We start from the raw sequence: 205254 nt of genomic DNA, 5'->3' as shown, positions 1-205254 counted from the left end.
ACTCCATAGACATACATAGGTAAAAGTTATGGGTTCAGAATATAGTGATGCAAATAAAAAAATATTTTTTCCTAAAGTTGTTTTTGTTTTAAGTATTAAAGGGAACCTCCTCTCGCCGCTAGTACATCCGCAATATCCATTCCCCATAGCTCTCTGTGCTTTTATTGTGTCAAAAAACGATTTTATATATATGTAAATGAGGCAAGTAAGAAGCCCAAGGAGCTGTTACTAACGTTTCCGGGGCCCAGCCTCGCCCACTGTGAAGGAGCCCAGCACCGCCCCACATACTCTTGCTCGCCGACGTCACAAAGCTAGAGCGCTGTAATCTCACAATCCTTCACAGTGTGCGTGGCTGGGCTCAGAGTCTGAGAACGCTGGACTCATCCCTAAAGCATGGAGGAGACAGGACTCATCTATGGTTCATTTACATATATATAAAATCGTTTTTATGACACAATAAAAGCACACAGAGCTATGGGGACTGGATATTGCGGATGTGCTAGCAGCCATCTAGCAGCCCATGTCCTCAGCTCTTACCCAAAATCCAGGTGACAGGTTCCCTTTAAGACACAAAAAAAAATGAAAAATGTGGTATTGCTGAGATTATATTGACCTTAACAATGCTGTTAACGTGTCAGTTTTACCACACAGAGAACACTGTAAAATGAAACATAAAACTGTGGCAGAATTGTGTATTTTCCTAATTCCACCCCATTTGTAATTTTTGTTTTCCAGCTTCCCACTACATTGTATGCAATATAAAATGGTGCCATTATAAAGTAGAAAAAAGCAAAAAAAAACTCTCATACATCTATGCTAAGGGAAACAACTAAAAAAGTTATGGCTACAGGAAGGCAGGGAGTAAAAAACACAAATGAAAAAAATAACTGAAAACTGCTTGGGCAGGGAAAGGTTAAAAGAGTGGTGCCAAGTCTTTAAGTTATTCACTGTCAGCAGAAGAGGGGATAACTAGCTGATTGGTGGGGATCCAACTTCTGGGACCCTTACTGATCACGAGAACAGGGCTCCCTTTCCTCCATTCTGATAGAGGGGTTGGTGTTTCCCTGAGCCATTGGTCTGTATAGGTCTCTTTTATTGTGCTACTTGTTAATACTGGTTTCTGTCCTTCTATTGCCTTTGTGTCTTTTTTGCTTGTAGTGTGTATTTCACCTATTTAGGTATCACTTGGTTGGAATCATTTGCAAATAAGTATCGGCACTGTGTTTATGGGCTTGTGCAAGTATGTTTGTAGCAGAATGGAGAACCAGGTGTAGTTGAACCAGTACTTGACCTCTTTTGTGTCTTGTGTTACATACATAGATTGCACACTCCTTTGAGACTTAAAGGTGCTGACCTACTGTGGCTGGGGGGAACCATTTTGTGTCATGGCACTGTCCTGTATTGCTGCTTGTATATTTACATTTATTTATGTTGTATGACATTTTACTAATAAAGGAAGAAGTTATATTATATGTGTGTTCTCAATTTTTTGGTGAGCTATTCTATATGTACACACATGTTTTGGTAACATTGGATGTTCCATTCTGAGAGTAGCAGGTACCCCCACTGGCATGCATTGTAAATGTAAAAGTATAAAAGTATTTATAAATCATAATAATGACATGTATACAGAGTAACGATGCAACTGTTGCACAATAAAATATGGGTGCCACGAGCTAAGCCTTGAAGTTGACCTGAAGTTTAGCCCTGATTTATCAAACTGATTCATTGTTATTTAGGAGTAAATTGTAATTTTTCAGTCATTTTACTTGGAAGACTCATTTATCAATAGTCTGCATCAGACCAATGTTATTTTTTGCACGTGCTAAATCAATTTTAGAGATCCAATTGTTTTGTGGGTGTTCCTATGAAGCACATTAGTTTTTGACCATTTTTATCATTGGGACATTTGGAAAGGTCACAAAAAATTGTCTCAACTGCACTTCACTCCCGCCCTTCCCTAGCTGTGGCAGGTAAAAATACACCAAGTAGGAACGTGATAGTTGATATGTCTGTGCTAAATTTAATATGTTCTGTGCATCACTTTCATAAATTTGGCACACAGACGGGTACTTTTACACACACAGACAAATGTGAAGACAACCCAATTTTTCCTTTGTTAATAAATTAGGGCTTTTGTTTGTGCTCGGATCGGCTCATGATGAGAGGGTCCCCTACCTAAGCCTATACTCCCCCCCCCCCTACCTAGAAGCAGCAGAGTTATGCCGGAACTGCTTATCGAAGGGTAGCTTAAAGGGGGCCACACCAATGATGAGTCCTGAGGAGAAGGGAGGGCTTCTGGGTGGGTCGAAAGAATTCGAACCGACAAGTGGGGGCAGGGGAGCCAGGTTTAAATAATTAAAGCCCCGCCTCCCCTCACACAAACACGGCACTCTTAATTGCCTACTACTTGTGCTCGGATCGGCTCATGATGAGAGAGTCCCCTACCCAAGCCTATACTCCCCCCCCCCCCTACCTAGAAGCAGCAGAGTTATGCCGGAACTGCTTATCGAAGGGTAGCCTAAAGGGGCCAAAAGAACCATGCATAGGAGTTTGAAAAAACTTGATAACAGAAACTACAAAACCAAAACTCGAAAGCCAGTGATATTTCGTATAAGGATCCGGGATATAACGCATGGAACACGCGGAACTGCGACGACCCAACCGTTTGATGACATGTACTGGCACCTTATGCATGGACGCCGCAGCTGCCGCGCCCATGCGGAAGGAATGTCCTGTGATCCAGAGAGGACCGACCCCTGAACCTGTCAACTAAACCCGAATGTACGTAAGAAAGGCCGCGGTGGTTAGCCGGGCATTGCCTAGTTCGAGTACGGGAGAACATGCCGCTTGGACTAAATACTACGCAGCCAAGCCTCCAAGGCCTGCACCGGACACCATCTGCTGTCCGTGGGAAAGTATCTGACCGCCACCGATTCCCCCGGCCGTGACGTCTTGGACGAGGCCAAGGTGAGGACATAGCGTATTGGTGCCCATGAGCTCGCCTGACCTGAGGAATCCATGGAAGGCCAGGTATAAGGCTGTTTCTACCAGAGCGCTAACCTGTGGCCCGAACGGTTTACCCTGCAGTTTGTCTGTCACGGCCTGAACAAGCTACCGGTAAATGGCTGACGCACAGGTCGTTTCACAACAGACATCTTGCGCAAACCCTTCAACGCCGCTTTGATCGGGTGGGCGGAGAAGAGTGACGGTAGGTTGGGATGTAGCATGTACCAATGGTGCTGAATACCTGCCATGTATAGTTAACAATGCTATAGGACAGGTTTAATTGAGAGTGGCAAAACCCAGACGAAGCCCAATAGGTGAGTGATAGGCCCCCGGCCAGCGGCCGGGTAGGTGTTCTCATATCTCTTAAACAGGCGCCAAACTGTCTTGTAAGCCCTCAGAGTATTACTGGCCAAGGAATTGGCCATCAGTCTCTTAGCTATGGTGAGATGAGAGACTAGTCCCAGCTGGGCCTGGTGAGGAATCTTTTTTTTTTTTTTCCTCCTCCATGCGTGAGAGACTCAGATGGCGGAGTCATATGTGTAACCTAAAACGGAGAAGCCATGCGTGAGAGACTCTAATGGCGGAGTCGTATGTATAAAACTAACACGGAGAAGCCATGCGTGAGAGACTCTAATGGCGGAGTCATATGTGGAACCTAAAACACGGAAGCCATGCGTGAGAGACTCTAATGGCGGAGTCATATGTGCAAACCTAAAACGGAGAAGCCATGCGTGAGAGACTCTAATGGTGGAGTCATATGTGTAACCTAAAACGGAGAAGCCATGCCTGAGAGATTCTAATGGCGGAGTCATATGTGCAAACCTAAAACGGAGAAGCCATGCGTGAGAGACTCTAATGGCGGAGTCGTATGTGTAAAACTAACACGGAGAAGCCATGCGTGAAAGATTCTAATGGCGACATCATATGTGTAACCTAAAACGGAGAAGCCATGCGTGAGAGACTCTAATGGCGGAGTCGTATGTGTAAAACTAACACGGAGAAGCCATGCGTGAGAGACTCTAATGGCGGAGTCATATGTGTAACCTAAAACACGGAAGCCATGCGTGAGAGATTCTAATGGCGGAGTCATATGTGTAACCTAAAACGGAGAAGCCATGCGTGAGAGACTCTAATGGCGGAGTCATATGTGTAACCTAAAATGGAGAAGCTATGCGTGAGAGACTCTAATGGTGGAGTCATATGTGTAACCTAAAACGGAGAAGCCATGCGTGAGAGATTCTAATGGCGGAGTCATATGTGTAAACCTAAAACGGAGAAGCCATGCGTGAGAGACTCTAATGGCGGAGTCGTATGTGTAAAACTCACACGGAGAAGCCATGCGTGAAAGATTCTAATGGCGACGTCATATGTGTAACCTAAAACGGAGAAGCCATGCGTGAGAGACTCTAATGGCGGAGTCATATGTGTAACCTAAAACGGAGAAGCTATGCGTGAGAGACTCTAATGGTGGAGTCATATGTGTAACCTAAAACGGAGAAGCCATGCGTGAGAGATTCTAATGGCGGAGTCATATGTGTAAACCTAAAACGGAGAAGCCATGCGTGAGAGACTCTAATGGCGGAGTCGTATGTGTAAAACTCACACGGAGAAGCCATGCGTGAGAGACTCAGATGGCGGAGTCATATGTGTAACCTAAAACGGAGAAGCCATGCGTGAGAGACTCAAAATTATTATTATTATATTTTTTTTTAAACTATAAACCACTTAAGCAGCTCCCGTATGGGCACAGCTCTGAGTACAAGCATGAAGAGCATGGTATAACGCAGATCACCTGCACGGACTAACTAACATCCTGTGCCTAAATAACCCCCTTGGAACCTTATGTACGGCTGGCAGCAGGAAGCCAGCCACCGCCTATGATCTGCTCCCCCTGACCGAGCCTAGTACTCCTTCCCCTGATCCCTGCCTACCTAACGGCACGGCGGCCCGTGCCAGACTTTATTGAAGATGAGGAGCCTTTACCCCCCAGCCGCGTAGGGAGCTGACGCTGCTCCCTGGCAGAATGCACCAGTGCGGGGGAGCCCCCCTCCTCAGCTAGGGCCGACCCACCGCCGGCTGGACACTCGTACTGCGTGGGGAGCAGCGCCACTCCCTGGCAATGTGCACCGGATCAGAGGGAGCCCTTCCTTTACCGTGGGCCCCGGCCCCCGCTGGTTTGAACCGTGTGCCGCGTGAGTTGCCGCACAGCTCCCTGGCATCGTGCGCCGGTGCGGGAGTGCCCCCCTCACCTAGGGGCTGGTTATTGTGACTGGAACCCGCTGGGAGACTGAAGCCTGACCGGACCTACCTGTGACCGTGAAGGCTGACCTCCCAGGCCATGGCTGACCCGCGTGCGTAGTCGTGACGCAACTACCCGTAGATGCCCACCCAGTGCCTGTAGTCAACGGGAGTGCGACCGAGTCTGTGGATGTGACCGACTAGCCCCTGTAGTCGTGAGGGGACCCTACATCGAGAGTAGCGGTAACGGACCATCGCCTGTAGACGTGGTAGTATTACCTCACGAGTCTGTTGACATGAGACTAATGCCTGCAGTCGTGGCAGGCCTATTTAATGAGTCTGTAGTCATAACAGATTTGTGCCTGCAGTCGTGGCAGGGCTTTAGAGCGGGTCTGTAGTCGTGACAGACTGATGCCTGCAGTCGTGGCAGGGCTTTATAACGGGTCTGTAGTCGTGACAGACTGATGCCTGCAGTCGTGGCAGGGCTTTAGAGCGGGTCTGTAGTCGTGACAGACTAAATGCCTGCAGTCATGGCAGGGCTTTATAACGAGTCTGTAGTCGTGACAGACCTGGCAAAACAAAATTTATATCTATATGTATATATATATATATATATTTTTTTTTTTTCAACTTCCCACCAAAGGCCAGGACTGTAGGCGCCACCCTGCAAGACATGCGCCAGTGGCCTGAGCATTGATAGGCCACCATACCCAGTCCCCCAAGCCCACACAGGAGTAAAAAGAGGGGTGGCCCACGCATGCGCACCACACCTGACTCACCTGGCGGCCATAACAGCCACAAACCCCACAGTATCGCAAAGTAGCCAACCACCTGTGGACCTGAATAAACAAGGACAGACATGTGAGTGAGCGAACCCCGGCTGAGTGACCCTTCACCCACGCAACCGCTCCCTAGCTAGCCACCGGCTTGTCGCGGCTGCGCCCGAAACCGACCCACTGACTCCTGACGTACCGTATGTGCTATTGGCGGCCAGGCTGCGTGCGCAAGGCGTAGTGGCCATCCCCCTTCCTTGAACCCTCTTTTATTTAATACTTAAAAAAAAAAATTTATTTTTTTTTCCAACTGACGCCTGCCTTAGTGCCTAGCCACTGGTGCTGAGCAAGGAGCCCAGTACCTGGACTGCAGTACCAGCATGGCCTGTAGGTGTTGCCCTCTCTCAGACCAGGACCTGCTAGAGCGCCGAAGGGCAGTGAGCCGCACTGTGGAGCCGATGGCTGGCGTGACCGATGCACTGCGTGCGACGGTATGAGAGCGGGAGTGTGACGGAGCCACAGGTGAGGAGGCTGTTGTACAGTTTAGCCTGGGGGACGCTGCATGTGGGAGCGGGGTGCCTGGAGCGGATCGGAAGTGCGGGCAGTCACAGGTGCGGCTGGGGACCGGCGGGCACGCCCGGCAGCATGAGATGACATAAATAATGAGACGGGTGTGCAGCCACCCGGCCTACCTATTCTCCGCCGCGATGAGCCCGACGCCGCCGACCACACGAACTAACAACGAGACACGCGACCTCTCTGGAAGGACAGCCAACCCACGAGCCGATTCGAAAGCATTCGAACCGACAAGTGGGGTCAGGGGAGCCAGGTTTAAATAATTAAAGCCCCGCCTCCCCTCACACAAACACGGCACTCTTAATTGCCTACCACTTATTTTTTTTAGTGCACCAGTTAGCCATGATTCAATCCATCTTTTCACATATAAAATGGTCTGAGAGTGTTAGGCCTCTTTCACGCGAACGTGTGTGCTCCGTTGCCGTATTGTGGACCGCATTTGTGGATCCGCAATACACGGGCACTAATGGGTCCGCTAATCCAGAGTTGCGGAATGGTGCGGAACGGAACCCTACGGAAGCACTACGGAGTGCTTCCGTGGGGTTTCGTCCCGTACTTCCGTTCCGCAAAAAGATAGAACATGTCCTATCTTTTTGCTGAACGGGCGGATCGCGGACCCATTAAAGTGAATGGGTCCGCGATCCGCTGCCCCACGGTTGGTGTTCGTGCATTACGGGCTGCAGCACGGCCACGGGGCACACATGTTCGTGTGCAAGAGGCCTTAGGGTACTTTCACACTTGCGGCAGAGGATTCCGGCAGGCCGTTCCGTCGCCGGAACTGCCTGCCGGATCCGGCAATCTGGACACAAACTGATGGTATTTGTCAGACGGATCTGGATGCGGATCCGTCTGACAAATGCATTAAAATACCGGATCCGTCTCTCCAGTGTCATCTGGATAAACGGATCTGGTATTATTATTATTTTTTCATTTTTAAAGGTCTGCACATGCGCAGACCGGAAAGCCAGATCTGTTTTTCCGGAGCACTTAATGCCGGATTCGGCACTAATACACTTCAATGTAAATTAATGCCGGATCCGGCATTCCGGCAAGTGTTCAGTATTTTTAGCCGGAGAGAAAATTGCAGCATGCTGCGGTATTTTCTCCGTCCAAAAAACATAATGGGGACTGAACTGATGCATCCTAAACAGAATGCTCTCCGTTCAGAATGCATTAGGATAAAACGGATCCGTTTTTTTCTGGTATTGAGCTCCTGTGACGAAACTCAATACCGAAAAACAAAAACGCTAGTCTAACCTTGAACACAGAGTGTTATTCTACAATTGGCATTTCACCAAAGACTAGAGAAAAATTCAGCAGACCATAATCCATCTAGAAGAGATCAGGTCTGGGAATACACATCATATAATGGTTCTTCTGATATCCATTTACAGTATAACAAAGGTGTGGATTCAACAACCAAATACCTGAATTAGGCTGAGTTCACACCAGTTATTCCCATCAGTTATTGTAAGGTATAACCAGTAGTGAAGAAGACTCATGATCACTTGTGGAAATAACTGAATTGTAAACTGAATTCCAAATAGGGTGGATTTGAAAAAAAAAAATATGCAATTCCTCCACAGTTTTACGTGTTTGTCCCTATGGCTTTCCTTTTGCGGCAGAACTGACCTGTGCCTTTCATTCTCTGGGTCACTACGATTACAATGATACCACATAGGTTTTATATATATCTAAATACTGTAAAGATAAATAAAAATAAAAAATAAAATTTCAGCACCATATTCTGACCCCCATAATTTTTTTTATAGTTATGTCTACTGAGCTGTGTGGGGGCTAATTTTTTGCAGGACAATCTGTAGGTTTTTACTGATACCATTTTGGAGTATGCTTGACTTTTTGATCACATTTTATTCAATTTTTTGGGGTAAGAAATTCCTATAATGACGAATCTGCTATTTTGACCCTTTTTCCCCATTACGCCATTCACTGTATTAGAAATATTTTTTATATTTAAAAAAAATAAAAATAATATATATATATATATATATATATATATATATATATATTTCTTTTTTTTTACCTTTTTGTGTTTTTGTAGCCAGTCTAGCAGGCTACCATTTTCACAACTTTTTTATTTTTTTATTCAATATTGCCATGCTGCAGATAGCAGCATATTAATATGTGATTTGCTGATTTCTTATATTGGCCAAAATAGGAAATGCAGCTGTAGGGTGCTGGGCCTCTTCAGACAGACCCAACCTATTAGAATTCATTACCAGCATCCCGAATTACTGCACTAGATGCTGGTATTAAACTGGAAGCACCTGGAAGCAGGGCCGTCTTTGATATTGATTGGACCCTGGGCAAGAATTTACTTGGGCCCCCTGGATCCCCCCCCCCCACTTTGCTGTACTTGCTATACAGCAGCACTTACCTGTAACGTCCAGGGCCTCCAGGTGAAAACTCCTCTCTGTCATCATCTTCTCTGTAGATCTTCTCTCTCATCATCTTCTCCACTCGATCTGGACAACTTCTCTCAGCCGCCTCGTCTCTGCAGAGTGTGACACACAGACATCTTAGCTTCCTCACATTCTATCATTATCCCCCAACTGGAGTCCTCACAGTGTTATCCTGCTGCTTGCTGTGCCCCCCCCCCCCCCCCCAGGGGTGTAGCTATAGGGGGTGCAGAGGTAGCAGTCACTACCGGGCCCAGGAGCATGAAGGGGCCCAAAGACACTTGTGCCGCATAAGAAGACACACAAAGCACTGAGGGAAGGGGGGCCCAAGCGGAACTCTTGCACCGGAGCCCATGAGCCTTTAGTTACGCCCCTGCCTCCCCCAATACCCCCAAATACTATCCTGAAGAAACATTACTGCCCCCCATAGTAATAGTGCTCCTCATACAGGGAGTGCAGTATTATTAGGCAAGTTGTATTTTTGAGGATTAATTTTATTATTGAACAACAACCATGTTCTCAATGAACCCAAAAAACTCATTAATATCAAAGCTGAATATTTTTGGAAGTAGTTTTTAGTTTGTTTTTAGTTTTAGCTATTTTAGGGGGATATCTGTGTGTGCAGGTGACTATTACTGTGCATAATTATTAGGCAACTTAACAAAAAACAAATATATACCCATTTCAATTATTTATTTTTACCAGTGAAACCAATATAACATCTCAACATTCACAAATATACATTTCTGACATTCAAAAACAAATCAGTGACCAATATAGCCACCTTTCTTTGCAAGGACACTTAAAAGCCTGCCATCCATGGATTCTGTCAGTGTTTTGATCTGTTCACCATCAACATTGCGTGCAGCAGCAACCACAGCCTCCCAGACACTGTTCAGAGAGGTGTACTGTTTTCCCTCCTTGTAAATCTCATATTTGATGATGGACCACAGGTTCTCAATGGAGTTCAGATCAGGTGAACAAGGAGGCCATGTCATTAGATTTTCTTCTTTTATACCCTTTCTTGCCAGCCACGGTGTGGAGTACTTGGACGCGTGTGATGGAGCATTGTCCTGCATGAAAATCATGTTTTTCTTGAAGGATTCAGACTTCTTCCTGTACAACTGCTTGAAGAAGGTGTCTTCCAGAAACTGGCAGTAGGACTGGGAGTTGAGCTTGACTCCATCCTCAACCCGAAAAGGCCCCACAAGCTCATCTTTGATGATACCAGCCCAAACCAGTACTCCACCTCCACCTTGCTGGCGTCTGAGTCGGACTGGAGCTCTCTGCCCTTTACAAATCCAGCCACGGGCCCATCCATCTGGCCCATCAAGACTCACTCTCATTTCATCAGTCCATAAAACCTTAGAAAAATCAGTCTTGAGATATTTCTTGGCCCAGTCTTGACGTTTCAGCTTGTGTGTCTTGTTCAGTGGTGGTCGTCTTTCAGCCTTTCTTACCTTGGCCATGTCTCTGAGTATTGCACACCTTGTGCTTTTGGGCACTCCAGTGATGTTGCAGCTCTGAAATATGGCCAAACTGGTGGCAAGTGGCATCTTGGCAGCTGCACGCTTGACTTTTCTCAGTTCATGGGCAGTTATTTTGCGCCTTGGTTTTTCCACACGCTTCTTGCGACCCTGTTGACTATTTTGAATGAAACGCTTGATTGTTCGATGATCACGCTTCAGAAGCTTTGCAATTTTAAGAGTGCTGCATCCCTCTGCAAGATATCTCACTATTTTTGACTTTTCTGAGCCTGTCAAGTCCTTCTTTTGACCCATTTTGCCAAAGGAAAGGAAGTTGCCTAATAATTATGCACACCTAATATAGGGTGTTGATGTCATTAGACCACACCCCTTCTCATTACAGAGATGCACATCACCTAATATGCTTAATTGGTAGTAGGCTTTCGAGCCTATACAGCTTGGAGTAAGACAACATGCATAAAGAGGATGATGTGGTCAAAATACTCATTTGCCTAATAATTCTGCAGGCAGTGTAGTCCCACCAATAGTAATTCCTTTCTAGAATTCCCTCATTAGTAACACTGCCCCAACCGTGATAATGCTCCTCAACAATGCCCCCATTATTAGAAGAGCCCTCCCATATTAATAATACCCTCACAGAGTCCGCTGTAGAAATAAGGCCCCCTATTGTTCCCCCAGTGGTAATAAAGCTCCCTACAGACCCCTCAGTAGTAATAAGGCCCCCATAGTGCGCTTAGTAGAAAAAAGGTGGATCTATAAGACCCTCCTATTGAGCCCCCAGTAGTAATAAGACCGCCTATAATGTCCCCTGGATCTGCAGTGCCCCCTGCAGTTATAATCCTCCCTCCACCATACAGTCCCATGTAAATAACATCACCTCCTCCCCAGCCGCCTCCAACGCACAATCCTATGTAAACATCACCCCCTAAGGCTACTTTTACACTTGCGTTCGTGCAGATCTGTCCTGTACTTGCACAGGACGGATCCGCACCGATAATACAAATGAATGCATCCGTTCAGGACCGATTCGTTTGGATTAGATTTGAATTTCTAAGTCCCAAATACGGATCCGTCCTGACTTTCATTGAAAGTCAATGGGGGATGGATCCGTTTACAATTGCACCATTTTGTGTCAATGCAAAGGGATCCGTCCCCATTTACTTACATTGTAAGTCAGGACGGATCCGTTTGGCTCCGCAAGGCCATGCGGACACAAAAACGCTGCTTGCAGCATTTTGGGGTCCGCCTCCAAAACGGAACGGGGGGCTGTACGGAGCCGAACGAATGCATTCTGAATGCATCCGCATCCATTCAGAATGCATTGGGGTTAAACTGATGCATTTGGGGCTGCTTGTGAGAGCCTTGAAACGGATCTCACAAGCGGATCCCCAAACCCAAGTGTGAACGTAGCCTAAACATTAAGTCCAATGTACATAAACATCATTCCCCCCCACCATCCACTTTCAACATACAGTCCCATGTAGATAACATCACTCCCTCCCCCAGCCACCTCAAGCACACAGTTCCATGTCAATAACATCCCTCCCTTCAGCCCTAACATACATCCTAGTTAAATAACTACAACTCCCAGCATTGCTCTGCCTCTCCCTTCACTTACCTCTCCAGTCCTCATATACAGACATCAGCATTAGGCTCCTTCTCCTCTTCACTCCGGTCCAATCCTGCACTGGTCACACGATGGTGACATCATCCAGGTCATCCTATCACAGCCTGTTTTGCTGGTCACATGACCTGTGATGTCACCACAGGTCCTTCACCTCTTCCCAGTGTATTAGATTCAATTGTATTGCCGTTCTGTGTACGGCAATACAGTTGTATCTAGCAGGCAGGCACGACATTCGGGGCCTGGGACAAAACATCAGGGGCCCAGGCCCTGAATGTTTTAACCTAGCGACACAGTCACTAGTGAATGGGAGTCGGGAAACTGAGCTCCCTTGGGCCCCCAGGAGCAACTGGGCCCGGGGCAGCTGCCCCTTTTGCCCTGCGGCAAATACGGCCCTGCCTGGAAGAGATCTGCGGGCCATGTCGCCCGCTGTAGGCACGAGCGGGTGCCATGTTAAAATCGGTACCGTATGCCAGGAAACAAAAGCATACTGTAGCACTATGGATGAGCAAATTAATTCTTAACTAGTCGGATTCATTAAAGATTTTACAAACATTTGTCAAAACTAATCTGAATATTTTTGTTGCAGACAAATTGTGTTAAAACAGTTCCCAGTGCCATTTTACTCTTACTTTTGGCAGGGAAAAGCCATAAGCAAGTGTGAGTGTGTGTGTGGGGGGGGGGCTTGCCCTGATTGGCCAGGGACTGAAAGACAGACTCATAAGCCAATCGGGGGTCTGAAGGCAGCGAGATGCTTAGCTGAAGGAGCAGAAGCGTCATAGTGTTGAACTTCTCACCAGGAAGGAATGTGTGTAGCAGAACCTGCCATGAAATGATTACAGAGCCACAAGCAACTATTCTAGTGTGATTAGGGTCAACATATAGGGAAAGAATAGAAATATAATTGTGTATATTAAGGGAATTTTATCAAGAAAATCTGAGGGAGTGGTTCAGAGAAGGCTGGGCACTAGTGTTGAGCGAGCATGCTCGGCCGAACACCAGTTTGGCTGGAGCATCGCTATGCTCGGCCGAACACCACGTGTGCTCGAGCTCGATGCTCGAGTCAGAGTAACTAAGCATCTATTTCTGAAAAGTTTCTGCCAGGATTTGAACTCCCAACCACTTGTACATTAGAGGCAAGGACCTTATCCACTCAGCTATAAAGCTGAATGCTAAACTGTTTCAGAAAAACCTCATAGTAGTTTCTGATTTAGTGAGTATTCGTATTTAGCAGAAGACTTATTTCATATTTCTGTGTAGGTTAACATGTTGCTGTGTAGTGTAGTGGTTAACATCCTTGCATCTAATGTCCAAGCTTGGCAGTTCCAATCCCGGCAGAAGCATTTCAGAATTTTTTATATATAGGTTTTTAGCCATAATATATTTACATATATTATTATATATTTAGAATATATAATATATTATAATATATGTAAATATATTATGGCTAAAAACATCAGTAGTAGTTTCCCACATATTATGCATTGTAGGAGAGTACCCTGGGGTGGTGGTAGACGGGAGGTACGTACCACCGGGGGTCCTGGCCGGAAAAGTGCATTTTGCAGCGGTTATGCTGTTAACACAGCGGATCCGGGCCGGCTCTTATTGGGAGCAGGCAGATATGCGGGCGGGTGCCCGTCTCCCCACGGCCCAGGTTTTGCATGGAAGGGTTAAAACCCGACCAGCAACAAGGGTGTGGTGCGCAATGTGGAGCTTCTGTGTTCTCTGGCTGTGAGAGTAAGAAGTGGAGGTGAGCTGGGCTGCGTGCTGAGGCCTGTAAAGGAGTGTGCAGGAACCCGCAGATGAAGCCAGGAGGGATCCGTGTCCTGTGGCTAGAAGCAGGACCCATGAACTTACTTCACCAAGGAGAAAAAGGTGACATTACTCCTGGCTTTAAATAGACTTTGCTTTATGTGACTGAAACAGGCCTCAAGTAGCCTGCAGCAGGGACTTGCTGTGTTTGAACTATTATTTTGCTGTTGTGTGTGACCACCCTCCCTATGAACTGCACCGTCTTTCACAAATATGCACCGTGTGAATAAACAAAGCATCGTGTTTTACACCAAGACCGGTCTGTGTTGCCTCTATACTGATACTGCACTCGCTACCACTGCCTACCAGAGCGGATCCCCACAGCATTCATATATATATATATATATATATATACACACACACACAGTACAGACCAAAAGTTTGGACACACCTTCTCATTCAAAGAGTTTTCTTTATTTTCATGACTATGAAGGCATCAAAACTATGAATTAACACATGTGGAATTATATACATAACAAACAAGTGTGAAACAACTGAAAATATGTAATATTCTAGGTTCTTCAAAGTAGCCACCTTTTGCTTTGATTACTGCTTTGCACACTCTTGGCATTCTCTTGATGAGCTTCAAGAGGTAGTCCCCTGAAATGGTCTTCCAACAGTCTTGAAGGAGTTCCCAGAGATGCTTAGCACCTGTTGGCCCTTTTGCCTTCATTCTGCGGTCCAGCTCACCCCAAACCATCTCGATTGGGTTCAGGTCCGGTGACTGTGGAAGCCAGGTCATCTGGCACAGCACCCCATCACTCTCCTTCATGGTCAAATAGCCCTTACTTTCAAAGTTTTCCCAATTTTTCGGCTGACTGACTGACCTTCATTTCTTAAAGTATTGATGGCCACTCGTTTTTCTTTACTTAGCTGCTTTTTTCTTGCCATAATACAAATTCTAACAGTCTATTCAGTAGGACTATCAGCTGTTTATCCACCTGACTTCTCAACGCAACTGATGGTCCCAACCCCATTTATAAGGCAAGAAATCCCACTTATTAAATCTGACAGGGCACACCTGTGAAGTGAAAACCATTTAAGGGGACTACCTCTTGAAGCTCATCAAGAGAATGCCAAGAGTGTGCAAAGCAGTAATCAAAGCAAAAGGTGGCTAATTTGAAGAACCTAGAATATGACATATTTTCAGTTGTTTCACACTTGTTTGTTATGTATATAATTCCACATGTGTTAATTCATAGTTTTGATGCCTTCAGTGTGAATCTGCAATTTTCATAGTCATGAAAATAAAGAAAACTCTTTGAATGAGAAGGTGTGTCCAAACTTTTGGTCTGTACTGTGTGTGTGTATATATATATATATATATATATATATATATATATATATATATATTAGTAATTACACATTTATTTTGTGCCATACATTTTTTACAATTACTAAAAAAATATATAAAATATTTACATTTATCTCGATTTCTGAAATGTTTCTGCCGGGATTCAAACTTTCAAGCTTGTACATTAGAGGCAAGGACATTAACCACTACACTATACAGCTACATGTTAAGCTGTACAGAAATATAAAATAAGTCTTCTGCTGAATAGGAATACTCACTAAATCAGAAACTACTATGAGGTTTTTCTGACACAGTTTAGCATTCAGCTTTATAGCTGAGTGGATAAGCTCCTTGCCTCTAATGTACAAGATTGGGAGTTTGAATCCTGGCAAAAACTTTTCAGAAAGAAGATTTAAATACATTGGGGTGTCCCCAAGCACTGACTCCATATATGGATATAGCTATATATGTTGTAAGAGCAGGGACTCCTAAGCCGAACTAGAGTCCCGACACCCTCCCCTTTTCAGAGCAGGGGGTGCATGGGGTTCTCCCATTAACTTCCATTGTGTTCGAGTGCTCTGTAGAACACCCGAGCATCGCGAAGTGTTCTACACGAGCACTTTGGTGTTCGCTCAACACTACTGGGCACATTTGGGGTCATTTATCAAACTGGTGTAAAGTAGAACTGGCTTATTTGCTCATAGCAACCAATCAGATTCCACCTATCATTTCCCAAAGGAGCTGTCAAAAATGAAAGGTAGAATCTGATTGGTAGCTATGGGCAACAGAGCCAGGTCTAATTTACACCAGTTTGATAAATGACCCCAATTGTGCTTAAAGCTGCTTAGTGTATTTTAGCCTACAGGTTAGGCTAAGTACATTATAAAACCAACCCCCTGCAATATATATATATTTTTTTTATATGAGACAGATTATTTTTTCCTAAACCTCAATTGTCTACATAGGCTTACTGCCAGCAATTCATCCCAATAGCATTCTGCTGCAAAGGGAGCCGCTGCTGTGTTATTGAATGCGTTGTATTATAGCAAAAATATTTTACAGCATTACATAGAAATTTCATCACCAACACTGCATAGGTGGATGCATTATTGCATTCTACCATGTGTTTTATATTACAGAAGTTCAATTTTTAAACCAGTGTTATTAAACACATACATAATTCATAGAAATTTCACTGCAAACACTGCATTATTCCCAACAGCATTGTGCAGTGTGTTTGTGGAAGGAGAAGGACAACTAATTGAACCTCTGGTTTTAAATTACAGAAAATTATAATCTGTGTGTACCAAACCCATGACTTTCATTTATAGGTAACCCGTGAGTTTTCATTTATAGGCCTCATGGTAAAATGTCTGGAAAACAGAAGAGTACAAAACGAAAGACCCATGTGGCGTTCTTCAAGAAACAGAATGTGGGTAGCAACACCAGCCATCCGGCCAGTAGTAATAGGCCACATTTCTCCCTGGCTTCCAAAAGGTGCAACATTATTAGGGCTCATGCAAATAGCTGTTATTGGCTGGTGCCGGTATTGCCGCCCGCAAACAGCGGGTCTGCAATATACGAGAACCGTCCGTTTGGGCACCGCATAACAGATGTAGATCCATTCAACTGACTAGGTCCACGATCTGGAAGGTGCAGTGCTCTGCACAGCAAAAAAGTGGAACTTGTTCTATTTTTTTGCGGTGCGGATGGATTCATTCAAGTTGCAATTTGCGGTCCCCAATGCACAGAATGGGTGGCACACGCTTGTGTGCATGAGCCTTTACTGAGGACAAAGTGGATGAGATTATGGACTGTTTGGTTCACTACTCCTCTCAGTCACAGCAGGATATTGTGAAGGTCACCTCTGAGTGTGACACTGTGCCTTGGCGACAGAGGTCACAGCATTCCTCCTGCTGCTCCTCCTTACAACCCCAGAGAAGCCTTTCACTTTCAGTTCTGTCTTCACTGACCCCTCATATTAGGGTGTCTTCTTTTTTCCTAAGAAGAGGCAATAAAAAAATGACGTTCTAAGACTCATAAATGACGTTCTAAGACTCAAGAGAGTCTTCTTATTGATGAGTTGTGTGAGAGTAGTCAGCAGACTGCCATGAGGAGGAGGTTCAGGGGGAGGTGGGGGAACCCATGCATAGCTGTGTTGGTGATGATAGTGGCACCAGGAGCAGTGGTAACAACAGTGACAGTTTGGGCAAATACAGAGCAAGGAATTGGGAGGGGGGACCAAGGAGCTCACAACAATATTATAACACAGCACTCTGCCCTCCATGCTGGATGAGACATTGGTGTACATTTTGGCCAAAGCGTATTAAGCCACTCACCGCGTCAAGGTCGTCTCATTTGAGTGGTCCCTAACTCTTGTTCCTACCTGTTTATGGGCCATGACAGCCACATAAAGTCCAGGGAATGCAGGTCAGCATGCAAGCCAAGTACACTCTGCTTTTAACCCCGTCCGGTGCCATTACAGCTTTCATCGGATCCAGGGATGCAAGTACCAACATGCATGCTGAGCCCACCATATACTTCTCCTGGAGCCAAATGGCTAATGGTAGGTTCTTTATAAGCAGACTCAGTTTTATACTGACTTTAAAACCAGCCTCCAGGACAGATTGACTGGTCAGGTGTGCTTGACTCAAAGGAGATCGCCACGCCTCCAATATATGCTACAAAGAAAAAATGTGGGGGGTTGAGCCCGCACAACCTGCCTGTAGGTGCAGATCACTATGGCGAAATACATATACAAACGGAAAATGCAAATGTGATCGCACACTACATCCAGCACTCTGCCCTCCATGCTGGATGAGACATTGGTGTACATTTTGGCCAAAGCGTATTAAGCCACTCACCGTGTCAAGGTCGTCTCATTTGAGTGGTCCCTAACTCTTGTTCCTACCTGTTTATGGTCCATGACAGCCACATAAGGTCCAGGGAATGCAGGTCAGCATGCAAGCCAAGTACACTCTGCTTTTAACCCCGTCCGGTGCCATTACAGCTTTCATCGGATCCAGGGATGCAAGTACCAACATGCATGCTGAGCCCACCATATACTTCTCCTGGAGCCAAATGGCTAATGGTAGGTTCTTTATAAGCAGACTCAGTTTTATACTGACTTTAAAACCAGCCTCCAGGACAGATTGACTGGTCAGGTGTGCTTGACTCAAAGGAGATCGCCACGCCTCCAATATATGCTACAAAGAAAAAATGTGGGGGGTTGAGCCCGCACAACCTGCCTGTAGGTGCAGATCACTATGGCGAAATACATATACAAACGGAAAATGCAAATGTGATCGCACACTACATCCAGCACTCTGCCCTCCATGCTGGATGAGACATTGGTGTACATTTTGGCCAAAGCGTATTAAGCCACTCACCGCGTCAAGGTCGTCTCATTTGAGTGGTCCCTAACTCTTGTTCCTACCTGTTTATGGGCCATGACAGCCACATAAAGTCCAGGGAATGCAGGTCAGCATGCAAGCCAAGTACACTCTGCTTTTAACCCCGTCCGGTGCCATTACAGCTTTCATCGGATCCAGGGATGCAAGTACCAACATGCATGCTGAGCCCACCATATACTTCTCCTGGAGCCAAATGGATCACATTTGCATTTTCCGTTTGTATATGTATTTCGCCATAGTGATCTGCACCTACAGGCAGGTTGTGCGGGCTCAACCCCCCACATTTTTTCTTTGTAATATTATAACACAGTCTGAAAAAAATCAGGGTGTGGACTATGAAGATTCTGTGTTGGACAGGACCTAGGAGCTGGATCAGGATGCTGAGGAGGAGCTAACATCAGTGGAGGAGGGTAGTGCCATTGGCAGCAATAAAGATCAGAGGGAATGTACTACCAGAACCTCCCAAAAACTGCCAGAGCCTAATCTGCCATCTCCTATCAGGCAGTTTTTCTCCCATCTCCTCCTCAGCAAGATCTGCAGGACTAAAGTAAGCTCTTAGATTTTAAATACAAACGTAGGCAACATGTCTCTATTTCAGCACATCCAGTAGCATCACCTGGTCCAGTAGGTAAATATTAGTGGCTGCCAGCTAGCGCAACAAGAGTGTCTTCCTTCTACCAGTCTCCTTTGTGGCAGCCATTTGTGGGAAATAACACAGTCTCTTTGCATGACACATGTGATAAGTGTAGTCATGTAATGCTTTTTGAAAAAGTACAGTTACTTGCAGATGGTGCTTGCATCTTGTCCAGAAGGCTGTCCTCACATTTCATCCATTCTTATGTGGCAAAGAACTCCCTCTTGAACTTTTGGCAGCAGAACAGCCTGCCGTGACACCTCTTAATTTGCAACGCTCCAACTCGCTGGAATTCCACTTTGCAGATCCTATAGCATCAGTACAATGTGAATGATTTTGTCATGCACTAGACCAGGTATGGCCAACCTGCGGCTCTCCAGCTGTTGTAAAAGCTCAGGTTGGCCATCCCTGCACTAGACCACCTCAGCATGCAGCATGTGTTGTTTTGAAGTCAGGCAGTGGCAGCTCATCAGAGACGCCTGTGGCATACTGAAGCTCTTCATAAAAGCCACAAAGTTTGTCGGTAGGGACAACTTCAGCATAAACAATGTCATCCCCCTGATATTTATCTTAGAACAGATGCTCACAGTAAAGCAACAGTGGATGGCAGAAGAAGAACAGCTTATGCATCTTGCTGTCCGCCCTGTAGCTTTTGGGGACTCACATGGAGTAAGTTTCAAAGAGTAGAAGGATGAGGAGCTGCCACTGGAGGAGTAGTTGTGGTGGAGGAGCAGAAGGAGAGTAATGATGACAATGACACCAATCATGATGACCAATCACAGTGGGGGATGGAACTGGAAAGAACTGGATCCGCCGGCATGCTGGCCAGGATGCCTGACAGATATGTCATTCACAGGAAGCATGATGATTTGGACCCTCACTATCAAAGTAAAATGGGGATATCTTTTTCTTTAGCTGAAAAGGGGGACAAATGACTTTATTACCAAGAAACACTGTGTACACAGCTTGCTGCAGATGCCTGCTGCCCTATGTGTCCTCTACCACAAGCAGCAGAAGAAGCAGCAGGTAGTGTTGATCGAGCTCAGGGGCTCGGGCCGAACACATCGGGATGCTCGGGTGCTCTACTGAGACACCCGAGTATAATGGAAGTCAATGGGAGAACCCGAGCATTAAACCAGGCACCCCCTGCTCTGAAGAGGGAAGGGTGCCTGGTTCATAGGAAAAGGTCAGAAATTTATGAAAACACCACCGAAATGGTTCAGGAACAGCATGGGGAGGATGTCTGGATGCATCTTGGACTCCCAGGTCCCTGCTGGGAACGATGTTGTCCGAGTAGTACGCCACTTTTACAGACTGACAATAATAAGCCCCAAACCAAAGATAAAATCAATTTTAGAGGAGAAATTGCTAAGAAACATTCTTTCCTGTATATTTACTTGTATATAAAGTGCAAGTGCTGCCAAATATCACAAAGGAAGAGGCATTCCGATACAACCTGTATATCACATAAAGGAGGGCCTCATTCACATTGTGGTACAATTGTTCATGTAGTGGGACTCCTACACTCATAAAGCCTATGCACTAAGTGAAAAGGCTGCCAAAAATTACAAGGAACCGGCACTATAATACACCCTTTGTGTAACATCCTGAAGTATGTCACTAAACTTCTGTCCCCCTGCTACATCATGTCAGGTGTACATGTGTATTGTCATCTTGTGTAATCTAACAATGCATTTCCATTATATGTATTTTCCAGGCCTGTATTATGTATTAGCTGTCATTTCCATGTACACCAGCAGGTGGCAGCGATATGTTTAGCAGTCCATAGCCAGTTAGTATCTCTAGCCTGGAATAGTCCATTCCAGTCTAGTCTCCCCTGTGTGAGCAGAAGTGGGCTGTTCCCATGTCCTGTCTCATGAGGAGGAGAAGGAAGTTGGTTAGTGTGTACCAGCCCCCTGCTAGGGGAAGGCTGTGTTGGTAGGAGTTCCCAGCTACAGGGATCCCAACCTAGGATCCAGCCTCGGCTGAGGCCAAGGATCACCCTTCCCAGCCTGAGTCTTCCACCTCAGCTGGTTGACAAAGCAAGCAGCCATCTCCAGAACTACAGATCTCCAGGAAGAATCATCATTCCCTGCGAGCAGTCCTGTGAGTACAGATCCAAAGACCAGGAGAAGCCAAATACCTCCTCAGCTAGTCAGGCCCATATCAAGCAGAATACAGATGGAGCAGAAGACAGATACCTGCCAGATTCACTAGGCATATGTTAAGAAGCAGAATAGATATATTGATTCCTGCCACATATTGCCAATACCTGCTGGGACCCAAGACTACTGCTGTAACTTGTATGGATCAAAGATGCCAATCACTAAGTAAAGACAGGTTGGATTATATTCCCTGTTTGGATCTCATTCCTTCCTGTATTACTCCTACTGACCGCACTCAATTTTATTGCAAGTGAGCCAGGATCCAGGAGTCCAGCCGTACCAAGGTAGGAGACACCATTGACACAATATCTACTACACAGAGACATTATCCCCCTCTGGCATTCCTCACCTGGTACGTGAGTTATTGCATCTTAAAGGGCCCTGCGACAGTACCTGCACAAGCTGCAATTGGCATCACAAACTACTACACATATATCCTGACCCACTGCATAGCTGTCCCACTGTACCAGTGTCCTGCTCATTGCATAAAGTAGCGTCACAAACAGGATCGGATTGAATTGTGTGTCCATCCCTAACAACAGAACCGGATCCAATTGTGTGCTAAAACGGACTTAATCGCATGTTCCACAGTATTATAAGGGCTGAAGATTGTGCAAAAACTGTTGAAAATGGATCTTATTACTTTTATTGCTGGACCAGAAAACGCTGCATTGTGCGCATCGGCACTGCAAGGGTTAATCGGCCATGTTTCCCTCATGGCGCAGCAGCTCATCCATGATTTCCAAGATGGCGAAGATTGCGAATCCACGCCCCCTCAAGAGCGCGAAACTAGCGAATACGCCCCCCAGAAGCGGGAAAACTTAGTGACTTCCCCTCAAAGGCGCGAAGATGTCGAATACGCCCCCCTGGGAGCGGGAAAAATAGAGACTGCCCCCAGTGAACTTTCTATTGTGAGCCGAGGGGATAAAGACTCCTCCCTCTGGGCTACACCCTTAGAACTAGCAGTCTGTTGGATTGAAGAGTTGGTAAAGATGATGTTCCCCCAACCCAGGTGGAGCCAGATGGCGTTCGGTGATGAGCCAGTATACGAGGTGCGCTTACCGGAGATCCAGGTCTCCCAGGTCTTGAAGAGAAGTGAGCCCTCGATGTTCAATACTATGCCGGTGCTGAGATCCCAGTTCCTACTTCAAAAGACCAGGACTTGATGGAGTTCCCGGAGGCCGTGGATCCCTCTGCCAAGTCAAGCACCCCCGCGGAAGAAGACGTGCCTATAAGAAGGGAGGTTGACGTCAAGCCAGTATCCACAGAGGATGCCGCTGACGCAGCTACTCACGCCGTGGATGAGCCAGAGAAACAGATGGCGCCAGAAGTCCGTGACGGCAATCAGAAGGCACTGGAATCGGCTGCCCGGCCGCAACTAAAGGTAGGAGCTGCCGCGCTCCCTGAGGCCCCGGCCCAGTTCGTGTCCGCTCCTGCACCGCGTCCAGAGACTGAGCACCTGCCACCATGCCTAGGCCTGCACCGCGTCCGTCGCCTACTGGTGCGGCGGAGGCGGCTGGTGATTCCACTCCGCCGCCCAGCTACGACAAGTTACGGAGCTTGAACCCCGATGTCCCCCATGAAATAACTGCTTTCGCCCAGACCGCCTGGGAGTACAAATCAGCGGTCGAGGAATGGGTGAAGCAGGTCATTGACGATCCCCAGCCAGGGGACCCCAATCTAACCAGGCGTACCGGGACAGTTCTGTGGTTCTCCGTGGAATGGGGAGTGGGTTTCTTACAAGACAGCCACTCCGGGACCGAGATTTTTGTGGGCCGACGGTCCGTTAAGAGACACTACTTGCCCCAGGCCAGGCACAATCTTTATGTGGGAGACCAGGTGGAGTATACTCCCATGAGATCCATCCAGGGACCGTTTGCTGCGGGTGTCACCCTGTTGGAGAAACCACTCACTCCTGCCGTCGTCCCAGAGACCTGACAGGAGGATCCAGGCTCTGCGGGCAAAGTAAGAAGCCTCCAGGAAACCCCGGACGGCCGCCTGCAGTTTAGAGAGAAGCCCCAACCTGAACCTGTACCTCTCATCCCGGATTTGTCACCACCACCAGCCCTGAGGGTAGGGCAGATAAATAATTCTGTCCTGACCTTTAACCCTAAGGTCCAGCCTTACCTCGCACCACCATACCTCCTGCCCTGGAAGCAGCCCCAGGCAGCTGCTCCCTCTCTTCCTGAGCCTCTACAGCCAGAAGTCCTGTCACCCTCCATACCGGCTGGAGACCCCGGGCTACGGCGAGTGACCGCCGCATTTTCCAAATTGTCTGCTCAACAAGTCCCTGCAGCCACCAGTAGAGGGCAGTGGCGCACTACTACCAACGCCACAATGAGTTACCATCAGAGGCAGGAACAACCTCTGATGAGATTCAGCAGCTCCAGCAGTGACGAGGAGCTGGACACCTTCCTGTAAGGTGTCCTCTATAGCAGAAAAACCCTTCAGTGACATTTTGGGAGCCACTTCTTGGACTGCTACTTGACGGGTGAGGATCTGTTTGGCCTTTGTGTGCAATGTTAATGTTTTATGTTCCAGGTTGCCAGTGTTGTCCTCATCCAGATGGTCATGCTAGTTAGGACTCCCCCCATCAGCACTTAACCCCTTACATCCAAGTTCAGAGTTTTATCCCCTTTCTCAGGTTACCTGATAGCCTGCTGCTCTTAAATGACATTTTAACCCTTTGGATTACAATTGACTTTTACCCTGTGGATTACAATGAACTTTTATCAGTTTCCAGAGGATTCTTCAACTTTAAGCACTTCCAGGAAAAAGGACTCAAGTTATTGTTGAGCCTATCCTTGCCTTAATAAATTGCACTTTATTATATAAAATGTTTTATTGCAACATAAAAGCTTGCACTCAATTTCCGTGCCATGTAATAATTTTGCACTATTGTACCAGTTTACTGTTATGTAACGTTTAAATAACCTGCCCATTGTGTGTATTATCCTTTTAGATGCCGCAATGTGAATTTATGCACTGTTCATCATGATTGCACTTAACCATTGCACTTAACAAAAATGTAGCAACTTACTTAAAGTGTGCCTTTTTTACAGCTCTTGCTTTCTCCCCCCTTATACGGACTGTCATCATAGGGACATTGAATACTAATGGCCTACACCCGGTGATATATACCCATAGGTACCCATGGTAGGACCAAGTGGTAGGTCCAGGCAGATCCAGTTACTTCACAGGTACCCCCGCTGCTTCGGGAATCATTAGAAGCCCTAGGCTGCTCCTTCCCGCTTGTTGAATGTTCCGGATTGTTCCCATCCGGAGGTGTCTCATTTCCAGGAGCGTACGGGATTAAAGGCCCTCCTCCTGTGACTTGCCAGAAGACACGGAGATGATAAATACCTCCCCTTCTGAGCCTTTGCCTAAGGTATGGTACCTCAAGCCTTAGAGCCACATATTTTAGCTTCCTCTTAGTCATCATAGTGATCGTGCTACAAGCCAAATTTCTTCAGGCTATGGTGCAGGGAAGGAAATACAGGATAAAGCCACCCTTCTATTTGCGGGCATACCATTACATAATGGTGGGATTACGGAGTAAAGACCCCCCCATGCTTTCTTTGATGTCAACAGCGCTAAAGACATGCAAAGTCAGTCAGTAAAGGTTTTGCTTTGTGCAGTATTTCGGTTACCTGGTTATACCAAGAGAAGGAAACTGTGTTGGACACCTTACTCTGGCGGGCAGGAACCTTGACAAAGCCGTTAAATGTTTTCTCTATGTATGTCTTTATATGTATTTCACGCAGCACTTTGTATTTATTGGGTACCCAGAGCTTATTCCTCACCCACCTAACGTACGCCGGGGACGGCTTATCTTAAAGTAAAGGGGTATGTAACATCCTGAAGTATGTCACTAAACTTCTGTCTCCCTGCTACATCATGTCAGGTGTACGTGTGTATTGTCATCTTGGGTAATTTAACAATGCATTTCCATTATATGTATTTTCCAGGCCTGTATTATGTATTAGCTGTCATTTCCATGTACACCAGCAGGTGGCAGCGATATGTTTAGCAGTCCATAGCCAGTTAGTATCTCTAGCCTGGAATAGTCCATTCCAGTCTAGTCTCCCCTGTGTGAGCAGAAGTGGGCTGTTCCCATGTCCTGTCTCATGAGGAGGAGAAGGAAGTTGGTTAGTGTGTACCAGCCCCCTGCTAGGGGAAGGCTGTGTTGGTAGGAGTTCCCAACTACAGGGATCCCAACCTAGGATCCAACCTCGGCTGAGGCCAAGGATCACCCTTCCCAGCCTGAGTCTTCTACCTCAGCTGGTTGACAAAGCAAGCAGCCATCTCCAGAACTATAGATCTCCAGGAAGAATCATCATTCCCTGCGAGCAGTCCTGTGAGTACAGATCCAAAGACCAGGAGAATCCAAATACCTCCTCAGCTAGTCAGGCCCATATCAAGCAGAATACAGATGGAGCAGAAGACAGATACCTGCCAGATTCACTAGGCATATGTTAAGAAGCAGAATAGATATATTGATTCCTGCCACATATTGCCAATACCTGCTGGGACCCAAGACTACTGCTGTAACTTGTATGGATAAAAGCTGCCAATCACTAAGTAAAGACAAGTTGGATTATATTCCCTGTTTGGATCTCATTTCTTCCTCTATTACTCCTACTGACCGCACTCAATTTTATTGCAAGTGAGCCAGGATCCAGGAGTCCCGCCTTACCAAGGTAGGAGACACCGTTGACACAATACCTACTACACAGAGACATTATCCCCCCCTGGCATTCCTCACCTGGTACATGAGTTATTACATCTTAAAGGGCCCTGCTACAGTACCTGCGCAAGCTGCAATTGGCATCACGAACTACTACACATATATCCTGACCCACTGCATAGCTGACCCACTGTACCAGTGTCCTGCTCATTGCATTTGTTACACATAAAGTAGGGCACCATACACAGCCTTAAAAAATTATGATTGATGGCCTGCTAGTAACCCTCAAAAATATTTGGAGCAAGGGCCTGCTGATCTGACCATCTAAAACATTATGTGCAAGGGCCTGCTGCTGCTTTGGTGACTTTAGATAAACTGGGGCCGATCGCACGTCCCTGTGACGGCGAAGATCCATTTGGATGTCTGCCCTATCAACTTTCGATGTTATTTTCAGCCCAAACCATGTAGACCATGGGTAACGAGGAATTCATGGTTCGATTCCGGAGAGGGAGCCTGAGAAACAGATATGGCTACCACATCCAAGCAAGGTAGCATGCACGCAAATTACCTATTGGGTGAGGGCCTGCTAGTGAGCTGACCCTCTAAAAAATTATATGCGAGGGCCTGCTGGTGAGCTGACCCTGTAAAACATTATATGCGAGGGCCTGCTGGTGAGCTGACCCTCTAAAAAATTATATGCGAGGGCCTGCTGGTGAGCTGACCCTGTAAAACATTATATGCGAGGGCCTGCTGGTGAGCTGACCCTCTAAAAAATTATATGCGAGGGCCTGCTGGTGAGCTGACCCTGTAAAACATTATATGCAAAGTGCATATATGCCAGGGCATTATATGCGACACATAAGCATGTGTTGATATGAGGAGAAGGAGGATGAGAAAAGGAAGATTCAACCATGTACCCTTGTTTGTGGTGGAAGGGGTGCATGGGAATACAGTGTATTCAGTACATTATAAATCAACACATTAGATAAGATAAGATAAGATGCCTTTATTGTCACTGTACAATACAATGTAATACAATGTACAATACAATAAAATGTTGTTTGGAGTAATCCTAGATGCCATGGACAGAGGAACAAGAACTGACATTTAAACTAAAGCATTACACTAGAAAAAAAAACTAAAAACATTGCACTAGAAAGCATTACTATTCACAGTTCAGAGCATATATATAGCAAGAGCAAAGTAGGAAGTGCTTATGAGTATATATACACACTGATTCAGACATCACTGCAGACAAGAGATCATCATGCGTTTATGAATGCAGCAGTCACTTTCAGTCTGTGGTAGTTTCTATCCTAGGAAGGGGCAATAATCTCCGAGCATTTAGGAGACTGATTGCTTTGGGGTAAAAGCTGTTCTTCAGCCTAGTGGTGCGGGCGTGTAGGGCTCTAAGACGCCTACCAGAGGGTAGGGGAATGAAAAGGCTGTGGCCGGGGTGAGTTGGATCCCCGCAGATAATTTTTGCCCTGTTGCTGCAGCGAGCAGTGAAGATGTCCTCCAGTGATGGTAGCTGAGTACCAGTGATTCTGCCAGCCATTCTGATGATGCGCTTAAGGGTCTTCTTGTCCTCAGAAGAGCAGCCGGAGTACCACACTGTAATGCAGTATGTGATAACAGATTCTATGGTGCACCTGTAAAAATTGACTAGCAGCTGTTTTGGGAGTTGTGCTTTCTTCAGACTCCTCAGAAAATAAAGCCTCTGAAGGCCTTTTTTGGTAATTTCTGTTGTGTTTTTTATCCATGACAGGTCCTGACTAATATGAACTCCCAAGAATCTGAAACTTTGAACTATCTCCACGTTTCCACCATTAATGCTAATGGGATGGTGTCCATTTCGTTTCTTCTTCCTAAAATCCAGAATTAGCTCCTTTGTTTTCTTGGAATTAAGTATGAGGTTGTTGTTCTTACTCCATCTCTCTAGGTTCTCAACCTCTTTCCTATAGGCCGTTTCATCATTGTTGGAGATTAGGCCTATCACGGTCGTGTCATCTGCAAATTTTATAATGGTATTGGTATTGTGAATAGGTTTACAGTCATTTGCGGTACCCCACATTTTATAATGGTAATGGTATTGTGAATAGGTTTACAGCCTTGCGGTACCCCAGTGTTTAGTGTTAAGGATGAAGAGAAGTGCTTGCCCATGCGTACGATTTGTGGTCTTTTTGTAAGAAAATCCAGTATCCAGTTGCACAGGTGTGAGCTGAGACTGAAGTTGTTCAGTTTCGTTGCCAACTTGTTGGGAGGGATGGTGTTAAAGGTCGAGCTGTAATCAATGAACAGCATCCGCACATAGCTGTCTCTCTGCTCCAGGTGTGACAGAGCAGTGTGAAGGGTAAGTGCCTTTATGTTCATCAGCTTTCCTCTCGTGGAGTCATGATCAATACAGGCCTTGTTCATTTTTATAAGAGTCAACCTGTCAGCATTTTCAGTTGACAAGCGGATACGCTTATCTGTTATAATGCCACTAGCAGCACTAAATACCTGCTCAGACAAAACGCTGGCGGCAGGGCAGGCCAGCACCTCCAAGGCTTAGAGCGCCAGTTCAAGCCATGTGTCCAGCTTGGACACCCAGTAGTTGTAAGGCACTGAGGGATCATTGAGGACACTTACACGGTCTGCTATGTACTCCTTGTGACACTAGGCCGCACATCAGGATGAGGGTGCTGGCGGGGTGTCATGAAACTGTCCCAGGCTTTGGACAGTGTTGCCCTGCCACTGTTGGAACTGGTTGGCCAAGGAACTACGGACTCAGCCGCCAGCATTGTGAGATGGAAATTTTTGGAGCAATTTTTCAACAAGGATCTTCTGGTATTGCACTGTTTTGCTCATCCTCTCCACCAGAGGAACTAGAGATGAGAAGTCCTCTTTATAGCGGGGGTCGAGAAGGGTGAACAACCAGTAATCCATGTTGTCTAAAATGTGTATAACGAGCGGATCGTGGGAAAGGCAGCCTAACATGAAGTCAGCCATGTGTGCCAGAGTACCAAAAGGCAAGACTTCGCTGTCGTCATCAGGAGGATCACTCTCAATCTCCTCATCCTCTTCCTCATTTTCAGCAAACTCACGCTGAACAGATGGAATTAAACTTCCATGGATACTACCCTCTGTAGCGAAGACCACCGTCTCCTGCTCCTCCTCCTCTTCATCGTCTAATTCGCGCTGAGAAGACGAACTGAGGGTGGTCTGGCTATCACCCTGTGTAATGTCTTCCCCCATTTCCACCTCTTCCACATGCAAAGCATCGTCCTTAATTGTGAGTAGCGAGCGTTTGAGTAGACAAAGAAGTGGGATGGTTACGCTGATAATAGCATTATTGCCGCTCACCATCTGTGTTGATTCCTTAAAGTTTCTTAAAACCTCACAGAGGTCAGACATCCATGCCCACTCCTCGCTTGTGAATAGCGGAAGCTGACTGGAAAGGCAACAACCATGTTGCAGCTAGTATTCCACTACTGCCCTCTGCTGCTCACAAAGCCTGGCCAACATGTGGAACGTGGAGTTCCAGTGTGTTCTCACGTCGCACAACAGCCGGTGAGCTGGCACTTTCAAGCGCTGCTGCAGCGTTGACAGACCAGCTGAAGCTGTCGATGACTTGTGGAAATGTGCACACACGCTGCTGAACCACAAGATTGAACACGTGGGCTAGGCATGGGATGTGTCTGAGCTTGCCGAGCTCCAAAACCGCCATCAAATTCCGGCCATTATCAGACACAACCATGCCTGGTTGTAGGGTGAGTGGAGAGAGCCACAGCTCAGTCTGGTCTCTTATCCCCTGCTATAGCTCTGCGGCAGTGTGCTGTTTGTCCCCTAAGCATATCAGCTTCAGTACGGCCTGTTGCTGCTTCCCCACTGCAGTGCTACACTGCTTCCAGCTACCGACTGATGACTGACTGGTAGAGATGGCCTTGCGGTTCGCCCGGCGGTCGTTTCGCGGCGAACTTTGCGTGTTTGCGATTCGCCGAACATGTGAACATATGGAGAAATTCACGCCCGCCATATCCTTTTACATTATGAAGAACTTTGACCCATGACAAATCCATCAGGTAGTACAGGACAGCCAATTGAGACATTTCAGCACATGAACATACCCCCTACCTTATAAATAAACCTGATCTGGCCGCCATTTTACATTCAGTGTTTTGCCAGTGTAGGGAGAGGTTGCTGTGTGGAGCAGGGACAGGCTGTTAGGGACACCAAACGCTAGCTAATAGGGCCACAAAAGAAATTTTAAGGACTAGTATAGGTTTGCTATCTATATGTGTGATACACAGAGCGGTGCGATATACTGGAAGTCAGGGGCCTAGGGGCTAGAGGCTTACTAGGGCCATTTTTATATAGGGTAAGGTTTCGGACGGGGTCGCTCTTATCAGGGTGGGTGGTCTGTGCTTAGGCTATCAGGGCCAGAATAGCACCCCCCTGTAGGGCAATATCAGGGACAGTTCTTTGCCCACCCTGTTCTTCAATACCACATCATCATCTAGCCCAGGGATAGATGGTTTTGCTTTCCCTCCGGGATTTATCGATGTGCACTGGAACCACCCGGATTGTGGTAGGACATATGGTTTCTGATTTGGTGCCGCCGAGCACCTGATTTAGTGCCGCCGAGCACTTGTTATTGCCTACCACATCTATGCTTTTTGCTTAAAGGGGTTCTGCACTTTGTTTTAACTGATGATCTATCCTCTGGATAGATCATCAACATCTGATAGGCGGGGGTCCGACACCCGGGACCCCGGCCTTCTCGCTGTTTACTGCTGGCCCAGTGACGTCATGACTAGTATCAACTAGCGTGGGCGGGTCTAAGCTCTGTTCACTTGAATAGAGCTTAGCCCCGCCCACGCTAGTTGATACTAGTCATGACGTCACTGAGCGAGCGGTAAACAGTGAGAAGGCCGCGCCGCTGCTGGAGTGCTGCTGCCTTCTCAAACAGCTGATCGGCGGGGGTCCTGGGTGTCGGACCCCGGACGATCAGATGCTGATGATCTATCCAGAGGATAGATCATCAGTTAAAACAAAGTGCAGAACCCCTTTAACTTTAATAACTTAATTTATTTTATTTTGAGGGATATCTTTTCCATTCACAGGTCTGCAAAATGGGTCTGCATCCGTTCAGCAATTTTGCGGAACGGGTGCAGACCCATTCATGTTCAATGGGGCCGGAATTGGCTGTCCGCATTTACTGATCCGCACTTCCACATCTGTGCTTTCGTTTCCGCAAAAAAATAGAACATGTCCTATTCTTGTCCGCAATTAGGCATTTTCTATTATAGTGCCGGCGATGTGCGGTCCACAAATTGCGGAATGCACATTGCCGGTGTCCGTGTTTTGCGGATCCGCAAAACACTTACGGACGTGTGAATGGACCCTCATAGTAAAATTATTAAAGGTTACGTTTTATCTTTATGTATATTCTAATGGATTGCCTTCCTTGTACAATGTTATAATATACTTTCTATGTTAGAAAGTATATTATAGTGCTTTTGTATTGTGCGGCAGTTGTGTGCGGTTCTGCTGCGATACTGCAGGTATATAGAGGGACAAGCGTTATTGAAACAAATAATTTCTACTGGTGTGATATACCAGTCGCCCCCCCAAAAAACTGATTGAAGCGGGGTGTTATATACCAATATACTTTCTTTATAGTGTATTTGGGTAATGTATAGTGCATTTGCGCATGCGCGTACGCGAAAAATATATTGCCGATATTTCGCATTGAAAAAAATAATAAATGGAGATCGTAAATTCTAATAATTCATCTGGTATGTCACTGTCCATGTTGTGGGACTATTTGTGCACTTCTAGTAATTATTTCTTGGCTGCAAATATGAGCTGATGGTTTTTCAGGTTCGCCTGCCATTAAAATGAATGGAACCCGCCGCGAACTTGCGGTTTGCGAACATTTGATAGTGTTCGCGAACCGTCCCAGCAGATGTTCGTCTATCACTACTGACTGGTTCTGCACGTGGATAAATTGGAGGTAGAAGCGGAGGAGGAGGCGGAGGAGGAGAAGTCGGGTTTGGAGCCACTAACATAGGTGCTGGCGGAAACCCTGATCGACGTAGGGCTCACAATCCTTGGCGTCGATAGCACCTATGCCATCCCAGGGTATGACTCGCTCCTGGCCTCCACAACATTCATCCAGTGTGCCATCAGGGAAATGTAGCATCCCTGGCCGAATGCACTTGTCGATGTGTCCGTGGTTAAATGGACCTTCCCAGTAACTGCGTTGGTCAGGGCACGTGTGATGTTACGGGATACATGTTGGTGTAAGGCGGGCACGGCACACCTTGAAAAATAGTGGCGGCTGGGGACTGCGCAACGCAGGATGGCTGCCGACATCAGTCTGCGGAAGGCCTCAGTGTCCACAAGCCTAAATGGCAACATTTCCAGGGCCTATGCGGATAATTTAACTGTCCACAGCGGTCATCGTCTATGGAAAAAGTACACTGGATGTCACTGATATTTTAGGGATGCACACACTTTAAACAGGAGATGTGGCGTGGATAATTTAACTGTCCGCAGTAGACACCATCTACGGAAAAAGTGCACTGGATGTCACTGATATTTTAGGGATGTGCACACTCTAAACAGGAGATGTGGCACGGACAATTTAACTGTCCACCGTTAATATAAAAGAGGTGCAGCGTACTCAAGTTGTGTGTAGAAATGTGTTCCTAGGTGTAGTAGTGCAATAGACACTAACCTGAGACGGCTGACTCTCTGCATAGGCAGGTGATGGTAGGAAAATGTTCGTGACGCCAGTGCCAATTAAACGGTGGCACGCCGTTTGCTGATAGCAGGAATAAATGAGGAACACCGTGATGTTAAAACAGAACTCCAACTTTAGTAGTTTTCATAGAGACATTAACGGAAGCGCAGTTCCTTTGCATACAGTCGATTTTTCAATACGGTTGATGCAGGCAATACAGATTGAGCAAGGTGACTACAGAGTGTTAAACACACAGGACTTGCAGTACAGGAGCTTGCACTCTATCTCTGACTGATCCTGGAACATAGCAAATCTTCTCCAAGGCCCAATACCTTAACTCTGGCGTATATTCTTGGTTTTAGCTTTATAAAGTACCTCCTCTGTTATCTTGAGTACCTCTTGCTTCTCTGCGCTTTGCCTCTGTCTCCCTCTCAGCTTCCTCAGGCTCTAGAAACTTCTGAGCTCCAAACTAGACTGACTTTTGCTTCCCTGTCTGGGCCTTATATAAACTAGGGCTCTCTAGCTCCCTCTAGTGACTAGAAGCTGGAATGAAACCCCTAGCAGGCCTGTACATGCAAGTGTCATAGTAACAGGGAAATACATAGCATTACATTACATGACAATTTATAAAAATGACATATACCAACTTCCCCATAAGTAAGGGGGGACGACAGCACACCAAGTGACACTTTTGTAGTGACGGGTATTACAGTCCCCGTACACTACATACCCCACTGCTTTAAGCTGAGTACGACCTCGTACTCCATCAGGGCTCGCCCAACTGGAATCTCTACCTGAAACAGAAAAAAGAGACATGCAGGCATACATACATGTAATTCATCTGCATTTACATTCATATCAGGTCCAATTGGCAAAGATGAAGGGTGGTGACAAGGGGCGTCGTTCTCTTCTTCTCAGGATAGTGAATGGAACTGGGGCGCTGACCTGGCACAGCGTAACATTATAACCAGGATAGTCCATGACAATGAATAAGTCCATAATAGAACAGCACAATAGATAAAACAGTATAAAGACGGAACTACCCAGGAGTTTCCTGTGGGTGTATCACAGGCAAGGGCTCGCGTGGAGGAGTCCATTCTTGCGCACAAATGTCAAGTAAGGTATTGCCAGTGGCAACTGTTTGGGAGGAGACACCACCAGAATAGTCAAAGTCTCCTAAACGGACTGGCGGGCGTCCCCTGGTCATCCGGGTAGACCTTCTCAAAACAGGGGTCTCCTCTTCCCTTAGCAACGAGGTAGAAGAGAGAGGAGCAACAGGAGGGTCTCCAACAGGGAGATCTTGGTCAGGAACAACTGGAACAACTGGAACAATTAGATCCACTAGAGGGGGAACTGGATCCGGTGCATCTTGAACCAGCTCTTCCGGAGGGGAAGCTACAGTAGGTGCCGGAGCAGGCACCAGCAAGTTCAACCAAGGTGTCAGAAGCCAATGCATGGGATCAGCGTCATACCTCAGATTACTAACAGCCTGCATAGGATCCTCGGGCTGTATTGCTGACTCTGACACAGGATATTCGGATCCAGAACTCTCGGCACTAGGTTCTGGTGTCAGGCAGAGCTTTAACCGGTTTCGGTGTACAATTTGGGATCCCTTGTCTTCCCGGGTGATCTCATAAGTGTGAGTTCCAACATTTGGGATTGCCGTGACAACATAGGGACTTCGCTCCCATTTACTGTCCAATTTACTGGTACGGCGGTTATTCTTTAACCATACCACGGCCCCTATTGTCAAGGGTTCTGCATGGGCTGCTTGATCATAGTCTCTCTGCTGTCGGTCCCTAGCATAGTCCATACGCTCCTGAACAATGGCTTTGGCTGTATTCAATCGCCTTTGATGTTCAGCAACCCAGTCGGTGTTAGGTAATGGGTTAATGCAATCAGGTACGTGTATGTCCAATGAATGATCAGCAGGCAATGTCCCTTGGCGCCCAAACATCAAGTAAAAAGGGCTATACCCGGTGGAACAATGTATGGTATGATTGTATGTGAACATGAGCTGTGGCAACAGACTGGGCCAATCTCCTCTGTTCTCAGGAGGCACGGCCCTCAGCATCTCTATCAAGGTCTGATTCATTTTTTCACATAATCCGTTACCTTGAGGATGGTAGGCCGTTGTCCGGATCTTCTTACAGTTGTGTAAGCAGCACAGTTCATGGAACAGATTGGACTCAAAAGCAGGTCCTTGATCGGTGAGGATCTTTTCCGGACATCCATAGGGCAGGAGGAAGTGCTTCCAGAACATTTCGGCTGTAGTCTTGGCTGTCTGGTCTCTCACAGGCACTGCTACAACAAACTTTGTGAAATGGTCAATAATAGTCATGGCATAAGCATACCCTGAGCGACTAGGCTCCAGTTTCACATGGTCGATGGCGACAAGTTCAAGAGGACGGGTACTTACAATGGGTCTCAGTGGTGCCCTCTGATCATGGTGCTCACTTCGTTTTAAGGCACAGGCTACACACTCCCGACACCACTTCTCCATGTCTTCTCTCATGCCCACCCAGTAAAACCGCTGGCGGATAGTAGCCTCAGTCTTTTGGACCCCAAAGTGACCGGATTGATTGTGGTACATCTCCAACACCATACCTGCATCTCGTTGGGGTATGAGAATCTGGTGCACTCTCTCGTTGGACACTGGGTCTAGGCTTCTCCGTAGCAATAGGCCCTTTTGTATGAAGAGTTGATGGCGCTGTCTCCACAGTTTGATGAGCTCAGGATCTGCACTCTTACGCCGAATCCTCTCAGGGGCTCTGCCACTAGTAATGAAGTCCAACAACTCACCTAGCACTCTACTTTCAGACTGTAGTTTCACCCACCTTTCTTCTTTAGGATCAGGCCTACTGGAGGGTGAAGGAACTGCAGCTCTGTTATTGGTAGCTCGAGCCTGATCCTGTTGAGCAAATTTGTTATAGAAAGCCGGCATCTCTACATCTTCCCAAGCATCTCGCACATCATCAGGAGCTGTCTCTGTGGGAAGCCTGGATAAAGCATCAGCATTATCATTAGTACGTCCAGCACGATACTTTACAGAGAAATTATAGTTGGCAAGGCGAGAGGCCCATCTCTGCTCCAAGGCCCCCAATTTAGCTGTATTTAGATGTGCCAGAGGGTTATTGTCAGTGAATGCAATGAACGGGGTGGCGGCTAGATAATCCTTGAATTTTTCTGTCACCGCCCACACTAATGCCAGGAACTCTAGTTTGAAGGAACTATAATTCTGGTCATTTTTCTCAGCTCCTTTCAGGGAGCGGCTTGCATATGCTATCACTCTCTCTTTTCCCTCTTGGATCTGGGCTAACACAGCTCCCAGGCCTCGCTTGCTAGCATCAGTATAGAGATGGAAGGGCTTGCTATAATCTGGATAACCTAACACTGGAGGCTCGGTCAGTTTCTTTTTTAGCAATTGGAACGCTATCTCTCTTTCCTCATTCCACTCAATGGGCACAGGAGTTCTAGGACTTTTCTTGGGTTGCCCCCTCAAGAGTTCCTGGATAGGATCAGCTATTTAAGCAAAATGGGGGATAAAACGTCTATAGTAGCCGGCAAAACCAAGGAAACTCCTCACCTCTTTGACGGTAGTAGGAACCGGCCAATTACGGACAGCTGCTAATTTATCAGGGTCAGGTTGCACTCCCTCTCCGCTTACTACATGCCCCAGGTATCTTACTGCAGGTTTGAGCAGGTGACACTTGGATGGCTTTACCTTCAAGCCATATTTGATAAGAATTTCAAATACTTCTGCCAAATGTTTCAGATGGTCTTCATATGTTTTTGAGTACACAATGACGTCATCTAGATACAGCAGCACTGTTTCGAAGTTTTTGTGACCCAAACACCGTTCCATTAGTCTCTGGAAAGTTCCTGGGGCATTACATAGCCCGAACGGCATACAATTGAATTCAAACAGGCCCATGGGAGTAGTGAAAGCAGTCTTTTCCCTATCCTCGGGGGCCATGGGTACTTGCCAGTAGCCGCTGGTCAAGTCCAATGTGGAGAAATAGGCAGAAGAGCCCAGAGCAGTTAGTGACTCCTCAATGCGGAGCAGTGGGTATGCATCTTTGTGGGTTATTTGATTAATTTTCCTATAATCCACACAGAAACGGATACTACCGTCCTTCTTCTTTACAAGAACCAGGGGTGCAGCCCACGGACTACGGCTGTCCCGGATCACATTAGAGTCTTTCATCTCTTGGATCATTTCCTTTACAGTCTGATATGAAGTAGGTGGTAAGGGTCTGTATCTCTCCTTGATAGGAGGATGAGAGCCAGTAGGTATGGTGTGTTGTATGGCACTAACCTCTCCATAGTCAGTAGCATGCTTACTGAAGGCTTGGTGGTGCTCCTTGACAAGCTGTAGAATCCCTTCTTGTTGATGTTGGGGGGTAGTCTCGTCCCCTACATGGAGCTCTTCCCACCAGGGCACTTGTGGCTGGGTTACCGGCGAACATCCGCTGACTGCAGCTGGCGGCTTCTCTGTCGCTGGAAGACGAATGATGTCTTGGAAGGACACCTGGGACAGCTGGGCAACACGGCAATGCTTAGTAAGCGCAACAGGATGATCACTCAGGTTAATCAGACGGACAGGTACTTTACTTTGGGAGACGTTCACCAGGCACTTGGCAGCTCTCACATAAGGGTAATCCTCCATCTGGATTGGTTCCACCAGGGCTGGATAATCTCGGCCTTGGACTCCCAGGACAGCACGACACCATAAAAGAGTTTGAGAATTAGGAGGCAAGGTCACAGGCTTAATATCACTAATCCTGGCAGTACAAATTTCTCCTTTCCCATTAGCAAACCTCTGCTGGGCACTTAACACAGTAATAGTCTTTTGAATCACCCTCCTGGATGCAGAGGAAGCAGTGGGCAAAGTCTGATGTAATACAGCAAGTATTTCTGAATAACAGTTTTTGAAGACATTGGTGCCTAGAATGACAGGATGTCCTCCTCTGTCACCGGCCTGTACTACGATCACTCCCTGTTGAGGCAGGGTTACTTCTCCCACCTGCAGGGTGGGTTCCCAGTATCCATGAATCTTTACTGGTTTGCCATTGCTGGCGATAATTTCCACCCAGGATTCAGGCGGTTGGGTCAACTGGTTGATGTCCCAGAACTTTTCAAATGCAGGCAGCTGAATAGTAGTGACCTGAGACCCAGTATCTAATAGGGCTTCAAAGGGGACCCCGTTGATCTCTATATTGATTTTAGGATGGGATACTACATAACGTGGCATCCAATTTGGATCCTCTGGACCTAGTGTTCTACCTCCCGAGGGGTGGTCCTCAGCCTCAGGGGTTGCCCGTTTAACTGCCAGCACGTGGATTCTGTGTGTCCCAGCTTTTTGCAGTATGTACACACGGGCCGCTTGCGATCTCTATTACGCCTCCCAGGATCCCTGGGGTGAGTTTCTTGGTAAGGAGGTGGGAACGGCCTAGGAGGTGACAGGAATTCTTCATCTAGCATTATGGGTTTTTCCCATTCCTCTATTTTTCTGCACACTTTCTCTAGACTTTTAGTGAGGTGATTTACTTGCTCTGTCAGCATGGCAATAGTATCGGTAGCTGACACTTGAACAGCTTGGCCGGCCTCAGCTCGGTTAGTGATAAGCGGTTTTGGCCTGCAGACTGGTGACTCAGGTGGGGTGCTCAACTCAGGAGATACTGCGGACCCCAGAATTTTTATAGCCAGTTCTTTAAAGTCCAGAAAGGTACTGTTAGGGTGCTGGGCGGACAGCATCTTTAATTGGGTCCTTATTTGTTCACTAGACACCCCGTTGATAAATTGTTCCCTCAGGGTCTGGTCCTGGTTATCAGCCTCTTTGGGATCTATCTGAATTACAGCCCCTAAAGCCTCCTGAAGTGATAGGGCAAAGTCACGGAGGGACTCACCGGACTTCTGTTTCTTGCCAAAGAAGTGCATCTTTATCTCTGAGGCAGTCCTAGTTTCAAAAGTGGCCCTGAGGCGGGTAAATATCTGTTCTAGAGTACTCCGCTCAGTAGCAGGCCAGGATAATACCTCCGTGCGGGCAGCTCCCTCCAGCTGCGCTAGCAGGATTTCCATTTGCTGGTCGGCATTTATGGGGTACAGTTTGAATAATGCCAGCAACTTTTCTTTAAAGTCCCTTAGGGTATGGGTCTCTCCTCTGTAGCGGGGGAACCATGGGGCCCCGAAATAGTAAGGCATGGTAAAGGGCATCATGCTGGGGGCTGTAGGATGATTAGGAGCCGCGAACTCTCCCGGGGCCGGCTGCTCAGGCACTCCTGGCTCTGACATGGTAGTCTATTGAGAGGTGGCCACTGGCGACTAAAGGGGCCGGAACACTCCCCTTCCCTCCGGTTACAAGTGCTTACCGGTATCGCCGGGCTTGCGCAGGCCAAGTCTCGCGAGATTCCGGACGTCCTGAGCACCCGATGACGTAGAAGAAGCAGGGCCGCGGCGGTGCGATGATGAAGAGGGGCGGGATTCTCTGTGTCCTTGCAGGGATCCACCCACGAAGGTCCTCGGCAGCGCGGGAAACTTTACTCCAGGCGGCCGGTGGCCATCTTTAGCAAAACGCTGTCCATTCACTGACAGCAAGCAGGATTGTAAAAAGTCCACAAAACCACACTCCGATGTGGCGATTTTCTTCCTCTTGGTAGCGCAACACTGCACAGCGCTTTTTAGAGGTTTTAGGAACACTTTTGGTATGATTTTCAGTCCACTTTAAATAAACAGGTAATTTGTCACTTTGGTCACAGGGCAACTGTATAAGGCACAAAGTTCACGCTTCTTGCACTGGAAAGCGTGCGTATCCTGTTCGTGACGCCAAAAGAGAGGTGCAGCGTACTCAAGTTGTGTGTAGAAATGTGTTCCTGGGTGTAGTAGTGCAATAGACACTAACCTGAGATGGCTGACTCTCTGCATTGGCAGGTGATGGTAGGAAAATGTTCGTGACGCCAGTGCCAATTAAACGGTGGCACGCCGTTTGCTGATAGCAGGAATAAATGAGGAACACCGTGATGTTAAAACAGAACTCCAACTTTAGTAGTTTTCATAGAGACATTAACGGAAGCGCAGTTCCTTTGCATACAGTCGATTTTTCAATACGGTTGATGCAGGCAATACAGATTGAGCAAGGTGACTACAGAGTGTTAAACACACAGGACTTGCAGTACAGGAGCTTGCACTCTATCTCTGACTGATCCTGGAACATAGCAAATCTTCTCCAAGGCCCAATACCTTAACTCTGGCGTATATCCTTGGTTTTAGCTTTATAAAGTACCTCCTCTGTTATCTTGAGTACCTCTTGCTTCTCTGCGCTTTGCCTCTGTCTCCCTCTCAGCTTCCTCAGGCTCTAGAAACTTCTGAGCTCCAAACTAGACTGACTTTTGCTTCCCTGTCTGGGCCTTATATAAACTAGGGCTCTCTAGCTCCCTCTAGTGACTAGAAGCTGGAATGAAACCCCTAGCAGGCCTGTACATGCAAGTGTCATAGTAACAGGGAAATACATAGCATTACATTACATGACAATTTATAAAAATGACATATACCAACTTCCCCATAAGTAAGGGGGGACGACAGCACACCAAGTGACACTTTTGTAGTGACGGGTATTACAGTCCCCGTACACTACATACCCTCTAACCTTTACAGGTGAACTTAATATAACCTTCTCTAAACTTTTGATTGCATATGTCCAACTGTTCAATGTTTCAGTACTTTTTGCAAAACTTGCTGTTCTTTAACAAGAAACTTTAAGGCAAAATTAACAACAAATGTTTGATCCATGAATTGCCCATACATTTCCTGGTTCAATTAGAATTGGTATTTAAACAGTCCTCCTCATCATGCTGTTCACATTTGGACATCATGAGACCAAGACGACACCTAACAATTGATCAACAGTACCTCGCCATTGCGAGGCTTCAAGCAGGATGTTCTCAGTCAGAAGTGGCAACTGAGCTTACAGTGTCACAGAGTGTCATCAGCAGGTTGCAACAAAGATACAGAGAGACTGGAAGAGTCACAGAAAGGCATAGAACTGGATGTCTTAGGGCCACATCTCATACTGATGACCGCTTCATTGTGAACAATGCACTACAGGCACATTTAATGGCAGTGGGAGGCACCCAAGTGTCACATTAGACCATTTGAAACTGTTTACATTAGCGTGGTCTGCATGCTAGACAACCTGCAAGGGTACCTAACCATAGGCGTGATTGCCTTGCATGTTCCAGGGAGTATATATGCTGGACGATGGACCAGTAGGCCTCAGTGCTGTTCACTGATGAAAGTTGATTCACGCTGAGCAGAAATGATGACTGCCAATGATGTTGGAGCCACCAAGGAGAGTTCTATGCATCAGCCACTGTTGTCAACAACGAGCCTTTGGTGGTGGTGGTGTACAGTGTGGGCAGGTCAGTCTAGTCAATACAGAACTGCCCTACACTTTGTGAATGGTACTGTGACAAGCCCATACTACTTGAATAACATCATTAATACAGTCATTGTGCCTCTGCATGAACAACACAGGCCTAATTTCATCTTCATGGATGACAATGTGCCAGCTCATCAAGGTCGTATCATTAGGGAATGGCTGCTGGAGACTGTGGTATCTTGAATAGAATAGCCTGCACTTTCTCCAGACCTGAATCCCATTAAAAACCTATGAGATCAACTGATTTGCCGTGTAGAGGGCCTAGAGGCTTGTAATTCTGTACCCCAGAACCTCAATGACCTGAGGGCAGCTCTTCAAGAAGACAATGCCTCAGCAGACAATAAGTCGACTGGTGAACAGCATGAGACGTCGTTGTCAATATGTAATTGATGCTGAAGGCCACATGACAAGTTTTTAAGACATTTCTTCCATCGTTTGATATCTTTGAATGTGCATGGGTAGTTTGAACAACTGTAACAGCCAATATGGACTAAAGTGTGTATGGCTATGTCTCTGAAACGAATGTTCACAAGATGTTTGTTGGTTTGACTGGTGTTAAACCATCAACCAACTTCTATCTAATGTGTATGGCCACCTTATGATTTTTTCCACATTTTTTTAAATGTCAGGAGCAGCCTGTCATACCTGTTGAAGAATTGTCTGTTGAAGTATTACATGGCTCTGTTCCGGCATCCTGAGTCCCTGTCTCCCTTCTGCGGTCTTCCAGTCCCCATTCTGTAAACTTTTGGATGGACAGGGTCACATGCACCACTGCAGCCAATTATGGCCTCTGCGGTTGTGTGATGTGCGGCTTGGGAACAGGTCATTGTTAAAGTGGTGCACATGACTCCTGACATCTGAAAGATTACAGGGCAGGGATTAGAAGACCACAGAAGGTAGCCAGGGAGAAGCTGAGTACGATTTTTTTCAATGGGTATGATAGGCTGCTACTGACATTTCATCAACCGTTTTCATACAGCCGATTCTCGGCATATTTTCTGTATTGCGGTCGTATCTCCGCCGATCCCCATTATAGTGACTGGGGCCAGACGGCAATGCGGTAGCTTCTGGCAATCGTAGAATGCAAAGAGATCCTGCCAGAACAGCCTGCCTGATCTAAAAACGACAGTGTGAAACAGGCCTTAGATGCAGGTATAAAGGTTTATGCTAATATAGCTAAAATAATACTGTATTTAAAAAGACGCAATGAATCACAACTTAAAGGAAATGGCCTATTGTTTAAATCATATTTTTATTTTAACTTTAATTTTCTTTAGAATTTTTGGTGATTTTTGTTTTAAATTTTATGTCACTTTTTAAAAATAGCTAAAATTGTGCAGATACTAGACCTAATAATATCCTGAGACTTCTTTTTTCAGATGTAACTTTTCAGTGGCCATGACTTTATAATAGTATAGCTATGACATTATCATAGTATAGATAACATAGGATCCACCATTCACAATAGGTGATATTAAAGCTTATCTGCTCCCTCCTGACCTCTGCACAAGTCCCAGAGCATGCCTAGAAAAATCTTTCACAGAAGTCAACGAGGTCACCTCCAGTCTATTGTACTTATGGCATATGTGGATGACCTCAAAGAACAGGTCTTAAAGAGGACCTTTCATGGGTCCAGACTTTACTGTATAAACTAAGTATCAGGGTATGTAGGGCATACAGTGGGGATCTAATAGCCATTACACTTTTTTCTGGGCGCAGCTCCGTTCACCCGCTGTAGCCCCAGTTAAATTATCCCGCCCTGTATGCTAAAAAACTTTTGGAGGGACAGTCCCTCTTTTTGACCCAAGTCCCTCTGTCCCTATGTCCCTTTTTGCTCCTTAAATATCCCTCTTTTTAATCTGAGGTATAGATTTGTATTATTACATTCACAATATTGACATAGAAAGTGTTTGTCTGGTTCCTCTCTGTATATTAGAGCACATCTTGTATATTATTTAATTATTTGATGCAGTTGGGATTTTAGAAATTTCTATATTCAGATTATTTTTGTGCTATTTCGTAAGAGAAATCTATTGAAGTCACACAATGAACCATAAGTGTCCCTCTTTGACCATCTAAAAAGTTGGGAGGCATGAATTAACTTATTTTTAAATAATTTTTGGTGATGTTATTTAACATTTTTCATGTAACCATATGAAAATTTTTAATCCTTGTTTGTACAGATCACTTTTCCTCATCACCTCGGGATACACCATTTACAATAGGTGATTGTCAAGGCTAATCTACTACTTGCTTGTAAAGTGACCTCTGCACAGGTCACAGAGTATGTCTAAAAAACGCTCCCATAGAAGTCAATGAGTCATCTTCAGTCTATTGTATCTATGGCCTTGGTGGTAAAGCATATCTCATATCTAAATGCTGATAACAAGTATGGATTTAATTCCATTGATAAATAGAAGTAGCAATTTGACAATTGCATATTGTTAGGCCCTTGGGGACCTAAAACAGTAGAAAAAAGTAGGAAAAAAAAAGTGATCAAAAAGATGTACAGTCGTGGCCAAAAGTTTTGAGAATGACACAAATATTAGTTTTCACAAAGTTTGCTGCTAAACTGCTTTTAGATCTTTGTTTCAGTTGTTTCTGTGATGTAGTGAAATATAATTACACGCACTTCATACGTTTCAAAGGCTTTTATCGACAATTACATGACATTTATGCAAAGAGTCATTTTTTGCAGTGTTGGCCCTTCTTTTTCAGGACCTCTGCAATTCAACTGGGAATGCTCTCAATCAACTTCTGGGCCAATTCCTGACTGATAGCAACCCATTCTTTCATAATCACTTCTTGGAGTTTGTCAGAATTAGTGGGTTTTTGTTTGTCCACCCGCCTCTTGAGGATTGACCACAAGTTCTCAATGGGATTAAGATCTGGGGAGTTTCCAGGCCATGGACCCAAAATGTCAACGTTTTGGTCCCCGAGCCACTTAGTTATCACTTTTGCTTTATGGCACGGTGCTCCATCGTGCTGGAAAATGCATTGTTCTTCACCAAACTGTTGTTGGATTGTTGGAAGAAGTTGCTGTTGGAGGGTGTTTTGGTACCATTCTTTATTCATGGCTGTGTTTTTGGGCAAAATTGTGAGTGAGCCCACTCCCTTGGATGAGAAGCAACCCCACACATGAATGGTCTCAGGATGCTTTACTGTTGGCATGACACAGGACTGATGGTAGCGCTCACCTTTTCTTCTCCGGACAAGCCTTTTTCCAGATGCCCCAAACAATCGGAAAGTGGCTTCATCGGAGAATATGACTTTGCCCCAGTCCTCAGCAGTCCATTCACCAATCTTTCTGCAGAAGATCAATCTGTCCCTGATGTTTTTTTTGGAGAGAAGTGGCTTCTTTGCTGCCCTTCTTGACACCAGGCCATCTTCCAAAAGTCTTCGCCTCACTGTGTGTGCAGATGCTCACACCTGCCTGCTGCCATTCCTGAGCAAGCTCTGCACTGGTGGCACTCCGATCCTGCAGCTGAATCCTCTTTAGGAGACGAAACTGGCACTTGCTGGACTTTCTTGGACGCCCTGAAGCCTTCTTAACAAGAATTTAACCTCTTTCCTTGAAGTTCTTGATGATCCTATAAATTGTTGATTGAGGTGCAATCTTAGTAGCCACAATATCCTTGCCTGTGAAGCCATTTTTATGCAACGTAATGATGGCTGCACGCGTTTCTTTGCAGGTCACCATGGTTAACAATGGAAGTACAATGATTTCAAGCATCACCCTCCTTTTACCATGTCAAGTCTGCCATTTTAACCCAATCAGCCTGACATAATGATCTCCAGCCTTGTGCTCGTCAACATTCTCACCTGAGTTAACAAGACGATTACTGAAATGATCTCAGCAGGTCTTTTAATGACAGCAATGAAATGCAGTGGAAAGTTTTTTTTGGGATTAAGTTAATTTTCATGGCAAAGAAGGACTATGCAATTCATCTGATCACTCTTCATAACATTCTGGAGTATATGCAAATTGCTAGTATAAAAACTTAAGCAGCAACTTTTCCAATTTCCAATATTTATGTAATTCTGAAAACTTTTGGCCACGACTGTACACACTACTACTCACAAAAAATGAGCCCTCACCCAGCTCCATAGACATTACAAAAAAATGGGTCAGAATTCAGCAGTGGAAAGAAAAAAATATGTTTTCCAAAATCTTTATTTTTTCAGTATTAAAACACAATAAAAACTATGCAAATGTGGTATCATTCTAATTGTACTGTTTTAGAGAATGAAGGCCAAATGTCAGTTTTACCTCATAGGTAACATTGGAAAAAAAAACATAAAAATGTGGCACAATTACGATTTTTTTTTCCAGTTCCACTCCATTTATAATTTTCTTCCAGCCTACTACTACATTATATGTAACAGTAAGGCCCCTTTCACACAAGCAAGTATTCTGCATGGGTGCAATGCGTTATGCAAAAGCATTGTGTCCGCACAGAACCCGGACCCGTTCATTTCAATGGGGCTGTGTATATGTGCGTTGGTTTTCACGCATCACTTGTGCGTTGTGTGAAAATCGCAGCATGTTCTATATTCTGCGATTTTCACTCAACGCTGGCCCCATAGAAGTGAATGGAGCTGTGTGAAAATGCATCCGCGAGCAAGTGTGGATGAGATGCGTTTTTCACGGATGGTTGCTAAGAGATGTTGTTTGTATACATTCAGTTTTTTATCACGAACGGGCAAAACGCATCAAAACTCATTGCACCCGCGAGATAAAAACTGAACTGAACGCGATCGCAGGCAAAACTGAATGACTTTGCCTGCGAAATCGCGCATTTTTCACTGAAAGCATTCACAACGCATCCGGATCTAATCCAGACACGCTCGTCTGCAAGGGACCTAAATGGTACCATTAGAAATAACAACTTGTCACGTAAAACACAAGCCCTCATTTGATTAATTGGAAAAATAAAAAAATAATAATGGCTCTGAGACGACGGGGAGGAAATAACAAAAACGAAAAATCGGGAGGAAAGAATGGTTAAACAGTAGGAGGAGGTTTTAAACTAAATTCTGGCATGGGGGAGAGTGGTCAGACAAACATGGATGTAGATTAGTGTTGAGCATGCCTGCTCAGCCAAACACCATAGCCACGCTATGATCGGCACATCGTGGAGTTCTCGAGCGTGATGCTCGAGTCAGTGTATTTAAAAGTAATTTAGCATCTATTTCTGAAAAGTTTCTGCCAGGATTTGAACTCCCAACCTCTTATACAGTAGAGGCAAGGACCTTATCCACTCAGCTAAAAAGCTGAATGCTAAACTGTGTCAGAAAAACCTCATAGTAGTTTCTGATGTAGTGCGTATTCCTATTCAGCAGAAGACTTATTTTATATTTCCGTGCAGGTTAACATGTAGCTGTGGTTCACTTCTTTGCCTCTAATGTACAAGGTTGGGAGTTCTAATCCTGTCAGAAACATTTTTATATATATAAGTTTTTAGCCATAATATATTTACATATATTATTATATATTTAGAATATATAATATGTTATAATATATGTAAATATATTATGGCTAAAAACATTAGTAGCAGTTTCCCACATATTATGCATTCATTTATATCAGAAGTATGATTTTATCTATCTATATATAGTTGCAAGAAAAAGTATGTGAACCCTTTCTGCACAAATTGGTCATAAAATGTGATCTGATCTTCATCTAAGTCAGAACAATAGACAATCACAGTCTGCTTAAACTAATAATAAAAATAATAAACAAATAATTAAATGTTACCATGTTTTTATTGAACACACCATGTAAACATTCACAGTGCAGGTGGAAAAAGTATGTGAACCCTTGGATTTAAAAACTGGTTGAACCTCCTTTGGCAGCAATAACTTCAACCAAACGTTTCCTGTAGTTGCAGATCAGACGTGCACAACGGTCAGGAGTAATTCTTGACCATTTCTCTTTACAGAACTGTTTCAGTTCAGCAATATTCTTGGGATGTCTGGTGTGAATCGCTTTCTTGAGGTCATGCCACAGCATCTCAATCGGGTTGAGGTCAGGACTCCAGAAGGCGTATTTTCTTCTGTTTAAGGCTACTTTCACACTTGCGGCAGGACGGATCCGACAGGCTGTTCACCCTGTCGGATCCGTCCTTCCGCTATTTCACCGTGCCGCCAGACCACCGCTCCATCCCCATTGACTATAATGGGGACGGGGCGGAGCTCCGGTGCAGCACGGCAGTGCACGGCGAGAGCCGCCGGACTAAAAAGTCGGACATGCAGGACTTTTAGTCCGGCAGCCTTTCGCTGTGCACTGCCGTGCTGCGCCGGAGCTCCGCCCCTGTCCCCATTATAGTCAATGGGGACGGAGCGGCAATCCGGCGGCACGGCGAAATAGCGGAAGGACGGATCCGATATGGTGAACAGCCTGTCGGATCTGTCCTGCCGCAAGTCTGAAAGTACCCTAAGCCATTCTGTTGTTGATTTACTTCTATGCTTAGGGTTGTTGTCCTGTTGCAACACCCATCTTCTGTTGACCTTCAGCTGGTGGACAGATGGCCTTAAGTTCTCCTGCAAAATGTCTTGATAAACTTGGGAATTCATTTTTCCTTCGATGATAGCAATCCGTCAAGGCCCTGATGCAGCAAAGCAGCCCCAAACCATAATGCCCCACCACCATATTTCACAGTTGGGATGAGGTTTTGATGTTGGTGTGCTGTGCCTCTTTTTCTCCACACATAGTGTTGAGTGTTTCTTCCAAACAACTCAACTTTGGTTTCATCTGTCCATAGAATATTTTGCCAGTACTGCCGTGGAACATCCAGGTGCTCTTGTGCAAACTGTAAACATGCAGCAATGTTTTTTTTGGACAGCAGTGGCTTCCTCTGTGGTATCCTCCCTTGAAATCTATTCTTGTTTAGTGTTTTACGTATTGTAGATTCGCTAACAGGGATGTTAGAATATGCAAGAGACTTTTGTAAGTCTTTAGCTGACACTCTAGGATTCTTCTTCACCTCATTGAGCAGCAGTGCTGAACTTTCTCTATTTATTTTACAATTTGTATTACCATGGACTGATGAATAGCAAGGCTTTTGGAGATACTTTTATAACCCTTTCCAGCTTTATGCAAGTCAACAATTCATAATAGTAGGTCTTCTGAGAGCTCTTTTGTGCGAGGCATCATTCACATCAGGCATTGCTTCTTGTGAAAAGCAAACCCAGAACTGGTGTGTGTTTTTTATAGGGCAGGGCAGCTGTAACAAACACCTCCAATCTCATTGACTGGACTCCAGTTGTCTGACACCTCACTCCACTTAGCTCTTGGAGATGTCATTAGTCTAGAGGTCCACATACTGTTTTCACCTGCACTGTGAATGTTTACATGGTGTGTTCAATAAAAACATGGTAACATTTAATTCTTTGTGTGTTATATATGTATATATTTTAGTTATTACACATTTATTTTGCACCATACATTTTTTACAATTGATAAAAAAAATATAAAATATATAAATTTTATCTATTTCTGAATGGTTTCTGCCAGGATTTGAACTCCCAAGCTTGTACATTAGAGGCAAAGATGTTAACCACTACACTATACAGCTACATTTTAACCTGCACAGAAATATTAAATAAGTCTCCTGCTGAATAGGAATACTCAGTAAATCAGAAACTACTATGAGGTTTTTCTGACACAGTTAAGGTCCTGGCCTCTAATGAACAGGGGGAATGTTGGGAGTTCAAATCCCAGCAGAAACTATTCAGAAATTAGATTTAAATACACTGGGGTGTCCCCAAGCACTGATTATATATATGGATGTAGCTATATATAGAGTCAGAGCAGGGATTCCTAAGGCGAACTAGAGTCCTGACACCTTCCCCTCTTCAGAGCGGGGGCTGCCTGAGGTTCCTCCATTGACTTCCATTGTGTTTGGGTGCTCAGTAGAACACCCGATCATCGCGAAGTGTTCTACCTGAGCACTTTGGTGCTCGCTCAAAACTATAGTAGATAGTGAGCATGTGGACTTTACTAAGGGTTAGAGACCAGACCACTACCTCCTGGGATGGTCCCAGTGTACTTGGCAGCTAAGGCTACTTTCACACTAGCGTTCGAAGCGGATCCGCAGGGCCGATCCTACACGGGGTGCAGTGGGTGCCCCGCACCCCAGCGCTGCGGCCCTGGTGACAAGTGGGGGCGGCCGCGGCCGGCGGCAGGGCAGAGCAGGAGATGAGCGCCTCCATTGCGGAAGCGCTCATCTCCATAGTCATCTGTCCTCAGGACGGCAATACAGATGCCTGTCTGTGCTGCGGCAGAGGAGGGAGAGGTGTGTCCCCTCCTGTTCCTCTGATAGGCTGCCGGCTTAGTGCTGGCAGCCTATCAGAGGCCGGTGAACGGTGATGGCGCGATGACGTCATCGCGTCGCCTGAGCCGTATAGCGAGGGACACAGACGGAAGAGGTGGCCTGCATCGCATCGCATTGCTGGAGGTAAGTATAAGTGTATTATTTTTTTTTATTTTTTTATATAGGTACAATACTGGGCTGGCACATGATAAGGGGGGCTACTGGGCTGGCACATAAGGGGGGCTACTGGGCTGGCACATAAGGGGGGACTACTGGGCTGGGCTGGCACATGATAAGGGGGGCTACTGGGCTGGCACATGATAAGGGGGGACTACTGGGCTGGCACATGATAAGGGGGGACTACTGGGCTGGCACATGATAAGGGGGGACTACTGGGCTGGCACATGATAAGGGGGGACTACTGGGCTGGCACATGATAAGGGGGGCTACTGGCACATGATATGGGGGGCTACTGGCACATGATATGGGGGCACTCTGGCTACTGGCACATGATATGGGGGCACTCTGGCTACTGGCACATGATAATGGGGGGGATCTGGCTACTGGCACATGATATGGGGGGGGGCTCTGGCTACTGGCACATGATAAGGGGGGGGCTCTGGCTACTGGCACATGATATGGGGGGCTACTGGCACATGATAAGGGGGGCTACTGGCACATGATAAGGGGGCTACTGGCACATGATAAGGGGGTCTACTGGCACATGATAAGGGGGGCTACTGGCACATAGGGGGGCTACTGGCACATAAGGGGGGCTACTGGCACATGATATGGGGGGCTCTGGCTACTGGCACATGATATGGGGGGGCTCTGGCTACTGGCACATGATGGTGGGGGGGCTCTTATTTCTGGCACATGATTGGGGGCACTCTGGCTACTGGCACATGATATGGGGGGCTCTGGCTACTGACACATGATATGGGGGGGCTCTGGCTACTGACACATGATATGGGGGGGCTCTGGCTACTGGCACATGGTGGGGGGGGGGGGCTCTGGCTACTGGCACATGATATGGGGGGGGGGGCTCTGGCTACTGGCACATGATATGGGGGGCTACTGGCACATGATAAGGGGGGCTACTGGCACATGATAAGGGGGCTACTGGCACATGATAAGGGGGGCTACTGGCACATGATAAGGAGGGCTACTGGCACATAGGGGGGCTACTGGCACATAAGGGGGGCTACTGGCACATGATATGGGGGGGCTCTGGCTACTGGCATATGATATGGGGGGCTCTGGCTACTGGCACATGATGGTGGGGGGGGCTCTTATTTCTGGCACATGATTGGGGGCACTCTGGCTACTGGCACATGATATGGGGGGCTCTGGCTACTGACACATGATATGGGGGGGCTCTGGCTACTGACATGATATGGGGGGGCTCTGGCTACTGGCACATGATGGTGGGGGGGCTCTTATTACTGGCACATGATTGGGGGCATCTATGGGGGCACATCTTACTGCAGATTATTGGGGGGCACTATAGGGGCATCTACTGAGGCTAAAAAAGAAGATATTTTATATGGGGGCTCTGTATAGGGGCATTTTATACTGGGACACATCATGGTGGGTACTATGGGGAAGGGGGGGGCACTATGGGGGTCATCTACGGGGGCACTGAGAAGGGGTATTTTATATTGGCACATTATGGGAACATTAGCTCAACTGGGGGCATTACAAATGTTTTGCATATTATAAGGAGAATTATTACTACTGGGGGGGCATTATGGTGGGCTTTATTACTCCCCCATGGTATGACCCCCTAGTAGCAGCACCAGCCTCTCCCTGCTCTGCTATCCCTCTGCCCTTTCTCCAAATCCTTATTATGAAATCTTTCTCATTAGGTTAAAGCACAACATCAGCTCCGCCGAGCCCCCGGCCAAAGTGTTGAAGTGGCGTCCGAGATCCCCAAGGGCCAAGTCAAGTAACTGTAAGTTTTTATGGGGGTTCTACAAAAGAGCTATCGTGGGGCAAAGTTCATATTCGTGTTTACACACGTGTTTTAAAATGAATGCTTTCTCCTATTATAAACAAGTAAATAATGACGCAATGCTGTGGGGCTGGTGTGCAACTTTTTCCAGGGCTGGTTTTTATCCCCAGTCCGGCCCTGGCCGAGCGAGCCGCCGGGACTTTTTTTTTTTTTACTTTTTTTTTTTTTTAAGCCGAGCAGCCGAGCCGCCGATTCGTGGGGCTGAAGTTGTTGCCATAGAAACATTGTAAAGGGGAGGAGTTAGTAAGATAACCACGCCCATGTGGGGGCGCCAGAAATATTTCTGCACCCAGGCGCCTGTGACCCTAGGATCGGCCCTGCGGATCCGTCTGATGTTTCATCAGACGGATCCGCTCCGATAATGCAGACGTTTGCATCCGTTCAGAACGGATCCGTCTGCATTAAAACTTAGAAAATTTTCTAAGTATGAAAGTAGCCTGAGCGGATCCGTTCAGACTTTACATTGTAAGTCAATGGGGAACGGATCCGCTTGAAGATTGAGCTATATGGTGTCATCTTCAAGCGGATCCGGATCCGCTCGCCTCCGCACGGCCAGGCGGACATCCGAACGCTGCAAGCAGCGTTCAGGTGTCCGCTCACTGAGCGGAGCGGAGGCTGAGCGCTGGCAGGCGGATGCATTCTCAGTGGATCCGCCTCCACTGAGAATGCATTAGGGCCAGACGGATGCGTTCGGGGCCGCTCGTGAGCCCCTTCAAAGGGAGCTCACGAGAGGACACCCGAACGCTCGTGTGAAAGTAGCCTAAGTCTGACCTACTGTGGTCAGAGACACTCATGAAAACCCCAGAGACACAGGCATGGCACAATTCAATATTTTGGGACACTGAGCACTGGCAAACAAACCACTGTTAGACATTTTGGAATGTATATGCTGCAGAAACGCACATAAGTCCCGAGGGACATTAGTGCAGATTTTATGTGCGTTCCCCTGCACCCATGTGCAGGTGGCTTTAAGGACAAAACCTTTATGTGGACATTACAAAGAAGGTGACATAGCTTATGAAATATAGCAAATGGCACAGAACATCAAAAAATGCTATACTAGTAAGTGTCATATAGTTATCTTAAAAGTGGCCAACCCCTTAGAGCAGTGCTAAAAAACAGTATTGTGGAAGGCTCTGACAGTGTGGGTTAATCTCTATAGAGTGGCAGACAATAGTAAACTATTAATTGGAGTTTGCTATCAACCAACTGACATAGCTGAGCAGTCAGAGAATGAAACGCTGCAACAAATAGGAAAGGCAGCAGGAAATAATGGAGCCCTTATTATGGGAGATTTTACCTATCCCAACATTAACTGGGGCATTGAGGTGCTGGTTGTGGTAGAAACTGTGGAGGAGACTTATCAGACTGGTGTAAAGGAAAACTGGTTTAGTTGCCCATAGCAACCAATCAGATTTCACCTTTAATTTTCCAAAGGAGCTCTGAAAAATTAAAGGTGGAATCTGATTGGTTGCTATGGGCAACTAAGCCAGTTTTCCTTTACACCAGTTTTAAAAAATGTCCTCTTGTAAGTTTGTATCCTCAATTCAGGACAATTATTTCTCTTGTTGATGATCCAACCATAGGAGATAATACACTGCTCAAAAAAATAAAGGGAACACAAAAATAACACATCCTAGATCTGAATTAATTAAATATTCTTCTGAAATACTTTGTTCTTTACATAGTTGAATGTGCTGACAACAAAATCACACAAAAATAAGAAAATGGAAATCAAAATTTTCAACCCATGGAGGTCTGGATTTGGAGTCACACTCAAAATTAAAGTGGAAAAACACACTACAGGCTGATCCAACTTTGATGTAATGTCCTTAAAACAAGTCAAAATGAGGCTCAGTAGTGTGTGTGGCCTCCACGTGCCTGTATGACCTCCCTACAACGCCTGTGCATGCTCCTGATGAGGTGGCGGTCTCCTGAGGGATCTCCTGCCAGACCTGGACTAAAGCATCTGCCAACTCCTGGACAGTCTGTGGTGCAACGTGACGTTGGTGGATAGAGCGAGACATGATGTCCCAGATGTGCTCAATTGGATTCAGGTCTGGGGAACGGGCGGGCCAGTCCATAGCATCAATGCCTTCGTCTTGCAGGAACTGCTGATACACTCCAGCCACATGAGGTCTAGCATTGTCTTGCATTAGGAGGAACCCAGGGCCAACCGCACCAGCATATGGTCTCACAAGGGGTCTGAGGATCTCATCTCGGTACCTAATGGCAGTCAGGCTACCTCTGGCGAGCACATGGAGGGCTGTGCGGCCCTCCAAAGAAATGCCACCCCACACCATTACTGACCCAATGCCAAACCGGTCATGCTGGAGGATGTTGCAGGCAGCAGAACGTTCTCCACGGCGTCTCCAGACTCTGTCACGTCTGTCACATGTGCTCAGTGTGAACCTGCTTTCATCTGTGAAGAGCACAGGGCGCCAGTGGCGAATTTGCCAATATTGGTGTTCTCTGGCAAATGCCAAACGTCCTGCACGGTGTAGGGCTGTAAGCACAACCCCCACCTGTGGACGTCGGGCCCTCATATCACCCTCATGGAGTCTGTTTCTGACCGTTTGAGCAGACACATGCATATTTGTGGACTGCTGGAGGTCATTTTGCAGGCCTCTGGCAGTGCTCCTCCTGTTCCTCCTTGCACAAAGGCGGAGGTAGCGGTCCTGCTGCTGGGTTGTTGCCCTCCTACGGCCTCCTCCACGTCTCCTGATGTACTGGCCTGTCTCCTGGTAGCGCCTCCATGCTCTGGACACTATGCTGACCGACACAGCAAACCTTCTTGCCACAGCTCGCATTGATGTGCCATCCTGCATAAGCTGCACTACCTGAGCCACTTGTGTGGGTTGTAGACTCCGTCTCATGCTACCACTAGAGTGAAAGCACCGCCAGCATTCAAAAGTGACCAAAACATCAGCCAGGAAGCATAGGAACTGAGAAATGGTCTGTGGTCACCACCTGCAGAACCACTCCTTTATTGGGGGTGTCTTGCTAATTGCCTATAATTTCCACCTGTTGTCTATCCCATTTGCACAACAGCATGTGAAATTGATTGTCACTGAGTGTTGCTTCCTAAATGAACAGTTTGATTTCACAGAAGTGTGATTGACTTGGAGTTACATTGTGTTGTTTAAGTGTTCTCTTTATTTTTTTGAGCAGTGTATAATGACCTGTTTGTCACGTTGTTGCTCCCTATGTGCTCCTCCTCGGTGCACGAGAGGGCATGTCTTCAGCAGCAGCTCATGTGGATAGAAGACTACAGTTCCTATCTTGCATTGCTGAAATTCTCCTTGCTTGTATTTCCCTGGCTGTTAAAGAGCAAGTCTCTGTCTCAACCCTCTTTTGTATTTTATATTGATCATCATTGATATAGGAAACTACTGAAAAGATTTAATAACTATATATTGTTGAAGAATTATAAGTTGTAATGTGTATTTTCAATAGGTGTCAAGTTTTTCATACTAGAGTGTTCTGCTCAGCTGGGTTAGAGACTCATTACAGATCCCATCTGCCTCACTCAGTCTTGGTATTTCTGAAGTGTTTAGTGTGGTTATATCACGATATAGCGGTTTTAAGTTACAATACTACTGCATTGTGGGTGGTGCGTGCACAGCATTGTGGGAGTGCAAGGAATCCTGGGAAAGAGAAGTCTCCAGGACCCATCATCAGAGCTGTTCTATGCATGTCTCCTTCTCAAACTCCACCATCATTGTAAAATCATATCTGGTGAGAGATCTACCTTTGTTTCAGGGATATTGAGTGTTGCAGAGCTGTTCAGCTAGCTGTAATTGTTACTCAGGGAGTTGTTTTTACTGTTAGCCTGCCATGCAATCTTATGTACAGGCAGACATTTTACCATGTGCTTCAGTGTTAATGTAATGTTATAATACATGCTATGCTATGCTTAAAGGGGTTTTCCCATCTTGCTAATTCATCCTCACCTGCAGCCAGCTCTGCTGTTCCCTTCCTGGTTTCCTGCTGCTAAGGCTGGGCGGGCTTAGGCAGTTTGAGTGAAGGCTGACCATGCCTCTTTATGACATCACACTGAGAACTCAGTCCTTGCGTGCTAGTTCATGTGGATAGTATGACTCATCAGTCTGGCAGCCTGCAGTGTCTGTGAAGCCCATCCCCCATGCTGGGCAATCATGCTCAGAGAGCCATAGGAAGTGAGCTAAGACAGTAACATGTGCTTGTCCTGCATTCTAATATAGTTTTACACACAAAACCCATTCTGAGCAGCAAAACAATAATTCACTACTATACATCAGCCCAAAAGCATGTTAGCTAGTAGCCAAATGATCTGTGCTTTTGCCTCCCCTAAAATATTACCATCCCCCACCGACCAGCACTGATGCAGATTTGTTTCTATTACAGCTCTACTACAGTTGTGTATACACCTTAGACCATGTATCTGTATAGATGCATATACAGATCTGCTACATCTATCTTCGCCAGTACTCTCTAGTACTGTGGCAGTACCGCTTCCTATACAGCTCTGCTACATCTCACTTTGCCAGTACCCTCTAGCACTATTGCAGAATAGCTTCAGATACAGCTCTGCCACATATGTCTTCCCCTCCCCCACTAGCACTGCGGCAGAACAGCTTCAGATACAGCTCTGCTATATATATATATATATATATATGGTTCCATATATGGGCGGAAAAAAACAAATTATGGAACAGACACGGACAAAAAATACATTCTTGTGCATGAGCCCTAAAGGTAGGTTCACACTGAGGTTTTTTGAGGCAGATTTCCCTTCAGATTTTTCAGCCAAAGCCAGGAGTGAATCCAGAAGGAAGGCGATGTTGAGTCCTTTTTTTACATTTCCGATTCCTTTCGAACCCACTTCTGGTTTTGAATCAGAAACCTGCAGGAAAATTTGCCTCAAAACCTCCAAAAATCTCTGTGCGAACCTACCCTTATTCATATACTTTTACTCAAATAACTGAAAAATAACAGGGCATATCTGTCAATTTTCTGGACAAAATGCTGTATTTATGAAGCGCTGCTCTGTACCATGCACTAGTGTTGACAAACCTGCATTCACACTGCAGTCAGTGGACGCAGTTGGCGTATGTAGCCATAGACTTGTATTCACCTAATGGAGGCCAAAAAAGGTTCCTCTTGGCTTTTATGGCAATTTAATACCTCATAAAAGAGCGTGTCGGGCTGCCTATTCCTATACAGTAAGTCATAGATTTTTTTAGTATTTAGTAGCCATATATTTTTTTTTTTTATCCGATTGTCTTGTGTAGAGGCTCATTTTTTGCAGTATGAGATGACTGTTTGATTGGTACTATTTTGGGGGGCATACGCTCTTTTGATCGCTTGGTGTTGTACTTTTTGTCATGGTAGGTGAGCAAAAATAGCTTTTTTGGCTGTTTTCTTTTTTTTTACGGTGTTCACCTGAGGGGTTAGGTCATGTGACATTTCTATAGAGCCGGTCGTTATGGACGTGGCGATACCTAATATGTATACTTTTTCTTATTTATTTAAGTTTTACACAATAATACCATTTTTGAAACCAAAAAAATAATGTTTTAGTGTCCCCAAAGTCTGAGAGCCATAGCTTTTTTATTTTTTGGCCGATTGTCTTAGGTAGGGGCTCATTTTTTGTGGGATGAGGTGACAGTTTGATTGGTACTATTTTAGGAGGCATATGCCATTTTGATCGCTTGGTGTTGCACTTTTTGTGATAGTAGGTGACAAAAAAATTTCTGAGTGAGAGGTTAGGTCATATGACATTTCTATAGAGCCGGTTGTTACGGATGTGGCAATTCCAAACATGTTTGGGGCATTTTATTTTCTTAATTTTTAATGAATTATAAACGTGCGTATATGGGAATATGTTAGATTTTTTTTTACTTATTTTCATTTTTTTGCACTTTTTTTTGACTCAGACCCACTTGGCCCTTGAAGATCCATTTGGTCTGATGCCTCTATAATACACTGAAGTACACTGTATAGTGTACTGCAGTGTATTTTCTATTACACTTAGCCTGGTCAGGGACCTGCCTTGAGAAGGAGCCTGATCAGGCTTAGATATACCATGGCAAGCCAGATGCCCGTGAACACTGACACAGCAGCGCAGCGCCTGATGGGGGAGGGAGCTCCCTCCCTGTTAACCCCTTCCATACAGCGGTCCCTATGAACCGCGGGATGGAAGGGGTTAACGTCCGACATCAGTGCCATCCTGAAATTGAAAGGGGGGTCGGCACAGTTATACACAGCAGCACAACCCCAATCTCCTCACCACTCACTGAGGAGATTCGGGCTGCGCTGCTGAACGTTGCGATTGGTCCAATCACATCAATCACAAAGCCCGGACAGCTCCCCTCCTCCTCCGCTGATTTTCCACCATTCTCTCCCCCTATGGCCACGCTGCATACAGAGCATGCGCGGCTCTGTATCAGATGGCCGCGAAGACAGAAGAAACGCGCATGCTCGCAGCGTGCGCACTTTCGTGCGAATGACCGGCTGCCTAAGTGAAAAGTAAGTGCAGTCTGCGCAAGTGCGGCCCATAGATGTGGCCGTGGAGCAGTGGCCGTATCTATGGGTTGCCAAGTGTAAACAATGGGTTAGGAGGGAAGGCAATTTATCTAAATGGGTGTATTATAAGTAATGGAAGTTATTTAGAAAAATGAAGTATGGCACCAGTGTAAACTTTTGAAACATGATCATCAAGATGGGAATACCCCTTTAAGGGCTCATGCACACAGACGTATTTTTTTTCCGTGTCTGTTCCTTTTTTTGCGGACCGTATACGGAACCATTCACTTCAATGGGTCCGTAAAAAAAACTGAAGTTACTCTGTGTGCATTCCATTTCCGTATGTCCGTATTTCCATTCTGCAAAAGAATAGAACATTTCCTATTATTGTCCGCGTTATTGTCCGTGTTGTGCGCATGCGCCAGCCTGATGCGCATGCGCAGGCGCCGGATCTAGCAGGGGGACGGGAGGATTGCGGAGGCGGGGCTGAGGTCAGGAAGGCAGCGCTGGGCACCAGACGGCGAGGGGTGCGGGCGGGCACCCTGGGTTAACGTAAAACCCCTTGGGCACCTTAGGTAGGTGAGTGACAGCTTATAAAAACCATTTTTTTGGGCTAATAGAGCCAGAAGCAGGTTTAATAAGGGCAGTTTAGGATTCATGTTATTAGTACGGACATGGCCATATGTTTAGCTTATAGGGCTCAAATCTCATGACAGAATCCCTTTAAATAGGTCACTCGACCGGTCATTGCTGTTCAACTGCTTGCTGGCTCGTATTCACTTAAGGACACATAGCTTAATAGCAGCGACAAGTCCTGACACAGTTATCTTCGTACCGTATAAATCTTTGTATAACAGAAGTATATGCCTGTCCCTGACTGAAAGAGCAAGGGAAGAATTTATCATAGACTAACGTTTCCCGCTGGTCTATGATATCTTGTCAGCTGCCAGAGGCTGCGCCTAATGTATGTTGAGATGCACTTCATACTAGAAGTCTGACATAAATGAAGATAAATATGCCAGGTCTGCCAGGGATGCACAGCGTGATGTAATGGGAACAAGCCACTCGTGCTCACCTGCAGAGGCTTACAAAAATTCCACCAGTGTCTAAGAAAGTAGGTATGTGGGGCAACACGCAAAGGGACCTCCACGTTGGTTTATCCTGGGTATTTTGTGTATTCAAAATAGCTGATACATTTGCATTACAACTATGATTCCTTATTCCAATAAGAAATTTTCATGAACATGCATAGTTCTATATATAGATTGCAGTCATTGTCCTGGAACAAGTACTCTGCCCTTAAAGGGGTTGTCCGAGTTATATGTACTTATGGTAATGTGACTTATAACTTAATTAAAAATACTTTTGTAATTTACTGTCTTCATTTATTATGCAGTGTTCCTGCAGAGCCAATGCGGGTCATGTGACCCCCAACGTCATTCACCAGGCTCCTGTGCTGACATTTCAAGTACAGGCTTATCCCTGACCTAGGGAGTGGCCTGGGTCTGTACATGAAACGTCAAAGCCTGTGGCCCACCCCCCTCTCTCTGCTCTGGCTGCCGGCAGGCTCCTGTGAAAACAGCAGCGCATTAAGAGACAGGCGATCGGACCCCAAAGCCACCCCCCAAGACCATACACACACAAGTAAATCCGTGCCCATGATTGAATATATGTATATATAGCTGACAAATTTCTCTCGCTCTCATATATATATATATATATGTATAGTTCATCATTATATGTATATAGATCAGTAAATATATATCTCCATATACATATATATATACATAGATATCTCTATATATATATATATATATATATAGATATGAATATATATATATATATATATATATAGATATGAATATATATATATATATATATATATATAGTTCATCGATATAGGTATATAGAGATATAGATCAGTAACTATATATCTCTATCTATAAATATGTATACCTTTATTTAGATGACATTTGTTTTATCACAAAGATAATGTTTGAAAGGGCTACTTCATCTCTGAAGTATAGGTAAATATTTTTTTTCTCAATACTTTATTTTTGATGAAGTTATCTAAGTAAAAAAAAAAAATGTGGCTGTGGTTGTTTTAAGAGCTCATTCACATGACCATATGGTCACCGTTCCGGTGTTGCGGACTGCAAATAACGGTCTGCAATAGACACAGGCACCATCTGTTTGAATCCCTTTTCACGGATACAGACCTGTTGACTTGGTTTGCGATCCACAAAATACGCTAAAAGATAGGACATACCCTATGTTTTGCCATATCTTGTACATCACGGAGAAAATCAAGTTATTGCGTCTCCATCCATGACATGCAGTTCACATGTATGGTGACTGTGTTTTGCGGACCACTACTTGGGTTACGCAATACGGGCGCCACAGCCATACCTTTGTGTGAATGAGCCCTAAGGATGGGTTCACATCACAAGTTTGTCATCTGTTTAACCCCTTCCAGGCCAGAGTCGTACGCAATAGGAGAAGTGGTACTGTGCAGTGTCCATATATACAGAATAAGAGCAGATAATGAGAATTACACCCAGTATACAGGACAGGATAAATGGTACTGTGCAGTGTCAATATATACAGAATAAGAGCACATACTGAGAATTACACCCAGTATACAGGACAATAGAAGTGGTACTATGCAGTGTCCATATATACAGAATAAGCCCTCATGCACACGACCATTGTTTTATTCCGTGTCCGTTGTGCCGTTTTTCGTGATTTTCGGTGGGTCCGTTGAAAACTCGGCTAATGCACCGTTTGCCATCCGCGTCCGTGATCCGTGGTTCCAGTCCGTCAAAAAAATGTAACCTGTCCTATTATTTTCGCAGAAAACAGTTCGCGGACCCATTCAAGTCAATGGGACCGCTAAAAAACGCGGAGGCACACAAGATTGTCATCCGCGTCCATTTTTTTTCTATCATTTGCATGGCAAACCTGTCTTAGACTTTTTTTTACTTTCCTTTATGTCTGGTGGTCCTCCAAAAATAAAGGAAGACACACGGAAACAAAAACGGAAACGGATCACGGAACAACGGAAACCCATTTTGCGGACCGATAAAAACAACTGTCGTGTGCATGAAGCCTAAGAGCAGATACTGAGAATTACACCCTGTATACAGGACAGGAGAAGAGGTACTGTGCAGTGTCCATATATACAGAATAAGAGGAGATACTGAGAATTACACCCAGTATACAGGACAGGAGAAGTGGTACTGTGCAGTGTCCATATATACAGAATAAGAGCAGATACTGAGAATTACACCCAGTATACAGGACAAGAGAAGTGGTACTGTGCAGTGTCCATACAGGGAGTGCAGAATTATTAGGCAAGTTGTATTTTTGAGGATTAATTTTATTATTGAACAACAACCATGTTCTCAATGACCCCAAAAAAACTCAATATCAAAGCTGAATATTTTTGGAAGTAGTTTTTAGTTTGTTTTTAGTTTTAGATATTTTAGGGGGATATCTGTGTGTGCAGGTGACTATTACTGTGCATAATTATTAGGCAACTTAACAAAAAACAAATATATACCCATTTCAATTGTTTATTTTTACCAGTGAAACCAATATAACATCTCAACATTCACAAATATACATTTCTGACATTCAAAAACAAAACAAAAACAAATCAGTGACCAATATAGCCACCTTTCTTTGCAAGGACACTCAAAAGCCTGCCATCCATGGATTCTGTCAGTCTTTTGATCTGTTCACCATCAACATTGCGTGCAGCAGCAACCACAGCCTCCCAGACACTGTTCAGAGAGGTGTACTGTTTTCCCTCCTTGTAAATCTCACATTTGATGATGGACCACAGGTTCTCAATGGGGTTCAGATCAGGTGAACAAGGAGGCCATGTCATTAGATTTTCTTCTTTTATACCCTTTCTTGCCAGCCACGCTGTGGAGTACTTGGACGCGTGTGATGGAGCATTGTCCTGCATGAAAATCATGTTTTTCTTGAAGGATGCAGACTTCTTCCTGTACCACTGCTTGAAGAAGGTGTCTTCCAGAAACTGGCAGTAGGACTGGGAGTTGAGCTTGGCTCCATCCTCAACCCGAAAAGGCCCCACAAGTTCATCTTTGATGATACCAGCCCAAACCAGTACTCCACCTCCACATTGCTGGCATCTGAGTCGGACTGGAGCTCTCTGCCCTTTACCAATCCAGCCACGGGCCCATCCATCTGGCCCATCAAGACTCTCCTTTCATCAGTCCATAAAACCTTAGAAAAATCAGTCTTGAGATATTTCTTGGCCCAGTCTTGACGTTTCAGCTTGTGTGTCTTGTTCAGTGGTGGTCGTCTTTCAGCCTTTCTTACCTTGGCCATGTCTCTGAGTATTGCACACCTTGTGCTTTTGGGCACTCCAGTGTGTTGCAGCTCTGAAATATGGCCAAACTTGTGGCAAGTGGCATCTTGGCAGCTGCACGCTTGACTTTCTCAGTTCATGGGCAGTTATTTTGCCCCTTGGTTTTTCCACACGCTTCCTGCGACCCTGTTGACTATTTTGAATGAAACGCTTGATTGTTCGATGATCACACTTCAGAAGCTTTGCAATTTTAAGAGTGCTGCATCCCTCTGCAAGATATCTCACTATTTTTGACTTTTCTGAGCCTGTCAAGTCCTTCTTTTGACCCATTTTTCCAAAGGAAAGGAAGTTGCCTAATAATTATGCACACCTAATATAGGGTGTTGATGTCATTAGACCACACCCCTTCTCATTACAGAGATGCACATCACCTAATATGCTTAATTGGTAGTAGGCTTTCGAGCCTATACAGCTTGGAGTAAGACAACATGCATAAAGAGGATGATGTGGTCAAAATACTCATTTGCCTAATAATTCTGTACACAGTGTATACACAGAATAAGAGCAGATATAATAAGAGCTAATACTGAGAATCACACCCAGTATACAGGACAGGAGAAGTGGTGGGAGGAGCTACTGTTCCTTTTCTGTTCCTGTTTCCTGTTGTGTGTGAGGTCCAGGAGGCTTACCAGCGCTTTATTTGCCGGGGGGAACAGGGGGTAGCGGTTTCTCCCGGTATGGATCGCGGGCCTCCGGCTGCCGGCGTTCATCACCATGTGCCGGCAACCGCGGCGGAGATGCGCGAGTGGAGAGGAGAGCCTCCAGGACTGGAGACCTGGGCTTAGATACCTCGGCGCTACTGGAGGTGGACGATGATGCGCCTATGAAGACACCGCAGCAAGTGGCCGCAAGGTCGCAAGCAATGGAGCTACTAGGAGCAGCCTCGATCCCTGCAGTGAGCCCAATGGAGTACCGAGTGGGGTCCGGAGGGGTCCCAGGAGAGCAACCAGCCTGGGATCCTCTCTGAACAATTTTCATCGGCACTCGAGAAAGCAGGATGCTATAGAAAGGCCCGCTGCTGCATAAGCAGCGGGTGAGAAAATGAAAAGTGCAGTGGCTGGACAAGCTTCCGGACGGACCATGGGACGGGATACAGGGAAGGCCATGGAGAAGGTGACGAGGCCAGAGGCTGAGGTAGGTGAATCAGCATGTGGTATGTCTGTGTCGGTACCTCAGCGATAAAGTTACTATAAAGAAGCCTGGTGTCGGGGGTACTTCCTGCCAAGCGGCTAAGAGACTGCTTAATTGGGGTATTTTGAGCCCTAAAGGGTCTTCAGAAAACTTTTCCTCCCGAATACCATTATTGTCAACATGCATGAGAAGGTCAACAAGGAATTAAAAAGACTTAATATGGAGTATAAAAATTTAAAAATGCAAGAGAAAATGGCACCTAAAACAAAGAAGGCAATCCTCTCCTCCAGACTGGTGAAGTTGGAGGAGGTAATCATGGTTTTGGAGGAGAAGAGGGCAGCCATTGAGGAAAATGGCGGCCCATTCTTGGAAAAATTCAGGAATGACTGCAGATTTGAGTGTATGTCTGGACTATCCGGTACGCCTGGCCCCAGACTGTCAGGGCAGCAGGCTGGGAGCCAGGGGAAGGTGGTACTTGGAACACAAGATTCAGAGGTAGACTCTCTGCCTTGTGGGCAGGGGGACCCCTCAGACCTGATTGCGGCTGTATCCGTGGATGAAAGTGGGTCTGGGGGAAGGCTAATGGTGGAAGTCAGGCAGTTGGAGTCCCTGGTGGGCAGACTGTATTTTAAGGATGAGGAGGTCCCTGAGGATGAGTTGGTGAAAATCAGAAAGGAGAAAAATAAAACTGTGGAAGAAGTGTTTAGATTTGTGCCTTTTGAATCTGCTGCAGTGCCCAGCCCGGTTCCTGTAGTGGAATCGGGTTAAACAGTGCGGGAGATTGATTCTAAGATGTGACGGGAGGTGCCCCCCTTTCCTGTAGTGGTAGGGTGATCACAAGAAGCGCAGGGGGTAAAACCCCAAACAGTGTGGCGGACAAGGAGGTGAGGAGGACCGACAAGGATGCGATGATTGCGGACAAGGTTCAAGGTGGTGGTGCTGAGAAAGAGGAAAAGAAAACATTAGAAACTGATAGAAGTGTCAAAATTGTGAAAAGACCATTAAAATCTGTGGAAGGTGTAAAGACTTTGGAACCTGGGGAGAAGACTGTGGTCGAGGATCCCAGGACTGTTCGGGTCATGGAGGCAGTGGGGGGTGCGGGAGATGGGTCCCCGGTGAGTTTTGCGAGGGGCTCCTCATGGCTCGCCCCCAGTAATACTGCGATCTCTTTAGGGAACCCGACCAGTCCAGGGGGAGTGAAAGGTAATACAGTTAAAAAAATAAAGGTTGATGAAAATACTAATATGGATGCAAATGTGGTTGTGAATGGGATTGTGGGTAATGATGTGCAGGTGGCTGTGGGGGTCAATGAGAACGTAAACGAGGTTATAAATGAGGATACAAATAAACAGGTGAATGGGATTGTGGATGAGGAAGAAATTAAGATGGTGGGTGAGGAAGCTTTGATTGAGGAGTATATTGCGGATACGGAAGTGGATGAAGAGGAGGAATTATGCGGAAGGAAGCAATGAGGATGGAGACAGAAGGATGTGACAGAGAGGATGGCAAAAACAAAGACGTATGTGGGTGTTGTTTCTGGGTGACTCTTTGCCCAAGGTTTCGGGCGGGGGTGACTTGCAACGGCACCTCCTGTAGGCCCTAAAAAAAGGACCGGGGACTTCCATACAGGTAGAGGGAGGGTCGGTTGACCTGGCTTTTTGGACAGAAAGGAATGGTTATAGGGCCTTCCGAGAACAAAGGAGGGGTGAGATCGTATGGACTCACCCCACACCAGGGATTGACCGTAGGAATGTGGCCCGTCTCTATTGGAGGTGTAAGGAAGCAGCAGCTCCTTCTAGGAAGACTGTTGTGGAACTTCTCCTGGGGGCCAGGTTTGTTGTGAATGATATCTTTACGCTCCCTACGGCACCGCTATGTTCGACGTCAGCTTTGTTATGCCGGAGGGTTTGGAGCTCTTCTGGTCTAAGTATGAGCTGATGAAGAACACCCCGGAGTGGCGGGGTTTTGCTGTTGAGGCCATCACCCGCCAATCGACTGTGAAGACAGTGACCGTTTTGACCTGTAATGAATTACTGTCTAGTGTAGACATCATGACTTGGTTTAGTCGATATGGTAGGGTTAGGCAGTTCCCCGCCAATGTGCTCGATGAGCATGGCATCTGGTCGGGTGCCTGGACTTTCAGCGTTGAGCTGTTTGATCGGGGCAATTCTGTTGCTCATATTCCCTCCTCTGCCTTTATAGGAAGGGATAGGATTATGGTGTTCTATAGAGGCCAACCAAAGGTCTGTCACAAGTGCGGCAGTCCCACCCACTTCAGCGCACAATGTGATGTTCGCATGTGTGTGAAGTGTGGGGACACTGGTCATCTTGCCGCATCTTGTAGGCGGATCCGGTGCAACCTCTGTGGGGACCTAGGTCACCTGTTTAGTCGCTGTCCGCTTGCCTTTGCCAACAGGGTTCAGGGCCGGGCTCAAGAACAGGCAGGCACTAGCCATGAGGCTCGGTCTGTGGTTGGGGAGGAGCCTGCTGCCGGGACTGAATCAGTTGGTGAGGGACGAGCGCTGGAACTACTAGCGCTAGAGGAAGCAGACATGATCCGAAGAAGCAAAGGCCATCCAGGATCAGGCGGCAAGAACAACGCCGCAAGGATAGGGAACAGGTGGCAGCTGACCCTTCAGCTGGTCTTTCGGCTGGTCTGGCTGAGGATCCCGGTTGTAGTGACCCGGGGTACAGCGATGATGGGGAACCAGAAGCCCAACCTATGGAGGCTAACCCTGTACGGCGAAAGCCTTGACGAGGGCGGTAGAGCGTGGTTGGAGGGTAGGAGAAACAAGCGGAGTAAGAAGAAGAAGAAAGGAAGAGTCATAAGCCCTCTCTCGAGTGGGACCCATCTGTCCCACTCATCCTTGACCAGAAGCCTAGGGAAGGATCAACTTGGTCCCCTCTGGTGGAAGTCTCTAATGGGTACCAGGCCCTTGACGAGGATCCACCAACTGCTTCAGCTTGGGGGGAGGAGGGTGTGGTGTCAGAGGGCGCGGGGGCTTCCTCGCAGGCTGCTGGGCCCTGTCCTTCTGGGGGTAAATTACCTTGTGGGGGGGGCCAAGCCTGGAACCTTGGGCAAAAAGGATGGCATGGATGTCTCTGTATGTTTGAAAAGACAGAAGGAGTGTGATGGTTCAGATGAAAATGCTGCTGGTAGTCGGGTGGGGAAAAAGAAGGCTATCTAACTCATCAATGATGGCGATCATCAATGATGGCAGAACTCACCTCGTTGACACTGGCAATCATTAACGTTGCCAGTATTAAGTCAGACGCAGCTCGTTTCCTGGCCTTTGATTTTTTTAGCCGTATTGAAGCCGATATTTTGTTTTTGCAAGAGACCTGGTTAACAAGTACGACTCTGCTGGCAAAAGCCAAGCGAGAATGGCAGCTAGGTCCGTCTTTCTGGTCTCTTGTGACAGAGCCACGTAGTGGGGTGGCAGTACTTTTTAAGACCGCCGAAAGAGTGGAATGCAGGAGGATAATAGAGTTAGAAATGGGAAGGTGCCTGATTTTAGATGTCCTCATGGAGAGACAAGAATTGAGATTAATAAACATCTACAGCCCACAAGTGTCTCCTCATGAGGATTAAGCCTTTTCTTTTTACCAGCCAGCAAGTGATCTTTGGAGGGGACTTCAACAATGTGATGAGGGCCTGTGATAGGGGAGGCTCCAAAGGTGGGATGGATGCTGATAGCGTTGTGTTGTCTAGGATAGTTGAGGATACTCGTCTGGTGGACACCCATTTACGGTATAAGCCAGACCACGTGGATTTCACCTTTCATCAGAGAAATCGTAGGTCTAGAAAATATTTTATTTAAAGGTGAGCTGGGACAGATACATATAGATATTTAACTTTTATATTGCACTGCCTGCATTGTAGTATCAGGTCAAGCCATATTGTCATGGACGTACCGAGATATACGGATGTTCCTGCGACAGGTGGTAGAAGATCTGTGAGACTGGCAGCACGTGCTTTGATCTGACATGCTTTCCTTTTGGATTAAATGAGGTCTGTGTTGTTTCTGGTGCTTGCCACACCTTCCTTCCCCAGGTGTGGCTATTTTGGTAATTTAACCTTCTCTATTTATTGTTGTTTATTTCACTATGCTATGCAGTTTATAGCTTCTGTTGGACTTGTGGTTAGCTTGTGTTTGGTTTTTGGCTGAATTCCTGGTGCTACCAAAGCTTCATTGAATATAAGTGTTTCCTTTCCCTTTTGTATTTTGTTTATATTTTTGTGTGAGTTCCCTTTCCCAGTTGTTTGTCATTAGGACTGAGGGAGACTCCTGTTCATCCTTCCCTTTGGAGGAACAGGTAGACTCAGTCCTGACATTAGTTCCAGGGTCCTATAGGGTGAGATAGGATTCTAGGTATCCGGTGTATCCCCTTTCCCTCCTATGCTCGGTGTGGTGTTTTCCTCCCACACACGAGCGTGACATTATAAACCGCCAAAACCGTCATTTTTGCTTGTTTCAGTACAGCCATGATATTGCTGCACTGGCCACGACAGCTGCATGCGCTGTCTTTGGACGTAGCTGAACTCCGCATGACCGTCTCGCAGATCCAGAGACCACAGGCTGCTGGTCCAAGTGGTGGTGGTTACCAGGCCTGTCTCGAGCCTAAAGTTGCCCTCCCAGACAGATTCTCTGGGGGAAGTGATAAATGTAATTTTGTTTAGGAAGGTGTGCAAATTGTATTTTAGGCTATGTCCACATTGATCTGGGGATGAAAATCAGAGCGTTGGTGTGGTTATTTTATTGCTTAAGGGGGATGCTAAGTCATGGGCTTTTTCTATGCCGACCGGATCGCAGTCTCTCCGGTTGGTGGATTAATTTTTCAAAGCTCTAGGTCTCATCTATGATGACCCGGATCGGACCTCCCTGGCCGAGATCAAGCTACGTGGCCTTCGTCAGGGAGAGCGTTCTGCTGAGATCTATTGCTCTGAGTTTAGGAGGTGGGGTACGAATACTGAGTGGAACGATCCGGCATTCCGTGGTCAGTTTTGTCAGGGATTATCAGAGAGGCTAAAGGACGCTTTGGCCCTTCATGAGAATCCTGAGTCTCTGGAAGCCGCTATGTTTCTTGCAGTACGCATTGATAGATGCCTGAGAGAGAGATCTAGGGGCCCCCACTCTCAGGACGTACTATCACATAACGTATCGTTTTCCTCTGACACTTTGGGTGAAGATACTCCTGGGTTTATGTCTGCGGACGATCCCATGCAGTTAGAGGGAGCTACTCCCGGAACCAGTTTTAAGCATTCTGGTCATAAGAAGGGAGTGTGTTTTTTCTGCGGACAGAAAGGGCATTTTATCTATGTACGTCCATGCATTTAGCCTCAAAAAAAAAAAAAAAAAGGGGGGGACATTTAATTCCCATCTGACTCTTGCAGGTGTGGGAGGAGAGTCAGAAAACGTGCACTTGTCTTGGCCTGGTAGTACCCGATTTCTCCTGACTGCTAAGATGGCGCTAGAGTCCAAGATTGTGTGGATTGAGGTGTTTATCGACAGTGGGGCAGGGGTGAATCTGATTGATGCTCAGTTCGTCCGTATGCACGGGTTGTCTCCAAGTGCTTTAAATAAAAACATTTCCATTTTTGCTATTGATTCTGCACCTCTAACTCAGAAGTTTTTATCTCAGATGGTGCATGACATCTGATTAAGAGTGGGTGACTTTATTCAGGAATTCATCTTGTGTTTTGTGTTGGAGGGCCTCCCTGCTCCGTTGGTTCTGGGTTTACCGCGGTTAAGCAGGCACAATCCAACCATCGATTGGCAAGCTAGACAGATTCTGGATTGGGGTGATTATTGCGTTGACAATTGTCTGAATATATCTTTTTCTGCTTTAACCACTAAAACATTACCATCTTTTATATCTGATTTTGCTGATGTATTTTCTAAAAGTGGATGCTAGGATTTACTTCCGCATTCAGGAATATGATTGTCCTATCAACATTATTCCAGAGCTAAATTGCCCAAATCTGGGTTGTAAAACCTTTCTGGACCGGAAAGAACGGCCATGAGAGAGTATATTACTGAGAGTTTGGCTGAAGTACACATAAGACCTTCCAAATCTCCAGTGGCAGCAGGGTTTTTCTTTGTTAAAAAAAAAGGACAGAACTCTTAGGCTATGTCTGGATTTCCATGAGCTCAATCGTATTACTGTCCGTGATCCTTACCCCCTTCCTTTGATTCATGATTTGTTTAACCAGATTGTTGATGCCAAGATGCTCTCAAAGTTGGACTTAAGGGGGGCATATAATCTGGTCAGGATCAAGAAAGGGAGTGAATGAAAGATGGCTTTTAATACCCCAAAGGGTCACTTTGTGAACCTGGTCATGCCTTTTGGGTTGACCAATGCTCCTGCGGTTTTCCAGCATTTTGTGAATGACATTTTCATCACCTGGTGGGGAGGTTTGTTGTCTTGTATTTGGATGACATACTAATTTATTCTCCAGACATGGAAACTCATCAGGATCACGTTAGACAGGTGTTACAGATCCTAAGAGATAATAAATTGTACGCATAATTAGAGAAGTGTTTTTGCTGTACATGAGGTGAAATTCTTTGGCTACCTGCTGTCATCTTCAGGTTTTTTAATGGATCCAGAGAAAGTTCATGCTGTATTGGACTGGGATCGATCCAAAAATCTAAAGGCTCTTATGCGGATTTTGGGGTTCACCAACTATTACCGAAAATGTATTCAGAACTATTCGACAGTGGTGAAACCCTTAACTGACATGACTAAGAAAGGGACGGATGTATCAGTGTGGTCTGATTCGGCGTTGCAAACCTTTTCTGCAGTTAAGGAGTGCTTCTCTTCTGCCCCTATACTGGTGCAGCCGGATGTATTACAACCTTTCATTGTGGAAGTTGACGTGTCCGAGGTGAGGGTAGGAGCAGTTTTATCGCAGGGCCCGTCACCTGGTAAATGGTGCCCATTTTCTTTTTCTTCTAAAGAAACTCTCTGCCGTAGAGAGAAATTATGATGTGGGTTACAGAGAGTTGCTGGCCATTAAGTCTGAGGAGTGGCATCATTGGTTGGAAGGGGGGATTCATCCAATCACGGTGTTCACAGATTACAAAAATCTGGCTTACCTGGAGTTGGCTAAACAACTGAACCTGAGGCAGGCCAGATGGTCTTTGTTTTTCACCAGATTGAATTTCATTGTCACTTATCGTCCTGGGGTTAAGAATGTCAAGGCAGATGCTTTGTCACTTAGTTTTCCTGGAGGTAGTGATTTTTGAAAATCCAAGTCCGATACTGTCGGAAGGGGTGGTGATATCTGCTCTATACCCTGACATAGAGGTGAAGGTGTTAGAGGCTCAGGGAGATGCACCGGAGTCTTTCCCCTTTGGGAAATTGTTTGTTCCATCAGAATTGCGTCATATGGTGTTTGAGGAACATCCCTGAACGGTTGTTGTGGGACACCCTGGGAGTAGATCCACTGACGACGTCATTTCTTGTAGATTCTGGTGGCCGGGGTTGCGTAAGTGTATTGAGGACTATGTGTCGGCCTGTAGTATCTGTTAACATGCTAAGGTGACACATACTCAATCTTCTGGATCTCTACTTCCATTGCCCATCCCGTCCAGACCACGGACTCACTTGTCTATGGATTTTATTACTGATCTGCCTAATTCATCTGGAAATACAGTTATTCTGGTGGTAGTTGATCGTTTTAGTAAAATAGTGCTCTTTATAGCATTGCGTGGCCTACCAAATGCTAAAACACTTGCGCAAGTGTTTGTTGACAACATTGTGAAACTTCATGACATTCCCTCTGACTTGGTCTCAGATCGTAGGACTCAGTTTGTGTCCAGATTCTTGAAGGCGTTCTGTACTCGGCTTGGGGTACAACTGTCTTTTTCTTATACTTTTCATCCTCAGATGGATGGACAGACGGAGCGCACTAATCAGAGTCTGGAGACTTACTTAAGATGTTTTTCTCTGAGAACCAGGAGGAATGGTCCTTGTTTTTGTCTTTGGCAGAGTTTGCTATAAACAATCGCAGACAGGGGTCTACTGTTAAGTCGCCATTTTGTGGAGCATATGGGTTTCACCTGCAATTTGGCATATTCTTTGGTTCGGATACTTCCGGTATCCCCGAAGAGGAACGTTTTTCGTCATCATTGTCTTCTATATGGCGGAAAATTCCAAATAACTTGATGAATATGGGCTACAAGTATAAATGTGTGGCTGACAGGAAATGTATGAATGGGCCGGACCTAAGTGTGGGTGATTTTGTGTGGCTGTCCACAAGAAATATTAAGTTAAAGGTCCCTTCTTGGAAGTTGGGTCCAAGGTTTTTGGGTCCATATAAGATCACAGCATTATTAATCCTGTAGCTTTTCGTCTTGAACTTCCTCAGGCTTTGAAAATTCATAATGTGTTTCACAGATCTTTGAGATATGTTGAACCTTTGGAGTCGTCCCCCTTGCCACCCGCTCCTGTCATGGTGGATGGCAGTTTGGAATTCCAGATAGCCAAGATTATTGACTCTCGAATTCTCTGTAGATCTCTTCAGTATCTTGATCACTGCTGGAAGGGTTATGGACAAGAGGAAAGTATGTGGGTACCGGCATCTGTCATGAATGCCAGTCGTTTGGTAAAAGCCTTTCACAGGTCTCATCCAGATAAGGTTGGTCCTGGGAGCCCGGAGGTCACTTGTAGAAGGGCGGGTACTGTCACGGATGTACCGAGACATATGGACGTTCCCGCGAAAGGTGGTAGGAGATCTGTGAGACTGGCAACATGTGGTTTGATCTGACATGTTTTCCTTTTGGATCAAATGACGTCTGTATTGTTTCTGGTGCTTACCACATCTTCTTTCCCCAGGTGTGGCTATTTTGGTCATTTAACCGTCTCTATTTATTGTTGTTTTTCCAACTATGCTATGCGGTTTATAGCTTCTGTTGGACTTGTGGATAGCTTGTGTTTGGTTCTCGGCTGAGTTTCTGTGTCACCGCCACTTCTGTGAGAAGGTCTGACAGACGTCCTTTTCTACCTCTTGCATGATGTTCTTTGTTTTGGTTTCACTTTCTCATCTCATTTCCTTCTCCCAGATGTCACCTATTTAGACTAATCCTCTTTCCTTTATATTTCCTCCCATACTGCCTCACTTTGCGGTTTATACTACTTCCTGGATTGAAGTGTTCACTGCTGGAGACTTATGTTGCTGCTTGTTCAGATAAGTCCTTTCATGTATTGTGTTTCCTTGCTGGCTTGATTCTAGGTGACCCTGACTCCCTCCGTATTAAGTGCAGGGAGCCGGTGGTTTTCAGGTGTCACACAGTCTAGGTACGAGGGAATGCAATCGTCTACCTCTGAGACCCTTGTATGTACTTAGCAGTCAGGGTGAGCACTTAGGGTTTTATAGGGGTCACCTTTATGCTCCTTAGTTTGGGATCAAGCCAGTTGGATGTTTATCCATAACTTCCAGCTATCTGCAACATCATCCGTATAAACCGCCATTACTGTCTTAAGCATGGATCTGGTTTCAGCCTTGATTGACCGCATGCAAGGTCTTTCACTGGAGGTAGCAGATCTCTGTAAAACTGTGTCTCAGTTTCAGGTGACCGTTTCTGCTTGCGTTCATAGAGTTTGTTCCGAGCCTAAGATCTCGCTTCCGGATACGTTCTCCGGGGGCAGTGAGAATTTTCTTTGCTTTAGAGAGGCTTGCAAACTCCATTTTCGCCTACTTCCCCATTCCTCTGGTGATGAGGAGCAGAGGGTGGGGATCATCATCATCTCACTGCTCAGGGATAACGCTCAGTCTTGGGCCTTTTCGCTGCCGGTGGGGGCACGGCCCCTCCGATCGGTGGATGAATTTTTTGTAGCCCTGGGGCAGATATATGATGACCCGGATCGTATTGCTCTGGCTGAATCTAAACTGCGTCTTTTATGCCAGGGTAAACAGTCCGCAGAGATATATTGTTCTGAATTTCGGAGATGGGCAGCTGATACTGGTTGGAACGATGCTGCACTCCGAAGTCAATTTTGCCATGGTCTTTCGGAGGGATTGAAAGATGCATTTGCTTTTCATGAGAGACCTGCCTCGTTGGAGTCTGCCATGTCTCTAGCTGTTCGTATTGACAGGCGTCTTAGAGAGAGAGGAGAGACCACTCCTTCCTGTCATATTCAGTCCAAGGACAGTGGGGCGGTCTCATTCAGTGCGCAGGGGCCTCAGTCTCTCTCAATCCCCTCTGAGCAGCAGGCCATGCAGCTGGGTTTTCTTGCCTCTGATAGTAGAGAATTCAGCTCTCAGATGAGGGTTTCTGTTGTGGGGGTATAAATCATTTGGCTAATGTTTGCCCCTCTAGGAGATTCAGGGAGTTTTCTGAGGGTAATAAAGAAACAAAAAGAAAAAAACCCTCTAAAAACTTTCCATTTGCTACTATTGGCAAGGTTTATGCGGAAATTGAAGGTTTGCCGTTTGTTTGTAGTTCCTGTTTTCTCCTACCTGCCAGGGTGGCGCTAGATAGTAAGAACATTGTTTGTGAGATTTTTGTAGATAGTGAAGCAGCTGTCAATCTCATTGATAATCAATTTGCTATAACACATGGTTTCCAGGTATGCACTTTGGAAAAGGATATACCTGTTTTTGCTATCGATTCCGCTCCACTTTCTCAAAAATCGTTAAAGGGCATAGTTCACAATATCCGTTTGACTGTGGGTGATGCTCATGTTGAGGATATGTCATGTTTCGTCCTAAGCGGATTACCTACTCCTCTAGTGTTGGGGCTACCCTTGCTCACTAAACATAACCCCACCATTGATTGGCAAGCAAGGCAAATAAATGGCTGGAGTGACTTTTGCAGAGAGAATTGCCTCACGGCGTCTCTTTCAGAGGTTTCTACCAAGACTGTACCATCTTTTCTCTCTGAATTTTCGGATGTGTTTTCTGAGAGTGGTGTCCAGGAGCTGCCCCCTCACCGGGAGTACGATTGCCCTATTAATCTCATCCCAGGCGCCAAGCTGCCAAAATCACGTTTATACAATCTCTCCCAACCTGAAAGAGTCACTATGCGTACATATATCTCTGAGAGCCTGAGAAAGGGACACATCCGACCCTCGAAGTCACCTGTTGCAGCTGTTTTTTTTTTTTGTTAAGAAAAAAGATGGTTCTATAAGACCTTGTTTGGATTACAGGGAGCTGAACTGTATCACAATTCGTGACCCATATCCGCTTCCTCTGATCCCGGACCTGTTTAACCAGATTGTTGGGGCTAAAGTTTTTTCTAAGTTGGATTTAAGAGGTGCATACAACCCGGTCACAGAAGGGGACGAATGTAAGACTGCCTTCAATACCCCTGAGTGTCATTTCGAGAATTTGGTTATGCCCTTTGGTTTGATGAATGCTCCGGCCGTCTTCCAACATTTTGTGAACAGCATTTTTTATCATTTAATGGGGAAATTTGTACTGGTGTATCTAGGTGATATTTTAATTTTTTCTCCTGATTTCAAAACTCATAGGGACCACCTACGTCAGGTCTTGCTTATTCTGCGGGAGAATAAATTGTACGCTAAACTGGAGAAATGTGTGTTTGCGGTTCCGGAGATTCAATTTCTCGGTTTTCTTCTCTCTGCTTCTGGTTTTCGCATGGACCCTGAGAAGGTCTGCGCTGTGCTTGATTGGGAGCTTCCTGAGAATCAGAAGGCGCTGATGTGGTTTTTGGGTTTTGCCAATTATTACAGAAAGTTCATTTTGAATTATTCCTCTGTTGTTAAGCCACTCACTGATATGACTAAAAAGGGGGTAGATTTTTCCTCCTGGTCGGTAGATGCGCTTAAGGCCTTTTCTAGTATCAAAGAGAGTTTTGCTTCCGCTCCCATTTTGGTACAACCTGATGTCTCTCTACCTTTTATTGTTGAGGTGGACGCTTCTGAGGTGGGTGTGGGTGCGGTCTTATGTCAGGGTCTCTCTCCTGCCAAATGGCGACTGTGTGCCTTTTTCTCAAGGAAACTCTCCTCCGCAGAGAGAAATTACGATGTGGGAGATAGGGAGTTGTTGGCCATCAAATTAGCGTTTGAGGAATGGCGCCATTGGCTAGAGGGAGCCAGACACCCTATTACCGTGTTTACCGACCATAAGAATCTGGCCTACTTGGAATCAGCCAAGCGTCTGAACCCGAGATAGGCCAGATGGTCTTTATTCTTTTCTAGGTTTAATTTTGTTGTCACGTTCTGCCCTGGGGTTAAAAATGTGAAGGCGGATGCCCTGTCACGTTGTTTTCCGGGAGGGGGAACTTTGAAGACCCGGGTCCCATTTTGGCTGAAGGGGTGGTCATCTCTGCTCTTTATCCTGATTTGGAGGCAGAGGTTCAGGCAGCCCAGGCAGAGGCTCCTGGTCTTTGTCCTCCTGGGAGGTTGTTTGTGCCTCTCGCTTTACGACACAATGGGCCAGATTTATCATTACTCTGACAGCTCACTCCACTTTCACATATGGCTAAAGTCAGTTTTAGCCAAGTCAGATTTATGATCAGCCCTTTAAGACTGTAATAAATGTGGTTTGACGGTAGCAGTTTATCCGTCAGTAAGCAGCTTTAAAAAAGTCGCACATCTTTACAAAAAAGTCGCACGTTTTTACGAAAAAGTTGCATGTTCTATTAAAAAGTCTCCTCAATGGAGTGAAATTGCGACTTTTTTTCAACTTTTTAAATAGTCCCAATAGTAAATCTGTCTAGAGATTCATTTACATAAGAAAACACGCCCACTTTCAGAAAACTGGCGAGCATAGTGCAGAGCAGAAAAAAGTCGCAAATTTGTGCGCAGTTTTAGCGTTTGGGACTTTTTTGGGGACTTTTTCACTCCATTATTCTGACCTGAGCTAATGATAAATCTGGCCCAATGTTTTTAACCACTTGCCATCTGGGCCATTTGCCCCCTTCCTGACCAGGCCTAATTTTGCAAATCTGACATATCTCACTTTATGTGGTAATAACTTTGGAACGCCTTTATTTATCCAAGTCATTCAGAGATTGTTTTCTCGTGACACATTGTACTTCATGATAGTCATAAATTTGAGTCAAAATATTTCACCTTTATTTATGAAAAAATCCCAAATTTACCCAAAAATTTGAAAAATTCGCAATTTTCTAAATTTCAATTTCTCTGCTTTTAAAACAGAAAGTGATACCTCATAAAATATTTATTACGTAACATTCCCCATATGTCTACTTTATGTTGGCATCATTTTGGAAATGTCATTTTATTTTTTTAGGACGTTAGAAGGCTTAGAAGTAGAGTTGAGCGAACACCTGGATGTTCGGGTTCGAGAAGTTCGGCAGAACTTCCCGGAAATGTTCGGGTTCGGGATCCGAACCCGATCCGAACTTCGTCCCGAACCCGAACCCCATTGATGTCAATGGGGACCCGAACTTTTCGGCACTAAAAAGGCTGTAAAACAGCCCAGGAAAGAGCTAGAGGGCTGCAAAAGGCAGCAACATGTAGGTAAATCCCCTGCAAACAAATGTGGATAGGGAAATGAATTAAAAAAATAAAAAAAATAAAAAAATTACCCAATATCAATTGGACAGAGGTCCCATAGCAGAGAATCTGGTTTCACGTCAGCAGAGAATCAGTCTCTTCATGCCATAGCAAAGAATCTGGCTTCATGTCAGCACAGAATCAGTCTCTTCATGCCATAGCAGAGAATCTGGCTTCATGTCAGCACAGAATCTGTCTTCATGTCATAGCAGAGAATCAGGCTTCACGTCACCCACCACTGGAACAGGCCACTGTCACACATTTAGGCCCCGGCACCCAGACAGAGGAGAGCGGTCCCGTAACAGAGAATCTGGCCTTATGTCAGCGCAGAATCTGTCTTCATGTCATAGCAGAGAATCAAGCTTCACGTCACCCACCACTGGAACAGGCCACTGTCACACATTTAGGCCCAGGCACCCAGGCAGAGGAGAGAGGTCCCGTAACAGAGAATCTGGCCTGATGTCAGCACAGAATCTGTCTTCATGTCATAGCAGAGAATCAGGCTTCACGTCACCCACCACTGGAACAGGCCACTGTCACACATTTAGGCCCAGGCACCCAGTCAGAGGAGAGAGGTCCCGTAACAGAGAATCTGGCCTTATGTCAGCACAGAATCTGTCTTATGTCATAGCAGAGAATCAGGCTTCACGTCACCCACCACTGGAACAAGCCACTGTCACATATTTAGGCCCCGGCACCCAGACAGAGGAGAGAGGTCCCGTAACAGAGAATCTGGCCTTATGTCAGCGCAGAATCTGTATTCATGTCATAGCAGAGAATCAGGCTTCACGTCACCCACCACTGGAACAGGCCACTGTCACACATTTAGGCCCAGGCACCCAGGCAGAGGAGAGAGGTCCCGTAACAGAGAATCTGGCCTGATGTCAGCACAGAATCTGTCTTCATGTCATAGCAGAGAATCAGGCTTCACGTCACCCACCACTGGAACAGGCCACTGTCACACATTTAGGCCCAGGCACCCAGTCAGAGGAGAGAGGTCCCGTAACAGAGAATCTGGCCTTATGTCAGCACAGAATCTGTCTTATGTCATAGCAGAGAATCAGGCTTCATGTCACCCACCACTGGAACAGGCCACTGTCACATATTTAGGCCCAGGCACCCAGACAGAGGAGAGAGGTCCCGTAACAGAGATTCTGGCCTTATGTCAGCGCAGAATCTGTATTCATGTCATAGCAGAGAATCAGGCTTCACGTCACCCACCACTGGAACAGGCCACTGTCACACATTTAGGCCCAGGCACCCAGGCAGAGGAGAGAGGTCCCGTAACAGAGAATCTGGCCTGATGTCAGCACAGAATCTGTCTTCATGTCATAGCAGAGAATCAGGCTTCACGTCACCCACCACTGGAACAGGCCACTGTCACACATTTAGGCCCAGGCACCCAGTCAGAGGAGAGAGGTCCCGTAACAGAGAATCTGGCCTTATGTCAGCACAGAATCTGTCTTATGTCATAGCAGAGAATCAGGCTTCACGTCACCCACCACTGGAACAAGCCACTGTCACATATTTAGGCCCCGGCACCCAGACAGAGGAGAGAGGTCCCGTAACAGAGAATCTGGCCTTATGTCAGCGCAGAATCTGTATTCATGTCATAGCAGAGAATCAGGCTTCACGTCACCCACCACTGGAACAGGCCACTGTCACATATTTAGGCCCAGGCACCCAGGCAGAGGAGAGAGGTCCCGTAACAGAGAATCTGGCCTTATGTCAGCGCAGAATCTGTATTCATGTCATAGCAGAGAATCAGGCTTCATGTCACCCACCACTGGAACAGGCCACTGTCACACATTTAGGCCCAGGCACCCAGTCAGAGGAGAGAGGTCCCGTAACAGAGAATCTGGCTTGATGTCAGCACAGAATCTGTCTTCATGTCATAGCAGAGAATCAGGCTTCATGTCACCCACCACTGGAACAGGCCACTGTCACACATTTAGGCCCAGGCACCCAGGCAGAGGAGAGAGGTCCCGTAACAGAGAATCTGGCCTTATGTCAGCGCAGAATCTGTATTCATGTCATAGCAGAGAATCAGGCTTCACGTCACCCACCACTGGAACAGGCCACTGTCACACATTTAGGCCCAGGCACCCAGGCAGAGGAGAGAGGTCCCGTAACAGAGAATCTGGCCTGATGTCAGCACAGAATCTGTCTTCATGTCATAGCAGAGAATCAGGCTTCACGTCACCCACCACTGGAACAAGCCACTGTCACATATTTAGGCCCCGCCACCCAGACAGAGAAGAGATGTCCCGTAACAGAGAATCTGGCCTTATGTCAGCGCAGAATCTGTATTCATGTCATAGCAGAGAATCAGGCTTCACGTCACCCACCACTGGAACAGGCCACTGTCACATATTTAGGCCCAGGCACCCAGGCAGAGGAGAGAGGTCCCGTAACAGAGAATCTGGCCTTATGTCAGCGCAGAATCTGTATTCATGTCATAGCAGAGAATCAGGCTTCACGTCACCCACCACTGGAACAGGCCACTGTCACACATTTAGGCCCAGGCACCCAGTCAGAGGAGAGAGGTCCCGTAACAGAGAATCTGGCTTGATGTCAGCACAGAATCTGTCTTCATGTCATAGCAGAGAATCAGGCTTCATGTCACCCACCACTGGAACAGGCCACTGTCACACATTTAGGCCCAGGCACCCAGGCAGAGGAGAGAGGTCCCGTAACAGAGAATCTGGCATTATGTCAGCGCAGAATCAGTCTTCATGTCATAGCAGAGAATCAGGCTTCACGTCACCCACCACTGGAACAGGCCACTGTCACACATTTAGGCCCCGGCACCCAGACAGAGGAGAGGTTCATTCAACTTTGGGTTGCCCCGCAATATAATGGTAAAATGAAATTAAAAATAGTATTGAATGAGGAAGTGCCCTGGAGTAGAATAATATATTGTTAAGGGGAGGTAGTTAATATCTAATCTGCACAAGGAATGGACAGGTCCTGTGGGATCCATGCCTGGTTCATTTTTATGAACGTCAGCTTGTCCACATTGGCTGTAGACAGGCGGCTGCGTTTGTCTGTAATGACGCCCCCTGCCGTGCTGAATACACGTTCAGACAAAACGCTGGCCGCCGGGCAGGCCAGCACCTCCAAGGCATAAAAGGCTAGCTCTGGCCACGTGGACAATTTGGAGACCCAGAAGTTGAATGGGGCCGAACCATCAGTCAGTACGTGGAGGGGTGTGCACAGGTACTGTTCCACCATGTTAGTGAAATGTTGCCTCCTGCTAACACGTTCCGTATCAGGTGGTGGTGCACTTAGCTGTGGCGTGGTGACAAAACTTTTCAACATCTCTGCCATGCTAAGCCTGCCCTCAGAGGAGCTGGCCGTGACACAGCTGCGTTGGCGACCTCTTGCTCCTCCTCTGCCTTCGCCTTGGGCTTCCACTTGTTCCCCTGTGACATTTGGGAATGCTCTCAGTAGCGCGTCTACCAACGTGCGTTTGTACTCGCGCATCTTCCTATCACGCTCCAGTGTAGGAAGTAAGGTGGGCACATTGTCTTTGTACCGGGGATCCAGCAAGGTGGCAACCCAGTAGTCCGCACACGTTAAAATGTGGGCAACTCTGCTGTCGTTGCGCAGGCACTGCAGCATGTAGTCGCTCATGTGTGCCAGGCTGCCCAGAGGTAAGGACAAGCTGTCCTCTGTGGGAGGCGTATCGTCATCGTCCTGTGTTTCCCCCCAGCCACGCACCAGTGATGGGCCCGAGCTGCTTTGGGTGCCACCCCGCTGTGAACATGCTTCATCCTCATCCTCCTCCACCTCCTCCTCATCCTCGTCCTCCTCGTCCTCCAGTAGTGGGCCCTGTCTGGCCACATTTGTACCTGGCCTCTGGTGTTGCAAAAAACCTCCCTCTGAGTCACTTTGAAGAGACTGGCCTGAAAGTGCTAAAAATGACCCCTCTTCCTCCTCTTCCTCCTGGGCCACCTCCTCTTCCATCATCGCCCTAAGTGTTTTCTCAAGGAGACATAGAAGTGGTATTGTAACGCTGATAACGGCGTCATCGCCACTGGCCATGTTGGTGGAGTACTCGAAACAGCGCAACAGGGCACACAGGTCCCGCATGGAGGCCCAGTCATTGGTGGTGAAGTGTGTCTGATCCGCAGTGCGACTGACCCGTGCGTGCTGCAGCTGAAACTCCACTATGGCCTGCTGCTGCTCGCACAGTCTGTCCAGCATATGCAAGGTGGAGTTCCACCTGGTGGGTACGTCGCATATGAGGCGGTGAGCGGGAAGGCCGAAGTTACGCTGTAGCGCAGACAGGCGAGCAGCGGCAGGGTGTGAACGCCAGAAGCGCGAACAGACGGCCCGCACTTTATGCAGCAGCTCTGACATGTCGGGGTAGTTGCGAATGAACTTCTGCACCACCAAATTCAGCACATGCGCCAGGCAAGGGATGTGCGTCAAACCGGCTAGTCCCAGAGCTGCAACGAGATTTCGCCCATTATCGCACACCACCAGGCCGGGCTTGAGGCTCACCGGCAGCAACCACTCATCAGTCTGTTGTTCTATACCCCGCCACAACTCCTGTGCGGTGTGGGGCCTGTCCCCCAAACATATGAGTTTCAGAATGGCCTGCTGACGTTTACCCCGGGCTGTGCTGAAGTTGGTGGTGAAGGTGTGTGGCTGACTGGATGAGCAGGTGGAAGAAGAGGAGGAGGAAGCTGAGTAGGAGGAGGAGGAGACAGGAGGCAAAGAATGTTGCCCTGCGATCCTTGGCGGCGGAAGGACGTGCGCCAAACAGCTCTCCGCCTGGGGCCCAGCCGCCACTACATTTACCCAGTGTGCAGTTAGGGAGATATAGCGTCCCTGGCCGTGCTTACTGGTCCACGTATCTGTGGTTAGGTGGACCTTGCCACAGATGGCGTTGCGCAGTGCACACTTGATTTTATCGGACACTTGGTTGTGCAGGGAAGGCACGGCTCTCTTGGAGAAGTAGTGGCGGCTGGGAACAACATACTGTGGGACAGCAAGTGACATGAGCTGTTTGAAGCTGTGTGTGTCCACCAGCCTAAATGACAGCATTTCATAGGCCAGTAGTTTAGAAATGCTGGCATTCAGGGCCAGGGATCGAGGGTGGCTAGGTGGGAATTTACGCTTTCTCTCAAATGTTTGTGAGATGGAGAGCTGAACGCTGCCGTGTGACATGGTTGAGATGCTTGGTGACGCAGGTGGTGGTGTTGGTGGTACATCCCATGTTTGCTGGGCGGCAGGTGCCAACGTTCCTCCAGAGGCAGAGGAAGAGGCCGAGGCGGCGGCAGCAGCAGCAGAAGAGGCCGAGGCAGCAGCAGAAGAGGCCGAGGCGGCAGCAGCAGAAGAGGCAGCAGGGGGAGCCTGAGTGACTTCCTTGTTTTTAAGGTGTTTACTCCACTGCAGTTCATGCTTTGCATGCAGGTGCCTGGTCATGCAGGTTGTGCTAAGGTTCAGAACGTTAATGCCTCGCTTCAGGCTCTGATGGCACAGTGTGCAAACCACTCGGGTCTTGTCGTCAGCACATTGTTTGAAGAAGTGCCATGCCAGGGAACTCCTTGAAGCTGCCTTTGGGGTGCTCGGTCCCAGATGGCGGCGGTCAGTAGCAGGCGAAGTCTCTTGGCGGCGGGTGTTCTGATTTTGCCCACTGCTCCCTCTTTTGCTACGCTGTTGGCTCGGTCTCACCACTGCCTCTTCCTCCGAACTGTGAAAGTCAGTGGCACGACCTTCATTCTATGTGGGGTCTAGGACCTCATCGTCCCCTGCATCGTCTTCCACCCAGTCTTGACCCCTGACCTCCTGTTCAGTCTGCACACTGCAGAAAGACGCAGCAGTTGGCACCTGTGTTTCGTCATCATCAGAGACGTGCTGAGGTGGTATTCCCATGTCCTCATCATCAGGAAAAATAAGTGGTTGTGCGTTAGTGCATTCTATCTCTTCCACCCCTGGGGAAGGGCTAGGTGGATGCCCTTGGGAAACCCTGGCAGCAGAGTCTTCAAACAGCATAAGAGACTGCTGCATAACTTGAGGCTCAGACAGTTTCCCTGATATGCATGGGGGTGATGTGACAGACCGATGTGCTTGGTTTTCATGCGCCATCTGTGCGCTTTCTGCAGAAGACTGGGTGGGAGATAATGTGAACGTGCTGGATCCACTGTCGGCCACCCAATTGACTAATGCCTGCACCTGCTCAGGCCTTACCATCCTTAGAACGGCATTGGGCCCCACCAAATATCGCTGTAAATTCTGCTGGCTACTGGGACCTGAGGTAGTTGGTTCACTAGGACGTGTGGCTGTGGCAGAACGGCCACGTCCTCTCCCAGCACCAGAGGGTACACTAACACCACCACGACCATGTCCGCGTCCCTTATTAGATGTTTTCCTCATTGTTCCCGTTCATAACAATTTTGAGAATGGCAAATTTGGGAATGCTTTTTCAACCCAGAACAAAAAGTCTGCTTTTACGGTCACTACAAATAACTTGACCAGCTAAAACTGTGCAGATTTGGTTGAATAGAGATGTGAGACCTGTTTTTTTTTGCGCTGTGTGACAGTTATAGGTTTAATTACAGAATAACACTTCTATCAGCACGCTAGCATGTGTCTTAGGTTTTTCTGAATGACACTATCAATACCTTCAATGTAAGATTTTCTTTTTGGGATAGATTTCAAGTAGGCCTCAAATACCACAAACTAGTTATTTTCAGAATGGCAAATTTGGGAATGCTTTTTCAACCCAGAACAAAAAGTCTGCTTTTACGGTCACTACAAATAACTTGACCAGCTAAAACTGTGCAGATTTGGTTGAATAGAGATGTGAGACCTGTTTTTTTTTTGCGCTGTGTGACAGTTATAGGTTTAATCAAAGAATGACACTTCTATCAGCACGCTAGCGTGTGTCTTAGGTTTTTCTGAATCACACTATCAATACCTTCAATGTAAGATTTTCTTTTTGGGATAGATTTCAAGTAGGCCTCAAATACCACAAACTAGTAATTTTGAGAATGGCAAATTTGGGAATGCTTTTTCAACCCAGAACAAAAAGTCTGCTTTTACGGTCACTACAAATAACTTGACCAGCTAAAACTGTGCAAATTTGGTTGAATAGAAATGTCAGGTCTATTTTTTAGGCGCTGGGTGACAGGCTTAACTTGCCCCTGATGTAATATATGGCCAAAAAATAACCACACTGTTGATGGTTAAATGCACTTGGGTGACACAGGCTCAGCCTGCAGCTGATGTAGTATATGGCCAAAAAATATTCAGGCTGTTGATGGTTAAATGCACTTGGGTGACACAGGCTCAGCCTGCAGCTGATGTAGGATATAGCACAAAATAACCACACTATCGATGGTTAAATACACTTGGTGATAGCTCGTGCTGGCGCACCACAAGTCACAAAATGGCCGCCGATCACCCCAGAAAAAAAGTGATCTAAAAACGCTCTGGGCAGCCTCAAAAAAGTGAGCAAGTCAATAATAGCACTTCAATGATCCACAGCTGCAGATCGATCACAGAATCAAGTCTTTTGGAGGAGTTAATCTGCCTAATCTCGCCCTAACGTCGCAGCTGCAACCTCTCCCTATACTGATCATAGCAGAGTGACGTGCGGCGCTACGTGACTCCAGCTTAAATAGAGGCTGGGTCACATGGTGCACTGGCCAATCACAGCCATGCCAATAGTAGGCATGGCTGTGATGGCCTCTTGGGCCAAGTAGTATGACGCTTGTTGATTGGCTGCTTTGCAGCCTTTCAAAAAGCGCCAAGAAAGCGCCGAACACCGAACCCGAACACAGACTTTTACGAAAATGTTCGGGTTCGGGTTCGGGTCCGTGTCACGGACACCCCAAAATTCGGTACGAACCCGAACTATACAGTTCGGGTTCGCTCATCCCTAACTAAGTTTAGAAGCAATTCTTCAAATTTTTAAGAAAATTGCCAAAACCCACTTTTTAAGGGACAGTTCAGGTCTGAAGTCACTTTGTGGGGCCTACATAGTGGATACCCCCATAAATGACCCCATTGTAGAAACTACACCCCTCAAGGTATTCAAAACCGATTTTACAAACTTTGTTAACCCTTTATGCGTTCCACAAGAATTAAAGGAAAATGGAGATCAAATTTTAAAATTTCACTTTTTTGGCAGATTTTCCATTTTAATCCAGTTTTTTCTTTAACACATCGATGGTTAACAGCCAAACAAAACTCAATATTTATTACCCAGATTCTGCGGTTTACAGAAACACCCCACATGTGGTCATAAACTGCTGTTTGGGCACATGGCAGGGCGCAGAAGAAAAGGAACTCCACATGGTTTTTAGATGCCATGTCCCATTTGAAGCCCCGTTGCACCCTTACAGTAGAAACTCCCAAGAAGTGACCCCATTTTGGAAACTAGGGGATAAGGTGCCAGTTTTATACATAGGATTTTTTGATCATTCATAATAACACTTTATGGGGCAAGGTGACCAAAAAATTGGCTGTTTTAGCACAGTTTCTATTTATTTATTTTTACAGAGTTCATCTGAGGGGTTCAGTCAAGTGACATTTTTATAGAGCAGATTGTTACGGACCTGGCGATACCTAATATGTATACTTTTTCGAATTTTTTTAAGTTTTACACAATAATAGCATTTTTGAAACAAAAACATTGTTTTAATGTGTCCATGTTCTGAGAGCTATAGTTTTTTTTATTTTTTGAGAGATTTTCTTATGTAGGGGTTCATTTTTTGCGGGATGAGGTGACGGTTTTATTAGTACCATTTTGTGGGACATACGCATTTTTGATCACTTGGTGTTGCACCTTTTGTGATGCAAGGTGACAAAAATTGCTTGTTTTGACACAGTTTTTTATTTTTATTTTTTACGGTGTTCATCTGAGGGGTTAGCTCATGTGATATTTTTATAGAGCTGTTTTTTACGGACGCGGCAATACCTAATATGTATACTTTTTTTATTTGTTTCACTTTAACACAATAATAGCATTTTTGAAACCAAAAAAATGATGTTTTAGTGTCTCCATGTTCTAAGAGCTATAGTTTTTTTTATTTTTTGAGAGATTTTCTTATGTAGGGGCTCATTTTTTGCGGGATGAGGTGACGGTTTTATTGGTACTATTTTTAGGGACATACGCGTTTTTGATCACTTGGTGTTGCACCTTTTGTGATGTAAGGTGACAAAAATTGCTTGTTTTGACAGTTTTTTTTTTTTTTTTTTTACGGTGTTCACCCGAGGGGTTAGGTCATGTGATATTTTTATAGAGCTGGTTTTTACGGACGCGGCAATACCAAATATGTTTATTTTATTTTATTTTTTCTATTTAAAAAATAAATAAAATTATTCCTTACTTGGGGACTTTATTTTTTTATTTTATTTTACATTTTTCGTCCCCCATAAGGTCATACAAGACCTCTGGGGGACATTTACTTCACTTTTTCTTTTTTTTTCACTGTTGATTTCTCCTGTAACTGGGGCTGACATAGTAGCCCCAGTTACAGAAGAAATGCACCCCTAGAGAGGCTGTACAGCAGCAATCCAGCGCTGTACAGCCTCAGAGCAGGGCTGATCGAGGTCTCTGAGAGACCTCACACAGCTCCTGCACTCTCCGGTCCCGGCGGTCACATGACCGCCGTGCCGGAACAGGAAGCGCACACCGCTTCCTTCTCTGCATACACAGCGCTCTGTGAGCGCTGTGTCTGCAGCGATCCGGAAGGCAGGGACACCTGGGAACTGTCCCTGCCTCCTCTCTGGGTTGCCCTGCTGTCACTGACAGCGGGCAACCCGATCAGCAGCTGCACGATTAGCGTGCAGCTGCTATTTCTGAAAGGACGTTTTAGAACGTGCTTTCAGAAATAGAGGTCCACCCATAGGACGTTTATATCCTATGGGCGGACGTAAAGCGGTTAAGGAGCACCACAATACTGTCCTTGCTGGGCACCCGGGGAGTAGAGCCACAGTAGATCTCATTGCTCGGAGATTCTGGTGGCCGGCTCTTCGTAAGACGGTTGAGGGTTTTGTGGCAGCCTGCGAGACCTGCGCTCGTGCCAAGGTCCCTCATTCATGGCCATCGGGTTCTCTCCTCCCGTTACCCATTCCTTCCCGTCCTTGGACGCATCTGTCCATGGACTTCATTACGGACCTACCTTGTTCCTCGGGGAAGACTGTGATTCTGGTGGTAGTGGTTTTAGCAAAATGGTGCATTTCCTTCCCTTTCCTGGGTTACCCAATGCTAAGACGTTGGCGCAAGGGTTTGTTGATCACATTGTCAAATTGCATGGCGTTCCTTCAGACATTGATTCTGATAGGGCACGCAATTTGTTTCCAGATTCTGGAAGGCCTTCTTTTCTCGCTTGGGGATTCAGTTGTCATTTTCTTCTGCTTTTCACCCGCAGTCGAATGGTCAGACCGAACGCGTCAATCAGAATCTGGACACATATCTGCGCTGTTTTGTGGCGGAAAATCAGGAGGATTGGTATTCTTTTTTGTCCCTTGCTGAGTTTGCGTTAAATATCCGTCGCCAGGAGTCCTCTGATAAGTCACCATTTTTTGGTGCATATGGGTTTCATCCACAGTTTGGGACATTCTCTGGAGAGGGGTCTTCTGGTTTACCTGATGAGGAGAGATTTTCCTCGTCTTTGTTATCTATTTGGCAAAAGATTCAGGGTAATCTGAAGAGGATGAGTGAGATATATAAGCGTGTAGCGGATAAGAGACGTGTGCCTGGTCCGGACCTGAATGTGGGTGATCTGGTGTGGTTGTCTACAAAGAGTATCAAACTGAAGGTTCCCTCCTGGAAGTTGGGTCCTAAGTTTATTGGGCCTTACAAGATCTTGTCCGTCATCAATCCCGTTGCCTTCTGTCTTGATCTTCCTCAGACTTGGAAGATCCATAATGTTTTTCATAGGTCCCTATTAAAACCTTATGTCCAACCCACTGTACCCTCCTCTTTGCCTCCTCCTCCGATCTTGTATGATGGTAATCTTGAATTCCAGGTCTCTAGGATTGTGGATTCTCGCATTATCCGCGGTTCTCTCCAATACCTTGTTCATTGAGAGGGTTATGGTCCTGAGGAGAGGATGTGGGTCCCAGTGGCGGACATTAAGGCCACTCGTCTCATCAAGGCTTTCCATAGGTCTCATCCTGAGAAGGTGGGTTCTGAGTGTCCGGAGTCCACCCGTAGAGGGAGGCGTACTGTCACCGCCACTTCTGGGAGAAGGTCTGACAGACGTCCTTTTCTACCTCTTGCATGATGTTCTTTGTTTTGGTTTCACTTTGTCATCTCCTTTCCTTCTCCCAGGTGTCACCTATTTAGCCTAATCCTCTTTCCTTTATATTCCCTCCCATACTGCCTCACTTTGCGGTTTATACTACTTCCTGGATTGAAGTGTTCACTTCTGGAGACTTCTGTTGCTGCTTGTTCAGATAAGTCCTTTCATGTATTGTGTTTCCTTGCTGGCTTGATTCTAGGTGACCCTGACTCCCTCCGTATTAAGTGCAGGGAGCCGGTGGTCGTGTCCCCTCGCTATTATAGGATTTTCAGGTGTCACACAGTCTAGGTATGAGGGCATGCAATCGTCTACCTCTGAGACCCTTGTATGTGCTTAGCAGTCAGGGTGAGCTCTTAGGGTTTTATAGTGGTCACCTTTATGCTCCTTAGTTTGGGATCAAGCCAGTCGGATGTTTATCCATAACTTCCAGCTATCTGCAACATCATCCGTGACATTCTGGTGCTACCAAAACTTCATTGAAGATAAGTGTTTCCTTTCCCTTTTGTATTTTGTTTATATTTATGTGTGAGTTGCCTTTTTCGGTTGTTTGTCATTAGGCCTGAGGGAGACTCCTGTTCATCCTTCCCTTCGGAGGAACAGGGAGACTCAGTCCTGACATTAGTTCCAGGGTCCTATAGGGTAAGATATGATTCTAGGTATGAACTTGACTACCTTTTGGGGCCTTTCATACTGGTAGTCTGTCAGGACTGGAGTTTGGGTTTTCTCTAGGAGGTGTCCATCTTCCTTCCCTAGTTTCCAGGCCTTATTTCGGTATCCCTTTCCCTTCTATGCTTGGTGTGATGTTTTCCTCCCACACACGAGCGTGACACATACAGTGTATATCTTCCTCAAGAAACCTAGTGTTGTCCATCTAAACCCACTGGCAAAGATTTTCCCCACCAGGCAATGCATCTTAAACCCACTTACAAATGACAGGAAAACCATTAGGAGTGTAGATAAAGGAAGACAAAAGATGCCTCACTGATGTAGCATCATATATTTTAAACCTCACCACTGGTGTCCTGTGGGTCACCAACCATTTCTGTGTTTCTTGACAAGTCCAAGCAAGCCCCTTTTATTAATAAATACCATTGATAAAGAACATTTTTAAGCAAAGCATTAGCAACATCTCTACCAATCACTACCCAATCACTTTCAATGCACTTGATGACCTTAGCCGCACACCCGTGACTCAAGGGCACCCAGACTGGACATACTGCTCTTGGTACATTTCTAAGACCAATTACCCAGGCCCGATGACACCCTCAGGGGAGACCAACCTGAAGTAACTGGTTATCCCTGTGATGTACCCGGGTCCACCTACTGATTTAAAACAAAGGGCCAACTTTTGGCAGGGTCCCTAGAGGCACCCCAACCCCTTCCAATTACTCTCCACCATGTTAGCATACAATTAACAACTTATTTTGATGATGGCAGCTTCCTCCTGACTGAAGGACAGTCAAAATGAAGCCTATGACCAGCACCAGAACGCTCAACTGCAGCTAAAACCTGAACAGCTAGAATTCTTCCTCACTCCAATAATGTCTTGTGTATCACTTTGAAATATGATGCTTCCAAGAAAACTCCCACCCCCCACCACTGATGAATACGAATAACAGCATTAATCAGGCTGCTAATATAAACCTGAAAATCTTCTACATTGTTGATATAGGCCATCTTGATGCTACCCGTTGCTCAACAGGGCTAAAGGTTGATATTTGTTACATGCAGAAGATGGAGTTACTGTGATGAACCTTCCTGAGCTCCATGGGATAGCTGATTAATAGTATTGAGCAAGCATGCTCTGCCAAACTGTTGTTCGGCTCGAGCATCGCTATGCTCGGCACATGGCGGTACTCGGCCGAGTACCACATGTGCTAGAGCGCCATGGTCGAGTCTCCTTCCCGCATGTTTGCAATGCAGCCAAAAAATGTGCAGGTAAGTACTGCCCTCACTGTATTGCCAGTAGCCATGTTGGTTAATGGCATTACAGCGATTGGCTGGCCGGAACACGTCATCGGGTGCTATATAGCACCCGATGACGCATGTTCGGCTCATTTGTAGTCAGGGAGAGCTGCGCTTAGGAAGGGATAGGTGGTGTAGGGAGTGTGATCGCAATCTATTTAGTTGAAAAGCGTTTTAAAGACCCAAAAGTCATTTTAAGGACTATTGCGTGTGGTGGCAGCAATATAATATAGCCATCATTTTTTTCCCCCATCATACTTTTTCTACAGAGGGTGTCTGCAGTGACTTGTGACATCTGTCCAATACCTTCTGTGTGTCAGGGCCAGAGATAGGAAAAATATAAGTGAAAACTAGTATATTGTTTCCTTAATTTACAATACTTTTTTATAGAGGGTGTCTGCAGTGACTTGAGACTGTGGCAGGCGCAGCACTATGAAGTGCCTTTTGCGCTGTGGCATTAGAAGAATTCTGATATCTCTGACTTTTTAATCTAACCAGACTGTCTATTACTCTGTAATTCCTCTAGCGCTATTCTATAAAAACAGTAGGTTTAAAGAGCACACCAAATGCTTTAAATAACTTTTTTATTAACTTCAACTTTTCTTCATATATCACACTGCCGTCTCCGCAGCAGAGAGTCCATGTACATAACACGTGTTGAAAAGATATCACAAAATGGCGGTATGCATAAGATGGTGGTTCAACTGTTCATTGTCATTCAACATAAAATGGTGGATATATTTTTCTCTTCAGTATCTTTACTCTCACTTTAAGTTATTTAAGCACTTTATGATCTCTCTGAGGTATATCTGAGGTCTAACTAATAGTTCTACTTGCCGAATTTGATCGCAATTTGCAGTATGCAGTTAGCAGTAACTATTTGTAGATTGGTTGAGTATGATCTGGTATGTTTGTATGCAATTTGGATTGCAATATGGAATTTGAATGATGCAATTGTTTGTAAGTTATTTGTCGTTTGCAATTGGTGAAAATATTTTGGCCTCTCTGCTTCCATGAAACACAGCTCTTAGTGGAGTGAATGTCTGTTCAGCTTCTCTCTCTCTCTGGTAAATAATGATTCCAGCAGCTCCTGCTAGTGAATCTCCCACACAAGCTGTGTGTGAGGCTGGCTAGGATTGGTCAAGACTCCTGCCAGCAACAACAGTTTAACCCTATGCTTTCTGTTGTTTCTGCTGTGTCATTAAGCTTACCTCACATCCATATAATAAATCTTAAAGGCATATTATCTTTTCTGCTTCTGTGATCACAATATATGTAACAGTTATATGACATCCAAAACATGAAGTCACTGTAAATAACTCTGCTTTTGTCTTTAACACACAAACATAGGAACTGTATTAAGGTTATTGGCAGGTCTAGCTGTATAAATACACAAGCTATATTAGCAACCTAGGACAGGTCTTAGCTGGCCAGCTACACTCCCACCAAAATTATCTATAATTATATGTTCTTAGTGGTAGGACTTAAACATGAATTCAGGGAATTTTCCATCAGGTTCTAAACTTCCAAGTGTCTTTTATCACTCTCAAGTAGAACAACTAACTTCTATATAGGACGTTCCAACTTGAGTGGAGTAGTGAGACGTTTTCTCTTTTTGTCAAGTTTTGAGTCTCCTATTTGTCTCTCCCACCTTGGCCTCAAATTTTCAGGTATGGGTTCATCCTATCCTAACTTCTGTCTGCATAATTCTTGCAGCAATTCTCTTGCTTTGAGGATCACTGGGGCCAAGAATTCTAATGGATCATACATAGAATCCAATGTGGAAAGAATGGTACATCTAGTTGCAACTTTCTCTTCAATAGATACTTCAAAGAAGAACTTGTCATTCTCTACATTCTATCCCAATCCAAGTACGTTCTGAACTGGACGATGATCATAATTGAGATCTACATTCTTCATTGTTGATGCACGTTCAACGTCACTGATGGATTCCAGTACCTCTTCGTTGTTTGAGATAAATTTGTGAAGGCACAGGTTTCCTCTTGCGCATAACTCTTTTACTAGTTTTATTGCAGATTCTGTGGACTCTAGACTTATAAGACCATCATCTACATAAAAGTTTTTCTTCAGAAAATGTGCTGCTGATGGATAATCCTTTTCATTCTGATTGGCCAGGTACTTCATACCATAATTGGTGCAAGCTAGAGATGATGCAAACAAGTGTACTTTCATTCTGTATTCTGATGGCTCTGTATCTGTATCTCTGTCCTCCCACCATAGGAACCTCAGGAAGTCTATATCTTCATTCTTCACATGAAACTGGTGGAACAACTTTTCAACGTCAAACATGACTGCTAGGGGATACTTTCTGAATCTACAGAGTACTTCAGACAGAGTGTTTGTAAGATCTAGTCGTTTTAGTAGATGATCATTCAATGCAACACCATTGTACTTTGCTGAGCAATCAAATACTACTCTAATCTTATCTGGTTTCTTTGAGTGGTAAACACCTTGATGTGGGATTTACCAAACTTCTCCTTCTTTAACCCCCAGAAACCCAAATATAGAAAAAAAACTAAAAAATTTTTTTCAACCTTTCACATGTTGTTCTAGGAGGCTTGTGATGCCGAAATCAGTGTTTTTATTTTTTATTTGGACATTTTAGTAACTTTTGGGGAGGATGTTGGAAAATTGCAACGCTGGGCCTGTAGGGTAGCAGAATTTCAATAATATCACTCACACTCTGAACACATGTAAGGAACAATTAAAAGTTTATTTGTACTTTACAGCTTATAAAGACCCACATAAGTTTATGTATCTACACAATAAGAATAGTATAATGGAAGAAAAAGTAATTTTTATTATAAATTTAATACAAAAAAAAGGAGCATCATATTAAAAAAAACACTGGATCCAGACTATATGTGCAAATCATGCTTGTTTTATTTGTTGATTTATTCAATTATGGTAGTCCCAAAAACAGTTATTTTGCTCTGAAAAGCAGAGGCGAACATTGCACTTCCTGCAAAGTGTGTTGGTGTAGCCTTTAGCACAGTGTCGGCATCGTCAGCTTTGATGGGAAAATTAGTCAGAAGTGTTTTCTCTTCACCAAGAGATGAAATTTGGTTAAAGAAACCGATGGGCAATTTTAGATGTGGCCATTGTTCCTTCTGCACACTTAATGTCTGTTCCAGGAATCTACAAATAGGCAGTGTATCACATACAGTACGGGACTTTATTAACTGCCGTACGTCATACGTGGTATATGTAGTTTTCTGTCCCTGCAGACGCTTCTACATTGGAAAGACAATTCGCCCCCTTTTTGAGCGCATTCGCGAACATGTTGGTTCCATTCGATCAGGCAAAGGCAGCCCTCGCCTCATTGAACATATCCGCACGGCCCACGACGCGTATCCGCGTTGTCTCTCCTTTGCGGGCGTAGAGCATGTCCGCCCTATCCCTCGGGGTGGTGACCGGCATCGCCTACTCCTGCAGAGGGAGGCAAGGTGGATTATGCGTACGGAAGCCATGCGTGCGGTAGGAATGAATGACAGAAATGACATGTCTGTATTCTTGTGACATTCCAGGCGCCCATATATGGAGGGACTTTGTGGCGATTTGTCTTTCCCATGTAGAAGCAGATCCTCCCTTTTCATCCCTTGCAGCAAAAAGCTTTGTAGCTGTTCTATCAGGCCTTATACACGTACCGCGGACTTTGGTCCATGTTAAAGCATTCTGATCCATTACCGTAGCTTAGACCAGTTATCTCCTTTCCGAATCTCTTACATGCTCTAATATGTATTTTGCAACATTCGTCCTCTCTATGTATATGCTCCCTTTATTTGTCCTAATTCTGGCCCAATTAACCATATGATTGTAACCTAACCTGTCGTTTTGCATGTAATTTTAACACGTCATATCCGTGGGAGTGAGATACTTGCTGACGGCGTCGGCCGTCCCCTCATCCACTTTGCATAAAGCGCACATATGCGCAATGACGTAATCAGTGGCCTGAGGAAGCGCGTCTGAGCGCGCGAAACGGCCGTCGCTGCTCGCAACTATGTGTCCGCCCTGGATCCCCACTGCTACCTGTTGAGGAAGCTACAATAAAGGATACTTTTTGATACACTTCGGTGAGTGCCGCAACTTTGTTTTTCACTTCTCTCTCCAAGTTGCCATTTGATGGGAAAATGTCCAATCATGTCCTTGCAAACTTCCTTTGGAGGGTGTGCATTTGGGTCTTTGCAGCTGAAGAACCTCCATAATCTGTATACTGCCTCTTTTGGGAAGTCAAGGGGCCCCCCCTGGATGAAACTGGGCTTTCAGGTGGTCGCCCTAGCTTTGGCACTGATACAGCCGTGTTGATCAGGATAAGAGAAAATGCCAACTGGGCCTGAAACAGTCTCCTGTTTAGCATCTGTTTCTTTGGGATAGCCAAAGCTTTGCAGTCCCTTTTGTACAGGAGCCAAGCAATGATCACAGCTAGGACAATGATGTGCCAGAAGATGTAAAGGTACCAGCGGCAGGACTTCAGTGGAAACTTGTGTTTTGCTGTAAATGAGTCTAACAAATCCACTCCGACCATGAATTTGTTATAGGCAGCCACAGTGTAAGGCCTCGAATCTTTTGGCAGTTTTGTCCCAGCGTTGAATCTTCTCCACTGGTTGTGGGTCAGCAAAAGATGACACAGGTATAACCTGTCTGTTGTCGAACCATTTCACAGCACAAATGTTGTGGTTTGACTCCACTCTGACATCAAAGCTTCCTCTCCCTTTTTTCTTCAAGCTTTTCTCATCCTCAAGGTTACAGTTGGGAAGGCGCACTTGTCTGGCTGTTCCTGTGTAATGAATTCCACAATCCAGCAGGCTAACAATCAATGGGAAGCTGGTGAAAAAGTTGTCTGCATAGATCTTGTAGTTGTGACCATGTGGAAGCAAGTTTCATCACAACATCCCCTAATAGTCCAAGTTCAGATCTTGCCCGTATTCCATTCGCACTGCCTTGTTACACTTTAAAATCACAAAGTTTACCAGAGATTCCAGTCTTTGCCCACAGCTTGAACCCCCATGGGTTTGGCTTGCCATGCATGTACTGTTTGATGCTGCTGAATTTCTCCCTGAAAGGGATCATCATTTCATCAACAGAGTTATGTTCTTCAGGGACCACCTTTAGGCATTTCTCTCTGATTTCTCTCTGAAAGCATCAAGCCATGGTCTGAGTTTCCAGAGTTTGTCAGTGTTTTGTTCCATCTCAGACACGGTTAGATTGTTCTCAAAATGTAATGATGTCAACAGAGACTGGAATCTGTTTCGTGACATTACATTGGAGACAGGACTGTATCTTGTGTCTGCTTCCCAGTACATGCGAATTCCAGGCATTTGGACAAGACCCATCTTCAGATACATGCCAACCATCTGCTCTATTTCCTTTGTGTTTGTGTTTATGGATGATCCTTTCTTCTGAAACTGTACTGATTGGTGTTATCTGCCAGAGCGTTGATCATGTCTTCTGTCACAAACTTCTAAAAGTACTCAGTGGTGTGCAGAGGGATTGGACACCATTACTGACATCCTGACCAGAAAAATCAGCACTGGGACTGATGAAATTCTTTTTCAGCCATCGATACCTGTCACAGGGCATGGTCTGGGCATCAGGATGCACTGCCTCTGTTGGGGTGATGTGAACATCAAAAGTTTGGTGGCCGTTGGGTAATTTATTTTCCTTGTCCACTTCACAGATAACTCCATACTCCTCCTACTGTGCAGACAAAACCTTGCTACCACTTTGACCCACTGTTGTAAAATTATAACAGACATAAACAGCTCTAAATCTCTGAAATCAGTATATTCAATGATGTCATAAAATCTGCATGATCTACACATATCAATTATCACAGAAAATAAATATTTACATTTTTTTAATTACTTGAGTCTTGATTTATCCCATCCAAAACAACAAGATGATGTACTCCAAAGCAGGCACCCGGGTTGTATGACTTCAAGGCCAGATAAACAGGCCTATTTACACATTCAACCATCCAATAGTGTTGCAGAACTGAACAATAGGACCTATTAGTAATGTACATGAGTTTTTAAAAATAAGAAAATGGGGGAGGGTTTACTTTTGTAACCTTAATCGTGATGTTGTAATATTACAACTCTGGGTCTCTGGGTGTTAAGTTGGTTATTAGCTTTCTCTGCATGTCCTTCTTCGAGGATGCCTTCTTCGAGGTAAGGGCATTTCAAGATGAGCTTTTTAATTCTGCTGAATACTTTCTTCTAGCGTGTGTACGAACTTTATGTCTTCTTGGCATACACCCTTTTCTTTAGAACTTATATCTGCAAAGTCGGATTCAAGGATCTTGATTACTTTTGCTGGACTTACAGTTGGTAACTCTAGAAAAGATATTCAATGACACAATCCTGTCACCTATCTTGAGTTTGCGATCTGCTGTTTTCCTCCAACAACGTCCCATCCTAGATCAGTTTGAACAGTGTAGGGTTCACCCTTTCCTCCTGTGATTACCTTTTGTGGTACCAAAGCTTCGGGACAATCATAGCCTATCAACAGTCCAACACCAAACTCCTTTAGAGGAAACATTTCATGAGATATGACAGATAGGTGCTCCCATTTATTGGCTGTTTCACAGGTAGGTATGCGATCTAGATCTAGAGGTATATCATCTTTTGTATAAGCCGCAGGTAGATCTAATGTAAAGTTTGAATGAAGTCCTCTAACTCACAATCCTTTGACCCTTTGACTGTTCCCTGATGTATTTCTCCTCATCATTGTGGTGAGTTTGAGCTTCACTGGTTCTATTGCCACATGTAATTTCTTGCAGATTTCTTGATCATTGAAGGTGACGTCACTCTGGGCATCCAGTAGCGCATAGGCGTATACCTTCTTGTTCCTCCTTTTAGGATTTGAAATGCAAACTGGTGCAACCATTGATGTGCCGTTGCTTTCTCCTTCCCAGGAAATGCTAGCAGAATGCTTGGGTGTATAGGGAGAGGCATTGCCAGTAGAAAGAGGGAGGTGCTCATGTCGCTCTACAGAGCACTAGCAAGACCTCATTTGGAGTATTGTGCGCAGTACTGGAGACCATATCTCCAAAAGGACCACTCCCCCCCATCGTCCAACAATACATTTCCTGGCCTGTAATAGAAGTTTGGAAGCTATCTCTCGATGTTGGGGGACTTCCATTCCATCCATCACCCCCAAAATACATTTTTCAAATTGCCTTGGCACTTTAAACTGGTGGTATTCCTCTATTTTTTCATAGACCTTTTCCCAATACTCTTGGATTTTTACACATGTCCATAATACATGTATATCATCCACGCCTACCTCACTACATTTTGGACACCTAAACTCTTTAGACTTGTAACACTTCATTAACATCTTGGGAGAATAGTAAAGGCGGTACAGTATATAAAATTAAATAATTCTATGAGAAAAATTCCTTGAGACCTTATTTTTTGACTGTATGGGCAGATCTCCAAATTCTTCCCGTTGAGTATTTAGGTTCGACCGCCATTTGTTCTTTAGACTATCCACTACTCTTCTCTTGGTCTTTTGGTGTAATAAGCATTGATATATTCTTGAAACCAATTTCTTCCCTGGTGTTAATTTAGTGATATTAACTAGAGGCTGCGGTAGGGCATTTATTTGTGTACCTTTTTCCTAGCGTCTTTTTCAGTACCTGTTTTAGTTGAAAATGAAGTTTTTCATAAGGAATTGTATCCCCTTCTTCCCATACCTGGCCTAATTTATATATTCCATGTTTTCACCGAATTTTTTGTTCAATCGACTTTAATTCTGTGAGATAGATATTATCCCACAGTATGGTATCGGGATGGAAACCACTCTGGGACCACAAGTCTCTTGCCACCTTCCAAGTTCTAGCCATCAGCTCAATCAGAGGTATCTTGTTACGTTCCTGTTGCACCAACATGCCTGCCTCCAATATTTGAAAAATATTAAATTTCTCCAGTCTTTTGTAAATCCCTGCTATTAAATTCTTATATCTTTGCGTGTTACCCCATATTATCATATTTTTTATGTAGTCAGAGATGTAATAAAGTTCCAAGTCTGGTACTGATAGTCCACCCTCCTTCTCCTGAATGCACATTATTTGTGCCTTTATCCTCATTTTTTTTCCCACGCCATATTAAATCCGTTAATAGACTGGTTATTAATTTAAAAAATCTTTTGGGGATCATCACCGGTGCATTCCACAAAATATAGTTCAGAGCGGGTAGTAGACACATTTTTACCAGAGAAATACGACCAGCCATCGAGACATACAGTCTTTTCCAGACCTCTGTTTTCTTCCTAATTTCTTGTATTTTTGGGACCACGTTCAACTGAACATAGTCCCTGGGATTAGGGGTGATCTGGATACCTAAATATTTAACAGGTTCGTTAATCAACTTAATTTCCAGCAGCCTCGGTCTAAAATTGTTCAGAGGATCAATCTGGACACAAGTGGATTTAGACCATTTTATTTTGAGGCCAGCATATTTACCAAACTGATCAAATACTTGAAAAATCCTAGAAAGGGATCCATGTGAACCCACAAACAGCATAATATCATCTGCATATACAGCAATTTTTTCCTCATGGGTTCCATACCTAAACCCCACAATATCATTATCTTGTCTAATCATATCGGCAAGCGGCTCTATAGCTATAGCAAATAGCAAGGGAGAAAGGGGACATCCCTGTCTAACCCCTTTGCCAATATGTATTATTATCTGAATATTCTCTGTTTACTATCACCCTTGCAGAAATTTCAGTATATAGTAACTTTATCCAGGAGACCAAATTTTCGCCAAAACCCATTTTCCGCAATGTACCAATCAAAAGGCCATTCTATCGTGTCAAAGGCCTTTGAGGCGTCTATAGTTACAATCAACTGTTCTCCGCAGTTTGTGGGTTCAGATTGGGTATTCACAAATTATCTCATAATATTATCAGTTGTGGTTTTCCCTGACATAAACCCCGCTTGATCCTCGTGAACAAGAACAGAGACCACTCTCCTAAGTCTAGTTGCCAAAATCCTAGCCAATATTTTATTATCGGTATTGATTAATGAAATTGGACGATATGAATCCGGAAAGGCTGGATCCTTTCCGGGTTTTAAAATAAGTGTAATTAACGCTTCTCGCAGGGTATCTGGCAATTTCCCTATCTGCTTCGAGGTCTCCCACATCATAAGCATTTTCGGTATTAAAATGTCTTTATATTGGGCATATACCTCGAACGGAATACCATCTGTTCCTGGGGCCTTGTTCTTTGTTATCCTAGATAATCGTTAATTTCTAACGATAATTTGTTTTCCCTTAGTCCTAACAGCAGCACAGATGGGGTTAACCACCCCCCATGGACTGGTAGGACCGGCGGAATTTTAATGAGCCCAAGTAGTAATTAAACACTTAAACCTCCCCTATAAAAAGGAGGGAATCACCTCCAGCCCATTGTGTTATAGCAAGAAAAAACTAGTCTTACTAGGGTGGGAAATTTGTGTGCTGCTGTTAGGACTAAGGGAAAACAAATTATTGTTAGAAATTAACGATTCCCTTACGTCCTACCAGCACCACAGATGGGGAGATAGCAAGAAGAACCCCTAGGGAGGGCCATCATGCCTGGCAGAACTAAGAATAGTCTGCCCAAAGGCCGAGTACTCAGCTAATCTGGCATCTAGTCTATAATGGGATAAATGTTGATTCAGAGCTCCAGGAGGCAGATTTACAATTCATGTCGAGCGGAAGAATACTCCTCTCGGCAAAAGAAGTAGCTACAGCCCTCGTAGAATGGGCTTTTACAAACCCCGGAGGGTCTAGAGATTGGGAAACAAAGGATTCCCCCTTAGCCTCCTTAATCCATCGACTGATGGATGGTTTAGACGCCTTATGGCCTTTAAACTTACCGGCAAACAGGATTAGAAGATTTTCATCTTTCCTGGACTCCTTGATCTATCCACATAGATCCGGAGGCATCTCGAGACATCCAATGGATGTATAGCAGGTTCCTCGGAGCAGGTAGAAGGTCTAGAAAGAACCGGGAGGGATATCACCTGGTTGATATTCTGGAAAGAAGGAACCTTAGGCCTAAAGTACGGGAGAAATCTTAAAAGGACCCGGTCTTGCAAAAAAATGGTATAGGGCTCGTGCGCTGATAGAGCTTGAAGCTCAGAGACCCTCTTGGCCAAAGTCACAGCAAGAAGAAAAAACAAATTTTCATGTGACAAACTTGAAATCTACCTCCTCCAAAGGCTCAAAGGGGGGAGATAACCCCCTGAGAACTACTGATAAATCCCATTGAGGGATGGGTTTCAGTACTGTAGGCTTTAATCTTTCAGCTCCTTTAAGGAACCGTTTAATGAGCGGGTCCTGCGAAAAAGACTTGTTGAAACAAGCTGAAATGGCTGAAACTTGACCCCCTCAAGGTAGATGGAGCAAGGCCTTTGTCACGGCCATCTTGCAGAAACTGAAGGATGATGGGGAGGGGCGGATCTGCAGACGCCACCTCCTTTGAGGAACAACAAGAAGAGAATATCCTCATAATCTGTGAGTAGGCTCTATTAGTAGAGTCTGCTCTTGAATGAGACTGCGTTCTAAGGACCGACTCTGAAAGCCCTTCTATTCTGGGAAGGGACTGATCAACCTCCAGGCTGTCAGGTTGAACCTGTGCAGAGGTGAGTGTCCCATGACACCAGGGTCTGCCGTGGGGGGAGCCTCCAATAATGTTCCCGACTCATCTGAATGAGCTGGGTAAACCAGGATCTCTTGGGCCAAAACGGTATGATGGCTATTACCGAGGCCTGATCCTGACGAATTTTCATCAATACCCTCGGTATCATGGAAAAGGGAGGGACGATGTAAGCCAGCCTGAACCTCCAGGATATTGACAGAACATCTATCGCCAGGGGGTTGTCCTCCCTGTAAAGGGAGCAAAACCTCTCCACCTTGGCGTTGAACCTTGTTGCCATAAGATCCACCTCTGGCATTCCACACATGAGGACTATCTGCTCCGGATGTAAAGACCACTCCACTTTTGGAAGACCGCCGCTCAACCTATCATATTGAGGGAGCTTCGAATGTGGATCGCAGATAAGTGTGAAAGGTTAAATTCTGCCCAATCCAGAATCACCCCGATCTCTGATAAGAGGGTAAGTGATCTTGTGCCTCCCTGCTTGTTGATGTAAAGTACCGCAGTCATATTGTCTGACTTGACTTTCACCGCTTTGCCCCGGATCTGAGGGGCGAAGTGAAGGAGGGCTAGCCGGATAGCTTGAATCTCGCGGAGATTGGATGAGAGGAGCCGCTCCTGAGGAGACCAGGATCTGTGCACTGGAGAATAGTCTAGATGAGCACCCCAGCCTACTTGGGACGCATCTGTTGTCAATATGACCCAGGTTGGCTGGGTCATAGACTTCCCGTCTAAAAGATGGCTCCACCATCTGAGGGAATGCAGAGTTTGCCAAGACAGGTAGCACAGGGAGTTCAGCCCAGCGGGGCTGCCATTCCATTTGGAGAGAATCTCTGACTGCAGCGGCCGGAGGTGTCATAAAGCTCAAGGGACTGCTTACGCAGACGCTGACATGAGCCCCAACATCTTCATGAGAGACCAAATTGGAACTCGCCAAGGCACGGATAGGAATTCTGCCATGTTCTGTATTCGGGATCTTCTTTCTGGAGTCAATCGGAGAGATCTCCCAACGGAGTCAATTATGAAGCCTAAATATCTTACTGAAGTCGACGGGCTCACGTTCGACTTCTGCCAGTTGATGATCCACCTTAGGCGGAACAGAAAGGAAATCACTACATGAAGATGGTGGGTCAGGACCACAAAGGAAGAGGCTTTTAAAAGCCAATTGTCCAGATAAGGAACGATGGTCAGTCCTTGGAGTGCTAGCCGCCACCACAGAAACTACCACCTTGGTGAAAGTGTGAGGGGCAGAAGAAATGCCGAAGGGAAGGGCAACGAACTGAAGGTGTCTGGTGACACCTGACACCTGGACCGCGATCCTGAGATATTTCCTGGAAGCAGTATGAATCGGGATGTGCAAATATGCATCCTTGAGGTCCAGGGTTGCCGTCACATCTTCAGGATTGAGAACGTGAACCACTGACCTGATGGTTTGCATACGGAACCTTACTTTCCTTACGTATCGATTGAAGAATCTCAAATCGATAATCATCCGGAGATCCCCTGACGCCTTGGGAACCAGAAACACTGGTGAGTAAATCCCTAAGCCCCGTTCCCCTGCCAAAACCTCCTCCAGAGCCCCCTTGTGGATGTAATCCTGAATGTAAGCCTCCAGAACCGACTGCCTTGCGGCCTGTGGAAGTTTGGTTCTGATGAACCTATCCGGAGACAGAGAAAGAAGATTGATTGAATACCCCTCTGATATGACATTCAGGGATCAGGGATGTCCTTGAAGTGGGAGAGTTGACCTCCGATGGGAAGATGAGGCAGGGGAGTGGGGAAGTCTTCTGGCAGGATGGCAGGAGTCATGGGAGTCATCCAAGAGCCTTGAGGAGGCCCGTAGTCAGGAGGTGGATTTTTTATCCTTGGCTCCTTCACGAGAGCGCCTCGAACCTCTTCGCTGCGCTCCCCAGTCCCTCCGGGCTCTTGACTGCTGGTCAGACCTACCACCACGCTTTTGTCTGCCCCGCCCCCAAAAGGACTGTTGGGGAAGACTCTTCCCCTTTTAATCTGACAGATCTTCCATAATCTTATCCAACTCTGAGTCGAACAAACGGTTGGGCTCAAACGGAGGGCTACATGGAATTGTCAGCGACCCAAGGCTTACGCCACAAAGGCGTGCGGGCCGCTGACACCAGGGTTATGGTTTTGGCCACCAACTTCAGCTGTTGTTGCGCTGTATCAGACAGTAAATTCATCGCCAGGTTGACAGTCTTGAAAGCCGCCAGAATGTCGTCCCGAGACACCTTCTGATCCACATCCATCTGGATCTGGTTTAATTGAGACCAGAGGAAGGTAGAAACTTCTGTAGCAGCGGTGGCCGTAGACGCGGAAGCTGCAGCTGCCGTATAACCTCTCCTGAGTGTGCACTCTGCTCTCCTGTCAAGGGGATCCTGCAGACTCGACCCATCGTCCGCAGGAACCAGAGTGCGCCATGTCCACCTTGGGAATGGAACCCCACGATTCCACCAAGGGTTTAGCCATCGGAAACATGGTTCTGAATCTTTAGTTAGAATCGGACCGCTTTCGGGTTTGTTCCACTCAGTGCTCATGACAGAGAGGAGGGTCTCATCCGCTTTAAAGACACAAAGTGCCCGACTAGCGGGATCAGAGGGCTCCCCCAGGTCAACATCATGGTCCCCCGACCTGATAGACTTAAGTAACTTTTGCGTCTTATCAGGAGGAAAGAAGCATGAAGTAAGCTCCTCCTCATCCAAGGAGAAGGAACTCAAGGAGACTACGGACTGTCTCTCTACTGGAGCCGAAGACTCCATAGGAGTCTGAGTAGGAAGCCTCTCATACAGCAGGCTTATAACCCCTTTGATGGATCCATCAACATAGGTCTTTACCCACTGATACATATCCTGCATCGTAGGTTCGGTGGAAGGTTGAACCCTCGGATGGCAGCCATCACACCTGGAGTAGGGACAGCTATCCTCCAAAAGCGTGCTACAATCATAGCACGAAAAATGTTTCCAAGCTTGGAAACCGCCTTTCTGCCATTTGAATCCCGTGGAGGCCTTTTTTTTTTTTTTTTCTTAAAGTCAACGGAACAAGGGATTCCCAACCAGTCTCCCAAGCTGGTTCCTACCAAGCCCCAAGCTGCTTATCTTCTGCGATCTGACGAGTGCAGGTAAATTCAGCTTAGAATAACCGTTGACCGACCTCACTGTGGGAAAAAAGAAAAAAAGGATAAGTAAAACATTTGTAAACAACCAATAAATGTTTCAGGAGAAAGGTAAAAGAAAAGGCAGACTGGCGGATAGCTGAAAATGAGGACCAGAAATAAGGCACCAACAAGTGGAGGAACACCAGCTTATGGGACTCTGGGAGCTAGCTTAAAAAGCATGTGCAGCCAGAGAACGACCTGGTTCACAACCGTAAATAAAAAGGTTTCTCCCCAGGAAGGAATACAATAAAACCTCCAACCGGAGGGAAAATCGCGGATTATATATAAAACAATGGCAATAATGAAGCGAAATCGCGTCGCAAGGAAAAAATTCCAGAAGTGACGTCAGATTCGTAAGATGGCGGCGCCCAGCGGCCGCAAGGAAAAGGACAGAGGACGCCGAAAACGCACCGCAGCGAAGCACCGCTGCACAGCGCCGGCAGCAGGTAAGCTGCCGGACAAGCCATAGTAGTAAGGGAGATACTACTCCCGCAGATAAAGCCCGCAGATAACATGAAAAAAAGATTCCCCCCTAAGAGAGGGGGAATCACCGCCTAGTCCACCTGTCCGGAGGACAGAAAAAAACACAATGGGCTGGAGGTGATTCCCTCCTTTATAGGAGAGGTTTAAGTGTTTAATTATTACTTGGGCTCATTAAAATTCCGCCGGTCCTACCAGTCCATGGGGGTGGTTAACCCCATCTGTGCTGCTGGTAGGACGTAAGGGAATATGTCATTAACTTCTAAGGAGGTTAAGGGAGCTTCCAAGGAGTTGCTTTGATCTATTGTTAGCCTAGAGATAGTGATTTCATCCAAAAAATGTTGTATCTGTTCCGAGCTTTTATTTATTTTACTGCTATAAATGTCTGCAAAATATTCTTTAAGAAGTTCTACTTTAGCCACTTGTTCAGTGATTTTATATCCCGATGCATCCACTAAGCAATGGATGTATTTTTTTTTTTTTTTTACTTGAGCTGCTACCAAGGCCGCTAACTGTTTTCCTGGTTTATGTGCATAAATGTAGTTGTCCCTTACATAATTTTATTTTTGATGTTCTGCCAACAAGAATAGTTCATCTTTTAATTTGGAAGCCTTCTCTATCCACACAGTACAATTTTGCTCTGTGGGATTCTCAATATACTTTTTTTTCATTTTTTTCCGTCTCTTTTTCCAGATTATTTATTTTCTCTCTTATTCCTTTCTTGTATAATATTGTATATTTTGTGATAATCCCTCTGATAAATGCCTTTGCGGTCTCCCCTACCATGTTAACTGCCGCTGAGCCATCATTAATATCAAAAAACTCTATTATCTTCTTTAGAATCTTATGTGTACCCATCATATTTATCCATCCTATATTTATATTCATCCCTCTTTTTTTTTTTATATTTATATTAATTGGATTGTGATCCGAGATTCCACATTGTCCATATTTAACCCCAGCAATATCTAATGAACCTTTATTATTTGTGAAAACTAAATAAATTTGTGATAAACTCCTGTGAGTCTTTGAAAAACACGAATATTTTCAGAATTTTGGATGCATAACCCTCCAAATATCAATCCATCCCATCTGTAATATTTTTAAATTTTGATCCCATACACAAACTTTGAGTTTTACCTATTCTACACCTATCTAATCTTGCTTTCATTACATTATTAAAGTCCCCCACCACTAAAAGTGATTTATACCCCGCCTTAAGTGCAATATCGTGTATTTTTAATAGGACGTCAATTTTAAAGGGTGGTGGTATATACACACTGGCTATTATCCATGCTCTACCTTCCAATATACAATCAAGCAAGACATAACACCCCTCCCTATCTACCTCTACTTTCACTATTTTTATGTCTATGTCCCGATGTATTAATATGCTCACCCCTCTCGCATATGAAGAATATACTAAATGGAAGGAGTGCTGCATCCACGGCCTGGAAACCGCAGCCATCGTCTCGCCCGTCAGGTGTGTCTCTTGCAAGCAGACTATAGCAGGGAGAAACCTGTGTATTGCATTCAAAAACCGCAGCTCTTTATGCCCCTGCTCAAGCCCCTAATGTTCCACGAGATAATTCTCATGTAATTTATTCTTGGGTTTATCCATTATCTAGGTATTATTCTGGTTCGGGCCCCGAGGGACGGGAGGGAGAGAGGAACATAGAATGGGAGAGAGAAGTGAGGAAAAAAACAAAAAAAAAAAACAGCACAACTGCACACATAACCCCACCTTCCATCCCTTCTAAATGAGCCAGGATAGCCTGAGCCCTGGTTCTCTAACTTAGCATTTTCCCCCCCTCAGCCCAAGTATCACTCAGCTCTTTATCTTTTCTCTAGCCCATTCTCCAGTTGCCTCTGCTGTATCAAAAAAACATGTTTTATTTTCCCATTCAATCCTTAGCTTAGCCGAAAACATCATCGAATATTTCATGTTATTTAAGTGCAGCATTTTTTTCACCTCAGTAAACCGACTTCTTTCATTTGCCGTTTCCTTTGCATAGTCAGAGAATAACATTACTGCTGTACCTGAATATTCTAGCCTCCCTCTCTTCCCTGACCTACGTAATATCTCCTCCTTATCCCTAACTGATAATAAGCTAAGGATAATTACTCTCGGTCTCGTACCTGGAGGAGGTATCTTTGCTGACAGTCTATATGCCCGTTCCACAAAGTTTTTATAATCAGAAATGTCCTGGCCCAATTGCTCCCTCAACCATGTTTGCATAAAGGCGCTGGGGTCTTGCCCCTCCATGCCCTCTGGAATTCCCAGGCACCTCAGGTTGACCCTCCTAGACCTATTTTCTAGGTGTACTAGTTTATTTTTCAGTTCCCTATTTTCTTCCTTTAAACATTTCTTTCTTTAAACATTTCTTTTTCTTTAACCATTAAGTGCAATAGGTCCTCCACTTCCGAAGTTCTTTTCTCAACCTCTATCAACCTATCTTTGTACTTTTGTAGATCAACTCTAAGAAGCCCCACCGACTCCCTAATGTTTCCAGTCTGGAGAGAGAGGTCCTGTATCGCCATATAAAAAAAAAATATTTCTTGAAATATATCCTGCAGGCTAGGAGCCTGCTCCTCTTTTTTTTTTTTTTTTTACATTTTCCTCTATCTCCTTTAATTGTTTATTACCTCTCTCCCCAGACTGAAAACTCGCCCCATGCGGCTCCCGGCCAGGGTTCTCCTCTAAAAAAAATTCGCCCTCCTGACCCAGAGTCTCATCCACTCTTTTATTTTCTTTGTGGCTAATCTGGCCTCGCATATTGGTCAGGAGCAATTGCCTAGATCGCTTTTTTTTGCTTTGGGGAAACTGAAGTATTAAGCTCCAGTTGCCCCTTAGCCCTCTTCCCCGCTCCCTGTCTCGCCATTCTCTCCCCCCGCCACCACCTCCTCCCCTTCCACCCCCCCTCCCCTCTCCTCTCCCCCCTCCCCCCAGCAATCCGAATTTTACTCTTATAGAGCGTACAGAGGGGAAAAATTAGCATACAGCCCCCAAAAACAACCGAGCATTAATCAAAATTTATATATACATAAAACTCCCAGTTCCATTTCCATATGACAACTGTCAATCAGCAGTTCAACTTTTGGCCTTTAGCACAGTGAATTAGCATTAGTTGATTAAAGGCTCTGCCCCTTATAAGTTCATCAAATCCATATGATTAGTGACATAGAAATTGCCAGCAGTCTAATAACCAGTCATAACACCAAGGCAGTTATGTTAGTTGGATTAGTCAGGTTAGTTAGTTATTAAGTCAGGCCATTGTTATCAGGTCTTCCCCATATAGCATTATGATTCAATTTACCCCTCTAGTGAGCTGCGGCAGCTTTAGTTAGATTTTAGTCATCCAAGTCCATAGAGATTAACCTCTTAATAAGGGTTAACAGCCTTTTCTTTTTGTGCCACCAGCCAAATTAGTTTTGCCATATTCAACTGGAAATAGCACTTAGACCCCTTTTGAGCTTCCTTGGCCCAACGCCCTCCGCCAGCAGCACTCCTCCACCTCTGCCGTACTCTAGATTCTGGGTGCCGGTCACAGGGGTGGGGACTACTCGATCCCACATATATAATTTATCGTGGCCTTCTCAACTCCTCCCCAACCCACACCCTCACACAGTGTTGTATCAACTATTAGTTGCACAGCTCCATCAAGCAGTATGTATCTCACCACAGTTCCAGGGAGAGGAGGAGAGGAGGCGAGGAGGAGGAGGGGGAGCACTCACACGGCAGAACCAGTCCACCTTCACTCCTATAACTTATATGCGACTCCACACGTCCCCCGTCTCTGGCACCTTCTGTGTACTCACTCCGGGTGCAGAGGAAAGCAGCGGCAAGCAGGTGGCAGGGCAGCAGCAAACAAGTCGGCACTCGATCAGGGAGCAGGAAAGAGGCTAAGCAGCACTAAACAACGGCCAAGGTAGTTTGGGGGGGGGGGGAAATGGAAAGTTCATTTCCAGGACGGCATTCAGTGCGGCCCCCCAAACCGTAGCTGAATCATCCTCCGGATGACCTCCAGGGCAGCCACCGAGCAGTACTTAGGGTGGCTTCAGAGCTTGGGCACCGCCGACTCCATCCCGGGCTGGGAGCTCGTACTGCCAGAGGGGGTGTGCGACCGTTACCTACGAGCGTCCGCACGCATGCTTCTCCCTCTGATCTAAAGAGGACATAGTTAGTGGAATATGAGACTTTGTAAGAAAAAAAAAAATCATCATTTTCCGCTAACTTGTGACAAAAAATAAAAAATTCTAGGAACTCGCCATGCCCCTCACGGAATACCTTGGGGTGTCTTCTTTCTAAAATGGGGTCACTTGTGGGGTAGTTATACTGCCCTGGCATTTTAGGGGCCCTAATGCGTGAGAAGTAGTTTGAAAATCAAAATGTGTAAAAAATGCCCTGCGAAATCCTAACGGTGCTCTTTGGAATGTGGGCCCCTTTGCCCACCTAGGCTGCAAAAAAGTGTCACACATGTGGTATCGCCGTACTCAGGAGAAGTTGGGCAATGTGTTTTGGGGTGTCTTTTTACATATACCCATGCTGGGTGAGATAAATATCTCGGCAAAAGACAATTTTTCCCATTTTATTATACAAATTTGGCATTTGACCAAGATATTTATCTCACCCAGCATGGGTATATGTAAAATGACACCCCAAAACACATTGCCCAACTTCTCCTGAGTACGGCGATACCACATGTGTGACACTTTTTTGCAGCCTAGATGCGCAAAGGAGCCCAAATTCCTTTTATGAGGGCATTTTTAGACATTTGGATCCCAGACTTCTTCTCACGCTTTAGGGCCCCTAAAATGCCAGGGCAGTATAAATACCCCACATGTGACCCCATTTTGGAAAGAAGACACCCCAAGGTATTCAATGAGGGGCATGGTGGGTTCATAGAAATTTTTATTTTTTGGCATAAGTTAGCGGAAATTGATTTATTTATTTTTTTCTCACAAAGTCTCCCTTTCCGCTAACTTGGGACAAAAATTTCAATCTTTCATGGACTCAATATGCCCCTCAGCAAATACCTTGGGGTGTCTTCTTTCCGAAATGGGGTCACATGTGGGGTATTTATACTGCCCAAGCATTTTAGGGGCCCTAAAGCGTGAGAAGAAGTCTGGAATATAAATGTCTAAAAATTTTTACGCATTTGGATTCCGTGAGGGGTATGGTGAGTTCATGTGAGATTTTATTTTTTGTCCCAAGTTAGTGGAATATGAGACTTTGTAAAAAAACAAAAACAAAATAAAAAATCAATTTCCACTAACTTGTGCCAAAAAAATGTCTGAATGGAGCCTTACAGGGGGGTGATCAATGACAGGGGGGGTGATCAGGGAGTCTATATGGGGTGGTCACCCCCCTGTCATTGATCACCCCCCTGTAAGGCTCCATTCAGACGTCCGTATGTGTTTTGCGGATCCGATCCGTGGATCCGTAAAACACATACGAACGTCTGAATGGAGCCTTACAGGGGGGTGATCAATGACAGGGGGGTGATCAGGGAGTTTATATGGGGTGATCACCCCCCTGTCATTGATCACCCCCCTGTAAGGCTCCATTCAGATGTCCGTATGTGTTTTGCGGATCCGATCCATGTATCTGTGGATCCGTAAAAAACATACGGACGTCTGAATGGAGCCTTACAGGGGGGTGATCAATGACAGGGGGGTGATCAGGGAGTCTATATGGGGTGATCACCCCCCTGTCATTGATCACCCCCCTGTAAGGCTTCATTCAGATGGCTGTATGTGTTTTGCGGATCCGAACCATGTATCCGTGGATCCGTAGAAAACATACGGACGTCTGAATGGAGCCTTACAGGGGGGTGATCAATGACAGGGGGGTGATCAGGGAGTCTATATGGGGTGATCACCCCCCTGTCATTGATCACCCCCCTGTAAGGCTCCATTCAGACGTCCGTATGTGTTTTGCGGATCCGATCCATGGATCCGTGGATCCGCAAAACACATACGGACCTCTGAATGGAGTCAGCCTTACAAGGGGGTGATCAATGACAGGGGGGTGATCAGGGAGTCTATATGGGGTGATCACCCCCCTGTAAGGCTCCATTTAGACGTCTGTATGTGTTTTGCGGATCCGATCCATGTATCCGTGGATCCGTAAAAAACATACGGACGTCTGAATGGAGCCTTACAGGGGGGTGATCAATGACAGGGGGGTGATCAATGACAGGGGGGTGATCAGGGAGTCTATATGGGGTGATCACCCCCCTGTCATTGATCACTCCCCTGTAAGGCTCCATTCAGACGTCCGTAGGTGTTTTGCGGATCCGATCCATGGATCCGTGGATCCGCAAAACACATACGGACGTCTGAATGGAGCCTTACAGGGGGGTGATCAATGACAGGGGGGTTATCAGGGAGTCTATATGGGGTTATCACCCCCCTGTCATTGATCACCCCCCTGTAAGGCTCCATTCAGACGTCCGTATGTGTTTTGCGGATCCGATCCATGTATCCGTGGATCCGTAAAAAACATACGGACGTCTGAATGGAGCCTTACAGGGGGGTGATCAATGACAGGGGGGTGATCAATGACAGGGGGGTGATCAGGGAGTCTATATGGGGTGATCAGGGGTTAATAAGTGGTTAATAAGTGACGGGGGGGTGTAGTGTAGTGTGGTGCCTGGTGCTACTTATTAAAGAGCTGCCTGTGTCCTCTGGTGGTCGATCCAAGCAAAAGGGACCACCAGAGGACCAGGTAGCAGGTATATTAGACGCTGTTATCAAAACAGCGTCTAATATACCTGTTAGGGGTCAAAAAAATCGCATCTACAGCCTGCCAGCGAACGATCGCCACTGGCAGGCTGTAGATCCACTCGCTTACCTTCCGATCCTGTGAACGCGCGCGCCTGTGTGCGCGCGTTCACAGGAAATCTCACGAGAGGACGCGTATATGCGTCCACCCAGAATAGCAGGGTCGCCGCCAGGACGCAATCCTACGTACGGCGGTCCGGAGGCAGTTAAATGCAGTAAAAACAAAATGCAGAAATAAATGACTCTTTAAATGTTACAGAGTCCGTGTATTACAAACTGTCCGTTGTCTTTTATTCCTGAATACGAAAATGTCACTTTATACCAAAACCTATGTGCAATGATAAGTAATAAGGAAAGCCCTGTCCTTATTCTGAAGAGCAGGAACAAATGTCTGTCTTAAAGGAGACGTGTCTTTTCATGATGATACGATGCTCTGCGCTGACTTGCGATGCTCTGTGATAACTTGCAATGCTCTGTGATAACTTGTGATGCTTTGTGCAGACTTGCGATGCGCTGGCTTGGATATGCTGTTGTAGGCGTTGAGCCTAGTGGCGTGAAACTAGCTGGCTGCAGTACATGGCCTCTTCGTGGATAGCGGTGCAGGCACTCTAGCTCTGGACTTTGGCCTCTCACTATGTATCTCTTTCTCTCTAGGGATCGCAGGAGGGTTGGCGCTCTTTCGCGGACTATTTTGCCTTTGCCGTTCTGCCACTTTAAGAGTCGGCTCCGCTGAGGTGTCTTTGCTTGCTCACTCAGGGATCAGTTGCTGAGAAGCGGTATATGCTGGCGCTTTGCTGCTCTAATGTGCTCTTTTCTGTGCAAGTTGAGGAGCGCTATTGCTTCGCCCTCTGAGGCTAATAGTTCCACTGTGGCAGGCGCAGCACTATCAAGTGCCTTTTCCGCTGTGGCATTAGAAGAATTCTGATATCTCTGACTTTTTAGTCTAACCAGACTGTCTATTACTCTGTAATTCCTCTAGCGCCGTTCTATGGAAACAGTAGGTTTAAAGAGCACACCAAATGCTTGAAACAACTTGTTTATTAACTTCAACTTTTCTTCATACATAACACTGCCGCCTCCGCAGCAGACGGTCCATGTACATAACACGTGTTGAAAAGATATCTCAAAATGGCGGTATGCATAAGATGGTCGTTCAACTGTTCAATCTTGTGATTCAACAGAAAATGGTGGATATATTTCTCTCTTCAGTATCTTTACTCTCACTTTAAGTTATTTAAGCACTTTATTATCTCTCTGAGAAGTATATCTGAGGTCTAACTAATAGTTCTACTTACTGAATTTGGTGGCAATTTGCAGTATGCAGTTAGCAGCAACTATTTGCAGATTAGTTGAGTATAATCTGGTATGTTTGTATGCAATTTGGATTGCAACATGGAATTTGAATGATACAATTGTTTGCAAGTTATTTGTGGTTTGCAATTGGTGGAACTATTTTGGCCTCTCTGCTTCCATGAAACACCGCTCTTAGTGGAGTGAATGTCTGTTCAGCTTCTCTCTCTGGTGAATAATGATTCCAGCAGCCCCTGCTAGTGAATTTCCCACACAAGCTGTGTGTGAGGCTGGCTGTAATTTGTTAAAACTCCTGGGCTGTGTGAGGCTTCCTAGGATTAGTCAAGACTCCTTCCCAGCAACAACAGTTTAACCCTATGCTTTCTGTTGTTTCTGCGGTGTCATTGAGCTTACCTCACATCCATATAATGAATCTTAAAGGCATATTATCTTTTCTGCTTCTGTGAACACTAATATATACAGTACAGACCAAAAGTTTGGACACACCTTCTCATTCAAAGAGTTTTCTTTATTTTCATGACTATGAAAATTGTAGATTCACACTGAAGGCATCAAAACTATGAATTAACACATGTGGAATTATATACATAACAAACAAGTGTGAAACAACTGAAAATATGTCATATTCTAGGTTCTTCAAAGTAGCCACCTTTTGCTTTGATTTCTGCTTTGCACACACTTGTCATTCTCTTGATGAGCTTCAAGAGGTAGTCCCCTGAAATGGTCTTCCAACAGTCTTGAAGGAGTTCCCAGAGATGCTTAGCACTTGTTGGCCCTTTTGCCTTCACCACATCCCAAAGATGCTCTATTGGGTTGAGATCTGGTGACTGTGGGGGCCATTTTAGTACAGTGAACTCATTGTCATGTTCAAGAAACCAATTTGAAATGATTTGAGCTTTGTGACATGGTGCATTATCCTGCTGGAAGTAGCCATCAGAGGATGGGTACATGGTGGTCATGAAGGAATGGACATGGTCAGATACAATGCTCAGGTAGCCCGTGGCATTTAAACGATGCCCAATTGGCACTAAGGGGCCTAAAGTGTGCCCAGAAAACATCCCCCACACCATTACACCACCACCACCAGCCTGCACAGTGGTAACAAGGCATGATGGATACATGTTCTCATTCTGTTTACGCCAAATTCGGACTCTACCATTTGAATGTCTCAACAGAAATCGAGACTCATCAGACCAGGCAACATTGTTACAGTCTTCAACAGTCCAATTTTGGTGAGCTCGTGCAAATTGTAGTGGAGATGAGTGGTATCCGGTGGGGTCTTCTGCTGTTGTAGCCCATCCGCCTCAAGGTTGTGCGTGTTGTGGCTTCACAAATGCTTTGCTGCATACCTCCGTTCTAACGAGTGGTTATTACAGTCAACATTGCTCTTCTATCAGCTTGAATCAGTCGGCCCATTCTCCTCTGACCTCTAGCATCCACAAGGCATTTTTGCCCACAGGACTGCCGCATACTGGATGTTTTTCCCTTTTCACACCATTCTTTGTAAACCCTAGAAATGGTTGTGCATGAAAATGCCAGTAACTGAGCAGATTGTGAAATACTCAGACCGGCCCGTCTGGCACCAACAAACATGCCACGCTCAAAATTGCTTAAATCACCTTGCTTTCCCATTCTGACATTCAGTTTGGAGTTCAGGAGATTGTCTTGACCAGGACCACACCCCTAAATGCATTGAAGCAACTGCCATGTGATTGGTTGACTAGATAATTGCATTAATGAGAAATAGAACAGGTGTTCCTAATAATTCTTTAGGTGAGTGTATATATAACAGTTATATGACATCCAAAACACAACACACAGACATAGGAACTGTATTAAGGTTATTGGCAGGTCTAGCTGTATAAACACACAAGCTATATTAGCAACCTAGGACAGGTCTTAGCTGGCCAGCTACAATGACATCTGTCCAATACCCTCTGTGTGTCAGGGCCAGATATAGGAAAAATATAAGTGAAAACTAGTATATTTTTTTTTTATCATTTTCAATACTTTTTCTATAGAGTGTGTCTGCAGTGACTTGTGACAACTATCCAATACCTTCTGTGTTTTGTACAAAAAAAGAGCAAGGATTTAACAAGGTAAAAAAATCTCATTTTATTAATTATAAATCACATGGACATTACAGGTGAGACTCAAAAGGGACAGAACATGGAGACTGGGCCACAAAAGGGCTCTGTAATGTGGAGAATCACAATGGGGGATAATGTGACCATATACAGCAGGTAACAGACAATTAACAGAAGCTGTGAATATTGGAGTAGTTGCGGGTGCAATTGCTGTCCCCTAGTGTTGAACAACTACCTAGCTCTTATTCACAGCGTCCCAGCAATGGATGTTGTAGGGTATAATTGGACGGTGCAATACTAGTCATAAAGATGGCATATAACAATAACTGTAAATCACTAGTCCCACCCTAATACAGATACCATGTTACCTACCCATGTTGCTGCTGAAAAATGGTGACACAGTTCCCCCACTGCTTCGACCTCAACACGTGTTTCGCCACGTAGGCTTCGTCAGGAGGTACAAACACACTAAGACAGATTTGGGCATATAAAGGCTAAAGAGGAGGGATTAATTATCACTAACCATGATCATCTGTACCAAGGGTATTCATGTTGTGAGACAGCCTCCTTCAGTGCTTCCTGGTCATTAAAATGCAACCTGATTCCAGCACTTCCGGGTGGCAATCACACAGCACATATGTCAGCCAATAACATAATCGCTACCTGGTCACATGGTCCTGATGTCATGGGCATGTGACCATCTCCCAGGTCCTTCAACCATAGTTAAAAATACTCCCAGGTCCTGTATACAGCTAAAGCTAATTATCTATAGCTCAAAACACCTCTCAATTATCTTCATATCAGCTCATAGATCAATTTATAAAATACAAATATAATCACAGGATCATCTCATAGAAGAATATATATTTTTGCACTACCATGGTTAAGTTATAGAGAGAAGGAGTCATATGATTGCTATCTGGTCACATGATCCTGACGTCATGGACATGTGACCATCTCCCAGGTCCTTCAGCCATAGCTGATATGCTCCCAGGTCCTAAATACAACTACTATAAGCAACCACCAATCGGACTATAGCTAATTATCTATACCTCAACACATCCCTCAACTATCTTCATATCAGCTCATAGATCAATTTATAAAATACAGAATACAAATATAATCTCAAGATCTCATGGAAAAATATATATTTACATTACCATAATTAAGTTATGGGAAGGGGGAGGGGGAGGGAGGGAGGGCATCCTCTCATCCATTCATACAGGGAAGGCACAAATCCATATCACAGAATAAATGCATCATCTTTACATTTCACCAAAACCTCCTGCAGAGGAATAAAGTGCGTGTGTGCTAAGATACCTTTTATAATCAGTGATGTTTCAGGTCTATAATAATTGTCAAATATATAAAGAGTGCATTACATGGTGAGCGAGTCCAACCCCCAATAGCTGGCTGCAGGGCGACTGATCCCAGGTTAAACCTAGGTATCAGCCGCGCCGCAACCGCCAGTGGTGGGTCAGATCCGCCCCCACTATAAATAAATGAGGCATATGTCCAAATCTATTCAATACCTTCTGTGTGTCAGGGCCAGAGATAGGAAAAATACAAGTGAAAACTATTTTCCTTTTTCCAAACTTTTATGTACTTTTTCCATATACTGTGCTTGCTGTGAACTGTGGCATCCATGCCACATCTCGTGTGTCAAGAGTGCATATAACATTTAATATGAAGAAGGCAAGCAGTAAGGGACGGGGAAGTGGCCTTGATGCTGATGGTTCACACAGAGGCCATGGCCCTGGGCTCGTTGAAACTGTGCCTGCTGCTAGAGCACAAGAAAAACAAACATCCACGATACCTAGCTTCATGTCCCAGATTGCAGGGCGTCGCGGGACAAAACTGTTGAAGTCAGACCAGTGCAACCAGGTGGTCAGTTGGATTGCAGCAGATAATGCTTCCAGTCGGTTAAGCACCACCCTGTCTTCCACCAAGTCCAGTCTCAGTAGCCAGGAGTCTGGTCAACAGAATCCTCACCCTGATCCTCCTTCCTCCCACCATGGATAGTCTGGCCAAACAAGTGATCCCAGACTCGGATATTCCGAGGAGCTCTTTTCATCGCCATTTCTTGATTTGGCACTCTCGCCAAGCACGCTTGAAGAGGGACATGAGATCTTGTGCCCTAATTCCCAACTTCTTGAGCATCCACAGTCACAAGAACATGATGGTGGGGAACGAAAATTAGTGTTTAATGAGGTAGATGATGATGAGACACAGTTGCCAATGAGTCAACAGCAATTACTGTCTCAAGAGGTTGATGAAGACGATGAGACACAGTTGTCAATTACTGAGGTTGTGTTTAGGTCAACAAATCAAGAGGATGATCAGAGTGAGGAAGTGGAAGAGGAGGTGGTGGAAGATGAGGTCACTGACCCAACCTGGGAAGGTGGAAAGCCGAGCGAGGAAAGCAGTACAGAGGGGAAAGGATCTGCAGCACCACAATAGGCTGCAAGAGGCAGTGGTGTGCCAAAAGGGAGAGGGCGGGCCACACCAAACAGGCCCGCAACTGTTCTAAGGAGCACCCCCTTGCGTAAATCTCCCTTGCCAAGGGGTAGGTGTTCCGCAGTATGGCGCTTTTTTGAGGAAAGTGCGGAAGACAAAAGAATAGTAGTTTGCAATCTGTGTCACACCAAAATGAGCCGGGGCGTAAACACTAGCAACCTCACCAAGACCAGCATGATCCGCCACATGGCATCTAAGCACCGTAATAAGTGGGACGAACGCCTGGGTCCACAATCTGTGTCTGCGGGTCACACCACTGCCTCCTCTTCCCCTATGGTACATGCTGGCCAATCGCCTGTCGAAGGCGCAGGCGAGGATGCCTCCCGCCCTGCACCTGGACCATCGCAAGCACCATCAGCGACCACATCCCCTTCCCTGTCCCAGCGTAGCATCCAAATGTTATTACCCCAGGCATTTGAACACAAGTGCAAATACCCAGCCACAGGCCATAACACTAAATGCGCACCTTTCAAAATTACTGGCCCTGGAAATGTTGCCATTTAGGCTTTTGGACACTGAGGCCTTCCGCAGCCTGATGTCGGCGGCCGTCCCGCGGTACTCTGTCCCCACTATTTTTCAAGGTGTGCCATGCCCGCCTTACACCAACATGTGTCCCGAAATGTCACACGTGCCCTGACCAACGCAGTTACTGGGAAGGTCCACTTAACCATAAACACATGGAAAAGTGCATTTGGCCAGGGACGCTACATTACCCTGACGGCAAACTGGGTGAACATTGTGGAGGCCGGGAGCGAGTTGTACCCTGGGATGGTACAGGAGCTACCGACGCCGAGGATTGCGGGTACTAATTCCATTAGGGCTCCAACCCCCACTTCTTCTCATCCGCCTCCTCCTCCACTTCTACCTCCAAATTATCCGCGTGCAGCACCAGTCAGCCATCAGCCGGTAGCTGGAAGCAGTGTAGCACTGCAGTGGGGAAGTGTCAACAGGCCGTGCTGAAGCTGATATGCTTAGGGGACAAACAGCACACTGCCGCAGAGCTATAGCAGGGGATAGGAGACCAGACTGAGCTGTGGCTCTCTCCACTCAACCTACAACCAGGCATAGCTATGTGCGATAATGGCCGTAACTTGGTGGCAGCTTTGGAGCTCGGCAAGCTCACACACATCCCATGCCTAGCCCATATCTTAAACTTAGTGGTTCAGCGGTTTCTCAAAACTTACCCCGATTTGCCTGAGCTACCGGTCTGTCAATGCTACAGCAGCGCTTTAACTTGCCAGCTCACCGGCTGTTGTGCAAAGTGAGCACGTGCTGGAACTCCATGTTCCACATGTTGGCCAGGGTTTGTGAGCAGTAAAGGGCAGTAGTGGAATACCAGCTGCAACATGGTCGTTGCCTTTCCAGTCAGCTTCCGCTAATCAGAAGCGAGTAGTGGGCATGGATGTCTGACCTCTGACGTTTTAAGAAACTTTGAGGAATCAACACAGATGGTGAGCGGCGATAATGCTATTATCAGCGTAACCATCCCACTTCTTTGTCTACTCAAAAGCTCGCTGCTCACAATTAAGGAAGACGCTTTGCATGTGGAAGAGGTGGAAATGGGGGAAGAAGACACTACCCGGGTCAGCTCACCTGCAGGCCCTTGCATATATTGTTTTACAGGGTCAGCTCACCTGCAGGCCCTCGCATATAATTTTTTACAGGGTCAGCTTACCTGCAGACACTCGCATATAATGTTTTACAGGGTCATCTCACCTGCAGGCCCTTGCATATATTGTTTTACAGGGTCAGCTCACCTGCAGGCCCTCGCATATAATGTTTTACAGGGTCAGCTCACAGGCAGGCCCTCGCATATATTGTTTCACAGGGTCAGCTCACCTGCAGGCCCTCACCTATAATCTTTTACAGGGTCAGCTGATCTTCTGATGACAACAGCGAAGTCTTGCCTGTTGGTACTCTGGCACACATGGCTGACTTCATGTTAGACTGCCTTTCCTATGACCCGCGCGTTATACGCATATTAGACAACACGAATTACTGGTTGTTCACCCTTCTCGACCCCCGCTACAAAGAGAACTTCTCATCTCTCAATCCTCTGGAGGAGAGGACAAGCAAAATGGTGCTATACCAGAAGGCCCTTGTTGAAAAATTGCTCCAAAGTTGATAGGGCAGACATCCAAATGGATCGTCGCTGTAACGGGGACGTGCGATCGCCTAGAATTTATGTAGAGTCAACAAAGAGGCAGCAGGCCCTTACCTACAAGTCCAGTCTCAGTAGCGCCCTTACCTACAAGTTCAGTCTCAGTAGCCAAGAGTCTGGTCAACACAATCCTCACCATGATGGCACACTGGGTGAACATTGTGGAGGCCGGGAGCAAGTCGGCTGCTGGCACCAGACTTGCCCTCCAATAGATCCTCGTTAACGGAAAGTGTACTCATTTCAATAACAGGGCCTCTTGTTATTAATCGTCACTACCTCCCCGAGTCGGGAGTGGGTAATTGGCATGCGCCTGCTGCCTTCCTTGGACGCTTGTGCTTTAGCAACTTGACCTACCCTCTCTGGGTGGTTATTAAATAATATGTGATATAATATTAATTGATATTTAATATAAAGTATGTATTACATTACACACCATTTATAGTAATACACTTGGCAATGGGAGATCTGTATGGGAACGTCAAGAACTATATTTGACAGAGGTGGGACGAATCCAAATATTTTTCAAATCCGAATAGGTTCTTGAATATATCAAATCTTTCGAATCTCGAATCCTAGGAATCCTGTACATAAGAATTGTGTGAACGGTGTAAGAAACAAAGTGATCTGTGGATGACACACTATTATGGGGGATCTGTGGATGACACGGTTATGGGGGATCTGTGGATGGCGCTGTTATGGGAGGGATCTGTGGATGACACTGTTTTGGGGGATCTGTGGATGACACTGTTTTGGGGGATCTGTGGATGACACTGTTTTGGGGGATCTGTGGATGACACTGTTTTGGGGGATCTGTGGATGACACTGTTTTGGGGGATCTGTGGATGACACTGTTTTGGGGGATCTGTGGATGACACTGTTTTGGGGGATCTGTGGATGACACTGTTTTGGGGGATCTGTGGATGACACTGTTTTGGGGGATCTGTGGATGACACTGTTTTGGGGGATCTGTGGATGACACTGTTTTGGGGGATCTGTGGATGACCCTGTTTTGGGGGATCTGTGGATGACACTGTTTTGGGGGATCTGTGGATGACACTGTTTTGGGGGATCTGTGGATGACCCTGTTTTGGGGGATCTGTGGATGACCCTGTTTTGGGGGATCTGTGGATGACACTGTTTTGGGGGATCTGTGGATGACCCTGTTTTGGGGGATCTGTGGATGACACTGTTTTGGGGGATCTGTGGATGACACTGTTTTGGGGGATCTGTGGATGACACTGTTTTGGGGGATCTGTGGATGACACTGTTATGGGGGATTTGAGGGATTTGTGGATTCGACGGATTTGTCGTCCCACCTCTAATATTTGAAGTCTACCATATATGACAATGTATAAGCCCATATTATTAGTAAAGACACGCCTGTATCTATGCTATAAAAGACGGACAGAGACAGACAAGGGGTGGTCTTCTTACACTCACTCTCAAGTCTGTTGGGGGTTGTTATTGCTGGCTAGAGATGAAGACACATGAAGTCTTGAGAAGAGGATTCCTGACCTTCAACAATGATACTTCAAGGACTTTCAACACTGACTCATGGACAATAGATTAAGACTTTTCCTAAACAAATTCTGTAAGTAATTAACTCATATGAAGACTGAAAATAAATCGCATTATTCATTTTTTATATAACTCTTGTTGAATCATGGTGATGAGTCCTCCAGGTGTTCTTTACTCCAAATAAACATACACAAGATTTGGAGAGGATTACCAAATCAGGTTGATATATTTTTCATACATAAATATTTTACATTTGGATTCATATTACAGTGGTTCACAAAAAAAGACAACAGCCAATCAGATTTCAGCCATTGACCTCGCTTGAATGTGGTAGCCGTTTCTCAGGCTCATTCTCCCGCATCAAACCCTGATTCCCCGTTACCCGTGATCATCATGGTAGGCGCAGAAAAGAATATTGAAAGTTGATAGAGCAGACATCCAAATGGATCGTCGCCGTCACAGGGACATGCAATCGCCCAGAGGTTAATTAGAGCCACCAATGCTGCAGCAGGCCTTCGCCCCCTAATGTTGTAGATGCTCAGATCAGCAGGCCCTTGCTCCAAATGTTTGAGGGTCACCAGCAGGCCATCAATCATAATTTTTCAAGGGTGTGTATAATGCCCTCCTTTATGTGTAACAAAGGGTGTTTTGGAGTGCCGGTTCCTTGTAATTTTTGGCAGCCCTTTCACTTGCATAGGCTTTATGAGTGTAGGAGTCCCACTACCTTAACTATTCTACCACAATGTGAATGAGGCCCACCATTATGTGATATACAGGTTGTATTGGAGTGCCTCTTCCTTTTTTTGGGCAGCACTTGCACTTTATATACAAGTAAATATACAGGAAAGAATGTTTCTTAACAATTTTTCCTCTAATTTAAAAGTGGCGTACGACTCGGACAACATGATTCCCAGCAGCGACCTGGGAGTCCAAGATGCATCGAGACATCCTCCCCATGCTGTTACTGAACCATTTCTGTGGTATTTCCATCAATTTCTGACCTTTTCCTATGAACCAGGCACCCTCCCCTCTTCAGAGCAGGGGTTGCCTAGTTTAATTCTCGGGTTGTCCCATTGACTTCCATCATACTCGGGTGCTCGGTAGAGCACCCGAGCATTCCGATGTATTCGGCTAGAGCACCCGAGCGGTTTGATCAACACTACTGATTATGTTAGGTACTTTATTGCTGCTCTCGTTTTGTTGCCTTAAAGGAAATCTTGAGAGTAACAAAAGTTGATCAATATAAACAATGAAACATGCATACAGTACCTCAAAATTAGTAGTCAACAAACAGGGTTCTTGACCCTACAGATCTCATCAGAAAAAACTAGCCTGCCAGCCATATTCGCTGGCTTAGAGGACTCAATATATTTCATAAGCGTATGAAATATGATCTCAATGACTCCAGGGAGTTCACACCAACAGGATCTCATATTATATAAAATAAATGATTTGCAAACCAAACTGGGAGGCGTAACTAAGATGGTTACCCCTGCACCCCAGGAGGCCATTCCTGAGATTTTTACCCCTCTTCATCAGGGGGGCCATGACTGAGAGGTTTACCTCACCACAACAGGTGGTCATAACTGATGATGGGTACCCTTCTACCTCACATTTTATTCTAATGGATTACATGCATAGCAGACAACACAAATTGTGAAGAAACAAAATGAATACATACGTATATGAACTCTGGAATAGTTAGGATCTAGTCTGCAGGTGATGAGGCAATGTGTACCCTATCTGGGCCTGAGATATCACCTTAGAGGTGAATTGAACAATGTGAGCAATGTATGTTAAGTGTATGGGCTCAACCAGATGCAGCCCCCATGGAAGTAATGTACTGTATAAGGGCTTGAGCTCTCACTATACATAAACTAGTGTCCCTAGGACTGATTCACACCTGTTAATCCTGCACCTACCTCTATTCCTAAAACTTAACCTTTATTGTTATACTTTTTAGAATGCTAATTTCTAGCCACACATTTAAAATTCCAGTACATCCCAGCCATTCGTATATGTCTGTTTCCTATTAGGGATCTCCTAACTAAATATACTGGTCCAGGACAGTTCACACTGGTGCCTTTCTGGCTGCGCGCTGCCAGTAGTAATCTAGGCACTGTGTTACTTCCTGTTATACTGGCTGCATCGATGTGCTGTATTAAAACTAAAGCTCCTCACTGCCCCCCGACATGTTTCGCTGATGACCGGCGTCTTCAGGGGTTAGGGCAGAGTGTGAGTGTATTTCCTTCCGGCCGGCTTTATGACCTTAGTTGATGACGTCATCTCTGTGAGCGGCACTGTGGAGTAATCGGTGACGTTTCCAGGGGTGCCTCCCCCTAGTGCTTCCGCACTCTTCTGATTGGCTTGGAGCCAATGACGTCAGAGGGTGGTACCACGCATGTCTGTGGACTTTGCCATTTCTAGCTCCGTCCATCTTACTGCGCATGTCAGCCAACTTAGTCCCCATCCACTTCTATTTCCTAGTTCTGCGCTTCACTCAGCTGAGCTCTCACTATACACTTTATACTCCCATGGACTATTACAGGTTATTACTGGAATATCCCATCACATAATGTGTTATAGTCTGTAATGCATGATGCTCCTTCATACGTAATAACGAATCAGGGAAGTAAGAAGCCGACCATCTAGATATGGACAAGTAATGTTCTCCAGTCACCAGCTACACAGTTTAATAAGAAATGTCAAATCCAGGTCCAACATTTGTTTGATACACTGCTAGCTGCATGTTACCGCAGGGTCTGTATACAATATGCTGATCAGTAACCACAAAGATACAATAGATAACACAGACATAGTAGTGGTTTAGTACATTAAAGGGGTTGTCCTCAAAAAGATAATGATGACTTATCCTCAGGATAGATCATCATTATCACATTAGAGGATTTCCAAGTCCCGGCACCCCCGCTGATCAGCTGTTTCATGATGCCGCTGCACTTTCCGTAGCTCTGGTTAGCGATGCAGGCTTCCGGTACCTTTCCAAGGATAGTGCATTACATCTTATAGTGGCAGTGCCTGGTATTATAGTTCAGCCAGTTGGTGTCACAGCCAGTTCTGTGAGAAGTTCTGGAAGACGTTCTTCTCTACCTCTTGTATGACGTTCTTTGCTTTGGTTTCACTTTGTCATCTCCTTTCCTTCTGCCAAGTGTCACTTATTTAGACTAATCGTCTTCCTTTATATTCCCTCCCATACCTATCAGAGTAATGGGGAAGGGATACGCCTCCCCCTCCCCTGCCCCGCAGCACATCCATCTGTATCGCTGTCCTGAGGACGGCGATACAGATGACTATGGGGATGAGCGCTTCCACAATGAAAGCGCTCCTCTCCCTATGACCTGCCGCCGCCCCCCACTTGTGAGCAGGGCCGTGCTGCCTGGAGTGATTGCCTCACTTTGCCTAATTGGCGGTACGGCCCTGCTGGCGCCCCCTAAAATTTTCCGCCTCCCCCCCTCACGCTACGCCACTGCCTGCGCGATTCAGAGCAGGGCAAGGGAGAGCATTGGAGCATGAGATGCTCATCTCAGAGGGGCTGCCTGGGTAAAGAAGGGGAAATATCTGGGTTCATCTCTTATCCCAGACAACTCCTTTAAGACAAAAAATTTGCTTTGTCCTTAACAAGTTAATAGAATTGGTGCTCAGTTCTGGGCATAATAAAAACACATGCTGATAATTTTTTTTCATTATACAAACTACACAAAGTGGCACACAAATGTAATGGGGAAAATCTACCAGTTCTCTCTTTAAAGGGTTTCTACCACCAGAATTACTGTTATGTAGCTGACTGATATAGCGATGCGCTAATGTCAGCACTACATAACAGTGTGTTTTTTACCTTTGTCCCTGCAGCCGTTACGCTAAAATACACACTTTTAAAATATGCTAATGAGCCTCTAGGTGCTATGTGGGCGTAGATTCAGCACCTAGAGGCTCCGTCTACTCACCCTTTATCCCGCCCAGGTCCTCCGTTCTGCCCGCCCCGCTCCTCTTTGATTGATGTCCAAGTTCCATGCATCGGTGAGGAAATCCCGCGCCTGCGCCGTTCACTTCTGTATTCGCCGCAGGCGCAGTGGGTGAAGGCCGCGCTCCTGGTGCGGCGCAGGCGTGGGATTTCCTCACCGATGCATGGAACTTGGACATCAATCAAAGAGGAGCGGGGCGGGCAGAACGGAGGACCTGGGCGGGATAAAGGGTGAGTAGACAGAGCCTCTAGGTGCTGAATCTACGTCCACATAGCACCTAGAGGCTCATTAGCATATTTTATAAGTGTGTATTTTAGCGTAACGGCTGCAGGGACAAAGGTAAAAAACACACTGTTATGTAGTGCTGACATTAGCGCATCGCTGATGTCAGTCAGCTACATAACAGTAATTCTGATGGTAGAAACCCTTTAACGGAGAAAATTCACTAAAGATTAGGGTACACATACATGTTGGGTTGTGTAATCTTAGATTACCTTTCACCTGGTTTGTCACTTGATGATTGTTGAGTAATGCAGTTTATGTTGTGTAATGTTTCCCGATTATGTGTGCACGCTATTTACCATACAGATAAAAGGTCTAAGATAAGCATGGTGAGCATTTATAGATTTGTAGTCTGTCTTTCAGCTGTACCAATACCTCCACCATGGTTACTGCACGCTTTCTGCTTTCCATTTTACTCTGGGCTTCAAGCTGCCAAGCTTTGGAAAAGTTCATTGGTGCAATCTATGAACATGCCGTCATACTGCCAGATGAGATGCCAAAACCTGTCTCAACACAGGAAGCCCTGCAATTAATGAATAAAAATATGGACATTCTTGAAGAAGCAGTGAAGACAGCAGCAGGCCAGGTACTGTGACTTGTAGCACTCTTTAAGTATAGAGTAAAGACTATTGCTTTAGCAGTCAATAAGAATGTGTTATAAGAGTTGAGACCCAATGTTGACTGATATATGACATTGCTACTAGACTTGAGCGAATTGAGTAGAAGGCGATTCATTGAAAAACTTTATAGCATTAAAATGTATTGGCTCTGTGGAGAAACTTCATCTCGCCTGAAGTCTCGCGAGACTTTGGTGAATTACTACGGTATTCCTATCTGCGTATTTAAAAACATTTTAAATTAGGAATCCAAAGTGGGCTTTGATACTGACTGGTACCTTAGTACCAAAGCCTACTTCAGATTACTATTTTAAAATGTTTTTAAATACGCAGATAGGAATACCATAGTAAGTCTCACGAGACTTCAGGCGAGATGAAGTTTGACTCTAGGGAGCCAATACATTTTAATGCTGTACTGAAACAGCATTAACACCAAAGTTTTTGAACGAATTAACTTCGCATGTGTAAAATCCGAAGTTCCATTTACTCCAGCTTAATTGAAACATGTCTGCTTTGAAATTAAGGACTCCACTTAGGAAACTCCCACCAAAAAATACTAATAAGAAAATGCGCATTGTCTTCTGATTTTTAGCAGTACAGCTGCGCCATATTTGCTGTTGGGGCTTGGCAGCATAAGGGCTGATTCACACAACTGTGCTCAGTCCAGGAAACACAGGCCGTATGTGAAGGGGGCTTTCACATACAGCAGATTTTGGGAGGAATGTATTAAGATGGGAAGATTTTAAGTCAGTTTTGATTTAAATTTGCGCTGGTGGAAAGTTCATTAAATTTATCAAAAGTCAAATTTTTTGTGTGTCCATATGTGGAACCATTCACTTCAATGGGGCAGCAAAAAACCTGAAAAAGACTGGAGTGTCTGTATATCCACATGGCCATTGCACACCATAAATTTTACACGTCCTATAATTGTCCACATTATGGACAAATATAGGAATATTCAATGAGGGGCCGACCCTTCCATATTGCAAAATGCGGAATGCACACAGCGAGTATCAGTGTTTTGCGGACCTGCAATTTGTGGACCACAAAACACCCAACATGTGCATGAGCCCTTAGACAGGTTGTTGTACTTACAATATGCTTCCACTAAGTCCACTGTGGGATGTGGAAATCTACACAGGTGATCAAAATGCTATGTGTGTATCCAGACATCAAAGGTTTCTCCTGGTCACTGGTGCTGTAGAGCCTATGGGGGAGATTTATTAAAACGGCTGTAAAAAAAAAACTGGCTTAGTTGCCCATAGCAACCAATCAGATTCCATCTTTCATTTTCCAAAGGAGCTGTCAAAAATGAAGGATGTAATCTGATTGGTTGCTATGGCCAACTAAACCAGTTTTTCTTGATACCAGTTTTGATAAATCTCCCAGTATAAGTCCTGTACTAGACTTTTTCTGCACCTCTAGATCCTATCTGGCCTGCTTCTGTATGTTTCTCTGATCCTGTTCTGGCTGGATTCTTTTCCAGGACAGGTCTGTCACTTCACATCTTTGTGCTTCCTTCTCTAAGCCCTAGGCTGGACTAGACTGACTTAGACTAAACTGACTCTACAAAGTTCTGCCTCATCTAATAGTGACTAAAAATATGTGCGTTTTTTTACCATGTACATACAGAAATATACCGTAAATGCATATGTGACATGCAGTGGCATATCTCCAATGGAAGCAGACCACGCAGCTGCTATGGGGACCATCGGGAAAAGGGTCGGTCGTGGATCTAAGGCTCGCCTCCTAATTACAATTCAATAGCTACCAGTGCAGAGGAGAAGACAGGGTTAGGAGATGGATGTTTCATGTCATCACCATGTGACCAGTACAGGAAGCCAGAGCATAGCAGTGCAGAGAAATCTGAAGGCCCCATGATGATGTCAATGTGGGATGTCAATGTGAGGGGGAGGACCTCCTATGCTATGCATGGAGTGAATTGGCCGGGTTTGGGGTGGCACTAACGCTATACTGGGCCCCCCAGACACTGTCGAGATGTCACCATATGTTGCTGCTCTCTGGAAGGGTTGGTAAGGCGTGGTGCACACCAATAGGAAATAAGTCCAGAGAGTCAGGGTCTGCAATAAACCAGTGTGCTTATCTACTGGAGAAATTAAGGTGCAAAACAATACAGGGGATGCATAGGGCTGGTTTCTCCATTAGAAATGATTTGATGCTGAGGAAAGGTCTGAGAAAGCTGTCCCTCTCTCTCTCTCTGAAGCCTGTTACCCTGGAAAAAGGTTGGCGATCCAGGGTCTGTGGCAGAGTATCCCCATCTCAATGTCTTCTTCTCGTCACTCAGGTAGTCTGGCAGAGTATCCTCCTCCAAGCATTGTTCCCTAACTGCAGGACACTAGAGCTCTGGCTGCTCTCCTTATATATAGTTTCTGGCTGAAATAGAAACTTCTAGTGGGAGGGGTGGAGTGGAGAAACTCAGCACAAACAGTTACAATGTTACAACTCCCGTCTGTTATAGACTTGCATTAGAGCTTCAATGATACTCAATGGCAATGACACAGCAGTTTCCCCATACAAGTTTTTAGACATAAGGAGTTGATGACTTTGCATCGGGGAAACAGGGGCAAATGTCCACACTTCAAAGTACCCCTGCTCCAGAGCTCTACACGAAGAGAGGTTAGTGGTGTCCTGGGATAACCCATAATAACATTCTAGAAAAGCTGGGAGTTGTAGTACTGTCCTATTATATCCCTATCCATGTTATTTCAACTGATGCCCTACAAGTTACAACAACAGTGTAACAACTCTCTGTATAATGTCTGCTGAGGCCTGTAATAACAACAGTCTGGACATGCTGGTAGTCAGAGGTAGCACTAAAAAAAAAATTCCCAGAAGAGTAAAATTACTCCTCTTACCATTTTTGAGACGTATTTTTAGCGGAGCAGGAGTACAAAAGTTGCAGTAATTCAAATACATAATATGTAGGACTAAAGTAGTTCATATCTGCATTGGAGGCTCCATTTGAGGGCTCTGTTGCAGATTCTGTCAAAAAGACCGGATAAAAAAAGCCTTATATGCAGGATTTTAGGCGCAGGATCCCTAATGGAAATGGATGGATGTCTCCATCATAGTCAGTGGAGTCTGTTCAACTTCTTCCCTGTCACTTAGGCTGGGTTCACATCACATTTTTGTCATGCATTTAATGTACACAAAAAACAGATATATGTTAATGAACGTCTCAGACAGATGCCATACAGTGGCATCCATCACCTTAGGCCCCTTTTACATGGGCGAGTATTCCGTGCGGATGCGATGCGTGAGTTGAATGCATTGAACCCGCACTGAATACCGACCCATTCATTTCTATGGGGCTGTTCACATGAGCAGTGATTTTCACGCATCACTTGTGCGTTGCGTGAAAATCGCAGCATGCTCTATATTCTGCGTTTTTCACGCAACGCAGGCCCCATAGAAGTGAATGGGGTTGCGTGAAAATCGCAAGCATCCGCAAGCAAGTGCGGATGCGGTGCGATTTTCACGCATGGTTGCTAGGTGACAGTCTATTCACTGTATTATTTTCCCTTATAACATGGTTATAAGGGAAAATAATAGCATTCTGAATACAGAATGCTTAGTAGATGATCAATTGAGGGTTAAAAAAAAATAAAAAAATTAACTCACCTTCTCCTCTTGTTCGCGTAGTTCCCGGTCTATTCTTTACTTCTTAAAAGATGAACTACCGGCTAGAACCTGTGGTGACGTCAGATCACATGCTCCAATCACATGGTCCATCACCATGGTGATGGACCATGTGATTGGAGCATGTGATCTGTCGTCACCAAAGGTCCTTTAGCCCACAGCTCATCATTAAAGTAGTAAAGAAGAGACCGGGAACTACGCGAACAAGAGGAGAAGGTGAGTTAATTTTTATTTATTTTTTTAACCCTCAATTGATCACCTACTAAGCATTCTGTATTCAGAATGCTATTATTTTCCCTTATAACCATGTTATAAGGGAAAATAATAACATCTACACAACACCTAACCCAAACCCGAACTTCTGTGAAGAAGTTCAGGTTTGGGTACCAAACATGCGTGATTTTTCTCACGCGAGTGCAAAACGCATTACAATGTTTTGCACTCGCGCGGAAAAATCGCGGGTGTTCCCGGAACGCACCCGCACATTTGCCGCAACGCCCGTGTGAAAGAGGCCTTAGAGTTCTATTGTACATGAAATGTATATATTGGTTTGCTGGACTTTGCAGGATGTAAAAAAACGTGGTATACTACGCTTTCCCATCCTGCAAAGTATACTTTTTTATTTATTGTACAATGGAACTCTATGGTGACAGATGGCATAGTACGGCATCTGTCTGAGGCATCTGTTAACGTATAAGTTTTTTTGTGTGCGTTAAATGTATGACAAAAACCCAGCCTTACAGCACTTCTGTTATTTTTGTTGTTCTGATCATCTAATCGAGCAGAACAATAGAAATATATAGTGGTGATTTGAATGTGGCCTAAGAGGTGGGTATTTATGTAATCTAATTAGCATCTGGTAATTATAGCCAAGTGAAAAAGTACAGTCCAATAAACTGGATCTTCCCTGTACCTTATCACTTGGATATAATGTCCTGCCTGCATTCACTACACGCTGCACCACACACATCACACGCTGCACCACACACATCACACGCTGCACCACACACATCACACGCTGCACCACACACGCTACATCACATACATCACATACATCACACACTGCTTCACATACATTACATGCAGCCAGCCAGTCGCAGGGGCAACACGTGAGGTGCACGGTGGACCGATGAGGGGCCAAATAATATAACACACAGTTCATCAGTTTACTCACGGCTAGCAGAAAGCCTCCCTGGGCTGGCAGCACAGTGTTGAGGTGGACAGCACGAAATCCTCCGGGGCACGCTCTGTGGTAGGAAGCATTAGCCAAGATGGTGGTGGAGGTGCCCTTGATGTTAGGGGTGCTTAGGGTGCTTGTTGCGGCTGAGTTCCTTGATGGTTTTTGTCGTGACGCCAGTACCATTAATGGTGGTACAACCAATAGTGGTAATAATGAGGTAGACAGTGGTAAGGTGCAACTCACAACTTTTACTTTGGATGTCTTAGGTTGCAGCAGTATAAATATGCAGTCTCTTGATGGTACAGAGTTAACTCTGCAAATCCACTGTTTTAGGCTTGTCAGGTTTCGTGGGTTTTGGAGCAGTGGGTTAGGTGTACCTGGTTTCTTTAGATGTGTGGGATCCTATTCCTTGATTTTCCCTACAAGCTGAATATTTTTAGACAGGAAAACTCAACTGTCCCTCAGAAGGTTGGTGTGGCTGCCTGAAGCTATAAATCCTCCACCATGCAAAGGTGTCTGTGGCCCTCAATAATAGCTCTTATCACCGATGAATTCTTAGGAATGCTTGGTTCTTTTCCTGGGAGGCAAACTCTTCTCCTACTGGTCAGGGATGCAAGTCTATAGTCCAGCTACAGAAGAAAAACGCTCTTCTGCGCCTAACATCTGAGTATCACCTACTAGCGAAGTTGGCTCCACTCACTAATATGTGTTATGAAGTCTTCACTCTATCTTTCCTCCCACTAATTCTGATCTGACTCCCTCAGATCTGCTCTCTTCTGAACTACATTTTCCTAGCTATCCTGATCCTCAACTGACTAACTAGGCCTGACCTAGGTATATATATAAGACCTGAACTTTATCCCCATCTAGTGGTGGGATGTATAAATTACACCTAATAGGCCTGTTAACAGGGATTTTGCAGATACATAAATGCAAAGTTATACATTACAACCTAGTGCTACTAATAATATAAAAAGTGCTTTTAAGCAGTGCCCACACACATGTAGTGGGACGCTGCATACACACTGCACTACATACATCACACGCTACCCCACATACATCACACACTGAACCACATACATCACACACTGCACCACATACATCACACATTGCTACACATACATCACACACTTCACCCACATACACCACACGCTGCACCACACACATCACACGCTACATCAAATACATCACACGCTACCCCACATACATCACACACTGAACCACATACATCACACCCTGCACCACATACATCGCACATTGCTACACATACATCACACACTTCACCCACATACACCACACGCTGCACAACACACATCACACGCTACATCAAATACATCACACACTGCACCACACACATCACACACTGCTTCACATACATTACACACTGCGCTACATACATCACACAGTTAGGAATGACCCGGACAGTCCGGGTTTGTAATCCTGTGCCCGGGTACAACCTTTCGCAGACCTGGGCACAGTGATCAGCTGGGAGTGATGCGATGCTAGCCCAGGGCGGCGCTGACTTCAGACACGCCCACCCTCCCTTCTGTTTGGGTTTGGGTTTGGGTTTGGCTTTGGCTTTAAGAAAAGGTGGCAACCCTACACATAGTGCACCACATTCATCACACACTGCTCTACATGCATCACATACTGCACTGCACACATCACACACTGCACCACATATATCACACACTGCACCACATACATCACATACTGCATTGCACACATCACACACTGCACTACATACATCGTACACTGCACTACATACATCACACACTGCACCACATACATCACATACTGCACACATCACACACTGCACCACATACATCACATACTGCACACATCACACACTGCACCACATACATCGTACACTGCACTACATACATCACACACTGCACCACATACATCGTACACTGCACCACTTACATCTCACACTGCACCACATACATCGTACACTCCACCACATACAACGTACACTGCACCACATACATCGTACACTGCACCACATACAACGTACACTGCACCACATACATCGTACACTGCACCACATACATCACACACTGCACCACATACATCGTACACTGCACCACATACATCACACACTGCACCACATACATCGTACACTGCACCACTTACATCACACACTGCACCACATACATCGTACACTGCACCACATACATCACACACTGCACCACATACATCGTACACTGCACTACATACATCACACACTGCACCACATACATCGTACACTGCACTACATACATCACACACTGCACCACATACATCGTACACTGCACCACTTACATCACACACTGCACCACATACATCGTACACTGCACCACTTACATCACACACTGCACCACATATATCGTACACTGCACCACATACATCACACACTGCACCACATACATCGTACACTGCACTACATACATCACACACTGCACCACATACATCGTACACTGCACTACATACATCACACACTGCACCACATACATCGTACACTGCACCACTTACATCTCACACTGCACCACATACATCGTACACTGCACCACATACATCACACACTGCACCACTTACATCACACACTGCACCACATACATCGTACACTGCACTACATACATCACACACTGCACCACATACATCACACACTGCACTACATACATCACATACTGCACTGGACACATCACACACTGCACCACATACATCGTACACTGCACTACATACATCACACACTGCACCACATACATCGTACACTGCACCACTTACATCACACACTGCACCACATACATCGTACACTGCACCACATACATCGTACACTGCACCACTTACATCGTACACTGCACCCCATACATTACACACATTGATAACAATAACATTTGTAAAGCGCTTTTCTCTCATAGGACTCAATGCGCATTGATACATTACATGTTGCTGCTAGCACCCTGTTCTGCACTTGCATCTTGATGTCCGGACTGTAGTCTTCAGCTGCACTGCCACCATGTTTTCTGGTGTCCATGGGCAGAGCACACGGCTCCCCTTACTATAGCAACCCCTGGGAGCAGCCTCCCCAAATGAGCTTTGCTGTTAGTTGTTTCAGACAGCAGCAGTATTGCAGTGCTACTTGTGCCGTTCACAGCGTGCCCTGTGCTGATGAAAGGCAGGATAAAGTCTAAAACGTATTGGTACATCATAGATGTTTTCCAGGGAGTAAAAAGGCCTGAAGAGGTGTGTAGGACACTTGTATATTGTATGTTGATGCCCAATTATAACAATCTGGGCATGATGGGGGTTGTAGTTCTCTCCTCTTAAAACCCTCACCGAGTAATGTCAGCTGATGCTCTATAATAATAATCTGGACATCATGGGAGCTGTAGTTCCCTCCTCTTATCCCCGTTCCTTGTAATGTCCAATAATTACAGCCTCAACATGCTGGAAGTTGTAGTTCTCTCCTCTTTTACCCCTCCGTGTATTGCCCTCTAATTTCCAATAACATCCCAGTCATGTTGAGACTTGTAGATCTCTTGTTAGGGTCCATTCACATGTCCATAGAATGGGTCCGGATCCGTTCCGCAACGTTGTGGAATGAATCCGGACCCATTCATTCTCTATGGGGCCAGAAGAGATGCGGAGAGCACACAGTGTGATGTCCGCATCCGCATTTCCAGAACGTGGCCCCGATCTTCTGGTCCGTGGCTTCTGAAAAAAATAGAACATGTTCTATTCTTGTCCGCAATTGCGGACAAGAATAGGCAGTTCTATGGGGGTGCCGGCTGGGTGTATTGCGGATCCGCAATACACTACAGACGTGTGAATGGACCCTTACTATGTTGATGATCTGCAGCATGTGAGGTGTGTGTTAGGCTTTGTTCACATCTGCACTAGTGACTTTAGATGTTCTGCTCTGTTGTAGGAGAACAACAATGAAAATATCAGTAGTGCTAGATCTGGCTCATCATGGACGACAACGCCTGATGGGTCCCTCTGACTATGATGAGGCCTGATGGGTTTCCATCATGGAGCCTGGCAGGCTGCAAAATTGTGTAGAGCATTTATGACCTGATCTGCAGCAGATGCTCCTAACCACAGTTGTGATCAAAGCCTTATGTGTTCTGTAGCATCAGATGATCATGTTCTGCAGCAGCTGATATGTGTATCATGAGGTTCTGCAACAGCTGAGATGTGTATTATGATGTTCTACAGCAGCTGAGGTGTGCATTATGATGTTCTGCAGCAGCTGAGGTGTGCATTATGATGTTCTGCAGCAGCTGAGGTGTGTATTATGATGTTCTGCAGCAGCTGAGGTGTGCATTATGATGTTCTGCAGCAGCTGAGGTGTGCATTATGATGTTCTGCAGCAGCTGAGGTGTGTATTATGATGTTCTGCAGCAGCTGAGGTGTGTATTATGATGTTCTGCAGCAGCTGAGGTGTGTATTATGATGTTCTGCAGCAGTAGAGGTGTGTATTATGATTTTCTGCAGCAGTAGAGGTGTGTATTATGATGTTCTGCAGCAGCTGAGGTGTGTATTATGATGTTCTGCAGCAGTAGAGGTGTGTATTATGATTTTCTGCAGCAGCTGAGGTGTGTATTATGATTTTCTGTAGCAGTAGAGGTGTGTATTACGATGTTCTTCGGCAGCTGAGGTGTGTATTATGATGTTCTGCAGCAGCTGAGGTGTGTATTATGATGTTCTGCAGCAGCTGAGGTGTGCATTATGATGTTCTGCAGCAGCTGAGGTGTGCATTATGATGTTCTGCAGCAGCTGAGGTGTGTATTATGATGTTCTGCAGCAGCTGAGGTGTGTATTATGATGTTCTGCAGCAGCTGAGGTGTGTATTATGATGTTCTGCAGCAGTAGAGGTGTGTATTATGATTTTCTGCAGCAGTAGAGGTGTGTATTATGATGTTCTGCAGCAGCTGAGGTGTGTATTATGATGTTCTGCAGCAGCTGAGGTGTGTATTATGATTTTCTGCAGCAGTAGAGGTGTGTATTATGATGTTCTGCAGCAGCTGAGGTGTGTATTATGATGTTCTGCAGCAGCTGAGGTGTGTATTACGATGTTCTTCGGCAGCTGAGGTGTGTATTAGGAGGTTCTGCAGCAGCTGAGGTGTGTATTATGATGTTCTGCAGCAGCTGGGGTGTGCATTATGATGTTCTGCAGCAGCAGGGGTGTGCATTATGATGTTCTGCAGCAGCTGAGGTGTGTATTATGATGTTCTGCAGCAGCTGAGGTGTGCATTATGATGTTCTGCAGCAGCTGAGGTGTGTATTATGAGGTTTTCCAGCAGTAGAGGTGTGTATTATGATGTTCTGCAGCAGCTGAGGTGTGTATTATGATGTTCTGCAGCAGTAGAGGTGTGTATTATGATTTTCTGCAGCAGTAGAGGTGTGTATTACGATGTTCTTCGGCAGCTGAGGTGTGTATTATGATGTTCTGCAGCAGCTGAGGTGTGTATTATGATGTTCTGCAGCAGCTGAGGTGTGCATTATGATGTTCTGCAGCAGCTGAGGTGTGCATTATGATGTTCTGCAGGAGCTGAGGTGTGTATTATGATGTTCTGCAGCAGCTGAGGTGTGTATTATGATGTTCTGCAGCAGCTGAGGTGTGTATTATGATGTTCTGCAGCAGTAGAGGTGTGTATTATGATTTTCTGCAGCAGTAGAGGTGTGTATTATGATGTTCTGCAGCAGCTGAGGTGTGTATTATGATGTTCTGCAGCAGCTGAGGTGTGTATTATGATTTTCTGCAGCAGTAGAGGTGTGTATTATGATGTTCTGCAGCAGCTGAGGTGTGTATTATGATGTTCTGCAGCAGCTGAGGTGTGTATTACGATGTTCTTCGGCAGCTGAGGTGTGTATTAGGAGGTTCTGCAGCAGCTGAGGTGTGTATTACGATGTTCTTCGGCAGCTGAGGTGTGTATTATGATGTTCTGCAGCAGCTGGGGTGTGCATTATGATGTTCTGCAGCAGCTGAGGTGTGTATTATGATGTTCTGCAGCAGCAGAGGTGTGCATTATGATGTTCTGCAGCAGCTGAGGTGTGTATTATGAGGTTTTCCAGCAGCTGAGGTGTGAATTATGATGTTCTGCAGCAGCTGAGATGTGTATTAGGAGGTTCTGCAGCAGTTGAGGTGTGTATTAGGATTTTCTGTAGCAGTAGAGGTGTGTATTACAATGTTCTTCAGCAGCTGAGGTGTGTATTAGGAGGTTCTGCAGCAGCTGAGGTGTGTATTAGGAGGTTCTGCAGCAGCTAAGGTGTGTATTAGGAGGTTCTGCAGCAGCTGAGGTGTGTAATTTAAGAAGTTTTGCAGCAGCTGAGCTCTGTATCATGAGATTCTGCAGCAGTCAGAGAAACACCAGTTGTGAATGACTGGATTAAATCATTTAGTATTCTTTGTCTGCACCTTGTAAAGTGTTTTAAAATTCAGTTTTTTTGTAATTAAGGTAGTGTTAATTATTTCTACCACCTTGTCCCATCCCTTTTCCTCTGTCAGCACACACTGCACTGGGACCTGACTGCTCAAACCAGACCTGACCCCATCCAGCAGCATCAAAAGTCCAGAGGACCCAGTCCAGCGCTCTGAAGATCTACCCCAGCCCTGACTGTGGCAGCCACAGTGACAGCCGGCTAAAGAGGCACATGCAGTGAGTCAGCACTGGAGGGAGGGGAGGAGGGTGAAACAGCAGCAGGCAGCCGTTCATGGGGGCACAGTGGGGTATGGCACACTATATAAAAAGCAGCAGCTGGCACAGTCCATGGGGGAAGGATTGCACACTATATAAAAAGCAGCGGTCATGGTTTATCGAGTAAGGTTAGGTGCACGCGATGATATTCCGGTATTCTGTTCCAGTGTAGCCAAGGCAGGTAGTGGGAGGGGCTAGGGGTAGGTAGTCGGACGGGACAAGGAATGGGGCCTCATTTAGATTCTGGCTGTGATTTCTATGTACGCCCCTGATGACATGACAAATATATTTTTGCACTTTGTGTATATGGCGAATCTTCAAGCAGGATGCTACACGTAAACTTATAGCTTACATCTGGAGGTGGCGTTTTTGCCTAAAATATGCACTCAAAATGAATGTCAAGAAAATGCATCAAAAGTGCAAAACATGCCATAAAATAAATCTATGTGCAACCCCAGCTTTAGATTTGGGTTAGGCCCCCTGCACACGACCCTAGGTGTCCCGTTGCCGTATTAGTTGCCGGATCCGCAATACACAGGCACCGTTCGGTGTGCATTTCGCATCACGGATGCGGACCCATTCACTTCAATTGGTCCGCAAATCCGAAGATGCGGAATGGTGCAGAACGGAAGCACAGAACAGAACCCCGTGGGGTTTCGTCCCGTACTTCCGTTCTGCAAAAAGATAGAACATGTCCTATCTTTTTGCGGAACGGGCGGATCGCAAAACGGGCGGATCGTGGACTCTTTAAAGTGAATGCTGCCCCACAGTCGGTGTTCGTGCATTGCGGCCAGCAGCACGGCCACGGGGCGCACACTTTTTTGCTTTCCGTCCTGGGGATGCGGAGCAAAACAGATCCGTCATGACCCCAATGCAAGTCAATGGGGATGTATCCGTTTTCTCTGGCACAATCTGCCACAATAAAAAATGGATCTGTCCCCCATTGTCTTTCAATGGAGTTAATGACGGATCCGTTTTGGCTATGTTAAAAATATGTTAAGGATAATACAACCGGATCTGTTCATAACAGATGCAGATGGTTGTATATTCAGTAACGGAAGCGTTTTTGCTGGACCCTGCCGGATCCAGCAAAAACGCTAGTGTGAAGGTAACCTTAGTTGCCCATGGCAACCATCTTTCATATTTCATTTTTTCAGAGAATCATTGGAAAATGAAAGGTGGAATCTGATAGTTTGCTATGGCCATTAAGCCAGTTTTCCTTTACACTAGTTTTGATAAATCATCCCCTCAGTCCGTCCTTTAGGCTACATGCACACAAACGTATTTTGTTTCCGTGTCCGTTCCGTTTTATTTTTTTTGCGGATAGGATGCGGACCCATTCATTTCAATGGGTCCGCAAAAAAAAAAAAGTGTACTATCCGCATCCGTATGTCCATTCTGTAGCCCCGCAAAAAAATAGAGCATGTCCTATTCTTGTCCGTTTTGCGGACAAGGATAGGCATTATTACAATGGTTCTGCAAAAAAAAAAGATGCCATACGGACATCACCAGTTTTTTTGGGGGGATCCGCAATTTGCGGACTGCAAACCACATACGTTCTTGTGCATTTAGCCTAAGGCTCCATTCACACGTCCGCAAAATGGGTCCGCATCCTTTGCGCAATTTTGCGGAAAGTGTGCGGACCCATTCATTCTCTATGGGGACGGAATGGATGCGGACAGCACACAGTGTGCTGTCTGCAGCCGCAATTGCGGAGCGCGCCCCCGATTTTGGGTACGCAGCTCCGCAAAAAGATAGAGCATGTCCTATTCTTGTCCGCAGCTTGCGGACAAGAATAGGCATTTCAATGGGGGTGACGGGCTGGTGTGTTGCGGACCCGCAATTTGCGGGTCCGCAACACATCACGGACGTGTGAATAGAGCCTTACAAGGGTGTTTTCACACATGAATTTGGCACTGGTGCAGCAGTGGTAGTGGCCCTGTTGTAGTGTCACAGTGTTCTAACTCAGGCCGTCGCTCCATGGGGTCCTTTGCAGTGAAAGTTGTAGCACTGAAGAATGAGGCCAGTGTTGAATGTAGCAAAATCCTTTTTACTAAGTGCAATGTAGAACTTAAAATACTTACTGTAGCAGAAGACTTTAGTGCAATTCTTCTCTGGCACCAGCTGAAGAGGTATGGTGACAGATTGAATGGATGTAGTTCTTCACTTCTATGTTGCTGATTAGAATGCTGCTCGTTTGCGTATTGCCGAACTGGCGAACATATGGCGATGTCCGCCGGCGCCATATTCTTTTACATTGTGAAGAACTTTGACCCATGACAGATCCATCAGGTGCTACAGTACAGCCAATTGAGATGTTTCAGCACATGGACACCCCCTACCTTATAAATAAACCTGGTCTGGCCGCCATTTTATATTCAGTCTTTTGCCAGTGTAGGGAGAGGTTGCTGTGTGGAGCAGGGACAGGCTGTTAGGGACACCAAACGCTAGCTAATAGGGCCACAAAAGTCCTTTTAAGGACCGGTATAGGTGTGCTATCGATAGGTGTGACTTACTGAGGGGTGTAATATACTTATAATATACTTTCTAACATAGAAAGTATTAGGGTTGTCCCGATACCACTTTTTTAGGACCGAGTACAAGTACCGATACTTTTTTTCAAGTAGTCACCGATACCGAATACCGATACTTTTTTTAAATGTCATGTGACCGTTTTGGGGGATCTGTGGATCTGTGGATGACGCACTGTCATGTGGGGGATCTGTGGATGGCACTGTTATGGGGGACCTGTGGATGGCACTGTTATGGGGGATCTGTGGATGGCACTGTTATGGGGATCTGTGGATGGCACTGTTATGGGGGATCTGTGGATGGCACTGTTATGGGGGATCTGTGGATGGCACTGTTATGGGGGATCTGTGGATGGCACTGTTATGGGGGATCTGTGGATGGCGCTGTTATGGGGATCTGTGGATGGTGCTGTTATGGGGGATCTGTGGATGGCACTGTTATGGGGATCTGTGGATGGCACTGTTATGGGGATCTGTGGATGGCACTGTTATGGGGGATCTGTGGATGGCACTGTTATGGGGGATCTGTGGATGGCACTGTTATGGGGATCTGTGGATGGTGCTGTTATGGGGGATCTGTGGATGGCACTGTTATGGGGATCTGTGGATGGCACTGTTATGGGGGATCTGTGGATGGCACTGTTATGGGGGATCTGTGGATGGCACTGTTATGGGGATCTGTGGATGGTACTGCTATGGGGTGGGATATCTGTGGATGGCATTGTTATGGGGTGGGGGGATCTGAGGATGGCATTGTTATTTGGTGGGGGATCTGTGGATGGTGCTGTTATAGGGGATCTGTGGATGGAACTGTTATGGGGAGGATCTGTGGATGACACTGCTATATGTCATCCACAGATCCCCCTCATAACAGTGTCCCCCAATACACCGGGCCCCGCCGCTCACCGAAGTATTTATAAACGTGAATCCTTATCCTGTTGTTAAGTTGAACTAACGCTGCCCTCTCCCATGTTCCCCTGTATCCCCCTGTATCTCCACAGCACTTACTTAAGCTTCCATAGCAGGCAGAGCGGACGGCACCAGTAACGTCACTCACTGACGTCGCGCGTCTGCTCCGCCTGCTTCACTCATAAAGTGGGCGGAGCAGGCGCTCTACGTCAGTGAGTGACGTTACTGCTGCCGTCTGCTCTGCCTGCTATGGAAGCTTAAGTAAGTGCTGTGGGGATACAGGGGAACATGGGAGAGGGCAGCGTTAGTTCAACTTAACAACAGGATAAGGATTCACGTTTATAAATACTTCGGTGAGCGGCGGGGCCCGGTGTAAGAGTACAGTGACTGCACCGGGCCCCGCCCATAGTTACGCCCATAGTATTCTATTTATGTATCGGGGCGGGGTATCGGCGGCTGAGTACCGCCGAGAAAACTCGGAATCGGTCCCGATACCGATACTAGTATCGGTATCGGGACAACCCTAGAAAGTATATTATAGTGCATTTAGGTATTGCAGCATTTGTTTGCGGTTCTGCTGCGTTACTGCAGCTACACAGAGTGACAAACGCTGTTGGAACAAATAATTTCAACTGGTGCGATATACCAGTTGCCCCCCAAAAAAGTGTTTGAGGCAGGGGTATTATATACCAATGATATACTTTCTATATAGTGCATTTGGGTAGTGCAGCATTTGTTTGCGGTTTTGCTGCGTTACCGCAGCTACACAGAGTGACAAACGCGATTGGAACAAATAATTTCTACTGGTGTGATATATCAGTTGCCCCCCCAAAGTGATTGAGGCAGGGGTGTTCTATACCAATAACATACTTTCTGCATTTGGGTAGTGCAGCATTTGTTTGCAGTTTTGCTGCTGTAAAATTGATATCCAATGACCGTGTAATCTACCTCCAGCCACATACTTGTTCTTTTCTGTACGGTGAATGAATAATTGTTGGGGCCTCGGAGGAATTCAACACCAGTGACGACCACAAGTTATCAAATTTCAACTATTATCATTAGTTTTTATTTCAAGAGGGGGGATTTCGTTAGCCATGTTTTTAATCCAATTTTATATTTTTAGTTCTTTTAAACATATGTATTTGACCTGTATTTGTACTGGCCTGCAGTAAAATTGATATCCATTGACCGTGTAACATACCTCTAGCCACATAATCAGAACATAATGTACCTCGAGCAACATAATCAGAATTTCTTTTATGTCAGGTGAATGCCTAATTTATAAGGCCCGTACTCCCTTGTCCTAAAGTAAAATTTTTCTAGGCTCCAATAGGGCACATTTCAGAGAATTTCCCTTTAAGACGCATAAAAATATCCCCTGATTAAGATACATATTTTTGGAATTTTTGTCATTGATCCCCGTCTAGTATGTCACTGTCCATGTTGTGGGACTATTTGTGCTCTTCTACTAAGTATTTTGTGGCTGCAAATATGAGTTGTAGGTTTTTCAGGTTCGTCTGCCATTAAAATGAATGGGGCCCACCACGAACTTGCGGTTCGTGAACATTTGATCACGTTCACGCGATCGCGTTTGCGAACCGTCCCGGCCAATGTTCGTCCATCACTATTGCTGGCTAGTGATGAGCGGCAGGGGCTATATTCGAATTCCTGATATTTCACGAATATTTGGGCAAATATTCGTCATATAATTGCGAATTCGAGATTATTTTCTTGATTGCGAAAATCTGCAATGTAATATTCGTGTAATGCATGTGAAATACAGGCGTGGGTCACTTTTGCTAAATTTTCCAAGCTGCTAGAAGTTTCCTGAGACTGGAGAAAATGGTTGGCACGGCAGAACATTAAAAATGGCTTTATATGCAGTTAGAGTGCTCCAATATATTTGTGATTGCGCAAATCGGCACTAACGATGCAAATATTTTGGTACAGTACGTGAAACTTCAAATTTTTGCAGTTCTGCATGCATTTGTGGACAGCAGAACCTATCACACTACCTAACACACTGCACTGCAACAGCTACACTATATCAGGATATAACCTACACTGACTATCCCTCACTAACTATCTGTATTATATATATATGAGCTATCTAACTATCTATCTAATGTAATGAGTGGAAAGCACAGAGCACAGCAATGACACTGCTGTCTCTCTCAGAACTTAAAAAAACTGTAGAAAATGGCTGCTGGGGAGGTTCTTATATAGTAAGGGGTAGGCAACTTTCCTATTGGTTGCTAGGGATGTTGCTAAGCTCAGATAAATACATTGCAGCCTTCTCATTGGCCCACAAGCAAGAAGCGAGGTTACTGATGAAAAAAAATCTAGAATGTTCGAAATTACGAATATATATCACTATATTCTACATATTCACAAATTCTCGAAGTGCCGATATTCGCGATTCGAATATTCGTGATCAACACTATTGCTGACCTAGTGGTTGTTTGGTGATGAGGGTGTCTTTAGTCCCTCACCTCAAAGCAGTTTCTGTAGAAGCGATGTCACAGTTCACTTTGCTGTATGGGATCTCAAAGCTTCACATGAGTCCTTCCTTCAGTTCTTGAAAATGGGTGCTGTAAGAGCTACTTCCCAACTCTATGGCAGGGGAGGGATAATTTGGGTCTTGAACTTTACTTAGAGGGAAAGCAATAACGGTTATTGGGAGTGGACACTCTATGAGCTGCTTTCTCACTCCCCCACTATCTGGACAGGACCTCTCTGGTCCTCTCTGACAATAGATTCCTGAACTACTCTAGACTTCCCCCTCCTGGCAGGAAGTCAGACCAGCCTACTTAATCAGGAGGAGTGGAACAGGGTAGTTAAGCCCTGTTACAGCCAACCACTGACAACTAGTGTTGAGCGAACTTCTGTTTTAAGTTCGGCGTCTAAAATTCGGCTTCCGGTTAGCGGAGAATCCCGATATGGATTCCGAATTCCGTTGTGGTCCGTGGTAGCGGAATCAATAATTGGCCATTATTGATTCCGCTACCACGGACCACAACGGAATTCGGAATCCATATCGGGATTCTTCGCTAACCGGAAGCCGAACTTTAGACGCCGAACTTAAAACAGAAGTTTGCTCAACACTACTGACAACCAATACCTCCGCCTGCTAGATAAGATGACCGTGCCTGTGACATTACATTGAATTGTATATAAAATATTTAAGAATTCAGCAAATAAAGAACACAAAAGTAGTACCCCCAGGTCTGGGGTATTACACTGGCATTTTATTAACAGTAAAAAATGCAATCATTTCTGCCTCCTTTGATTTTGGCATGTTTTTGTGACGGTTTTTACAAATGGTGTATCTTACCTATAACTTTTTCTTCATGACTTTTTCCACCTATCGAGAAAGTGTCATCAAAATGCCTGAAAACATGCCAAGAGTTACAGTGTGCTGCATTTTTGAAAAGAAGGCAGAAAGACAAAAACACCACCTACTGCTAACAAAGCGAGCGAGTTTTCCGTGCGGGTGCAATGTGTGACGTTAACACATAGCACCCACACTGAATCCTGACCCATTCATTTCAATGGGTCTGTGTACATGAGCGTTTTTTTTTCCCGCATCAGTTCTGCGTTGCGTGAAAAACGCAGCATGTTCTATAGTCTGCTTTTTTCACACAGCCCTGGCCCCATAGAAGTGAATGGGGCTTCAGTGAAAAACACATTGCATCCGCAAGCAAGTGCGGATGCAATGCGTTTTTCACTGATGGTTGCTAAGAGATGTTTGTAAACCTTCAGTTTTTGTCATGCGCGTGAAAAACGTATCAGAAGGCATTGCACCTGCGTGGAAAAAACTGAACGCAATCGCAGACAAAACTGACTGAACTTGCTTGCAAAATGGTGCGAGTTTCACTGAATGCACCCTGAACGCATCCGGAGCCAATCCGTCACGCTCGTGTGAAAGAAGCCTTAGGCTATGTATAGGTGATATTTTTTCCACGGATTTTAGAGCAGATTCCTCTCCAAAATTCCTGGTGGATGTCAATACATGGACACCATTGGAAACCACAATGAGAATCTAAATGAGTGGCTAAAACTACTTGTGGCTCTTCTGCATTCAAATTCAAATCCAGCGGCTTTCTACCATAGAGTCCATGGTAGATTTTGACATTGGTAAAATCTGCAGTGTGAACATAGCCAAAGGGCTCGTTCACACGACCGTATGTCTTTTTGAGTGTTTTGCGAGATGTTTTTCCCGGATCTGTTTTTCCTTTTTTTTTTTTTTTAGTAGTGTATCCGGTTCTGTTCCGTTTTTCCGTATGGCATATACAGTATACAGTAATTACATAGAAAAAATTGGGCTGGCCATAACATTTTCAATAGATGGTTCCGCAAAAATTGAACGGATATGGAAGACATACGGAGTACATTCCGTATGTGTTCCATTTTTTTTGCGGACCCATTGACTTGAATGGAGCCACGGAACGTGATTTGCGGGCAATAATAGGACATGTTCTATCTTTCAACGGAACAGAAATACGGAAACGAAATGCATACGGAATACATTCCATTTTTTTTTTGCTGACCCATTGAAATGAATGGTTCCGTATATGGAAAGCAAAAAACGGCCCGTACACGGAACGCAAAAAACGTTCGTGTGAACGAGCCCTAATTGTCGTCCTTCTATATCCATTCCTGGCTTTAGCCTTATGCCTCATTCACACGTCAGTATTTTGGTCAGTCATTTCCATCAGTGATTGTGAACCAAAACCAGGACTGGAGCCTACACAGAAGGTGTAAGGAAAAGATCTGCTCCTGTTCCGTGTTTAGAGCCGCACCTAGTTTTGGCTCAAAATCATTGATGGAAATCAGTGACTGTGAGGCTTCATGCACATGGCCGTTGCCCAGTCATGCCCGCAAACAGCGGGTCCGCAATGTATGGGCCCCGGCCGTATGCATACTGCATCGCGGATGCAGTATGCAATCCGGAAGGTGTGGTACAGAACCAGGGCCGTTTCTAGGGGCGGGCGGGACGGGCGTCCGCCCGGGGCGCTGTCAGAAGGGGGCGCCAGCAGGGGCGCCCTCTTGTCGTTTCTCTGCCGTGCGCCCTGGCTCCCTCCCTCTGACATCTCGCCTGACCTGCGCCCGAGTGCCGACTAGTCCTCTCACTCTTCAGACAGTGCGGGCGGCACTTACTGACGTCACGCGCCTGCTCCTCCCACTAGGCGGCGCAGGCGCGTGACGTACAGTGAGTGAGTGAGCGCCGCACTGCCTGCCTGTTACCGCCCGCCCTGACCCCCTGAGCAGTGCTGATGCCTGCTGTGAGGTGAGTGATGGTCGGGGGGGCATTAATTACAATGGGGGGGGGGGCATTAATTACAATGGGGGGGGGCATTAATTACAATGGGGGGGCATTAATTACAATGGGGGGGCATTAATTACAATGGGGGGGGCATTAATTACAATGGGGGGGGGCACTGTGGGAGACATGAAAATGGGGGCCACTGTCACTGTGGAACACATTAAGTTTAATAAGGATCACTATGGACATTATTTAGAATGGAGGCTGCTGTGGGTGTCATTACTCATTATAACTATGTCTGATAGGCCTAGTCCTGAGCTGAGTTATATTACCTGTATAATAATGTACCCATCCCTGATACCCCTTAGTTATATTACCCCGCTGGAGTAATATAACTAAGGGGTATCAGGGTACATTATTATACAGGGCAGGGTAATATAACTCAGGACTAGGCCTATCAGACATTATACAGTTATAATGACACCCACAGCAGCCTCAATTCTAAATAATGTCCATAGTGATCCTTATTAAAAATAATGTCCCCCCACAGGCAGGCAGTGCGGGCGGCGGCGCTCACTCACTGTACGTCACGCGCCGCGTGACGTACAGTAGTGAGGTGAGCACCGCCGCCCGCACTGCCTGCCTGTTACTGCCCGCCTGGAGCAGTGCTGAGAAAGAAGCCTGCTGTGAGTGAGAGCCTGAGTCTGTGGGTCACTGTGACCGTCCGTGCAATGTGGTTCCACATTTTTTACAATGGGGAGACACTTATTTCATCGAGCAGTTTTGAGGGGGGGGGGGGGGAGTTTTTTTGACACTCGCCCTGAGAGAAATTTTACCTAGAAACTGCACTGTACAGAACGGAGGCACAGAGTGGTTCAGTGGGGTTTCTCTCCATGCCTCCCCACTGCAAAAAAATTTAACTAGTTCTTTTTTTTTGTGATGCGGACAGATCCATCTGCGGCAGCCACAAGGATGTTGTCTGTGCATTGGGGACTGCAAATTGAGACCCCAATGCACTGAACGGACGCGCAGCGGCCGTGTGCATGAGGCCTGACTGTGAATAAGGCATTTGGCTTCTGAAAATCCATCAAAAATCCTAAATGTTGAAACCAACCTAAATGAAACTGGGTTTTATTTTTGCTGACTTTTGTGTTTTTTGCTAATTAATTTGGAGATGCGTTTTATGGCTTTATCTTTCAATGGGGGTTAATCCTTTTTTCCATGCAGAATTTGTGGTAATAACGGGTAGATTGACAAAGTCTGTGGGTGAAGCAAAATGAAACTGTCAAGACACGCAGCAGATTTATCACAATGGATCAGGAAGGATGCTAAATGTGGTGCATGGTGCGCACAAAAATCTGCCTACATTTTTGCATATAAATGGGATTACAAAAACTCCAAATCTGTCAAGATCCACATTAGAAATCTGAGGCTTACATTTGGATTTCTGTGTCAGATGTGACATGGGTGTATAGCAGATGAGAATGAGGATTAGGCTACATTCACATATGCGTTTTTGCTGTCCGGCTTTCAGATCCGCCATGGGATCTCAAAACCACAGCAAAACGCATCTGTTTGAATAATACAACTGGCTGCATCTGTTCAGAATGGATCTCATTGTATTATATCGAAAATGAACATTGTAACATTGTAAAACCATTGTAAGTCAATGGGCGCCATGTCCAAAAAGAAAAAAAAAACTGATCTGGCACCATTGACTTACATGGTTTTTGGTTGTGGATCCGGCATGTTCAGTTTCACATGACGCACACAAAAACGCTGCTTGCTTCACAGTGCATTTAGATCAAATTAAGCTGTTTATGCTGGAGATCTCTTCCTTCTTCTTCTTTCACTGATAGGACATGATCATTGTCCACCATCTTACAGCTTGCTGTGCAGTCACAGGTCACTGATTCTACCCTTCTCCAAGTTGCGAGGGACACAATGAAAAGCTGTAGCTGTTAGTCTCAGCCTCGGACTAAAAAGATATGTTTTGTATTGCCCCTTTTATTTATTTTTAAAAATTTGTTTTGTTTGCTTTGCATGCTCTGCATTCACATAAGCATTTTACACTGAAAGTTTTTTTTTTTTTTTTCCTAGGGAGCTCATTTGATTGTTACACCAGAAGACGGTATTTATGGTTGGAGATTTACAAGAGAAACAATAAATCCATTCCTGGAAGATATTCCTAACCCCAATGTTAACTGGATACCATGCTCTGACCCTGAAAGGTACACAAATACAATGGTCTGCCTAAAATACATTTTCATAAATGTATTTTTTAAAAATCAAAAATCAAAAAGTACAATATTTTAGGAATAGTCTTCAAGAAATTGTAAAATATTTAGAGATTTTATGTCTTTGTTAAAGGGGTTGTCCGGGTTCAGAGCTGAACCCGGGCATCCCTCCATTTTCCCCCCGGCAGCCCCCCTGACTTGAACATTGGAGAAGTTCATGCTCTGATACTCTCCTTTGCCCTGCGCTAAATCGCGCAGGGCAAAGGCATTATTTGGAGATCCGGGGGCTGCCAGGAACCCCGGTGATGTCACCGTCCCCGATGGGCGGGATTTAGCGCTGCTCTAGCCAGTAAAACGGCTAGGGCAGCGCTAAAGCCCGCCCATCAGAGCCAGTGACGTCACCGAACACACTGCCGGGCGGAAGTTTCCGCCCGGCAGTGTGTTATTGAAAACAAGAGAACCCGTGCCCTGCGCGATCTAGCGCAGGGCAAGGAAGTGCATCGGAGCATGAGATGCTTCGATGCTAGGCTCAGGGGGGCTGCCTGGGTGAAAATAAGGGTATGTCTGGGTTCAGCTCTGAACCCGGACAACCCCTTTAACCTGGTTTGTATCGCCATAAAATACTAAAACAATAAATTTTTAATATACACTACAAAGATTCCTTTTCCTATTTGTGAGTCTTTTCTGTGACTGTGATTCCCCTTCTCCTCTGTTTAGTATTAATGGATTATGGAAATGTTTGGATTTATTCAATAGAATTCCTATCAGGAAAGGTTCCAGCTATTTGGGCCATCCGCAAATGCGGATGCCGACAGCACATTCCGCCCCCATTGAAAATGAATAGGTCTGCGCCCGTTCCGCAAAATTATGGAACGGATGCGGACCCATTTTGAGGACGTGCGAATGGACCCTAAGTGGTTGTTGAGAACCAACAGTGGCTACTCTAGGAACAATATATAGGGGGGGCACAAAGATACCACAGTCAAAATTGGGGGGGCAAAAACAAAATAAGTATATATAAATAAGATTACAAAATACGAGAGAATTGCGTTCTGCAGGGATACATTTATAATAAAACTATTTACTTACAAAAGAAGCTAGTCAGTCGTCTGCTGTGCCGTCCTCTGCTTGCTTCCGCGGATTCTTTCCCCTTCTTTCTGTCTCTCGTCAGTGCGCAGGCGCACTGTTATGGTGGATCTGTGGAAGACACACTGTTATGGGGGCATCTGTGGATGACACTGTTATTATGCCTCTTATTAGCCCTCATTATGCCTCTCATCACTCCAGAGGCGTATCTAGTGAAAATGGCGCCTATGGCAAGCACTGAAACTGCGCCCCTGTCAAAATATTTTAAACCCATCTTTCAGATAACCTTAACAAAAAAAAAAACACGATAGCTCTTTTGTAGAACCCCCATAAAAACTTAGTTACTTGACTTGGCCCTTGGGGATCTCGGACGCCACTTCAACACTTTGGCCGGGGGCTCGGCGGAGCTGATGTTGTGCTTTAACCTAATGACAAAGATTTCATAATAAGGATTTGGAGAAAGGGCAGAGGGATAGCAGAGCAGGGAGAGGCTGGTGCTGCTACTAGGGGGTCATACCATGGGGGAGTAATAAAGCCCACCATAATGCCCCCCCAGTAGTAATAATTCTCCTTATAATATGCAAAACATTTGTAATGCCCCCAGTTGAGCTAATGTTCCCATAATGTGCCAATATAAAATACCCCTTCTCAGTGCCCCCGTAGATGACCCCCATAGTGCCCCCCCCTTCCCCATAGTACCCACCATAATGTGTCCCAGTATAAAATGCCCCTATACAGAGCCCCCATATAAAATATCTTCTTTTTTAGCCTCAGTAGATGCCCCTATAGTGCCCCCCAATAATCTGCAGTAAGATGTGCCCCCATAGATGCCCCCAATCATGTGCCAGTAATAAGAGCCCCCCCACCATCATGTGCCAGTAGCCAGAGCCCCCCCATATCATGTCAGTAGCCAGAGCCCCCCCATATCATGTGTCAGTAGCCAGAGCCCCCCATATCATGTGCCAGTAGCCAGAGTGCCCCCAATCATGTGCCAGAAATAAGAGCCCCCCCACCATCATGTGCCAGTAGCCAGAGCCCCCCATATCATATGCCAGTAGCCAGAGCCCCCCCATATCATGTGCCAGTAGCCCCCCTTATGTGCCAGTAGCCCCCCTATGTGCCAGTAGCCCTCCTTATCATGTGCCAGTAGCCCCCCTTATCATGTGCCAGTAGCCCCCTTATCATGTGCCAGTAGCCCCCCTTATCATGTGCCAGTAGCCCCCCTTATCATGTGCCAGTAGCCCCCCATATCATGTGCCAGTAGCCAGAGCCCCCCCCCCCATATCATGTGCCAGTAGCCAGAGCCCCCCCCCCCACCATCATGTGCCAGTAGCCAGAGCCCCCCCATATCATGTGTCAGTAGCCAGAGCCCCCCCATATCATGTGTCAGTAGCCAGAGTGCCCCCATATCATGTGCCAGTAGCCAGAGCCCCCCCATATCATGTGCCAGTAGCCCCCCTTATGTGCCAGTAGCCCCCCTATGTGCCAGTAGCCCTCCTTATCATGTGCCAGTAGCCCCCCTTATCATGTGCCAGTAGCCCCCTTATCATGTGCCAGTAGCCCCCCTTATCATGTGCCAGTAGCCCCCCTTATCATGTGCCAGTAGCCCCCCATATCATGTGCCAGTAGCCAGAGCCCCCCCATATCATGTGCCAGTAGCCAGAGCCCCCCCCCCCACCATCATGTGCCAGTAGCCAGAGCCCCCCCATATCATGTGCCAGTAGCCAGAGCCCCCCCATATCATGTGTCAGTAGCCAGAGTGCCCCCATATCATGTGCCAGTAGCCAGAGTGCCCCCATATCATGTGCCAGTAGCCCCCCATATCATGTGCCAGTAGCCCCCCTTATCATGTGCCAGCCCAGTAGTCCCCCCTTATCATGTGCCAGCCCAGTAGTCCCCCCTTATCATGTGCCAGCCCAGTAGTCCCCCCTTATCATGTGCCAGCCCAGTAGTCCCCCCTTATCATGTGCCAGCCCAGTAGTCCCCCCTTATCATGTGCCAGCCCAGTAGTCCCCCCTTATCATGTGCCAGCCCAGTAGCCCCCCTTATCATGTGCCAGCCCAGCCCAGTAGTCCCCCCTTATGTGCCAGCCCAGTAGCCCCCCTTATGTGCCAGCCCAGTAGCCCCCCTTATCATGTGCCAGCCCAGTATTGTACCTATATAAAAAAATAAAAAAAAATAATACACTTATACTTACCTCCAGCAATGCGATGCGATGCAGGCCACCTCTTCCGTCTGTGTGTCCCTCGCTATACGGCTCAGGCGACGCGATGACGTCATCGCGCCATCACCGGCCTCTGATAGGCTGCCAGCACTAAGCCGGCAGCCTATCAGAGGAACAGGAGGGGACACACCTCTCCCTCCTCTGCCGCAGCACAGACAGGCATCTGTATTGCCGTCCTGAGGACGGCAATACAGATGACTATGGAGATGAGCGCTTCCGCAATGGAGGCGCTCATCTCCTGCTCTGCCCTGCCGCCGGCCGCGGCCGCCCCCACTTGTCACCAGGGCCGCAGCGCTGGGGTGCGGGGCCCGGGCACCCACTGCACCCCGTGTAGGATCGGCCCTGGTCGCCCCCCCCCGCTTGGCGCCTATGGCACTAGCCATGGCTGCCATAGCTTGGATACGCCACTGCATCACTCCCATATCAGCCCGGAAGCGTCTCATTAGCTCCCATATCAGCCCTTATGCCTTATTGCCCCCATGATATGCCCTTATGCCTCATTAGCCCCCATTATTCCTCTCATTAGCCCTCATTATGCCTCTCATCACTCCCATATCAGCCCCCACGCCTCTGATTAGCCCCATATCAGCCCTTATGCCTCATTAGACCCCATTATGCCTCTTATTATTATTAGGATCCCATTCAGTTCAGTAAAGGATTCCCTTTATTATATTAGAATGCCTTTGAACTCACAAAAACCCTTAAACTCACACTGGCTAGGTGCCTTAAACAGTCTCTAGACTGATAACCTAATTGTAAGGGTCACAGCATTAACAATGCACTGCCCTTTGGCATTTCTTCTTTTTGCAGGTTTGGTCGAGCTCCAGTTCAGACAAGACTGAGTTGTATGGCAAAAAATAATTCCATTTATGTAGTTGCCAATATTGGTGATAGAAAATTATGTAACATATCTGATGTTGGATGCCCAGATGATGGCCAATATAACTATAACACTGCTGTAGTGTATGACTGTAATGGAAAGTTAGTAGCACGTTATCACAAGGTATGTCTACACGATTTGTTTCAAATTTAGATTAATGTGTCATATTAGCATTTTATCAACATTTAGAGTTTTTCAAAGTTTGATCTGATCTAGAGATTAGCGTACCCATTCTAAACAAATCCAATTAGTTACAAATCTCACAAAGGTTCTGCTGTAAAACAAGTTTTGGTGATTCACTATGGACAAATGGGAAACTGGGCAGGAAAGATGAAGATAGAGGACCACATGACCCTTAGGCCAAGTTCACACGAACGTGTGTGACCCGTGCCTGTGCTGCGGCCTGCAAATAGCGGGCCGCAATGCACGATCGCCGGCCGTAGGTCAGCCGCATCGGATCGCGGACCCTTTCACTTTAATGGGTCCGCGATCCGGCCGTTCCGCTAAAAGATAGGACTTGTTCTATCTTTTAGCGGAACGGAAGTACGGGACGTAACCCCACGGAGGCACTCCGTAGTGCTTCCGAGGGGTCCCGTCCTGTGCGGCCGTTCCGCGATTCTGGTTTTGCAGACCCATTGAAGTGAATGGGTCCGCATCCGTGATGCGGAATTCACACGGAACTGTGGCCGTGTATTGCGGCCCGTGTGAACTTAGCCTTAGAGAGAAGGAGTTGTGTTGATTGGCTCAGAGGATGGCCACCTGTTACCCAATCATTTGGCAGGATTTTGGAAAGTACTTCAGTGACAGAAGCCAGAGATGCCATTTTGAGGCTAGCTTGCAATCTGAGAGCATTTGTCTGCCAGTATAGACATATACTGAGCAAAAATATAAACGCAACACTTTCGGTTTTGCTCGCATTTTGCATGAGCTGAACTCAAAGATCTGAAACATTTTCTACTTACACAAAAGACCCATTACTTTCAAATATTGTTCACAAATCTGTCTAAATCTGAGTTAGTGAGCACTTCTCCTTTGCCAAAATAATCCATCCCACCTCACAGGTGTGGCATATCAAGGTGCTTATTAGACAGCATGAATATTGCACAGGTGTGCCTTAGACTGCCCACAATAAAAGACCACTCTGAAATGTGCAGTTTGATCACACAGCACAATGCCACAGATGTCACAACGTTTGAGGGAGCGTGCAATTGGCATGCTGACTGCAGGAATGTCTACCAGAGCTGTTGCCCGTGAAATGAATGTTCATTTCTCTACCATAAGCCGGCTCCAAAGGCGTTTTAGAGTTTTTAGAAAATTTTGGCAGTGCATCCAACCGGCCTCACAACCGCAGACCTCGAGTAACCACACCAGCCCAGGACCTTCACATCCAGCATGTTCATCTCCATGATCGTCTGAGACCAGCCACCCGGACAGCTGCAGCAACAATCGGTTTGCATAACCAAAGAATTTCTGCACAAACTGTCAGAAAACGTCTCAGGGAAGCTCATCTGCATGCTCATCGTCCTCATCGGGGTCTGGACCTGACTTCAGTTCATTGTCGTAACCGACCTGAGTGGGCAAAGGCTCACATTCAATGGCGTCTGGCACGTTAAAGAGGAGTTCTGTTCACAGATGAGTCCCAGTTTTCACTGTTCAGGTCAGATGGCAGACAGCGTGTGTGGGGTCGTGTGGATAAGCGGTTTGCTGGCGTCAACGTTGTGGATCGAGTGGCCCATGGTGGCGGTGGGATTATGGTATGGGCAGGCGTATGTTATAGACAATGAACACAGGTTTATTTTATTGATGGCATTTTGAATGCACAGAGATACTGTGACGAAATCCTGAGGTCCATTGTTGTGCCATTCATCCATGACCTTAACCTCATGTTGCAGCATGATAATGCAAGGCCCCATATTGCAAGGATCTGTACACAAATACTGGAAGCTGAAAATATCCCAGTTCTTGCATGGCCAGCATACTCACCGGACATGTCACCCATTGAGCATGTTTGGGATGCTCTGGATTGGCGTATACAACAGCGTGTTCCAGTTCCTGCCAATATTCTGCAACTTCACACAGCTATTGAAGAGGAGTGGACCAACATTCCACAGGCCACAATCAACAACCTGATCAACTCTATGCGATGGAGATGTGTCGCACTGCGTGAGGCAAATGGTGGCTAAACCAGATACAGTAAGGCAAAACTGTGCACATTTCAGAGTGGTCTTTTATTGTGGGCAGTCTAAGGTCTCTTTCACACAGGCGTTGCGGGAAAATGTGCGGGTGCACTGCGGGCACACCCGCGATTTTTCCGCACGAGTGCAAAACATTGTAATGCGTTTTGCACTCGCGTGAGAGAAATTGCGCATGTTTGGTACCCAAACCCGAACTTCTTCACAAAAGTTCGGGCTTGGGATCGGTGTTCTGTAGATTGTATTATTTTCCCTTATAACATGGTTATAAGGGAAAATAATAGCATTCTGAATACAGAATGCATAGTAAAACAGCGCTGGAGGGGTTAAAAATAAATAATAATAATTTAACTCACCTTAGTCCACTTGATCGCGTAGCCCGGCATCTCCTTCTGTCTCCTTTGTTGAACAGGACCTGTGATGAGCATTAATTACAGGAACAGGACCTTTGATGACGTCACTCCGGTCATCACATGATCCATCACCATGGTAAAAGATCATGTTATGTACCATGTGATGACCAGAGTTACGTCATCAAAGGTCCTGTTCCTGTAATTAATGCTCACCACAGGTCCTGTTCAACAAAGGAGACAGAAGGAGATGACGGGCTACGCGATCAGGTGGACTAAGGTGAGTTAAATTTTTGTAATTTTTTTTTAACCCCTCCAGCGCTGTTTTACTATGCATTCTGTATTCAGAATGCTATTATTTCCCCTTATAACCATGTTATAAGGTAAAATAATATTGATTGGGTCTCCATCCCGATCGTCTCCCAGCAACCGTGCGTGAAAATCGCACCGCATCCGCACTTGTTTGCGGATGCTTGTGATTTTCACGCAACCCCATTCACTTCTATGGGGCCTGCGTTGCGTGAAAAACGCAGAATATAGAGCATGCTGTGATTTTCACGCAACGCACAAGTGATGCGTGAAAATCACCGCTCATGTGAACAGCCCCATAGAAATGAATGGGTCGGTATTCAGTGCGGGTGCAATGTGTTCACCTCACGCATCGCATCCGCGCGGAATACTCGCCCGTGTGAAAGGGGCCTAAGGCACACCTGTGCAATATTCATGCTGTCTAATCAGCACCTTGATATGCCACACCTGTGAGGTGGGATGGATTATCTTGGCAAAGGATAAATGCTCACTAACACAGATTTAGACAGATTTGTGAACAATATTTGAGAGTAATGGGTCTTTTGTGAATGTAGAAAATGTTTCAGATCTTTGAGTTTAGCTCATGCAAATTGGGAGCAAAACCGAAAGTGCTGCTTTTATATTTTTTCTCAGTGTATTTAATTAGAAACATTTAATCAGTAGGTAAAAAAGTCACGTTTTTATCATGGAAAACTTAGGAAGGGAGGCACTGGTCACTGTGTGTGTTATATACTGTTTTCATACAACTGCTGGCAAGTGAAAAGTTTATGTCGCACTGCAAACTCTGCTACCAACAAAATCCTGCAACATCCTAATTTTTTTTTCTGTAAGTGAACAGCCAACCAGCCTTTTCCTTTGTAAAAACCTTAAGTTTCTACAGTTCATATTGCCAACACCTCCACCATCTGCATCAATAGCGTACATTCTGCTGCAAACACTGCACAATTGCTCACTTTTTTCCCCTAAAAAAGTTTCAATTTTGCTACCGTGTCTAATTAAGCACAGTGCATTTCACTGTGTCAATACCAGTGTGTTTGTAGAAGAGGGGTGTGGCAGTGGAGCTGCCAGAGAGACATACGTATTCATGTCATATAAATGGTGTGTCTTAACCAGGGAAAGCTGGGAGAGAAGGAAAGGTCTTGGAAAATTCTGGTTATCAAGCAACTGGGCTGTTAATAAGACTTAATTAGCAGCCAGCTGAAGAGCTCAGGTAAATATGTGCTAAGCTCTTCCAACAGGCCTCCCAGTCTAGGGAAGAAGCAGGCTATGCCAAGGCCTGTGGGAGCCAGGAACTCTGACCAGATGTATGGTATCAATTATGATCTATGTTTTGGGGAACTAGGTGGTAGACCCAGGTCCTGCTGGTGAGGGACAAAGTTATGTGCTGGAAATAACATGCAGTTTTATTTAACACATTATATTCCATCAATATACCAGTTTCAATCAACGCATTGTAGTACCTCAATATACCATATAGTTTTAATTAACACATTATACTGCATTAATATACCAGTTTCATTCAATATTTTGTATTTCCTTGATATACCATTAATTTTCAATAACAGTGTGCAGTGTGTTTGTAGAATGGCTATAAATTACAGACAAAAACACTTTTTAATTTGCTACCATTTAATAACCTGTGTACCAAACTTGTGACTTTCATTTATAGGCCTAATAAAATGCCCAGTAAACGAAAGAGTGGAAAACAAAAGACCCATGCCTCATCATCCAAGATTCAGAATGTGGGTTGCTCTAGTAGTCTCGCTTTTGATGGTGGTGGCAGTAGGGGCAGTAGAATTAACAGGGCACTCATGGCAAATACAGATCAGGGAATTGGAAGAGGGGCCAAGGAACCCAAGTAGACTTATCGCAGTCTAATAATATTGGTGGGGAGAGTACAGACTATAATTATGATTCTGTGTTGGACAAGACCTTGGAGTGGATTGGGGTGCTGTGGAGAAGGACCGAAGGTGACATCAGAGGAGGAGGGTGGTGGCTGCAGCAGCAGTAAAGAGCAGAGGCAATATACGACAAAAACCTCTAAAAAAACTGCCTGGGAAATATGTTATTCTATTAAGGTCAGCTCAGGATCTGGTGATGCTGTGGGTGCAAACTCAAAACATGCCATGCTTAAGCCCAGCTTGGCTCTGCATTAGTATCTCACGTCTGGCAGGTTTTTTTTTCACAGTACCAATAAACAAAAGCACTGCTTTGTGCAAGATCTGCAGGTTGAAAATAATGGTCATTCAAGCACAAACATAGTCACCATGGCTCTACTGCAGTGAGAAAGTAGAACTGGCCACCAGCAATCAGAACAAGATTATCCTCCTTCTCTCTGTCTCTTTTGTGACAGCCAGGCCGCATCCACATGCAGTATAGTGTCCTTGACATCATCATCATTAGTTACTGTTTCTCTCTTTCTTCTCCTCCTCCGCTCCATCGCCAGCCATTATTAACAGAATGTGTGGCCATGAAACAACTCTACATGCCCCGTAATCTGATTGTGTGCAAGCTTAACTCCCAAGTTGCTGGCAGTGCAATTGCTGCTGTACCACTGAGTAGATTCTGCTGCCTTTAGGGAACTGATGGCATGCACTCATCCTTGCTAGAAGATACCTAGCCTCCATGATTTAAAAAAAAAAAAAAATCCCTGCCTTGTACTGTTACGTGGCAGAGAATGTAGGCCGCTCCTTGCAATTGTTACTGTGTGGCAAGATGTATGCCACTGTAGGCACTTGGAGCAGCTTTTTTTTTGGGTAGGGACAGTACCTATCTTTGAAGGTCCACTGGGTCAATGTCTTTGCAGCAGTGGCACCTGTGCATCACATCAACAAGGCCAGGTCCTATCAACACCTCCATGTTTGTGTTGGGCTGGTTCCCATAGCAGGTACTTATCCACCACCTCCATGTTGTCCTCAGTGGAAATTCTCCCATCCCCAACAGAAGCAGGGCAGAGTGTTACTTCCACTCAACCTCCTTTCTATTATCTGTCTAAAGTAAAATGTTGCCATGCTGTTTTAGAGCTGATGAGCCTATGCAAGATTAGCCAAGATAAGGCAAGATTAGTAACACAGCGTATCAGTTGCTAAAGTGCTTCAGACAACATCCTGCTGGCTGTCTCCCCACCAACTCCACCTGGACAAGATGGTCAGCAACACCATTGCTGTGCTGCATTTGGCGGAAATAACACATGATCCCTTCATGGTGCATATGATAAATTTAGTGGTGCAACACTTTTTGAAAAAGTACCGTGGCTGAAACAGTATGTGGCAAAGGACTCCCTCCTGGACTTGACAGAATGATATGCCATTACACAGCTTGATCTGCAATTTTTCACCTTGCATATGCTGGAACATCTGTATGAGCAGCGTAAAGCTGTGAATGATTTCATCATGCACCAGCCCACCTCAGCAGGGAGCATGTATTGTTTTGAGGTCTCATCTCATCAGAGATGTGTGTCGCATACTCGGGCCTAGAGATGGCCTTGCGGTTCGCCCGGCGGTCGTATTGCGGCGAACTTTGCGTGTTCGCGATTCACCGAACATGCGAACATATGGAGATATTCGCGCCCGCCATATTCTTTTACATTGTGAAGAACTTTGACCCATGACACATCCATAAAGTGGTACAGGACAGCCAATTGAGACATTTCAGCACATGGACATACCTTATAAATAAACCTGATCTGGCCGCCATTTTACATTCAGTGTTTTGCCAGTGTAGGGAGAGGTTGCTGTGTGGAGCAGGGACAGGCTGTTAGGGACACCAAACGCTAGCTAATAGGGCCACAAAAGTCATTTTAAGAACTGGTATATGTGTGCTATCGGTAGGTGTGAAACACAGAGGGGTGCGATATACTTATACTTTAATAATGAGTCAAAAACACATAGATCTATATAGTGATCACCTGGAAGTCAGGGGCCTAGGGGCTAGGGGTTTACTAGGGCCATTTTTATATAGGGTATGGTTCCGTACGGGGGTCGTTCTTATCAGGGCGGGTGGTCTGTGGTTAGGCTATAAGGGCCAGAATAGCACCCCCATGTAGGGCAATATCAGGGACAGTTCTTTGCCCACCCTGTCCTTCAATACCACATCATCATCTAGCCCAGGGATAGATGGTTTTTGCTTTTCCTCCGGGATTCATGGATGTGCACTGGAACCCCACGGATTGTGGTAGGACATATGGTTTCTGATTTGGTGCCGCCGACCAACTGATTTAGTGCCGCCGAGCACTTGTTATTGCCTACCACATCTATGCTTTTTGCTTAACTTATAATTTAAAAATAATTTAATTTATTTTCACTTTGAGGGATATCTTTTCCATTCACGGGTCCGCATCCGTTCCGCAATTTTGCGGAACGGGTGCGGACCCATTCATTTTCAATGGGGCCGGAATGTTCTGTCCTCATCCGCATTTGCAGATCCGCATCCGCATTTGCGGATCCGCACTTCCGCATCCGTGCTTCCATTTCGTCAAAAAAATAGAACATGTTCTATTCTTGTCCGCAATTGCAGACAAGATTAGGCATTTTCTATTATAGTGCCGGAGATGTGCGGTCCGCAAATTGCGGAATGCACATTGCCGGTGTCCATGTTTTGCGGATCCGCAAAACACTTACGGACGTGTGAATGGACCCTCATAGTTACATTATTAAAGGTTACGTTTTATCTTTATGTATATTCTAATGGATTGCCTTCCTTGTACAATGTTATAATATACTTTCTATGTTAGAAAGTATATTATAGTGCATTTGTATTGTGCGGCAGTTGTGTGCGGTTCTGCGGCGATACTGCAGGTATATAGAGCAGGTATATAGAGGACTGAGGGAAGCATCTTGGTTGTTTTGACAAATTGCCCACCATTAAGAACGTTCTGACTTAGCTATTAGAATATGTTGGGTGCACTGGTTGCATGAGGGCATGCACACATGGAGAACAGGCTCCGGATGGCCCATACAAATCACTAGTAGAGAGGATTGTTTTATCTGCCAACAAGCATAAGCAGCTCCCACAGTTCCATTGTCCACCATCCAGACACAGGTGGAACCTTCATTACACACCCCTGTCTCTGCCCAGTCAATATCCAGGCACTTTCAGAAGGAAATTTGGTATCATGGTGCCTACTACATGTCTTGCCTTTGACAGCCAGCCACTGTCTCCTTCTTTTGCCATGGTGAACTAGAAACCTTGAGTGCTATGGACTGAAACCATATTGTCTTTTGCTATGAATCCAGGTTCTGTTTGGGATACAATGACAGTCAGGTTCATGTATGGAGGCCTCATGGTTAGCACTTAAATCCTGCCTTTGCTGTGGAGTGACACTCTGGCACAACCTAGTAATTATACGAGGGACACTAACAGCTCACTGATATGTTGCGGACATCCTGTGTCCACATGTGTTGCCTTTCATGGCAGGGCTTTTAACTAGCATTTTTCAGTAGGATAATGCTTGCCCACACAAAGCAAGGCTTTCCCAGGTAGGTCTCCTCTAGATTATAGCACCTCCTTGGCCTTCCTGGTCATCAGATTTATTGCATCCATAGGACCAGCTGGGGCACCAGCTTCAGCAACCTATGAGTGTGCAGGATCTACATGTCCAACTGCAACATCTGTAGGCAAATGTGCATCAGAATACCATACAGAACCTGTATGTCTCCATGCCCAACCATATCTCATCTTGTATCCAGGCTAGAAGCGGCCTAAGAGGGTGCTAGAGCCTCCTTTCAATTGTGCAGTTTTCCCCAATAAACTTATCTTTTCACTCTAATATTATAATCACTTACATATATCTAGATTACATTCACACATACAAACTTTCATTTGATTCCAACAACTCTTCCTTGGTGTGTTATTTTTTGTCAATGAGTGTGTCACATCATTCTAGCATATCCAATCTAGTATATTCATGGCCCAGTTATTATTTATGCCAGGTCTAAATGTGATCAAGATGAATCTAAAGTTGGAGGATTTAATATGTTTCTAGTATGAAGCAACAGGTTCACCTGTGGAATTAAGGCCTCATGCACACGACCGTTGTGTGCACCCGTGGCCGTTGTGCCGTTTTCCGTTTTTTTTCGCGGACCCATTGACTTTCAATGGGTCCGTGGAAAAATCGGAAAATGCACCGTTTTGCAGCCGCATCCGTGATCCGTGTTTCCTGGCCGTGAAAAAAATATGACCTGTCCTATTTTTTTCACGGCCAACGGTTCACGGACCCATTCAAGTCAATGGGTCCGTGAAAGAACACGGATGCACACAAGATTGGCATCCGTGTCCGTGATCCGTGGCCGTAGTTTAGTTTTTATACAGACGGATCCGAAGATCCGTCTGCATAAAGCTTTTTCAAAGCTGAGTTTTCACTTCCTGAAAACTCAGAACCGACAGTATATTCTAACACAGAAGCGTTCCCATGGTGATGGGGACGCTTCTAGTTAGAATACACTACAAACTGTGTACAAGACTGCCCCCTGCTGCCTGGCAGCACCCGATCTCTTACAGGGGGCCGTGATCAGCACAATTAACCCCTTCAGGTGCGGCACCTGAAAGGGTTAATTGTACTATCATATCCCCCTGTAAGAGATCAGGGCTGCCAGGCAGCAGGGGGCAGACCCTCCCCCCCTCCCCAGTTTGAATATCATTGGTGGCCAGTGCGGCCCCCCCCCCCCCCCCCTCCCTCTATTGTAATAATTCGTTGGTGGCACAGTGTGCGCCCCCTCCCTCCCTCTATTGTAATAATTCGTTGGTGGCACAGTGTGCGCCCCCCCCCCCTTCCTCCCTCTATTGTAATAAATCGTTGGTGGCACAGTGTGCGCCCCCCATTGCCCCCCCCCCTCTATAGCATTAACAACGTTGGTGGCCAGTGTGCAGCCTCCCATCTCCCCCCCCCCCCCTGCCCCCCATCCTCATTGGTGGCAGCGGAGTTCCGATCGGAGTCCCAGTTTAATCGCTGGGGCTCCGATCGGTAACCATGGCAACCAGGACGCTACTACAGTCCTCGTTGCCATGGTTACTTAGCAATAGTACAATAGTAGAAGATTAATACTTACCTGCTGCTGCGATGTTCGTGTCCGGCCGGGAGCTCCACCTACTGGTAAGTGACAGTGACAGGTCTGTGCGGCGCATTGCTAAATGAACCGTCACTTACCAGTAGGAGGAGCTCCGGCCGGACACGAACATCACAGCTCCCAGGTAAGTATGAATCTTGTACTATTGCTAGTAACCCGCTGCCACCAATGATCGGGGGGGGGGGGGGGGGCGCAAGATGGGAGGCCGCACACTGGCCACCAATGTTGTTAATGCTATAGAGGGAGGGGGGCCAATGATTGCCACCAACGATTTATTACAATAGAGGGAGGAAGGGGGGGGGGGGGCGCACACTGTGCCACCAACGAATTATTACAATGGAGGAAGGGGGGGGGGGGCCGCACTGGCCCCCAATGATATTCAAACTGGGGAGGGGGGGGGGGGGGTCTGCCCCCTGCTGCCTGGCAGCCCTGATCTCTTACAGGGGGATATGATAGTACAATTAACCCCTTCAGGTGCGGTACCTGAGGGGTTAATTGTGCTGATCACGGCCCCCTGTAAGAGATCGGATGCTGCTAGGCAGCAGGGGGCAGTCATGTACACAGTTTGTAGTATATTCTAACTAGAAGCGTCCCCATCACCATGGGAACGCCTCTGTGTTAGAATATACTGTCGGAAATGAGGTTTCACGATCTAACTCATATCCGACAGTATATTCTAACATAGAGGCGTTCCCATGGTGATGGGGACGCTTCAAGTTAAAATATACCATCGGATTGGAGAAAACTCCGATCTGATGGTATAAAAGGGACTCCGGACTTTACATTGAAAGTCAATGGGGACGGATCCGTTTGAAATGGCACCATATTGTGTCAACGTCAAACGGATCCGTCCCCATTGACTTGCATTGTAATTCAGGACGGATCCGTTTGGCTCCGCACGGCCAGGCGGACACCAAAATGACATTTTTTTCATGTCCGTGGATCCGCCAAAAATCAAGGAAGACCCACGGACGAAAAAACGGTCACGGATCACGGACCTACGGACCCTGTTTTTGCGGACCGTGAAAAAAAACGTTCGTGTGCATGAGGCCTAAGGCAGATCATGAGGTTAAAATAGGATGTATGTGTGCATGTCCAATATCGTATTGTCCATCTAATCCTACATTTATCTTGCAGTATAACCTGTTTCTTGGAGAGGTCCAGTTTAATCAACCTAAAGAGCAGGAGATTGTGACCTTTGACACCCCATTTGGAAAATTTGGAATTTTTATCTGCTTTGATATACTTTTTTACAATCCAGCTGCTGCGTTGGTAGTAGAGCACAATGTGGACACTGTTCTTTTCCCTACTGCATGGATGAACCTTCTACCTCATCTAACTGCTATAGAATTCCATTCGGCATGGGCCATGGGAATGGGTGTAAATTTGCTCTCTGCAAACACTCATAATACAGTGCAAAGGATGACAGGTAAGTCCAAATGCAAGCTATTTCATATATAATCCAGTGATTATATTTAATTTAAATATATACCGTATGAAGAAGACTTCCACGGCACCTTTGTATGGTGAAAGAAATGTGTCCTTTATTCACCCATACATCTATTTGGTAAAGCAAATAAGGATTAAATATATACAGTCAGGTCCATAAATATTGGGACATTGACACAGTTCTAACATTTTTGTCTCTATACACCACCACAATGGATTTGAAATGAAACGAAAAAGATGTGCTTTAACTGCAGACTGTGAGCTTTAATTTGAGGGTATTTACATCCAAATCAGGTGAACGGTGTAGGAATTACAACAGTTTGCAAATGTGCCTCCCACTTGTTAAGGGACCAAAAGTAATGGGACAATTGGCTTCTCAGCTGTTCCATGGCCAGGTGTGTGTTATTCCCTCATTATCCCAATTACAATGAGCAGATAAAAGGTCCAGAGTTAATTTCAAGTGTGCTATTTGCATTTGGAATCTGTTGCTGTCAACTCTCAAGATGAGATCCAAAGAGCTGTCACTATCAGTGAAGCAAGCAAAGATGAAGAAGGTCACGGCACTCCAGAAGCAAATTCAATGTGTTTTAATCCACCAAATGTACAGCAGCTGCTGTACATTTGGTGGATTAAAACACATTGAATTTGCTTCTGGATTGCCGTGACCTTCTTCATCTTTGCTGGTATATTGGGGGTCTCTGAGGCCGAGACCTGACGCCACGAGCACCGCCGCAAAGTCTCTTGAATGTTTTCAAGTAAGTGGTGCTGTCCTACCATACATTTTTTGTTGCCTATCAGGGAAGCAAGCCATCATTAGGCTAAAAAAACAAAACAAACCCATCAGAGAGATAGCAAAAACATTAGGCGTGGCCAAAACAACTGTTTGGAGCATTCTTAAAAAGAAGGAACGCACCGGCGAGCTCAGCAACACCAAAAGACCCGGAAGACCACGAAAAACAACTGTGGTGGATGACCGAAGAATTCTTTCCCTGGTGAAGAAAACACCCTTCACAACAGTTGGCCAGATCAAGAACACTCTCCAGGTGGTAGATGTATGTGTGTCAAAGTCAACAATCAAGAGAAGTCTTCACCAGAGTGAATACAGAGGGTTCACCACAAGATGTAAACCATTGGTGAGCCTCAAAAACAGGAAAGCCAGATTAGAGTTTGCCAAACGACATCTATAAAAGCCTTCACAGTTCTGGAACAACATCCTATGGACAGATGAGACCAAGATCAACTTGTACCAGAGTGATGGGAAGAGAAGAGTATGAAGAAGGAAAGGAACTGCTCATGATCCTAAGCATACCACCTCATCAGTGAAGCATGGTGGTGGTAGTGTCATGGCGTGGGCATGTATGGCTGCCAATGGAACTGGTTCTCTTGTATTTATTGATGATGTGAATGCTTACAAAAGCAGCAGGATGAATTCTGAAGTGTTTTGGCAATATTATCTGCTCATCATCAGCCAAATGCTTCAGAACTCATTGGATGGCGCTTAACAGTGCAGATGGACAATGACTTAAAGCATACTGCAAAAGTTACCAAAGAGTTTTTTAAGGGAAAGAAGTGGACTGTTATGCAATGGCCAAGTCAATCACCTGACCTGAATCCGATTGAGCATGCATTTCACTTGCTGAAGACAAAACTGAATGGAAAATGCCCCAAGAACAAGCAGGAACTGAAGACAGTTGCAGTAGAAGCCTGGCAGAGCATCACCAGGGATGAAACCCAGCGTCTGGTCATGTCTATGCGTTCCAGACTTCAGGCTGTAATTGACTGCAAAGGATTTGCAACCAAGTATTAAAAAGTGAAAGTTTGATTTATGATTATTATTATGTCCCATTACTTTTGGTTCCTTAACAAGTGGGAGGCACATATGCAAACTGTTGTAATACCTACACCGTTCACCTGATTTGGATGTAAATACCCTCAAATTAAAGCTGACAGTCTGCAGTTAAAGCACATCTTGTTCGTTTCATTTCAAATCCATTGTGGTGGTGTATAGAGCCAAAACTGTTAGAATTCTGTCGATGTCCCAATATTTATGGACCTTACTGTATTTACACTGCAAAGCTGCTATTATATGTTGCTATGGAAATGATATTCTTCTGTACTATCAGTTAAAAGGAAGGTACAGGTATTGACACCAGCTCAAGAAGATTCTGATGCTGATATGGATATATGTATTGTGACTCTGATCCATTCTGTTGGGAGGAATAGCAAGGAAGAGATAAAAGTGGAACATTTGAACCAATAGGAAAAGTACAGAAGGTTTGCATGTGGTGGAACTGAGGAACTGCTGTTGCAGTTAGGTATGTAGTCTATTTACCTTGGACTTAGCAGTGATCTGGAAGCCAGTGAAGACTTAGTCATTGGGAACAGAGGCTAGAATGAATTTCCACTGAAGAGTTGGAAGTGGAGTAGATGCTGGGTAACATGACACAGGGCCTGTCCATTAGGACGTATGGAGGGACATTTATCAAGACTGGTGTTCCCATATGCCAGTCTCGGTCTCTGTACTCTGGAGTGGGATGTGCCTAATTTATTAGGAGGCAGGTGCCTCCTAATAAATTAGTCGCATCTCTGTTAATCCGTGAACCAGAAACTGAAGACTTTGCCAACTAGGGGCGGCGAAGTCTTCGGCTAAAACTTGCACCAGCTTTGGAGTAAGTTCTAGTATATCTGAAGTACCGTGAAAATCCCTGCCCCCTCCCACCAAGCTCCAGCAGTTTTCTCTCCATTTTTCTATAGCGAGAAGCTCAAAATGTTGTAAATTATGGTGCAAATGTTTCGCCATAATAGAGGTGTAAAAACTTTAGTAAATGCTCCTCTTGGTGTTTCTGGGTGCATCTCCCTATGAAGTGATTCACTGCTTCATTGAACTAGGCCTGGCTTTCACAGAAGCAGATGGGAAACTATATGAGAAAACCCCAGGTTACCCTCAACAAAGTTGGCAGGATAAAGACATCATAGATTTTGCCAGTTAAGATGTCAGAGGGATGCTGTGGAGCTGCTCCTGGACCGTCAGATGTGCCACTAAAGGTAGAGAAGCAGCTCGCAGAGTAATGGAGATGGAGGAGAACAACCAGAAAGGGCTAAGAGGCAGGATTCTTCAGTTATATGTTGGATGTGAGGAGGAAAACAAGGATCAGCAAGCTGGAGACTGAAATTCAGAAAATTCTATTTGACACTGGTGGATGACGAGGTAGACATGAGCCAAAAGCCAGTGGTCAAGTGGCTTGTTCCTGCTTTGTACATTTATTTATATTTCTGCTATTCAATGTTTGGTGCCAATAGGGAGAGTGCGGATGGTCTGTGTTCAGTACCAAGAAGAACTACTGTTGACCTTTGGGACAGGCATGTGACCTATCTACTTCGATGTTGAAGGCTTAGTCAATGAGAAAAATGATGGTATTCTGGAGGCTCAAGCAGCTTGCCAACTTAAAGGGACTCTGTCACCACTTTCTAACCCCCCCTTTTAAAAGTATTGTTATCTCCATGGCACCCCTGTGATTACAAAGGTGTTGTTAGAAGATAAATTCGCCGTCTCCTTTTGATAAAAAGAGCTTTTATCTAACCTGTCAATCTTCTTGATAAGGTGCCCAGGGCGTTTCTGTTGGTCTCAAGCTGCCGCCCGCCGCCGCCGCTGTTGGTGCCCAGCTCCTCCCCTGATGCTTTCAGCGCCGCCTGAATATAATGAAATACGCCTCCGGCTCTCGCTCAGTGCCCCCTCCTTTTAAAAGATCCCGCGCGTGCGCACAGGCCTGTGCCTGATGCGCCCGTGCGGACATTTACAATCAGCCTCATTGAGCGAAGTGCGCATGCGCGCACTTCGCTCAACCTCCTCATCAGACGAGCACTGCAGCCGGCCGGCTGCAGTGCTCGTCTGATGAGGAGGTTGAGCGAAGTGCGCGCATGCGCACTTCGCTCAATGAGGCTGATTGTAAATGTCCGCACGGGCGCATCAGGCACAGGCCTGTGCGCACGCGCGGGATCTTTTAAAAGGAGGGGGCACTGAGCGAGAGCCGGAGGCGTATTTCATTATATTCAGGCGGCGCTGAAAGCATCAGGGGAGGAGCTGGGCACCAACAGCGGCGGCGGCGGGCGGCAGCTTGAGACCAACAGAAACGCCCTGGGCACCTTATCAAGAAGATTGACAGGTTAGATAAAAGCTCTTTTTATCAAAAGGAGATGGCGAATTTATCTTCTAACAACACCTTTGTAATCACAGGGGCGCCATGGAGATAACAATACTTTTAAAAGGGGGGGTTAGAAAGTGGTGACAGAGTCCCTTTAAAAGTGGATGAGAAGCTGAAGGAAGGCGTAATGTGGGCTTAAAGAGAAGCTTTCCCTGGGGTCATTTGGTGTGTGTGTGTGTGTGTTTGTGTGTGTGTGCGTGTCTCCGGAGCTAAGCAGTTTGGCTGCTTCACCGAGCAAGGCCTAGTTTTTACAGGAGCATGTGTGGAACCACTTGAAAAAAACAGATATTAAATGCAGAAATCAAATCTCTTCCTGCTTTCCTCTGGAAACCAAATTGTGCATAGTGTGGTAAGGTGAACGGAAAAGTGTACAGTAGTGGCCAAAAGTTTTGAGAATGACACAAATATTAGTTTTCACAAAGTTTGCTGCTAAACTGCTTTTAGATCTTTGTTTCAGTTGTTTCTGTGATGTAGTGAAATATAATTACACACACTTCATACGTTTCAAAGGCTTTTATCGACAATTACATGACATTTATGCAAAGAGTCAGTATTTGCAGTGTTGGCCCTTCTTTTTCAGGACCTCTGCAATTCGACTGGGCATGCTCTCAATCAACTTCTGGGCCAATTCCTTAATGGATAGCAACCTATTCTTTCATAATCACTTCTTGGAGTTTGTCAGAATTAGTGGGTTTTTGTTTGTCCACCCGCCTCTTGAGGATTGACCACAAGTTCTCAATGGGATTAAGATCTGGGGAGTTTCCAGGCCATGGACCCAAAATGTCAACGTTTTGGTCCCCGAGCCACTTAGTTATCACTTTTGCCTAATGGCACGGTGCTCCATCGTGCTGGAAAATGCATTGTTCTTCACCAAACTGTTGCTGGATTGTTGGAAGAAGTTGCTGTTGGAGGGTGTTTTGGTACCATTCTTTATTCATGGCTGTGTTTTGGGGCAAAATTGTGAGTGAGCCCACTCCCTTGGATGAGAAGCAACCCCACACATGATTGGTCTCAGGATGCTTTACTGTTGGCATGACACTGGACTGATGGTAGCACTCACCTTTTCTTCTCCAGACAAGCTTTTTTCCAGATGCCCCAAACAATTGGAAAGAGGCTTCATCGGAGAATATGACTTTGCCCCAGTCCTCAGCAGTCCATTGACCAAACTTTCTGCAGAAGATCAATCTGTCCCTGATGTTTTTTTTGGAGAGAAGTGGCTTCTTTGCTGCCCTTCTTGACACCAGGCCATCTTCCAAAAGTCTTCGCCTCACTGTGTGTGCAGATGCGCTCACACCTGCCTGCTGCCATTCCTGATCAAGCTCTGCACTGGTGGTACTCCGATCCCGCAGCTGAATCCTCTTTAGGAGACGATCCTGGCGCTTGCTAGACTTTCTTGGAGGCCCTGAAGCCTTCTTAACAAGAATTGAACCTCTTTCCTTGAAGTTCTTGATGATCCTATAAATTGTTGATTGAGGTGCAATCTTAGTAGCCACAATATCCTTGCCTGTGAAGCCATTTTTATGCAACGCAATGATGGCTGCACACGTTTCTTTGCAGGTCACCATGGTTAACAATGGAAGAACAATGATTTCAAGCATCACCCTCCTTTTAACATGTCAAGTCTGCCATTTTAACCCAATCAGCCTGACATAATGATCTCCAGCCTTGTGCTCGTCAACATTCTCACCTGAGTTAACAAGACGATTACTGAAATGATCTCAGCAGGTCCTTTAATGACAGCAATGAAATGCAGTGGAAAGTTTTTTTTGGGATTAAGTTAATTTTCATGGCAAAGAAGGACTATGCAATTCATCTGATCACTCTTCATAACATTCTGGAGTATATGCAAATTGCTATTATAAAAACTTAAGCAGCAACTTTTCCAATTTCCAATATTTATATAATTCTCAAAACTTTTGGCCACGACTGTATGGTAGAGTCCTGGAAGGGGTGTATATCCCACTCAGCTTCCTCAACTGGGTGAGTAAATAAAATCCAGAAGGTTAAAAATGGTCTCAGGAATGTGTAGGTTGATGAGACAGTTTTGTTAAGTTTATGGGCTGGATTTTATTGGACTGGGAGAAGGTAGGATTGGTAGAGGGACCTCCCCAGTCCACCCCATTCCGAGACAGGTTTTCCCCTAGCCTGAGGGATATCCAGCTGAAGCCAGCTGGGATCGTCAAGGGGAAATAAAGCACAGTCCAGGCTGTCAGTCTGAGGAGAGTAATGCCTAGAGAAAGTCTGGGAAACTGGCTGCCCTACTGGCTAGAGAAGCCAAATTCTCTGTGTGACCTGTGTTCAATAGGTGACTTAGGTACTTAACTGTATTACCCAGAGCCCAGACGGGCAGGTGTTTATTTTGGTTTATGTTTTGTGGTGCTGGACCTTCACCTTACCCAGTGAATTATAACTGGGATTGCCTGTATTGCTGGAGTGTTATAAATAAAGCAACATTTGGACTTTAACCCTGTAGTCTGCAAGAAAATCTGTCATCGCCCCCCTACCTGAGAGTGTAACCCCTTACAATTGGTGGAGGATGCGGGCAATCACAGGTTGCTAAGGGCAACGGCGTGACAGTTAATGATTAAATGTCCTGGGTGAAAGCTGCTGCAGCGTTACAAAGTCCCTCGAAAACAATGGAGGAAGTGATAAAGCAGCTGGTGCAGGCTAACATAAGGCATGAACAGGCAATGGCACAGCAACAGAAGAGGCCTTATATGCCCAACAGTAGGCTCAGCAACAGGAAACAAATCATTTGCTGATAGAGCATATTGCTGCTATAACTCCAGCCCCACAAGTGGGGTAAGCCCCCCAGAGACTTCGAATGTGAGAAGGGCTGTGCAGCGGGCCTTGCAAAAAACTGACACTTGATGATGATATCGAGGCCTACCTGACCGTATTTGAGAGGGTGGCTGAAAGAGAAAGGCTGCCAATTACAGAGTGGGCAGAGGTTCTTGCACCCTTTTTGTCCGGCGAACCACAAAAGGCCTACTATGACCTCAGGGAGCAGGATGTCCGGAACTATGTCAAATTAAAAATGGAGATCCTGGCTCATTTGGGCATTACACCAGCGGTTCGTGCCTGGCGGGTCCACATGTGGAGCTACACCATTGACAAGCCTGCCCGATCTCCGATGTTTGACCTCCTCCATCTTGCACGGAAGTGGCTGGAACCTGAGTTTTCTACACCGGACCAGATCGTGGAGAAAGTAGTGGCGGATCACTACTTCAGAGCCCTCCCGGCGGAGCTGCAACGGTGGTTCGGACATGGAGACCCTAAAACTGCGGATCAGCTCGTGAACCTGATGGAAAGGTTCCTGGCGACTGAGGACTTCCTCTGTGATATCCCTACCACACCAACACCTCCTCGGAGTACCTGACCTGTGTCATCTGTGGGTAAGAGTTCCAGCTGTTGGGGGTGTGTGGAAGGGTGCAAGAGGGAATAAGGCTCTAGAGGTTGGGCGTGGGCCTAAGGCTGAGTCTCCTGGACAGTCCGGACCCGGAGAGGTCTTCTCACCTAGGAGACCCGGGGTGTCCCAGTGCTGGAGGTGCCGTGAGTGTGGACACATTGCTGCCTATTGCCCTCTGACCTCAGAGCCCATGGAGTGTGCAGGTAGCCAGAGACAGTCGCTGTATGCGGAGCCAGTGTGTGCGGCCTCACCAGGACTAGAGACTGAGCCGCACATGTGTTCCCTGGTGATAAATGACTGCTCCGTCAGGGCTCTGTTGGACTCTGGTAGTCTGATCACCTTAGTGCATGCCAGCTTCGTGGCTGGGAATTATGTGCCGGAAAAAAGAGTAAATGTGCTGTGCATCCATGGGGATGCAAAATCATATCCGGTGGCTTGCGTTAAGCTGGAGACCCCGGCTGGGACGGTATCCTATGAAGTCGGGGTCGTAAAAAGAATTATTCCCCTTGTTTTGGAAGTTGTGGGAGAAGAGAAACATTCCTGCAGAATCTGTGCCTTCTCCTTTAAATAATCATTGCTATGAGGGGCTCATTGAATCCAATGGTTTAAAGGAAGAGACCATTGAAAACAATGGTGCCGATAAGGTGCAAAATGAAGAGGTCGTGTTAACTGAAATGTCTGATGAAAATGCAGGGTTATGTGACGTACCTGATAATGACACTATTCCATTGCAGGTGTTAGCTGGCGAAGATGAATCTTCCCCCATCTGGGGAAAATGTGTTGGACTAAGGTGTCTCGGGATAACTTTGGTACAGAGCAATTGAGAGACCCCACTCTTATGAGTGCTCACAGAAATGTTACTGTGATAGATGGTGTACCACAGATACCAGAAGCTGACCAAAAACCTGCTGCATCGAGTTAATAAATGCAACAATGAAATTGTGGAGCCAAAACCCTATAGACGTATGGTACTAGATCTCGCATATAACCACGTAATTCTGATCAATCCGTGGAAAGATCAGGAGTCATTGGTGGCCGCACAGACCATGATTAAGGAGGTGTCACCACCAATTCTTACGGTAAAAATTTGTGAGGCACTGTCCGTACCCCAGAAACAAGAAGTAAGGGAGTTTCTACAGAAAAATAGAGGAAGGTTTTCTGACCTACCAGGCCGTACCCACCTGATAAAACATTCCGTGAGAACTGAGCCCCACAGTAAGGTGAATCTAAAGCCCTACAGGATACCAGAAGCACGCAGAAAAGCGGTATCCTCTGAGGTCAGGCGCATGCTTGAGTTAGGGGTCATTGAGAATCTACCAGTGAGTGGTCAAGCCCTATTGTCTTAATACTGAAGCCTAATGGGATGATTTCCGGAAGCTAAATGAGGTGTCAAAATTCGATGCATACCCCATGCCCAGAGTAGATGAACTAATTGAGAGGCTTGGGAAAGCTTGGTATATAACGACCCTGGACCTTACAAAAGGGTATTGGCAGATACCATTATCAGATGATGCAAAAGAAAAGACGGCATTCTCCAATCCAGAGGGGCTGTTCCAGTACACAGTGATGCCGTTCGGGTTACATGGAGCCCCTGCTACATTTCAGAGATTGATGGACCTAATCTTGAGGCTACATCGTGACTATGCTACCGCTTTCCTTAATGATGTGGTCATTTTTTCATCTGATTGGAGTCACCTCTGGAAGGTACAGGCCGTTATAGACTCCATTAGTGATGCTGGCCTAACCATAAACCCTGAGAAATGTGCAGTGGGTCTAGAGGAAGCAAAATATCTGGGCTATATTATTGGTAAAGGGCTTGTTAAACCCCAGATCAATAAAGTAGAGGTGATACAAGACTGGCCTAAGCCCTTAACAAAAAAAACAAGTCAGGGCCTTTCTTGGCATGACAGGGTACTACCGCCGTTTGGTACAGAATTTTGCCTCGATGGCAGCACCATTGACTGACTTAACGAAAGGCCCCTAAGCAGTGGCGTACCAAGGGGGGGGCGGGACTGAGGATAAAAAAAATAAATAAAAATGTGGCGAGTGGGCCAGGCGTGGCGCTGTGATAGGGGCAGGGCTCCAGATGGTCTATCCCTCCCCCTGTGCTGCTGCCGCCGCCGCGGCCAATAAGAAGAGGGACAGGGCCGGGGGAGGGGCTGTGGCCACTGCGCCACCAATGAAGATAACTGACCTGTTAATACAAATGCAGGAGGCGGGTGCCGGAATCAAATAGCCGGCACCCGACCTCTATGACAGAGAGCTGCGATCAGCCTCATCAGCGGCAGTTAACCCCTCAGGTGCCGCTCCCTGTCATAGAGGTCGGGTGCCGGCTATTTGATTCCGGCACCCGCCTCCTGCATTTGTATTAACAGGTCAGTTATCTTCATTAACATTGAGTGCGGGCCCCCCCCCCCCCCCCCAGTATAATAAACATTGAGATGCGGCCCCCCCCAGTATAATAAACATTGAGTGCGGCCCCCCCCCCCAGTATAATAAACATTGAGTGCGCCCCCCCCCCCGTATAATAAACATTGAGTGCGCCCCCCCCAGTATAATAAACATTGAGTGCGGCCCCCCCGCAGTATAATAAACATTGAGTGCGCCCCCCCCCCCCAGTATAATAAACATTGGTGGGCAGTGGGCAGTGCCAATGAGGGTTAAAAAAAAAAAAATTAACTCACCTCCTCCAATTGATCGCGTAGCTGCTGCCGGTCTAATTGTAATTTCTTCAGGACCTGTGGTGACGTCACTGAGCTCCAGCCTCTATCACATGGTCCATTACCATGGTGATGGATCATGTGATGTATCATGTGATGAGCTCAGTGACATCACCACAGGTCCTGAAGAAAGTACATGAGACCGGCTGCTACGCGATCAATTGGAGGTGGTGAGTTAATTTTTATTTATTTTTTTAACCCTCATTGGCACTGCCCACCAATGTTTATTATACTGGGGTGTTGGGGGGGGGGGCGCACTGCACCACCAATGTTTATATGTTTATTATGCTAGGGAGGGGGGGCGCACTGCCCACCAATGTTTATTATGTTGGGGGGGCACACTGTGCCACCAATGTTTATTATACTGGGGTGTTGGGGGGGGCGCACTGCACCACCAATGTTTATATGTTTATTATGCTAGGGAGGGGGGGCGCACTGCCCACCAATGTTTATTATGTTGGGGGGGCACACTGCGCCACCAATGTTTATTATACTAGGGTGTTGGGGGGGGGGGCGCACTGCACCACCAATGTTTATATGTTTATTATGCTAGGGAGGGGGGGCGCACTGCCCACCCATGTTTATTATGTTGGGGGGGCACACTGCGCCACCAATGTTTATTATACTAGGGTGTTGGGGGGGGGCGCACTGCACCACCAATGTTTATATGTTTATTATACTAGGGAGAGGGGGCGCACTGCGCCACCAATGTTTATTATGTTGGGGGGGGCACACTGCGCCACCAATGTTTATTATACTGGGCTTTAAGGGGGTGCAGGTTTTTATTTTATTAAGGAAGGGTTAAGGGGTCTATTAAGGGGTGGTTAATGGGTTTTATTAAGGGGGGTTAATGGGTTTATTTCGTTAAGGGGGTGTGCAGAGGTTTATTTTATTAAGGGGTTTTATTTTTATTTATAAATATTATTGAAAACATTGAAAAAAGTTTGTGCATGTTTTCTTAACTTTCTTGGGGGGAGGGAACCAAACAAAGGGTTCGCCCAGGGTGCCAAATGCTCTAGGTACGCCCCTGCCCCTAAGTCAGTAATGGTGAAGTGAACCCCAGAGGCAGAAAAGGCCTTTCAAAGCCTGGATTTCAGAAAAGAGTTTCTGGTCCAGACTGATGCATCTGAGACAGTAGGAAGTTTACCCGGCAGAGAAAAATTATGCCATAGTGCAGGCATCCTCAAACTGCGGCCCTCCAGCTGTTGCAAAATTACAACTCCCAGCATCCCCGAACAGCCTACAGGTATCAGCCTACAGCAGGGCATTGTGGGAGTTGTAGTTTTACAACAGCTGGAGGGCCGCAGTTTGAGGATGCCTACCATAGTGGAACAAGAGTGTCTAGCCATTAAATGGGCTCTGGAGTCACTTAAATATTACCTACTGGGTAGGAAGTTTATGTTGGTAACAGATCACGCTCCTTTAACTTGGATGAAACAAAACAGGGAGAAAAACTCAAGAGTGACCAGGTGGTTCCTCTCCCTGCAAAATTTTAATTTCAAGGTTGAACATTGGCTGGGGAAATTACAAGGGAACGCAGATGCTTTGTCCAGGATACACTGTTTGCTGGCTAAAAATATCCAGACCTCCATTCTGGAGAAGGGGGAGGGGGGATATGTGGTAAGGTGAACAGAAAAGTGTATGATAGAGTCCTGGAAGGGGTGTATATCCCACCCAGCTTCCTCAACTGGGTGAGGTAAATAAAATCCAGAAGATTAAAATGGTCTCAGCAATGTGTAGGTTGCTGAGACAGTTTTGTTAAGTTTATGGGCTGGATTTTATTGGACTGGCAGAAGGTAAGATTGGTAGAGGGACCTCCCCAGTCCACCCCATTCCGGGACAGGTTTTCCCCTAGCTTGAGGGATCCCCAGCTGAAGCCAGCTGGGATCGTCAAGGGGAAATAAATCACAGTCCAGGCTGTCAGTCTGAGTAGAGTAATGCCTGGAGAAAGTCTGGGAAAATGGCTGCCCCGTTGGCTAGAGAAGCCGAATTCTCTGTGTGACCTGTGTTCAATAGGTGAGTTGGGAACTTCACTGTATTAGCCAGAGCCCAGACGGGCAGGTGTTTATTTTGGTTTGGTTTATGTTTTGTGGTGCTGGACCTTCACCTTACCCAGTGAAATATAACTGGGGTTGCATGTATTGCCGGAGTGTTCTAAATAAAGCAACATTTGGACTTTAACCCTGTAGTCTGCAAGAGAATCTTTCATTGCCGCCCTACCTGAGAGTGTAACCCCTTACAATAGGTTATGTTTAATATTGAAGATTAGCTCCAATGAAGTGGAGGGTGTTGCCTATTGAGCTAAAATACCAAACACAACCTGGAGACAGGTATGGAGCTGTGGAGCAGTCATGTTTTTGTAACCCTGGATAACCATTTTAAGAAGCTGCTGAAGAAGTGAAAGTTATAGATAGCTATAAGAATAATATTAAAAATATATACATAACCTGTAACTTCTCACCTGTTAATAATAATATATCATTTTAAAAATGTATTATTGTAAAAATGAATATTCCAATTTTCTACTCTTTTTTTCTATTCATAGGCAGTGGAATTTTTTCCCCAGATAAAGTTGTGCCATATTATTACAACATGAAAAATGAGTCAGGACACCTCCTGATCTCAGAACTTAATTCTCATCCTCGGAATTCTTCAACATACTATCCTATCACATGGAACCTCCATGCCTCCCAGATTAAAAACTCTCCTTCTGGTAGCAATGTTTTTAATGGGCTCCTTTTTGCTGATAATTATACTTTTACTGAACTTAAGGAACTACATGGAGAGTATTCCATTTGTCAAAATGACCTTTGTTGCCACATAAATTATACAATTGCTGAGAAGCACAGTGAGGAGATGTACGTATTTGGTGTTTTCGATGGTCTTCACATAGTTGAAGGAGAATACTATCTACAGGTATTTTTTCCTTGAAATTATACTTAAAGCTAGGTAATACATAGTAGATAAAATGTGCAGGCAATTCAAGCTACATCCAGCAGAGTTTTAGCATAGTTTTCAATATGACTGAAGAATAACACGCAGAGATATTATATAAACAATACTACCATTGTTAGGCCCAAAATCCAATGCTGATTAAATTCTATATCTTTATTGCAGTGGGATATCCTCTTTCTGATGCAGAGCTCCAAGTACTTTACATAGGAATAGGAGGAGGTTTATTTAGACTGACCTCTTAAACAGAAATAAATATAATGCACCATATTTATTGAAAGGAGCACAACCCTTGGCTGTCTCTAAACCAGAAAATGAAATATACGCCTATGAGTAGGCATAGATTTGTGTTGCTTTCTGTACCATTGCCTGGCTTTAATAAATTTGACAGAAACTTACCGATCCAACCCCCCCCCTGCCCCCCCCCCCCCACCAGTCTCCATACACTTTCCTTGAAACTTTTCAAAGAGGTAAAGGGAGTTAAAAGGCACAACTTATTGTGAAAATGTGAAATGTATTATAATTGTGGCACAAATAACTTTAAAATAAAGTTATAGAATTCCACATTTATTAAGTGTATTAGACACTTTTTGTGCTTTATTAGACAAGGACATAGCTGTGCTATGATGTGTGGTTTAGCAGAAGGGTTGAAAGTTTAAGATGCAGTATGTGGCAAAATTTTTACTCAAAATAAGTCAACCAATTGATGGTGAGAAGTTAGACAAAAGTGTCTAACAATGCCCCAGATTTATCACACAGCAAGAGTCACTGTCATCCAATTTCAATTACTTATGTCTGGTCTGTGCAGGAAATTTTGAGCTCTACAACAGAACAAACAAAGCTTTGACTGTAATAAAGACACATTAGGAAATTAATATTTATTGACACAGAGTTTGAATCTGTTTAGGGTTAACAGGCAAAACAATGTTCACCATTGAAGTGATTTGCTACAATGAAGTCAGGCTTTTTTGTAACTCAGTTTTTGCTAATGTTGTGCACTCACTAATGATTGTTAATACTAGAGGTGGTATTGTTTCGGTGTTGCGATTTTCATTTTTTCACAACTGATTCATTGCTAAGAAATTGACAACCAAAAGTTTCTTTCAATGCATTTTTTACCCCTGTTTCCAGGTATGCACAATGCTAAAATGTCAAAGTATGGATTTTAACTCATGTGGAGAATCTGTAGAGACAGCTTCAACCAGATTCGACTCATTTTCCATAAGTGGGAATTTTTCAACTTCATTTGTATTCCCAGAAGTTTTGCTGACTAATATTCATTTGGCTCCTAATATGTTCCAGGTAAGGAATTTACTGTAAATTGTACATTCATAGAGATAGACACATAGTAGATGACAGAAACTAGAAGTGTTAGCCAGAGATGTAGCTAAAGGCCTTTGAGCCCTGGTGCAAAAGTTCAGCTTGGGTCCCCTTCCCTCAGTGCTTTGTGCCAGGCTTCACCTCGCTTTGTGGCAGGCTGCACCTAGCCTGCCACAAAGCCTGCCCCTTTTGTGCTGCTTGAGGCAACAGTTTAAATGGCACCACTTCCATACCAAATTCTCAACTTAACTTCTTCCCTCCAGCCCTACTGTTAAAGACATACCTTGAAAGCATTACATACAGCTCTGCAAAACATAAAGGGAAATACAGCACCACATACCTTACCATACCCTTACAAACCGTGACGTCTCCTTTGATATATATATTCTCTTTCCTCATCTTAGCCTTTCATACCAGACCATCATGATGATTTCTTTCAGCCATCTGTCGTCTCTGCAGAGTTTGACAAAAACAGACATCTTAGTTTCCTACTTTTCCATCATCCTATCCACCTTCTCAACACCCCATCCTGCCACCCCAATACTGTGCCCACTGTGCTCCCCAAAACTATACTTCAAAAACCGATAATCCCCCTGAAAATACTAGTACCACACAAATAGTGCTCCTTTCAATAATTAGTGGCACACAGTGTCAGAAAAATAACTGCACAGCAAATAGTGTCCTTGACACTAATAGTGAAAACATATTGTTCCCCCAAAATAATTGTGCTAAGCTGATACTATGCCAGCGTGCCCCCCACAGTAATAGTGCTCCTACAAGTCCCACCAAAAGAAAAAAAAAAATTCTGCCAGAGTGCATATTGTTAACAAGGCACTCACTAGTAATAATGGTCCCATTGTGCCCATACTAGTAGTACTCTCTGTAGTCCCCCAGTAGTAATAATTCTCCTTATAATGTGTGCTAGTAGAAAAAAGCTCCCTAATGTGTATCAGTCCAAAAAGTACCCCTTATAATATGCACTATAAAAAAAAAACCCTCTTACAATGTGCGCCACAAAAAAAATCCCCCTTATAATGTGTGCCAGTACAAACAATACAACCTTATAATGTGTGCCAGTACAAAAACTATCCCCTTACTTTTCACATCAGACCCCCATATCAGATCCTCAATCAGATGAAACCCCCATATTACACCTCAGATCAGACCCCCATATCAGATCCTAAAATCAGACTCCCTATATCACACCTCAAATCAGACCCTCATCTCATATCAGACCCCCATATCAAATCTCCATATCAGATCCTCAGATCAGTCTCCCCTATCACACCTCAGATCAAACCCCCATATCAGATCCTCAAATCAGACACCCCCATATCAGATCCTCAGACCTCCATATCAGACCTCAGATCAGACTCCCATATCAGATCCTCAGACCCCCATATCAGACTTCAGGTCAGACTCTCATATCAGATCCTCAGACCCCCATATCAGATTATCAGACCCCCATATCAGATCCTCAGACCCCCATATCAGATCCTCAGATCAGAGCCCCATATCAGATCCTCAGACCCCCATATCATACCTCAGATCAGAGTCAGACCCCCCAGTTTCAGACCCAAAATAAATAAATAAATGTACCTCTCCTGCTCCGCTGCTGCTCTCCGGGTCCAGCATCCTCTCCTGAAGTCTCTGCTCGGTGGTGTGGGCCCGTGCTGCACTGTCACCTGACTGTGTACAAAGTCAGGTCATAGTTTACACTGTACATCCTGACACTATATGCAGCCAGGACACAGCAGTGCGAGAGCAAAGACGACAAGGGAGGAAGGGTGAGTTTAGCGCTCACAGCACTTCACTCCCCGTTCCTCCTGCATACTAGTGAGCGCTTCCATAATGGAGGCGCTTTCTAGTAGTCATTTTATAAGACGCACTGCATCTTATAAAGCAGAAGATACCATAATTGGAGGTGTGTATCTGGCAAGGGTAGCCCTATTGGCGCTCCCAGGTTAGGGACCCGGTTGCAATTGCCACTGCTGCAACCCCTATTGCTATGCCACTTGTGTTAGCTACGGAAGACCTAATTACTATCTAATTACTAACTGGGGTAAACAAGCTCTATAATGAGGAATTTATTTTGCCAGAGACAATTCCCAAGTCGCAATCCCAGAATAATCTGTACTAGTAAACAGCTGACAGACAGATAACTAAATTCAAGGTACAGAATGAGAAGTCTTACTGCAGGTCAAAATGGGCAGAGTTCATTCAGAGCTCGGTCGGGCTGGAGGAAGGGAAGGTCAATATGTTGGTCATCGTTTACACATTAACAGATGCCACACAACCCACTTTAGGAACTGGTGTAATGCTTACAAAACATCTAGAGAATCCTGAGACATACTATCAGAAAATGATGAGAAAATCAAGGTGAGACTTTAAGTGGTTGTCCAGATGTCAGATATTTTTTTTTCTCAGTAATAGTGCCACATTTGTCCATTTGTTTTTATAAAAACAGCAGTCCCTTTTTATAAATTCTGGACAACCCCTTTAAATCAAGTAGGTATTGATTTGTAAGTATAGATCTCAGGCAACTTGTGAGTATAGGCATTTGTGTGTAAAGTATAGACCACCAATAATAAAAACCTCAGACATGCTGGATGTTAGGGCTTGTTCACATCACCGTTATGTATTCCATTATGGCTTTACGTTATAACATGGTTATAACGGAAAATAACGTAATCCATAAGACGGAAATCAAAACGGAAACCTTTAGAGGCATTCCGTTTTGATCCGACATAAAGGAAGTATATGGGCAAGTACAAAAACTGGACTTAGGGGGCACACCAAATACATCCAAACATAGTGCAAGCCACAGTATTATATCACAACCATATGAAATGAACAAAAAGAAATACTGCATGCAAGGCTGCACCTCTTATTATAAAAAATACATTATTTATTTAAAAGCACAAAACTCCAAAGATAAAAACATTTTATACAATTAGAGCACTGGGTGTGGACTACACATATGTCCAACACACATCCCTACAACCACCAGTTTCTAAATGGAATCATATGAACACTGCCAGAATAGAGCATAATACATGAATATAGCATCATAAATAAGGCATCAAAAATTCTGGATACTTATCATGATAGACAAATCAGCGGGCATGGTGTAGGAGAAAATTCGCATGACGCGTATCGCCAGGTCAGATTGGCTTCCTCAGGGGTCCATTAAAACTTTGTATTCCATCCAGCATAACGGAAACCATACGGATCTGTTATGCTTGCCCATATACTTGTATTATGACGGATCAAAATGGAATGCCTCTAAATGATTCAGTTTTGATTTCCATCTTATGGATTCCGTTATAACCAAGTGAAATACATAATTAAATACATAACGGTGATGTGAACAAGCCCTTACCCGGGTGGTGACTGAAAAGCATAGAGATTTCAGTGGGATTATACACATTGAGGACTTCATCGAGGCAGTAGCATATGTCAGTGCAGTGGTGCTCAGCATGAAGATGTCCACAATACAATCTTCAGTAAGATGAAAATGTGGCATTCATGATCTTTAAAATATTCTCTTTATTAGTGCCTCAGTCTTCCATAAAATAAACTGGCAAAAGGTTGCAGTATGCAACAACTAGGCGACAGTTGTTTTGTGCTTATTGCGCTTCCATAGACCTTATTTATGCATCCTTGTACCAGTGTATTAGTCTTGCATTAGTCTTCCATTAAATGGAATATGTTAAAGATAGCGATTGCCAAATTTTCATCTTACTTAAGATTAGATATGAGATGGATACATAGATATGAGACAGACAGATATACACTCACCTAAAGAATTATTAGGAACACCTGTTCTATTTCTCATTAATGCAATTATCTAGTCAACCAATCACATGGCAGTTGCTTCAATGCATTTAGGGGTGTGATCCTGGTCAAGACAATCTCCTGAACTCCAAACTGAATGTCAGAATGGGAAAGAAAGGTGATTTAAGCAATTTTGAGCGTGGCATGGTTGCTGGTGCCAAACGGGCCGGTCTGAGTATTTCGCAATCTGCTCAGTTACTGGGATTTTCACGCACAACCATTTCTAGGGTTTACAAAGAATGGTGTGAAAAGGGAAAACATCCAGTATGCGGCAGTCCTGTGGGCAAAAATGCCTTGTGGATGCTAGAGGTCAGAGGAGAATGGGCCGACTGATTCAAGCTGATAGAGCAACGTTGACTGAAATAACCACTCGTTACAACCGAGGTATGCAGCAAAGCATTTGTGAAGCCACAACACGCACAACCTTGAGGCGGATGGGCTACAACAGCAGAAGACCCCACCGGGTACCACTCATCTCCACTACAAATAGGAAAAAGAGGCTACAATTTGCACGAGCTCACCAAAATTGGACTGTTGAAGACTGGAAAAATGTTGCCTGGTCTGATGAGTCTCGATTTCTGTTGAGACATTCAAATGGTAGAGTCCGAATTTGGCGTAAACAGAATGAGAACATGTATCCATCATGCCTTGTTACCACTGTGCAGGCTGGTGGTGGTGGTGTAATGGTGTGGGGGATGTTTTCTGGGCACACTTTAGGCCCCTTAGTGCCAATTGGGCATCGTTTAAATGCCACGGGCTACCTGAGCATTGTTTCTGACCATGTCCATCCCTTCATGACCACCATGTACCCATCCTCTGATGGCTACTTCTAGCAGGATAATGCACTATGTCACAAAGCTCGAATCATTTCAAATTGGTTTCTTGAACATGACAATGAGTTCACTGTACTAAAATGGCCCCCACAGTCACCAGATCTAAACCCAATAGAGCATCTTTGGGATGTGGTGGAACGGGAGCTTTGTGCCCTGGATGTGCATCCCTCAAATCTCCATCAACTGCAAGATGCTATTCTATCAATATGGGCCAACATTTCTAAAGAATGCTATCAGCACCTTGTTGAATCAATGCCACGTAGAATTAAGGCAGTTCTGAAGGCAAAAGGGGGTCCAACACCGTATTAGTATGGTGTTCCTAATAATTCTTTAGGTGAGTGTATAGAATCATTGACAAAAAAACTCATCCAGATAAAAGAAACTCAGATTGCTGCAAAAGTTGGCATGTGGTTACGTTTCAAGCAGATACAGTATGTAAACAATTAGAGGTGCTGTCTCATTAGGCACAGGCTCTTGCCAACTAAAAGCTTCTGCTGCCATATAAAAAGGCTGTTAGAAGCTACTTTTGGGTAGTTTTGGACATCTTGGTGAGAGATTGTTGACTGCTAGACATGCCTCTATAACGCACTTTTTGCCCAGCTAACAGACTTTGAGAGGAGGCAAATTATTGTACTTAGAGAAACAGGATGGTAATTTTGGCGAATTAGTCAATTTAAAAGAAAGCAAAAGATTTGCACCAGAAAGGCAATCAGGTCACAGTGGTCCACATTTACTAATCTGAAGGCACTTACATCCTAGTGTAAGTTGCACCAAAATGGGGAGCAATTTGGCACATCTCACAAATTCTCTGCATGCCTTATGGTACAATGTTTGCTTAGCCCATGTTGGAGATATTTTTTCTTTATGTTGGACCGATGTTGGTTGAGCCATACGTGCAATTCCTGTGTCTTACGGCCCACATACTGTGAACCACAGCCACATTGGACTAACGCACTTGGATTTGAATGTATAATCGTCATACATTTTTTATTGGGGAATGCACATTTACATGAAATTCAGTTTTGGGCTCTATATACCACAAAAGGATACAGGAGAGCCAGAAATAATTCACAGCATATGCAGCATCTAAGATTAAAGAAGTGAGCAGAACATAGGAACAAGGAAGCAACTGTCATATTCAAGTTTTTGTCCTGATTCTGTTTTTCCAGGTGTTAAAGGATGGACGCCTTGTAAATAAACCTGGAATTTCTTCACATCCACTTTTGAGTGCAACTCTGTTTGGAAGATTGTATCAAAAAGACCCAAATTCAAAGTGATGTAGATACAATATTCAATGTCAGAAGAAATTTTCTGTGCCATTTTGCAAATGTCAAAAAATATCAATAATATTTCATGTGTGAAAATGATTCATCCTATCTTCTTGGCAAACTAAAATTTATGTATACAGTAGTAAAGTATTTTAGGTCACTTTTTATTATCATAAAATAATATAAGACATATCTTCCACATTTATGATCAATAAACTTTATTGCACTGATGCGTATAACATGTTATTTTAGGCAACATTTACTACAATTACCTTTACGGTCTTTTAGAAGTTTTTATGTACCTTTGAGTCCGTGCACATGTATGTTTTTTTTTTCATGTTTTAAAGACCACAGTAAATTATATCTGAAAATAAACAAGATTACGGTAAATGGCCACTATACTTTCAACAAACTTATAGACCAATGGGTTATACGCATATATGACAAAACTTTGTAATGTATGTTATTAGAAACCACAGAGACAAGTTTTCTGTCTCATCCCAGTACTGGATTCACAGTTTCACTAATCAGTGGTACTTTATAATGCCCCCGCCCCCAATTCTTTTACTGAGGGTGTGCTACAGAGAGATATGTGAACTGGATCTAATTTTTGTGTTGTGTATGGGAAACATGATAGCTTATCTCTGCTCACTGGAAAACACTGGAAAGACCACCAATTAGAGATAGAGTATACAAAGGGCTTAAATGGTGAAAAATGCAGGATAAAGGTTATAAAATGGGATTTCTCGTGCACACACATCAATATCAGAAGAGTTGGTAAATATCAACTATGCCTATTGACAGTAATGACATTTTCTGGGGTTGTAATATTTTTTTATAGCAAGATTGGCACTGTAGACTGAGCTAATCTTTTACACAAAATACAAAAAATAATTCAAGTGGAACCATAACAGATCCCTATTATTTCCAGTGTGCACAGAGTCTATTATAAGCAACCTTTTATTTCCCAACTATACTGCTTTTTAAATGTCTTATTTAACCAAAGCAACAAACAAGAATTCTAGCTTTCCTGCAATACATACAGTGCTGCTGTCACGGCTGAGGATGGGGGAAATCCTCAGCCGTGCAGTGATGGAAGATGTCCAGTCGCTACTCGCCAGGAACACAGAATTAGGGAGCAGGTCACCTCCTGTTGCGTCCCTAACGCTGACCCTGTCTCCTACCTGCATGGGCCGACCTTGATGGTAGGAGGACTCATGCGCAGGAACCTCGAATCCCTGACTTATCCTTTGACCGGTTCCTGGGCAAAGGAGCAGGATAAGACAACCCACTCCTCCTAGGCACGGAGGAGCAGGAGTCTCACTGGCCAAGCAGCATGAAGAAGGGGGTACATAAACAGGACTATGGATAAGACAGGTGAACCAAACAGTTCCACACAAACCTGTCTCAGCCTTGCTGACTGGAACCCGTGCTAAGGAAAGGCTGTCCACACAGGGACCAGGACATCCATAGCTGCACAAAAACCAAAGACACAAGACATCAACAACACATCACGGTATTAGAACTTATGACCGGAAGGGTGGCCCTTACAAGAAGATGGAAAATCACAGGAGGCTGCTACAGCAAAGCATGACTGAAGCAACCTCCTGAGCCATGCCAAAGTGAGAGGCTTCATAGGCCTAAGAGGCCACACCCAACAGTCAGACACACCCAGTGACATCACACACACTGGGAAGGGAGTTAACCCTTCCAGCACCACAGGAAAGGGAAAACACCAACTTAAAGGGAAAGTGTCCAACACGACAAACACACTGTGGTTGTTGCCGCTGGCAACGACATCGGTGGCAACCATGTCCTGGGAGTCAGCCACAAGGCCGGGACACTGCCACCACATGTACACAACGACAAACGTTGCCACGGGCAACCACAGTGCAGGAAAGGTGTCCGTGCACACCACACACTACACAGAGTGCACACAGGCAAACGACAGTGCATACATACACGCACACAAACTCCAAAGGGACCGCACACATACCTGTTGTCCGCGGCAACCGCACTTGAGGCAAGCAACATCAAACCTCAAGCTGCGGTTGAAACAACAACCCAAACCGCGGGCAACTGTATGCGGCTCCCAAGGAGTCACGGCCAAAACCGTGGCCGTGACAGCTGCCCATAATTATTCATACCCCTGGCAAATTTTGACTTAAAGTTACTTTTATTTAACCTCAAGTAATTTTTTGACGGGAAATTACATAGGTGTCTCCCAAAAGATAATAAGACGATGTACAAGAGGCATTATTGTGAAAAAAAATAAAATTCTCAGCTTTTATTTACATTTGAGCAAAAAGTGTCCAGTCCAAAATTATTCATACCCTTCTCAATAATCAATCGAAAAGCCTTCATTGGCTATTACAGAAATCAAACGCTTCCTATAATTGCAGACCAGCTTTTTGCATGTCTCCACAGGTATTTTTGCCCATTCATTTTTAGCAATGAGCTCCAAATCTTTCAGGTTGGAGGGTCTTCTTGCCATCACCCTGATCTTTAGCTCCCTCCACAGATTCTCAATTGGATTCAAGTCTGGACTCTGGCTGGGCCACTCCAAAACGTTAATCTTGTTGTCTGCTAACCATTTCTTCACCACTTTTGCTGTGTGTTTTGGGTCATTGTCATGCTGAAATGTCCACTGGTGCCCAAGGCCAAGTTTCTCTGCAGACTGCCTGATGTTGTCATTGAGAATCCTCATGTATTGCTCTTTTTTTCATAGTGCTGTTTACTGTGATTTGGTTCCCTAGTCCATTGGCTGAAAAACACCCCCAAAGCATTAGGTTCCCACCACCATGTTTGACAGTGGGGATGGTGTTCTTTGGGTTGAAGGCTTCTCCTTTTTTACGCCAAATGAAGGAAACATCATTGTGACCAAACAATTCCATTTTTGTTTCATCTGACCATAACACAGAAGACCAGAAGTCTTCTTCTTTGTCCAGATGAGCTTTTGCAAAGACCAAGAGAGCTTTTGTGTGCCTTATCTGCAGAAGTTGCGTCCTCCTTGGTCTGCATCCGTGGAACCCAGCAGTGTGCAGTGTCCGTTGGATTGTCTGCCTTGAGACATTGCCCTCAGCAGAGCCCAGATTCACCAGGATGGCCTTGGTGGTGATCCTTGGATTCTTTTTCACCTCTCTTACTATCCTCCTGGCTAGCACAGGTGTCACTTTTGGCTTCCGATCGCGTCCTCTGAGATTTTCCACAGTGCGGAACATCTTGTATTTTTTTTATAATACTTTGCACTGTAGCCACTGGAACTTGAAAACATTTGGAAATGGCCTTGTAGCCCTTTCCTGACTTGTGAGCAGCCACAATGCGCAGCCGCAGGTCCTCACTGAGCTCTTTTGTCTTAGCCATGACTGTCCACAAACCAACTGCAGAAAGCTGCTGTTTTTCACTTGTTGAGTTGATTAAAACAGCTGTTCCCAATTAATCAGGGTAATTAGGATGCTTTAGAACAGCTTGGACTATTTGGAATGGTATAGAACTTTTTTTTCCCCCACAGACTGTGACAGTTTGTGAAGGGTATGAATAATTTTGGACTGGACACTTTTTGCTCAAATGTAAATAAAAGCTGAGAAATGTTTTTTTTTCCACAATAATGCCTCTTGTACATCGTCTTATTATCTTTCGGGAGACACCTATGTCATTTCTTGTCAAAAAATTACTTGCTTGTTGAATAAAAGTAACTTTAAGTCAAAATTTGCCAGGGGTATGAATAATTATGGGCAGCACTGTATATAGACTCTTTCCTAGATGGAAAGTCACCTCTATCTGTGCATAATGCTGTAAACTTCATGCCATGCTTTTTCAGATGTCTTGGCATTCAGAGCTTATTAGAATTACAAAGGAGTTAGAATGATAAGAAATCATCCAAGGCAGCTAAACCGACAATGAAATAATAGTAATTTTTATTTATATAATGCTAACATTTTGCAGCGCTTTACAATCATAGGGTTCATGTACAAACAAAATCATACATTACATAGCAACAAACAAATCAACAATAACAACAAGAGGAATGAGGACTCTGCTGGCAAGAGTTACAATTAGTGTTGAGCGAACCCGAACTGTACGATTTTTGGTACCTGGCCTGAGCCTGAACTTTGCCGGGCATTCAGGCATTTAATAAATCTTGTTGAAATTCTGCAATCAGCAAGCCTTTAAGCTGTGTGCCCTTAGAAGCCATCACAGCCATGCCTACTAATGGCATGGCTGTGACTGGCCGGTGCATCATGTGACCCAGCCTTTATATAAGCTGGATCACGTGTAGCACCGCCCATCAGCTCTCAGTAGTGAAGGGACAGAAAGCAGGCAGCTGAAGTGAGGGACAGTGTTAGTGCGATTTTTTTTGTGGGTGCAATACACCATCTTTGCACCCCTGACACAGAAAGATAATCATAAATCTGGCTGTTAATTCTGTGGGTGACCTACAGCGATTTTGTTTTTTGTGTTGGTGCAATGCAACATTGTACTTTGTACCCCTAACACAAATATAATAGTTCATTTATTGCATGATGTACACCTGCACTGCATACGTGACAGGGAAATTGATATAGTTAATCCGCCTGTTAGTTAGGTGCACGTCATATACCCATTTATTGCGTGAAATACACATGCACTGCATACGTGACAGGAAAAGTAATATAGTTAATCTGTCTGTTAGTTCAGTGGGTGACCTCAAAGAATGAGGAGAGCATCAAATAAGGGACGTTGCCCTGGTTGTGGTGCTGCTGGGTTTAGTGGAGCTCCTGTTGCAGGGAGAGGACGTGGTCGATCTGTGCCAGCTACATGCCCAAATGAAACACCTCCCTCAGGTGCAAGTAGGCGAGAGAATGTTCAGCGTTATTTTGTAGGCCCGAATACCGCTGTACGAATGGTAAGGCCTGAAGTAGAGGCGGTAGTAGATTGGGTGGCTGACAGTGCCTCCTGTTCCTTCACATTGTCTCCCACCCAGTCCCCTGCTGAAAGCGCAGAATTGGCACCTGCAGCTCATGGGCATCTGTCTTTCACCTGACCCCCTTGCAAATCAGCCAAGCAGTCTGAGCCCCAAGTCATGCAGCAGTCTCTTATGCTTTTTGATGACTCTGCTGGCAGGGTTTCCGAGGGCCGTCCACATAGCCCTGCTCCAGAAGTGGAAGAGATTGAGTGCTCTGATGCCCAACCACTTATGTTTCAGGATGTGGACATGGGAGGACCACCGCAGCACATCTCTGATGATGACAAAACAAAGGTGCCAACTGTGGCGGCTTTCTGCAGACCGGCAAGGAGGGCAGGGATGAAGAGTGGGTGGAAGATGATGTGGATGATGATGAGGTCCTAGACCCCACATGGAATCAAGGTCATGCGAGTGACGTGTGCAGTTTGGAGGAAGAGGTGGTGGTCACACAGCACCAGCCACACAGCAAAAGAGGGAGCAGTGTGCAAAAGCAGAGTGGCTGTCCCCTAGCCAGTACGCCTGCTACTGCCCACCGCATCCAGGGACTGAGCACACCAAAACCAGCTCCAAGGAGTTCCCTGGCGTGGCAGTTCTTCAGACAATGTGCTGATGACAAGAAACGAGTGGTTTGCACGCTGTGCAATCAGAGCCTGAAGCGAGGCATAAATGTTCTAAACCTGAGCACCATCTGCATCTAAATGCAAAGCACGAGCTGCAGTGGAGTAAACACTTCAAAAACCACGAAAGATCTCTGGCTCCTCCTGGTCCCTCTTCTGCTGTAGTCTCAGCCTCCCCCCCCCCCCCCCTCTGGAGTGTCAGTGGCACCTGCCACCCCGCAAACAGAGGATGTGGCAGCAACGCCACCATGTCCGTCACCAAGCATCTGCACAATGTCCCATGGAAGCGTTCAGCTGTCCATCTCCCAAACACTGGGGAGAAAGAGGAAGTGCCCCTCTACCCACCGGCGATCTCTGGCCCTGAATGCCAGCATTTCAAAATTCCGGGCATTTGAAATCTTGTCATTTCGTCTGGAGGAGACAGAGACTTTTAAAAAACTTATGGCAGTGGCTGTCCCACAGTATTTGGTTCCCAGCTGCCACCACTTTTCCAGGTGAGCCATCCCCGCCCTACACAACAAAGTGGCAGACAAAATTAGGAGTGCACTGCGCAACGGCATCTGTGGCAAGGTCCACATAACAACCGATATGTGGACCAGTAAGCACGGGCAGGGACGTTTTATCTCCCTAACTGCACACTGGATAAATGCAGTGGCGGCTGAGCATGAGGTGGATAGCAGTTTGGCGCATGTCCTTCCGCCACCGATAATTGCAGGACGTTTCTCTTTGCCTCCTGTTGACTCCTACTCCCCTTCCTCCTCTACCACCTCCTCATCTGGTCAGCGTAACACCTTCACCACCAACTTCAGCACAGCCAGGGGGAAACGACAGCAGGCTGTTTCGAAACTCATCTGTTTGGGGGAAAACCCCCACACCGTGCAGGAGCTGTGGACGGGCATGGAACAACAGACCGATGAGTGATTAGTGCCACTGAGTCTCAAGCCCGGCCTGGTGGTGTGTGATAATGAGCAAAATCTCGTAGCAGCTCTAGTCCTAGCTGATTTGGCGCACATCCCTTGCCTGGCGCATGTGCTGAATTTGGTGGTGCAGAGGTTCCTGAAAAATTACCCCGATATGTCAGAGGCTGCAGAAAGTGCGGTCCGTCTGAGCGTGCTTTTGGCGTTCTCACACTGCTGATGCTCGCCTGTCTGCACTGCAGCATAACTTTGGTCTTCCTTCTCACCGCCTCGTATGCGACTTGCCCACGAAGTGGAACTCCACCTTGCACATGCTGGATAGACTGTGCGAGCAGCAGCAGGCATTAGTGGAGTTTCAGCTGCAGAATGCACGGGTGAGTCGCTCTGCGGAACAGCACCACTTCACCACCAATGAGTGTGCCTCCATGCGGAACATGTGTGCCGTGTTGCGCTGTTTCGAGTACTCCACCAACATGGCCAGTGCTGTTGACGCAGTCCTCAGCGTTACTATCCCACTTCTATGTCTCCTTGAAAAAACACTTCGGGCGATGATGGAAGAGGATGTGGCACAGGAGGAAGAGGGATCATTTCCATGGTTATCAGGCCAGTCATTCACAAGTAGCTTGGAGGGTGGGTTCCTGCACCAACAGAGGCCAGGTACACAATTGTACAGCAATGGCACAGTTCTGGAGGATAAGGAGGAGGAACCGTGTTCACAGCAGGGTGGCACCCAAAGCAGCTCATGGACATCACTGGAGCGTGGCTGGGGGATACAGAAGACACAGACGATAAACCTCCCACAGAGGACAGCTTGTCGTTGCCTCTGGGCAGCCTGGCACACATGAGCGACTATATGCTTCAGTGCCTGCTCAACGACCGCCGAGTTGCCCACATTCTAACCAGTGCTGATTACTGGGTGGCATTCCTGCTGGATCCCCGCTACAAGGACAACGTGCTGTCCTTAATTCCATCACTGGAGCATGATCGGAAGATGCGCGAGTACAAGCGCACGCTGGTAGACACGCTGCTGATGGCATTCCCATCTGACATCGGGGGCTCAGTGGAAGCACAAGGCGAAGGCAGAGGAGGAGGAAGAAGTCGCCAACACAGCTGGGACACCGCCAGCACCTCAGAAGGGAGGGTTAGCATGGCCGAAATGTGAAAAAGTTTTGTCAGCACGCCACAACAACCAGCACCACCAGCTAATATGGAACGTCTTAGCAGGAGGCAGCATTTCAGCAACATGGTGGAACAGTACGTGTACACACGCCTACATGTACTGACTGATGGGTCTGCCCTATTCAACTTGTGGGTCTCCAAATTAGAGTTAAAGTTAAAAAGTGCTTGTTTTGTACAATAGTCCAGCCACCAGCAGATACTATTAAAGGGGTTGTCCGGGTTCAGAGCTGAACCCGGACATACCCATATTTTCACCCAGGCAGCCCCGCTTATGTTAGCATCAGAGCATCTCATGCTCCGATGCGCTCCCTTGCCCAGTGCTAGATCGCGCAGGGCAAGGACTCTTGTTTACAATAACACACTGCCGGGTGAAAGCTTCCCCCTGGCAGTGTGTTCGGTGATGTCACCCGTTCTGATGGGCGTGATTTAGCGCTGCACTAGCTGTTTTACTGGCTAGGGCAGCGCTAAAGCCCCCCCATCAGTGCTGGTGATGTTGCCGGGCTTCCTGGCAGCCCCATAGAGAGCTTGGTTCATCACCGGAACTCCTGAAAATGCCATGAACTGTTCCGATGCTCAAGTCAAGGGGGTTGCCTGGGTGAAAATGGGGATATGTCCGGGTTCAGCTTATGTGCATGAGATGTGGTAGATAGTGTTTGATGATGTCTCAGATTCAGAAGACTGATGTTGAAGCGGGGAGGTGGGAAGGGAAGTGAATGGAGAAGAGTGAGATTAGAGGTTGTGAATTAGTTGTAAATCATTTGGAGAGCGTAGAGTATGGATAGGGTGGTAAACAGAAATGAGGGAGGAGATGTAGGGGTTGCAGCACTATGGATAGCTGTGTGGGTGAGAATAAGCGGTTTAAACTGTATGTGCAATTAGTGTAATGACTGACACAGGGTTTACTCTTTAGAGTAGCAGTTAGACAGATTAGCCTGGATTCTGCAGGAGTATTCCAGTAGGTACAAATGTAATACCCTAGAGTGGTATTACCACCTCTTTGTTCCCCCTACTATCTCTTATAGTTGACCCAATGTCATCTTATGTATTGATTTCCAGGTCCTGTATTATATGCATATTCTTTGCCTTGTATTGCGACTGTTAAAGTGTAATGTGCCTGGTTCACCAGCAGATGGCGGCAGTATTGGAAAAGCTAGTTTTCCTGGAATGGAACTTGCTTTCCATTCTAGCCCTCTCTAGAGAGGGAGGCGTTTTAGTTAGTGAAAGTCAGTCTAGCTTACCCCCTGTAAGGGGAAGGCAACAGGCCCCGTCATCCCTGTTGGACAGGCCTTGCCAAGGCCAGTGGAGCACCATCTGCTCTGCTGGTATAAGAGAGGAAAGAGCAAAGATCTTCAGAAGCCAGGAGGAAAGGTTCCCTAGAGAAAGATAAGAGACCTAAATAAAGATAAAAGAGAAAGATACAGATCAAGATAAAAAACAGTCAGACTACAGAAAGCTCAGTTCAGCAGAAAGGAAAAGTTTCTATTTAATCCTATTCACACAGCAGAGCTAAAGAGGTTCAGATGTAGCGGGGCCGAATGTGTTTGCCTGCCAAAACTTATGCCAAAGCCTGCTGGTAACCAAGATAAAGTTGGAAGATGTTCCCTGATGCAAGTTTATTCAAGTAAAGCTGTTTTCAATGTTAATACAAAGTCTGGACTCAATCGTTTCTACAAATCCCTCAACTAACCACCCTTTATTTGCATGACTGCGGACGACTACGCCTGGGTATCCAGGGTATCCAGGTAGGAGCACCGTGATACGTGCAAGCTACACTTAAAGGGACACAATAGGCAACCCTTACACCACTCTGGCATTCCTACACCTGGGTATCACTAGTGCCATCTACTTAGGGGGACCCAATCCCTCGTTGCTAAAATGCAACTGGTATCACAACAAACTTTTAAGCACTGATAACATCTTAAAGAGACCCCCTGGCCGACGTCTCCCCCGTGGTTGCTGCACAAGCTATTCCCTATCCACAGAATAGGGGATAAATATCAGATTAGTGGGGTCCTACCACTGGATAATGAGGAGAGGAAGTAGAACCAACAAATGTTATACTGAAGGAGCCGCCAGAGAGATAGGAGGAAAACCAAGAGAGAGCAGTGTACTTGAGTCCAATGGTGCATGCTGAGTAGAAGATGGTGGTCTACAGTGTTAAAAGCTGCAGAGAGAGCCAGAAGAATGACCAGAGAGTGGTCACCATTGCATTTACACTAGCTGTCATGAGTTCATTTGTCACATTGGTGAGGGGAATTTTAGTATAAAATAGAGGGCGGAAGCCAGATTTTAATGAATCAAGGAGAAAGTTAGCAGAGAGATAGCAGATGAGGTGAGATTAACCAGGCACTCCAGGAGTTTAGAGATAAAGGGGAGATTAAATATGGGTCTATAGTTAGTTGCACAGTCAAGGCAAGGTGTTTTTTTAACAATGGGATTGTGACAGAATTCTTGAAAGAGAAGGGGAATATCGTAGAAGAGAGAGAGAGTTTGAATATTTTATTTAGGTGGGTATTGACATCTGGGGAGAGAGACTGGAGCAGGTATGAGGACATATAAGCAGTAGTGATGTGGTAGGGAGAGAAGAAGAGAGGATACTAAAGATTTCTTCTTCTGTGAATAAGTTGAATGTGGAAAGTGAACCAGAGAAGGTGCAATAGGGAAGGAGATTGATGACACTTACAAGCTGGGAGCTAATTCCCCACTAAATGTTTTCAGTCTTCTATTTGAGGAGGGAGTGTAAAATGTCTAAGGGCTTTTTTGGATTATTGGAAAGTGAAGAGATCAGGGTCATGAAATAGGTCTGTTTGGCGAGGTGGAAGGCAGAGTGTTAATTTGTCAGCATAAATCTGTAGTAGAGGATCTTCTGGGGTGTGAGTTTTTCTCCATAGGCATTTGGCACTCCTGGAGTATTGCTGGAAAAAGCTAATTTGAGGTGTAAGCCAGTATTTATTTTGTCTCAGTTTGGAGATTTTGAGTGTAGGGGGGCACTATTTCTTTCAGGGTACTTCTGAGGGTATCATTATAGTGTTTTATAGCCAGATCAGGAGAGGGAAGAGATTGGTGACAATGATGTCTGTATAGCGTCTGAAAGTTTCTGAGGGTACACGACATGTAGATTTATGAATGTGTGATAAGTAGATGGATAAGCATTTATGATAGTGAAGGAGAGAAGGTTGTGGCCAGAGAGAAGGTTGTGGGAGAGGAGAGTTAGTAAAGTCAGAAAAGGAGCAAAGCAGAAAAAGACCAGGTCAAGCGTGTTACTGTCTTTATGAGTCTGAGAATTAGAAAGTTGTAAAAGGCCAAGATAGGAGATTAGAGATAGAAGCTGTGAGGCTGATAGGGATGTTTAAGTCACCCAAAATGAGAATTGGTAATTCCGAGGACAGGAATTGGTAATTCCGAGGACCAGCCAAGCAGCAAAGTGATCCAGGAACTGGTTGGGTTAGCCAGGGAATTGGTATACAACTGCTACTCTCAGGGAGAAAGAATGGAAGAGTTTGAGGGTGTGAACCTTCAAAGATGGGAATGAGAGTGATGGTACTGTGGGAATGATCTGGAAAGTGCATTGTGGGGAAAGAAGTATGCCAACTTTATCACCATATCTGTTACCATGTCTGGGGATATGAAAAAAGTGTAAGCAATCATAAGAAAGAACCACAGCGAAAGTGGTGTCAGATTGCTGAATCCAGGTTTCAGTGAGAGCCAGCAGGTTAAGAGAACTAGAAAGAAAGAAGTCATGAATGTAGGGGAGTTTGTTGCACACTGACCATGGGTTCCAGAGTGCACAGTTAAAAGATGGAAGAAAAGGCATACAACAAATGTTTATGACATTGGCAGGGTTTCTGTGTGATAATGGGAAGTGGTTGAAGTTAGAAGAAGGTGGACCAAGAGCAAATGGTTCTGTGATTTGTAACAGGGCTTATTGTTGTACACCCTGGAACATGATGAATTGAGATGATTCAAGAAGACGAATAAAGCATGTGAGCTGTTCATGGGAGAGAGAAGGAGAAAGAGACTAATGTGGATGGAAAGCAATGGAGGAGTAACAGGGTGGTGAGTGTGGATGAAAAGGGCACATAATAAAATGGAAAGAGAGACAATGAACATACCATAATTAATGTAGAGTTTGCAAATGTGTATTTGCATCTGTCATAGTTCCGTTAGCCGGATCCGTTAGCCGGATCCGTCTCATCCAGAAAAACGGATCTGGTATTTAATTTTTTTCAAAGATCAAAAGCAAAAAATAGCTCCTCCTATGTCCTGGCACATGCGCAGACCGGAAAACCGGATCCGGCAACGCAGCAATTTCCGCAACACTTGGTACCAGATCCGGCATTAATGCATCTCTATGGAAATTAATGCGGTAGTGTTCCGGTATTTTGGCCTGAAAAAATACCACAGCAAGCTGCCGTATTTTGTCCGGTCAAATGCCGTACAAGGGACAGAACGGAAGACATCCTGATGCATACTAAACGGATTGCTTTCCATTCAGAATGCATTAGGACAAAACTGATGCGTTTTTTCTGGTATTGAGACCCTTTACCGGATTTCAATAGCGGAAAAGAATAACGCTAGTGTGAAAGTACCCTTACACTTATCAATGCTGACACTTTGCATATGCCAATCAAACGTGCTTGGTGTCCAGAATTTCATCACATTAATCACATTTTGCAGTCATAAAGTTTTTTTTCTATATTTTCTTTAAGGCAGGCATGCTCAACCTGCGGCCCTCCAGCTGTTTCAAAACTACAACTCACAGCATGCCCGAACAGCCTACAGCAGGGCATTGTGGGAGTTGTAGTTTTACAACAGCTGGAGGGCCGCAGGTTGAGCATGCCTGCATTAACCCCTTAAGGACCCATGACGTACATGTACAGCATTTCTGTCCGGGACTTAAAGACCCGTGACGATCTGGCAGTCACTGTTAGCCTGCATAAGTGAAATCACCAATGCCGGTGCATTAACCCTTTATGTGCCGCGGTCATCCTGGGCGGGGATCGGAGCTGCCATTGGGTCCCCATGCTGCTGTGACGGGGACCCGATGGCATGGAAGGCAGCCCAATGCCTTCCTTAGGCATTGGGGCTGCCTTCTGGTGGAGAGCCTGTGAGATCCAGCCCCCTGGATCTCACAGGCAGGAAACTATATGTGTAATACACACTGTATTGCACATACAGCCAATGCATTCCATTACAGAAGTATTGTAATGCATTGTAAAGGGGATCAGACCCCCAAGAGTTGAAGTCCAAAAATGGGACAAAAAAGAAAGTTAAATAAAGTTTAAAAAATAAAGTTTCCCCCCCCAAAAAATTAAAAGTTTCAAGTTAAAAAAAATTTTCCCCAACATAAAGTAAAATATAGTATACATATTAGGTATTGCCGCGTCCGTATCGGCCGGCTCTATAAACATATCACATGGCTTAACCATGAACACCGTAAAAAAAAAAAATAAGAACTGTGCTAAAAAAAAATTTTTTGGTCACCTTACATCACTAAAAGTACAACACCAAGCGATCAAAAAGTCATACGCTCCCTCCGTCATCTTATCCTGCAAAAATCATACCCTACCTAAGATAATTGCCCAAAAACTGAAAACAACTATGGCTCTCAGACTATGGAGACACTAAAACATGATTTATTTTTGTTTCAAAAATTATTATATTGTGTAAAACCTAAATAAATAAAAAAAAGTATACATATTAGGTATTGAAACGTCCGTAATGACCGGCTCTATAAAAATACCACATGACCTAACCCCTCAGGTGAACACCAGAAAAAAATGAAAATAAAAACGGTTTCAAAAAGCCATTTTTTGTCACCTTACATCACAAAAAGTGTAATAGAAAGCAATTAAAAAGTCATATGCACCCTATAATAGAACCAATCAAACCATCATCTCATCCCGAATAGAATGAGCCCATACACAAGACAGTCGCCCAAAAAAAAAAAAAATACGGCTTTCAGAACATACCCTACCTAAGATAATTGCCCAAAAACTGAAAACAACTATGGCTCTCAGACTATGGAGACACTAAAACATGATTTATTTTTGTTTCAAAAATTATTATATTGTGTAAAACCTAAATAAATAAAAAAAAGTATACATATTAGGTATTGAAACGTCCGTAATGACCGGCTCTATAAAAATACCACATGACCTAACCCCTCAGGTGAACACCAGAAAAAAAATGAAAATAAAAACGGTTTCAAAAAGCCATTTTTTGTCACCTTACATCACAAAAAGTGTAATAGAAAGCAATTGAAAAGTCATATGCACCCTATAATAGAACCAATCAAACCATCATCTCATCCCGAATAGAATGAGCCCATACACAAGACAGTCGCCCAAAAAAAAAAAAAATACGGCTTTCAGAACATACCCTACCTAAGATAATTGCCCAAAAACTGAAAACAACTATGGCTCTCAGACTATGGAGACACTAAAACATGATTTTTTTTGTTTCAAAAATGATTATATTGTGTAAAACCTAAATAAATAAAAAAAAAGTATACATATTAGGTATTGAAACGTCCGTAATGACCGGCTCTATAAAAATACCACATGACCTAACCCCTCAGGTGAACACCAGAAAAAAATGAAAATAAAAACGGTTTCAAAAAGCCATTTTTTGTCACCTTACATCACAAAAAGTGTAATAGAAAGCAATTAAAAAGTCATATGCACCCTATAATAGAACCAATCAAACCATCATCTCATCCCGAATAGAATGAGCCCATACACAAGACAGTCGCCCAAAAAAAAAAAAAATACGGCTTTCAGAACGTGGAGACACTGGTCATATTTGGTATTGTCGCATCTGTAACAACCTACTCTATAAAAATACCACATGATCTAACCTGTCAGATGAATGTTGTAAAAAAAAAATAGAAACGGTGCTAATACAGCTATTTCTTACTACCTTGCCTTAGAAAAAGTGTAATATAGAGCAACCAAAAATCATATGTACCCTAAAATAGTACCAAAAAAACTGCAACCTTATCCCATAGTTTCCAAAATGGGGTAACTACTCTAGGGGTGCATCAGGTGGGCTTCAAATGGGACATGGTGTCAAAAAAACAGTCCAGCAAAATCTGCCTTCCAAAAACCCATGGTGTTCCTTTCCTTCTGCGCAATGCCTGTACAGCAGTTTACGACCACATATGGGGTGTTTCTGTAAACTACAGAATCAGGGCCATAAATATTGAGTTTTGTTTGGCTGTTAACCCTTGCTTTGTTACTAGAAAAAATGGATTCAAATGGAAAATCTGCCAAAAAAGTGAAATTTTGCAATGTTATCTCTATTTTCCATGAATTCTTGTGGAACACCTAAAGGGTTAACAAAGTTTGTAAAATCAGTTTTTAATACCTTGAGGGGTGTAGTTTGTAAAATGGGGTCATTTTTGGGTGGTTTCCATTATGTAAGCCTCACAAAGTGACTTCAGACCTGAACTGGTCCTGAAAAAGTGTGTTTTAGAAATTTTCTGAAAAATTTCAAGATTTGCTTCTAAACTTCTAAGCCTTCTAACATCCCCCCCCCCCAAAAAAAAAAAAAAATGGCATTCACAAAATGATCCAGACATGAAGTAGACATATGGAGAATGTAAAGTAATAACTATTTTTGGAGGTATTACTATCTATTATAAAAGTAGAGAAATAAAAATTTGGAAATTTGCTATTTTTTCCCAATTTTTAGTTGATTTTGAATTTATTTTTATAAATAAATAAAAAATTTGGACTAAATTTTTCCACTGTCACTATGTGTACAGTATGTGACGAGAAAACAATCTCAGAATGGCCTGGATAAGTAAAAGTGTTTTAAAGTTATCACCACATAAAGTGACACATGTCAGATTTGCAAAAAATGGCCTGCTCCTTAAGATGAAAAATGGCAGGGAAGGGGTTAAGGGAATGCAAGGGCAATTGAGTTATCCAATACTGATGTGTATTTGTAGAGATTTAGTGCTAAGAGATAGTTATAGGAAGAGTCAATGTGACAGCCACAGTGTCCTTACAAAAGTGCTTCTATACCAAGGCCAGCCCTGCATCCCATGACACCCACAACCAGTGTGCCTTTAACATGACCAAAATAAAAGAGATGCTACTTTGCCTCTATGGAAAATGAACACAATGCCAGCGTATACGACAGCAACAATGCTCCAAGTTAAAGTTAGCCATGGTACCTCCGTGACAATGACAACCATCATTCCTAACTACATGATACATACTAGTGCAGTGGTGGCGAACCTATGGCACGGGTGCCAGAGGCGGCACTCAAAGCCCTCTCTGGGGGCACCTACGCCCTGTAAAAAGTGTAAGGCGTACCAATATGCCTTAGACTTTTCCTGCCATTCACTAGCGCAGCACGCACTATGAACAGCACAGGCAGCGCTTGAATGTAGTCAGGTATTATAGCTAAATGATAAAGTACATGGCAGATATACTATATTGGACTGTAGTATTCAGGTTAACTTGCCGTGTTGGCACTTTGCGATAAATAAGTGGGTTTTGGGTTGCAGTTTGGGCACTAGGTCTCTAAAAGGTTCGCCATCACTGTACTAGTGCATCTCAATAAATTAGAATATAGTTGAAAAGTTAATCTATTTCAGTAATTCAGTTCCAAAAGTGAAAATCATATATTATCTAGATTCATTACACAAAAAGTAATCTATTTCAAGTGTTTATTTTGTTTAATTTTAAACATTATGGTTTACAGCTAATAAAAAACTCAAAAGTTAGCATATTGTAGACTAATGGTGTTATAGTCGAATCATCTATTCAATGCAAAACATCTATTAAGGTTTCCTAAGCCTTTAAATGGTCCCTCAGTCTAGTTCAGTAGGATACACAACCATGGTGAAGACTGTTGACTTGATTGTTGTCAAGTCAGAGTGCTGTAGTGAAGCATATTAATGGAAAGTTAAGTGGAAGGAAGGAAGGAAGGAAGGAAGGAAGGAAGGAAGGAAGGAAGGAAAAAGTGTGGTTGAAAAAGATTCACAAGCAACAGGGAAAACCATTACCTTTAAAGGATTGTCAAAAAAAGGCCATTCATGAATTTGGGGGAGATTCACAAAGAGTGGACTGCGGCTGGAGTCAAGATTTCAAGAGTCACACACAGATGTATATCCAGGACATGGGTTACAACTTTGCATTCCTTGTGTCAAGCCACTCATGACGCAGAGAAATTGTAAGAAGTATCTCACCTGGGCTAAGGAGAAAAAGGGCTGCATTGTTGTTCGGTAGTCCAACAGCCTGTTTTCAGATGAAAGTAAATTTTGCATTTCATTTGGAAATCAAGGTCCAATGTCTGGAGGAAGAGTGGAGAGGCTCATATTCCAAGTTGCCAGAGGTCCAGGGTTAAGTTTCCACAATCAGTGATGGTTTGGGGAGCGATGTCATCTGCTGGTGTTGGTCTACCGCATTACCGTATATACAATGCAAAGTCAGTGCAGCTGTCTACCAGAAAATTTTAGGGCACTTCATACTGCCCTCTCCTGAAAAGCTTTATGAAGATTCTGATTTCATTTTCCAGCAGGACTTGGCACCTACCCACACTGTCAATAGTAATACTACCTGGTATCACTGTGTTTGATTGGCCAGCAAACTTGCCTGACCTAAACCCCATAGAGAATCAATGCATCATTGTTAGGGATGAGCGAACCCGTGGAGGTTCGGGTTCGCCAGAACTTCAGATCGAAGTTTGAGTTCGGGACCCATACTTGACCCCGAACCTGAACCCCAGTGAAGTCCATAATGACCCGAACTTCAGTTTATTATTTTCAGTTATAACATGGTTGTATCGGAAAATTATAACATTCTTAACAGAATGCAAAAGAATATGGCCATTTAGGGGTTGAAAAAACAAAACAAAACAACTCACCTCATCCACTTGATCGTGCTGCAGCAGTCTCTTCTATCTTCATTCAGCAGGACCTGCGATGTGCATGATGATGTCACCCCGCTCTCCCACGTGGTGAGCGCAGTGACGTCATAATTTGGAATTATAGCTAAATCAATACCTTATCTACAGACAGCTGATTCGAGGTAATTGCCCCTCATCAATGCAGGAGGCACTAGAAGCACAGCATTCTTTTCTTTTTGGAAATAGAGTTAATTTGCACACCTGTACTATGTATAAAAATTATACTGTCTAAGGCTGTGATGGATAACCTTCGGCACTCCAGCTGTGTTAAAACTATGACTCCCAAGATGCACACTTGCTTGGCTGTTCTCAGAACTCCATAGAAATGAATGGAGCTTGCTGGGAGACGTAGTTTCACCACCGCTGGAGTGCCAAAGGTTAGTTATCACTGGTGAGGGGTTGTCCAGGATTCAAATATTGATGATGTGTGGTCAGAATAGATCATCAATATCTGATTGCGGGATCTGACTTTCAACAACCCAAGGGGTTGCAGCAATAACAAGCACTGCCATTATACAATGGATGGTACTTTGCTTGGCATACTTTGAAGAGGACATAGTGCTCATCCAAGTGTCATGGCCCCTTCTAACAGCTAATTGGTGGGGGTTCAGGGAATCGAATCACCATCTAGCCGATAATGATAACCTATCATAGTTAGGTCATTAGTATTTGAGTCCCAGAAAACCTATTTAAGCTTGTTTATACAGAAGTTTCTTGGTTAAAGGGATATTTAAGACAATACATTAAAAAAAATTGTTCCATGCAATATAACGTGAGATTATCTGCTCTACAAAATATTTATCCAGAAATAAAAGAGGACTTGGTACTATAGTGGAAAAACATGATTCTTTTGTATGTTATCATAAACTGAAACCTTCATATCTTTTGTTTTCCCTTAACCATAACTGATTACTTGTCCATTAATTTATCTCCATGGAAGCATTGTCCCATTCTTAGTGAAGAATAATACGGTACTTCGCAGAACCTGAGGTGTGATTAATATTGTGTTTAGTTTTGTTTGTCCTTACAAATAGACATATGTCTTTTAGAGCAGATGTAGGTGCACAGAAAGCCCCAAGGTATGTCAACAAACAGACTAATTGAGGAAGCGCTTGTGCTTCTCTAATACAAAACAGTCACTGTTTACAAAATTTACTCTATTTTGTAACCTTTGTATGCTTTAGTATAGCACTAGGTGTACATGAAAGGTTTTAATATCATGCTTTGTTTAACCTTTTCCCTACTGCCACATGACTTTATACGTTATTGGTGTTAGGCTATTATCTGTATCCCTACTTTTAACAGCGCCGGGTTACACCACGATCTGCCGACGTCCCGTAGCATTGCAGATCGCTGTGACCTTGCTGTCATTACACTGCTGCAATCACAAGGAGGAGTGCCGAGACCAGCAGAAGGAGTCTCGCTGTGTGGCATCCCTGTAGCATCCTGCTACAAGGATTCATCACAGTGTACAATGAAGAATCCAGCAGGGAGCACTCTTCTTGCTGTAAGAATACCTCCTGCTGGCTTTAAAATTAACTGTGAGCCCACAGGCTGTGAATTAACCCCTTTCTGCCCTGACTGTGTTAGGAAGGGGTTAATTCACTTTTTAAAATAAATAAAAAGTAAAAATAAATAAGAAAATTAAGTTAAAAAATGTATAAAAAGTGAAATAAAGACAATACAGAAATTAAAAAGTTATCGCAATAGTATAGCAGACTACTTACACACACATACACCCCGCCATTTTTCGTTCATAAACAATAAAATGAGAAGATATTTTAGCAATGGTATAGTGGAATTTTTGTGTGTACAATATACAAAAATACACACTTTTTTTTACACTTTTTACTTTCTTAAAAAAAAAAAAAGTCTAGGTATTTGTTTTAGCTATGTTCAGTATAGATGGAGGAAAGGGGTTTGTTCTGCGTAAAATATACATACGTACAAAGACTTTTCTCATTTATAAAAAAAATAAAAAAATAAAAACAAACAGCAAAATGCTTAAAATGGACAAATTTCCCTGAGATAAATACTATAGGGGGACAACATAAAAAAGTCACATTGAAGGGGCTTGTAATGTTTTAGCACTGTCCAACATCTATACTGGCAGTACGGTGCCATAGAACCAGTAATAAAAATATGCCGCCAAAATGCTCTGTAGTCTTTTAAAGTCTTGTGGTGGGGCCACCCAGAAAATATATTATATAAATAGTGTCCATTTTTACAGTACAAATGTAGTGTAATGGTTTTGGAAATGTTTTGTCTTGAAACTTTTTCTGTTAGAAAAAAAATTGATAATGGAGGAAAATATAATTTTATATAATAAAAAGATGGCAGCACCGTCACAAATAGAAAAATGAATAAAGGGTGCACAAGCCCAATGTGGATATAAGCCAATCCAGATGAATACAAAATATAAAAACGGGCAGCACTCCAGCGGATAAAAATGAAAATAACTTTATTAACCCATAAGGCTGATGCATATATATATATATATATATATATATATATATTAATATTACATCTGTCATCTAATGGTACAAAATAAAATTCTAAGATCTCCCGTGAAAAATCATATCAAATACATGTAGTTTGGCTCAGAAATTAATTAGTTATTTGCTCCCACAAAATACTGATTGAGGGGTTCGATATACCTGTTTCTATCAAATATTGATTGAGACTTCCGATATACTTGCTTCCATAAAATACAGATTAAGGGGTTCAATATACCTGTTTCCACCAAATATTGATTGAGGGGTGTGATATACCTGCTTCCACAAAATACTGATTAAGGGGTTTGATATACTTGCCTCCACAAAATACTGATTGAGGGCTGCGATATACCTACTTCCACAAAATTCTGATTAAGAGGTTCGATATACCTGTTTCTACCAAATATTGATTGAGGGGTGTGATATACCTGCTTCCACAAAATACTGATTAAGGGGTTTGATATACTTGCTTCCACAAAATACTGATTGAGGGCTGCGATATACCTACTTCCACAAAATTGTGATTAAGGGGTTCGATATACCTGTTTCTGCCAAATATTGATTGAGGCTTGTGATATACCTGCTTCCACAAAATACTGATTAAGGGGTTCTATATACCTGTTTCCACCAAATATTGATTGAGGGGAGC

At 45.3% G+C, this 205254-nt stretch overlaps 1 protein-coding gene across 2 annotated transcripts; it reads left to right on the top strand.

The window, feature by feature from the left end:
• The first annotated feature begins 59660 nt into the window (after positions 1–59660).
• On the top strand, positions 59661–184761 carry VNN1 (vanin 1). Of its 2 annotated transcripts, none has more exons than XM_040429154.1 (8): positions 59661–59779; positions 125717–125939; positions 148300–148430; positions 152557–152749; positions 163679–163970; positions 176867–177237; positions 178405–178575; positions 184433–184761. In XM_040429154.1, exons 2-8 carry the CDS (start codon positions 125736–125738, stop codon positions 184538–184540), a joined length of 1470 nt encoding a protein of 489 aa, XP_040285088.1. In that variant the 5' UTR covers positions 59661–59779; positions 125717–125735; the 3' UTR covers positions 184541–184761. The 2 variants fall into 2 exon arrangements, with proteins under 2 accessions (XP_040285088.1, XP_040285089.1); XM_040429155.1 differs by having other exon boundaries at positions 59684–59779; positions 125705–125939.
• The last annotated feature ends 20493 nt before the right edge of the window (positions 184762–205254 follow it).

This window comes from Bufo bufo, chromosome 4 (genome assembly GCF_905171765.1).
Source record: "Bufo bufo chromosome 4, aBufBuf1.1, whole genome shotgun sequence".
NCBI lineage: Eukaryota > Metazoa > Chordata > Amphibia > Anura > Bufonidae > Bufo > Bufo bufo.
This window is presented reverse-complemented; position numbering and strand designations above follow the sequence as displayed.

Bases quoted from the DNA above. Each gene is read 5' to 3' on its own strand.
- VNN1 (XM_040429154.1), top strand. From the start codon at position 125,736: ATGGTTACTGCACGCTTTCTGCTTTCCATTTTACTCTGGGCTTCAAGC. The intron at 125,940-148,299 runs GTACTGTGACTT...TTTTTTTCCTAG, and splicing joins TGAAGACAGCAGCAGGCCAG to GGAGCTCATTTGATTGTTAC. The intron at 177,238-178,404 runs GTATTTTTTCCT...CCCTGTTTCCAG, and splicing joins AAGGAGAATACTATCTACAG to GTATGCACAATGCTAAAATG.